This window comes from Stegostoma tigrinum, chromosome 15, assembly GCF_030684315.1.
Source record: "Stegostoma tigrinum isolate sSteTig4 chromosome 15, sSteTig4.hap1, whole genome shotgun sequence".
Classification (NCBI taxonomy): domain Eukaryota; kingdom Metazoa; phylum Chordata; class Chondrichthyes; order Orectolobiformes; family Stegostomatidae; genus Stegostoma; species Stegostoma tigrinum.
The window spans coordinates 34,052,072-34,283,169 of record NC_081368.1 but is presented as its reverse complement, the minus strand read 5'-3'; the positions used below and the strand labels follow the sequence as shown (position 1 = coordinate 34,283,169).

The 231,098-nt window shown below is 41.6% G+C and overlaps 2 protein-coding genes across 3 annotated transcripts; one reads left to right on the top strand and one right to left on the bottom strand.

The window, feature by feature from the left end:
• The first annotated feature begins 34,266 nt into the window (after window positions 1-34,266).
• las1l (LAS1 like ribosome biogenesis factor) lies at window positions 34,267-117,499 on the top strand. Its single transcript, XM_048544181.2, has 13 exons — window positions 34,267-34,447; window positions 38,834-38,959; window positions 40,544-40,613; window positions 52,687-52,768; window positions 63,128-63,283; window positions 65,052-65,098; window positions 74,129-74,238; window positions 78,695-78,780; window positions 80,719-80,931; window positions 82,175-82,322; window positions 86,242-86,579; window positions 96,035-96,185; window positions 117,060-117,499. Exons 1-13 carry the CDS (start codon window positions 34,305-34,307, stop codon window positions 117,148-117,150), a joined length of 1,761 nt encoding a protein of 586 aa, XP_048400138.1. The 5' UTR covers window positions 34,267-34,304; the 3' UTR covers window positions 117,151-117,499.
• Window positions 117,500-118,113: 614 nt separating this feature from the next.
• On the bottom strand, window positions 118,114-206,210 carry zc3h12b (zinc finger CCCH-type containing 12B). Of its 2 annotated transcripts, XM_048544179.2 has the most exons (7): window positions 206,185-206,210; window positions 136,063-136,155; window positions 134,924-135,705; window positions 127,966-128,105; window positions 126,651-126,885; window positions 125,288-125,394; window positions 118,114-124,680 (listed from the first exon to the last, which is right to left on the bottom strand). In XM_048544179.2, exons 3-7 carry the CDS (start codon window positions 135,535-135,537, stop codon window positions 123,254-123,256), a joined length of 2,523 nt encoding a protein of 840 aa, XP_048400136.1. In that variant the 5' UTR covers window positions 135,538-135,705; window positions 136,063-136,155; window positions 206,185-206,210; the 3' UTR covers window positions 118,114-123,253. The 2 variants fall into 2 exon arrangements, with proteins under 2 accessions (XP_048400136.1, XP_048400135.1); XM_048544178.2 differs by lacking the exons at window positions 136,063-136,155; window positions 206,185-206,210 and adding an exon at window positions 149,694-149,799.
• Window positions 206,211-231,098: the final 24,888 nt, after the last annotated feature.

Genomic DNA, 231,098 nt, shown 5'->3' with positions numbered 1-231,098 from the left:
ATCTAAATCACAGCCATTCAGGAATGTTATTGCACACCTCTGGAGCAGGGCAGCATTTGAACCTCTGCCTCCTGGTCCAGATGTAGGGACACTGCCAAGGCATCACCAGAGCTCCCAGTAATAGGACTATACTCCCCAGTTATTATCTATCAACTTCAAACAGTTAACAGCCCAGAGCAAGATTTCCATTCTCTCCAAAGGATTTATGGTGATGGAAAAAGCCATTCAATTGTGTGTAATAACACTTGTGGATGTGAAAAAAAGGATTTCCATTTTCACTGACATGGTAATGTGGCCTTGCCCTCAAATGGGCTGGACCTTCCACTTTCAGAATGAGTCTTTGTGCTTTATTTAATGTCTGCCTGAGAGATAAATTCTACCAAAAAGTCTGTAATCTCCCTCTCAAGTTTTAATGTGTTAATACACTATTTTTAACATGTTGATTAGTACATATGCATTAAATTCTTGTTCACACTATTTCACTAACGTCATCTGTCAACAATGATGCATGAATTTATGTGCTAAAAATAATTCTGGCAGAATTAATCCACTGCTCTTTGTTTCATGGTCATTGAAGTTCTGATATTTCTTTCTTATTCTCTGTAAACTCCAAATAACCTCGCTCCTCCCTTCAACTTACCTTGTGACTCACTGCATTGCATCCAACACAATTCATTTATTCCAAATTCTCAAAGTCATCGGACTCTTCACTTCCTTCAATGATTCCCTTGTCTCACTTTTAAAACTCATACTTGACTCAATCAAATCTTGCTTCGCAGTGCCAGGGACCCGGGTCCGATTCCGCCCTCGGGCGACTGATTGTGTGGAGTTTGCACATTCTCCTCATGCCTGCCTGGATTTTTCCTGGGTGATCCGGTTTACTCCTAGAGTCCAAAAAATGTGCAGGTTAGGTGGACTGGCCTTGCTAAATTGCCTATAGAGTCCAAGGATGTGCAGACTCAGTAAAATACAGATTTACAGGTCAGCCTGGGGTGAGGGGAGAGGGCAGGTAGGGGTGGGTGGGATGCTCTTCAGAGGGTTTGTGTGGATTCGACGGGCTAAATTACCTCCTTCTGCACTGTAGAGATTTTATGATCCTAGTGACTTTTGGATAGGCACATGGAGGATTGTAAAATGTAGGGTACGCAGGGTAGATTGATCTTAGTAGGATAATAGGTTGGTACAACATTATGGGCTGAAGGTCCTGCACAGTGCTGTACTGGTCTATGTTCAGTCACTACATTCTGATTTATCTTTTATTCTTGGTGGCATTACGCTCTTCAAACATTTCATCTTACTTTCTCAAATTAAATCTAAATATTTTCATACACCTATAGGATCTGAAAGTGTTTAAAAAATTGATCTGTCATCATTCTTAGACTTTTCCTTGCCATGCATCCTGCTCCAGCCAGGAAGGCAAATGCGTCTAAATCACGGTCATCTCTGCAACCCTTGCAAATGCTCCACTATTATTCAAAAGACTACCATTTTTAAACAGAACACTTCCTGTTATTGTCACTTTAGAAGGTGCCAACATATCATTTCCAGTTTTTTCACCTACAAATGCAGACATGGCCCTTATCACAAACAAAACATTTCCTTTTTAAATTGGAAGACATAGAATTTTGGATATAAAACAAAACTTATGAATCAGCTGCAAGTTCCAACATGATGTACCATAAAGTTTATATTTAAATCACCATTTGAAACATATGGTCCTGCATTAAATCCATTTTTGAAGTGGTGCATTGATTTGTTTCTTAACTAGAAATCATGGATTTCTGTCTATTTCAGCTGCTAAATTTAGAAGCCATATGATTTAGGCCTTCAATCAGGAGTATTTTTTCCAGCTAATTTCAACAGACATCCACTGTCTAATTAGAATTCTTCTGTAACTTTTAATAATACAAACATTTCATGCAAAGTCGAGTTCCGATTGCTGTAACCCATACCCACTATTGATTCATTAGCTTCTCTATAATCTCCTTCCTAAGTGGTGGTGTTACTTCACTTTAAGGTTAATCATTTCTAAGTCACTCCCAGAAGAGTTAAGGATACAGTGCTGCTTTTACTTAAATAGCCTGTACATTTTTAATTTCATCTCACTGTAGTTTAAAGCACATGACACATTTTTCCTTCATTCATGAAAAGCTAAAATCAAAGCTTATCAAACGTTCCGCTGATGTAATTTTCCCCAAACAACAGTGAAGGTCCTCGTCACATTCAGTTTTCTTTTCTCTACAATCTTCTGATTTTTAAATGCATGACAATCATCAATCACTGATACTGACAGTAATGGAATGATTTTAACCCACACCATTCTCAGAACATGGATAAGCAGTTAAAATCTTTATCCACCTGGCAGCCTTCCGGAACAGTTTGGTTCCGATTAACCACTCTATCAATCAAGTAACAAAGCAATTCATGTAAAACTGACAGGATGCATTTGGTGTGCACTTGCGGGTTCCTGAGATGTTCTTGGTGCTCAAATACAATGCTAAATTGAAAACCGGAGCAGGGATTGGCAGTCCGTTTGCTGCTAGCCAACCCTGCTGCAAAGCAGTTCCAAGCAAGGAACAGTTGGAAAAGATAACTTGTTGCATTCCTTTCCAGTTTACCTGTATTCCACTAGGTCCTACAAAGACAACTCAGGCCTTCCTTGGGCTTCAGGCCACTTTGCACGAAACCAACAAGCTGTGGACATGACCCACAAGCTCACCATCAAAGCAGCATTCAAGACCATTTTCTCCAACAGTTGTAGCCCCCTTCAGACAAGTGATGACTGGAAGTACCCGGAAAGTGTTAATCAGCAAGAGAATGAATTTTGCAAGGGATTGGATGGTTGTGGATGCTTTAAGCTTTGGGCAGGGGTGAATGGCTGCAATTGGGAAGACAGTGGCAATTGCATCCAAAAGAAAATGGTGGCAGGGAGAAAAGTAGCAGTGGTGATCTGGTCAGCAAACAGGGAAGAAAGGTAGTAACTGTAACCACAGGATTCTATGATCAGCAGTAATTATGTACTTTGTATCGGGTGTTTGGAGGTACAATCCCACCGCACCCAGCTTCAGGTAAGTACATTTCAAATGTTATTTTGTCAGTCATAGCCTGCAACAATTCCTTTAAGTTGGCTTCTTTATCCTGAACCAGTATTTGACAGCACTGCGATTATTAAAAGTCAACCAAATGTTATTCATATCTAAGAAAACCAAATGAGGGAAGGTGAAATCTCCTTTCCTGGAGGAATTCATGAATAATTTGTACTCGTCCAGCAAATATAAAATATATTCTATGACGCTACCTAAAAATGACCTGACTTAATGGGACAAATTTTCCAGTACTGAGAGCAGAAATGCCCTCAATTTAAGTCATCGGAGTGTGGTAGGACCCTGAGGAAGTGCTGGTATGCGCACAATGAAATTCTTTGGAAATTTCACCTTGCAATGGATGGATTTGCAGTGACTAGGATCCTTCATGAATATCTCTTATGTAGATCAGAAGATCTCCCAAATTGAATTCAATTTTATAACTAGTGCGAATAAAATAAGATTTTATAAGAAGGTGTTAAAACAGGAGTAAGATGATACTTTATAAGCCCACAGGTTAGGCATATTTTAGTAGGCATGAACCTGGAATGGTCGAACGGTCCACCTTAGCAGAAATGACTACAGAAGAACCCTGTACACTCTAAGGCCTGTAATAAGGCTTGGGAACAGACTAGAGCATATAAAGAAATTTCTGTAGAAATGATGATAGAAAGACCCAGGTTTACTGGCAGGGAGGGCATCAAGCAGGGCAGCTGGCTTGGCTGTGCTGTTGAGGGATTGTGGCATTGGTGAAAGAAGGCTCTGACCAGTGCAGCTGGAATGTATGAACCCAGCCTCTCAGGAGAAATGGGTGTTTTTAATAGACAAAGGATTTCCTCAACCAGATGTAAACTACAGGTATAATTCCAAGTAAATACTGTGACTTCCTTGTTGAACCTTAATTTCCCTTCATGTTTGTAATAATCTGACACCACTGGAATAAAGAATCCTTGCATCATGATCTTTGGGCTGACCATATGCCCAAATCTCATTTTACACTGGTTTAAGTCTTCTTAATAGTAAATGATAAAAGATGACCTTCTGGAAGTCTCAGCAGAAGAACAAGAAGTAGGTTATTACATTAGCTTAAGACTAGGGGTTAACTTCCTTTAATATTTGGTAGGAGTCTTTTTTCTCCTAAGATCTAGCAACTAGGTGTATGTGAAAAGGCTATGGACTGTAGACCTGACTAGCTCCTCTTGAGACACTGTCAGTGGGCAGATTTACCCCAAAGCTTCCAACTTAAATCTTTTCGGTCAAATAACTTATTAAACATATTCTTTTTGAGATATACAGCATTGAAAAGGTTCAGTTCATTAACCAGATAAACATTTCTGAAGATCCTATTCAATTTTACAGCTTCATTTTCAGAGTTTGGTTCGATTTTCACTTTATTTTCAATTTAGGTCAACAAATTGGCAAGGGAAAACTTTCCTGCCACCAGCATTCATTGTATTTCAAAATTGCACGTACTATCTCCACACCAGATGCACTGGGGCCCATGCTAAGCTGAAAAATTACCACTTCTTACTTCCTTTGTAGTTATCTTATAAATTATGAGAAAGTACCAGAAAGTTAGTTAATGAGGGCGATTGAAAAGTTCACATTAATGAAGTGGGAAGCATACAGTTTATGAATTATTCTCTGCAATTACACTGAGTCACAGATTTTCCCATTTGGCCTTTAAAGAATTCAGTTGGAAGTGTTGGTCTGAAATACAGATTTTTAAGTATATTAAATTCATTTTTAACTGTGTTCACACATGTACATGAGTACATGGAATGAATGACCCATCCAGTTAGCAGGCTAGCTGAGATTAAAAAGCATACGTGGGGAAAAAAGAGCATGCGATGAAGAATAGAAGCATTCTTTTCTCATCTCGTTTTCAATGTCAGGATACTCAATTCACTGATTACACTGCAAATGAAAACTGATTTACAATATCATTCTCAAATAGTCCATTCCTAACATCTATATCAAACAAAACCCAATTGCTGCAATTTTACATTTTTTTCTATTAGTGTAACTCTGTGAAACTACTTCTATGAAATATCTTTCAAACATTTTATATCCTTGGTCGAATGTTTCTTCAATCATCTTTTGTGAAACCATTGGATGCAATTATTGTCACCTTTCTGTAACCAGCTAAACTCTGCTTAAATTATAATATTATTTAATTTTATACATTCTTTTGTTTTACTATTTGCATTTCCATGTGATTATTGCATACAGTACGTACATTATTTCATATTTCAAGTATATATAAAAATAGAATTTTGTTAATGGCCCTTATAGATTATGTCAAAGTTCACTTTAGTTCTTGGCCATACAAGGTAGAATGTCCCAGAGTGTTTCATTGACTCAGGTGGAAACTGCATCTGTATGGACATGAGACGAGAAATGGACTAGGTACATTGGGTGATATTCTTTGTGCTGTAGCGTTAGTGTAAGTACTGTGCTATTTAAGGCATTCACAGATGTTGTTTCAATCAGAAGGGAGTGGTCCTTCATCTATGGGAGGAGCTGTGTGGTTTCCAGTCATGGAGGCAATAGTTGCAGTTCCTCTTGGCTGCAGTACATCGGGGATACAGTGCTGAGGCAGCGGGGAAGAGAGCTGTTTGTAGAGGGAGGAGGAAAAGGTCTGATCTATATCAAATCTCAGAAAACACTTCTCCAATGCACACATATGTAAGAAACAGTTTCTGCAGCACTTAACGTTTTGCCAAGTAGTTGGTTGTATACATATGCCAGCTTCTTAAACTGAACTTGTTGCAGCAGAGCTGGGTGTGGATGGTACTGCGAGAGGTTGTCAAGATGACTGTGAACATTAATTTTTGTGCATGCAGAAATTTCTGACCTGCAGCTGGCAATATTGTCAACATATCATTGTTTATCATGCATCCCAGTACCTGAGACGTCCAAGATACTCTGTATATCAGGAAAGGGGCTTCATTGTCTTCTCTGTAAGTAGTAAATTGAGAAATGCAAGAAGAACAGGGATGTAGTTTTCCCAAGATACCATTCTTCCCTATGGTGCAGGGTACTATCCACAAATGCATGCATTTGGCTCCATGAGAGCTTTTTGGGGGTCAGAACTGCAAAGGCTTTCATTCATTGAAGTGTAGTTGGTGTACAAGCATGCCCAGGCCTTCAGTTTGCTGAATTCCTCCTATCCTTGTTGCAAGGATGACAGGTTCATGCTGACCAGGGTATAATTGAGTGACACATTCTGTTAGCAGAAAGTTACACTGCACGGACCACAGAGATTCAAGAAGGGACCTCATTATGATCTGTTCAAGACCAACTAAAAATTGTTGACATGTAGATATAGCCAGAAGCATCCAGATGTCACAAAGGAATTGATTTAAAAAATGTCCTTATCATATGTCAAGCCTAAAATTCTAGCAGGCATTACCTGAAGAGAGGGGACAAGAAAGGACAACCAACTGGTCAGAAAAGTACCTTTTTCTCATTTATTGCTAATCAAAAAACACAATTGCTTACTGTAAGGGGCAGGCGATGGCGTACTGGCATTATCGTTAGGCTATTTATCCAGAGACTCATGAAATGTTGTGGGCACTTAGACTTGAATCCTACCATGGTAAACAGTGGAATTTGAATTAGTAATAATCTGGAATTGAGGCTCTAATGATGACCATGAAACTAGTGCTGACTGTCAGGGAAAAACCCACCTGGTTCACTCATTTCCTTCTGAGGAGGTAAACTGCCATCCTTATCTGGTTGGGTCTGCATGTGACTCCAGACCCCCAGCAATGTGGTTGACTCTCAACTACTCTCTGAGCAAATATATATGGGCAATAAATATCCTGTGAATGAATAGAAACAAAAGTATTTGACTTATCCAACAACCTCAGTTATTGTGATTGTTGCGATAACAGGCAAGCTTTAATTTGCAGTTTAAACATGGGCTTTCCTGTAGTAACAGCATATAAATCTGGTACATAATTGGGTAATCAGTCCTGATGCATACATAGATAAGGTCTTTTTTTATTAATAGAATGATATGTAATAGCCCTGACTGTACAATGTTTTAATAAAGCTAGAATACAGACATTGGAAAGATTGGCTTTCTGTCAGCTGCTCCACCTCGAAATACTGGCCCAGATCTCCTGATAATAAAATGTGAGGCTGGATGAACACAGCAGGCCAAGCAGCATCTCAGGAGCACAAAAGCTGACGTTTCGGGCCTAGACCCTTCATCAGAGAGGGGGATGGGGTGAGGGTTCTGGAATAAATAGGGAGAGAGGGGGAGGCGGACCGAAGATGGACAGAAAAGAAGATAGGTGGAGAGAGTGTAGGTGGGGAGGTAGGGAGGGGATAGGTCAGTCCAGGGAAGACGGACAGGTCAAGGAGGTGGGATGAGGTTAGTAGGTAGATGGGGGGTGCGGCTTGGGGTGGGAGGAAAGGATGGGTGAGAGGAAGAACAGGTTAGGGAAGCAGAGACAGGTTGGACTGGTTTTGGGATGCAGTGGGTGGAGTTGAAGAGCTTTGCTGGTTGTGTGGTGCAGTGGGGGGAGGGGACGAACTGGGCTGGTTTAGGGATGCGGTGGGGGAAGGGGAGATTTTGAAACTGGTGAAGTCCACATTGATACCATTGGGCTGCAGGGTTCCCAGGCAGAATATGAGTTGCTGTTCCTGCAAACTTTGGGTGGCATCATTGTGGCACTGCAGGAGGCCCATGATGGACATGTCATCTAAAGAATGGGAGGGGGAGTGGAAATGGTTTGCGACTGGGAGGTGCAGTTGTTTGTTGCGAACTGAGCGGAGGTGTTCTGCAAAGCGGTCCCCAAGCCTCCGACATGTCCATCATGGGCCTCCTGCAGTGCCACAATGATGCCACCCGAAGGTTGCAGGAACAGCAACTCATATTCCGCTTCGGAACGCTGCAGCCCAATGGTATCAATGTGGACTTCACCAGCTTCAAAATCTCCCCTTCCCCCACCGCATCCCTAAACCAGCCCAGTTCGTCCCCTCTCCCCACTGCACCACACAACCAGCCCAGCTCTTCCCCTCCACCCACTGCATCCCAAAACCAGTCCAACCTGTCTCTGCCTCCCTAACCGGTTCTTCCTCTCACCCATCCCTTCCTCCCACCCCAAGCCGCACCCCCATCTACCTACTAACCTCATCCCACCTCCTTGACCTGTCCGTCTTCCCTGGACTGACCTATCCCCTCCCTACCTCCCCACCTATACTCTCTCCACCTATCTTCTTTTCTGTCCATCTTCGGTCCGCCTCCCCCTCTCTCCCTATTTATTCCAGAACCCTCACCCCATCCCCCTCTCTGATGAAGGGTCTAGGCCCGAAACGTCAGCTTTTGTGCTCCTAAGATGCTGCTTGGCCTGCTGTGTTCATCCAGCCTCACATTTTATTATCTTGGATTCTCCAGCATCTGCAGTTCCCATTATCCCGGATCTTCTGATGGTCAGACAGGTGTTTTTCCAGCCAAGCTGAGGGTTGCAGTTGGGGATCTTACGGAATTTCCATTGTAGCAGATGCCAAAGGAATTTCCTGGGAAATTAAAGATACTGCTGTGAATTTCCTCTATACTCTCTGAAAACAACCATTTAAAACAGAAAAATCAGCAGGTCCCAGTGACAATAAGTAGAATAGTTACTTGGGAAAAGTAAAACTAGTAAATCGTCTCATTTTTGAGCAACTATTCAACAGACCCCATACTCATTTCACACATGCCCAAATACATCTCTCGTAGAGAACTTACATCCCCGAGACTCCCTGCTGGTACTTAAGTTCCCAGACCTGACACCCACCCTCTGGCTCCCATGGCCAGACCCAAATTTTCCCACCTATTTTGTCCTAAACACTGTATCACTTACCTTGCCACCTTGCCTCCTGGCACCTGAGGCAATCAGCACACCTACCCCTTTCCCACTTTTCATCTTACTTATCTGGCACACGATGCCTCCAACCAACTGGCTTCCTAGCCAACTGGTACCCTACTCATGTTGCACCCTACCCACCATGCACCATCCTTAACTGGAACCCAACTCCTCTCCTATCTAGTATCATACCCATTTGTTATATTTCACCCAATATTTATTTTCCTATGCAGCTGGCATCCTACCCGTTGCCCATCTGGAACCCTAACATCACATTTAGATTATGAACATACCATTTGACAGCAGCTGTCAAAGTCAGTTGGCTAGATGGCGAGTATGGTTTCCGAAAGACACTAATGGCACAGGGTTCCATTCCTACCTCAACGGAGATAAATATGAGGCCTGACTCCTTGTCTTGCCTTTGGAAAAATCACAACATAACACAACCCTCAGATAATGAAGGATGCTATCTGAAGAAGAAGTATGTAACTAAGGGCTGAATCAAAGTGAATTGGAAAGAACATCCTCATTCACTATTAACATATTTTCTTGTTCGACTCCACATGTTTTAAGTACTCTCAGTTGCTGGACATCTCAGCAAATAATTGGAAATACTTGTCTCTCTTCCTGAAAGTGCAGACTTTTGATGGAATACTGTACTTAATGCTACTTCGTCGTCATGCATCACTCTCTATATGTAAGAGTGAAAACTTCTTGACATCATTACTAAAATTATAGGGTGCACCTTTGACAGATGAGCAGAGTTTTCAACTGTTAAAAAGGTGGCTGCAGCTGAAATATCCACAAACGCAGCAGGTCCCACAGAGCGTTGGAGTTGAATTTGTACATTAAAAGAGAATGGCAAAAAGTGACACATAAGTGGCAGAGGAGAGAGATATCCATATTGACCAAAATGCCAATTGTCTTAGAGGCCATTGTAGAGATATGATTTGGTTGAGATAAAAGTTCAAAGACAAATACTAGAAATATGGGCATGCTTCTGGTTAGGTGTGCAGTTTCAAAGCCTTGTAACTGAATGATTAAACTTGAAGTGCAGCTGATTAGTCCTTGGGTCTCATTATCACCAAACTGTTATGCAACACAGAAGAACCCAGGCAGCTCAATGGTGTAAAGGACTGGAGCATTCAACTGCTTTGTGCAGTGGCCCTCTGGTATGTGGTTAAAAGGGACTGAGGAGAAGGCCAGACTGTTTACCATTGAACAGAGGGGCTGAAGGGCAATTTAATCAAGCGTTTATAAAACAATAAGTGATTGGAGAGTAGACAGAGAAGACCTATTTCATAAGCACAGAAGTCACCACCAGGGAAGTGGTGGCTGCTGCCAATACAACATCCACGTGGAGCTTGAGATTGTCTCTGAATCCCAGGCCAGTGGTGAGTGATGTTGGGACTGGTGTTGCAGGACGAAGCAGCAGCAACAGCAGGACAATGACTCTCCAGGGAATTCCCTCCTTTGAATACTGGGGTCCTTGAGCTGGCAATGAAAGCTTTCAAATGAGAAACCACCCTGCCACCACCTTCCAGGAAGCCTGAAAGAAACTCTAAATGGCTTCGGTTTGCAAGCTTCCCACATGGTAAGCCCCTGCCCACCGTTGGGTTATTACAAACAGCAGTCCGGGGAGAACCTTGTGTGTATCTTAATACCCACATAAAGCCTCAATTGGCAATGGTGAAATCAACACTGTCAACCATAGATCATCTTACCATGGACTTAATGAGGCTACGGGGAGATGGCAATGTGAACAGTCCTACCATCTGATTGAATGATCTCCACCACAAAAACCACCACTAGATAGGGCACAAGATTCAGCCCTATGTGTATTTTGAGGGATATGATCCATTTTACGAAGTTTGATGGAAATTTCAAGCAAGCCCTTTCTGGCCACAAGGGGCTCCAGTCAAATTCTGGACTTCTGGGAATCCAGGTACTGAGAAGAAGTTACTGACTCAGATATTCTGATCAGCATTGGAAACACTTCTTCTAACAGTGCTCAACTTATAAATAATTCGCTGCCTTTAGAAATCTTCTAAACAGAGATGGAGATTCCTGAGCAGAGACCACCTGTTACAAACCTATCCAAGAATCCACAAATGCAGCTGCAAAGAAAATCTTTGTTGAAACCTTGGCCCTTTTTGCAGCTCCTGTAAAAGGTAAGTATCTAAGACATGTGTGGGGTTGGGGTGCCAGGTGGGTGAGGTTAGTGGAGTACTGGGGTGGGAGGGCAGGTTTCCAGGGCGGATTTGTTTGGTTGCATGCCAGTTGGGTGAGGGACCATGTGTATAGGATGTCTGGGGAACACATAAATGAATGAGTGTTTATGGTCAGTTAGGGGTTGGGACTGTGTTGGGTCCAGTGACAGGCTGGGCGCTGTCGAGTGGGAGGAAGAGTCGAGTCTGAGGGGCTTGAGCTAGTTGGCAGTTGTCAATCCTTGTCATTGCGGGGCAGTGGAGGCGGGGGGTTGGAAGGGGGAATGAGGCGCAATTTTTGGGACAAACAAGTGGACGGGATTGGTTGTTCACGGTCTGTCAGATCGATTGGTGTATTGGGTTGGTGCTGGTGGTGGTGATGGGGGTGTGGTGTGGCGAGGGGATTTGATTTCATTTCAGCTAATGAATTGGAGTATCAGTTTGAGTCATGGTAAATGTTGGGCTGGTATCCAATTGGATGTGAGGGATGTTGAATCTAAGAAGTGGGAGACAGTGTCCAGTGGGGTTGGACTGGGGCTATGATGGAATCAAATTAGGTTAATTGGGGGGATTGACAGTAATTATCAGGGACCTGGGTGGAAGGGGTTGACAGGTGTGGTCAGAGGTGGTGGCCGGCAGTGTGTTGGAAGGTCAGGTTAATAGTTCTCCTGGCATTAGAATAATGTTTTAAAATTCTCTATCATTTCCTGGGTAACTATAAAGTTGAATTAGTTTCAAACCTTTTGAAATTTCCAACTTCAATGAGGACTTTTTAGACGGTTCCAGATGCACATCATAAAATTCAATTGCCTGGGCATTTCGCACAAAACCACCTGCTTTGTAAATATCAATATTCTTGAAGAAAAACTCCAGTCTACGCTGCGCCAATGACACTCTGGCCATCAGAATATTTGAGCCATTGTCTCTACCTCTGATTCTCTGTTTTTCTGGCTCCATATAAAACTGAATGAACTTAGAGGCAGGCCTGAACTTGGCATCTGTAAACTGTCTACTGCAACTAATGATATGACTCATCTCACCAGATGCTGCCTGGAAGTATGCAATTGTGTAAAAGTTTAGTAGTTATTATAACAATTAACCAAACAATCAGACTGATAAAAAGAATCTGCAAGTCAGATTCTAACAGTTGGCACACAACAGTGTTGGGAAAGAAAGCAGTGTTCCTGGAAATGACCTATAAAATTGATCCTTCATGGTCTATAGAGTCGAGGCGCATGAATGTGTCTGGGTCAGGGCTGCCTACATGGGTATTGTTGTGCTCACCTCCATGACCTCACTAACCTCCCACATAAAACTCATTAATAATGGAATCTCCAGAGAGAAATCCATTATTTTAACATAAAGAGGTCTCATAAATTCTCAGCAGCTTTCACAAAATACTTTTAAATGCTTAGAACCAACAAATTCAGTAGTGTGGAAATGATTCCCAACAACCCCAATGAACCTATCAGCTTGCTGCTCCTTCTCTATCCAAGCTATCGTATAACTCAGTACGGGTTGTACCTCCCTAACCCGACACTCTTTCGCCTGGTAAATTCCTGTGGTCTGTTTCCCATTGCGCTTCTGGTTTTCAGTGTAATAGTATCTAGTGGCACTGCATCAATCTTTATTTGTACTGCTTTTTATTACATTCTATTCAGTTTAAGTACCCTGAGTCATCTTGGCATCCAATTGGAAAATCATTCAAATATGTGATCATTACAATTCAAGGTGAGGTAATTCTGGAATGAAGTGTTGCTATTTTTGATGGTTTAAAATGCATCATCAGGACTTCAATCATTGACCACATCACGAATGTAAGTAGTATGGTGGGGAGGTGATGGCCTCGTGGTATTATCGATGGACTGTTAATCCAGGCACCTGGATAACATTCTGGGGACCTGGGTTTGCATCCTGCTGTGGCAAATGGTGAAATTTTAATTCAATGAAATGTCTGGAGTTAAGAATCTAATGATGACCATGAAACCATTGCTGATTGTTGGAGAAAAACCCATGAAACCATTGCTGATTGTTGGAGAAAATCCCATCTGGTTTACTAATGTCCGTTAGGGAAGAAAACTGCCATCCTTACCTGGCCTGACCTACATGTGACTCCAGACCCACAGCAATGTGGTTGACTCTGAAATGCCCTCTGGGCAATTAGGGATGGAAAATAAATGCTACCTAGCCAGCAATGCCTGCATTAACAAATAAGATTTAAAAATATGCACATGGTTTATAGCAGGCCAAGCAGCATCTCAGGAGCACAAAAGCTGATGTTTCGGGCCTAGACCCTTCATCAAAGAGGGGGATGGGGAGAGGGAACTGGAATAAATAGGGAGAGAGGGGGAGGCGGACCGAAGATGTTGAGTAAAGAAGATAGGTGGAGAGAGTATAGGTGGGGAGGTAGGGAGGGGATAGGTCAGTCCAGGGAAGACGGACAGGTCAAGGAGGTGGGATGAGGTTAGTAGGTAGATGGGGGTGCGGCTTGGTGTGGGAGGAAGGGATGGGTGAGAGGAAGAACCGGTTAGGGAGGCAGACGCAGGTTGGACTGGTTTTGGGATGCAGTGGGTGGGGGGGAAGAGCTGGGCTGGTTATGTGGTGCAGTGGGGGGAGGGGACGTACTGGGCTGGTTTAGGGATGCAGTAGGGGAAGGGGAGATTTTCCCTTCCCCAACTGCACCCCTAAACCAGCCCAGTTCGTCCCCTCCCCCCACTGCACCACACAACCAGCCCAGCTCTTCCCCCCCACCCACTGCATCCCAAAACCAGTCCAACCTGCCTCTGCCTCCCTAACCGGTTCTTCCTCTCACCCATCCCTTCCTCCCACCCCAAGCCGCACCCCCATCTACCTACTAACCTCATCCCACCTCCTTGAACTGTCCGTCTTCCCTGGACTGACCTATCCCCTCCCTACCTCCCCACCTATACTCTCTCCACCTATCTTCTTGACTCTCCATCTTCGGTCCGCCTCCCCCTCTCTCCCTATTTATTCCAGTTCCATCTCCCCATCCCCCTCTCTGATGAAGGGTCTAGGCCCGAAACGTCAGCTTTTGTGCTCCTGAGATGCTGCTTGGCCTGCTGTGTTCATCCAGCCTCACATTTTATTATCTTGGAATTCTCCAGCATCTGCAGTTCCCATTATCTCTGCACATGGTTTATAATTGTTTTGACCCTGAAAGCTGATGTCCTGTGATCTAGAACATTCTCTGGTCGAGCAAAACCCTGTTTCTGAATCTGCCTGTCTGCTGTCTCTTTTATGATGGCAATGATTCTCAGAAACAATTGAAGGATTTAATGCTGGTCAAAGGAGTGTGGAACAAGGTAAAGGGGACTGTTGATGCGGTGGGAGGATGTTGTTGGAAGTGCCATGTTTGGAAACCACACTTAAGCAGCCCACAAACTGTCAACTCCATCAGCTGATGGCGGGTTCAGGGAGTTCCTTCCCTTCTTTGCCTCTGCTGTGTTTAATGGTCAGCTGTTGCATAAATGTAGTCAGCCAAAATCCACTTTAAGGCCTGCTGTCTGGACCCACAACTAAATTCAAGCAAATATGTTGGCAAAAATGCAGCCGGGAACAATTTTAGCAGCAGGAATCATGACAGCAATTGTTTCAATTAATGGCCCTTCATCCGATTTGACTTGTAAATCTTCTTCGATGTTATCTTTAAAAGAAAATCCAAATCTGATTGTCAGCAGGCAGTTTGATGTTTGAAGGCTGATCACTGTCTCTGATGCAATGCTGCACTTATCCAACGATGACACGTTAGCAAACTTCACTTCTCAGCAAACAGATTATTTCCTTGTGGTAATCTAGGATTGTTGAGCTTTAAATCAGCATGGATTATCTTTTGATCATGGACCTTTCCTGATTGCATCATTTAATCGGCATTGTGACTATCAATTGAACAATTAGGAAAATATCCACAACATTAACAAAACCAGAAGCTGCTGGAAAAGCTCAGCAGATCTGGCAACATCTATGAAGAAAAAATCAGAGTTAATGTTTCGGGTCCAGTGATTTTCCTCAGAACTGGAATCCCTTAGAACCCGAGTTCTAAGGAAGGATCACTGGACTCAAAATGTTAACTTTGATTTTTTCTTTACCAGTACCGCCAGACCTGCTGAGCTTTTCCAGCAACTTCTGTTTTTGTTCTTGGTTTACAGCACCTGCAGTTCTTTTGGATTTTATTTAGGAAAACATCCATCGTAGATGACAAAAAGAAAGTTTATATGGCAAAGTGGAACTGAACAAGCAATGATAATCCAAAATAGACTGGGGTATCAGTGTCAAGCCTTTACCCCTCATTGTGTGTTTTGTATATCCAACTATCTTTTCCATAAAAATGATGGGCTGATTTGTCTGTTCCCTTGAGCAACTTGGGCAATTGTGAGAAATGTAGGAAAAAAAACAAAGAAAATGAAAATATCAGATTCTCAAGAAAACAAGGTCTAGGCCTGAAACGTCAGCTTTTGTGCTCCTGAGACGCTGCTTGGCCTGCTGTGTTCATCCAGCTTCACAATTTGTTATCTTGGATTCTCCAGCATCTGCAGTTCCCATTACCTCTGATCCCATTTTCCCCTGTAGAATTAAACAGTGAGTTCAAAATCTTGCTAGAATAGCTAACTCATTATTTGTATTCATCTGTATCTGATTAATAGCCCAAACTTGCCTCATTTTTATGCAGGTTCCAATTCTCCTATTCATCCTCAATAAACTGTATGCTGCTAATTCTGACATGAAAGTCAGCAGTTGCCTGGCAGCAATAGGTCACTGCTTGTTTCACTGGGTCTTTATCCAACTTGGTCTTCATCACAACATTGCTGGATGTTCCAAGGATACAGTTCTTCTCTATCCCTCATCCAATAAGTTTACGTTGGCAAACCACCAGCTTCACTACATCATCGTGCCTGTTCTTGGACCAGTTCACACATTACTTCAGCTCTTCAAGATAGCACTGTGGAGCTCAGGGTCACCTGTGACTTGTACTCTTCTACCACGTTGCTTTGCCTGTTGGGACACACACACTACAGGCTTCTACCCTGGATGCATCTTATGCCTTTTCTTGTTTATGCTTGCTTTCCTAATGGTCACTCACTGTGTAGTTACTTGAAGGCTGCCAGCCTCTATATCTTTCATTACTTTTTAGCACAGGAAGACTGGCAAACAGATTGTCATGGATTGGCGCACTAATGCTGTATGCGACCGTGCTTTGTCAATGTCACACCCACAGCATGTGCCAGCAGCTCACAAGACAAACACACATGTCTTTCAACCAAATGACTATGTGAACTAGTGGGCATGGAGCAGTTCTTAATGAAATCAAAAGGAACATTGCTAAGTTGGGGGTACTGCCAGTCATGGGATTTGTCAAATTTCAGCCCAGTTGGCCACAATCAGTCAGAAACTTGGTCCTACCAATGTCCAGCAATCCATGGTTTTGCAGTCTCATGTCAAGTCAATGTCAGTCCTACAGAGCTAGTGCAACCAGTCAGGGCACTACAGGTAGGTCAGTTGGGGTGCTGAGAAGATATCAGTCTGAGAGGCTCGGTCAAGTTTTCCTGCAGTGAGTCAAGGGCAGGACCAAGTATGATGGAAGTGAAATAGTGATACCAGAGCAGGGGAGGGGGTAAGTCGGCAGGAGGCAGAGAGGGCAGGTATGGTTAGTCATTTGGCAAGTGAGGCCAGTGACTGCTGTTGAGTGAACATGATAAACACAATTCTGAGATATATAATCCGTGTGTCTTGGTGATTGGCATGTGCAGTGGCAGAGTTGGAGTGAGTGCTGGTTCTGTGAGAGTAGGGTAGCAGAGAGAAACTGGGAGCTTAACTCTGTGGAGCTCACAAGGTCATTAGCCTTCGACCTGCACTGTTGTTCATTACATTTTACCAAAGACACTGCACTGATCTAGGCTTCTATCTTAGTCCAGCCTAGCTGAGCCTCGTGGTGATGTCTCCTTTGCCAATCAGCAGGATACAACACTACAATCCTTTCCACCATTCCATTTACCAGAACCTTCAGGTCCCTGTCCACAAACATAGATGGTAACTTACCTTTCTGAGCCATTCCCTTGCGGATAAAGGCGCAGAGCCACAGAGCATAGGGCTTGCATCATCTGAAGTGTTATTGAAGTTGGATTTAAATATAGCACTGGTAATGTGAACATTGTAAAGTCGCAGCAGTGTTGAGCACTTCCAGCTCTACTGCCTTGTAATTGCACAATAGGACACTACAGAGGCTAATTGCACAATTAATGAGCTGAGAACATAAAACTACATGGGAGAAGTTACTATGAGCCAATTCAGTACCAGGCATTATGAATCTCACTTGAAAACACAATTCATCAAAAATTGGGAAAATTTAGCTTGATGCCTGTTACTGAGAGTAGTGCAAACATCAAACTATATCTGACTAATATTGAATAAATTAATCTTTAATGGCACTAGATTAGCCTAGTGTCACAGTACTGATCCACTCCATAATTATATTAATTGACTTCAATGCCAATAAATCCTATACGTGAGTCATGAGTTATGTCAAAGATATTAAGTTTGAAGATCTGACTTTAAAGCAGTTACTTTTTTTAGGCTGTTCATCTACATTTAATTGATAATGAGTTGAGGGCATTGCTGATGGGGACCAACATTTATTGTTTATTTGTTTTTATTATATTCTACATATTAAATTTATGATATCATTTACTGTTATTAGACCAGTAACATAACCACCACATCACCACTTTGCCTGCCAATCACATTATCACACTGGAAATGATTGCGGTAAGGATTGGAAGCAATATCTATTATCAGGTTGTCTTATTTGAGTGGCATCTATTGAAGTGGTTCTGGAGGAACTTGAACTTTTGTTCCATTTCAAAAGCATGACAAATTTGATTTTGAGTACCTCCTTGTGTAGAAAATTCTCTTTATCGACAGAAATGACAGCATGATTACTTTCTACCCGACATTTGACATTCCACAGGAGGCCTGTTAGACCTCTTGGAATGAAGCACACAATAATGAAGGCCCTTTATTTTCCACTTCTCTGCGGCCTAATAATTTGTAACCGTTCCAATATGGCTTGTTCGCAAAGTTGTGCAGGATGCTGCCAGGTCCAAAAAATTCTTGAAAAAACAAAGGGCATGAGCAGGATTGACTGTTGTTGTTCCACAGGTTCCCTCCACCCAGCATTCAAAGGCCTAATTTGTAGCCTCTGCAATTTCATGTTGCTACTGAATCACAAGTATTGAGAACCATAGCACATTGTGAAGCACAAATGTTGAGATGGTTGTTTGCAAACTCAGTCACTGAATGTTGAGAATCATGAGCACCTAATGAAAGAGAACATAATCCTACTTCTGAATAGATGCGCTTTTTTTAAATCATGTGCTATAAATATAATAATTACTTGTTGATTTTCACATGGGCAATCAAGACCAAATGTACTCTTTATTTGACGTGGCATTAGAAAGAAAATGGTAATTGCTTGCAGACATCATTCAGGTACCGTTTTAAAGTGATATATTTTGTCTTTTTTATGTTTCCATTCTAAATTGCTTTCTCTACGTTCATAACAGAAGCTGCCTACGTAAACCTATCACACTGTAATTAAAACTGCTTAGTGACACTGCAGAGTTCCCACTGATGGGAAAGGTAATAACGTTATGGCATACTAATTACTTCGGGCCCCATTTTAACTCTATGCAGGTGGTTGGGTTTTTGAGTGAGCTACATTTGTCAGCCCTGCAGGGTGAATGCATCTAGTCGGGGTATCACAGCAAGGTCAATCAGGATGCTTGAAAATATTGATCTGAGGGGATGGAGCCAAGTTTTCCAGCACTGAGACAAAGGGTATTTCTCAGTCTGATGGAAATAGACTGAAGAGGAGTTTGAACAGGTTAAATATTAGTTTTAGAGTCCGATTTTCAAACTGGCTGATGACTGATGGTTTTGAATGATCTGATAAGTCATGGGATAATAAAGGTGTGGTTGCCGCAGTTAGTTTGGAACATGTAACTACGATGTTAACATTTCTTGAGCTCAGCTAGTTCAGTTTGGATGGGGGAGGCCACTATGATGCAATGCAAAATTGATAGAAGATGTTGACTTTTGACTTTCTGTTTTGTCCAGTTATCCTCAGCATTGACAGTCCCTTTCAGATAAGGATGACTCTCTTCCACTCTCAGGGTGAATCTGTATGTGGCAGTGCAGTCCAATGCGGCTTCCCCAGATTCTGCCATATATGTGAGGCAGAAGGTGGTCACGGGAAGGGGTGAATGGGGCGTTGGTGTGGCAGTGCACTTCTTATGCTGTTTCTGTCTAGCATTCACTTTTTCCCAAAGGCAAGTCTCAAGGTGCTCAACACCTTCCTCCACTTTGGACAGTCTTGGGCCAGTGATGAGGGTGTAAATGCTTGGGTTCATCACTGAGGCTATGAGGCCTAATATGAAACAACGAGACACAGAAGTCTGAAAAATCCATAGTCTTTTGGCCCATCATAAGCAATAAGATGTGTGAATTTCACATTTGTTTATGAGGTAACCTCATGTATGTCAACACTTAATTAAATATTTACTGGAGGCTTAATATCATCTGTAATCCAAATGCCAAAAGTAACATGATTGATGGCAGCCATTTTAACAGCCTTTATGCATCTTATTTTTCAAAGTATTTACAGAAATTTCACAATATGGATTTGGAAGGATTCTGTCAGACGTGGCTGAATACTTACAACTTGATTTGTTTTTGATTTTACTTCAGTTTTCTGGTCTCAATACCCTTCATTTTGCAAACTGTACTAACATTAAATTTATTTTTGCTCTCAACTACTTTCATACCTCAATGCATCTCTTACCTTCTTTTCTTCCTCTCAGCCCATTATATTGTGTGAACTTTATGCAGCGCGAAACAAAACCAGCAATAAGAATGTAGTGAATAAATCTCAATTTTTCTTACTTTCCACATTCACATCTCCAACAGTCTCCCACTCCCCAGTCTGTGATTCCCATCCCGGTCATAGTCTTACTAGCTGCTGAAAATCTTTCTATACTAAAAATGGAGTGGATGGTAAACTTCCAAACATGGTATTCAGAGTTAACATTAAGAGATGTACTTGTGGATACCAAACTTTAATGATAATAGAATAGCAAACCCCTAATTAATCCTCTTGGGAGGGGCCTGTAAGTCTGTTTAACAATTTGTCCAGATTAAGAGGCAAACATCACACGATCAACCCAAAGCATAATCCGCTAGATATAAATATAGTGAAAGAAAAAGATTACTCAATGCGTTGCTAGATTTTTTTCAGGGCACTAACCTTAAGTTTAAAAAATGGGACCTTTCAGTTGTTTGGTTCATATCTGACAAGGCAGATGTTGTTGATCTGGCAATAGGTCTCACCGAGAACCACAGAAACTTCCATCTCCTGCATAAATGGCCTCTTTGTCAACAAATATTCCAGGATAGTCTCAAGGAAGGAGCTTGAGGGATATGAAAATGTGAAAAAGTGGTAAGTGGGAGTGATTAATGTAGAAGGTCCACTTTTAGTATGACAGACCATTCCTGGTCTGAAATTTCTTATAATACTTCTCCAGAAGAGTAAGGCCTCATGTTTGAAAATAAGCTTTTCTGCACAACAAACTTGCTCATTGATTTCATCATTGCCCTAAATTTGTCAGGCCAGATTGTTAATGTAGACTGCCCTCTAATGGCTACATGTTTATAAGCAATATCCTGTCAATGTAATTTATGGACGTAGGTGTTTTAATGACGTTTTTACAATGTAGCTTGGATAGTCTCCTGTTTGCTTCACTAAAAATGATATGGCAATGGTATTATGTGGAACTGGGAATAATGGTGTTGGGAATGTCACTGGACTAGTAATTTAAATGCTTAGCTAATGCTTTGGGCACATGGGTTCATCTCCATTGTGGAAGCTGCTGAAATTTAAATTCACTTCAGTAGTATTCCAAAATTTTGGACTAATGTTTCGGACAAGTGGGTTGGAATTCCACCATGGTAGATGGTAAAACTTTAATTCAATAAAAATCTGGAATAAAAGGAAATAAGTAATGGCGACCACATCAATTGTTGTAAAAACTGACCTAGCACATTAACGTTCTTTTGCAAAGGAAATATGCTATCCTTACCTGCTATGGCCTGTATTTGACCCAAAGAAACCACAGTAGCATGCGTGATTCTGAACTGTTCTCTGGACGATCAGGGATGAGTGATAAATGCTGACGCAGTCAGCAAAGTTCAGATCCCATGGATAAATAACAAAAATATTCATACTCATATATTTACTCAGTTGACAGTGGAAAAATAATTGAAAGGTTGAAAATTTAAAACTGAACATTTCAAATTTAGAGAGGCTCAATGTAAAAGACTACATGTAAAAATATTGAAAAGAAACTTGAACACTTTTTCACATGGGTTTTCATTTTACTTTGCTCGCCTGTCAGAATTTAATTTTGAGTTTGGTGTTTAGTTTCTGATGGAGGCCTGGTGATGACACTCATGGCACAATTTCAACACCAATAATTAAAAGACCAACCTGCAGACAGAATTTAGAGTGGTTGTGAGTTGTCAAGAAGTGAAAGCATGATAATGGATTCTGGATAGTTAAAGGTGGCATTAAGGTTCAATGATGCTTCACTGGCTTTTTACTGGTGTCAGTGAAAAACAAGAGAGAGAGATGTTTCCCCAGCACTTGGAGAAGAAATCTACTGCTGATACAAAGCAGGCATGAATGAAGATGGCCTGGCAGGTCAGCGGGTAGAGCATTGTTTCAGTAGGGAAGGTTTTAATGGCCTAATCAGAACAGGAAAGATAACTACAGATGCACATTTACTCATATACTGTGGTGCACACAAGCTTTACTTCTGGCCCTTATTCTGTTTTGACAAACATACATCATCATATCACTGCTCACACTACATTACTAGTGCACTCATTTGTCTCTTTCTATCCTCTTCAACTTGTTGTTGTATAAAATATGCGAAAGAGTATTGGTGAGATAAGAATGCCATCTATCCTTCCACTTGCTTGCATTCAAATTCAGTTTCATATTCTGCTTCAGCCTCATCAAGTGCATTGCATGCTTTGGGTTAACACATACCATTATAGTCACTCAAATGTAATGTTGCAGAAAAGCATACTGACCATGAAGCAGAGAACATAAGCACTCAAGAACTATGAGCAAGAGTAGGCAATTCAGCCCCTCCAGCTTGGTCCGCCATTTAATATGATCACGGCAGATCCGATCTCCACTTCAGCTCCACTTTCCTACGCCCATAACCCTTTAGCCAGTTACATGTTAAAAATATTGTCTAACTCCTAAATTTAAACAATACCCTGGCTTCCACCATATTCTGAGGTAGTCAATTCCACAAATTCATCACTCTTTGAGAAAAGTAATTCTCCCTCTCCTGTTTTAAATCTGCCACAGTGATAATGGGAACTGCAGATGCTGGAGAATCCAAGATAACAAAGTGTGGAGCTGGATGAACACAGCAGGCCAAGCAGCATCTGAGGAGCAGTTTCTAGGCCCGAAATGTCAGCTTTTGTGCTCCTCAGATGCTGCTTGGCCTGCTGTGTCCATTCAGTTCCACACTTTGTTATCTTAAATCTGCCACCCCTTGGCATAAACTCTCATCTTGATTGCCCCACAAGCGAAAGCATTCCTCCACAAATGAAAGCATCTGCTCCATGCCTACTCTCTTAAAACCCTTTAGTATCTTTTAATCCCCAATTAGATCTCTTCTCATTCATCTAAACTCTAGTGAGTATAGCTTCAAACTGCTCAATCTCTCCACATAAGTCTTTTATCTCTGAAATTAATCTGGTGGACCTTTTCTGAACTGCCTCCAACGTAAGCTAAATCCTTCCTCAAGCAAGCAAACGAAACCTGCACGCAGTATTATTCCAGATGTGATTTCACTCAAGTTGTGTATGGTTGCAACAGCGGTTCCCTACATTTATACTCCATTAATTTCACAATAAATGCCAGAGTTCCATTTACCCTCCATATTACCTGCGGTACTAACACACTTGCTTTCTGCCATTTATGCATGAAGACACCCAGATTCCTCTGCACTGTAGTAAGTTGGAGTTTCATTCCATTTAGATAATAGGTTGCCTTTTTATTCTTCTGACCAAAATGATGTCCTCACACTAAATACCATTTGCCAAATTGTGGCCCACTCACTGAACCTATCTATATCAATTTGTGTCAGAGATAGTAGGAACTGCACATGCTGGAGAATCTGAGATAACAAAGTGTCGAGCTGGATGAACACAGTAGGCTAAGCAGCATTGGAGGAGCGGGAAGGCTGACGTTTTGGGTCTAGACACTTCTTCAGAAGGGTCTAGGATCGAAGCATCAGCCTTCCTGCTCTATACCTTGTTATCTCTGTATCAATTTGTAAATCTCATATTTCCTCATTACAATTTATTTTCCCAATTCTTGGAACATTTCCAGTATGCAGGAAATTTTTGGAACATTATAGCCAATGCATCCACTGTCTCTGCTGTCACAACCTTTAAGATTCTAGGTTTTGAGCCATCAGGCCCTGGGAACTTGTCTGCCTTTAGTCCCAATAGTTTGCTCAGTACTTTTTCCTGACTGATGGTAATTGTTTTAAGTTCCTCCCTTTCTACATCCTCTGGTGCCTACTACTATTGGGATGGTTTTAGTGTACGCCACCATGAAAACTGATGCAAAATACTAATGTAGCATTTATGCCACTTCTGTGCTCCCCATTATTAACTCGATAGTCTCAAACTCTAAGGGGCCAACATTCACTTTAGCTTTAAAAAAACCCAAAAGAGCTGCGGACGCTGTAAATCAGGAACAGAAACAAAGTTGCTGGAAAAGCTCATCAGGTCTGGCAGCATCTGTGGAGGAGAAAACAGAGTTAACGTTTTGGGTCTGGTCTGAGGAAGGTTCACCGGACCCGAAACGTTAACTCTGTTTTCTCCTCCACAGATGCTGCCAGACCTGTAGATTTTGTTTTAATGTTACCTTTAACTTCCTTGCTTAGCAATGGATACCTTCTCTCCCTCTTTTAGATTAGATTGGATTGCCTACAGTGTGGAAACAGGCCCTTCGGCACAACAAGTCCACACCTCCCCTTGAAGCATTCCACCCAGATCCATCCCCCTATAACCCACACAGCCCTGAACACTACAGGCAGTTTAGTATGGCCAATCCACCTAGCCTGCACATCTTTGGACTGTGGGAGGAAACTGGAGCACCTGGAGGAAACCCAAGCAAACACGGGGAGAACGTGCAAACTCCACACAGACAGTCACCCGAGGCTGGAATCAAACCTGGGTCCCTGGTGCTGTGAGGCTGCAGTGCTAACCACTGAGCCACTGTGCCACCCTAATCTTACAATCGTTCTTTTTCCACTCTTGAATTTATTTTAGTTGGAGCCCCAAATGTTTGCCACTCTCCATCAGTTATGCTACCTTTTAATCTTTCTGCCCAGTTCACTCGGTCCAATTCTGTCCTCACGTCTGTCTAATTACCATTAACAGCAGAAGACCAGTATGAGACACAAGTTTCTCATGCTCAAACTGAATTTGAAATTCCAGCATGCTGTGCTCACTCATCCCTAGAGAACCCTTTACAAAGAGATCATTAATTAATCCCTTCTCATTACACAGCACTAAATCCAAAATAGCCTGCCCCCATTTAGTTCCTATTCCTTCAAGAAACAGTCTCTAAGACAATCTATGAGCTCCCTCTCTCTCTCTCTCTCTATCTCTCTCTCTCTCTCTCTCCCCCCCCCCCAACCCCCCATCACTCTCTCTCAAGGCTACCCTTATCAGTTTGGTTAATCTAGTCCATATACATATTAAAATCACCCATAATTATTGTTGTACCATTCCTATAAACTCCCAGTATTTCTTGGATTATACTGTGTCCTATTGTGGAGCTATTGTTAGCAAACCTATTGATTACTCCCAAGGGGGACTATTTCTATCCAGACTGAATCTACATCTTGGCCTTCAATGCTGACATCATTTCTCAGGACAGCACCAATCTACACCACCTTTATTTCCATTATTTTCCATTCCCCTCACCCACCAAACCACCCCTTTCTACAGCCCTAGTGATGTGACTTGTCAGGGCTGTAGTCCCAGCATGATTCAACTGGAGCCCATCCCAATGAAACAGTTCCTTTTTTCCCCTTGGTGCCAATGTCCCGTGAATTCAAACCATTTCTCCCCACCAATCTATGAATCAAACATTTACCTCTTTAATCTTATTGACCCTGTACCAGTTACCTTGTGGCTCAGGTAGTCTGGAGATTATTACCTTCGTGGTTCTGTTTCTTAATTTAGCATGCGGCTGCTTATATTCGCTCTGCAGAATCTCTTTCCCCATCTATTTATATCAGTGGTACCTACATGCACCATGACAAATGGATCTTTCTCCTCCCACTCCAAGTTCCTTTGCAGTCCTGATGAGATATTCTTAACCTTGGCACCTGGGAGGCAAAACAGCATTTAGGACTCACAATCCTGGCAGAAGAGGAGGTGCTGAAAATCAAAGGAATTTTGGTATCCTTGTCCATCAGAGACGGGGAAGACTGAGAATTAATTCCCAACAACCTGGTGACACAATTAAATATCATCATGTGTAATATGACAATTCGCCATTTGATTATTTTGCAATAGACTACATTCTTTCTCTTTTGGGACTGTGAAATGAAAAGTACATTGAACTTCTACAGACAAAGTTATCAGATAAGTTTTGTAACTTCAAAAATCAAGTAAAAATTTATATTGTTGAGCTGTGCGATATAATGTTGTTTTTGAAGAAATTAAAGGGAGAATTGGAGACTGACTGATGAGAATCTTTGGAGTTAGGGGAATTCTGCCTGACAATAGCCCTTTGTTTGATTGAGATGCACGGTGTTAAAAAGCTGTAAGTGCCAGAGACAGTAGAAGAGAGAAACCACCACAGCTTTCAGACAGAAAGCATCCATCCCTCCCTCTCTATTTCTGTTTGGGGAAAAAAGACAAAAAAAAACAAGAAAGCTTTATAGAAAAGATGCTAAAACAATCAAAAGCCTAGGTAAATGTTGGAACTGAAGAACTGGATACCATACAGACAATATAATTGCTACCATTATTAAAATCATTGTTAAAAAATCTGCGAGAAAGTAACTTTCCACGGTGTGGTCTGGGCTTTTGAACTTATTTATATTTGGCTTGTCCATATTCTTTTACCACCTGAGGTGTTTGCGTTAAACCATTAATCTTTTAAAGGGGCCTAGCTTAAGTTACTTGGCAGTATATTCTAAACCATTTCTTTTCTGTATCAAATGTACAATTGTACATTTTGTGACAGCTTGTGGAGCTGTGGGTTGTGATTATCTTCTCATTTTTGTAGTTAAATCATGGCAATGTCAATAGCAAGTGTACTCTTATGGTCCTTATAGTGACAAGTTGCAAATTTTTTCAAGTAGTTGGCTGCATCCTGATCCTAGCTGATGTTGATTCTGAATAGGTCAGACTTTAGAGTGTAATCTGGATTGTTAGGTCCTTTCTTTATTTTTTAAATAGTGGATTTCACTAACTATGCACACTCACAAGAGTCTGTCAGTTTAACTTTCTAATATAAGGACTAAAACATTTATTAAGGAAAGAGAGATGACTATATTTCACCAGACAAAAAGGTTTCATTAAAGGCATCAGAAAATGAATGAAATTCACACTTCTTCTTTTATCTCAGCAGTGCCCTTTCAAACAATTAAACTCAAGCGGAGAGTTCCTGCTATCTCCACACCAACATTTCTTGCTCAGGCTCACATTGCTATACTCAATTTCTTTCCACTGAGTTTCTGCACAATCATTAGATGCTTTTTACCTTCAGCTGGTATCTCTCTCTGAGGCACCTAAACACACTGCAAATTACGTTAAATGTTCATTTGACTTATGGAGTCAAAGAGTCATACAACATGGAAACAACTAGTCCAACTAGCCCACACCTCAGAGCAAATGTGAGTTTCCTAAACTCAGGTTTCAGTAGTTTTTCTCTGGCACACACCGACTGACTGACAGACTGAATGACTTCAAGGTTTTTCTGTCTCTACAAGGCCTTGAGCCCCTGGCACTAAGTAACAGCACAATTACTTGTCCTCAATCCTTTTTCATGATGTACCAAACTGCTAACTCCCATTTCTTCACAGCAAGGTTCTAAATCCTCATTAAAGAAGCATGCAAACAATTAGGCCTTCAGCCCCAGCCCACAAAAACATCTTTAAAAAGGAATGAAAACCATAGGTGGAATTTTCCCTGGGTTTGAGTGGTTTGGGAATGTTGTGAAAGTACAGTGAGAATGCAGAAACCTAATTCTAAATGTTGAGAAAAAAATCCAATTTTTCGCTTAAAATTTCAACAGTGAGTTCACAATTTCATTAGAGGTGACCATAGAGGTGACTATGCAATTGCATCTCATTAAAATTAATCTCATTTCTATTTAGCTCCCCATTCTTCCCTCCTTCCCTGAGAAACCAAATGTGCCAATTCCTGAATGAAACCCAGAGTGATTGTCTTGTGCCACAGCTCACTGCTTGTTTCTCCATGCCTTCATCCAGCTGTACCATTGCCACTATTTCTTGCATGCTCCACAGGCACCTTTCATTCATACAACTGGGCCCTACCAAGCCACCAGGATAGACAGACAGGAGGCTGGAAGAACACAGCAAGTCAGGCAGCATCTGGAGGACTGAAGAAGGGTTGTACCCGAAATGTTAACTTCTCTTCTCCAGATGCTGTCTGGCTTCCTGTGTTCTTCTAGCCTCCTGTTGGCTTACCTTGGATTCCAACATCTGCAGTTTGTTTTGTCCCTCACCATCAAGCCACTAGCCTCACTAGATTGTCATGGCTGCTCTTGGAATAACTCACAAACCAAATCAGCTTTTCAGGACTTCACTTTTGGATCTCACTGATGCTTCTGCCTTGCATGTTTCTGCCAGATTGCCTTGGCTGCAGGCACACACATGCCTTGCATGTGTCTACATAGGATGCCTTTTATGCCTTTAGGCTTGCTTTCTTAGCACTCAGAAGACTGCACTAATTTTGAGGCTGCCTGCCTCTTGCAGCTTGCAGCATATTTCAATCCTTTTCAGTGCATCCTCGGGTGCCAGACTGTGTCACTTGGCAGTGGGGTTAAAATTGTATCAGAGATAATGGGAATTGCAGATGCTGGAGAATCTGCGTAACAGGGTGTAGAGCAGAACACAGCAGGCCAAGCAGCATCATAGGAGCAGGAAAGCTGACATTTTGGGTCTGGGCCCTTCATCAGGAATGGGTGAGGGGAAGGGGGTTCTGAAATAAATAGGGAGAGAGAGGGAGGCAGATTGAAGATGGACAGTGGAGAAGATAGGTGGAGGGGAGACAGACAAGTCAAAGAGGTTGGGATGGAGCCAGTAAAGGTGAGTGTAGGTGGGGAGGTAGGGAGGAGATAGGTCAGTCCAGGGAGAACGGACAGGTCAAGGGGGCGGGATGAAGTTAATAGGTAGGAAATGGGGTGTGGCTTGAGGTGGGAGAAGGGGATAGATGAGACGAAGAACAGGTTAGGGAGGTGGGGACGTGAGCCCTGCAGAGTCTTCACCTTCCCCCCAGGCCTTCCCCTTAATGAGGACGAACGGTCACTCCTCAGCAAGGGGCTCACTTTTGTCCCCCTTCACCCACACATCAACGAATACCAGTCACATTTGGACATTGAGCAGTTTTTCCCCTGCCTCCACCTTCACGTTTACTTTAACCAAGAGCCAAACCCTCCCTACTGGACACTATTCCAAGGCCTCCTACCCTCCCTCGACCTCTTTATCTCCAACTGCTGTCATGACATCAATCGCCTCAATCTCTCCACCCCTCTCACCCACTCCAATCTCTCCCCCACAGAATGCGCAGCCCTCCGCTCCAATCCCAACCTCACCATAAAACCCATAGACAAGTTAGGTGCAGTTGTAGTATGGCGCACTGACCTCTACATCGCTGAAGCCAAACGCCAACTCTCCGACACCTCCTCCTACTCCCCCCTGGATCATGACCCCACCCCCGAGCACCAAACCATCATGTCCCAAACCATCCACAACCTCAACACCTCAGGTGACCTCCCACCCACAGCCTCCAACCTCATTGTTCCCAACCCCGCACGGCCCACTTCTATCTCCTTCCCAAAATTCAGAAACCCGCCTGCCCTAGTCGACTCACTGTCTCCGCCTGCTCCTGCCCCACTGAACTTACCTCCACCTCTCTTGACTCCATGTTCTCCCCCTTGGTCCAGGAACTCCCGACCTACGCCCGTGACAGCACTCATGCCCTCTGCCTTCTTTAACACGTCATTTTTGCTATGGACATCCAGTCCCTACATATCTGCATTCCCCATACAGAGGGCCTAAAAGGCTTCATCTGCTTGACCGAACTCATCCTCACCCTCAACAACTTCTCTTGCAATTCCTCCCACTCCCTACAGACAAAGGGGGGGTACCATGGGTACCCGCATGGACCCTAGCTATGCCTGCCTCTTTGTAGGTTACGTGGAACAATCTCTCTTCCGTATCTTCACTGGCCCTAAACCCCACCTCTTCCTCCGGTACATTGATGACTGTATCGGTGCCGCCTCATGCTCCCACGAAGAGCTCGAACAGTTCTTCCACTTCACCAACACTATCCACCCCAACCTTAAGTTCACCTGGACCACCTCCAACACATCCCTCACCTTCCTGGACCTCTCTGTCTCTATCTCAGACAAAAACCTGGAAACCGATGTACATTTCAAGCCCACCGACTCCCACAGCCACCTAGAATACACCTTCTTCCACCCACCTTCCTGCAAAAATTCCATCCCCTATTCCCAATTCCTTTGCCTCCGCCGCATCTGCTCCCAGGATGAGGCATTCCACTCCCGCACATCCCAGATGTCCTCGTTTTTAAAGGATCACAACCTCCTCCCTGCAGTGGTCGGGAACGCCCTCGACCGTGTCTCCCGCATTTCCCACAATTCATCCCTCACACCCCGTCCCCGCAATAACAACCAAACAAGAATCCCCACCGCCCTCAAATACCACCCCACCAACCTCCGGATCCAATACATCATCCTCCGACACTTCTGCCATCTGCAATCCGACCCCACCACCAAACACATTTTGCTCTCCCCGCCCTTGGCTGCTTTCCGGAGAGACCACTCTCTCCATGACTCCCTTGTCCGCTCCACACTCCCCTCCAGCCCCAGCACACCCGGCACTTTTACCTGCAACCGCAGGAAGTCCTACACCTGCCCCCAAGCCTCCTCCCATTTGTGTCTATGCTGACCAACAAAAGCCAAATTACACTAATCCCCTTTAACTGCACTTGGTCCATAGCCTACAATGCCCTGGAATTTTAAGCTTTCATCCAGATGCTTCTACCTCCAACACCCTCTCAGGCATCACATTCCACATATCCACCAACCTCTGGGTGATAAAAAAAGTCCTCAAATCTACTGTAAACCATTTACTTCTCACCTTAAATGTATGTCCTCCAGTCTCAGAAAAGTGTGCCATGAAGAAGAGATTTTTATGATCTATCCTGTCCATGACTCTCATAATTTTGGATAGCTCAATTAGACTGCCTCTCAGCCTTCTCTACCCCTAAGAAAACAAACCCAGACTATCCAGGCTTTCCTTCTAACAGAAACTTTTCATCGCAGGCAACATTCCGGTGAATCTTTTCTGCACCCTGAGCAGATCAATCACATCCTGCACATAGCGTGGCAACCAGAACTGCACATAATATTTCATCCGTGACCTAACTGATGTTTTATAAATTTGTAACCATCTTCCTCACTTCTATATTCTAAGCCCCGGCTAACGAAGGCAAGCATGCTCTGTGCCTTCTTCATCTCCTTACCTGCGCTGACAGTTTCAGGAATCTATGGGCTTGTATGCCAAGACCCCTTTGTTCCTCCATTCTCCCTATGGACCTACTATTCATTGTGGAAATCCCTCCCTTATTAGACCTCTTAAAATGCATCACCTTGCACTATTGGGATTGAATTCCGTGTTGGAAACACACAGAATACCAAATATAATGATTACATTGAAGTGTGCTGACATTTGTTACCTAGGCAAACATAATCATTTTATCACAACACCACCCCATAAGCAGCAATAGGTGAAAGAAATAATGTAATTTTATTAGTTGATTGTTACTGAAACAGAAGCTGACCCCAGTCATTGTCAAAAAGGGTTATGGAACCTTTAACAGTCATTTAATCACTGCAAAATCAGAATAGGCACATAGTTTGACAATTCATCCAGAAAATTACACCTCTTTAGCACTGGCAAATGAACAAGATTAGGAAATCATCTTCTGTTGCGGAGCTGTCACCCACAACTCCTGTCTCACAGATGCTGGTGCTACCTACTAAAGCCAAGTGACTTAGTTCAGAATTTCCACGTTTGTTAGTGTCTAAATGCCGATTGGGGTCATGTCTGAAGTAGAAATACTATAATTTTCAGTTTAAAATGACAAATTACTTAACCAAATAATGATAGATTTATTGATGGATCCCAGTAGTCTGATAAAGTTTTCCAATATTTCCAGATGCAATTGCTGGAACTAAAAAAATTCTACCTAAGTGAGCAATAAAATTCACTCTGGCATGGGTTTGTATTGGGACGAAGCATGAGTCGCTCTGCAGATTTCTCACTCAATTTCCCATATCTTTTAATCACTTTCCTTTTCAAATTCATGTTAAATCCAAATTTAAATTACATTACAGGCTTCAGCAGGTATTTGTGATAAAATATTTTATTTCAAACTGTAACCCCAAACATTAAACAATGATTCTTCTAGTTTATTCCTTTAGCCTTTTAGCAATAATCAGTGTATTATTTCTTAACTATGATTTGCTAAATTGTACAAATACTTTTACAGCTTTTCCTTTAAGCCTGTTTCAGATGAAAAAATGAAGTGATTAATTTTGGTATGGGTTGAGGCCAAAAAGATACAATGCTAAGAGGGGATGATCTGAGGGCTTTGTGCACAAATATGTCAGGCGTAGACAGCAGACATCTAGTGAATCCCTGGAACAGTATAAAGGCAGTCAGAGAATACTTAAGAGGCAAATCAGGAGGGTGAAAAGGGGCCATGAGACAGCCATGGCAAATAGGATGAAGGAGAATCCAAAGGGATTTTACAAATATAGTAAGGACAAAACGGTAACTAGGGAGAGAATACGGCCCCTTAAAGATCAGCAAGGCCACCTATGTGTGGGACCACAAGAGCTGAAAGATATTAAACAAATATTTTGCATCAGTGTTTACTATGCAGAAGGATATGGAAGATAGAGAATGTGGGGAAATAAATAGTGACGTCTTGGAAATTGTCCATATTTCAGAGGAGGAGACGTTGGATGTCTTAAAACATGCAAAGGTGGATAAAACCCCAGGAGCTAGAACTCTGAGAAGCTAAGGAAGTGATTGCTGGGCCCCTTGCTGACACATTTGTATCAACGATAGCCACAGGTGAGGTGCCGGAAGGCTGGAGGTTGGCTAACATGGTTTTGTTTAAGAAAGGTGTTGAGAAAACCAGGCAGCCTGACATCAGTCATGGGCAATTTGTTGGAGGGAATCCTGAGGGATAGGATTTATATGTATTTGGAAAGGCAAGGACTGATTAGGGATAGTCAACATGGCTTTGTGCGTGGGAAATAGTGTCACACTAAGTTGTCTGAGTATTTTGAAGAAGTAACAAAGAGAATTGATGAGAGCAGAGTGGTGGATGTGATAGATATGGGTTTCAGTCAGCCTTTTAAGAAGGGTCCTCATGGTAGATTGATTTGGCAAGATTAGATCACATGATACTGTCCAGTCCATTATGGTGAGTGCTGTCATTTCCGGTTTTGATCTGTATGGGTTTGTATATGGAGTCCAATAGTGGGTATGGGCCAAATGCTGGCAAATGGAAATTGATTTAGTTTGGATAACAAAGTGTGGGGCTGGATGAACATAGCAGGCCAAGCAGCATCTTAGGAGCATAAAAGCTGACGTTTCCTGCCCAGACCCTTCATCAGAAAAAGGGGATTGGGAGAGGGCTCTGAAATAATTAGGAAGACGAGGAGGTGGAGTGAAGATGGATAGAGAAAATAGTTGGAGAGGAGACAGACAAGTCAAAGAGGTGGGAATGGAGCCTGTAAAGGAGAGTATGGGTGGGGAGGTAAGGAGGGGATAGGTCAGTCCAGGGAAGAGGGACAGGTCAAGGAGGCAGGATGAGGTGGTAGGTAGGAAATGGAGGTGCGGCTTGAGGTGGGAGGAAGGGATGGGTGAGAGGAAGAACAGGTCAGGGAGGCGGGGAGGAGAGTTTGACTGAAGGGTTTGCTTCTCTGCTGTATACCTCTATTACTAAATCATTGAAAATAGCAAGGAAATGTTGAAAAAGTAATTAATAAGATAAATGATACACTATGTTTTATAAATAAGGGAAAAGAGTCCAAGAGCAAGGAAGTCACGATGAAGCGAAAAAAATACTGGTTTGTATTCAACGGGTGCGCATATACTTGTTAAAAGAAGCAACAAGAATATGTGGAAACCATTTTTAACATAGCTGGTGATTGGACAATTTAAAACAAAATTACAGGGGAGGATCTACAGCGCGTCACCCCTGCAGAGCAGCAGCACGATCTGAAAGAACAAACATAATTTTTTGGAGAACATCAGTAGATCAGGCAGTATCTCTATAAAGGAAGCAGAGTTAACGTGTCGAGTACAGTGACTAACTCTTCATCAGAATCTGCATGGTCTTGACGGGTTGAAAAGTCTCCCTCGATGCTGAATGGTTTAATTCTCTTATTCCAATTCAGCAAAGGAGACACTCTCTCATCTGGTGCTTCAGTCGTCCGGAACCCTTGTTTAACTTGAAAGTTTCCACATCGGACCGTCTCAAGAGACACACAACTTTCAGGCGGCTCGAAACGCCCATCAGTCAAGCCCCCAGCCTCCCCATTTCATTGGTTTTCCCATGAAGCGGATGGGCGGGGCCTCGGAAACACCGTTCAATGATAGGTCAAAGGCACTGTCAATCACGGAGACAGTTCGGTGCGCTCGCGTGGATGCGCATGCGTGGCAGCCAGGTGCGGTGTAGCTGTAATGGTCGCGGGGAGGAAGAGGCGCGGGTTGGTGGTGGCCTGGCTGAACCGGGCGGAGTGGGACCAGGTGATCGAGTACCTGTACAGCAGGGATAGCAAGTTGCAGCGGTATGCACTAGACAGGATCTCCGCTTGGAAGAGCAGGTAGGCGGGGCGATTCTGAAGGATGAGGGGTCGAGTTCTAAAAGCTGTGGGAAAGGCCGGCCGTTCTTCATAGTTCGCCATCGAACTGCTTTTCAATCATTCCACTTGCATTGCAACATACAACAACTGCATAAGGTGAAGTGTGAATTTTACACACAGAGAATCATCATCAATGATATAGTTGCATTTACATTGTCAGTTAGCCTTCTCTTTGTTACGAGCTTGATGCTAATTCCCAGATCCACCAGCGTACCTGGAAGTCCTTTTTACCTTGTCGTTTTACTTCGACGTTGGGAAACATTTCTCGTCCATGCTAAATTTCTCTATAGTAAGTTTAGTTCAACCCTCTTCCTTTTATCTTCATAATTAGTGGAACAGTTCATCAAATTAAAGACTTTTTTCTTGATATTGTTTCTCATTTTATACAAGATCACGTACTCCTAGGGTTGAGTTGATTAATCGATTTGATCCCTGACATACACATTTCAAATGGTTATTCATCTTTATTTGACAGCCCTTCAGGATGAAAGATGACTTTCTTCCACTTTAATGGCTTATGAATTGGCGGATGGGGCCCAGTGTGCTATCTGCAGACTTTGCCATGAGTTGGATTCTCTGCAGGAATGCTCTGACATTTCTGAAGCATTTTGATGTCCCTCATACAGAGGCATACTATTTCAGTTACTGGAACACTGTGACGATCTTGATGCATTGAGAGAGCTGCTCACAAGGCTGTTTTAAAGGTCGGTCTTTGAGAGTCAAGAATTGGAATCACTTGTAAAGTGTGAGGCGTGCATGAAAATTGAATTTTGGATGCATTGATACAGAGAATGATCTAGTTTTTTTCTGCAATATAGATGAAAATGGAATTGTGGTGAAAGTGTGTTGGTTACATGAGGTCTTGTAACTTGGGAGAAACTTTTGTGAGAAATGCTGTCACCAGTTGTTTTCAGGTGCTGAAATTCTCTAGGAGGAAATTGTTTATTCTAGTCACTAACAGTCCGCATTAACAGTTATCTACCCTCCTAGCCAGAGTGTAATCAACTCCTTTGTCTATCCAACTGTTCTTCTCTCTTTGGGCTTTATCCCCACCGAACATTTATTCCCTACGCGCTCCCATTCCCTATCTTCTATGTGTAAACTGATGTTTTCCTAGGTACCGTCGCTTCTGAGGAAGGGTCACCGGACCCGAAACATTAACTCTGATTTTTTTTTTCTCCGATACTGTCAGACCTGCTGAGCTTTTCCAGCAACTTCTGTTTTTGTTGTATACTCGCTGTGCTGTTTATCCTGGACCGGAGGCAAATTTGCACTTGGACCTGAGAAGAGGCACTCAAGCCAAGACACATTGTACTGTCTCTCTCCTGTGCATCATCTTGCTCTCTGTCTGAGTGGAATACCACCTGCAGTTCAGCACTGTGTATGTAGATTTAAATGGTGCTGTATTTTGTGTTTGTGCATTTGTAATTAAGAATCTAATTTTTGCTATTTTATTAAATTAATTTTAGACTAGGCTAAGTCAGACTAGGTAAACACAGAAGGGTGTTCCCCAGTGATTGGGAAGTCCAAAAACAGGGAACTGGTAACCTCCACTGTAGCAATCAGTTTATCACAAACATGATTTGAATATTTGTTGAATTTTTAAATTATTTTGCTTTTTATTCCTAATCTGTGTCTGTGTGTTGTGCCATTAATTTTCCTGTTTTGTAATTAATAAACTCTCATTGTGAACTCAAGCCTGGTTAAATTGGCTTCCTTTTAAACATGTAAATTCATTTATAACAAATGCAGAATGCTGGAGAAACCCATCAGGTCTAAATCATCTGTGGAGCGAGTCATAGAATTATACATCACAGAGGCAGATCCTTTGGCCCAACTTGTCTGCACTCACCAGGTATCCTAAACTGATCTAGTACCATTTGCCAGCATTTGGCCCATATCCCTGTAAACCATTCCTCATCATGTACCCATCCAGATGCCTTTCACAGGTTGTAATTGTACGTACCTCCATCACTTCCTCTGATACCTCAATCCATACAAACACCACCCTTTGCATGAAAAAGTTGCCTCTCAGGTCCCTTATAAATTTTCCCCCCTCACTTTAAACCTATGCCCTCTGGCTTTGGCTTTCCCCTATGCTGGGAAAAAGACCTTGGCTACTTATCCTACCCATGCCCCTCGTAATTTTATAAACCTCTGTAAGATCATCCCTCGGCCTCTAATGCCCCAGGAGGAAAAGTCCTAGCCATTTGTCCTCTCCCTCTAGCTCAAACCCTCCAATCCTGGCAACATCCTTGCAAATCTTTTCTGCACCCTTTCAAGTTTACAAAATCTTCTTTATAGCAGGGAGATCAGAACTGAATGTAATATTCTAAAAGTGGCCTCATCAATGTCCTGTACAGCCACAGTATGACATCTCAACTCCAATACTAAGTGCACTGACGAATGAAGGCAAGCACGCCAAATGCCGCCTTTACCACCATGTCTACTGTGATTCCACTTTCAAGGAACCATGCACCTGTACTCCTAGGTCTCTTTTCTTTCGTCAACCCTTCTGGCATACTGCATTCAATTCTGAACTCCCTGCTATAGGAAGGATGTTGTGAGACTTGAAAGGGTTCAGAAAACCTTTGCCAGGGCTTGAGCATTAGGAAGGGGCTGAATAGGCTGGGACTATTTTTACCTGGAGCTTTGGAGGTTGAGGGGTGACCTTTGAAGTCTATAAAATCATGAGGTAGGGTGAATAGCCAAAATGAATCCAAGATGAATAGCCAAGGGGAATACAAAATTAGAGGGCATAAGTTTAAGGTAAGAGGAACAAGATATAAAAGGGATTTAAGGGGCAACTTTTTCACACATACAATGGAATAAGCTGCCAGAGGAAGTGGGTGGAAACTGGCCCAATTACTATGTTTAAAAGGCACCCAGATGGGTATATGAATAAAAAGGGTTTAGAGGGATATGGGACTAGGCTAATTTAGGAAATCTGGTTGAGATGGATGAGTTGAACCAGAGGGTCTGTTTCCATGCTGTACAGCTGCCTGGCTCTGACTGCCCAGGGAGAAACAGAATTTGCCTTTCGAATTCAGTATAAGTTGCAAGACCAGTTCTGAGGAATGGTCACTGGACCCAGAACGTTAACTCTGATTTTTCTGCACAGATGCTGCCAGACCTGCTGAGCTTTTCCAGTAACTTATGTTTTGTTTCAGATTTCCAATGGAAATCGTATCCCATTATTTCTGGAAATGTTGCAAACATTAAAGGTTGTATAAAAATATGTGAAGTTCTATAATTTACCTGAATTTCAGGCCAGGTTTCTGTGCTGAACAAGACGTTACAGTTTAACTACTTGTAATAAATAGTACTAGAAATAGCAGTTATAAACCATCTGTATATAACACTGCAAATTAAAACTTTTTAAAAACTTTATGTACTCTCTCTTGCTGGCTCGGACAACTGAAAAGACCGTTCAGTGGCCCTTGTTCCCTTTGTTTGACACTGCTGGCTAGCTCATGCTTCAGTTGTTTTTCTCCAGGTGCTTCCATTCAGTGGTGGGTAAAATACACAAGGTTGCTGGTTCACTTTAAAAGGTTTTTGACGTGTTATTTCAAAGTCTTGGTGTGAAACAACTGTTGCAGGCAAGATAAACTGGCTTTCTTCAGGTTTAAAGTGAGTTTTGACTGCAGAAAACAGAGACCACTTGCGAGTTGATTTTCTGAGTCTGTTGCAGTACCTTGCTCCTAGCTCCAGGTTGGCAGGCAAAATACTGACCATTGACCAATGAACAACTTCTTGCCAGCAAAAACTACGTTGGTGTACCCACTCTGGCTCCAAATGATCTGAACCTCAACTTCAATTACTGCTTTTTCAAACTCTCAAACTCTCTACACAATCTCTGCAATAGTTATCAGATTATGTGCTTTCAAAACTTTCATCCCCCCTTTCAAATGCTGGTTTTAAAACTTTCTCATTTCAGACCACAGTTTCTTAAGCGCAAAGTAAAAATACAGTCTTTATGCCATTGTATTACCTCCCTCCAGTTTAAATGAAAATGGCATACACCTCAGTCTTTCGACTTTCACAGATGAAATAAACCCGGTGCAGAATTTGAAAATTAAGAAAGCTAAATGTCAGGACAACATGTGGAACCTGCGTTTTTTTTTGGCTGTGTAGTAGGCCTTAGCAATGGTCTGCTGCCAGTCTAGCTTGTTAGGTTTCTAAAAGTTTGTGCTGCAGAAGGTTTTGTGTATGTAAAGGATCTTTGCTTGTTTAATCCACAACTAGCTATACTCTTCCATTATTTTACCCCATAGCGCTGTGCTGATCATTGTTGTAGTTACACTGATATTTAATGGAACTTGCATTTCTTTCGTCCTTGTTTTACAGATATGGCAGTAGCACTCCACTCGCTGTGGAGTGCACTGAAGCTCTGATGCAATGTAAACTTCAGGATGAGGCTGGGGAGACCGCATCTAATGAACTGATTCACTCCTACGGGCTTGCCCTCGTCAGGTAACGTATTGTAGTGTAGTAAACTATCTCCTGTACCAGCTGACACCACCCCCCTGAACATTTGGCTGGAATTCTCTTTCCACTTGCCAGCTCTTTATCTTGCTGATTTTTTTTGTTTTTTTTTCTCCTCACATTCACTGCTTCCCCTGTTCGACACAGTCTGCTTCTCCAGAAGATGGGCTAGAGTTCTCATTGTAAGGGAGGGCTCGAGAAGTGGAGTTGGATGAAGGGAAATTGGAGTGGGAGAACCTGCACTGAAGTGCCAGTTGGGTTACACGTGCTGTGTCCATCTCTGTGTGAAATGACACGAAATTAAAAGCCTTGATGCTATTTATGTCATCATATTTCAGAATGGTTCGACCTTTGAAATATTACTTGCATGTAAACTGACCCCCTACTTGTTGCCTCAAAAAGTGCTCAAAAGAAGGTTAAAGGTTATCTTTAACGTCGGCATTTTGAGTGTCCTTCTTATGACACTTGGTCCCTTTCTCCTACCCATATTCTTGCCTCCCGTCTTTGCTACAAATTTTGGCTTCCTTGCTCAGTTCCAGTTTGCCAAGCCCTCTTGGAGCAATCGGTGTGTCTTAAGTTTCCTTTCATTCTTTGTGGCTCTTAACAGAGAATTCTGACAAACCATGGTTTAAAACTTGATTGACATCTACGTATGTATCGCTTTCATGAGGAACTACTGATCAATGATCGAGAAGCTGACTGCTCTGTCTTCACTTCAGTTACCCACAACCCCTCAGGCTAATTCTGTTCCTCAAGTCTTTTCTTTCACTGAAAATAGCTAACTCAGCTCAGATTCCTCTTCCTGCTAAAGTCCAAACAGTTTTTGTGGAATTTATGGTGAAATCTTTCTATAGCAGTTTCAGCAAACTAAGTAACATGGGCAAGTGAACCCAAGGTTTCTATGACCTGAGGGGACAAAAACTGTCATTGTAACTGACTACGCAGGGAATTGGTATTTTGCTTCACACAAGTTTGCTGACAAATACAGTTTTAACGCTGAAGCTACAAACGAAATTTAAGAAATTAATTTCAGAGCAAACCAGTCTAAATACAGGTAGATAAATCATAGTATTTACTTAATTTTAAAGTAATAAACATCAGAATCCTTTGCCAGTCCTCTAATGTACCAGCTCAATTGATGTATTTTTGTGAGAAACTGATTACTGAGCTGTTGTAATCTGAGATAACAGTGTGAAGCTGGATGAACACAGCAGGCCAAGCACCAGAGTCTCGACCCGGAACGTCAGCTTTCCTGCTCCTCTGATACTGCTTGGCCTGCTGTATTCATCCAGCTTCACACAGTGTTATCTCAGATTCTCCAGCATCGACAGTTCCTCCTATCCCTGTTGTAGTATGAGCCTGAATTTCAATTGTGTTTTGAAATAAGAGTTAAACCATTTACTGGTAGATGCACATGACTACTATAAACACTGATCACAAAAAATCGATTCTATTAGTTGGGTAATTTGCAATAATTGGATATATGCACTGCAATTTATTTCGATTTTATCAGATTATTTAGGTAATTTTAGTGACTACATGTTTAAAAATATTGGATTCTTAACTTTTTAGGTTTGTTAATCTGATTACTGAGAGGAAGCAGAAAGCTATTGCAATCCCACTGAGACGTTTGGCAAGTGAGGTAAGCTATTTGCACACACAGTTTATAAACATTGCATAATAACAATTTTTGATAGAAATGATAGACGTGAATACAACACTGCATGTGTGTGTGTGCGAGCTCATGCATGTGAGTCAAGTGGGGTGTGGTGGTGAGACAAAACCTGCCTCTTTCTTTTCATTTAAACTTTACGTTAAACTTATGTCCCCTAGTAATTGACATTTAGACTCTGGGAACAAGGCTCTGACTATCTATTATATTTGTGCTTCTCACAATTTTGTAAACCTCTATCAAGTTACCCCTTTGCCTCTGTTTCAGGACAACAATCCAAGTTTGTCTGATCTGTCATCCTAGCTAATACTCTCCAAACCAGGAAGCATCTTGGTAAATGCTTTTCATTACCCTCTCCAAAGTCTCCATATCCTTCCGGTGTTATGGCGACCAGAACTGTAACTATCACCCCTTGACATTCACTGACATTACCGTTGCTGGATTTCCATCTCTGAACTTCTTGGTTACCAGAAACTGAACTGGACTAGCCATAAATACTGTGGCAACAAGAGAAGTTCAGAGGTTAGGAATACTGCAGCGAGTAACCCTCTCCCTAGGGCCTGTTCACCACTGACAAAGCATAAGTCAGGAGTGTGATGGAACTCTCCCAACTTGACTGGATAAGAGTAGCATCAGTGACACTCAAAGCTTTAAGCTATCCAGGTCAAAGCTCACTTGGTTGGCACCAGGTTCACCCCGCTCTAGTAGTCATTCACAGTAGCAGCAATGTGTTTACTATCGACAAAATGGACCACAGAAATTCACAAAGGCTACTTAGAAAACTCCTTCCAAACTCTTAACCACTACCATCTAGAAGAAATAAGGGCAATGGATACAGAGGAATATTGCTCCTACAAGTTCCCCTCCAATGTAACCACCATCCTGATTTGGAAGTGTTTTGCTGTTCTTTGTATCGCTAGGTTAAAATCCTGGAACACCCTCCTTCCCTTCACTCCCTTCCCTCCTTAATAGTATTTTTACACTAAATGGATTGTAGTAGTTCAAGATGGTGGCTCTCTACCGACCACTTCTCAAGGACAACTAGAGAGGGACTATAAACGCTGGCCCAGCCTACAATGCCACATCCCATGAGTGACCTTTCTAAAAAAAAGGTAAAGATGGCATGGTGGCACAGTGGTTAACACTGCTGCCTCACAGTGCCAGGAACCAAGTTTGGTATAAGCCTTGGCTGTCTGCGTGGAATTTGCACCTTCTTACTGGGTCTGCAGGCATTTCTTTTGGGTGCTCTTGTTCTCTTCTACAGTCCGAAGATGTGCAGATTAGTTGGATTGGCCATGCTAAATTGCCCCTTAGTGTACAGGGATGTGCAGGTTAGTTGGGTTAGCCGTGGGAAATGTGGTATTATGGGAATAGGGTCGGGGAGGTGCGGTCTGGGTGGGATGCTGTTTGGAGGATCAGTGCAGTCTTGATGGGCTGAATGGCTTCTTTCTACGTGATAGGCATTCTGTAAAAAAATGGTTAAGCATATAATCTTAGCCAAGAATGATATGTGAGAGAGTGAACATCTGACTGGTCAGAATTCTGGAGGGTTTGCATCTGGATTTTTCGAAGTCAATTATGCAACTTAAAAGTAAATCAAACGTAGCTGCTTGTAGTGGAGCACTCATTTCTTGAATTGGTGCAGTGGCATTGAAATGTTTGTCCTTTTGTAGTGGACCAGCAATAATAATGTTGCCACATCGATGCACAGAGGTTTTGTTCTCTGTTACAAGAGTACTGTTTAAAATTGCAATGTTCGTGATTTTTCTACAGGGCAGTAGCTAGTTTGAACCTTCCAATCATCCAACAAGGAATTCTTACCTTGAATGATACATAATGAGTACAATATTCTGTCTGTTTTGATACACCTGAAAAGATCATACTTAACAAAAGTCACAGTATAACTGTGGATCTTCGTAGGAGCATGAGGCATACCAGCCTCCTCATAATGCCCTAGATCTAACTGCCTTCCTAAGCAAATGGTTCGCACTGCTAAGAGATTGATTATGCAGCGCTGAGAAGCAAAACAAAATCTCCATATTCCAATCGTACACTTAAACCTGTAGTCTCTGTATATGGGTTTGCCATCATCAGCAGAAATCCTGTTCAGAAGGCAGTTAGGACAACCTTGCTAGTCATCTGCCAGTCTATACACTTGGGGAAGAAGACAATACTCTTGAAAGCAAGAGAGAAAGAAGATAACCAATGACTGGTGTGGAGAATTGCTTTGTCCATTTGTAGGTGCAAGATGCAAGTGTACGCTATAACCTGGTGGTCCACAGAAGTATCTAAAGTGGGCAGTGAGCCTAGATCTTGTGCAGCCACAACACCTAATGGGATGATCTTAAGGAGAAATGAATACCAGCTTGGAATGTGTGCAACTGTACATTACCTAGTGTTCCACCTGTACGTAGAACTGAACCAGTGATGAATTTATGGGATGAAATTGTATAAGACCACTGAAAATAGTCAGTCTTCCAACAACGTGCAAGATATCAACAAACCTATTGCTTTTAAACATCGGAGTCCAAGTCAAGGTCTTGGTCATGTTATTATGAATGAAATCGATGAATATGAAAACACACACAAATTAGAAGTAGGCCATACATATTCTCCAGTCTGTTCTATTCTTGAATAAGATCATAGTTGATTAGCTAGTTTTGAGTTTCACAGTCCCATCTACTGTTGTTAACCTTTGAATGCTCTTGCTGGTTAGATTTTTAAGAAGTAGCTGCAGTGATAATAGATGCACTGGTAGTAATCTTCCAAGAATCCCAAGATTCTGGAGAAGCCCCAGAGGAATGGAAAACTGTTTGTAACCCTCTGTTTCAAAGGTGAAAGGAGGCGCAAGACAGATAACTATAGGCTAATTAGCTTAACATTGGATATTTAGAAGCTCAAAGTCTTTCATAAAAGGTGCAATAGTACAGCATTTGGCAATATAAAATACAATTATGCAGAGCCCGCATGGCTTTCTGAAGGTGGAATCAAGCCTGACAAATTTATTACAATGCTTTGGAGCAGGGAGATCTTGTGGATGTAACATGTTTGAGTTCAGAAGTGGTTTTGATCATTTATGTAAGGCTACTTGAGATGATAAGAGCCCATGGTGTTCTGAGTAGTTACCTAGCATGGATCGAGGATTGTTTAGCTAGCGAAAACAGTTAGTGTCAGAGGGTAATGTTCAATATTGCAACCTAACTGAACGTTACCAGGATCTGAGCTGGGGCCACAACTGTTTTGCAATATGTCTCAATGACTTTGATGATGGATGTGACTATGCTTGGCACGTTTGTGGATGACAAATAGGCGGGAAGGCAAGTGCTGAGGTTAACACAAAGTTGACGAGCAGATTTTGAGTGGGCAGAAACTTGGCAGATGGAACGTAATGTGGGAAAATGTGAAGCTATGCAATTTGATGTGAAGGATAGAAGAGCTGAATTTATTTTAAATGGTGAAAACCTGTAGGAAGCTGTAGCGCAGCAGGATCTGGGGATTCTTGTGCAGAAATTGCAAAAAGCTCTTGTCCAGGAAGGCAAATAGAATGTTGGCCTTTATTTCAAAGGGATTGGGGTATTAAAAATAGGTAGATCCTGCTAAAACTGTACAAGACACTAGTCCAATCACACCTGAAATGCTATGAGCAGTTTTGGCAAACTTGTGTAAGGAAAGTTAAACTGGCATCAGAGGTAGTCAAGAGACTGTTCACTGGGTTGATCCCAATACAGAGGGATTTTCTTATGAGGAGCAGTTGTGTAGGTTGGGCCTGTACTCTTTAGAATATAGAGGAATGTGAGGCAAACTAATTGAAACATACAAGGTTCTTAATAGGTTTGACAGGGTGAATGATGAGAGGTTACTTCCCTTTGTGGGAGAAGTTGCCTGTTTCAAGACAGATGAGGAGTAATTTTATTTCTCTGAGGATAATTAACTTAGGCTGTAGTTAAGTATACTCCAGGCTGAGAGATTGATTTTTAATCAGTAAGGGGGTCGACGGTTACAGGGCAAAGGCAATAAGGTGGAATTGAGGATAATCAGATCAGCCATGATCTCATTGAAAGGAGGCACAGCTTCAATTGGTGAAATCGTTTCCTGCTTCTGTGGACTTGTAGTTTTATGACCTGTCTATGTTACCTTAAATATTCAGTAAACATACTGCCACTATCTTTTGTGCCAGAGAGTTCCAAGTTTGCACAACCCTCAGGAAAAAAAGTTTGTCCCTTTCCTGATAGAGGCACCCCTATAATTCTAAAACGGTGCCTCTTAGTTCTGGCTTCATTCACAAAAGAGAATATTGTTTCCACGCACACCTTGTCATGACTGAAACTTATGAGATACTGAACAATCAAGTCACCCCTAACTACTCTTAACTTCCAGTGGAAACAAGCCCAACACATTCATTCCAAGTTTCAATTTAATAAACCTCTTCTGAACTGTTTCTAGTGATTTGCATCGTTTAAGGTGACCAGAACTGCGCACAGTGTTCGAAATGCGGTTTCACCAGCACATTTTGTTTAACTGTAATATATCTGTGGTGATTGTAATGAGGTCAGCCAGCTGGACATCATAGAATTTCTGATGAAGGGTCTAGGCCTGAAATGTCGGTCTTTCTACTGCTAAGATGCTGCTTGGCCTGCTGTGTTCATCCGGCTCCACGCTTTGTTATCATAGAATGAGTTCCCTGTTTGGGCTGTTAACCTAGTCCAGTTAGGGAGCCCTGGCTGACAGAAAGAAAGAGGCGTGTAAGAGATTCTGGCACTTTGAGAGCTGACTATGAAGAGGCAGTATTCGAGTCAAGGACTCTTCTTGTATAAATAAAGGGTGGCTGGGTCCGGGCCTCAGCCGAACTGTTGCACCATCCGTAATTTTTTTATGTTCAGTTCCTCTTGTAATATAGCATTCCAGTTTAATGCCTTGCTGTACATATGTGCCAATGTTTTGTGACTGATGCAGTAGAACACTTAAATCCTTCTGCGTCTTGGAAATCAGCAATCATTCTATTTACGTACTGCTCTGCTTTTTCTCAATTTTTCTCTCAAACTGGGTACCTTCATGTTTTCCAACATTATGCTCATTTATCAGATTTTTGCCTCCTGCCTTGACCTATCTATTTTTTGTCCTTGGGTCTCCTGTAAAGACCATTTAAAAAGAAATGGCTTCTACTTTTATTTGTATGCTGAAGTGAGAAAACCGTGTTAACAACCGGGGTTTGCTGCATGTTTTGAAAGCGAGTATTTTGATACTCATTGTAAGCTTTGTCTAAACAGCTGCTATTTTCAGTAGTGGTCACAACATGATTGTGGACCAACTGGAGCCGAGGGGTTATGTACAGTTTGATCTTTTGGTGCAAGTACCTGATTGATAACTGGTCTTGGATTTGTGACCAATGACAAAAGATCTGCTTGCCAAAAATTGTGATTGCATTTTGTTCACAGCCTTAAGCTATTCAGTTACGTGAGAAACCTTTTAGACCACCATCAGCTCACCACCTGTTTTCTGCAGTAAAAAACACTCTTAAACATGGAGAAAATCAGTTTATCTTTCTTTCAATAGTTGCTGCAAGCTGTGACTTTTAACTAATGTACCAGAACCCTTTTTTATAAATGAAGTAGCCACCTTGTTCCCTATGCAAATCAGTAGAAGCTTCTGGAAAAGAAGTACAAAGGGATCTTGGGAGTGTTGGTCCAGGATTCTCTAAAGGTTAACTTGCAGGTAGAGTCCGTAATTAAGAAAGCGAATGTAATGTTGTCGTTTATCTCGAGGGTTGGAATATAAAAGCAGCGATGTGCTTCTGAGGCTTTATAAAGCTCTAGTTAGACCCCATTTAGAAAACTGTGTCCAATTTTGGGCCGCACACCTCAGGAAGGACATACTAGCCCTGGAGCATGTCCAGCGGAGATTCGCACGGATGATCCCTGGAATGGTAGGTTTAACGGATGATGAATGGCTAAGGATCCTGGGATTGTACTCATCAGAGTTTAGAAGGGTGAGGGAGATCTGATAGAAACTTACAAGATAATGTATGGTTTAGAAGGGGTGGACGCTAGGAAGTTGTTTCCGTTAGGCGGGGAGACTAGGACCCGTGGGCACAGCCTTAAAATTAGAGGGGGTAAATTTAAAACTGAAATGAGATGGCATTTCTTCAGCCAGAGAGTGGTGGGCTTGTGGAATTTATTGCCACGGAGTGCAGTGGAGGCTGGGATGTTGGATGCCTTCAAGGCAGAGATCGACAAATTCTTGATCTCAGAAGGAATCAAGGGCTACGGGGAGAGCGCAGGGAAGTGGAGTTGAAATGCCCATCAGCCATGATTTAAGTGGCGGAGTGGACTTGATGGGCCGAATGGCCTTACTTCCACTCCTATGTCTTATGGTCTAAGAAAGACTGAGAAGCAGCAGTCAGGTCAGAGTGAACTACTTCAGAAGTTCCTGTGAACAGACATTACAGGACTTCATTCCTCGATTTCCGTCTGTCCGCAACATCCGTTTTTTTTCGTGTGTCAGATAAATAGTTTGTAGGATATTTAGCATTTTAATTACAGCTTAATCAAATTTGTCAGCAGTTTATAATTGTTTATCTCTAGCTAGAGTTAATTTAGTTGTAATTTTAGCCATTGTTCTTGTGTACAAAAGCCTGGTCTGTACTTTTTGTCAACCTGAGTCTAAAAGTTAGGTAAATTGGGGAATCTTTAAGTACTTAAAATCTTTTGCCCCTGCATAATGTTTTCCAAGGGATCAATCAGCTCAACTGGCTGGATGGCTGGTTTGTGATGCAGAGTAACAGTTCCACACTGCTGAGGTTACTGTGAGGGGCAATCCTTCTCGACCTCTTCTTGCCTTGGTCAGGTTAAATCACCACCAGTTACATCTCTCTGAGCAGCCATATGTCTAGCAAGACTGTTGCAACTTAGTAATTTCTTACATATCTTCGTCTCATCTGCTGATTTAGTTACCATGCCTTAGCTCCCCTCATACTAAGCCACTGATCCAAAATCTGAGGCCCTAGCACATACTGCAGCGTGGTAGTTCACTCACTACACTGTGCCAATCAGACAAAGACCTATTTATGTGTACTGTCTATTTTCTGCCAGCCAGCCAATCTTCTGTACATGCTAATATGTTACCCTGTACATCATGAGCTCCTACTTTGCAGATTAACCTTTTTATGTGGCACCTTGTCAAAAATACAGCACTTCAACATGCTTCTTTTTATTTACAGTGCATGTTATTTCTTGCAGACTCAATAGCCAACTTAGTGGCACCACAGTTGGCTCTTCGGCACAGCAGGGGAGCAAAAAGGCTGGGAGAGCTTTAGTGATAGGGGACTGAGTTGTGAGGGGAACTGACAGATAGTTCTGTGGCTACAGACAAGACTGCCAGATGGTATGTTGCCTTCCTGCTGCTGGGCCCAGTCTCTGAGCAGCTGCAGGGCATTCTGAATGGGGGTGTGGGTCAACAGCAAGCAATTGTGGGACATGACAGTATCACTGAAATGGATCGAGAAAGAACAGAGGTCCTGCAACAGCAATTTACAGAATTAGATAGTAAATTAAAGAGGAAGGCTACTAAGATGGTAATCTCTATATTACTTGCAGTGCCATGTGCTGCTGAGTGTAGGAATAAGATGATGGGGGAGGTGAGCATATCGTTAAAGGGGAAGTGTTGGATGGAGGGCTTTAGCTGTTTGGATCATTTGAGACAGTTTCTCCGGTAGATTGGATCTGTACCTGAATGGGTCTGGCATCATTGGCTGCTCATGGGGAGGTTTTAAATTAACTTGGCTGGGGGATGAGACACTGAATAGGTGTCCATTAGGTCCAATCAGGTATGGAAGGAATGTTAGGACAGTTAAGCAGGTGGATGACATGGGCCTGATAAGAGACAGGGGCAATCCAGAAAGCTAAATTGTATCTATTTTAATGCAAGAAGCTTGACTGCCTAGCTGATCAACACTACATTCATCCACATGAGGCCAGAAGATGTTGTTTCAATCAGTGAGACATAGTTGAAGGTAGGGCATGACTGGCTGCTCGATATTCCAGGGTTAGAAGTTTCCGGCACGATGTGGTTGGCCATTTAAGGAAGGTGGGGATGTTGCATTATTGATCAGGGAAGCCACCATGGCAGTAATGAGGGAGGATGGCTTGGAATGGTATTTAAATGAGGCCAGCTGGGTGGAGTTTAGAAATAAAAAAAAATGGACAGCTACTCGGGGGTTATACTGCAGGGTTTGCCACAGACAGAAGAAGATAAAGGAGCAAATGTGGAAGCAAATCACAGAAAGGTGTGAGAAACAGGGTAAGAGTTGTAAGGGATTTCAACTTTGCTAACATTGACTGGGATTGCCTTAATGTGAAAGGATTAGATGGGGTGGCATATTTAAAATGCATCCAGAAGAGCTGCTTACATCAGCCCATTGTCCTACTAGAGATAGGGCACTGCTAGACTGAATCCAAGGGAATGAAACCAGTTAAGCTTCAGTGGGTGGGCTTTTTGAAGGGAGAAGGATGGGAAGAAGGGAGATGGAGAAGTGAAGTGTTTAAAGTAGGGCAAGGCTAATTTCAATATCATTGGACAGGATCTGGCAAACATAGACTGTGGACAGCTACTTGCAGATAGATCCAGATCTGAAAAGTGAAATTTTTAAAAAAAGTATCCTGTTGCTTGAAGAGCAACAGTTGTGGGGAGCAGGTACAGGGAACTTTTGGTTGTAAAGAATTTGATAAGGGAAATGAAAGAAACATGTCAGGGAAAGTGCACTAAAAACAGTGGAGGCCTTTCAAAAGTAAGGAGTGTGCAGGAGGTTGCATAAGAAAAATAATTAGAGGGTTCACAAACTATCTTGGCAGTTAGGAAAACCCCAGGCTTGTTGAGATATGTCAAGTGTAAGAGAATTGGCAGGGAAAGAGTGGGGCCTATTAGAGACCAAAGGGACAACATGCGCATGACGCTACACAATGTGGCTGAGGTCTTAAGTGAATATCTTATTTCCTCTAAATACAACAAAAGACATTGTGGCCAGGAATTTATTTGGAATGGTAAAGTTCTAGACCATATTAAAATTAATGAGGAGGAGAAATTAGATGTTTTATTAGGCATAAAGGTGTATAAATCTCTAGGATCTGATGAGATTATCCCCAAGATGCTGTGGGATGCAATGGAGGAGATTGCTGGGTCCTGGCAGAGATATTTAATACTTTACTGATCACAAACGAAGTGGCAGATTACTGGAGGATAGCTATCGTTGTTTTGTTCAGTCAAGAAGGGCAGCAAGGATAGGCCAGGTAATTAGATTGGTTATTCTGAAGTTGGTGATATGGAAATGCTGGTGATATGGAAATTATGTAGGGAAAGAAGATCCGAGGGACAAGATATTTCAACACTTGGAAATTCAGGGCTTGATCAGGGATAGTTAACACAGATTTGTTGTAAGGATAGCCTGTCTGACTAATATCATTAAATTTTTTGAAAAGCTGGTGAAATATGTTAAGGGTAGTGCAGTTGGTATGATTTACATGGACTTTATTAAGGCTTTTGGCAGGGTCCAATACAGAAGGCTGGTCGAAAAGGTCAGAGCCCATGGGACCCAAGGCGAGATGGCAAACTGGATCCAAATCTGGCCTACAAACAGGAGGCAAAGTGTGATGGTGGAGGGTTATTGTTGTAATTGGAAGCCTGTGACCAGCAGTGTGCCACAAGGATTGGTGTTGGGACCCTTGCTGTTTGTTATGAACATTAACGCCTTGGAAGAGATTGTAGAAATTTTAATTAGTAAGTTAGTGGATGGTCGGAAAATTGGTGTTGGTGTTGACAGTGAGGAGGATGGTCTTGGGCTACAGTCTGATATTGATCAGCTATTAAATTGGGCAGGGCAATGACAGATTAAACTTAATCCTGATAAGTGTAAAGAGATGAATTTTAGGAGATCTAATAAGCAAGGATATCCACAATGAATGGTAGGTCCCTCAGGATTACTGAGGAATAAAGGGACCTTGGTGTACAAGTCCACAGATCCTTGAAGGTGTCTGGACAAGTAGATAAGGCAGTGAAGAAGGCATACGGAACCCTTTCCTTCAGTAGCTTGGATGTGAGCATTGGAGCAAAGAAGTCTTGTTACTACTTCATAAAGCATTGGTTAGGCTATGGATTGGAAAAGCTATGCAGTTTTGATTGCTACATTCTCGAAGGGATGTGATTATATTGAAGAGGGAAAGGAGAAGATTCACTAAGATGTTTCCTGGGATTCAAAATCACATTTATAAAGTGAGACTGTACAGGCTGGGTTTTCCTAGGTGCAGAAAAGGCTGAGGCAGGGGTTCGGGGATCTCACTGTGTCATACAAAACTGAGGCATAGACAATAGATTGTGACAATCTTGTTTCTATGGCAGACATGTCTGACATCAGCAGGCATAAGAATAAGTTGAGGAACAAGTGGTTTAGAGAAGATCTGAGGATTTTTTTTATCCAGAGAGTGATTGATAAATGGAACATGCTGCCTGAGAGGGTGGTGGAGACCAGTAATCTTACGATATTTAGGAAGCATCTAGATAAGCAATTAAAACACCAGGGCTGCAGTTTTCTTTGTTTTCTCATTTGTCTGCATTTTGACCCTTGGTCCACATTTGCAGGTTCACCTCTAATCTTGAATAGTTTTATTTTGTGTCCCCTGGTTGTTTGCTACCAGGTCATGCAACTCTTTTGCAGAGCTGGCTTGCTCTTCTGTGATAACAAAGTGTAGAGCTGGATGAATGCAGCAGGCCCGACCAGGAAGGCTGACGTTTTGGGCCTAGACCGTTCTTCAGGAAAAAGTTCTCTTTTTGTTAACTGATTTTTCTGTGGAACTGCATTGAAAATTTGACTGCTTATCTCATTGAATATCTTTGTCAAGTTTTTGTTTGGGACTGTATTCAGAATTGTAAAATAGTCGACTATTCTTAAAATGAGAAGATTTGTAAAGAAAAAACTTAAATCATAATAAACTTGTGGGAATAAACTTAAAAGCTATTTTCCCGATCACTTTCTGCAGGCATTTTGCATGTTGTTGCAAAACATTAGCCACACTTGGGTGGCACATACGTTATTTAGGTACAATATATGAAATATGTGGTTGACATTTGGTTCATTTTGTATGTGCTGTCTGAATGTTTGGAGGAGAATTTTTAAAATTTCATTCGTTGGCTTCTAGTGGAAGTTACTTTTTGTGGCCAACTGCCTCCTTAAAGCGCTCTCCCCCCCCCCCCCCCCCAAAAAAAAAAAAAAGCCTCGGGTGATTCAGTTTCCTCCCACAGTCCAAAGATGTGCAGGGTAGGTGGATTGGCCTTGCTAAATTGCCTGTAGTGCCTGGAATATTCTGGGTCAGGTGGGTTAGACAAGGGAAATGTAGGGGTGGGAGAATGGGCCTGGGTTTTCCTTGGTTTTCCACGGACTCTAATTTTGCCTTGTCAGGTTCAAAGAAGTGGAAGACAATTGTAATGCTATAAATATTGTTTGGGTTGGCATTTGTTAACTTGCCAAATAACAAGGGTATCTTCTTCTGACTAAATATTACCATCAGGTGAGTGACCTTTCATATACAGTTTCATAGTTGGTAAGTTTTTTTAAAAGTTTAAAGCGTTACATGCTCTTGAGAATTTATTTTAAATGGGTTGTGTTTTCTAATGCTATTTTCCAATCTAGTGATGGCCTTTAGAAGACTCGTTTTTCCCTATCTAGCCAATATTAGGAATTGATTCTAAGTTCAAAGTCTTTGGAATGAACGATCAAATCTCCCAATGTACCTGGTAATTGTGTATGTGCTGATAGTGGGAGAAGCAAATTTGAAGAACTTAGATATTCCCTCTGGCTCTTGTGTTTAAATCCAGTTCTGATTGATGTGATGAAATGGTCTTCTGGCTCACTAGTAAAATAATTTTGGATAGTCTCAATTTAGTGTGGACCAAGACCACAATTATTTTTAAAACATGACAAATGCACCTTGTTCTGATTTTGTGCTAATTAGGAGGCTAATATTGAAGTGATGCTCAGGATTTCCCAATTCTTTTCTAGATGAACATACCAGAGTGGATAGTAAATCTCCGACATGAACTGACACACCGGAAACTTCCTACGCTGGCATGGTGCAGAAAAGGTAGTAAAATCCTCTGTTGCTAAAAGTGAAACTGATCAATTTTTCTCCTGTCTCTTTTTTGTTTGTCTGTAATGCCGATTTTCTTTTCCTTGCTGTTCATTATTATTCCTTCCATTTGAAGAGAGTAGGATTTTGGTCCATACGTTGTCCTGTCACATGTCACCTCTCAAAGTAACAAATTAGGCCTGAGTCATGTATAATGCTTTGAGAATTATCTGTATTCCAAATGATGCAAACCTGGAATTGCAAAATGACAGCACAAAAGATGCCTATTTGGTTGACCACATTGCTCGAGCAAATTTTTAAAAATATAAACGTCCATGCCAGTTCTTAGGACAAACTACACTCCTCTTTCTCCATTAGAAGTGCTTGTTTTTTTCTTCCATCAAGTTTTTGTCTAATTCCTTTTTTAAAGTTACTCTTCATCCGGTAGTACAGAACTTTGAATATTGCTGCTGTATCAGGAAAACACCGTTGCTGAATTTCAAATAATTAAAGGAGAAAAAGGTGCTGACTGGTTTGCTAGTTGACTAGCCATTGAAGTGTTGCCATTAGAAAGAAACAGGGAATTACAGGCTTAAGTTTTGAACATATTACTTTTTTTTGCAGAGACTAGTCACTGCTGTTATTGCACAACTTAATAGACTGACAGGAGATTCTGTTACAAAATGTTGATCTTTGTATTCATGTGTACTCGAGACGAGTCAGTCCTATGAGCATGAAACTGAGTCTGGAAAATTTCACGTATAACCAATTTCTGTTAACAGCGAGTTGTGCCGAACTTCTTCTTGAGTCAGTTCACATTATATTGTTGCTTGGGTACTGCGTCTGACTATTATTGGCTTGGTGCAAAGAGTCAAATCTATAGCAACCAACCAGTAACTTCATTAACAGGTCAGGCAGCATCGGAGGAGCAGGAAAGCTGATGTTTCGGGTCAGGACCCTTCTTCAGACCCTTCTGATGCCACCTGATCTGTTGTGTTCCTCCAGCTTCACACTGCGTCATCTCAGACTCCAGCATCAGTAGTTCTTACTATCTTTCACTGACTTCATTAGGTAGTTGAAACAGACTACAGTATAATTGCATGTGTGCTGTTTCATAGAATATAATCATAGAATCCCTACAGTGTGGAAACAGGCCCTTCGGCCCAACCAGTCCACACAGACTCTCAGAGCATCCCACCCAGACCCTTCTACTATAAGCCATCTAATCTACACATCCCTGAGTGCTATGGACAATTTAGCATGGCCAATCCACCTAACATATCCATTTCTGGACTGCGGGAGGAAACCCAGCACCTGGAGGAAACCCACGTAGACATGGGGAGAATGTGCAAAATCCACACAGGCAGTCACCCGAGACTTGATTCGAACCTGGGTCTCTGGCACTGTGAGGCAGCAGTGCTAGCCACTGAGCCACCGTGCCACCCTAGAAGGCTAGAATCTACACACACCCACTAGGTTTTTCTGATGTTCCCTGAATAGCCAAAGAATTTAAAGGCTATTACCGGAGAATAGGAGCACATGCTGGCTAGCATATCTCTCCCTGGTCCTCGGTGTACTTTCCAAGCATGAGGTCGTCAACTTCATGAAGGTTGATCTCCATACTATTTGCTGCTTACTTGCCCAAAATCCTTTTTATATTTATCCTTTTCTCCTTATCTTTTTGAACTGTGGTATCCTATTTTTCGTTTGTTCTAAAGCTCATCTAGCGAGCCTGTGTCTTTCCATAATAGGCTCACCCCAAGGACACTGTTAGGATTACCTCCTAGTCTTCCACCAGATAAGGATTTAGTCACTGGCTGGAGCCTGCATATGTTCAGTTCACAGGCTGCTGTTTGTATGTGTGAACAGCCCTTGGCCAACAGTTGATCTAATGTCCCTTTGTAGTTTACTGTCATTCCACAATTTGCAGTAAGCATTGTTCTGGATCTGAAGCTTCCTTTGTCTTCGATAATTATGTGGACCCTACTCCCTACGTTGGTGGCTTTGCACACCTGTGGCCATTACTGATGTTTCTGACAGAAGATTTAACCATTCACTGAAGTTAATACATTCATGTGTAATAAAGGGATTGAATGTTGCTTCGAGACCACATAAAGAGGTTACATTACAAGCTTGAATAATTTTAGTAAAATACTTGTTAGGGTAGTGCGTGATTAACATATAGTTTTCACGTGTTTGAGCTAGATAAGTATGGACTGTACTCCACCAAAGGAACATGTTCCTTCTCTCTCCCTCTTCCTCTCCCACACTCCCACACTCGCGCACACACACACACCCCTATCATAGTGCCCTTCTGGGTGGGGAAAGTACTTGGGGACAAAAAGACCACAGTGTGAAGTTTCAACCTCACTGTATAGCCATCCGCTCATTTACAGAACCTGCGACTTGTTTTGGGTTTGGTGTTTTTTGTTTCAGCTTTTTAGCAGTTGCGGTGTTTTATTTATGTTACTGTTTTGTGGAGTTGTTATCGTCATCTCTGCATAATACTAGAATCTGAGCCATTTGTTTCACAATCAAAATTCTGGTGTCAGTGTATTAATTTATGTCTGTAAAACAATTAGTCTTTTTCTCCACCCAGTGGTGTTTTCCCTCTGCTTCTAAAGTCATGTGCTAATGTTGAGATCCAGTTATCTGGAATACTACCAGTAGTATAATTACTTCCTTGAGTATTTATTGTTGAGAACCTAGATGGGGAGTATGGCAGGCTGTTGATTTGTGTTGAGTGTTGGGCTTCATCCTGATCACCTAAAGTCCACAAAAGTGCATTCTAGAGTGCAGAAGTGGGAACTCTATTTCTCTTTTCATATTTTATGATTTTAAAGTTAATTATATTCTAACTGTAGACTTGGTTTATTTAACGTGAAGTATATTTTTATTAAGGACACAATTTATTCTAGACGAGTAATAAGTTATTATATATTCTGCTATAAACTAACATTGCACTGAAGATAGTAATCAGAAGTGAAAATCCTAACTGACCTTTGCTCTCCTTCCTAATACAGGAGAATGAATCCAATTTTTGTATCCTCCCAATGCACCTCTTATGATCAGCTGACTAAACACATAGGGAAATCAGGCCTCAGACTTACTGGTCTTTGAGACTCGGCTAGGTATTGTCTTTACTAATTAATCTGCTACAGAATCTATATATCAAATAACGGAGAGACAGTACGTTTTGTTTCAGTCTGGAGCAACAAACTTCCACAGCTGAAAGATGGATTTCCATTTTAAAAATATAGCCAATTTGCTTTGATTTATGTTTAACTTGCAACAATTGTTTAATTGCTTTCATAGCTAAAAATGCAGTATTAAATTTGAAACAATAGTACTTGTATTTGAGTAGATGAGGGGGTGTATTTTGTTATAAGATTACTCAATTGCACTGTTGATCACCATGTGATGTGTTTCCTACCTCCACCCCCACTACTTGTGGCCTTTAGAATAGTTTTGGTGTCCCTTCTGTATTGCTAGCTGAGAGCCACTTGTTCAGATCAAACTCTGGGACTTGTTGTGTTTTGTACTTTGTAGTTGTGCTGATACCGATGCTTTTTGTTGATGCTGTCCTTGTATATTCAGTCTTTAAATACCTAATATTTGGCGTATTTACGTTAGAAAAACTATTTCCAATATTAAAACTTTTTGACTTTGGAAAGCATTATACCTGAACCTGTCCTAAAGATAGAAGTTGGTGTTTTGGCTTTGTAACTAGCAAGAAAATAGAGATAACTTGAAGGTTTTATGTTGCCTATCTTTCTTCATTTATCCATGTCATCAAGGTTTTCACTCCACGTGACAAAATAGCAAGAAGTGGGAGTGGCTACACATGCCCCCTAACAATAACCACATAGAAGTGAGGTAGAAAGGAAGAAATATTTGGAGCTTGTCAGAAAGGCATATCGATAATCTTGGGAGATTTTAATCAATATATAGATTGGGAAAGCTGGATGACCAGATGATTGAATGTTTTTGGGATAGTTTCATAGCATAGCATGTTCTGGTGATGTAGCATGTAAAGGGCTATTTCAGATTATACAGAATTACTGCATTCTAACAAGTCAGAAATGTTCTGAGGAACAGAACAACATCCAGCGAAAAACGTTGTCAAACATGAAGAAAAGGCACATAATTGTACATAGGCAGGTGCAAGTCAGAGGATTGGATAGCACAAAAAAGGCAGCAAAGAATGATGGCTTTAAAACATATTGAATAAACGGTTGGAATATAAGGGAAATATTTAAAATAGCGGTCTTATAAGTATTTTAAAAGGAAAAAAAAATATTGAAAATGCCGTTCATGATAGAAAATAAAATGGTGCCAGATGGGATGGAAGGTATATTGCATGGGCGGCACGGTGGCTCAGTGGTTAGCACTGCAGCCTCACAGAGCCAGGGACACAGGTTCATTTCCAGCCTTGCAACTGTCTGTGTGGAGTTTGCACGTTCTCCCCGTGTCTGTGTGGGTTTCCTCCGGGTGCTCCGGTTTCCTCCCACAGCCCAAAGATGTGCAGGCTAGGTGGATTGGCCATGCTAAATTGCCTGTAGTGTTCAGGTGGTGTGTGGGTTATATCGGGGGATGGGTCTGGGTGGGATGCTCCAAATGTCTGTGTGGACTTGTTGGGCTGAAGGGCCTGTTCCCACCCTGTAGGGAATCTAATCTAATCAGTTTTTGCTTTAGAGAGTACAAGTAACATCCCAGAAATGACTAAAAATCAGGAAATGGAATGGAGGGAAGGACTGTGGAAAATTTATAACTGCATGTGCAGTGGTACTGAATAAATTTTCAGAGCTGTGACCTGATAAATACCTTAACCGAATAGACTGCGTCCTTAAAAGAAGTATCTAGTGAGAGGGCTGATGTATTGATTTTCATTTTTAAAAGCTCTTGAGATTAAGGAAAGGGTCCACTAGATTGAAAAGACAGCAAATGTAATTTCTTTATTCAAAAAGGGAGGAAGGCAGAATGAAGAACCTATGGGTGAATTAGTTCAACCTTGTCGTAAGGAAAACATTAAAGCTAATATGAAAAGTCTTGCAGTAGGGCAGTTGGCTAAGCTCAATGTGATTAGGTAGAGTCAAATGCTTTGTGAAGGTGAAATCCTGTTTGACTGATCTATTGGAGTTCCTCGAGGAAGCAGCATGTGTTGTGGATAAAGGGGAATTGGTGGATGTACTGTACTTGGATTTCCAGAAAAGGATTAATTAAGGAAAGAAAAGGCTTATTGCTTAGGAGCTTGCATTTTGGCGTCGACTAACAGAAACATAGTGTGGGCAAAAATGGGTGGCCTTTTTCGGGTTGGCCAGACATAACAAGTGGTGTGTGATGTGGAACAGCAGTGAGAACTACAGATTTTGACAATACAGATGAAACTGGATGCACCACCTGACGTTAACCGAAGAATCAGAAAAGACAATGGCAGGAACAGCTCTGTCGACCCTGCAAAGACCTCCTCACTGACACCTGGATCTAGTGTCAAAATTGCGAGAGCTGTCTCAGACTGGTCAAGCAACAATTCGACAAATTCATACTCATTGTCTAAGGTATGACTCAGTGTCCCAGATACCACCATCACCATCCCTGGATCTGTCCTGACCAACAGGCAGAACAGACTGGCAGAGATGACAGCACAGTAACATACAGTCAGGCAAGAGTTACCACAGGAGTTCCCAACGTTGACTCTGGACCCCATGAAGTCTCATGGCTTCAGATTAAACATGGGATGGAAACCACCCGCCGATTACTATGTACTGACCTCTGTCAGCTGATGAATCAGCACTTTTCCATGTTGAACAACACTTGGAGGTAGCACTGAGGATGACAAGGGCATAAAATGTACTCTAATGGGGAATGTCCGGGTCTACCACCAAGCTTGGCTTAGTAGCAGCACTTCTGATTGGGTCCTTAAGGACATAGCTTCTAGACTGGGTCTGAGACATGTGATGAAGAAACTGGCAAGAGTGAAAAACATACTTTTCCTCATCCTTACCAAGCTGTCAGCTGCAGATGCATCTGTCCATGACAGTATCAGTAAGCGTGACCACTGCATAGTCCTTGTGGAGACGAAGTCTCACCATCACATTGAGAATTCATCCTGTTGTGTGGTGTGGCGCTATTACCATGCTAAACGGGACAGACTTTGAACAGATCTAGCAACTGAAGGTTGTGGCATCAACATCAACAGACTTGTACTCCATCTCTTGATCAATACCATTAAGCCAGGAATCACCGTGGTTCAAGGGAGAGTACAGGAAGTCATGCCAAGAGCAATATGAGGTGTACCTTCTGCCACATCCAGATGTGAGTGGTGGTGGACAATTAAACAACTGACTGGAGGAGGAGGAGGCTCCACAGAATACTCATGTTCAATGCTGGACGAACCTTACAGATAGATAAGGCTGAAGCATTCACAGCAAACTCGAGTGCTGAGTGGATGATCCTTAGTCAGCACCTCCAAACCCCCGACCACTTCCATCTAGAAGGACAAGGGCAATGGAGACATGGGAAAGCCACTAACTGCAAACTCCTTTCCAAGCCACTGACCATCCTTTAGTGTTGCTGGGTTAAAATCCTGGAATTCCCTCCCTAAGAGCATTGTGGATCAACCTACGGCAAATGAACTGTGGCAGCTCAAGAAGACAACTTGCCACCCCTTTCTCAAGGGCACCTAGGGACAAACAATAAATATTAGTGACTCTGTCTCACTTGTGAGACATAAAATCAAATTGACTAATTGTCTTTGATGGATGGATGGACAGAAGGCCTTGTTGTCAGTTTGCTGATCACTCCAAATTGGATAAGAAAGTTGTGATTGAAAGATATATTGTTTTTGGAATTTGGATTTCGAAATAGTGACAGTGCGCTAGTTACCTTTTTTGGAGGGATTTTTAAAAGAAAGGTTAATAATTAGGAGAAGGCCTAATTTGAAGTCAGAATGAGTTTTTTTTTCTTTATGGGAGCATTGGACAAATCAGGAAAAGTACTGTTGCCTCAGTAAGTTTTTGGTTAGAAATCTACAGGTGATTAGTTGTAAAATTCAAAGCTGCATTTTGTGTATTAATTGTTATCTGCTTTAATCTTTCTGTTTTAATTAGGTTACTTCAAAGATCACTGTTTACTTGTTTAGATGTTGACACTTTATTCACATGATTTGTATTAATCTATTGGGACTCCCTTATCTGCAAAGACTTGTTATTCAGCCTCTCATTTTGTATTTTATCTATTGACATTCTTATTTACCTGGAATGATCTTGCCCTTATCTTTCAGCCACTATATTCTCTGCCTTTATGCCTTTCTCTATTTGACTTGAGTCAGCAACAGCACTTCGAAAACTTGTGATTTTTAAATAAACCTTTTGGACCTTAACATGGTGTTGTGTGACTTCTGATTTTGTCCACCCCAGTCCAACACTGGCACCTCCACATTATGTGATATGCAGATAGTGTATGTTACGATTTTGTGTGTTTGGACATTTACTTAGGGAGTGAGTTAAGGTTGATCCTAAAAGAATATCTAGTCCAGAATATTAAAATTTGTTAAGAGTCTGTTTTGGAAAGTGAGTTAACATTTCAGATGCAGATCTGTCATTGCTGAGACAAATGAAATTAATAGCAAACCATTGCCAGCAGAGGGAAGTGCTGTTCTGTTCTGTTAACATTCCTTTAAAGTATGCTTACGTGTACTGTTTTTGTTGGATAGCATTTTGAGTGACCAGTTACTAAATTTTTTTTTGTTCGATATGTGGGTATCCCGGCATTTATTGCCTGTCCCGAATTGCTCTTGAAAATGCTGGAGCTGTTGACTTAAACCGCTGCACTCGGGGTGGGAATCATACCTGACGTATAAGGAGATGGTTGTGGTTGTTGGAGGTCAATCATCTCAGCTCCAGGACATCTCTGTAGAAGTTCCTCAGGGTAGTGTCCTCAATCCAACCATCTTCAGTTGCTTCATTAATAACCTTCTTTCCATCAGGTAAGAAATGGGGATGCTTATTGATGATTGCAGCGTTCATTCGTGAATCCTCAGATACTGAAACAAGATCTGGACAATATTCAGGCTTGGGCTGACAAGTGACATTCACGCCAGGCAATAACCATCACCAGAAAGAGACAATCTAACCACCACCCCCTGACATTCAATGGTGTTATTGTCACTGAATCTCCCACTATCAAAATCCTGGAGGTTATTGTTGATCCGAAATTCACTGGACTCCCCACGTTAACAGAGTGGCTATAAGGGCAGGCCAGAAGCTAGGAATACTGTGGTGAGTAACTCACCACCTGACTCCAGTCATCATCTCAGAGGCACAAGTCAGGAGTGTGATGGAATACCCCCCCAGTTGCCTGGACGAGTGCACTCCAGAAGCTTGATGTTTTCCAGGACAAAGCAGCCTGCTTGATTGGCACTACATCCATACGCATCCACGCCCTTTTCCACTGATGCTCAGTCGCAGCAGTGCGTACTATCTACAAGATACAGAAATTCACCAAAGATTCTCAGACTGCACTTTCCAAATTTTGTGACCACTTCCATCTAGAAGGATAGGGCTGCAGACGTATGGGAGCACCACCACCTCCGAGTTCCCATTCAAGCCACTCCCCATACTGACCTGGATATATATCGCTAATCCATCGCTCTGGCTGGGTCAGAATCTTGGAATTCCCTCCCTAATGGCTTTGTGGGTCAATCTGCAGCGGTTCAAGAAGGCAGCACACCACCACCTTTTCAGGAGAAACAAGGGATGGGTAAGAAAAGTTGGTCAGTGAGCGATGCTCATACCCCACAGATTAATAGAAAAAGAAGGTCCTTTTTATACATAGGTACACCCTCCAGTGTTATTGGAGGTGCTAGTTCAGGATTTTCACCCATGGATGGTGAACATATAGCAATATAGATACAAATTTGTAAGGTGTGTAGCCTTGAAGGGACTTTTATAGATGGTGTGCCCATCTACAGCCTTTTGTCCTTCTTGGTGATCAAGATTGTGGATTTGGATGTTGTTGTCAAAAGAGCCATGGTGAGGTACTTGTAGGTGACACGCACTGCTATCACTCTGTTGATTTAAAGGGAGTATATGTTGATGGTTTGCCAAGTAATTGTGCTGCTTTGTTGAACTCGTGTTGTTGGAACTCTTCGTCTAGACTCGATCAAACCCCTGAGGTGTGCTTTGTACACATTGGACAGGTCTTAGGAAAATTTAAGAGTTGCCATTCATCACAAAAATCCATAGCCTGTGACCTCCCCTTGTCATCACAATATTTATTTGTGGTGGTTTCAAAGATGGTAATGCCATTGAATTTCAAGCAGTAATGGTTGAATTCCCTCTTGTTGAAGATGATCATGTCTGTTACAGCCACAGTTCAGTAAGATCTGACCGTAATGTTAATTTACGAAAGGACAAAGGAAGTATTTTAAAACACATAGAATTATAGAATAGTTATAGCACAGATGTCATGTGGTGTTGGCCTCTACAAAAGCAATTCAACTAGTGCTACATGCCAGCCTTGTTTTATTTCATTCTGCGCTTTTCCTTTTTCAGATAACGATCAGTGTCTCAATTGACTGTGTCTGCAGCACACTTTCAGACAGTGCACCTTAGACCCTAATCTCCAACTTCATGCAAAGGTTTTTCTTTAGTTGTTGCTTCTTTTGCCATTCAGCTTAAATCTGGTGCCCCCTGGTTCTTCTCTTTTTTACAAATGTTCTAATGTACCCATTCCCCCTATGATTTTGAATCTCTGAAGCTTCTCTTCAAGGAGAACAGTCTCAGCTACTCCAATCTATACATGTAACTGAGGTTAATTACTCCAAGAATTATTCTCAAATCTTTTCTGCATTCTGAGAGCTTTTAAATTCCGCTCAAGGCGTGGTGCTCGCTTGTGTCCCGTTTAGAATTGCACATTTGTTTTATTCTGTGTTCTGACTGTCAAAGTGAATGATTTCATGCTTCTCTGCATTAAATTCCGTCTGCTTGTCTGCTCGTTCCACCATGTTTACGACCTTCTGAATTTTTACATTGCTCTTCTCATGGATTACAAAGCTTATGTTACACGTTGTCCACAAATTTTGAACTTTGTGTCCTCTGCAGCCTATATGACTTATTACCAAGATTTTATGTCTCTCTAGGCATTACTGTGTTAAATAGTCTTTCATATAAATGCAAATTGTTTGTATGATAGTGAACAACCAAAGAATGTTTTAAGGAAAGTTTATTGGGGCTTTCCTCCTAGAAAATGTAGCTTTAAAATTAAATTGCAATTTCCTTAAGATAATTTTTGTGATAGAATTTTTTTTATTGTACCATCTGTACTGGAAGTGCGGGTTCAATTAACTGAGCAGGGATTTTGTTTCTTCCTAAGGTTGTGAGTTTGTTTTGGAGTGGTTACGACAGCAGTACTGGAATCGACAATTAGGAAACAATCTTGTGGATAATTGGGTCTTGGACTCTCAGGAAGAGGAGGAAGCTGATGATGAAGCCAAAATACAGGAAGAACTGAAACAGAAGGAGTTAAGTGGTTGGTACATGAAAGATAAATAAATAATTGTTACAGTCATTAATCAATCGCATGTTATGTAACAAATAACTTATTCCTGCTTAGATTTGCTTTAAAATTGCATTTTTATTTTGTTAAATTTTTCATGCAGAAGAAAGGATGATTCATGAGTACCAATGTGTTTTAATTGTAAAAGGCAGGCATTATACTTTATGGGGCTTTGGGTGTGGAGGTTGCTGAAGGTAAATGCTGGAGAATGAAGAGATTTCTGGTGGAGGAGGGAAGGAAATGGCATGAAGCGAAGTGGAGGGGAGCCACAGCAGAGGTGGGGAAGAAGGGGAGAAGTACTGCAGACTGAGAGGTGGGGGCCCAAGGAGATTTGGGCGTGTTGCCAGCAGGGTAAGGAAGAGAATAAGGCTTTATACCTGTCAACAAAAGAATTTTTGGCTGACTAAGATTGAGGAAAGCTTGAAATCGCTGAGGTAATTAAACCCTTGCAAATACTGTTCTAGAAAAGTTTTCTTGCACACATGGCAGGAGTTATTCCCCTTCTGTGCCCCACAGTATGTTTTTTCCCCAATATACCCTGTGGTAAATGACTTCACCAGCTATTACACTGCTTCCTTCCTGTTGTATCTATAGACTATATCTTTTCTGTCTAACACGTCATTATTGGCTACTTGGTTAAGGCACTTTGGGTAAGTTGAACCATTCTATAATTTGAGATGGTCACTTTGTTGGAAAATTGTCGAAAAGAAGCAATGACCAGTATTTCAAGTTGTCTTAACAAAAGTGTGTAGTTTGAAGTAAACTGATAAATATACTGACTCATAGAAGCCATGATGTGGAGGTGCCAGCATTGGACTGGAGTAGACAAGGTCAGAAGTTACACGACATCAGGTTATAGTGCAGCAGTCACTCCACCAAACGAAGGAGCAGCACTCTGAAAGTGTTTGATTTCAAAAAGATCTGTTGGACTATAACCTGATATCGTGTGACTTCTGACTATGACGCATAGAAGATTTTGGTGTTTTCATATCTCACTTTCATTTATGTTTAGAATCTTTTATAGGATGTGGTCACTAAAAGCATCAGAATGCTTGTTTATCAGGCTACTACATCTTGTGTTCCCAACTTTCCTCTGTCCTGCCATGAACAGGAATCTTAGACAAGGTTCAATAGGCATCTGAAACTTTTCAGTACTTTGCTGAGAGACTGTTCTTACCAAGCTTGACCAAGAAAAGGCAAACTACACTCGGAAAGTCTTCTAATTCAGCTTATGGGCTATTCATGTGGATATTACTACTGATATTGGTAGTTACTGTTACAGAAAGAGCATAAAATATCTTAAGGAGGAGAACTGAAGATATTTAGTTAAGATCTTCTCTTTACCACAATGGATATTATATAGCAGGTTTTGAATTTGACTGAGATAATAGGAACTGTAGATGCTGGAGAATCCGAGATACCAAGGTGTAGAGCTGGATAAACAGCGGGCCAAGCAGCATCTTAGGAGCAGGAAAGCTGACATTTCGGGCCTAGACCCCCCCCCGCCTGAAACATCAGTTTTCCTGCTCCGAAGATACTGCTCGGCCTGAGGTGTTTATCTAGCTCTGAACCTTGTTGTTTTGCGTTTGACTGTTGAATTTAAGCAACGATATTGTAATACAGTTTTAATCTTTCGAACATTTTGATGCACGTTGAAACATTTGCTTTAAAAATCTGCAGTGTTAATAAGCCAAGATAAATCTTCCATATGTAATACTTCCACTTTTTCTTCTTCCCCCAGACAAAGCCCGAGAATTGCTGACTTCCTTTGAGAAAGAACAATTCCAGGTATATAATTGAGGAAGATTTAAGTTTCTAGTTCAGTTCCAGTAATTCACCTTTGCAAAAAAAAATCCATTTAATGTGTGAGTTTGATTCAGTAGAAAAGAAGTAGGTGGTTTGAGGAATAAGTATTTGTACAGTACTTTTTAAGCATTGATGACAGACATCATTTTACAAGAGACAGTAAAGCCTGATCTTCTGGGAAGTGGTAATCCATTTGGTCCTGCTGCTGCTTCTTAGCTCATTGAGACAAGAAGAGTCAAATGGTCAACTACTGGCTGTTCAGCGGGAAGGTGACCAATTAGAAGTGTAAGGCATCTCTGCACTCAATCTGGATTTGAAGCTGAGACATGATAAAGTCTGCATGTTCTGCAGCTGTAAAATCTGGTCCAGTGTTAGTAACTGGGAGCAGAACAGACCTGAAAACAGTTATGCACTTCATGATTAACTTCTCTGTTTCTGATGAAATTATTTGAGGTGAGATGTAGGCAAGGCAATAAAATAACTCACTTAGGTTTTGCAGAACTCACTCTACAGATAGTGTCATGAGATCCTCCGCATCCAGCTAAATAACTGGAATAGGCAGATTGGACTTCTCTTCTGAAGGACTCTGTTTCAAATGAAGTACTACTCCCTCAGTCCTGCATTTAAGTATGAGCCTGAATCTTGAGCTGTAGTTCTGTTGTGAGGCTGAGGCCTGTATTCCACTGATTTGAGAAAATACGACCAATTGAACCAGGCTACCAAATTCGTAAATTGTGTGCTTCAGTATCCATTTGAATTTTGAGCCTTCCTAGGGCCTGTTGATAACAACTAAATGGTAGGTTGTCCTAACATGTGCTTAATTCAGGACCATATTAACATAGTTTGTTTAATTTTAGTAGATTCTGGAAATGTTCCATCAGACCAGACAATAGCAAATATTTAAACCCCCCCCCCCCCTCTCTCTCCTCTCTCTCTCCCCTCCCCCCCCCCCCCATACAGGAAAGGAGAGAGGCAGGAAACAGTAAACTATAAGCCGTTTTGCTTGATGTCAGTTTTGGGGAAGCTGTTAGAATCAAACACTTTGAAAAGATTATGGCTGCACCTTTCAAATAGCTCATGATAATTCTGGGATCTTAACTTTTTATGATCTATAACAATGACTTGGATGTAGGGAATGAATGTCTACCTAATTTCGCAGATGACACCAAGATAGGTAAGAAGGTATGTTGTAAAAAAGACAGGGAAGCTGCACAGGTGTATAGATAGGTTGAGTGAAAAATTTGGCAGCTGAAGTGTAATATGGGATAATGTAAAGTTATTCACTTGAGCAGAAAGAATGAACAGGAACAGTATTACTTAAATGTAGGACAACTGTGAAATTCTGAGCTGTTTCAGGTATTGTAGTGCATAAATCAGAACAAGTTGCTGTGCATGTACTGCACACAATTAAGAATTCCGTCAGGTATGCTGTCCTTCATTTAGTTTCAAATCTTATAATAAAGTTGTTATTGCTTCAGTCATGCAGGGCGTTGAGACCACATCTCAAAACTATGATCACTTTTAGTTTCCTGATTTAAGGAAGAATATAGTGCATTAGAGGCATTTTAAAGGAAGTTTACTGGAGTAAAATCTGGAATGAGTGTGTATTTATAAAGATAGGTTGGACAAACTCAGCCTGTTTCCACAGGAGTTTAGAAAAGTGAAGAGTAGCTTGATTGAATTGTATAGACCCTGAATTTGACAAAATGGGCATGGAAGGGAGGCTTCCTTCTGTAGGTCATTCCAGCATAAACTGGCAGTGTTTTTAAAAATAGGTAGTTCCCTCTCAGGACAGAGATGAGTGTCTTTGTCTTTTTCCCAGAGTTGTGCAAATTTGGAATACTGTGCCTCAGAAGGGTGTAGAGGCAGGGTTGTTGATTATTTTTAAGGCAGAGTTGGATAGATTCTTATGAGCAGGGAAATCCAGTTTATTGGGGGTAGATGAGAATAGTGAATTGTAAGTAGACCAATCAGTGTGAATGGCAGAAGAGGCTTGAGAGGCAAAATGATCTGTTACTCTTGTTTGTTTATTTATGAAGTTAGTGGTGATGCAAAGGATGCAGTTCTTCAGGTTGAACAATCTTGTCCAAAGTGTTTAAAATATAGTTTATGACTCAGCACAGAAAGATCCCAGTGAGGAAGAAGATCTCTAGAAAGGGAATAAACCGATCATGATTGACCAAGTAAGTTAAAAATCGTGTCAAATTAAATGTGAAGACATGCAATGTGGCAACGATTAATGGTAAACCAGAGGATTGGGTAAGTTTTAAAAACGAACAAGAATGCCAAAGTAAAAGGAATGAATTAAACTGAGGGCACATTACCAAGTAATGTAAAAATAGATAGTAAGAGCTCCTTTAAATATATAAAAAGGAGAACTGAGGCCAGAGTGAACCTAGGCCCCTGAGAGAATGAGATTGGGAAATAATGGGAACAAAGAAATACCAGAGGAGTTGAATAAATACTTTCCATCAGTTTTCAGTGTAGAGGACATTAATAGCATTCCAAAAGTACAAAACAAGCAAGGGACAAAATGGGGGTGGAAATAAACACCGCAACTATCACTAAGTAAAATTAGGGGGAAACTAATGGGACTCTAGACTGATAATTCCCCTGGTCCCAGGATTTTAAATAAAGTTGCTACGGAGATAGTGGATGTGCGATTAGAAATCTTTTTAGAATCACTAGATTGTGGGCAAATCCCAGAGGATTCAAAATTTGCCATTAACACCATATTTAAAATGGGGTAGAGCAAAAATGCAGGTAACTGAGCCATTGGGAAAATACTGGAGTGTTATAAAGGATCTAATAGCAGACCATTTAGAAATGCCTAACATGATAAAGCAGAGCCAGTCGGTGTTTGTGAAAGGAAAGCTATGTTGGACAAATTTGAAGAAGTGAGGAGCAAGATAGATAAAGGGAACCAGTAGATATTAAACACCATTTGGAAATCCAAACATATTATAAGGAAGCCATGTGAGGCTGCTTAACAAAATAGGAGTCCATAGTGTTGTAATATTTTAGCATGGATAGAGGATTGGCTAGCAGATGGAGGATTTTTACAATGGCAAACTTCTAGTGAAGTGCTTCAGGAATCTGATGGGCCACAATAATTTACAATATATATCCACGTCATGGTAGAATTGAATATTATTTTAATTGAGAAAGCTGCAGCACAGAGGTCCTTGTACAGAAACTGCAAAAAACTAGCACCCGAATTCAGTGGGCAATAGAAAAGGCAAATGGTCTGTTGACTTTTATCTCAAAGGGAATGGGAGATAACAATAGCAAGGTCTTGCTAAACGTTTTCAAGGCACTAGATTATCTTCAGCCAGAGGGTGATGAATCTGTGGAACTCATTGGTGCAGAATGGTATGGAGGCTGAGTCATTTGACTGTATCCAAGATTGAGATTGGTACGTTCTTGATTAGTAAGAGGATTGAAGATTAAGGGGAGAAGGGAGTTGAGAAATGTATCGGCTAGGATTGAATGGCGGAACAGACTTGCTGGGCCAAATTGCCTAATTCCACTCCTATATGAAATGTAATACACTCGTTGAATTATTGTGTTTGCTGGTTTGAGTATTTGGATGTTTATCTTGAAAAAAGTGCTGTAAAATAAAGATTTGGTGCACTCTGATGTGTGAGATTTGATGAATTTTTAGTTTTCATTGTTTAGAAGGGTACAGACCTGGGAAGAAACTGTGCTGTCCTTCATGCAGCACTAACTACAGAGAGTCTCTTGGATTCTGTGTTGATGAATTATTCTCCCTCGTTTAACTTTATGCTGTAATGAGGATGATAGAGTCATACAGCTTGGAAACAGACCCTTCAGTCCAACTAGTCCATGTTGACCATAATCCCAACTCTTCCGACCTGCCTGCCCTTGGCCCATTTCCCTTCAAACATTTGTTAGTCATGCACTTATCTGAATGTCTTTTAAATGTTGTAACTGCACTCGCATCCACCACTTCCCCTAGCTGTTCATCCAACAGGAAACAGTATTTTTTTAAAAATTGGCCCCATGTCTTTTAAAAATCTTTCTCTCACCTTAAAAATATGCCCCCTAGTCTTGAGATCCCTCACTCTAGGTGGGGGGAAAAAACTGGCCATTCACCTTATCTATGGCGCTCATTATTTTATAAACCCCTGTAAGGCTACCTCAACCTCCTGCGCTGTAGTGAAAAGAGTACCAGCCTTGCCTTATAACTCACTGTCCATTCCTGGCAACATCTTGATAAATCTTTTCTGAATCCTCTCCATCTTAATAATATCCTTCCTGTAATGGAGACCAGAACTGGACACAGTACTCAGAAGAGGACTCACCAATGTCCTATACAACCTCAGCATGACATCCTAACTCCTATGCTCAAAAGGTTTGAGCAATGCGGCAAGAATGCTAAGTGCCTTCTTACTACTCTACCTACATGTAATGCAAACTTCAAAGAATTATGTACCTGAATCCCCCTGTCTTTGTTTTACAATACTGTGTAAGGCCTGACTTTTAGTTGTGTATGTCTTGCCTTTGTTTGCTTTATCAAAAACGGAAAAGGCTGAATTTATCTCTATAAACTAAAACCACATTATAATTTATTGGTCTTGATGACCAATTGCATAACGTGCAACATCTCTGGTTACAGCTTTTGATGAAATCTTTGTTGTTCGTACACAATGTATTGTGTAAGCCAGGAATGCCTGAATGTTGGAACTCTGTGGTACAGACAGTCCTAAGGATTTGCTATGTTTGACTTCCAATGGAAGTTCTGTATGCCTAGCAATAACGGTGGGTTTGTTAGAGTTTTAAAGGTCACTTGGATCATGTCAAGTGTTACTGAACAGTCAGTTTGAGGCAGGTAGGAAAGATGTGCTATCTTTGTACTGTGTGAGTCAGATATTTGGGTGTAGGGTGTAGGGAGTGCTCCTTGATTTATTGTTCACCAACTCCCTGGTTCTGACCCTGGGCTTATGTTGTGGAATGTGGTGTGGTGGAAAACATAGGAGGTGCTTGTTTCAGAGGCAAAGAAAACTCTGAATTTATTGAACAAACAAACAGATTGAGTACATTTATAGAAAACAAAGTGAATATTGAAAATCTCCTATTTTTGATTGAAATCTCTCTCCCAGTTAATTTAATCCCCGGTTAAGCCTTGCAGCCATGACTTGATACAGTGGGTTAATAGACACAGTGGATGTCTGTTATTTATTCTAACGGGGGTTAGGCGGGGTGGGGGGGGGGAAGCGAGAGAGAGAGAATGCCTGCTGACCCAGAGTCCTATTCCACTTTCCTTCCAGATGGGTACCCTACAGCGTTAGCCCTCCCAAGCTCCACCTTCCCTTGTCTAAGACCAGCCAAGCTGGATTGGAGGGCCTCGATGATCTTAGGCTCATCCCTGGTGTGAAAACACGATTTTGACTGGCTCTTGTCATCTGTAGTCTCTTGCTGTAGCTGAGACTCTGCGAAGGGTGGCAAGTACTGGTTACAGTCAGTCTGGTGGTGTCCGCTGACGTGGTAAGATGCATGGGACCAAACCTCAGGTTTCCTTTCTTCTCTTGGTGGTCCTTGTGAGTGGGTTGTTGTCTTGGATGGTTGTGGATATTGCTGGTTTTGCTCCGGTTGGTATCTTGTGCATTTGGATACCTTTGCCTCTGGACGTTGAGTAGAGGCTCGTGGTTAGTTGCTGGTATTAAGTGGTTGTGAGAACTGCTTCCCTTTGTGAGTGGGGCCTGTTTCTCACTCGGACTCTCCTTGCCGAGCCCCCCTCCAAGCACGTCCCGTGTTGGCTTCGGGGCATGTTGCCGGTACCCCTCGCACTTTCTGTCTTTCTCCTGTTTCTCCTCTTCCCTCACTGCCGTGCTGGGGTCAGGGTCTCCATATATATCCGACTTCAGGCCCCCTTAGCGCCGCCAAATCTTTCGAGCTATTGTTCCTCCTCTTGGAGCTGAATGAGCTTCCTGATAACTGAATTAGTTGTGAATGGTTTTTCGATTGAGGCAAATGGTTTTGGAATGTCCAGTATTTCCCTTGGATGGGTATTCGTTCAGGTTTGAATAATGTTGTGAATGTCTGTACATCCATATGTGGAACAGGTTTGCATGAAGCACAATGGTGTGTAATGAGCAGTGTTTCTATGCCTGAGCACTGTCTGGAAAATTGTATGGTTTTGTACCTCTGTAGGCACCAGAAGATCTGAAGTTGTTTGTTTCCTGCAGTCTGGCTTCCATGGTTTAAGCTTGGGCATGAGTGGGGGATATTCCGTTGGCCTCTGCAAGCTATTCCCTGTTCCAGACATCTGTCCTTGGGCTTTTATGTTTCTCTTAAAAACCGAAAGAACTGCAGATGCTGTAAATCGGGAACGAAAACAGAAGTTGCCAGAAAGCCCAGCTCTGGGGAAGGGCCACTGAACCTGAAACATTAACTCTGATTTTTTTTTTCTTCATAGAAGCTGCCAGACCTGAGTTTTTCCTGCGACTTCTGTTTTTGTATATTTCCCAGTGTGTCTTAGCCAGCCTTTTTCTGGCTCAGTTGCAGCCCATGATTTCTAGAGTCCCAAAAGTTCACTGAATTTAATCCAATATAATTTCCTCAACTTGTGCCTTCACAGGATATGTCCATAAACTGATGAATTTTTGCCTCCCCTTACAGGGGAGAAATGGCTTCATCCCAAAAATACTGCTGTACTAATTTCCAAGCTGTCAGTACTCTGGGATAATTCTGGAGAGCCAGGAATTGCTGAAGTATTAGGGTTTAGGAAGAGCCCTAGAAACTGTTGGCTTGGTGGGAGTCATGGACCTTCTTTGATTCTGTAGCTGAGAGTGACAGTGAAGAAACCCACTAGCAGTAATGGCTTTCTGCTATTAAGCAAGATGGGAGCTCAGAGAAACATAAGCAGTACTAATTTGGTGAAGTTACCTGTCAGCAGACAAGCAGAAATTGTCTGAGAGATCTTGCTGGAGTGCGACTTCCAGGAAGAAATGGTCCCAATTGTGCTAGAGACCCACTAGAGTGTGAACTGCTGTTGCATCAATTTGTGATGGAGTGGTCTTTTCAAGGAGTTCTGAAGCTGCGCCTTTGAAAAAGGAAAAAAATTGGATTCTCTTATAAAAATTTGAAAGCGATTTGGTGACCTGAAATGTGACTAATACGTGAAGGACTGTGGAGAAATCGATATGATCTGGCTTGGCTGCATTCGCTACTTGATATAAACCATGGAATCTTCAAATACAGGTCATCTCTTTGCCATTATCTACTTCCAGTTAGTTCTGGATGTTGGAAATAAATTGTGTAAATTGTTTTGCTGTTTTAACTTTGTATAATAAAGTTATTGCTTGTTCAAGACATTCAAATCTTTGTGGCTTTTTTTTTACTAAGCACGTGGAATGTCTCACTTAATTGATTTAAAGAAAATATTGATGGTTCTTGGCCAAATTATCGTGCAAACTTAGCAGCTGGCCTTGTATCTTAAACTCTAAGTCACATTTTATGACTGTCTTGGTGCTTTTTTTTTCTTTTTCTCCTCACTTGTTGATGGTACTAACACTGGAGCACCAGCAACTGATATCTTACCTTCGTCTGGTGACACCCTAGTCCAGGCAGTAGACACTGAGCTATTTAAACAAGAGGGTGATGAAAGTTGATAACTTAGTAGATCTTATAAAAAAAAACTGACTGACTGAAATCCAACAGTAGTCATGTATATTCCTGTTAATGCTTGGTTACATTGTTTTTGTTTTGACTTTGATTCTTAATGCCATCATCCATTCTCTTGAATTATTTTTTGCTCCCTTCTCTTCTGTCTCCAAGTTGTTCTTGAGGTCTGCTACTTAGAATTAGATGGTTTTCTCTCGGTGAAGAGTGGTGTTGAGCAGTTGAAGGCTTGCAGTAGTCTGCCAGTGTAGTGTGTGATATTAGCATGTGTTATGATTGGCTCACTACCAGAAAACAGCTTTGTTTTTTGGTTGATTGGACAAATGATGATGTGTGCCAAAGAGATTAATGCTAGGGTTCATGATTTGGATGAAGACACTGAGAGTATGGGTGCTTAAAATTGCTGATGATCCATGTAAAGGTTGCAAAATAAGTCGTAACAAGGGCTTCGGGAGAATCGAAGAGCTAAAGATAGGTTAATTGATTTGCCAAAGATCTGTTAAGTAGAGTATAATGAGAGAAATATGAAATTGGTAATGAGAATAAAATGGAGAACATGAATCAAATGGTGACCGTTTAAAGAGCTCTGGGATGCAGAGGGATCTGGGTGTTTAAATGACAAATTGCAAAATGTTAGTATGCAGATACAGCATGTCATTAAGACTAATATTATGTTATTGTGTATTGAAAAGGAACTGAATATAAAAGGAGCAAAGTTGTATCGGCCATTGGGAGTGACATCACGTCTGGAATACTGTGTCTTATGCTGTCATTATTTAATGAATGTTGTAAGGAAGGCAATTCAGAAAAGAATCAACCAGATTTTTAGTTTACTAGACCAATACTTCGAATGAATGGCTCACCTTATGAGGAAAGATTGGGCAGACTAGGCTTTCTGTCTGCAGAAATTTTCAAGAATAATAGGTGACTTGAATGAAATGTGACTTGAGGGATCTTCACAGGATGGGTGTGGGGAAAAAAAAATATTCTTGTGGGAGCACCTAGAACTGGGGGGTCATTGTTGACAAAAATGAGACATCCCCATCTATTTGAGAAATAAGGATTTTTTTTTCTACAGAAAGCTGAATTTTTGGAGGTCTCTTCTGCACAACACGGTGGAATCAGGGTCTTTCTATATTTTTTAAAGTAGTAAATAGATCGTTTGGTAAAAGAAGGGGCACTTGAGAATAGGTGGAAATGTGAATCATTCATGATCAGCCATAATTGTATTGAATGGTGGAGCAGGCCAGAAGGGCTGAATGGCATATTGCTGCTGTTAATTCATACGGTTGCATGTTGAGCGTATTGATTTTGAATCTTGCTGTAAATTAACAGTGTGCATGAAATTGTTCTTTTTTAATTTCCTAGGTTTTGATGGAGCAGAAGTTAGTTTCCAAAGCAAAGAGATTGTGGAGTACTCCAACTCCTGAAGTTGAATGGATTTTATCACAAGTTAAAAAACATGCTTTGGAGAACAGGTACATTAAAAATAGACATTTTATGATCAGGTTAGCAAAGACCAAGTTCTGCAGCTACAGTTGACTGTCTTGAACCGCGAGGGATTGGAAACTTTTACTAGACTGTACAATGCCTCCTATCGCACCCTGTTCCTGTAACGCCCCACCAGTTTCAAATTTTATATATATAAGCTTTATTTGAGCTAAGATGATTTTAAAATAAAAGCAAACACTAGATACTGAAAATCTGAAATATTGACAGAAAATGCTGGAAATATGTCAGGCAATACCTGTAAAGAGACACAGTTAACATTTCTGCTTTTTATTTGATTCCCTTCAATCGTGTATTTAATTTTTGGTTCTTAAGCATTCCTGGGGACCTGTGGTGACCTGCTTTATCTTTTATTTTAATTTGTAGGGTTTGGTTTTATTTCCTATTTTAATTGAGCTCACGACTTCTGCATGGGCTAAATGTCAACATTGTAGGTATCACTAATTCTAAGGGATTTTGAAGAGAAATTATCTCTTGTTATGATTGATTCCTTTAAACTAGTTATCTCCTGTGAAGTTTTTTTCTGTACTACCTCTTATTTTCCCTTATTTCAATTGTTTTTGGTCCCTTTCTTCTGTTCCTTTTTCTCTTGCTGCTCATTGTTTTTGTTATCTGTTTTGCTTCAACCACAAGTTTGCAACTCATCATTCTGTGAAAAAGGTGCACACATAGTCTTACCAAGCAACTGTCTTAAGACAATTTGGAAATGTAGTGAAGTTTTAATGGTGTACTTTAGTTAATTTAATATTGACTGGAACACAAATAGTGTATAGGACAGAAAGGGTGAGAATTTCTGAAGTGTATTCAGAAAATCTTTCTACATCACCATGTTTACTGTCCAATAAGGAAGGAAGCCTTGGGCCAGCATTGAAAAAAATCAAGTAACATTGGGCACTATTTTTAGACAGAAGATCATGCTATCATAACGCAAAGGACAGGGAGCAGTACAGAGTTTAATTAGTTCACAAAGAGTGATTTCAGTGTGTGAAAGCAGACCTGTCACGGGTAAATTGAAATCAAAAGTTGATGGGCAAAATTATAATTGAAAAATAGCCTGTCTTTAACGAGAATTTAGTTGAGATACTTTCCCATGACCAAGAAAGGTAGGGCAAACAAAGTCAGGGCTTCAAGGATGACGGAAGATGAATAAGGAAAATATTTTTATCAAATTCACCACTAATCCACCAGAAATTTTCAAATGCCACATGATCAGATAAGACAACTGTAAGTCCAAAAACTGCTTTACTGTATCCATCAGTAAGATATACTTGCCTAGATGTTTGTAATTCATTAACCCAAATGTGCTAATCAGCTTTTCTTTTCTTTTGCCCTGATCAAAAGTGAAAAACATTCTGTTTGAATTCTGTTTATTTTTCAGAGTTCAACTTTGGTCTGAAAGTTCATTTATAATACCATTTCTCCTGTGACAATATAAGCTACTCCAATACTGATTTAAATTAATCTCCATTTTCTAACATGAGCACTGATATGCTTATGACCACAATACTTGACACAAGTGTCACACAGCTCATATTCTCCAGATACGCCCCTAGTTGCAAGGAGAGTAAATAATCCATTATACGTCTGGGCTTTTTGTTTTACAGTTGTGGTATGTATCTTAGGGAACTTCCTAACGCTGGTTATAAAGTACTAAATTTGTCACTGAATTAAGATGCACTTACAAATGTTTACTGTTGGCATTCCCCTTCATGTAACTTCAGTTTGGACTTCAGAATAATATGGTAGAATGGAAAAGTCTTACTGCTTAGCAAACCCCTGGCTTTGACATGTATTTTGCGGTGGTAAAGAACTTCCTTTTGTTTTGTTGCTCACTTGAAACCACTGAACCTTTTGTTAACCTACAATTTGAATTTCAATAGTAATATTGGCTAGGGAGTCTGTGTCATCCTGCCCCATCGCTCTTCACTATATGTACAATCTAAAGGTAGCTTTGCATACTACCTCTACAGATAATAAATGTCTTTTAACTGTGATGGCCTTTATACACATTTTTAGTAAAATAACTCTTGAAGTTATCTCTGGGGAATCCCAGTTTAACAGCAAATCACATGCACTACATCCTACAGAAAAATAACAGAAAAATATGTAGATTTGCCACAATATACGGGGGCTTGTCCGGTACCTTTCAATGCAGTAAGGGAAATAATTATGTCATCCTGACTGTCAAATTGGAAAATTGCATTCATTTTCACTAAACAAATCACTAACAAAGAGCGAAAAACTTATTTGTTTAGAGCTTTTCAGAACCAACATGTGTTTCAGTGCACTTAACAGCCAATGAAATACTTTGAAATGTGGTTACTGGTTATAATATAAAAATGTTTAAGCCAAATTGTACAATGCAAACTCTCTGAAACTGAATTTATAAACCAAAAGTGCGATGGATTCTGGAAATCAGAAACAAAAACTGAACTTGCTGGAAAATCTCAGCCGGTCTGGCTGCATCTGTAGAGAGAAATCCTAACTAACATTTCTGCTGCAGTGACCCTTCAGAACTGATGGCAAGTGGGAAAAACTTAGTTTTTATGCAGAGGATAGGTGAGGAGTAGACGATAGAGCCCAAAGAGGGAGAAGAATAGTGGATAATGGTTAGCCTAGGAGAATGTATGGCTGCTAATGGAGGCTATTAGTGGCTAACAATGAGTTGTGTACAATAGCAGACCATATGATAACAAAGCTGATGTGAGAGGTTTTGAGGGTAAGGACTTGGGAGAACGTACTCCAAGGCTTAAAATTGTTGAATTCGATATTGAGTCCAGAAGGCTGTGGAGTTCCTAAGCAGAAAGTGAGGTGCTGTCCTTCCAGCTTGTGCTGAGCTTTGCTGGAACACTGCAGCAAGCCTGAGACAGATATTGGCAAGGGAACAGGGTGGCATGTTGAAGTGGCAGGCACCTGGAAGCTCAGGATCTTTTTATGTGGGCAGAATGTAGGCGTTCTACTAAGTGTTCACCCAATCTATGCTTTGTTTCCCTAATATTGAGGAGACCATATTGTACACAGTGAATGCGGTAAACGAGATTGAGTGAAGAGCACGTAAAGTGCTGCTTCACCTGGAAGGTGTGCTTGGGCCCTTGGATGGACCAAGTAAACAGGCAGATGTTACATTTTCTGCAGTTGCAGAAGATGTGTGCAGGGTGGCTGTGAATGTTGTTGGGAGTGAAGGAGTGTACCAGGGTGTCCCTCTGGGAATGAATCTTCTGGAAGGCTGTGTATGGAGAAGTGAGGAATGTGCCTGGTGGTGGTATCCCACTGGAGGTTGCAGAAATGGCAGCTAAGGATCCTCTGGATGTGGATCCTGGTGGAAAGGCTAATGCATCTAACCTACACATCCCTAAACACTATTGGCCACGCTAAATTACCCATCCACCTAACCTGCTCATCTTTGGTCTACGCTAAATTACCCATAGTGTTCTGGGATGCTTAGATTAGCTGCATCAGCCATGGGAAATGCAGGGTTGCAACGATAGACCAGGGGGCTGTGTCTGGGTGGGACGCTCATCTGAGGGTTAGTGTGGGCTTGTTGGGCCGAATGGTCTGATTCCACAGTAGGATACGTGTATTCTGTCCTGACTCTTACTCTTTTTACTCTTTTACTCTTAAAGGAAGCATTGAATAACGTGAAAGTGGGATAATTGATTTCCTAGATGTAACATTAGCTCACTTGCAGGAGATGTCCATGTGAACTGAGGTTGCAAGGGGGATGAAAAGCAGAGAAGAAAAACAGTATACAGAAAGCTCATCGTAGCGCTGGAGCATTGTCCTCATTGGTCATGGGCTGTTTAGAGCACACAATTGGCGTGAATTGTGGTGTTTTGCAGTCTAGAATAGATCCTGATATTGAAGCAGGTTGCTAAAATAATCTACCAGAAGTTGTTCCTGTGTGTGTTTTGCAGTTGACCGGACAGATCAGTGTACGTAAGAAGAGCAGGAGATTTTAGATGAGACAAAATTTCATCATTAGTACGTGGCCTTGCTTGCCAAGGAATGAGCTGATGTAGAATGAATCCCAAAGTGACTCATCAAAGACTTTCTAAGATGTTTAGAATAAACTAGAATGGCTTTTAGATACTCCTTGTTTCAGAAAAATATAAAGCACTCTGTGAAGGTTAGAAATTGAGTTGCATTTGTGTGTCTGTGTCTATTAAAATGAATTATGTTCTTAATTCTAGCCTGAATGAGACGGTCTGATAGTGTTGCTCTGCCTTTTAGAATTGCAAGGAAAATATGGTGGGTAGCCCACGTAGTTTTCTATGTGTGGATCAGGGTAATTGTCATCTTCTGGCATGCCACCCATTTCACTTTGTATAAGAGACATGGGCAGTTTATGGAAGTTTTCCTTTTTCCTCTGAGCAATTCGACTTAATGGAAACTATGTTTGTAACATAGTGTTCTGAAACTTTACAGAGAGCTGGTGGTGGATGTACTTCTGGATGATGGGTTCCTTATTCCAACGGAGGAGCAGCTGAAATTTTTAAACATTGACTGCCCAGGTAACACAATAGATTTAATTGCATATTATGCTAAAATAGGAGCATAGTATTACATTAAGGTGGATTATGCACTAAATTCTATCAGAAATTAATTGAATGGTGAGCTACATGTATAAATAGCTATCTACGGATATGATGTTTTGCCAACAATGGAAATGCGAATTAAATGCTGAAGACCGGGTGCTTTATAATTAAGTGATACCAAATGAAGGGTAGAGACAAGACCAGACCAATTTGGTTAGCATTATGAAAGAGTAAAGTATGTTTTAACTATTTTGGGGTTTATTTAGCCTCAAATATAGTGAGAGAGAGCAGAATAGGGGAGCAATCAACTGGGAAGGCACAAATTGAGTTGTGCTATTGGTTAACTTAAATAAAAAGGAAACAGAAGAATTTTGGAACTTTTGTTTAGCAGAACTTCTGAAACCAGTGTGTTCTTGCAGAAGCTATTGAGTATTTATTGCTGCATCTATTGCTGGGGACTGTGTTGGGCCAAATGCCCATAGAGGTTAAGCATGATCATTGTCTAATAAGATTTGGGTTCGCAGTACAGTGGATCAAGAAAGTACCTAAATGAATCTTTTGTAAGAGAGCAGGCTTCAATGTAATGAGAAAGGCTGACTCCAAGGTAGACATGGGACCAAAGACTGATAGGACATGATGTAACTGAATGATGGGTGATCTTTTAAAGGGAAGGTGTTTCTAGTTGGAATGTATCTAAAAGGGTGAGCCAAAACCAAGACTCCTCAGATAGCAATTGGATGTGATGAAACAAAAAAAAGTGATGCACGCCAGCTATGTTCTTCAGCCCAAAAACAAATAAAACGCAGTGAGTTGACTGTGGAAATGAAGAGGAAGTTAAACAAAAGTGAAATACTGCAGATACTGAAAATCTACCACAAATGCCGAATGCTAAACGAACTCCTGTTTTTGATTTGGTTTGACTTATTTGGATCACGTGTACACATGCAGTGTAAAGTATTTTTGCTTGCTATGCAGACAAATCAAATCTTACACAAGTACATCAGGTAACAGAACAGAATGCAGGCCACATCTGGTTGAATTAGAGGCAATTAATGATTCTAGAAGGAAATTAGATAACGTAAGTAAACATTTGGGTTCTGGGGTATAACAGGGAATGGAATTGATTGAATTATTCCACAGAATGCTGACACCAACTCAGTGGTCTGAATTACTTCAGTGGCTGCCCCCAATTGGGTCCAGTGGGTAGGGGTATGATACCATGTCATTAACATTTAGGCTGTTTAGAAGAAGACAGTCTGTGCTGTTCTTTGCTAATTACTATTACTGATGAGTTTAAAATTCTGAACTATGGCGAAGAAAACCAATCAGGCCTTCTGCTCCTGATCTTTGCCTAATAATATTTCTTGAAAATCTGAGCCTGGATGTCCATTACGTTTAGGTTGGAGCTCTGTTTTTTTTCCATAAAATACCAGCTACAAAGGTTTTAAAGACTGATTATTTGGTTCAGTACTATAGGATGCCGTGCACAGGGAACAAAATTTCATGAACAGATTTCAGTTTTGTTTGTTGGTAATCTAATAGGGTTGTGTTGGCAAAACTTTCTTCTTGCTGTTCTTATGTTAAATTGTTTGGCTTGTAAAATGTCTATTATGGAAATTGTTTAGAATTGAGTAAGTCATCTTGATGCTTAAATTTTTTCCATACCTTGAAATGAGTAATACATAAATGCACTGATTATTTCTGTAGGTCATTTATTTCATGTCCTTCACATTATGATAGAATATTCTACGGTACTTAAAGAATTCCCCTAAATTTATACAAACCCAATATTAGAATGAAGAGCAGGAAAACAGTGCAAAATTAATATGTGCCTCAATTTTAAGTATCTTTAATCTATATATCAAGTTTATGGACTTTTCAGTTTTATGTCACTAACAATGTTTTTTGTTGAAGGAGAGTTTGTAGATTTGTCAAATCCTGGAATTCCTCGAACATTCTGTCGCTTCTGGCAGCCTCTTCTTAAGTGCCTCCACTCTCGATATTTCACACCAGTGCTGCTAGAAAAGCTGTTTACTGAACTGAAGCTTTGCTGTGACACTTCGGGCCTGAGGATACAGTATGTTACAGGCTGGATCACAGAGATACTTGCAGCCAATGCAAAAGCAGGTGATTTACTTACTGTTTCTAAATTGCAATAGAACGTGGTTTCTTTCTTCCTTGTTCTGTTCATCACCAGTCACCCTTCTCCACATTCCTGCATTCCCCTCCAAGCATCCAGTTGCTCATTCAAGTGTCTTTACCTTTTAATTGGTTCATACAATCAGAAAATTTAGGATTAAATTCCAGTCTCTACTGAGCTACTGGATCTTCCATGTAGTGATCTGTTACATTTGGGATCTATGTTCCTTGGCTAGAGAAGGGGAATTGGGTCATGTTTGCTATTCAATAACTTTAGCTGGAAAATGTCTGTATAGGCATAATCTCAGAAAGAATTTTCTTAGCCTGGGATGCCACCAAGAACGATCAATTAATGAGCTTACTCATGAATGATGGCTACTTGGCTGAAGTGCTGAACTTTTTGCCGTGACCTGAGAAAATTTCTTTATCTTATTGTCATTGTCGATGAGGAGGAAGCAGAAGTTGTGCAACTATCAGTTTTTGTATTGCTTGAGTTAATTGACTCAATTTTTGGAATGATTTGAGTTGATTAACATTAGGAATTAATTCCTGACTACATTTTCTTTTGATACAAGACTATCAATAGGGAGTGGAAAGAAAATAGGCAAATAATATATCAAGTTTTTTGTGGGAGAATGTCATTTTAGAGACATGAAGCTAAATAGCAGGGTTTTTCATTTTTTTTTGGGCTGTCCAAGTTTGTGTTGTTATGGTTAAAGTTTAATTGTGACATCGAAGTTGCTTTATTATTGTTAGAATACATTAAGTGTATATAAACTTGACATTTAAAATGACTTGCTCACAGTGTTAAAATCCTAGGGTTTTTGAATACTCTGAACAATAATTCTGCAGGATTGAAACTTAAACTAGGCCATTTGTTAGCACAGGGAATCTTATGATTTGAAAAGTGGAAGGACTAACAAGGGTTTGAACTGCTGAGCATAAAGTAGAGAACACACAGTACTTTGGTGTCAAATTACCCTGGAAAATAGCTGCTCTAGAAACTTGAACATCTCTCCAAGGCAGCTTGCATGGCGTGTTAATGTTTTGAAATACAAGTAATGCTCGCTTTCTTTTCTAACAACTTGCAAACATAGAGTAATACATTCACTCACAAAAGTGAGGATTTCCACTTGATATCTCTGCTTTAAAGGGGGAATGTTCTAGAGGTTTATGGTTTTCTTTTTAAGGAATTCATTCTGTTCAATTTATATTTTTAATGTCTTTGTAGGAAAAAGATTGAGAGGTTTACCACGCAGCCAGAAAGTAAAAAGGAGCATGTGGCAGTTGTTTTTATTTCAATGTCCACTGGACTGGCACGATCTTCTAGAAAGCTGTCTTGCTGCACCATGCCAGGCTACACCTCATCTTCTTCAGCAGTCAGTATAACTTGCTTGTTATTCCTATGTGTAATAAATAACGGTGATGCACCAGTGAGTTCCTGTTGCAGGCAAATTTAAGTCCAAACTAGTAATACAGAAGGAGATTATCCTGAATGTAGAAGGGATACAAAAATATTAAGGGGAAGAGGGAACAGAAGAATAAGGTGACAGCCTGGAATGCCTGAAAGTTGAAGGGAGTTTGCAAAGCACTTTTTAAAAATTCAAAGAAGTAACGGAAAGACATAATGATGAGGGAAAGAAAAAAATGAATACTTGGCTGAGATACATAATGAATGCTTTGCATAAAACACTGTGGTAATGAGAATAAAAGAGTACAACGGAAGGAATTGGAATTGAATAGGTAGAACAGTTGTTAAGGAAATAGTACTGAAAAAGATGATGGCACTCAAGTGAAAGATATACTTGGACTGATTGAAGCTTTGTAAAATGCTGAGGGGCAACAGGATGAAATAACACAAATTGTTTTATCTTCAGGATGTGGGAATTGCAGGTTGTTGTCTTTCAGAGGTGACTTAAAATCTTTTGCATGTGGAAGTTATGCTGGAGAGCTGGTGAGTTACCAATTGAATAGCTTTGTTCAAAAATGTAGAAGGTGATAAACAGTGGGCTGGGTATTGTTAAATACCTCGACCAGATATGTGTAAAATAAGTTGGGTGTCTAGCCATTTTTACACAGTTGTGAACTCGACCGCTTGATATTGAGGATGGGTCGGCACTGCCCACCGTATGTAAATAATAATTAAGGATCCATTGAGCTTCTTAAAAGTCCAGTTGACGCACAGGAAGCCAGTTGGCTGAGGTACCCTGTTTCATTTTCTAAGTTTTAAAAATAGAGTCATAGAGATATACAGCACAGAAACAGATCCTTTGCTCCAACTCATCCATGCCTACCAGATATCCTAAATAAACCTAGTCTCATTTGCCAGCATTTGGTCTGTATCCCTCTAAACCATTCCTATTCATATACCCATCTAGAAGTCTTTTAAATATTGTAGTTGCACCAGCCTCCTCCTCCACTTCGTCTGGCAGCTCATTCCATACTAGCACCACCGTCTGCGTGAAGAAGTTGTCCCTTAAGCCTCCCTCATGTTAAACCTATGCCTTTTAGTCTTGGACTCTCACAACCCAGGAAAATACCTTGTCTAGTTACCCCAGCCATGCCCCTCATGATTTTATAAACCTCTATATGGTCACGTCTTGGTGTTTGACGCTCCAGAGAAAATAAGTAAGGCCTATTCACCCTCTCCCTATAGTTCAAATTCTCCAAACCTGGCAACGTTCTTCTAAGTCATTTCTGAACCCTTTCAAGTTTTATAGCTCACTCCCTAAAGCAGGGAGACCAGAATTGCATGCAGTAGTCCAGTAGTGGGCCAGCCAATGTCCTTTACAGCTGCAACATTACTTCCCAATTCCTGCATTTAATGCACGCTTACTAAATGCCATCTTCACTATCCTGTCTACCTGTGACTCCATTTACAAGGAATTGGGAACCTGCACTCCAAGGTCTCTGTTCAGTAACACTCCCCAGGACCTTCCCATGAATTGTATAAGCCCTGCCCTGATTTGCCTTTCCAAAATGCACCACCTCACATTTATCTAAATTAAACTCCATCTGCTACTCCTTAGCCCCATTGGCCTATATGATCAAGATCCCATTGTACTCTGAGATAGCCACTTTCGCTGTCCACTGCACCTCCAATTTTGGTGTCATCTGCAAACAAATTGACCATACCTCCTGTGTTAGCACCCAATCATTTATGTAAATGACAGAAAGCAGTAGACCCAGCACTGAGCCTTGTGGCACACCACTGGTCACAGGCCTCCAATGTAAAAAGCAAACCTCTACCACCACCTTTGAACCAGTTGTTGTATATCCAAATAACTAGTTCTCCTTCTATTTCATGTGATCTAACCTTGCTTACCAGTCTACCATGAGGAACCTTGTCAAATGCCTTACTGAAGCCCATATTGATCACATTAACCGTTTTGCCCTCGTCAATCCTCTTTGTTATTTCTTTCAAAAACTCTATTAAATTAGTAAGACATGATTTCTCATACCGAAAACTATTATGACTATCCCTAACCAGCCCTTGCCTTTCTAACCTGTCCCTCAGGATTCTGCCCAACAACTTACCCACCACTGACGCCAGGCTCGCCAGTCTATAGTTTCTTGGCTTTTCCGGACCACCTTTCTTAAATAATGGCACTATGTTAGAGATACGATGTTTGAAAGGTTGGAGGGTTGTTTACTCATTAGAGGCATCCCAGAGAAGATCAACTCATTTCCTTACTATCCACCAGTGCTTCAAAATACTTGACGGTGGCTCAGTGATTAGCACTGCTGCCTCAGTGCCAGGGACACAGGTTTGATTCCTGCCTTGGGCAACTGTCTGTGTGGAGTTTACACATTCTCCGCGTGTCAGTGTCGGTTTCCTCCAGGTGCTCCGGTTTCCTCCCACAGTCCAAAGATGTGCAAGTTAGGGTGGTTTTGCCAGACTAAATTGTCTGTAGTGTTCAGGGAGGTGTAGATTAGGTGAGTTATAGGGGGCTGGGTTGGGTGGGATGCTCTGAGGTTCAGTGTGGACTTGTTGGGCCGAAGGGCCTATTTCCACATTGTGAGGATTCTATGATGATGAAAATAACCCAATACCACCTCTTTTAGGAGGCTAATCTCTCCTGATCCAGCACTGCCTTTTCTCTCTCTAGATTCCATAGTTGTTGCCTTCATGAGTTTGCCTGCTGTCCTGGCAGCGCCTACGACTAAATTCTGTAGCTGCCAGAACTTTTGGAGCTGCTGGCCAATCATTGACAGCTGTCTCCAAACTATCAACCCCTCTGCCAGGTGAGGGATGGAAACCCACTTTCAACCTGTAGATATTGCCCACAGCATGTTGTAGGTGGTAGCGAAATTTAATGCACCAGTCAGGGAGGTGAGCAGTACAAAAATCCTCAATGTTTTAATTAAATGTTAAACGCAAATTTAGGAGTACTTTAAAAAAAGACATTGATAAAAGAAACGCAGAAGATAAGCTTCCAAAAGTTGTTTGCTAAAATGCCTCAGATGCCATTTTGTTGTCAGCAAGAGCATGTTCAACTATTCCACCTTCCTTGAATTTAAATAAAATATAGGAGGCAAGCTCACTGTTGCTTTCTTCACAGCAACATCTTGACCAATAGTTAACACTCCTTTCTCATGAAGTATGAATTGTGGCTTTTTTGAAATTGTTATTCTTGCATGTGTCCTGATGAGTGCAAGGTAAACAGCTTTGACAACGCATTGCTCTTTTCAGTAGTACTTGAGTTCTGTATTACCAATCAACTAAATTAAGAGAGGATCTGAGAGAAATGGTCGAAATTAGGATTTTGATTTCGTAAATAGGGAAAGAGATATTTTTCTTGTTCATTGAGAATTGGAGGATGTCAATTTTCAATTTTAAAACAAAAGAAGCCACCTGAGATTTTTGGTGGCAATAATGGTATAGTCAGTGTGGTCAGAAGGGAACAAGTGTAGTTTATTTTAGAGGAGTTAGTTAGCACGATGCGTTGAATTGCCTTCTGTGGTTAATATTAGGTATAAAAATGATTAATATAGTGTTACACATCAAAGCAATTCTTTATTATTACAAGTTTTACTTGAAAATAAGTCTTGGTTTATGACACTTTATATTGTGATATCCCTTTCCTTGGAGATATAAATATTTTAACTCTTACCTTTTTTATGGTTCCCATCTTACTCATGAGTTTCTATTCCTTAGCAATTTGTCTGACTTCTATTATTAACTGGAACTCTTGTAGAACAGATCAACAAAGGTCTGCTGGATTTTGAATTACGTATCTTTTATTCAAAATACAGATGCAACCTAAATAAAACCTGACTTTTATTGTGCAATTTCAGGATTTTAACTGATATGGACTCTCCATTACCCATTTCCACACAACAGAAACTGCTCCAGCTGTGTTCTATATATATTCAGGAGCCAGGCTCTTTCAGCGTTTCTGACTTTCCTGTTGGCCACGGCCAGTTACCAGTGTACACTGTGGAAAATCTCCAACTGAAGAGTGGGATTGAGTCTCCAAGTGAGTTGACTGATATGGCACATACGGACTTTAGAAAGAACATTGAGCCATTGATGATCCCCACATCTGGTGAAGAAATGGCACAAACAATCAATCTTGAGATATTCTCTGAAAAGATTGAAGCACTGGAGGGGTCAGTGTGGCAGATATGCACAGGTATGCTAGTATTTTGAAAAAATCTTCTATTCAAGTTAATGCTGATATTTAAAATGGTTACACTTCTTTTTGTAGCTTTTACGCTTACACATTCTGGTGAAACAAGTTTAGATACCTAGCTACTGCATTAAAAATCCTTTGGTTGAGTATTGTCTGGAAAGTATGATACAAACTGTCAGCATCCATCTCCCAAGAGCAATTCTACTGCTTATAGTTTCCATGTCAGTAGCCTCTGAGATTGAGATGTCCCAGAGGCACATTTTTCAGAAAATGATTACTGAATTTAGTCAGTCTAAATAATTATTAACTGCAAATAAAGTAAGTCACAGTGGAATTTTATGTAAACATTTAAGCGGTGCTTCCAAAAGAAAATTAAATTTGTGATGTTGACATGTTCTTACTTGATACCAGCTTAATAATTTCACCAACTAATGAGCCATTGACTTAATTGCTGGATTTAAAACTTAAATCTGTATAGTGAAAAGAGACCAATTTCGTCCTAATCGTAGGTTACGTTCTTTTAGCAAATACAGTTTGTTGCTGTAACAGGTCTGTTGTTGCAAATGACTCCATTTTGATGCTGATTTAAGTGAAAATCAGAAGTGCAAATCCTTCCTTGCAAGGCTAATCAAAATATATGGCAAACTAAATTAGGCACTTTATTTCACAAATAATTACTTCAGTAAATATGTTGAAGCTTTTTTTAACACTGGGAGCAAATGGACAACACAAGATTTCATTAAAAGGAAATAAGCATCCATATTTATATCATTTGAAATATTAATTTGACTTCTCCCATGCTGAATGAGTAAAAGATACTACACAGTATAGTATTAAGATCATAAACTGAGCTAGACCTTTAAGTATTTTTGATTTGGGCTGAATTCAGTGTTTTTGGACAGGGCAGCTATTCTGGTACTGTACTTGTCCAGTGGATTAGGGCACTTTTTAGATTAGAAGGAAAGACATCACCTAGGCCTTCTGATTTGATTGTCTGCGACTGACACCAGAAGCTGTGTATGTCAGATGAAGGAGGACCGGATTGAATTGGCTGTGATACTATTTATGGTCAGGTGGTCTGCCAATATCAACTGCTTTTGCACATGAAGGATGTGACAGTTTTGGGAGTATCTTTAGAACTCTTCTCAACTTAAGAGTAATTTCTTTCAGCGTGATGGGAGGGGATGAGCTGCATTGTTTTGTTTTTAATTGGAAATCACTAATCCTTATTGATCTTTTTTGTTTTTTTTTGTGAATCTCGGGAGAAGTCTGTTAATATCCTGGGGCATGTCAATATAAAAAAAGGTGTTGGGTGTTTTTAAAAAGCATTAAGGTATACAAGTCCCCAGGTCTGATTTGGATCCCAATTGCTGAGGGCAGCAGGTGGCGAAATTGGTGGGGCCTTGTTTGAATTCTTTGTATCTTGTTTAGTCACAGGAGAGGTCCTAGAGGACTAGAGAAAAGCCAGCGTTGTTTCCATCTTTAAGAAAGACAACATGAATAATCTGGGAAATTACAGGCCAGTGAGCCGTATGTTAGTGGTAGGGAAATTATCGAAGAAGATTCTTGGTGATCGGGTTTGCTCACATTTGGAAAAATATAGGCTTAATAGTGAAAAGCAGCATAGCTTTGTGTGGGGAACGTTGTGTTGCAGAAACTTGACTGGGTTTTTGAGGAAGCAGTAAACATAGAACATAGAACATAGAACATAGAACAGTACAGCACAGAACAGGCCCTTCAGCCCACAATGTTGTGCCGACCATTGATCCTCATGGATGCACCCTCAAATTTCTGTGACCATATGCATGTCCAGCAGTCTCTTAAATGACCCCAATGACCTTGCTTCCACAACTGCTGCTGGCAACGCATTCCATGCTCTCACAACTCTCTGCGTAAAGAACCTGCCTCTGACATCCCCTCTATACTTTCCACCAACCAGCTTAAAACTATGACCCCTCGTGCTAGCCATTTCTGCCCTGGGAAATAGTCTCTGGCTATCGACTCTATCTATGCCTCTCATTATCTTGTATACCTCAATTAGGTCCCCTCTCCTCCTCCTTTTCTCCAATGAAAAGAGACCGAGCTCAGTCAACCTCTCTTCATAAGATAAGCCCTCCAGTCCAGGCAGCATCCTGGTAAACCTCCTCTGAACCCTCTCCAAAGCATCCACATCTTTCCTATAATAGGGCGCCCAGAACTGGACGCAGTATTCCAAGTGCGGTCTAACCAAAGTTTTATAGAGCTGCAACAAGATCTCACGACTCTTAAACTCAATCCCCCTGTTAATGAAAGCCAAAACACCATATGCTTTCTTAACAACCCTGTCCACTTGGGTTCTTAAACTCAATCCCCCTGTTAATGAAAGCCAAAACACCATATGCTTTCTTAACAACCCTGTCCACTTGGGTGGCCATTTTAAGGGATCTATGTATCTGCACACCAAGATCCCTCTGTTCCTCCACGCTGCCAAGAATCCTATCCTTAATCCTGTACTCAGCTTTCAAATTCGACCTTCCAAAATGCATCACCTCGCATTTATCCAGGTTGAACTCCATCTGCCACCTCTCAGCCCATCTCTGCATCCTGTCAATGTCCCGCTGCAGCCTACAACAGCCCTCTACACTGTCAACGACACCTCCGACCTTTGTGTCGTCTGCAAACTTGCTGACCCATCCTTCAATTCCCTCGTCCAAGTCATTAATAAAAATTACAAACAGTAGAGGCCCAAGGACAGAGCCCTGTGGAACCCCACTCACCACTGACTTCCAGGCAGAATATTTTCCTTCTACTACCACTCGCTGTCTTCTGTTGGCCAGCCAATTCTGTATCCAAGCAGCTAAGTTCCCCTGTATCCCATTCCTCCTGACCTTCTGAATGAGCCTTCCATGGGGAACCTTATCAAATGCCTTACTGAAGTCCATATACACCACATCCACAGCTTGACCCTCATCAACCTTACTAGTCACATCCTCAAAAAACTCGATAAGGTTCGTAAGGCATGACCTACCCCTCACAAAGCCGTGTTGACTGTATTTGATCAAGCCATGCTCTTCCAGATGGTCATAAATCTTATCCCTCAGAATCCTTTCTAACACCTTGCAGACGACAGACGTGAGACTTACCGGTCTATAATTGCCGGGGATTTCCCTATTTCCTTTCTTGAAGAGAGGAATTACATTTGCCTCTCTCCAGTCCTCAGGTACGACTCCAGTGGAGAGCGAGGATGCAAAGATCTTCGCAAGTGGCGAAGCAATTGCATTTCTCGCTTCCCAAAGCAGCCGAGGACAAATCTGATCCGGGCCTGGATAAATCTTATCCGGGTAAAGATACTTAATGAGGGCAGGGCAGTAAATGTTGTCTATATAGTGCTTGACAAGATCTTTCATGGCAGGCTGATGGAAAAGGTAAAAGTCAGATGAAATTTGTGGTGAGCTAGTAAGATGAATACACAATTGGTTTAGTCATAGAAGAGAGAGTGTCAGTGGAAGGGAGATCTGTGACAAGCGGTGTTCCACAGGAACAAAAACAGGACAGTTCTGAAGAAGGGTCTTTGGACCAGAAAAATTAATCCTGCTATCTCTCCATGGATGCTACCAGACTGCTGAGTTTTCCCAGCAATTTCTGTTTTGGTTCTTATTTCCAGCATGTGTAGTTCTTTGGCTTTTATGTTTGATATTCCATAGGGATCAGTGCTGGGACCCCTGCTGTACCTAATAAACATATAAATGATTTGGAGGAGAGTGTAGGTGGCCTGATTAGTAAGTTTGTGGGTGACCCAAAAGTTGTAGGAGTTACAAATAATGAGCCGATTTGCCAGAGGATACATCAGGATGTAGAATGGGTGGAAACTTGGGCGCAAAATAGCAAAAGAAGCTTAATCCAGACAAATGCGAGATGATGCATTTTGGAAGATCTAATGCAGCAGGTGGAAGCCTGCTGTAAATGGCAGAATCCTTAGAAGCTTCAATACACAGATCTAGGCACACAGGTCAAAAGTTCCTTGAAAGTGGCAATGCAAGTGGATAAGGTTGTCAGGGAGGCATGTATTATGCTTGCCTGCATCGGTCAGGACATAGAATATAAAAGTTGGCAGGTCATTTTGCAATTGTCTAGAATTCCAGGTTAGGAATATTGTATACCATTCTGATGTGGCTTCTTTGAGGGTAACAGTTTACCAGGATGTTGCCTGGCTTGGAGGAGATTGGGCAAATTTGGGTTGTTTTCTCATGAATGTTGACGTAAGAAGAGCGACTAGAAAATTTAGAAGTGTGGATAGTTGATATGTTTTTCTGAGGGTAGAAATGCCAATTACTGGGGGAGATAAGTTTAAGGTAAAATGGGCAATGTTTAGATGAAATGTGAGAGGCAAGATATTTACAGAGGGTGCTAAGTGCCAGGAATGTGCTGCCAGAGGTGGTGTTGGAGGCAGATTCAGTAGCAATGTTTAAGAGGCATCTTGACAGATATGAATAGGCAACAATAGGGACATATGGACTGCATGGAGGCAAAATATTTTTAATTTAGAAAGACCTGTGTCAGCACAGTCTTGGTGGGCCAACCTCCTAAATTCACAAAATAAACTGGACCCAGCACAGATTCCTGCAGATCATCACTGGTCACAGGCCCCCAGTCCAAAAACAACGCTCCTCCAACAACCTCTGTCTCCTACCATCAAGCCGACATTGTATCCAATTGACAAGCTTTCCCTGTTTCTCATGTGATCTAGCTGTACTAATTAATCAACTCTGTGGAACCATGTCAAAGGCTTTGCTAAACTCCGTTGAGACAAGATCCACTGCTCTGCCCTCGTCAATCTTTTTGTTACATTGTCAAAAAACTCGACTGAGTTTGTGAAACATGGGTTTCCATGCACAAAGCCATGCTGACGATCCCTAATCAGTCCTTGCCTGAAATGAATGTGAATCCTATCTCTCAGAATCCCCACCAATGGTGTCAGACTGTCACCAGTCTGTAGTTCCCAGACTTCTCCTTACAGCCTTTCTTAAATAAAGGCATTACATGAACTAACCTCCGGTCCTCCAACACCTTAGCCGTAGGTGTAGATGATACACCGATTTCGGTTAGGGGCCCAGCAGTTTCTTCCCGAACTTCCCGCCACATGGGATATACTGAATCACGTTCTGGAGATTAATCCACTCGTGTCTTTTAAGACCTAGAGTACTACTACTTTGTAATGTAGACTGTTTTCAAGACGTTAACGTTTATTTCCATGTTCTCCTAGCCTCCATTTCTTCCTCCACCATGAAAACTGCAAAATGTTCATTTAATAGGTCTCCCATCTCCTGTCATTCCCCACATAGACAACCTAAGTTGATCTTTAAAGAGCTGTAGTCTCTTCATAGTTGAATCAGAGATAATAGGAATGGCAGATGCTGGAGAATCGGAGATAACAAAGTGTGAAGCTGGATAAACACAGCAGGCCGAGCAGGAAGGCTGAAGTTTCGGGCCGAGACCCTTCAGCAGAAATGGGGGAGGGGAAAGGGGTTCTGAAATAAATAGGGAGAGAGGGGGAAGCAGATAGAAGATGAATAGGGGAGAAGACAGGTGGAGAGGAGACAGGCAGGTGGAAAGGGGTGGGGATGGAGCCAGTAAAGGTGAATGGAGGTAGGGAGGGGATAGGTCAGTCTGGGGAGGACGGACTGATCAAGGGGACAGGATGAGGTTAGTAGGTAGGAAATGGGTGTGGGGCTTGAGGTGGGAGGAGGGGATAGGTGAGAGGAAGAACAGGTTAGGGAGGTGGGGATGAGCTGGACTGGTTTTGGGGTGTGGTAGGGGGAGGGGAGATTTTGAAGCTTGTGAAATCCAGGTTGATACCATTGGGCTGCAGGGTTCCCAAGCGGAACATGAGTTGCTGTTCCTGCAACCTTCGGGTGTCTGTGTCTGTGTCTGGTGCGCGCGCGCCCTCTGTCTATGTCTGTCTGGCACGCGTGCGCGCGCTCTCTGTGTACCTCGCTCTCTCTCTGTGTCTGTCTCTCGCGCGCGCTCTCTCGCTCTCGGTGTCTCGCGCGCGCTCTCTCGCTCTCGGTGTCTCGCGCGCGCTCTCGCTCTCGGTGTCTGGCGCGCGCGCGCTCTCGCTCTCGGTGTCTCGCGCGCGCTCTCTCGCTCTCGGTGTCTCGCGCGCGCTCTCTCGCTCTCGGTGTCTCGCGCGCGCTCTCTCGCTCTCGGTGTCTCGCGCGCGCTCTCTCGCTCTCGGTGTCTCGCGCGCGCGCGCGCTCTCGCTCTCGGTGTCTCGCGCGCGCGCGCGCGCTCTCGCTCTCGGTGTCTGGCGCGCGCGCGCTCTCGCTCTCGGTGTCTGGCGCGCGCGCGCGCGCGCTCTCGCTCTCGGTGTCTGGCGCGCGCGCGCGCGCGCTCTCGCTCTCGGTGTCTGGCGCGCGCGCTCTCGCTCTCGCTCTCGGTGTCTGGCGCGCGCGCGCGCGCGCGCTCTCGCTCTCGGTGTCTGGCGCGCGCGCGCGCGCGCTCTCGCTCTCGGTGTCTGGCGCGCGCGCGCGCTCTCGCTCTCGGTGTCTGGCGCGCGCGCGCGCTCTCGCTCTCGGTGTCTGGCGCGCGCGCGCGCTCTCGCTCTCGGTGTCTGGCGCGCGCGCGCGCTCTCGCTCTCGGTGTCTGGCGCGCGCGCGCGCTCTCGCTCTCGGTGTCTGGCGCGCGCGCGCGCTCTCGCTCTCTGTGTCTGGCGCGCGCGCGCTCTCGCTCTCGGTGTCTGGCGCTCCCTCCCTCCCCCTCCCTCCCGCGCGTGCGCCCGCTCCCTCCCCCTCCCTCCCGCGCGCGCGCGCGCCCGCTCCCTCCCCCTCCCTCCCGCGCGCGCGCGCCCGCTCCCTCCCCCTCCCTCACGCGCGCGCGCGCGCCCGCTCCCTCCCCCTCCCTCCCGCGCGCGCGCGCCCGCTCCCTCCCCCTCCCTCCCGCGCGCGCGCGCCCGCTCCCTCCCCCTCCCTCCCTCCCGCGCGCGCCCGCTCCCTCCCTCCCGCGCGCGCGCGCCCGCTCCCTCCCCCTCCCTCCCGCGCGCGCGCGCCCGCTCCCTCCCCCTCCCTCCCCCTCCCTCCCCCTCCCTCCCCCTCCCTCCCGCGCGCCCGCTCCCTCCCCCTCCCTCCCTCCCTCCCTCCCGCACGCGCGCGCCCGCTCCCTCCCCCTCCCTCCCGCGCGCGCGCGCCCGCTCCCTCCCCCTCCCTCCCTCCCGCGCGCGCGCGCCCGCTCCCTCCCGCGCGCGCCCGCTCCCTCCCCCTCCCTCCCTCCCGCGCGCGCGCGCCCGCTCCCTCCCCCTCCCTCCCGCGCGCGCGCGCGCCCGCTCCCTCCCCCTCCCTCCCTCCCGCGCGCGCCCGCTCCCTCCCCCTCCCTCCCTCCCGCGCGCGCGCGCCCGCTCCCTCCCCCTCCCTCCCGCGCGCGCGCGCCCGCTCCCTCCCGCGCGCGCGCGCCCGCCCGCTCCCTCCCCCTCCCTCCCGCGCGCGCGCGCCCGCTCCCTCCCCCTCCCTCCCGCGCGCGCGCGCCCGCTCCCTCCCCCTCCCTCCCGCGCGCGCGCGCCCGCTCCCTCCCCCTCCCTCCCGCGCGCGCGCGCCCGCTCCCTCCCCCTCGCTCTCTGTGTCTGTGTCGCGCGCGCCCGCTCCCTCCCCCTCGCTCTCTGTGTCTGTGTCGCGCGCGCCCGCTCATGTCTTGCTGTCTGTCTCCCTAGTTGCTCTTTTTAAAAAATGTGTAGAATCTCTTTGGACTGTCCTTCACCTTATCTGCTCAGACTTCCTCAAATCCTTCTTTCTCTCCTGATTTTGTCAATTTCCTGTGCTGTATTGTTCTTTGTTTAGACTGAGGGGCTAGTAATTGGCTAAGTTGATTTTGTCCTTGTGGATGTGATACCTGGACAATTTTGCACCTTGCTGGGCAGATCGTGTTGCAGCTGTATCGGAACAGCTTGGCACAGGGCGTGTCTGTTTCTGGGACCCAAGTCTTCAGTGTTATTGCTGGAATGTTAGGGCTCAGAACTTTCAGCTGTTTCTTGATATCATGTGGAGTGAATTGAAATGTCTGAAGATTGGCATCTATGATGCTGGGGACTTCAGGCGGAGGCCACAATGGCTCATCCACTCAGTACTTTTGGCTGAAGATAGTTGCAAATGTTTCGGCCTTATCTTTTTTGCAGTGTTGTGCTGAGTTTCTCCATTTTTGACTAACGGGATATTTATGGATTCATCACTTCCTGTCATTTGTTTAATAGCCTATGAGTCTCATGGTTGTTTAAGGTACGATTGCAGAGCTTAAATCTGATCCATTAGATTGCTTAGGTCTGTTTATCATAAGCCGTTGCAGCTGTTTAGCATGCAAGCAGTCTTATATTGTAGCCTCATCATTTCAACACCTAATATTTGGGTATGCTTGGTACTGCTCCTGGCAAGCCCTCCTGCACTCTTCACTGAACCAGTGTTTAAGCCCAGGTTGATGCTAATGAAAAATTAGGGGATGTCTAGATCCTTAATGTAAAAGATTGAGTTGAATATAATGCTGCAGCTGTTGGGCATCCTTGACATTGTGTACCTGTTTTGATTTGGTAGATGTATTTGAAATCTATCCCATTTAGCAGAGTGGTAGTGCTACAGAACCTCTTGGAGGGTTTTCAATGTGAAGATGAATTTTGATTTCACACTTTCTAATTGCATGAGTCCAGAAAGCAGTTTGTGATAACAGATATAGAGAACTAATTCTTGTTTTGAGTTGAATGTGTTTAGCTCTGTCGTTTAGAGGTTGAGATACCATAATGGCCTCACCCAATAGATGGTAGGGAATTTAGTAAAGAAATGTTATGCTAGATCCACACATGGATGAGATCTTTAACTCTTTCGTTGGTCATTATTTGCTTATCGTACTTTAAGCCCTGAAGAGAGGGAGGGAGACCTGCAGGATGAATATGGATCAGTCAAAATCCCCTCTGGTGTGTAGTGACTTTCTAGAAATTGTCTTTTGATATATGGTGATAAGGAGGAGGGCAGGAATTGGTTAGCTCAGTAGACTGGATGGCTGGTCTATAATACACTGTTTGATCAATTGTGTGTGTTCCATTCCCATGATGATGTTACCATGAAGGCTCTGCTTCTTCGGTCTCCCTCCTTGTCTGAGGAGTGCTGATCTTCAAGTCAAAACTTACATCAGTCATGTCTGTCTCATGAGTAACTCTGGTCCTTTTACATCATGAAGATCATACCCAGTCACTGTCCACTCCCTGAATGAAAATTAACTCCGTTGCAGAATTCCACAAGCTTATCTAACAGTGTGATAGAATGGTCAAGTAAGAAGTAGTGTATTCAAAGACAAAATGAAACTTCCTTTGGGGAGACTATCTTTAATTTGAAACTTTTAATGTGAAATTTTCTGTCATTAGTTTTTTTTCCCAGTTCTGTGAAATTTTGTTTTGTGCAATTGAAGAGTGAAATCCTATAGTAAAGTCATGTTTTTCTTTGTAGATCAAATTGCATGGAAGGATTACCCACTAGGTAAAATACCAGGTCAGAAAGAAGACCCAGATTGCCTCTTGGTGGACAATTACACCTTGATGCCTGTATTGCATCAGCCAATAACAGAGGACAGCCTGGATGATTTTAATCCTGCATTAAGGTAAATGGTCAAATTTCATTATAATTGTCACTAAGCAACTTGGAAATCTGTGGCCAAAAACATGGTATAATAACAGTGGGCAGCTTAAAGACATACCTGCTGGTAAATGTGCAGTATTTTGTTTGAACATGATGGTCCCTTGTAGTATCGGTAGGTAAAATAACTGAAACCACCAGTTTGGGCCTTCATGTGGCACAGTGGAAGTGTCCCTATGCCTGGATGGGGAGGCTCGGGTTCAAGCCCCACCTGCTCCAGAGGTGTGTAATAGTATCTCTGAACAGGTTGGTTAGAAAAATAATTTTGCGTAATAAATCCCTCTGTCAGATTATGAAATAGTCTCATTATAACATTTCTAAACCTTATAGCAAATTCTCTGTATCTGTGCAATCAGGAATTGTGAATTCGCCTGCCCGTTGCAAAGGTAAAAGTAACAATAAAAATCAATGCCTATGGGCAAAAATCATGTATTCGCAATATTTGTAACCATTTTAACCTATTTTTAACAAGCTCTGTACTTACAAATTTCAGCGTTCACGGGGATTCTCAGGAACAGAACCCTCAGGGATATGGAGGAATGACTGTGTCTTGCAGTTTGAGACATTGTTTCAATATCAGCACAAAATTGTCTCCTCCTACTTTGTCTTCAATTTGTGCATCAGTAATATATTTAAAGTAAATAATTGTCAAATTAATGTGAGCAAATTGTTCAACTTCCATGTTTCTTGGCATGTTGGTGGGTGTTATAGGGCAATAAATGCTGTTGAATTGATACTCTGAGTGATGTATTTGGGAGAACTAAAGAGAAAATTGATGCATTTCCTGCACTTCAGTACTTGCAGCATTTTTGTTGTGGTCTTCTGTTTTTAACTCCAGTGTTTTCAGTATACTCAATGAGAAACATTACCCCAGTCAATTATGACTTGCTTCCTGTGAGTGTACCTGTGTAGCCCATAAAGTTAGCCTATCATGCTGGATCATTCCATGTCCTGGTCCCATGTCTTCGACTTTTCAAGGTTAAATGCTGTTAGACTGTAGGCTTGTGTTTTAAATAATGCAACAAATTTATTAATTTTAATATCAGTAGAAAAGTGTTACAGACAGTAAAATTATGTTTTTGGACCTGAGATGTGGCTGTCACTGGCTAAGCCAGCATTTTTATTGCCTGCCCCTAGTTGGCCTTGAGAAAGTGGCAGTGAGCTGCCTTCTAGAACTGCTGAAGTCTATTTGCTGTAGGTAAAACCACAACCCCTAAGAGAGGGAATTCCAGGATTGTAACCCAGCGACAGCGAAGAAATGTCAATATATTTCCAAGTCAGGCTGGTAAGTGGCTCAGAGTGGAAATTATAGGTGGTGGTGTTCCCATATATCCCCTTTTGTCCATTGTTACCATATGGGTTTGGAAGGTGCTGTCTGAGGATCTTTGGTGAATTTCTGCAATTTGAATTACAGAATTTATTTAACCTACTTTTCTAATCGACCTGCTCAGATGTTAATACACACCTGCAGAACAGATGGGACTTGAACCCTAGCCTTTCAGTCCAGTGATAGGGACACTTCCACTGTGCTACAAGGGGGCCCAGCATAGCTACTTAATGTTAAGTAGCCAATACAAGGACTGTGTGATTCATGTTACAGAGGTGAGCTTTTAGAGGGCAAGTGTCTTTAAAAATCACTTGTTCAACTTACTGCAATGAGTACTTTCCTAAGAATATAACTGACCCTGACAGACCAGTTATTCTGCAAGAATCTTACAGAGACAGCCGATCTATTTTGCTAACCCCATAGAATGTGGTTGGGAGCTTAAATTTGAATGGAAGTGACCAAGTTTATGAGGGTTTAAATGGAGCTGGAACTTTTTACAGGCAAAGTATAACCACAGAGAAATTTCTAGTTGCTTTAGAAGCTAAATGGGATAATGTTGTTTGAAGTTCAGAGTAGTAGTTGTCAATGGAAATAGTTTTTATAATTACGTTGTTAGTATGTTGAATACAGGAGGCATTAAAGCTTGAAGTCTTATTGTGTGATCCTTCAAGTCAGTCACTGAAATGCAGTTCTTTTAAATGCTCTCAATATGGACTAAAGTAGAATATGTAAAGCAAACATTTAATTCATGCTACCTCTTCAGATAATGTACAAAGCATTGTTAACTGTATTAAACCTGAACTAGCAGTTGTACTGCATCTCCTTGCATTGTGATATGTATGAACAGTGTAGCCTTGACATGCCATATTCATTTTCACTGCTATAATATTTTGTGCACTGCCTTTGACTTCATTCAATAAATAACATGGAACCCAGCTTGATGGAGTTCAGTTAGACAGAATGCTGAACTGGGAGATTTGATGAGTGATGGAATTTTAAGATCTAAGCTCCCGGGCAAGAGATGTAGGAAAACAGTGAGCTAGAACTTTTTAACACAGTGAGCATTAATGACTGAAGCTTAATGCCCCTTGATCTGGTGGAAGTGAATGCAATCAATAACTCAAATTGAATGGCTGTTATCAAGCTGACTACAGCAGTGTAAATGACTGGATTGTAGATACTGGTGTGTTCGCTATCCTGGAGGGTTTGGCAGAAGCTCCGTCCTCTTGCTAAGTGGCATCCTCAGTGCTGTGGAGCTTCCTGTGAAGTGCTGTTGTATTTTTCTGGTTTGAATTTGTATGGTTTGGTTTTTGCTGCTTCCAGTAGCAACCCACATCCACAAACACCACCTAGCAACTAAACAACACGACCAGATGTCCTTGGTTTCAATATGCACAGATGAGAAAAACCATGCTTTCAAGTGGGACAACACTACTATCATTGGACAATCCAAACAGAGGGCAGCCAGGGAATCCTTGGAAGCTTGGCATTCGTCCGCAGACTCCATTCGTCAAACACGTTGAATTAGATCTGATATACCGACCATTATGATGCACAGCCGGAACCGATACCTAACGGAAGCCGCAAAAATCAGACCGTATAAATTCAAACCAGCACGGTACAAGAGCACTCACAGGAGGCTCAATAGCACTGAGGGTGTCACCTCGTAAGGGAACAAAACGAGTGGGGGGATGCAGTGGGGGGAGGGGACGAACTGGGCTGGTTTAGGGATGCAGTTGGGGAAGGGGAGATTTTGAAACTGGTGAAGTCCACATTGATACCATTAGGCTGCAGTGTTCCCAGGCGGAATATGAGTTGCTGTTCCTGCAACCTACGGGTGGCATCATTGTGGCACTGTGGACTTCACCAGTTTCAAAATCTCCCCTTCCCCTACTGCATCCCTAAACCAGCCCAGTTCGTCCCCTCCCCCCACTGCACCACACAACCAGCCCAGCTCTTCCCCTCCACCCACTGCATCCCAAAACCAGTCCAACCTGTCTCTGCCTCCCTAACCTGTTCTTCCTCTCACCCATCCCTTCCTCCCACCCCAAGCCGCACCCCCATCTACCTACTAACCTCATCCCACCTCCTTGACCTGTCCGTCTTCCCTGGACTGACCTATCCCCTCCCTACCTCCCCACCTATACTCTCTCCACCTATCTTCTTTTCTCTCCATCTTCGGTCCGCCTCCCCCTCTCTCCCTATTTATTCCAGAACCCTCACCCCATCTCCCTCTCTGATGAAGGGTCTAGGCCCGAAACGTCAGTTTTTGTGCTCCTGAGATGCTGCTGGGCCTGCTGTGTTCATCCAGCCTCACATTTTATTATCTTGGATTCTCCAGCATCTGCAGTTCCCATTATCTCTTTCAGCCGTTGAGTCTGTTTATCATCTAGAAACAATGTAATGATTCTATTAGCTAGGAGGGCTTTAAACTGACGGGTTTGGGAGTGAGAGTACATTATTACATTTAGGAAGTTAAAGAAAGGAAAAACGCATTAATACAGGGAATAATAACAGGAGTGTGACAGTAACTGGCAGGGCATGCAAACAGTGAGTGCATCAGCGAAAAAGGTAGAGGTCGAAGGCAATGTTAGAGGTTCTTTATTTGATTTCACTTAACATTAATAATTCATATTTAACTAGATGAAATTTAAAAATACAATAAAAATTTAAAATAGATGTATCTGTAATGGCCATCGTGTTATATGTTTGCAAAGGCTGGGAACTGAATATTCAGCTGTGTTGGCGTTGTACTGTTAAGGAAGGATGATCTCCATACCATAATATGAAATAGTCTTGGCTCAAGATGAAAAATTAGTTTGACAGAATCAATTAGGGAAGGAAAGCACTGCTAAGAATTGTATATAGGCTCACTGAGAGTGAGTACAATAAAGAACAGAATACATATAAAGAAATAATTAGAATTAGGTTTATTCCCCCAAGTACACAATTTTGTGAATACATGAATACAGTGAAAAGTGTACGAAGTTGCACTTTCTGGCACTTCCTTTGGTTCAGAAATACCTAGGTTCAAAACCTTAGGTATAGATTACTAAAATGAAGTAATAAAGGTAAACATTCATCACTACAGCCCTGACAGAGGGAGTCTGCTCTGGGCTTTACCTCGTGGCTGGGAGTCTGTGCTGGGCTTAGCCTCTAGGCTGGGAGTCCATCAAATCTGTGCTGGCTTGACTGTCCACCACCGAAGCTGTCTGAGGAGTTGAGGTAAGTAGAGAGGGGAAAAAAAATGAAGAGGAAAATGAAGAAAAGAAATAGAGTGGACGAGTCCTCCTACTCAGTCACCATCTTGCTTCTGAATGGGGTCTTGCAAGATGAATGCTGCGCTAAACATGGACAGTCTTAGTCTTATAAATTGGACAAATCAAATTGGCAGAGGTAAACTTGAAGATAAATTCTTAATGTGTTCAGAATAATTTATTAAAACCTGTTTTTCTTTAGTCCTGCCTCATTAAAAATGGGAACAATTAATTATTTCATAAGAGAACATCCTCTAAGCAAGTGTAACAATAATATGATAAAGTTAAGAAACTTGGATCTGAAACTGGTCTCTTAAAGTGAAATAAAGGTAGTTGGGAATGATTAAAGAGAGTTGGCTACAGTGGCCTGGGGAAGTGGTAGCAATTTAGGGAGATACTACTCCATAGTTTTCAACTAATTTCAACCAACATATTTCATTGACCAGCCCTTTTGTTGGGTCTGAAACATCTGTGGATAAGTTTTTTTTTAAAGTATCAATTTGAAAGGAAAGGCATGAAATAATGCATAGATTTGTGGTAAGGCAGATGAATGGAAAAATTTTAGAAATCAACAAAATGACAAATGAACTCGAATATGAGAGTAAACTAGCAAGAAGTATAGTAGTTTCTACAAATATACAACAAGATAGAATACTTAAAGTGAGCATTGATCTCTTATGATGTGTTTGGGAATTAAATGCAATTTAATTAAAATGAAAAATTCAGAATGAAGAATGGTCATTAGATTCTTAACTCCACAGTTGCTGCCACGTTTGCCGAGATTCTCTAGCCCTTTGTTTTTGCTTGTTTCAGATCTCTGCAGTTCTTTAGTTCACTATCATCTTTACATATAAAACAGTTGGGTTCTTGGAGGAAATAAGTTGACTAACAAAAAAAAATTAGTTGCACTCAATATTAATTCCAGGAATGCATGGTTAAATGGCTATCTATAAAATTGAATTTAAGGGATTTTTCTCAGCTGTGTTGGCTATAACATGTGCTGCGTCTTTAATGGAGCAAATGTAACAAGAATTTTATTGCCAAGTACCCCTGGAGGTGTGTAATTTTACATGGAGTAGTGAGGTATAATTTGCATTGAAACTCCCTTTTTATCGACTGAGCATAGCTGTTTGGCAAAGCAGTCGCCCACTCTGTATTTCATCACCCCCAATATGCAGGAGACCTCATTGAGTGTAGCAAATACACAAGACTAGATTGAATGTATCATAGCAAAATTGCAGCTAATATAATGAGTCACATTGATATCATTTGAGTGTGCATGCACCTATGTACATAGTGATGGTGAAATGCACTCATACTGAATTAAAGGGGAGGGGGAGCTGTAAAATTGAGGATGATAAAGAAGGATAACTAGATTTTTATGTTGTGCTTCTCTTAGATTTGGATGCCACAACCTGTAAATTACATCTGAAGTGTATTCGCCAATATTACTTAGACACGTGTAGGAATTGTTTTCATAGCAAGATTCCAGAATGAGTAATGTGGTAAATGACTGGTTATTATAATAGTGGTGATACTGATGAGTTATCAGTTGGCCAGAAACTAGAATAACTCCCTTTTCTTTTTGAAGCAGTATCGTGATAAGGTGAGAAAGAGATACATGCTAGGTAGGGTGCTAATGAGAAGTGTGATTAATTGAAAATGGATTGGCTGTACAGGGAGCAAACCCAAACAGTGCATGACACAGGGGTGTTTGGGGAGGGTAACAGACATGGAGGAGGGTGATCGTTTTCTGAAATTATTAAACTCAACATTGAGTTGTAAAGGTTGCAAGTTGCCTATGTGGAAAGTGAGATTTTATTCCTCCATCTTGTGTTGATCCTTGCTGGACCAGCACAGCAGGCCTGAGGCAGAAATGCTGTCATGGGAACGCAGTAGTGTGTTGAAGTGGCAAGCAGCTCAAAGCTCAGGGTCACTTTTATGGACTGAGCATGGGTGTTTGGCAAAGCGGTCACCCGCTCTGCATTTCATCACCCCAATGTACAGGAGACCACATTGTGAGTAGCGAGTATACTAGACTAGATTAAATGTATCGTAGCAAAGTTGTTGCTTCACAAGTTCTTGTGATAGCAAGGAGAGAGGAAGTTAATGGTCAAGTGCTCCACCTTGTGCAATTGCATAGAAAGGGATGTGGGAAAGTATCAGGAGTGGACGAGGAGTGTACTGTGGTGAACCAGAGGGTGCAAAGGATCATTAAACACACTTTCTGCCACTTTTAGCAGGATACCACAACTTGGCACACATTCCCCTCCCCTCCCCTCCCTTGTCAGCATTCTGCAGGGACCGTTCCCTCTGATAACAGCAGTTTGTCAATACTCTGTCTCCGCTATCACATTAAAACAGTGGCTGAGTTAAATGTTTTAGCCTTTGCTCTTAAAGATGAAATTGAACCACACCCCACACCCACACTCAAAGTCAGGGGTGAATCATCACATGTGAGTCTTTTGATAACTAAGTATGTGCCTGCAGTTTAGAAACAAAAACGGCATTTTAATCTTGTATGGAGCTGATGTTTTACTGACAAAAATCATAAAATACTTTGAGAAATCCTGAGGATGTGTAAAGTGCAAAATTAATACCTTTCCTTTCCCTTGAACAATTTGGATGTTGCTGTCACTGCATAATCTAACAGTGTGCTCTGCTTAAGCTCACATTGAGAGGCAATGCTTCCGGCAATCTAAGAAACGGAATTGAAATACCATAAATACCATTTGATGGCATAAGAAAAACACAGGTAATAACCATTTTGTTTGTCGGAGGTGTGTGCACCATAAGGACAAGATTATTTGGAATACTGCTGTAACATCTTGCTCAGTATTATGCTTCATTTTCCCAATGATGTAAAACCAGAATTTCTTTGAATTCTGTGTTTTTTCTGATTAGAAATTGGTGTAACTTTCGGAAGAAATTAAGTAACAGCCCCAGAAAGAGGTCAGGCTCTTCTTACATGCTCATGGGATGTGGGTGCTGCTGGCTGTTGTTGCCTGTCGTTAGTTGTCCCTTGAACTGAGTGGTTTCTCTGGCCATTTCAGAGTTAACCACATTGGTGTGGATTTGGAAATGCAGGTAAGGACAGCAGATTTCCTTCGCCAGAGGAGATTAGTGAACTAGATGGGATTTGACAAAAATCAACAGTGGTGACATGGTGACCTCTAGCATTTAGTTCTAGATTTTTTTTTTATTGCATACAGTTCAATTCAAGTGAAATCAAAACCCACTGTGCCACTGTGGGATTCAAATGCTTGCCTCAGAATATTAGCCTGGGGTTCTAGACTCCTAATTCAATGACATTGTTAATAGCCTGCAGCCTCCACCTAAAGATCTTAGATGGCCAGCAGAGTGGCTAAGTGGTTAGCAGTGCTGCCTCACATCCTCGGAATCTGGATTCAATTTGAGCCTTGGTGGACTGTTGTATGGAATTTGCACACTGACCCTGCGTCTGTGTAGATTTCCTCCTGCAGTCCAAAGATGTTGAGGTTGTACAAGATGTTGGTGAGGCCTTTTCTGGAATATTGTCCTCAGCTCTGGTCAACCAGTTAGAGGAGGGATATTATTAAGCTGGAGAAGGTTCTGAAGAGATTTACCAGGATATTGGGGATATGGAAGGTTTGAGTTGTAAAGAAAGGTTGAATAGGCTGGGACTTTTTTCACTGGGGGAGGTTGAGAGGCAATCTTACAGAAGTTCATAAAATAATGACGGACATCGAGTTAATAGTAGTTGTCTTTTCCCTATGATAGGGGATTTCAAGACGAGGGAGTACGTTTCGAGGTGAAGAAGATTGTAAGAAAAAAAGACGAGGGGCATTTTTTTTACACGGGTGGTTCGTTTGTGGAATGAACTTCCATTTTTGTAATTGTTGATATTTGGTTCTCAAACAAAGGAAAACATAAATTGCTGGGAAAACTCTACAGGTCTGGCAAAATGTGTGGTCACTGGACTCTGCTTTCTCCCTGCAGATGTTGCCAGACTTGTAGAGGTTTTCCAGCAATTTCTCTTTTCTTTTGTTTGGGATCCAAGTACCAACAAATACAAAATTGGATAGTTAGAGTCTCCTTAAATGTATAAAAAGAAAAGAGAGCCCAAAGAGATCATAAGCCCTTACAGGCTGGGGAAATAATAATGGGCAACCAGGAAAGACAGATGCAGTCAATAAATATTTTGCATCAGCCTTGATAGTAAAGGTCAAATATGGCATTCCAAAAATTGTAAATAGTCATGGGGCTAAAGGGAGGTTCAAGTAAACATAATATCACTAGAAAAACAAGCACTGGGAAAATTAATTGGGCTAAAAGTCTTCTGGATTTGATGGGTTTCATCTGAGGTTTTTGAAGAAAATAGCTACAGTGATAATGAATGTATTGGTAGTGATCTGACAAAGAACCTTTAGATCTAGGAAAGTCCCAGAGGATTGGAAAATTACCAGTGTAACCCCTTTAGTCAAAACAGGAAGGAGGGAGTAACAGGTAATTGTAGACCTGATAGCTTAATGTTTGTCATTGGGGATATGTTAGACTGTTATAAAAGATCTAATAGCAAAGCATTTAGAAAAGTACAATTTAATCAAATATTCTGCATGGCTTTATAAAGGGGAAAACGTGCCTGGTAAACTTATTCTTTTGAGTAGGATAAATGAAGGGAATCAGTAGATGTACTGTATTTGTATTTTCAAAATGTGTTTGATAAGGTACTGTCCATAAGGTTATTAAATAAGAACCCACGGTGTTGAATGCACAATGTTAGCCTGGATAGAGGTTAAGCGAGCTAATAAAAGACACAGCTGAGATAAACAGCATTTTCAGGATGGCAACCTGTAACTTGAGAAGCGCCTTATGGTTCAGTGCTGGGATTACAATTATTTATGATATGTATTAATATTTTGTATGAGCATTTCGATTGAAATTTTCAAAGAGGAGACTGTTTAGATGAGGGTAGTGCAGTTGACATGGTCTACGTAGACTTCAGTAAGGCCTTTGATAAGGTCTCATGGCAGACTGAATAAGAAATTAAGGGTCAGGGCAATTCTTCAAATTGGACCCAAAATTTAGCTTAGTGGCAGGAAGCAGAGAGTGATGGTCTAAGGGATTTTTTGAATGGAAGCCTATAACCTTTGGGGTGGCATGGTGGCTCAGTGATTAGCACTGCTGCCTCACAGCACCAGGGACCCCGGTTCAATATCATTCTCAGGTGACTGTCTGTGTGGAGTTTGCACGTTCTCCCCGTGTCTGCGTGGGTTTTCTCCCACAGTCCAAAGGTGTGCAGGCTAGGTTGATTGGCCATACTGAATTGCCCATAGTGTTCAGGGATGTGTAGATTAGGTAGGTTATAGGGGGATAGGTCTGAGTTAGATGCGCTGAGGATCGGTGTGGACTTGTGCTGAAAGGCCTGTTTCCACGCTTTAGGAATTCTATGATGAATCTGTGGCAGTGCTGTATCCTTTGCTGTTTATTATATGCGTTTATTGATTTAGGTATAAATATGGGAGATACGATCAGTAAGTTTGCAAATTTATGAAAATTGGTGTAGTAAATAGTGTGGAAGAATGCTTGCTGACTGGTTAAATGGACTGTTAAGTGCCAAATAACATTTACTGATCAATCATATGAGGTGAAGCATTACGGTTGCGGTGGCGGAGTGGGAAGCATCTATCCATTTTTCTATTTTTTAAAAAATATAGTTTTTAGCTTTTTGTTTTGTTTATTTATCTCCTGGAGAAGGATCGCTTTGAGAGTGTTGCAGCACTGTGAGCCAGGCAGAACTCCATTGCCCAGCAACATTATGGTGTTGATGAGGTCAGGAGTGGTCAGTGACAAGGCAACTGGTCATCCTGGAAAGCAGTTAGCAGCAAGGCGGCTGGCGAGGCCAGGTAGGACTCTGGCAATCTGCCAATCGCCAGTGGGAGAATTGACCCCAACGTGGGAGTGCAAAACTTCATAGGGAAAGCCCAACATGGAGTGTCAGCAAAGCCCATTGCTAAAGAAGGATTGTAAAGCTGAACTTTTAACTTTATTTCTTTTATTTTCAACTTTATACTAAGAAGAACTGTAGAATTTAACTTTTACCATATCTCTTTATTTTTCTGCTTTGTGTCAATGATTTTATACCGAGGTACTTTTGTAGCTGAGATGGCACCAGATTTGATGACTTTGTACACTTGAGTACAGGTGACAATAAAACCTAATTCTAAAAACATTTTGGAAGGGCTAATCAGGCAAGAGGATATATACACTGAATGGTAGAACCCTATAAGGATCAGAGGGGCCTTGGTGTGTATGTCCATTGATCCTTGAAGGCAGCAGGACCAGTAAATAAGGTGGTTAAACTGGCATGGTATACTATATGTCTTTATTACTGAAGGCATGAAATGTAAGAGTAAGGAGATTACGTTGGAGTTACTTTTTTATTCAGTAATGGGGTTAGGGTGTGGCTGGCTAGGCCAGCATTTATTGTCCATCCCTAATTACCCAAAGGGCAATTATGAGTCAACCACATTTTCCAAAGGTGTTACTCGTTGCATGTTCCCTTTAGGGTAAAATGCAGGAGCAACAAGTTCAAAGAACCAGGGATGTTTGAATATTCAGGCCTGGATAAAAAGGGAAAAAAAGAAGAGTTGTATAACAAGTACAAAGGGATCAAAATCGCCAGGACCTTAGCGTATAGGAAGTGTAATTGACAGTTAGGAGAGCAAGGAGGGGACAAGAGAAGACATTGGTGGGCAAGACTAGGGAGAATTCAGATATATCCTACAAATGTATCAAGGGGAAGAGAAGGGCCTGTTAGGATCCAAGGGGGCATCCTGTGTGTGAAAGCAGAGGATGTTGCTAGAGGGCTGAATGATTTCTGCGCATCTGACCTTGCATCCTCCATCTCCCAAGTAAGTACAGAATTGGAGAAGATGGGACTTTGAAGTTGTAGAGCAGAATGATCTAAGAAAGGAGGGGGTATTGGAGGCTTTTGCAGATTTAAAAGTAGACAAATTCCCGGGTCCAAATCCCATTTATCCCAATTTATCAAATCAACTGTAGCCACAGGAAGGACAGCTAATATGGTTCCACTTGACAAGAGTGGAAGACATAGACCATGAAACTATTGACCACTAAATCTAACATCAGTGGTAAGGAAATGGCTGGAGAAAATAGTGAAGATGTAAAATTAATTTCCATTTAGAGAGGCCAGGTGTGATCGGGGCTGGTTGGCATAACTTTTCAGAGAGGTTACAGCCAACAAATCTGGTTGATTTTTATTTTTGAGGAGGTGACCAAATGTTTGGGTGAGGGTAAGGCAGCTGATGTAGTTTACATGGATTTCAGCAAGAGCCTTGACAAAGTCCCACATGGCATATAGATAAAGAAGGTGAAAATTTCAAGGGATACTGCGTAACTTGGCAAGATGGATCCAAAACTGGCTTCCTGGTAGGAATCAGAGGTTCTAGAAGGTTGTTTGTGTGACTGGAACCCGATCTGCAGTAGCATGTCATAGGGATGTGTGCCGTGTCCCTTTATTGATTTGTTTGCAGATGACACAAAGTTTGGCTGGTTGGTCGACATTGAGAATAAAAGCAAATTGGTCAGATCGGCTGATCAGTGGTAAATGGAACTTAAACCTGGTAAATGTGAGATGATGGTACAAGACAGTGGAGTACTCAATGAATGGTAAGACACCAGGCAGGTTAGAGGAACAGAAGGATTTTGGACTGCTTGTCCCTGAAGGTGGCAGGACAGGTAATCGGGTAGTGAAGGCTTCTGACTGCTTGCCTTCATTGTGGCATAGTTTATAGGGTCAGGGAGGTCATGTTGGAACTGTACAGAACTTTAGTTAGGCCACAGTTGCAGTACAGTGTGCAGTTCTGGTGTCTGCACTGTAGGAAGCATTTGATTGCACTGAAGGGGTTGTAGAGGAGGTTCACCAGGTCATTGCCTGGGATGGAGCATTTTAGCTAAGAAGAGAGGCTGGATGAGGTCAGATCATTTTTTTTTGGAGTAGAACAGGTTGAGAGGGGACCAAGTAGAGGTGTTTAAGATTGAGGAACATGGAAAGAGTGAATAGAAAGCAGCTGTTCCCTTAGTTGAAGGGTCAATAACAAAGGGACATAATTTTAAAGTGAAAGACAGGAGATTTAGAGGGGATTTGAGGAAACGATTTTTCACCTGGAGTGTGGTATGGTCTGGAGTGCGCTGCTTGGGAAAGTAGTTGAGGTGGGAAACCTCAGAATCTTTAACAAGTACTTAGATGAGCATTTGAAATGTCATAACATTCAAGGCAATAGCCTCAGCAAGGGATAGTGGGACTATTAAAAGTAGTAGTGCAATGTTGGTGATACAGACTCGATTGGCCAAAAGATCTCTCTTATATTGTGTGCAGCTCTGGTTGCCACACTGCAGGAGAGGTATGTTTGCACTTGAGAAGTTACAGAGGAGATTCACCTGCATGTTGCCTGGGCTGGAAATGATTCAACTGTGAAGGGGGACTAGATAAGCTGGAGTTGTTTTCCCTAGAGCAGATAAAGGGATTCCTGACTTAGGTGTTAAAGTCGTGAGGGGTGTATATAGGGGAGGCAATAGCCTAGTGATATTGTTGTCAGACTATTAACCCAGAGACCCAGGTAATAGTCTGGGAACTCTGGTTTGGATCCTACAATGGCAGATGGTGGAATTTGAATTCGAATTCAATGAAAACAATTGGGAATTAAGAGTCTAATGATGACCATGAAACTGTTGTTACGGAAGGAAACTGCCACCCCTACCTAGTATGGCCTACATTGTCTCAAATGTGGTTTACTCTTAAACTCTCTGGGCAGTTAGGGATGGGCAGTAGATACTGGCTGAGCTCTCTTGAATAAAAAGGTATGGAGAAACGTTTTCTTTTGGAGGGGTCAGTGACTTAGGGCACAGTTTTAAGGTAAGTGGCAGGTAGTTAGGGGATTTGAGGAAAAGCATTTTGACTGAGGATGGTGGCATCTGGAGCTCACTGCTTAAACACATGGTAAAGGTGGGACCTCTGAAGACATGCAGAATATTTAGGTGAGCAGTTGAAGTGCCTTAGAATAGATGGATACTGTTAAAGACACAATGGGCCAAAGTGTCTTTTTCCATACTATAAAAACTCTAATTCTATGACCTTGTACTTTCTCTGTGATCCGAAGTAAACCAGTAATATTTTAATGGGTCGATTTCTGAACAGGAACAGATAGAATGCTGGCTTTACGTCATTGAGACAGTGAAGTTTGACATTGGAATGCTGCTCTTACATAACTGCACAAACAATCCTAGGAGTGATATTTTTCCTCAGAACAGGAATAATGATTGTCAGGCATGTGTAAATTCTGCTATTGTAATGGCAGGTATTGCTGTCACTTAATTAAATTGCATTTTCTCCCTGACAGCCAGTCATACTGATTGCTGCAGGAGAAAGCCAGTAGTGCTTTCAGTGGGTGTAGTCCTTTGAGGTCCTGGCGTTGGGCATTGGAACATGCCTCTAAAGATGGAGGGCGTGGAGGCCATGACCATGCCGGCCAAGGTCAGAGCATTATGTGGGTGGGGTTAAACAAAGGCAGATCATGGTGGGGGTCAGCCAACAGTGCAAGGACAAGGGCGTTTTGGATAGTTGGGTTTGTATGAGGTGTTTTGTTTCATTCTTTTTGGTGCTGTGGGCTTTCGTGGATAGGACAATATTTAATTTCCATTTGAATATGTCTTTGAGAAAGTATTAATGAGCTGCTTCTTGAACTGTTGCAGTCTATTTGGTGTTGATTCCACCCAGATGTTGAGAGTGAGGCAGTTCAAAGATTTTGACCCCATGACAGTAGAGGAACTTGAAAATGTGGCTTATGCCTTCGCAAATGCAAAAGGAAGCACCGCGTCTAGACTATTTTCCAATTAATTTGGTAGAATGTGGCAAGGATAGTCTCAGGAACGGGGCCACTGCAGAGAAAGAAGAGAGCAGTTTGCAATTTGTGTTGTGGAGAAGTCAAGGAAGAAGAGAGTGCTGTCTTGGCAAGGCAGAAATGGAAGGTGCACCATTTGTTTCCCTTCACTGTTGCTCAAGTTCCACCGACAAAAGGTTGCATTCAGGGATTATCAGGAGCAGCAAACAGGGCCTGAGATGAGAGACACATTGCTTTGAACATGGAAATTAGTGAATGTTTTGGTGGCTTGTATGATGATTCTGTGGGGACCAGGACCTCAGTTTCTCCAAGCTTAGATGGTGGATTGAGACATGAAGGAAGGAAAATTGCTGAGCTGTTAAAAATCTAACAGAAAAATCAGCAAGAAATAGGTAGATGTTCAGAAGTCCACAGTAAATTTGGAATGTTCAACAGAAGTGGAGGATGAGGTGGTTTGTGATTTTCAAAGATTTCAATAGAATCAAAGTCACACAGCATGGAAACATTCCCTTGGTCCAACTCATCCACGCCAACCAAGTTTCCCCAAACTAAATTAGTCCCACTTTGCCTGTGTTTGGCCGCTATCCTTCTAAAGCTTTCCTAATTCAAGTGTCTTTTAAATGTAACTGTACCTGCATCAGCCACTTCCTTAGGCAGTTCATTCCCCGTACGAACCACCCTGAGAGAGAGAGGAACAAGTTGCCTCTCAGGTTCCTTTTTAAATCTTTCTCCTCACCATAAAAATATGCCTCCTAGTTTTGAGCCCCCACCCCACCCAAGGGAAAAGACCTTTGCTATTCACCGTATCTGTGCCCCTCATGATTTTAAACGCTGTAAGGCCACTCCAGGGAAAGAAGTCCCAGCCTATCTAGCCACTCCTTTATAACTCAAACCCTCTGGGTGCCTTTGTATTCTTGGAATGCCTCTGAAAGCACGTATGCAAATACCGATTTATATCTGATTTGAGCAGAGTCAGTAAACAGTGTGCATTGATGAATGACCAGTTAATTATTTTGAAGGTATTGATTGAATATAAATGTTGGCTTGAACGTTAAAACAAAATCCCTCACTCAGTTAAATAATAAAGTTGAATAATACTGTGAACTCTTAAACATCTGCTTAAGGAGGCAGATGTGATCTCAATTCAAGGTTTTTCCACTAAAAGCTGGCATCTCTGACAATGCAGAATTTCCTTAATACTATCCTGAACTATCAACTTGAATTCCACATTCAACCCTGGGACAGGGTTTTGAAGTGTTATAGTTTTGCTCAGATGGATACTTCTGCTATTGCTTGCCTGACAAGTAATCTGGATGTATCTTGACAACTTGAGTATATTTTCAAAAAAACAGAGGACATTTTCACCAGCAATCATCAAGGAAACAAGAACAGTTTTTTTTTCCCCCACAGAGTTTTGAACTTAAAAAACCCTCATATTAGGTGTTGAAGTTAAGGATGTACACTTTAATTGTTTTATTAGAAATGCATTGTCCACTATGCACTCTTGGGACTTATGCAGGCTTTCTTTATTTGACAATGTGAAGTGTGATATTGCAAAGAAGCAGAAACTTTTCCCAGAGTGTGTTGGGGGAATGACCATGTTCCAGGGCATCATGGTAGAAGACACCAGCAGCAAACCCAAAGTTGGAGAGTCAGGGGATAGGGGATGGAGGTGACTGTGATAGCCAGCATTAAGGAGAAGATGCTGGGGAAGTTGGATAAACCGCCTGAACCAAATGGACTACACCCCAGAGTTCTGAAGGAGATACTTGAGGATCTTTCAAGATTCACTGTAGTCAGGGACAATCCCAGGGAACTGGAAAATGTCTAATAATACCTCTGTTTAAGAAGGAAGGGAAGCAAAAAGCAGGAAATTATAGACTGGTTAGCCTGACCTTGATCATTGGTGAGATTTTAGAGTCCATTATTAAAAATGAGATTGCGGAGTACTTGGAAGTGCATTGTAAGATTGGCAGTGTCAGCACAGCTTCATCAAGAGGAGGTCATGCCTGACAAATCTGATTGCCTCCTCAAAGAATTCTGTGAGCAAGTTAGATAAAGAAAAGCTAGTGGACATGATGTTTGGATTTTCGGAAAGCCTTTGAGAAGGTGCCACCCAGGAAGCTTGTAAATAAAAAACAGCCCATGGTGTTAGGGGCATGACACTGGTATGGATAGAGGATTGGCTGACTGGTAGAAGGCAGAGTGGGAATAGAAGGAGTCTTTCAAGATAGCAGTCAGTGACTAGATGAGTTCTGCAAAGTTTGATATTGGGACAACAGCTATTCACGTAGTACATAAACTGTCTGGACAAAGGAACTGAGGACATTGCTCAGTTTGCAGGTGACTAAAAGATAGGTGGAGGGGCAGGTAATGTTGAGAAGGTGGAGATGCTGCAGAAGGACTTGGCAGGCTAAGAGAGTGTGCCAAGAAGTGGCAGGTGGAGTACAATGTGGGAAAATGTGAGGTTGTACACTTTGGTAGGAAGAATAAAGGCATAGCCTATTTTCTAAATGGGGAAAGGCTTTGAAATCTGAGGGACTTAAGAGCAAAAACAGGAATAAGCCCAAAAACTCAGCAGTTCTGGCAGCATCTGTGGAGGAAAATGGAGAGTTAACGTTTCAGGTCCAGATTCTGAAGGGTCACTGGACCGGAAGCATTAATTATGCTTGCTCCCCCACAGATGCTGCCAGACCTGCTGAGTTTTCTTCAGCAATTTTTGTTTTTGTCTCTGATTTCCAGCATCCAGTTCTTTTGATTTTTTTTTGTTAGAAGACTTGGGAACCCTAGTTCAGGATTCTTTTAAAGTTACCATGCAGGTTCAGTTGGCAGTTAGAGAGGCAAATGTAATGTTAGCATTCATTTCAAGTAGGCTAGAATACAAGAGAAGTTTGTGGTGCTGAGTTTGTATTTGAAATATTGAGAGCAGTTTTGGGCCCCATATCTAAGGAACAATGTGTTGCTGTTAGTGAGGGTTCAGATAAGAATGATTCTGGGGATGAAGGGTTTGCCATATAAGGAACGAATGGTGAGGACTCTGGATCTGTACTCAATGGAATTTAGAAGGATGAGGGGCAATCTGGTTGAAATTGACAGAATTGAGAGGCCTTGATCGAGTGAATGTGGAGAATATTTTCCACCAGCAGGAGAGACTAGGACCGAGGGCACAGCTTCAGAATGAATGAATGACCCTTTAGAACTGCAATGAGCAGGAATTTCTTTAGCCAGAGAGTGGTGAATCTGTGGAACGCATTGCAGCTGAAGGCTATGGGGGCCATGTCAGAGTGTCTTTGAGATAGAGGTAGATAGGTAGATTCTTGATTAGTAAGAGGATCAAGGATTACAGGAGAAGGCAGAAGAATAGGATTGAGAAAAGTATCAAACCCTGTGAGTGAATGATGGAGCAGCCTCAATAGGCTGAATGGCTTAATTCTGCTTTTACTGAGATAAATCAGAAGATATGTCTTTTAGCTTGAGTTGTTCTTCCAATACAAAATACAAGATTTAAAGCTGCAGGATCTTGATTTCAATTGAGGATATCCTTTTACATATTTGGAGCTTGCAACTAAGTTGCTGAACATGAGGCCACCTTGGGAAATCTTCCATTTCAACAACGCCCTTCTCATGCTGTATTTTTGGCATCGCTTCTGGCAAACTCTCTGGAAGGGTGCAGCAGTTTGCTTGAGTTGAAGCTGATTTGGCCCTGGGGAAAATAGAGTGCAGTTACAGGTTTGCATGCTGTTTGTCAGTGAATGATGGTACCAAAAACAGAAGCTCAAGTTGGACCTTTTTCTGAGAGCGAGAAAGATGCATTTATATTGGTGTAGATCGCCACTTCTGTATTTTAGCCTGAAATAGATAAAAAGTAATTCCAATCTTCCACTCATCACTCTTCTTTGCATTTTGGTGGTAACTATCACCAATAATAAACTGAAAGTTAAGGATGAATTCTACCCAGCTATTATGTTACCACATTTAATACTTTGAACAGATGTACCTATGATCAAAGTCTCCTTTAGTTCCATCTATTGGGTCAACTGAACTATCCAATTAATCCCACATCACCCCTTTTCCCTATAGCCTTATAATTATTTTCCTTCAATGATATAACCACCTTTTGGAAATGCCTTTTGAATCTACTTCCACTACCCCTTCAGACAAGGTGGATAGGAAAGGAGGGGCCAGTAACCAGCTGGCATTGATCTGAGGTAAGAGATAAAGGCTGAGAAGGGGCTCTCATGGTATAATAGTAGTGTCCCTATCTCTGGGCCAGGAGGCCTTGGCTGCAACTCCCACCAGCTCCAGGAGTTTGTAATAATATCTCTGAACAGGTTGAGTAAAAGAAAATAAATAGAAGGTGAAGACTGAAATTATGGAGAAATTACTTCACCCACAAGGTGGTGGGTGTCTGGTAGTTCATGCTTGGAAGTATGGGTGAGTCAGAAACTGTCATACTGTGTTTAAATACTTTTTTGGAAAATTGGATTAGCGTTGTCAGATCTTTGTTGCTCAGCATTGATACAGTGGGTCCAGTGACCACCTTAGTTGGAAATGTCAAGAGTCTGTGCTCACTGAGCATTCCAAACAATATTATACTGTATCTGTTCAAAAAAAAGTAACTTCTGGTTTGTTTCTTCAGTATTCCTTGCCCTGTATTTAAACTGGAAACAATTTCTTCATTTTTAATTGTTTTAAAACCATTCTTAATGTAGTTTGCTTCTATCAAATCTGTTAACCTTCTCTTAAAAATAACTCCTGTTCTCCCGACATAATGAAATTTCTTGGTCACGGTACCATTCTAGCCAATCCGTGCTGCACGCTATCTTAAGACTGACATCTTTGAAAATATTTAATATTTCAGATAAGACTAGTCTAGTGCTTTGTAAAGTTTTGATTTTTTTCCTGCTCTTTTGTTCAGTTCTTTCCTTAATAAAGCCAAGGATCTATGTTTTAAAACTGCCTTCTAAATTAATCTGCCTCCTTCAAAATTTGCATACATGTACTCTTCCCCATCTCTGCTTTCTTGTGGAAAAAGTACTATTTTGTTTAAATGCCTCATTTTTACCAAAATGAATCACTTCAGACTTGGATTTAAATTTCACCTGTCATCTGCCAACCTGTTGATGTTTGTTACTATCGACTTTATTGTATTTAACATTTCAGTTTCATCTGACTCCAATTGTGGCTCATACCTAAGTCCAGGTCACCAGTAGGTATTTTTCTCTTCCGCTAATGAGTTATTAGTTTGGTGTTGTACCCGTTCTCTTATGAAAGCACCAATTTTTGTCTTGCTACCATGCCGTAGGTGTAGACACCTGTCTGAATAAGAACCTTTTAATAGCAAGCATGGATATGCTATATGACCATTTGGGGAATCCGTTGTATCCCTTCCTTGCCTGAACTGTACACAGATGCACTTTTACAGGAGAACTCATTAGACAATAAGTGCAAACCCTGGCTTGGATTTTCTGATGGACTCTCAGTTGTTATTCTACTGTAGATGGGAGCCGTATTTCGGAATCCTCCAGAATCCCATCTTCTCAGACTCCAAAGATTTGGATCGCCCAACAAATTGAAGATTCCACCGGACAAATCCTCTACATCTGAAATCCTCAATCTCCTACTTTCATTCAGACAATTCAATGAGTTTGGATGAAATTGATCAAATAGTTACTTAGGAAAAACAGCTGAATCACTGAGTGACTATTCAACTGACCTCATACTTGTCTCACTTTTCCACCTTTTTTCTCTCTTCTCCCCTGCGTGCCCCCTGCCCCCCACCACACTCTGACCCATCTCAGTCTCCTTTTTAACCCTCCCCAGATAGCTGATCCTGTTCAGCCCCCTCATCCCCCAACACCTGAACCTCTTCCACAGGACACATTCCTTCCTCTTCCTTATGGCACTGTCTCAGCTCAATTCCCTTTCCACTTAATATCTCCCTCTTCTTCTGTCACCTCACAATCAGTATTGCAGCCAGATATGCTGTCTGGGCCTGTAAATGTCACAATACAGCAGCCGACTGCTTTGAGAAGGGGTATGGTTTGTCTTCCCTCAACAATGCAGCATCATGAAAGAATTGTCAGAATGGAAGTATGGCTGTACCTTTCTGAAAGAACTCTGGAATCTTTTCCATTTTTTTTAAAAATGGAAGTGGTAATCTGTGGGAAAGTGACACTTCTGAAAGTAGTTTAAAACTTTTAACCTTCTTCATCCAAGGGTGTTACTCAGCTAATTCCACTCAGCCTGTGATTTGATGGCCCTGTATGCATGACCTCCTTTAATCTGTACTTCTGTTTTGAGATTTTTTGCTTGTAATTTACCTGTTAATTAAAAATGGTTTTCTCTTCCAGTGCCACAGGATTACCTTGCGCAGACTCAGAAGGTTTATGGTGGACTCAGAGTGACCTGCACAGACTGAAAGCTGGATTGAAATTGTTCTAGTTGGTGGGAGGGGGAGAGAGAGAGAGAGAATCTAGAGAGAGAAAAGAAAACCTTCTGATGTTCCATTATTTTGCCTTTTGAGAACCTGTACTCCCCTTCCTCTTTTTTTAAAAAAAGTGTGTGCGTATTTATGATTACATTTATGTATCAAAGACTGATTTCTGAAGCAGGTCTAAGGGTAAAATGAAATGAATCTTTACCTCTAGGGCAGGCCATGAGTGGTAGTTAATTCAGTAATTTGTGTTTATACAATTTTGACAATGTTGTGTGTGTAAACTAGTAAATGACTGCCTTTTGTTTATGTTGCAAAATAAACAACAACCACCTGGTTCTCATTTGTTTTGGGTTATTCATTGTTCTTCTTCCTCATTTCTCACTTTAGAGCAACTAATTTTCTCAAACCTTTCTCAAATTGAAAGGAGTATTTTTCTTCTTTTTTCCTTGTACTGGTATGGATTCATCCTGGCCTTTAATTTTTTAAAAAAAGTTTAATGTGTGTGAAAGAAATACAACCAGAATAATCGGTCCACAATACATTGATTTTGACTGCTAATTTTAGAATTGTGAACCAGACTAAGTACATGACTGCAATGAGAGTAAGAGTGCATAGTTCTGCTCATGAAACAACAGGCTGAAAAAAAGCAATAAAACATGTTGCGGAGTGGGGAACAGACAGCAGGCAGATTCTGGAGTTACAGTTTGCAACCAAAGTGGTAGAAGTAAACATGCTCATCACAACATGTAATAGCCTACCCCGTGAATGAAAACTTGCAGACGGGCGTAATAGGTTCTACCACTGTACTTATTTTTGTGAGGATCGATGAGAATCCATTTTATTGAATGCTATGCAAATTTACATGCCCTAAATGCTTTAGAAGTTGTAATAAAGCTTCTGCTTGCTTCATTACAGGTGTCAAGTGAACCTTTCCCATAAAATGACATTACAAAAAATCAACATTGATCTCTAGAAAGTAACTTTTATTGACTATTTGTAACATAAATTGTGTAGTAATTTTTAAATCCTTTACTACAAATTAGTTACGTTTGGCACTAAAACATGAATGTTTGTTTAGGGCAGTTTTTCTTTTGGTAGTTATAACTTTTACTTCATGCAAATAAACACTAAATTAAATACATTCTTAAATTGCACACCTTGTATGGAACACATTCGAAAGCACAAAAATACAACCCATTTGAAGTTGTGTCCATAATGTTTTAAAAAGGCACAGAAATCAATTTCATTACCCTGCTACTCCTAGAGTGCAATCATCATCAAAACTGAATAAATTACCTGAATATGCACTTCATGTTCATACCATTGTCAAAGTTAAATCCCTCTATTTACTTCTATTGTACAGATGCGAAGGTAACACTGCAAAATTAGTTTATGAAAAGTAGATTTTCAAGGCCACTTTAATGTCAAGATGATATTTACAATGCCATGTATATATCTCATGTTAATAATATTGAAAAGATAGCCAATTTTGCAGTGTTTTCTCAAGGACTTCTGTAAATTGTAGTGGTGGCTGTGAAGATGTTTGTTTTATGTACAGTTGTGGAAAATATACAGTACTGTTGGAGCCTGTCCTTTTAAAATAGGGGTTTTGTCTTTAGATGGTACTTTAAGCTCTAAGTTGAGATACACAGGAAGATTGTTGTACAGTATTACAGCATAGTGGATTAACAACAACTTTAGCTATAGCAGACTGATATTAAATATGTTAATAACCTATTGGCAGTGTGGTTTTATTTAGAACTAACCCCTTATTGCAGATTGAAAGAACAGATGCTTCCGTGCAGTATTTGTGAACGTAAGCAACTGTAGTGATCTTTTATGAATGCACCCACTTTAATCAATTTACATTGTACAAAAGCCGCTTGGACATGAACTAAAGCCAAAGCGCACAACATTTAAAGTCATAGCAGCCTTGTCACATTTACTAATACAATTAATATCAGCTAGAGTTAGCTGTGCTCAAAATTAAAAGCATAATTATACCATCCAACACTTGGCACAATTTATCACGTTATCCATACACATTTAAAAAGTTACTGATCGCATAGCGTGCTTAAAAACACATTTGCTTGTTTTTTTAAATTCTCAAAGTGACAGAGACACATTTTGTCATTAAGACTTACATTTTGTTTGGGACTACAAACCCAAAGAGTTTTTTTTTGTTTTACTACAGATAAAAGCCAACATTTTCATTATAAGGAACAGAACAAAAATCAGATCATAAAACAAATGCACTAATCTAATAAAATATATATTCTATTTATATTTTCACACATTAAGCTATCTGTACATAAGCTATCTAAATTACAATAAATCTACACAAACTGTATGATCTCTTCAAACAAGTTTCACTAAATATAGTACACTTTGATCCTATCTGGGGATGAGAATCAACTCTATGTAGCAAAAAGAAAGCAGATAATCAAGGCAAATCATTTTTACAAGACTTTTTTAAAACAGGGCTGAGAAACAGTCATCGAATTTATTCTCCCATTAATAGACGAGATTATACGTGCAACCAACAAAAGCAGTACCGAAAGAGGGTCTCACTGAACATTAAACATTTTATTGGTGTTTCTTAAATAATGCAGATTTTTGTTCTTGCTCACTGCACAGATTACTGTCATTCTTGCAACTGGTTGAAGAGACCCTACATTCCATATGCAAAAGATAACCATTCTCAAATTGTACAGAAAAATCTAAATGTATTGTCCTTATGCTGGGTTCCTGAACCATTGCAAAGAACAGGCAGGCAGGTGAGGATGCAAAATGCTCCACGTAAATCTAAAACTCTTGAATATTAACCATGTTGCTTAAAGCTACAGCATCCCATTTGTTAGCCTGCAACAGACTATTCAGACCTTTACAGTACTTCCTATGGAATCTAAAGATTTGAAAAAACATAAGGCTGTCGTGCTCAAGAAGAGCCTAGATTAATTCTTTCAAAATAAATTTTTAAAAATTGAATCTGAAAGGGTCAGACCAAGACTTGTTTAAAGATGCAATGTATAGGTCTGTTGGCTGACCAACCAAAATGGGAAGGTGTAGCTTAAACTTTGCCATATTTCTTTTAAAGAACCACAATTCAAAGATTTCTTTAGAGAATGGCTCTACATGATAAGAGCCAAGGTCAGGCGGACAATAAGGTTAAAAAATATTGCTTCCATTAAAATTAAGACTGGGGTTCAATTGACATTTACTTCTACTACAAAGCACGTGGAGTGACAGTTCTGCTGTGCAGAATTTTACCATACAGAAAACTGGGCTGACAACAGAAAACTGATGTAATGCACGCAAGAATCAGTCAAAGATTCTATATTTTCCTGAACATTACAAAGTATTTTTGCAAGTAAAATTCTTAGTTAAACTCATGTTCTCAAAGAGGATAAATACTTGGCTCCCAATGAGGCCCAGTTCTATACGGGCAGCAGCCTGTGCAATACGGATTTCAATTTTGGAATTTCGCATTTGAGATTGCAGATGGATCACAATATTCCATCTTAGGGTGTCGAAAAGTTGATTAGTTAAGTGTAATCGTATAAAATTTCAGTGCTGTATATTCACCGAAAACAAGTTAAGGTACTGGTTTCAATTCTGTACTTCCAAAAGAAGCATGTATTAAGATCATTTGAGCTACACTGAAGAGCTAATAGTTACAGACCTATAAAAAGGTATGCAGAAGAGAACCAAGGTGATAAACTTCACACAAATCAAAAATCAATAAAAGCAATTTTTTCCCCCCCAAATAGTAGACTTATACTCAATTGATTACACCCTAGGAATTGCATGGAATTATTTGCTCTGCTCATTTTGATCCTTTTACACTGGGGGACAGAGTACTACTGACAATAAAATGATAGTCCTGATTGGAGTGTGCAAGGTCTTTTGGACTTTCAGTCTAGAAAAGGAGGCAGAAAAGGGGGAAAAGGTGGTTATAAATAAATACCAGATAATGTGAATGTAAAAATCAGTTACTGCTCAGCTTTTGGAAACAATACTTTTTAATCCTAATAAATGTTATGAATAATGACACTGGTACTGTACACTATGTGTGTGCACATCTGAAGAACATGAATTTAAAAATTCAGGTCTACAAACTACTGTGCCCAGTAAAAATTCATACATACCCATGGGCTACTCCCAGTGACACACAGTGTCACAAACATTGTGGCAAGATTTGATAAAGCTATTCTACCAATGATAACTGTACATTTAATAAATAATTTTCTACAATCAAGAAAAGAGATACAATTTGTATCAACAAACAAATGTCATTTCTGATCATTCCAGGCATTGCTTTTTGCTGTATTTAAATGTCAGCTACAAAAATAGTTTCAGATACAACAAAATGGTGTGGTTTTTTAAAATCAACTGTCTTGCTAGGATATGGTTCCCTGGCAGTAGCAGCAGCTCTGTGTAACATCACTGGAGTGGCTATGAAAGTTGGGAAACTCTGCAACAGTGGCAGCGGTCAGTTCTTGAGACAAATCTTGTCCTCATCCAGATAGATAAAGTCTGTAACTAGCCACAGTCCGTAATGGACTATAGGCATCTTTCTCCAAGACAGAGTAGCAATTAGTTATATAGTCTTGAGGGGCACCACACAGCATCAAAATGTGAGGTAAAGTAAGGAGGCAGGCAACCATGAACTCCCACAGCTCATATGGGGATTGAACCTTGACTGTTGACAGAATACTACTTCATAATCTAGCCATCTAACCAACAGTGCCCGTGCACAACACAAATGCACTTTCCATAAAACGGGTGACTGAGAAGGTTGGTGTGGCTAGTCAACAGTAAGGACAAGGGATCCTATCTGATTTTTGCCACCCTACCTCTGAGACTGACTGTAGTGTGCCTACTACCAGCCTGGGTGAAATCAGCCAATGCACAGAGAGACTGAACCAGGGAACTATGGGCTATAGAATTCAGTTACTAACTAGATAAATCTACTCGTCCACTGATTATTCCAGTCTACTAATTAGCAACAGACAGGCCCTTCTTTTAAGGGATAGTATAGGTACAAGGAAGTTAGCATACTCTATGTATTAGTGTGTACACGTTAATTTTAAAATGTTTACATTTTAGAAACATTAAAAATGTGCACCAACAGAACTATGATGTGAAATCGAACAACAAACTGGCAGTTTTAAACTAAAGTGATGATGTTGCTTTTGTAGGAAATAGAAAACAACTACACAGCATTTGCAAGCCATTAGCAAAATGACAGAAACAACCCTGACTGCAGCCTCACATTCCATGTGTTTCACAGTAAGAAACATTTAGGCAATGTCAGACCTTCTCATGAAGAAACAAAGACCCCCTAAAGGCCTTCTCAACTTTCATGAAAAACATTTTTTTTGAAATCAACAAGACCTAGCTTGAAACATCAAGCTGGTCAAATGTTAGCAATAATATACATTGCTTTTAAATACAGTGGCACATCAGTGCAGTCTGAAGATAACATACAATAATGCTTCCAAAAGGTTTGTTTTTGGCTGCAAATTTTCCACCCTTAAAATACGACTCAAAGGAAATGGCCTGAAGTGCTATACTTTTGGTTGAGAATCTGAAACAGGAAATAGATACCTTACATGAGATTTTATCATTTGAATCTGTGGATGCCATTTGAAATACTTAAATTAACAATTTAATTTGTTGTATGTAATCTTTAACATGATTTTATTCTTGTCTGCATCATTTGCAAACAGTCTTTTTAAAATTACAATTACACTTATTTCCTCTTGGAATTTTATTAAAATTCCAAATTCTACAATCCATAAGTCAAGCATATGGAAATTTATGTTGAAAAGATAACTCTTAAAAGTATAATTCAAATATACTTTGTAACTTGGAAAATCCTGAAAGTCAAAAGTAGAAGGTTTGCCATTTTAACAAAGTAAGGTATTCATTTTCTTTTCAAAGTTGCCTAAACCTCTTCAAATAATCAAATGCATTAAAATACTTATAGCATTCTTAAATCTATTGTGTTAGACAACCTGAATTTCACAAATGTAGTGCACTAAACAGACTTTCTTATGTTTGTCCTAACAATACATAATTGGTCATCAATCTTTCATTTGTGTTTTACCGCCCAGAACGTAGTTGTTTGGCAACAATCTCTGCAGCAAGATGTTGGGGGTCAGTTACATGGGGATTCTTTTCCATTACTGCATGAACTATATCTGCTGGGAAGATGTTACAGAGGTTTCGATACGTTTGGTACTGGTGTTCCCGGATTGCCAGATGGTCCTGTTGCTCATTGGGCATTCCCTGCCAGGGGGACCTCCAGATCTGCTCTATCTTCTCCGGCATACTTCTAAACATACCAGGTTCATAACTGGGTTGCATGAGATTATTAGTCAAAGGGTATGAAGGGTATCTATAGGAATCTGTGACACATGGTAGGTGATCCCAGCTAGTATGCTGCTCTCTGCAGAGTGGAGGTCTTCGTTGTCTCGTTGGATTACTTTCATACAGCCGCGAATCAGAAATGCTGTCCAGCCTAGTCATTACCAGAGCCCGTCCTGGCTGGTTATTAGCAGATGGATGAATGTTTTGAGGAACAGGATAGTCCCCAGGACAACTGGAACGTGCTCCAACAGCAGAATGCTGGATATGAGGAGCTAAGTGGGAGATGGACTGTTTACGCTGGGGCTGTTTCGGCTCCTCTGGTCCATAGCTCTGCACTCTTGTTATAGGTTCGTGGTAGCCATGAATGAAAGGTTGCAGCCTATTCTGTGATTGTGGCTGATGGGTTTTTACATTATCTTCTGGGCCTGGTTCTACAGTGCCAAGGTATGCCAGGTCACTGTATGAAGAATAGGAATCATTACTCGTAATGCAGGTTTCTGTGTGAGGACTAGTGTTTCTTGGATACAAACCATGATCCGATTCCAATCCATAATAGCTGTCATGGTTCCGCATACTGCTGATACTCAAATTTGAGAAGTCACTTATCATGGAGTAGTAGCCTGTGTCTAAAGTTGAATCATATTTTGGATATTGTTCTGTATAACTCACAGAGTTTCCATGGCTGTTGGTTACAAGAATAGGTGGATAATTTAAAGTGGATAAGTGTTCTTGTGAGGATTTCTGGTGAGTGAACTGTTTGGAACATGGCACTGGACTGCTTGCTGATCGGGTACTCATGGCACTGGCTGCATTGTTTTTATTGGGTTGAAATGTAGGTACACTCGACGCAGTGACCAAAGAAGGCACAGAGTTAGTCTCAAGTCTGCGAGCTGGTGTCAATCGTTCCTCTGGCTCACAAACTACAGATCGGATGCTGGGGTCAGACTGGCGCTTTGGAGCGACACGCTTAATCTCAGAATTTGTTTCCCCTTTCACCCCTGATATGGCAATGCCACATTTTGCCAAGGCTCCTTCACTCATCGTTTTCACAGCAGACAACTTAGCACTGGCACGAAGCTCATCAGCAACTGATCTCTGTGGCTGGTTAACACGTTCTGGATGATAGTATTTACACTTGTGTCCATAAGTGCACTTCTTCCCTGTCAAATCATAACCAGAAACCAAGTAAGATCGAGTATGATAAATAATTCTGTTGAAGACAAGTTTATTTATCATTGCAAACCTACAAAATAATGCTTTGAAGTAATCTTTAAAATACTTTACATTGTTCCAAAATAGCTAGCTAGGAATGGTTTCTGCACTCTGCTAGGAAGTAATGACATCAGTATTAAATACAGAAGGCCCCAGTTTTCATCATTCAGATCAGTGAGGTAGTGATCTAATCTCGGGTTCTGCCCATGATCATTTCTCGTGATCCCTTCTGTTCATTGCAGTTGTGCGGAAATTGGCTGAAACTTTGTATGAGTACTTGAGAAACCCTCAATTGTCAAACAGCCGGTCCACTCCTAATGGTCTCGACTCTCATGAAGAATCAGTATCTGGATGTGACAACTGGGCTGCCAATGTTCATGTAATCAGCATGAGCCTTGGCAACAGAAACAGTTAATACATCAAGAGAGGAGGGAAAAATGGCAAAATACTAAGGTGTGTTTACTTAGTTTTTCTGAACCAAAACAAAAACGGTCAAAACATTTAGAAACCAACCACATTCACAGTTCTAATTAGCAGATAGTTATGAATACTTACCATAAGGGCAAGGCTGTTTCTTGTGCTCTGGAATAACAGGACGCTTTCGCAGGAAGTTATCCAGGCTGGGACCATGACGTCCTAAAGGATCGTCAGGTGGCATGAACCTTGAAACGATGAAATAAACCACTGATTGTTTAGGTGTAACTTGTCCATATTGTATATGCTGTTGCAATCAGTTATTGATTAGTTATTCAACTTTGAAAGCAGGTTCAATTGTGGCACAGACTAAATTAATGAAAGCCTTCATCACCTGCTGCTGGAGGCGCTTTACATTAAAAAGATTTTAGCACCCTCAGAGTTCAGCACAAAACTAATTTCAATGGAAAATAAAGTGCTCATTTCATGCAGAGGCTACAGTATGGCTGGCCAGTGAAACGATACATTACTTAATATTTACCACATATACCACTGAGCCCAACAACTCTCCAAAAATCACTTCTGAAATGGAAGTGTGTGTGTTTATTGCACACAATGGATTGAAGTTTATTTTGAATCTAATCCACTCCAAAACCTCACCTGGGAAGGCTTGATAATCATACCTAATGCCCGGATTGAAATGTTTCCCATTGGTGAGACTAACGGATCTCATTTTGATATACACAACTTAAGCAAAAATGAAGAGACTTTGTCAGTATGAAGGGAAATTGCAGTCAAACTGGGGGCAGGCATGTTCGGTGTCAACTTACTGTCCCCACCTGTGAAAGCTCACAAATCCAACACTCATTAGCTTGTTAAGAGCTGCTTGAGAGGTCCTAGGCAAATAACATGCCTTGACTGGGTATTTTTGGTGGTACAGACTTAATGGTCTTTACTATACAATTCTATGAATATTCCATAGGTGCCCTAGCTTGAGAGGTTTTGGCATAGGAGTACTAACGATCTTCAGTCAAAGCCTACACATGAGAGAGTTAAATGGCAAAAAAGGTAGGTATTTTCCATTTGCTTCTTGTGGGATGGGGGCTATGAAGAAAGGGTAGTGGAATGGGAGGGGCAGGGAGTGGAAAAGGCAGGGGCAGGGACAGGTTTTCACAAGTTACAGCTATGGCCACCCTTCCATGCCTCTCATTGCTCCTCCCAACTCTGCAAGCTGGTCACTTAGGCTGTTTCCCAATTGGGGCACCACTTCTCTCATCTTCAGACAAAGCAGGCAGTCAGAATGGTGATGGCTGAGGCTTTTTAGTGGCCACTAACTGACCACTTAAATGCCTTAATTGCTGGCAAGTCATACAACTCCCAATGCACTTTCTGGCCCAGCACTTCATTCGATAGCATGCATGTCAGCGTGAACTCATCTAATTATTCCCTCTTCTTACCACCTCCAGAAAGGGAAAATTACATCCTCTGTGCTTCTAACACTTACTTGTCATTCACAAAGGAATACATTAGAAGACGTTCTTCTATAAATTTCTTCCACTCTGGTTTCTCGTTCTGTAGATCCCTATAGTTGTCGTTTGACACAATAATTCCATCGGAGTCAAAGGCCAACTTCACTATGAATCGATCATCATAGCACACCACTCTTCTCCCCTGCACTCGTCGGGATGGTGTGAAAACCAGAATTTTCTCTTTCTCAAGTTTTCGTAGCAGTTCTTGATCTGCAGAATTGAGTAATTACTTCAATATTAAAGTTTTGATCAGAAAAATGTATTTCAGATGGAGCTTTATTGACTGGTTTTTACAAAGTACTTTAAAAGTTTCTTAATCAATCCTATTAAGTAGCACTGAGAATCTAAACTAGAAAGGTGTGCAACAAATCAGTGTGCAATAGTGCTACACTAATTTGGAATGTGAAGTGTCAAAATACAGTAGTGTAAAACAGACAATAGCATAACGAAGGAGTGGTTAGGGATTTAAAAAATCTCATTTGCTCAAATCATAATCAAAATATATTTCAGTATCTTTCCTTGATTTCAAGAACCAATGATTTCTTGGTTGAATTTAGCTCATTTCATGACTGGACTGCCCTGAGATAGAGTGATGGAGTGTTCTAGTACTGTTGTCACTCCTGATTGCCATTCAGCAACTCCTGCTAAAACTTATAACATTGAAGATATCCACATGAGAATATTACTAGATTTGACTTGGATGCAGGTTTCTATCATGCAGGCCTACTTAGATGCCAACTTGTGTGGCCATGCTGAGCGTGCTAGGTCAAGGCTGTCAGGTTAGTTTAAATCTGGATCCTTATTTTCTGCTGGTATTTCTGCGGCTGCCAGCTCAGCCAACTCACGTAGGAGGGAATTCCGTTCTTGTGGCGAAAATGCAAGACCAGCTATACCATTTAAAATAAGGTTCACACTAAACAAATTTATTTGTGAAGTCCTTGCCTTCATTCCATTTAGTAATGCTGGATGCAAAGAAAGGCAATGGCTCTCTAACCTAATGAATACATTCATCATTATTTTCACTTGCAGTAGAAAACCCAGCAGCTGACATCAATTCCCACTGCTATCCAACCTTTAATAGGCTTCCTGAGAGTGTGTGGTCTCAAAATCAAAAGTATATCTTTCCCAGCACACCACTCCTGCAATCCCTGTGCAGATACTGATGGAATTGATATGTATTTCCATAATTTTCTAATTTTAATCGAATTTTTCAGCATTCACATTTTAAAAGAGGAGTAATCTATTTCTATACGAGCAGATCATTAATTAAATTGTGACAGGTTTATGTACCTTTAATGGGCGCATCTGGCCTGGACTGTTCTTTCCTCCAAGCAGGAACAAATACTGTGATGTCTTTGTGTCCTTTTTCCAGGAAATATTCTGCAGCTAACTGAATCCCACGACAAGAGAACACTTCCTTGTTTCCATGACTACAAAAGGAAATTGGATCAATTTCAGTCTTTGAAGTGTGACCTTGGCTGATATTGTGCTCGATGTAAATTGTTAAGTCGCACAAATGCGACAGTATGGGTTCAGCAATTCATTATATTTATTAAACATTTATTACACAATCAAGGCAAATGATTGCATTTGTGAAGTAGGGAAATTAAACAGTTTTTCAATGCATGCTAAGTATGCCTCAGTGGGAATGCAAATTAGATGCACAAAGTAATTGCATATCACGGACAAAAGGCTCCATATTTTACTTTACATAAGGTTCTTAGTAAGTACTTGGGGTGCCCTGTGATTGTAAAACTAGATTTAAAAAGTGGCAAATGAAACATGTTTCCTCAGTGACTTAAGAAAATTGGATTTGAAACAGATACTACCCACCTCATTATCAACTGTCTTGAAATTTAGGGAAGACGCTGATGACATCATGAAAAGCATCACCATGTGTAGGCCTTTGTGGGAGGAATTAATTATACTTACTAGAATAGGAAAGGATCTACAAAAATAGCTCCAACTGGGGTATTATACATTTGACAGCCTTCACGCTACAAGGTCAATACACCAACACTGATTATTTTGAGCAAACCACATCATAGTTCTCAGGAATTCTTATACTGCAACAGGATTTTTCCCTTCTCTGTTTCATTATACTGCGTGCAGTTCTGCTCGCCCTGCAATAGGAAGAATGTTGTGAAATTTGAAAGGGTTCAGAAAAGATTTACAACAATGTTTCCAGGGTGTGAGGGTTTGAGCTACAGGGAGAGGCTGAATAGACTGGAGCTACTTTCTCCGAGGCATCTGAGGCTGAGGGGTGACCTTATAGAATTTTATAAAATCATGAGGGGCATAGATAAGAAATATAGACAAGGTCTTTTCCCTGGGGTGGGTGGGAGTCCAAAACTAGAGGGCGTGGGTTTAAAGTAAGAGGGGAAAGATTTAAAAGGGACCTAAGGGGTAACTTTATCATCAGAGTGTGGTGTGTATATGGAACGAGGTGCCAGAGGAAGTGGTGGAGCCCGGTACAATTACAACGTTTAATAGGCATCTGGCTGGGTACATGCACAGGAAAGGTTTAGGGTGATATGGGCCAAATGCTGGCAAATGGGATTAGATTTATATAGGACAGGAGGTGAAGTACCTGGGTCATCTAATCAGTCAAGGTATGAGAAGAATAGATCCCGAAAGAATTGCTGGAATTACTAGTATGCCCCTACCAAAGAGTCGGACAGAAATTAGAAGGTTCCTAGGGCTCATTGGGTACTGTAGATTGTGGATCGACGAATACGCCCGACGAGTCCTGATTTTGTATGACAAACTAGGAGGAGAAGATGAGAAGATAACATGGACTCCGCAGGAGCAACAAGAGTTCACTTGTTTAAAAAACATCCTGGTAAATGCTCCGGTTCTGGCTCTACCCTTGGTCAATCAACCCTTCCACTTGTTCGTAAATGCCAAGAACGGGGTAGCCTTGGGAGTGCTAACTCAGAAGCGAGGAGGGCAACGGCACCCCGTGGCTTTCCTCTCGAAGGTTCTGGATCCAGTATCCCGCGGCCGGCCGGTGTGCATTCAAGCAATTGCAGCTACGGCCATCCTGGTTGAGGAAAGTTGGAAACTCACTTTTGGAGGGGACCTGGTCGTGTCCACCCCACATACTGTCAGAACGATGCTGGCCCAGAAATCTCATCGACGGCTGACAGATTCCAGGATATTGAAGTATGAGGCTATTTTGATGGAAAAAGACGATTTAACCATCGTCACAGACAAGAGTTTAAATCCTTCCCAGTTCCTATATCCGCTCGAGGGAGGGGAAGAATCTGGGAACCCGGAGCCTGATTGCAGTGAGGTAATAGAGCTACAGACAAAAAGCAGGGATGACCTGGAGGAGGAACCCCTTGCACAGGGGTGTAGGTGATTTATAGATGGTCATCCTGCTGCATTGATGGAAAAAGATACAGTGGATACGCCATCATTGACGGGACCACGGAAACCGAAGTAGAGTCCAGGAGACTGCCTGGAGGTTGGTCTGCCCAATCCTGTGAACTATATGCTCTGATGAGAGCGCTGGAATTAATGAAGGATCAAGAAGGTACTATATATACTGGCTCGAAATATATGTTCGGGGTAGTACACATTTTTGGGAAGATCTGGAAGGAACGAGGAATGATTACAGCAAGGAGGAAAAGAGCTAGCTCATGAACAACTTATACTTATTGAAAAGACCTTGGAAGCCCTATTAAAACCTGAAAAGATAGCAGTGGTGCATGTCCCGGGACATGAGAGGGGATATTTGCCTGAGGCTCGGGGCAACAGATTGGCAGATGAGGTGGCACAGCAAGCCACCCAATCTGGGACTGTGCGGATGATGTATCTTATTCCCCTGAGAGAAGGGGTAAAGAAGGTGCCGGTGTTCTCGGTGTTTGAAGAAGGACGAATGGAGGAGCTTGGAGCAAGGATGACGAGATGGGAGGTGGTGGCTCCCTGATGGGAGACAGCTGTTGAACAAGGAGATCACCAGAGAACTGTTGGGAGAATTGCACTCCTAGTTGCACTGGGGAGCCCAAGCATTATGTGATGCTCTCTTGTGGGTGTATGCCTGTAGGGGGATCTTCACCCTGGCAAAGCAAGCGGTCTCTCGATGTATAATTTGTCAGAAGATAAATAAGAAGGTGATGAGAGCCACGCCAGGAGGGGGGCAGCCGTTGGCAATTCAACCGTTCCAAAGAATACAAGTGGATTTCACCAAGCTCCCCAGGGTCCAGAGATGGAAGTACCTGTTGGTGATAGTTGATCACTTTACCAGGTGGGTAGAAGCCTTTCCTACCGTCAGTGCCACGTCCCAAGTGGTGGCCAAGATTCTCTTGGAACATGCGATTCCCAGATATGGGATAAGAGAGTCCCTAGACACGGATCGTGGAACACATTTTGCTTCCAAGACACATGAACTGATTTGTGACGCTCTAGGGGTAAAATGGAAGTTACGTGCACCACGGCACCCACAGAGCTCGGGAATGGTTGAATGAATGAACGCCACTCTAAAGACTCAGAAAACAAAATTGATGGAAGAGACGAAGCTTCCCTGGACTAAATGTTTGCTGATAGCTCTGCTCAGGATACGCACCGCTCCACGCAGAGATACAGGGGTGTCCCCTTATGAGATGTTGTTCGGGCTCCCATACATGGGAGAACATAGAAGGGGTGCCCACTGTTGAAGGTAATGATGTATTTCTAAGGAACTATTTACTGGCAGTCTCTTGTTCCCTTACAGAGTTAAAGGCCAAAGGGCTGTTGGCGCAGAGTCCTCCTCTCGATTTTTCTATCCACTCGATCAAGGCGGGAGACTGAGTTCTGGTCAAGTCGTGGCGGGAAGAAAAACTCCAGTCGCAGTGGACTGGTCCATACCTGGTGCTGCTGACAACAGAGACAGCAGTCCGAACGAAAGAAAAAGGGTGGACGCATGTGGCACGGATAAAGGGACCAGTGGATCCGCCGGCTGAGGAAGAGTGGGAGGCAGGGGAGGGGAGACGTGTTCCCCGGAAAGTAACTAATGGGGATCGTCTCCTTTGGTCCCTGTTCCCTATGTATGGGACTGCCCGGTCGGGGAGGGAAATCCTGAAATGTGTATTGGGCCGATTGATGACATCCCTTGGAAGGGGGACCCAGGTTCACCACCAAGGGCTCTGCAATCGGAGGATAGTACACAGCAGAGAGAGATTCAGAGGATGCTCCAGGGGTTCGAGGGTCAGGATCCCAAGGTGCAGTTTAATCATGATGCGTAGCAAAAAGAAAAAGGGTGGATTGTGAGAGATAAGGATGATTAAACTGCAGTGGAAAGAATTACTTAGCTTTATACCAGGCGCAGCTAAAGGGTAGAAATGTGTGGTCGTGTTCCTACCTATAAGCTCTGTTCAAGTCCTACCTCTAGAGCAAGTGGGACTTGAACCTAGGCCTGCTGGTTCAGAGGTGTTTAATACCATCTCTGAACTGGCTGATAAGGAAAATATCAAAACAGGAATGTTTAAGGGAAATGACGAAAAAAAAACCCAGCCACCCCTAAGCCCAGCCTTTTTGTTACATGTGGTTTAAATGTAGCACTGAATAGGGCTATAAACCACCAGGCGTCATCACTTCTCATTTCCTAAGTCTTTTGAAACCGATTTCCTGATATCAAAACCATTGCTGCAGAAGTTTACTTTTACCAATTAGTTAGAAGTAAACAAGCATCTCTAATTTTAAGCAGATCACAAACCATAATTAATAATATTTCAACTATACTCTCTGAAACGTGTCTGATAGAATGGATTATAATGATTCTTACAATGTAGCCCATGACAGTTAAGAATGGGAATAATTAAAAAGACAGCATTAATTGGGTACACTGGATTGATACTGTAGGAAATCCGCAAATAAAATGTAATGCCCGCAATAGTGAGGTTAACAAGCATACAAATATATATTTCAAACTATAAATTCTTTTGTTCTCTTTAGGTAAGATCAGCTACTTGGCTTGTTATCCTGGTAAAGCAATAGGCTGGAATTGTGTTCTGTACAAATGCCTTTTTAGTTGGCAACGTGCAGACCTATTGGTAATTTATCATTTAGGCACTTGCTTCCGGAAACAAAATAAAAATTAAGACACAGGAGCAGAAGTAGGCTATTCAATCATGAGATAATGGGAACTGCAGATGCTGGAGAATCCGAGATAACAAAGTGTAGAGCTGGATAATTGTTATTCAAATCATATCATGGCTGATCTAATATTCTGCAGCCTCTATGTTCCTGCCATTTCCCCTTAAAACGCTTTATTCCCTCACTCATTAAAAACCTGTCTATATCAGCCTTCAGTACGTTTAATGTCCCAGCCACCACAGCCCTCTGCAAATAATTCTATAGATTCACTACCTTCAGAGAACAAATTCCTCCATTGCTATTTTAAATGGGCATCCCCTTCCTCAGATTTATTGCCCTTTGGTACTAGATTCCCTTAATATCTATCCTCTCAAGCCCCAGAAGAATCTTACATATTTCAATAAGGTCCCCTCTCAGTTTTCTAAACTTCAATGAGTACAGAGCCAAAGTATTCAACCACTCCTCATAAGAAAATCCTTCCATTTCTGGAATCAACCTTGGGAACTTTTCCTAGATTGCCTCCAAAAAGAGTTTATCTTTTCTTACCTAGGGGCACCAAAATTTTTCACGTCGCGTGTGTGTGGTCTGATGAGTGCCTTCTAAAGTTTGAGTAAGACTTCTCTATTTTATATTCCATTCCCTTTGAAATAAAAGGCCAACAGACATTTATCTTCCCAATTACCTGTTAAATTTAGATGTGAGCTTTGTGATTCATGCATGAGAACCCCTAGATCCCTCTATGTTGCAGTATTCTGCAGTCTTTCCTCATTTAAATAATATCCTCTATTCTTCCTGTCAAAGTGTATAACTTTGCATTTTTCCACATTATAAACCACACCCAATCGGTCTATGTTCATCTGTAGGCTCTTTGCATTATCATCACTACTTACCTTTTCACCTCATTTTAATTTGTTGCAAGCTTGGCTGTAGTACATTCACTTCATTGTCCAAATCGTTAACAAGTATTAGAAATAATTTTGGTCCCAACACTAATCCCTGTGGTACTTCACTAGTTACAGGTTGCCACCTTGAACTTGCTCCACTTTTTCCCACTCTGTCTTTTACTATATAGCCATTTTCTGTATCAATGCCAACTAACTACCCTAACACTCTTACTACATAGCTTTATGTATGGTACCTTATCAGACAATGTAACATATTTTGGAAGGTATTCTGCCTGATCTGCCCAAGCACCAGTTCAATAATTGAAATTATGCCAAACGATGCACATGGTAATGCCATTACTGTATGCAGTAACTTAGAGCTGTTCAATTAAACTGGGATAACAGTGGAATTTATTAGCCACGTATGCAACAGGGAGCCTTTGTCCCTAAGCAGCAACCTTGTACTGTCTTAATGCATGTTGGTGACACTGGAGTAGAGTTACCTGACCATTCTGTAGTTTTCACACACCCAAATGGACATCAATTATCAAATAGACCTTTCTATTGTGATAAAAACTGATGGTTCATTATGATTATACATGAGCATCTGCAAAGCATTAGCTTCCAGAGATACCATTCTATCTGTTGCAGGTGCAGGAAATGTCTCTGTGCGCGCCTCAAATAATAATTTGACTTGCTTATTTTGAATCTAAACATACCTTTGAAGGATAACTCTTCTGATACAATCTCCATGGTAACACCTTGACCAATTAGAGTTCGCTAAGCAGTTAATCCAAACACACATACCCCTAGAAATTTGGTATTCTTGCATCTATCCTGATGTGTTCAAAATGAAAAGCTTCACCAGCACCATCTTTTCTAACCACATTAATCATTCTTTCCCTGCACCTCGCAGTGGCAGCAACATATACCAACAATGGGATGTATCACAGCATCTCACCAGGGGTCCTTTGACAACACTTCCCAATCGGCAATAGGAACTACTTGGGGCACAGATTGATGAGAACATCACCACCAAGTTTCTCTGCAAGCCACTCAATATCCTGTCTTGGAACTATATCTGTTCCCTTCACTTTCACTGGATCAAAATGCTGGAATGTGGTCCCCTTCGTATTGTGAGTGTATCTACACTACTGGGTTGTAGCAGTCCAAAGTAGCAGCTCACCACCACATTACTAAAAAGAATTTGGGATAGGCAATGAATGCTGGCATTGTTAGTCATGAACCATTATAATTATGAACAAAAATATAGTCTTTGGACATACCTCATGGCCACATTACTTCCATCGATGACTATAGGTCTCAAATTGTCAGAATCATCCACAACTTCATCTTCCAATGACAGCTCTGGGCTCGTGATCTCCTTCACACACTGGCCCCTGGACACTAGGGTACCTGTGTTACCCACACTGGGAGGCTGTGGCTCAGATTCGCTTTTGTTCCCAAGTCTGACCAGCTCAGCTAAAATGTCATTAATAAGAGCATCTGATCCCAGTTTATTGAGCACAGTTTGTATCTGTTCTCCTGAATATCCTAGTTTTAAGGCAAACTCCATTTTGGCCTGGTATTCTTTATCTAAACTAGCAGCCTTATATTCATCATCAAATTTGGATTTATTGTCTTCACTCTGAAAATCCTGTAGGACACTGCATTTCGAAAGAACTGGCCGTTCAAGGCAAGGAGAGCGACAGAGCTGCCGGTGTGGTTTGCTCACAATCTGAGTCCCTTTCTTCTTAGTAGGGAGTTGCTCTGAATCACTTTCTGAGCTTGTCCAGTCTTCAGAATCGGCACTGCAGTCACCAATCTCCAGACGAAGACTCTTGGCTTCTTTGGAGTTGTTCTCCATATTCAACTTCTCAAACATTGACCAGGCAGTCATTACGTTAATCTGTCCTCCTGTTATCTCCACACTCTTCTCTTTTATTTCCAGTACAGCTTGACTTTCATATTCAATTGTATCCTTCAGCTCAACTAATTGTTTCCGTAAGGTTGATGTTATGTTCTCGCACTTCCTATGTTCTGGGGAGCATAGCGATAGTATATAATCCTGGAAAAAGGAAGAAAATAGATAGTTTAAGAGAAGTCTGTAAAACTAATGAATATATCCACAGCAAAATGAAGCTTATAATATAGTGATCAACTTGTTCAAAATCTGATGGACTTATTCCAATTCTGTTCCTTTTCTGGTACTGTAATTCAATCCACAATTTTATTCCCCATAGAGAACATTTTTCTCCCCTTCTTTCCCTACTTTTTTCCTTACTTTTAACTTGTTAAAAATGCTAGCTTAGCACTTCAGCAGCACTCTCACATCTATATTAGAAGTTTGACTTATGGCCAACTCCAAGTCTTCCATATGTAGCAGTGATCAGGGAAGAGTGGTGCTGTATTGCAAGGGGGTTACCTTTCAGTGAGCCAATAAGACCAGGCTCCGTCTTCCAGTTGTGTCAGTTCAAAGAACAGTAGAGAGGTCTCCTGGTCAATAGTTATCCTTTAACTACAATCAAACAACACAAACATACGAATAGTTGCTTGGTACTACAAAACTTGCTGGAAAAGGAAAAGACACTTTGTCAAAACTTTTCAACTTGCACTCATCAAAACAATTAGCAAGAAATACATAAAGAGAAAACAACATTTAGACTGTACGACAGGAGAGCACCAATTGGCAATGGGCTCCAATTGGGAGAGGTGTTGTCATGTGGAATGCCGTCAATAATGAATGACAGTCACCCGTCATTTCTGCGACTTTTTCTGACGAGTGCAAGATGAAAGGCTTCGACTAAATGTCTTTTTCCAACAATACTCAAACATATTTTTGGTCAATCAATTTATTTCCCTGTATAACAAAAAAGTGTTTATAGTATTGAAATAATTGTTCAGTTGACGTCCTTGCAGCATAAAGGTTCTGTCCAAGTAATTTTTTTCCAGTTCGTACGTCACCAGTATTTAACAATCTTGTCAAAACACATTTTGTCAGTTCCCTTTCTAGCCCTTGAAAACTTTAATATGTCCTTAAAAAGACCTTGACACAGCATGAGCTGTGCCGATTACAGTGATAACATCTAATGACTGGGCCATTTCAGATTGGAATCACAGATTGGATCAACCAGACAGCCACATTATAAAATAATTTGCAGTTAAGAATTGACAATTGATAGATCAGAATCCCCTTGTAGTGAAAGGGCCCAATTTTAACTATTGTGTGTGCAAGTGGGTGGTTTTAACTGAGTTAAAATTTCTCCCAAAGAGACTGATAAGAGCAGAAAACAGGCAATCCCACTTTTAACTTTGATGTTTTTATAAAGCTTCTTTCTCTGTTCCTGGTCTTGAGGCCTATTGTGGTCTAGCACTGTTGAATTTGAGAAGTGCCAGATATGTGATAGGCCACCAGCTCTCAAAAGGTTTGGACAGGAGGGGTTAATGAGCTAAACATTCAATGACTGTAAAGTCTAGTCGATTCTTAATTCTCAGCCACTGTTGGGTTACAATTCCATAGCCACCATAAGTTCCAATATCTTTTCCAATTATTCATTCGTTACTTATATGATTAAGTAATGAAATGTGGCTTGATGCTGATCTTGCCAAACATTTACTGCCTGAGCTCTGTACATCAAGAGGCAAGAGCTTTAGCAGTGCTTCTCCCTTTCTTTAGCACAGGCATTGAGTCCAAATGTAGTGGTTCAACTTAGATGCATGCTGTGACCATTAAAACTCCATACAAACCCAGAATCAAAGCTGGGAGGATACAGCATGTTCATCAGGGCCACATTAGGGTTTTCCATTCTGGTTTAATGGATTCCTAGAGATTTGACCATCTGTCATTTGTTCACGCGGCACCACTCCGGTGATACGTAGTCACATATCATTTGGTCACCTAGCACTTATATACAGTTAGAAAACGTTGCTGCATTTCTTTAGTTGAGCCTCTACACAGCAAAAAAACTTAAAACAAAATATTGTAAAACAATGCAGTGCAATGAATTGAATGGTAATTTATGAATAAAAGTACTCAGTAAATAAAACATACAGGAAATGATTGAATAAAATCTGTGATTCTGCAACAGTCCCAAACACAATGAGAAAAGCCAACATCAATGATTCAACTAGAATACAGTGATGCAAACAACTAAGTTTATTGTACAAATTGTGTCTTTGGACTATAGAAAAAAAAAGTGTGTATAAACAATAAATGAAAACAAAACCAAAACCAAAATGAATTAAATTCACAAATTCCAAAAGATCTCCATTGAAGACTAGCTACCAGTTAATAAGGCTCAGTCTGCAGGGTGAAGCATTAAAGCTGTCTAACTTGCAAATAAAAAAACACATCACAGGCCAACACAACATTCCCATCCCCTGCTTGTTTTGGTCAGGTCTTCTCCACCACCTCCATCCTCCAGTTCGTGTTGCTCAGTCTCCTTCCCTCCGTCTCTCCCTGTTTGTATAGCACTCTCAGGTTCAAATCTTCCATCAATTTTCATCGACCCAAATGCTGCAATTCTTGCAACATGCAATGAAACAATGTGCATAATGGAGACAACACCGTTCTGTAACAAGTCATGACAGCCAGAAGAGTATGTGTGCCTGAACCATGTAAATGAGAACAGATTAGCTGAAACATCTAGCAACAGTATTCAGTTGAGCAATCGTTCATTGCAACAACTGCATTCAAAACTGAGACGTTTAGAATCCCGAGCCTTCAAAGACAAACAATGTTTAAACTAGACAAGAGATAATGGGAACTGCAGATGCTGGAGAATCCAAGATAATAAAGTGTGAGGCTGGAAAAACACAGCAGGCCAAGCAGCATCTCAGGAGCACAAAAGCTGACGTTTCCGGCCTAGACCCTTCATCAGATGAAGGGTCTAGGCCGGAAACGTCAGCTTTTGTGCTCCTGAGATGCTGCTCGGCCTGCTGTGTTCATCCAGCCTCACGTTTTATTATTTTAAACTAGACAAACTGATTTTCTCATTTACATGTGCTCCTGGAGTGGATTTTACCTATTGATCTGTCCCTCAAGTGAAAGAGGAAGTTGTGGTAGGAGAGGGAGATCACTGCAATCATAAGACAATTGAAGTCCGGAAGAGATTTTGTTTCAGTACCCTATTGAGAAAGCTTTCACGTACTATTCTTAAACTATAAAAAGGGCATAAGTAGTTTACACAGTGACGCAAAACAGACTTGAAATAAATCCACAGCCTATTATACATACAATGTATATTTTTATTTTCCACTGACCTGGAAAATATTGCCAAGATTTAACATTTCAAACCCAATAAAAAGTAAAAGCAAGAATAGTAAACAAGTCTCAAAAATTAAGTTGAACTGTTACTCTGAATATCAGTCGAAAGAGGATCAGCTGTAGTGAAAAATTAGCATGATTCACAAGACGCCCATTGCACGCTGCAGGCATAGACCAATTTTAATTGGCAATCCTTTTATTTAAAGCCATTCTTGAAAATAACCATCATATTTACTTTTTTTTATATTTAGCTACATACAGTGAACATCAAAGTAATTAATTGTATCTGAAACCCTAACATACATTTTTGACTTAGACTTTTCTAATACCTTATCCTAAGTCAAATTTGTGAAATCTTTGTAGATCAGGACAACTAAATAAATTAAGCAACTGGAAAAGAATTTGCTCAATCATAGGACACGTTAGGTGCATCATGCTTAAACAATCTCTTTCAAAGAGTTAACAAATTACTCCCAAGAACCTTGCCCTCTTACTCTCTCTCTCTGTAGACCTGTAATCATTTTCCCCTTCATGAATATATTCACATCTTTTGACTGTGGTGTAACGCTAGAGAGAAATACTGAGACTGAGCAGCACCTTATCAGAAAGCTATTCCAGCCTTGTAAACAAGAAGATGGCAAAGCAAGAACTGGCTAACTGCAGTAAGCTTTTGTTATTATTTTGAGCCTTTGCACTTTCCACTTATTTTCTAAAACTGCAAAATGAAAAGACAAATATACCTGAAGATTTACTACCAACAAACTCTGATGGTTTGGTGTGTACCTTGCTGCCTACTCAATAAAGAGGTGGGAGATATTAACTACAGTAAATGCTAGATTAACAAGATACATGCAGTTTATTTTAAATTGCAACATTTTTATATTTGAACTTTTCTTGTCATAGGTCCACCAGCTCGGTAGTTCCAATATTTTCTGTCTTTATTGCAATGACTTAGTGACCAAATTAGAAAAAGTTGGTTCTCTTATAATCCTAAACAACTAAAATAGAAAGGAAATATAGGATTTCTCTGTTCTCCCCTTTCTCCTGATGGAAGAGACATGAATCCAAAACATCACAACCTTTCTTTACTCTTTACAGATGCTCACAGATCCAGTGTATTTTAATAATTCATATATTCAAAAGAAAAATTCCAATAAAATTGTAAAACATAACCCAGGTAGGAGTAGATATATAGATAGAGGTGGGGTTGGAATGGGGATGGTAGGTGACTGCAGGTAAGGAGTGGTGGGGATTGGTCAGTGAGGTGGGGGGGGTGTGGAGACAGATAGGTGGGAAAGAAGGTAGACAGATTGTGATGAGGGAGGGTTGGTTATGGGATGAGGCCGGGGTGGAGAGATTTTGAAGCTGTCGAAATCCACGTTTAGGCCAGTGGGCTGTAGGCTCTCGAGGTAGAATATGAGGCTGCTCCTCCAGCTTGCGGGCGGCATCACTGTGACACTAGAGGAGCCCCTGGACGGACATGTCACCCAGGGAGTGGGAGGGGGGAGTTAAAATGGTTTGCAACCTGCTCCCATACCTCTCCCCTCACCTCCATTCAAGGCACAAAACAAACCTTCCATGTTAGACTGGGGTTGACCTGCACATCCGTCAACTTGGTCGACTGTATCTGCTGCTCCTGATGTTGTCTCTTCTACATCAGTGAGACCAAGTGGAGGCGCAGAGACAGATTTGTAGAGCACCTGCTCTCTGTACATGACAAACCACAACACCTTCCAGTCGTAAATCATTATTATAACTCCCACTTCCACTCTCACTCCCACTCCATGGGTGACACGTCCATCCTGGGCCTCCTCCAGTGTCACAATGATGCCACCCACAAACTGGAGGAGCAGTACCTCATATAGATATCTTCAGTACCACATCTTGATATCTCAGAGCAGCCCACGTGTATCTGACAGCTTTGAAATTGGTTTGTCACATGTATAATTTTACTGATGTTCAGTAACCACAGATCAAGTGAAAAGGGAATCAAATACAAAGGTTGCCTAACCAGCACACAATACATGCTATAAAACTGACAGACATTTATAGCTACACCATGTAAATCAGCAGACCATTAATGGAATTTTGTAGAATGCTACAGATTTTTTCAAAATTGAAAAAAAAGAGAGAGAGAGGGAGAGAGAGAGAGAGTTGGAATCAAGTTATTCAGTCAAGGTTCAGTGACCAAGTACTGGTGAAAAATCCCATGATGTATGTCTAAGATAGGGAACTTGTATGCTGTTGAGATATTTCTTCCTGATCTTTGCAGAAATATCTGATTGTTGTTAAGGTATTGTAAGGATACTTTATTTGACTCAGTTCCTCTGCTAACAGAAGGGTATATTGGCCGTGCTCCTCTCGCTCAGTTGCCATCGCAACTACCGGAAAGAAGTACATAGTTGGTGACAACAGGATAGGACTCGACTACAATGCCCACAACTGAATTCTAGCTTGACGCTAACTCTAATTGAAAGAAGTATTGGAAGGGCAATTGGTGCATGCAGAACTGTATCTTCGCCAAAAGATATTTTCCTCATCTTCAGAAGAAACTAAGTAAAGATTTAAAACAAAATGTGATAGTTACCTTTTAACATCACATGGATAGGAACATTAGGCTTACAAATCAAAAGACAACACAGGAAGGTGTTAATGTTTCTTCTGTATTTTTATCAAAGGAGTTTAAACAGCATTGTGGCACAAATGTATCAGTTGATGTCAATTAACTTGCCACTTCATAAATGAACTGTTCAATCCACCTGCTGCTTGCCTTCCACCTTAGTAAGGTCACAATACTCCCAGAGGACCATAGAGCTGCTTTCTCAGGTACAGCACAACTGGTGCTAGGTCAAACAGGATAGTTACTATGCCTCAGGCGAGGGGATTCAGAAAGCCATCATGGCGACGTCAGCCAGTGTGGGAACTGAAACTGGCTGTCACTCTGCATCACAAGCTAGCCATTAAACCAACGAAGCTAACTGAAGCCCCCCCACCGCTTTCATCTTAATGCTCATATAAAGCAACATTCCTGATCTGTCTGCCAGCAGAAGTCCATTGGATCAAAAAAGTTGGAAACACAGGAAGTCAATAGTGATAGGTCCCATTTGGCAAATGGCAGGTTTTGAACTATCACAGCAAGAGGGATCATTAATAAATGCTTCAGAATAAGCAGAAGCCCCCACCCATAAGCAATCTCCAGACACAAAAAATGCCACAAATTGCTCGTGAATCAGGAGCAAGTGATGGACTATTCATCTTAGACTCAGCAAATAAGGTGTTGATAGCTTGGCTCCATGGACTTTTATTTGTCAAATGAATAAATAAAAAAGCTGATCTAGTGACTCATTCCAATCAATTAATATGGAAAACAGCTCAAACATTCCGCACAGTATTATTGCATAGCAACAAATTGTAAGTTAATACTGGTATCTAAACATTTTGGTACAATACTGACATTTAAACTAAGGTGAAATGCTTTTATTTCAAAATCTCAATTAGCTTCTCATCACTGAGATGTCTATAATCACAGGCAGTTTAAATGTACACACTCCAGCCATCTTACACTCAGACCACTGAAAATTTTAACTGATTTATTCTTAATCAACAAATTAATATTGTCAGAAATACGGTAGCATTCCCTCACAAAAACTATTAATTCATAACTACACTATAAAGTAGGTCATTGGCTTGTACAAAGTGTAAGTTTAGGTTAAGGCAGGAAACCTGAAAGAAGCACATTTATCCACAGGTATTCCTTGTCACAAACAAAAACTTCCATTACATTTCACTGGCTACACTGCTCAACCTTGTTTTGGTATCCACTATTCTTCCAGATACTTATCTTCACAAGATTAAACCCTATACTTCTTCCCTGTAAAATGCAAACATGTTGCAAATTCAAACGGTTTTTTAAAATTCTACAGATACTTCCAGCATTTTCTTTCAAATTGCCCTCATTGGGTTGCACACAAGTGAATGGGACTGAATTGTTTGCTCTCCAGGCTTGATATGCCAAATGGTCTCCTTTTGTGCCTTTAAAACTCTTAAATACCAAGTGAGCCCTGGTACAGATCTCCAATCATTTTTCACACGTAAACCAATCACTGATGACCACAGAATTGATCTACTTTTGGATAATCTTTCACTCAGTTCAGCTGATGTCAGCAAACTTAACAGTGACAGAGGAGAAAACTTGGTCCTCCTGTTCGGTACGTGCTACTTTCACCAGCCTATCTGAACACCTTCACATACATACATGCTGGGAAATTAGGTCATTCCTGCTACTGAAGTCAGCACGCATGGCACTAAACTTAACGAACACACTGGTGACCCAAGATCTACCGAGTGCAGAGTAAGGCCATTTCTGGGAGACCCACTGATCTTAAACAAGCACTCGTCTGCCTGCTGCTGGGATTCCTGAAGCCTTCAGAACAAAGCTCCTACCTTCAACAGCTGCCAGTCAGCGCTTGTAATGATTCACATCCAGCAACACCAATGTGAGCGTTGGTCACTACTAGGATCCCAGAAAGCCCAGGACAAGGAGCAACCGAAGGGGCGGTGACATATAGTTTGGTTCCCAGTCTTTGAATCTCCAACATCAGGTAATTTAAGGCAAATAGTACGAGTGGCTACCTTTTGATCTTTAAGTTAGTACTTAAGTAGAGTCACTGAACACGGAAACAGACCCTTCAGTCCGACTAATCCATGCTGACCAGGTCCCCAAACTAAACTAGGGCCACTTGCCTGCATTTGGCCCGTAACCCTGCAAAGATCTTAAAATCTTGTTGAACCTCTGTCCATTCTCTGGTCTGGTTATAATGCAGTAAAGGGATGGGTTTACTGCAGCAAAGGTACTATTATAAATGCAAGTTATGGAAATCACAAGGTTAAACTGAAACTCTCTTGCCCCAACAACCTTGATGGAATGGCTGTGGAAATGGAAAAGCTCTCTTAACATATTCACATCAGAAACTGTGTCAAATCATAAGACAGTCAGTTATGAAAGCAAAAATCGTTGGCACTTGATTCAAATCCAGATCACTGAGGTAAGGAGCAGAACTAGCGGCCCTCCTGTGACAGTGGTACATCTTCTCAGGAATCAAGAAGTTACAAAACAAATAATCTTGTAACAAGTGCAGATGTATCGATTTTTCTTCATACTCCTACTCGTGCATACAAAACTGGACCAGATTTTTCTGGCCAAATGAGTACATTATTAAGAGGCAGGAATGTAAATGGTAGGTTTGCCAGGGAAAAGTCTGGCTGGCAGCATCCTGGAGGCAGCCAGCTAATAGATGATTAAAGCCCTAAGTAGGGGTGATTTTTAGGGCTTCACTGACATTTTGCTACCAGTAGAATCTGCCCTTCTGTGTGAAGAGACTGTCAGCTTAATGACAGCAGCCTCTCCTGGCAAGTCAGGGACTTTGGACCATTGTGGTGCCAAGAATCCGGTGCCAATGACAATGCTGTTGTCAGCAAAATACGCACCCACAACCTAAAAAATTCACCTGGACAATTTTGCTCTGTGCTTCAGGACCCCACTTGCTTTGAGCCTTACCACTTCTAATATTCATGAACACTTCTAAGGGCAACTCCATATTAATGTGGAACAGACACCAGTACAACCAAATGTGCCTCAGCAACCCCCTCTCTGCCTATTGAGTGGCTAAAGTGCAAGAGCTACAGCCTCAGACTTAGCCTGCTGCATAAAGGCCCACTTGTTCTCATTAACAAGATAGTGAACACAAAGATGATGGCCAATTCAGAAGTTCTCTCTGGGAAATTTGTTCCAGTGGGTAATACTGCTGTAAAGTACTGACACAAAATTTCCATTTGGTTCAGTCACAGGGGTCTTGAAACCATGGTTACGTACAGCCCAAAATGTCCCTGAACTGTGAAGTAACTTGATTAACCTTGACAACACATTTATCCATTTCCTGGCAGCAATCAATTCATCATCTGTTTAATCTTGATTCATTTAAATGTTGTTTAATCTTTCAACAATGCAAGTCCTGCAAAGTTCAAGGATTAAAAGGAAAGAAAAAAACACTTATTCTCTTCAAGCACAAAGTCAAAGCCAAAGTCAATCAGTACAGGAGAATTATCAGCATCATGCTACCTTAAACACAACTTCTTCGGTAAACAGTGTTCAAGCGAGTGAAGAAACCTTATGAGTAAAACAGAATATCAGCAAATTTGCAACAGCTCATTTTGGAGTGTAGCAACTGTTCTATTAACTTAATTGGCAAGTTTACAATCATGGATTTAAGCTGGCTGATGAGAATTATTAACTCTATATACTTCCCTTCAACATTCTCCATTTCCAAAAACCATACCATTAAAACATTAAACACTTAAACAGCATGTGCAATCATAGAACTTAAATTTTCTCCCCCTGCATCTGTACGTGAGATAACCCTAAATATAACTCTTGCTTACTATTACTCCATGCAACACTTTTCCTACAGCAGTGTTGAACAGCATTACTTTCTTGGATTTCAAATCTCTACCTTTGTTGTAAAATTAAATGCTAAAAAGAGTTCTGTCAAGTTCACTTTGAAACAGCATAAAATGACCAAGTAGAAAGGGCTCTTGTGATACATCAGTAGCAGATGCAGAAGGGCCTGATTCAAGTCCCACTTGTTCCAAGGTGTCTCTTTATATATCTGAACAGTTTAGTTAAAAATGTCTGAAATGGCCAAGTCTATAACTAAGGACAGGCAAATTTATAAAATTGGAATAACGTGATATGGTTGAAGACAGAAGACAGTGCCAAAAAAAACTTATTCAGACTCATAATACCGAAGAAAAAATGCTCACGAGAAAGCTCCCTTTACAGAAATTAGGCTGGATTTTATGGTCATGCGCCACCCGCCTCCACAACCACCCCCCTCCCCCACCACCATACCCAAGGCTAAACAGGCTGTGAAATGGGACTACATGCTACAAATGTCATTCCCCATGCTTTCTCAGCTCCAATTTAACTCCCAGGAAGAAACATTTGGGAGACTTTTTCTTCTTTATTCATTCACAGGATGAGAGCATCACTGACTAGGTGTTTATTGCGCATCCCTAATTGCCCAGAGGACAGTTAAGAGTCAACCACATTGCTGTGGGTCTGGAGACACATGTAGACCAGCTCCCCTTCCCCAACTGCATCCCCAAACCAGCCCAGTTCGTCCCCCTCCCCCCACTGCACCACACAACCAGCCCAGCTCTTCCCTCCCACCCACTGCATCCCAAAATCAGTCCAACCTGTCTCTGCCTCCCTAACCGGTTCTTCCTCTCACCCATCCCTTCCTCCCACCCCAAGCCGCACCCCCAACTACCTACTAACCTCATCCCACCTCCTTGACCTGTCCGTCTTCCCTGGACTGACCTACCCCCTCCCTACCTCTCCACCTATACTCTCTCCACCTATCTTCTTTACTCTCCATCTTCGGTCCGCCTCCCCCTCTCTCCCTATTTATTCCAGTTCCCTCTCCCCATCCCCCTCTCTGATGAAGGGTCTAGGCCCGAAACGTCAGCTTTTGTGCTCCTGAGATGCTGCTTGGCCTGCTGTGTTCATCCAGCCTCACATTTTATTATCAAGGATTGCAGTTTCCTTCCCTAAAGGACGTTAGTGAACCAGATGGGTTTTCCCGATAATCAGCAAAGGATTCACGGTCATCCTTAGATTCTTAATTCCATACATTTTATTGAACTCATCTTCCACCAGCTGCCATGGTGGGATTTGAACACGGGTCCCCAGAACATTGTCTGGGTCTCTGGACTAACAGTCCAACAATAATACCACTGGGCCACTGCTTCCCCCTGAATGTGCTCACCTCTGCACCTCTGCTCCAGTTGAAGCTCTTAATGGTCATGATTGGAGAAGCCCATGGCAGGCATGCAATCCACTAGATTTCATTGAATGTGCTGATGTCTGAGTAGCTGGGGGAGGCAATGACAATAATTCCTTTCTTGCCCTTTGGAGGAGCCCACAAGACTTTTCTAGTCCCTCCTCCCCAACAACATCTGGACACCCAATCCTTTACTCTGGTGATAACTAATACCTAGCTTAATGGCTGTTAAATCCGTTAAGTGGCTGTGGGGTCAGTCAGCAAAGCACTGTGATGGAGGGAAGGGGCTTATCCTTATTTTTATACTGGGGATAGGAACCAACAGAGGTCAAGTCTCTCCTGGTAAATTGAAACTTTAAATAATTTCTAGTATTTCACTGTCAGCAATGCTCCAAATAAACAGTGCTCATACTGTGGAGATCCCAATACCAATAACTTCAAAAACATTTTGTTTTCATATTGAGAAATAAATTCAATAACATATTATACAAGTATGTGTGTGATATATCTCACGTGCACACGTACAATAACATAAGCAAAGGTGAAATAAAGCAATTTCAGTGGTTTTAAAATTAATTGCATTTTTAGCAATTGATTCACATACATTTACAGATATTAAAATATCATTTAAAATGCTTTCAATAATCATCACACGTAAAATAGTTCCTCAAAACCTTAGCACAAACTTTGATTAACAGTGCTCGATTTGAGAACAGAATTTAACTTGTGATACAATAAATTGAATATTTGGATACTGTTGATGATATTGTCAATGTCGGAGAGCAGGTGGTGAGGGAGTATTGGGGAAGATGGTGTGGTTTTGTCTGTGCCTTTTGTCTGTTTGGCCTGCTGTGCTCATCCAGCTTCACACTTTATTATCCTGAGGTTACTATGAGCCTCAGGATAATAAAGCGTGAAGTTGGATGAACACAGCAGGCCAAGCAGCATCTCAGGAGCAGAAAAGCTGACGTTTCGGGCCTAGACTCTTCATCAGAGAGGGGGATGGGGAGAGGGAACTGGAATAAATAGGGAGAGAGAGGGGGAGGCAGGCCGAAGATGGAGAGAAAAGAAGATAGGTGGAGAGGAGAGTATAGGTTGGGGGGGGGGAGTAGGGGATAGGTCAGTCCAGGGAAGACGGACAGGTCAAGGATGAGATGGTAGGTAGGAAATGGAAGTGTGGCTTGAGGTGGGAGGAAGGGATGGGTGAGAGGAAGAACAGGTTAAGGAGGCAGAGACAGGCTGGGCTGGTTTTGGGATGCAGTGGGGAGAGGGGACGAACTAGGCTGGTTTTGGGATGCGGTGGGGGAAAGGGGAGATTTTGAAGCTGGTGAAGTCCACATTGATACCATTGGGCTGCAGGGTTCCCAAGCGGAATATGAGTTGCTGTTCCTGCAACCTTCGGGAGGCATCATTGCGGCACTGCAGGAGGCCCATGATGGGCATGTCGTCTGAAGATTGGGAAGGGGGAGTTAAAATGGTTCGTGACTGGGAGGTGCAGTTGTCTACTGTGAACTGATCGGAAGTGTTCTGCAAAGCAGTCCCCAAGCAACGAACCTCAGGAATCTGGATCACGGAGGACTTGTGATCCAAATAGTTTGAAAGAAGTTTATGCGGAACTCCGCACTTTCACTAACTGGCCGGCAGATGAAAGCCAGAATTTGGTGGCAAGAGGGTGCAGCTGGCATTCCTGGGAATTAGAGCTGCAGTAAACTGAGACTGGAGGGATCCCCAAGGCTAGGAGGGCCCAAACCTCATAATGAGGCTTCAAAGTAACACTCCTGCTTCTTTCGACCCACAAGGATACCTTAAAACAAAAGCTTGTACATTCCAAAGGAACAAAGTTAATACTGAAATACAGCAGGAAGGAAACAGGATCAGAGGCTAAGTGGCTGCTTTCATTTTTATCCGCTTTAAGTACTGTATTATAATGCAGTACAGTACCGCAGAAAACAGCCTAAAAATGAAAATCATCACCTCTAAACTCAAGCACACTGATATTGTTCAGATAAGACTCACCCTGATATTTAAGAACACCTTAACATTTAAAATTACATAAGATTCGTTATCATTGCTTATAAGCATTTATTCTAAGTTTACTAATAAATTTTAAACATCAGGTTGTAATCAGTATTTACTCATGTATGTCACTGCTTTCTGTAATTTCATCATAGTTCAAGAGGACATATCAGAAGCTTCACCATTACACTTCACTAAAACGTTCTGACACATTCCTGTATAAAAACTTAATATGTTGGTACTATCAGTCATTTATAAAATTGGAATAATGCAAAGCCAATATGTTTACACAGTCAGAAGACTGCACCAAAATATTTTATTAGACTTAGTGCTGGAGAAAGCTATTTGGGCTACTTGTGCTAACGCTAGCTATTTGAATTAAAGCTGCCAGGTCCTATTTCTTTGCCCTTTCCCATAGTCATTTATATGCTTCCTTTTCAAATTCACAGTAGCCATGTATGATAACATATTCCCTATTCCAAGAATTATGTATAAGAAACACTTCTTTGGTTTTCCGCTTTATTCTTCCGGCGATAATACTGAGCCAATGTTGCCTTGTTATCAACATGTCAACCAGTGAAACAATCTAAAACCTCTCAAAACATTCCACAATTTTAAAACTCTCTAATTAAATATTCTGGCCTTTTTCATACCATAACTTCTTATCCTTGATATAATTCTAAAGGCCAGAATAAGTGAGGGTTACTAGTGATCTATAGCGCTATGGATCTGAAATACTAAAACCAAATGAAACACAAGCCACTTCTATTTTTAACATCTTTTATTAAAACCACTGATACAGCTGGTTTCCTACATAATACTACCACCATATGTTCCACTGTCAAATACTATTACTTATCTAGGTGGGGCGGAGGGGGCGACAACTGTTTAAATATGTAGAAAATATATGTCCATACTCCGTAACATACTCACAGTAAAGTCTAGCTCAGGCCATGCCTAAATAGTGCCTTAAGAGTCTGTAATCCACTCTAGAGAGCTGTACAACTATATTTCTTCTGTTCTGGCAGGCACAATGTCTGACTGCTTTGGGGGATTACCAGTCATTCCTTTTTAATACTCTCATACCCGCCCACAGCTGTGACGCAATAAAATTCAGACAACAACGAATCATGCTCTACTGCTGAGCTATTTCAGTGACGTCTTTGTCTGTATCAGCACTTCCCTACGCCAAGCCCTAAGCAAGTTCATGAAAACTGATCTGCTGTGGTTCACTCACAGCTTTGAGATATCATTATTATACACCCTATTGATCAAACTGAGTCATTTAAAAAGATTTCAACAGTAAAATTACCTTTATCCAAAAAACCTACAATTTTCCATGAATTAATATATTATTTTCAGATTTACAACAGTTATACATGTTATGCCGGTAATAGAGCCACACTGTCAGGATCTACACAGATCAAGACGCCAGGTTCAATTCCCCAATCTGCAGTGAGCCAGCAGATTTCAACTCAAATGGCAATCAGGGTGCTACAATTGATTTTGTCCCTGACCTAAAGAAAGGAAACAATCTTAGCTCAGCAATGCTGGCTAATACACAGTTGGACATCAAGCTGGGGTAAGAACAGACACAGCTGCAATACAAAGTGCTGGGAAAACCCAGTAGGTCTGGCAGCATCTGTGGATCAAGAAAAAGTTAATAGAGTCCAATAAGGCACTTATAGTCATTGTCATAGAGTCAGACAGCACAGAAACAGACCCTTTGTGTCAACCAGTCCATGCCAACCATAATCCCAAACAAAACCAGTCCCAGCTGCCTGCTCCTGGCCCATATCCCTCCAAAACTTTCCTATTTATTTACATATTCAAATGTCTTTTAAATGTTGTAACTGCATCCACGTCTGCCACTTCCTCTGAAAGTTCATCCACACGCAAACCACCCTGTGTAAAAAAATTTTTCCCTGATGTCTTTCTGAAATTTCTCTCCTCTGACCTGCAAAACATTCCACCGATCTTGAAGACACCTCCCCCTGCAACCCCACCGCACCCCACTTCCACCACCATCCTAGGGAAAAGGCAGCTACCTTTAACTCTATATATATATATCCCTCATTATTTTATGAAAGGTCACCACTCAACCTCGCACATTCCAGTGATAAAATTCCCAGCCTACGCAGCCTTTCTTTATAACTCAAAACTTTCCTCTTTGGAACTAGGTTCCCTGGAACTTTCTGCTTTCATTTCAGAACTCCAGAATCTGCAGTGGTTTGCTTTTATAACAGTCTCAGCTATGATGCCTTCCACAGTTGAATTGTCCAATTGACACAATAATATTTTATTAAGCCCCAGGCTGTGAACACCGCAGAGCAAATGGCTTTGCTGGAGATTGAAGCTCCCTTGTGTGCTATATCATTTAACGTAGGGATAGAAAATCACAGACGACTTCTTGACTTCAAATTTAAGGACCATTTTCTCCAAGCACTGCTTCCCATTGATCGTATGCTCTGGCACTTAAAATCTTCATACTCTTAACATTTCGTTGCAGGGCATTAGAAAATAAAATGCAACATACAACACACACACCCACACATACCTTTCACTAACCTAATTTTTCCTTCAACATGCAATTAGTGCACTTGTACTACGAACTGGTCTAAAGTTAACTAATTCAACGCATATTAGGAAATGAACCTAGGGAAGTGGTTCCTTATTATTCCATGAAAAATTAAATGCTTCAGCCCGATTAAAAACTGAAACTTGAACTGGAATACATAACTTCATTCTGAGTCTCAAGCAAATGATTACTTACTGCAATAATTCCCTCACTCAGTGTTGTTACAACTGCTTGGTGACAGTGCCATTCTAGTTTCAGTTCATGTTTTGTTGATCACTGGATTAAAAGGGTGTAAAGCCCAAACACCATGTCTAGATGTGGGCACACACTACAGAATGACATTCCAGTGTATTACTCAAGAAAATATCATAAAACTGGCAAGGTCAAATTAACATTCTGGATGGAAGAGGCAAAATGACTTTCTTCATCTTTAGAGTGTTCAACCAAAAAGGAAACAGACTGTGCATATGTGAAAGACATTTTCACACTGAATTTGTTCTGTAAGTTGCACTCAGTCAATAGTATGGCTGAACCATGCCAACTCACTCACAAAAGGGAATTCCCAGTATGTGACAAACTAATTGAACGTTCACATTCATCAAAATAATACCGTTCACATTCATCAAAATAATACCAGCCAGTTTCCAATTCAGCAGCACATTGAAATGGAGATCGGCTCCGACATGCAAACGCTGGAGAGTGATATGAGTGATTTGATTTCCAGAAAAACAGTTCTAGCGTTTGCTGTAATGGAAATTATCCGAGACAGCTGCCTATCAAAATAGCTATAAGCTGTGTTAATGTGCTTTGTAATCATAGAAAAATATTCATTCACAAAGTACCCATAGCAAGCCACACTCTAACAATCTAAGCTCTCATTGCACAAGAGGAAGGTACTAATTTAGTAGAGGTGAACAAACCAATAGAGAAAAAAAAGCCTCCTCTACAAGCAGGAGTCAATCTTCACAGACACCCTAAACTTCTGTTATTCAGCAAAGTTCATTCATTCATTTACAAACATACTATAACCTGTACATTAACTACCCACGGGTTTGCAGTCATGAAGATTGTCGGCATTTCTCTCTGTCAGAGAGTGATGCGAGTGGTGACACTTCATATTAAGCACAGGGCAAGGCAAGAAGGAAGCCCTTCACGAACAACTGATGCTGGTGCAGGCATTGAAATATTGTCATTGGGTTCATACTGTGTCACACAATTAACGTAACTAAGCTGACTGACTTCCTTCACCTCTCAGAATCTCAACAGTGTGGAAACAAGTTTCTCGGCCCAACAACTCCACACCGACCCTCGGAGCATCTGATCCAGAACCATCGCCCTAATTTACACATCCCTGAACACTAGGGGTAATTTAGCATGGCCAATCCACCTAGCCTGTACGTCTTTGGATTGTGGGAGGAAACTGGAACACCCAGAGGAAATCCACACAGACAGCGGGAGAATGTGAAAACTCCACACAGGTGCCTGAGGGTGGAATCGAACCCGGGTCGAGTTAGCCGCTGAGCCACCGTGCCATTTCCCCCACGTCATGCACAAAGAATATATAAATTTATAACCAAGAAGCCGTAAATGGAAGGACACTGTGAAAAAGACAGACGTACCAGAACCATTGCGAGAAATAAACATTCTGGTAGAATAAAACAAAAACAAACTGCATTTATATTGTGTCTTTCACATAAGTCACACCAAGGCACTTTATAAAAGGCATTATGAAAGAAAATACGACCAAATTAGATAAAGAGATATCAATGTAGATGACCAAAGCTTAGTCAGTTAGCTGGGTTTTAAGGGAGGGAATCCAGATCTTATGCCCAAATAATTGAGATATAATCACTAATAGTGAAGCCATTAAAATCAAGGCTGCTAAAGAGTCAGAACTGGAGGAGCAGGGACATCTGGAAGGACTGCAGAGCTGGAAGTTACGGAGGCAGAATGAAATATTTGAAGACCATGAATGACATTTTTGAAACTGAGGCATTGATTGACTATCTACAATCACAGTGATGGTAAACAGGACATGAGTGTTAGGACATGCGGTGCTGGGTTTTGGATCACGCCAAGGAAGTGGAATGTTGGAGGCCAGCTGGGAAACACATTGGAAAAGTACAGAGAATAAGCAACAAGAGTCATGGAGGAATGTTTCTGCAGTAAATGAGCCAAGGCTGGGGCAGAATCAGATGCTGCTTAAGTGAAAATGGGCAATCCTGATGATGGTATGCACATGTAATTGGAAAGACGTTGAGTCAAGTACGACTCTAACATTGGAAGACTCTGGGGAAACCTAAAATCCCAGGCAGGGTGACAGAGCTTGTACCAGCGACTGAAGACAATGGCTTTGGTCTTCCTGATGTTTAAATGAGACGACATTTCTTCAGCCAGAGTGTGGTGGGCTTGCGGAATTCACTGCCGCAGAGTGCAGTGGAAGCCGGGACGTTGGATGCCTTCAACGCAGAGATCGACAAATTCTTGATCTCAAAAGGAATCAAGGGCTATGGGGGGAGTGCAGGGAAGTGGTGTTGAAATGCCCAGCCATGATTTAAATGGCAGAGTGGACTTGATGGGCCGAATGGCCTTACTTCCACTCCTATGTCTTATAGTCTAAATGGAAGAAATTTCTGCTCATCTAGTATAGGATGTCAGATAAATAATCTGACAATTTAGAGGCAAGGGTTGAGAGAGAAGTGCTGTGGTCATGCTGGTTGCCATGAGCATATATATGGAAACCACGTGGTTTGGTTCATGATGCTGAGGAGAAAGAGAAATGGACCAAGGATCGATGAGTTCATTAGAGTTAGAGTTAATGTTGCAGGAGCAGGAAGAAAAGTCACTGTAATTAATACTCTTGCTATGATTTAGCTAGTTAATAAGAGAACCAGGTGGGTACAGTTACATCCTGCCAGATAATACTAGAAAAACACTGGAAGAGGATGATGCGACCAGGTCAATCAAGAAACTACAGAATCATAGACTCCCTACAGTATGGAAGCAAGCCATTTGGCCCATCAAGTCTGGAATGATCCTCTGAAGAACATCTGAACCAGACCCAAACCCTTACCCAATCCCTAACATTTCCCATGGCTAATCCGCTTAGTATCCATGGCTGTGCAGGCAATGGGCAATTCAGCATGGCCAATCCACCTAACCTGCACATTTTTGGACTGTGGGAGGAAATCCATGCAGATACAGGGAGAAAGTGCAAACTCCACACAGAGTCATTCAAAGCTGGAATCAAACCCAGGTTCCTGACGCTGTGAAGCAGCAGTAGTAACCACTGAGCCACCATGCCAACCATTTTATCCACATTATAAATCTAGCACATTGGACACATGATAATCAAGCATCCCAGTTCACATTTTTCCCCCCTGGAAATACGGCAAACAAAAGTTTCTCTTCCTCTTCTAGTCAGCAAAATAAATGACTTTATAAATAAAATTTAAAAATGACAAAAGTGTGATTTAGTTTGCAATCCAGTTCCAAGAATCTAAGTTATTGCGAAAATGCATTTGGGCTAGACTTTTACCATTTACTTCGTTGTAATACACCCTCAATTGTTATTTCCCTATGGTCTCTAACATCTTTGAACAGTTAATTACAAGTGGTTACCATATACTTCATTTTGTGAAGCATTTTGATAGAGTTACAGTTAAGACAATCAATACCTTATACTTACCTTTAAAATAAGAAAAAGATCGGGTCATTTATCATCTGATTCAAAAAATTCAGGAGACAAATTCTTCACAATACGACAACTTGTGGTCCAGAAGACATCAATTTTTAAATATTTGTTTGTAAAGTCCCCAGTTTTGTGTTTAAGTCTTTTTGAAGATTTTGATTGCCTTGTTCCGTTCCCGATCACATTCTTTTTGCATTTCAAGCCAATGCAAAATCATGGGAGGTTTCGATTTGATAGATCGTCGAAGGTCCTCCATTTCAAGCTTCCACATGCTCTTGTGCAAAGCACTAACAGAGAGAGAGATCAGTCAACTTCACAGCCCACATTATAGGCCAGCTCGCTGCTAACCACAGCAACCCAGACTGTAAGCGGTGCTGTTCCCATATTTTGGCTGCTCTTGTCCTTCAAAATGGTGGTGATTATGGTTGCTGTTTTGGAAGAGGTTGTCTCAGCAACTTTAGTGAATTTCTGCTGATGGCACACACTGCTACTATTGCACGTTAATACTGAAGGGAGAGTGTGAACTTTTCAGCCCAATGAAGTGGGCTGCTTTATCCTGGTTAACGTCAACTCCTGAAGTGCTGTGGGAGTTGCAGTCGTCCAGGCAAGTGGCAGTATTCCATCATACTTCTGACTTGTACCTTGTAGATCATGGAGAGGCTTTAGGGAGTCAGGGGATTCTCAGTATCTGAGCAGTTTTTGGAACACAGTATTCACATGGCCAGTTCGGTCTCCAGCCAATGGTAACCCCATTCCAGGGCATTCAGCAATTGTTATGTTATTGGTTAAACCAGTTAATGCTTTCATTCTGTCTTGCTCACAGTGGTTATTGCCTAGTGCTTGTGTGGCATGAATGTTACTTGTCAGCACAAGTTGGATAACCTCCAGATCTTGCTGCATTTGGACACAGACTGCTTTGATATCTGAGGAGCTATAAATGATGCTGAAATGAAAAAGGTGGGGGGAGGGGTGAGAAACAGAGGCGGTGAACTTCTGACTTTAATGATGCAAGAAAGGTCCTTCATGAAGCAGCTGAAGGTGGGTGGTCACATTATCTGGAGGAACCCCAGCAGAGATGCCATGGAGCTGGGGTGGTTGATTTCCCAAAACCACGGCCAGCTTCTTTTGTGCTAGATATGACTCCACTAGCAGAGAATTTTCTCTACTCTCTAATTGCCAATGAGTCTAGATTTGCTCTGCCTACTTGACGCCACACTAGGTTTAAAATGGTTTTGATTTCCTATGTCATCACTTTCCCCTCACCTTCTTGACCTTTGTTTGAAATTTTCATCTGCTTTTGAATCGTTCCATGGCCTCACTGCTTCCTATTGCAATTATCTTCTCCAGCCCTATAATCCTGAAAGTAGTCATTTAATTCTCCTCCATTCAGCAGTTCTCCATTCAGCTGCCAGGACCCTAAGCTCCTGAATTTCTTCCCCATGCTTTTCTATTTTGCTTTTCTCCTTCATCATGCTCTTTCAAACCCCTATATTTGACCAAGGTTTTAGTTATCTGACTTATTGTCTCATGTAATGCAGTATTAATGTTTTGTAGTGCTCCTGTGAAGATCCGTGGAACGTTTATGTTAAAGATGTGATAAGTTCTTGTTTTCTCCTTTAAAATGCTCCTTAAAACTCATCTCTTTGACCAAGCTTTTTGCAGTCTACCCTCATACCTCCTTTTGTAACTTGGTGTTGCCTTTAAGTACCTTCAGACATTTTATGAATGTTAATTGCACCCCATAAACACACATTACTGGGTTGTTGTAGAATTATCCCTTCAGGTCCTAATATGAACCAGCCTGAGTAATTAATTATGAGCACTCCTTGGAATACAATGGACCTGAATGGTTCATGTAATGAACTACTGAGTAAGACATCCAAACCAAACCAATCTTTCATTAGTGTATAGAGTTTCTTGGAATCACCTGAACCTATCGAACAATCAGGTGTTGATCTTTAAGCAAGTAACAAATAATAAGTGGGTTGGAACCCTTTCTAGGGGAATAAAAAAAACTCTTCTTGAGCAACTAAGTGCCTACAAAACCTGAGTTTATTCCATTTCATTTTCTATCATAGCACTTTAATTAGCAACACTTAGATTGTTTGAAAACCAAATATATGGTTCTCTGGGTTCAAATCATGAAGGTAAGCCTGTCATACAAATTCAAAGCCAGGCAGATATTTGAAAACAGAATACGCATAGATGGCAATGCATTTTGTAACATGGAAATACTTAAATGCTTTCAAAAACTACACTCAGTACAACATGCTATGTTTATTCATTAACAGGTACTTAATCCCAGGTTCTTGTCCAAGTGGTTTTGTGGACTATTTGGGATGAAGCTGATTCCCAAGATATTCAGCAATACATTAAGTCTTCAAACTACCATTCTTTTTATTTTAAAGCCTAATGACAGATTTGATTTTGTATGCCTACAGTTTCTTCATGAATGCTGTGGGAGGCGTTAACAGCAAAAGATCGCAATTTATAATAGTAGTTAGGTTGTTCTGGGCTCGATCGTGCAGGATTTGCAGGAATGCCTGGAAATCTTACAAGATGATGAAATTTATTTTTCCAAATTTCGACTGACAATCATGCTTTTCTCAGGGACAGCCAATAGGTGGAAACAACATCCAGTTCGGCAGAAGAACGACGGATTTTAGTTTTAAAATAAGGCCGACCTAAAATCAAGATAACAAAGTGTGCAGCTGGATGAACACAGCAGGCCAAGCAGCATCTCAGGAGCACAAAAGCTGACGTTTCGGGCCTAGACCCTTCATCAGAGAGGGGGATGGGGAGAGGGAACTGGAATAAATAGGGAGAGAGGGGGAGGCGGACCGAAGATGGAGAGAAAACAAGATAGGTAGACAGGAGAGTATAGGTGGGGAGGTAGGGAGGGGATAGGTCAGTCCAGGGAAGACGGACAGGTCAAGGAGGCAGGATGAGGTGGTAGGTAGGAAATGGAGGTGCGGCTTGAGGTGGGAGGAAGGGGTGGGTGAGAGGAAGAACAGGTTAGGGAAGCAGAGACAGGCTGGGCTGGTTTTGGGATGCAGTGGGACCTAAAATCAGGTGGTTTTATATTCGCGAAACATGCTGTACTTTTCATCTTTCCTTATTGTATTGTAAGTATTGGCAAATGTATGAAACGAGTGATCTTCAATAGAAATACATGTCAAACTCAACTTTGAGAAAATTCCAGTGCGTCACAATCACTCTTGTTCAAGACATTTATATAGAAAAGGATTCCAATTGTATAACAAAGCTTTATCATGAACAAATGAAGCAAGTGAAACTGCCATGTCTCAGCATGTGTATGTTTGCATCACTTAGCTATAAAGTTAAATATAGCATATCATGTAAAAACATCTGTAAACAGTCAGACGAACTTCGAGAGTGTAGAGTAATGATGAAACGGGAACTGCAACACAAACCTGTAAGGATTAAATGTAATATAATAAAATGTGAGGCTGGATGAACACAGCAGGCCAAGCAGCATCTCAGGAGCACAAAAGCTGACGTTTCGGGCCTAGACCCTTCATCAGACAGGGGAATGGGGAGAGGGGGAGGCGGACCGAAGATGGAGTGTAAAGAAGATGGGTGGAGAGAGTATAGGTGGGGAGGTAGGGAGGGGATAGGTGAGTCCAGGGAAGACGGACAGGTCAAGGAGGTGGGATGAGGTTAGTAGGTAGATGAGGGTGCGGCTTGGGGTGGGAGGAAGGGATGGGTGAGAGGAAGAACCGGTTAGGGAGGCAGAGACAGGTTGGACTGGTTTTGGGATGCAGTGGGTGGGGGGGGAAAAGAAGAGCTGGGCTGGTTGTGTGGTGCAGTGGGGGGAGGGGAGAAACTGGGCTGGTTTAGGGATGCAGTAGGGGAAGGGGAGATTTTGAAACTGGTGAAGTCCACAATGGTATCAATGTGGACTTCACCAGTTTCAAAATCTCCCCTTCCCCTACTGCATCCCTAAACCAGCCCAGTTCGTCCCCTCCCCCCACTGCACCACACAACCAGCCCAGCTCTTCCCCCCCACCCACTGCATCCCAAAACCAGTCCAACCTGTCTCTGCCTCCCTAACTGGTTCTTCCTCTCACCCATCCCTTCCTCCCACCCCAAGCCACACCCCCAGCTACCTACTAACCTCATCGCACCTCCTTGACCTGTCCGTCTTCCCTGGACTCACCTATCCCCTCCCTACCTCCCCACCTATACTCTCTCCACCCATCTTCTTTACTCTCCATCTTCGGTCCGCCTCCCCCTCTCTCCCTATTTATTCCAGTTCCCTCCCCCCATCCCTCTCTCTGATGAAGGGTCTAGGCCCGAAACGTCAGCTTTTGTGCTTCTGAGATGCTGCTTGGCCTGCTGTGTTCATCCAGCCTCACATTTTATTATCTTGGAATTCTCCAGCATCTGCAGTTCCCATTATCTCTGATAGGATCAAATGTAATGTGTGTCCTCATTCAGTGCACCTTTCTTCTGCTAGGTTAATATAAAGCCAAAGTGTGACTTTATAAAAAGACCTGTCTTATCAAAGCTATTTTCATGCAAAAAAAAAACTGTTTCTGTGGACACAAAGTGGTGAAGAGGAATTCGAAATAGACAGGGGAGTTAAAGGCAGGTTCAAAGGATTGGGATTTCAAACCAACAGTCCCAAGCTTAGAGATAGAGATAATTAAATAGAATTAAGGACAGAGGTCCTGAAGCTGGGAAGGAGTGAGTGAACAATTAGTTTTGTGTTGTGAAACAAAGGGGGGGGGAAAAAAAAAATCAGAACATGTGCACTTCATAATGTCCCGAGCATGCAAATAACACCCTACAATTAAAAAACCGTCAAAAAAAAACTCTTCACATGTTCATTTTGGCCATGTATTTTGTGCTATTACAAAATTGTGCATTTTATCAGAATGTAATTTAATTTTAATTTAATTTCAGCATCAACCACAAATTAAAACCAAATTCCACAGCTTCCTTCAATATGTCAACTAGAAGGATGGAAGTTTAACAGCCATACAAATGGCTAAATATTACCATTGCATATTTTGGTAGTATTCATTGTCCATGATTCACATCAGTAAAAAGTAGATTTCATACACATGAAAGCATCAAGTTATAGGCCAATATACAGTGTACGAAATGCAAAATGTAAATTTCACCAACTAGGTCAGTTTGCTGGTCTGTGCGCAATTAATTGATGTCCTAGCACGGGTACTCTGAATTACCCACAGGTTACATATGCAGAGAACAGACCCAAAATTAACCTGCAAGATATTGTCTGGGACGGAGACACCTATTTTGGGACATTAATATTAAGGGTGCCACGTGCTCACATGTCCTGGAGCATTCTATGGAGTTGCCCAAACAGCCATTGAAAAACCTTCGAATGTTGAAATTTAAAATCAAACTGTTCTGAATTTTAGTGGTCAGACAGTGTCAGAAACAGCTGCTCTTTCACTCCCCTCCTCTCCCATTCAGTAACTGAGGCTTAGCTTCTGTCTACATGCCTGACCAAGATATCACATAGCGTTGCAGCCCATTTGTTACCTTTTCCCTGGCACTTTAAACAATGTCAATATGTTTATGGTTTAGGAACATAGTGATTAGCTTGATCACTATGTTGCACAAAAATAACTATGGAAATAATGCAATGGAAGATGAAAGAAATGAATCACGAGTGAGGATTAGAGAAGTCTAAACTTCTTTTATATTAATGACATTTATACAGCACCTTTAACATGAGACATTACAAGATGGCCATAAAAGGATGCCTGATATTGAGCCATACAAAAAGAGATATTAGGTCAAATAAGCAAATGTTTGTTCAAAACCAATGGCTTTGACCAACGTAAAGAAGGGCGAAGTGAAGTATAAGTAGGCATGGGAGGGTACATTAAGGCTTAGGACATTAACAAATCCAAGGCAAATCCACTCCAAATCCACCAATGGTGAATAAAACCAAGGATGCTTAAGGAGACTGGTATTAGAGGAACACACATCTTGGAGTGTGGGGAGCTAGAAGGGATCATCAAAATAGAAAAGGCCAAAAGCCACAGAGGGAAGTGCAAATAGGATAAACTTGATGACAGGAGCCGATATAGATCAAAATGCATAGGAGTGATTGGGAAATGAAATTTAGTGCATATTAAGAGATGGCAGAAGTGTTTGGATGAAATCAAGTTTACGGAGGACAAAATGTGCCAGATCAGCCAAGAGTATAAAAATAAAGAGGGAGTCTTTACTAAAGTATTCAAACACTGCATGATGAAATGTGTACAAAAAAAAGGAGCAAACAGGCATAAGTGAAAAAGCAAGAAGGAAATTTATTGGACAAATGGAAAAAATGTGTTGACTTCAAAAGGAAAAGACAGAAAGTAGTAAGGAAGGGACAGGAAGTTCATAAGGGCTGCAAGGGGGAAAAAACATCATCCAGAAAGTGGTGGGAATCTGGGCTCCCTGCTACAAGAATAACAAGTTTATTTGAAATCACGAGCTTTTGGAGCACTACTCCTTGATCAGGTGAAGTGAAGAGAAAAGAAGCACAGGCACAGAATTTATAGGCAGAGACCTTTTGATCGGAGGTCATCCCTTCACTTGCTATTCAGCTGTTGACACTACTCACATTGTCTTACAATTTTGATCACCTGCAGAGACTTATTATTCAGCCTGTTGACACTCCACTCACACCACCTGTATGATCTTTTGATCTCTCTGCCTATAAATTTTGAGCCTGTACACTTCTCTACACTTTACCCAATGAAGGAGCAGTGTTTCAAAAGCTTGTGATTTCAAATAAATCTGTTGGACTACAGCCTGGTGTCGTGTGACTTCCGACCTTGTCCACCCTAGTCCAACACTGGCACGTTCACATCATGCCTGTAAGTGTTACAGGCAGAAACCCTCGTAACATTTAAGTATTTAGACGTGCACTTGCGATACCAAATCATACAAGGTTATGGACTGGAAAATGGCATCAGAATTGTTAGATGATTGATCTTGACTGGTGCAGACTCAATGGGCCAAGAAGCTGTAGACCTCCATGACTCCAAAGTCATGGAAGACAGAGAACAGATAGAGAGGAGAAATACATGTGGTTTTAATTCCCATTTCACATTTTATGCCATCCACTACAATAATTCTTCAGTTAATACAGTCTCAATATTAACTGTCTCGCCCCATAAATGGGTTAATAACTTAACACACTGTATCCAACATGCCATTCAAGCACTGCTGCCTTTCTACAGCTGCAGTCATCAAGGTGACCCACTACAGAGAAATTGACAGGTTATTTGAAAATTTAATTCAGCTTCCACAGTGCAACTGGGCAAATTGATGCAAATTCAGAGCTGCTGCATGGGTTTCCCTGGGTCACTGCCCACGTGTAAGGGAAATAATAATTCCTGTACTTTTGGGTAGTGGGACGAATGCACCCTCTCCCATCTTGCTGATCACGGTTGCTCTCTCCCCTCAAAGCCTGGCTGTCTCTTTCACTTTTTCTTTACCTTTGCAGCTGCAGTGTCTCTCTTCCCCACCAATGCTCTTTGCCAAACACCTTGGGACTACTCCAATGGGTTTCCCACTGCAGCCTCCTACCACTGGACTTCTAATTCACCACAGACTTTTCTAACTCATCAACCAAAATGTTAGGACATGAGATTTTTGACTGTTATAATCAGGATCTGACACATCCTCTTAAGATGACTGTATCACCTAGAATCCAGTGAAGCAGTCGAATTTTGCTGAATTGCTCAATAGTTGCAACAGTATAATTCTACAGCATAGGTGGAGAGAGCGCAGTGGTAACGGTGAGCCTAGTGACCATTCTTCCTTCACTGGACTCAAAACGTTAACAGTTTTTGCTTCACAGGTGCTACCAGACCTGCTGATTTTCTCCCACAATTTGTCTTCTTGTTTCAGATTTTCAGCATCTGCAGATCTTTGATTTATGTTATTCTACATCCTGATTTGCTAAACTTTGGTTCGAAGTGCAGAGATCATTTTAAACTGTTTGGCATAAGATTAATAATGCTGAGATAATAACAAATGTGGCCAACTACCAATGGTTATACTGTAGCTGCAAGAGATTGGAAAAAGAGAAAATCTGATTGCAAGCAAGCAATTTTGTCTGTTCATCTAGATGTGCTTAGAAATCAATATCTGCATGAGATCAAGAACCTTTTCTGCAAATCTGTGGCACTGAAGCTGTAAATTATTGCATTTGTGCCAAGTATAGAAACTCAAAAGATCTCTACATTAACTGAAGTGTGACATAAGGTGCATGTCTTGTAATGTTAAGAGTCCATTCAGCATATTGGCTCCAGAAGATTAAATAAACCTAGTGACGAAACTGCGTTAATCATTAGCACTAAAGCCTTGTACTAATGACGTATAATCATGTACTACTCAAAGGAGGTCCGTGGCTGCAATTCAAAGTGATTGAAACTGCACTGTAATTTCACATGATGCTTTGTAAAGGAATTCTTTTGAGCAAAATTATACCACTCTGGCAGAACAGTGGAAGTTGTACAGGGGATACCCATAAGTGACTCACAAGGCACAAGTCTAATCCTCGAATTCAGGTGACGTTACAAACTCGCTCCCAGAGTTCATATTCATTGGCTGAATCATAAAGGGTGGATTACTTTCAGCCTAACTTTAATTGTGCAGCATTCTTTACAATGTATGTAATCACAATTAATTTTAAAATAATTACGCCAGAGTGAGTTTTGATTTCTCTCCCTCCTCGTCACTTGAAATGCTGACTCCTGCCCAGTTGTAGCTTGGACGCAAATTATTCTCTATGACTTCACATTGTGTTCTGAAGAAGCAATTAAATTTAGCTGCCCTAATATGCAAGTCATTATATGCACAGGTACAAAAAGTAATCAAAAAAGGCTCCAGAAGTTTGGAATGTGGAGTGGTGCTTCAGTTGTACGAAGGCCTGGTTATTTGCATTCATCTAGGTTACTGTATTCAATTTTGGGGAAATATATATTGGCCTTAAGAGGGGCAAAGTACAAATTCACCAGAATGATAACATCCTAGAGACTCCAATTACTACGGTAATTTAGACACAAGCTAGGTTTGTATTCGCTTGGGTTTACAAGGTCAAGAACGGTCTAATTGAAATATTTAAAATGATTAGTTGCTTTGATAAGAGAAATGAAAATAATAATTTCCTCAGTTGAAGAAATGCAGAACAAGAGGAAATAATTTTAAAATCAGAGATATGTAGGAATGAAACGAGGAATCATTTTCCACACAAAATGGTAACACAGCTGTGGACCTCTCTCCCTCAAATGACTATGGATGCTGACACAATAGCTTGCAGTCTTTTGCCTTCTGCTTTCTCGTGAATCCAGTGGAGACCAGTTCCAAAAACAGGCTCTAATTGTTTGTACATTCAAACACCAATTTTAACACTAACCTTCAATAGGCCTAGAAAAAAAAAGGGTGAACCAAGTATACTATAAATTAGAAGTGTGACGCAGATGGTAGCTTTGTTTTACTTGTTGAACACGTTGCAGAATGAACCACAGAATGAATAATTGGGATAGAATTTTTTTTTCTATTCATTTGTGGGATATGAGCATCGCTGGCTGGCCAGCATTTCTTGCCCATCCCTAGTTGCCCTCAAGAAGGTGGTGGTGAGCTGTCTCTTGAACTGTTGCCGTGCATCTACTGTGGGTTGACCCACAATGCCAGTAGGGAGGAAATTCCAGGAATTTGACCCAGCAGCAGCGAAGGAACGATGATCTATTTCTAAGTCAGAATGGTGAGTGGCTTGGAGGGGAACTTGAAGGTGCTGGCATTCCCATATATCTGCTGCCCTTGTCCTTCTAGAAGGAAGTGGTCATGGGTTTGGAAGGTGCTGTCTGAGGATCTTTGGTGAATTTCTGTATCTTGTAGATAGTACACAGCTACTTCTGAGTGTTGGAGGAGAAGTGAGTCAGTCAATGCTTACGGATGTAGTGCCAATCAGGCAGGTTATTTTGTCCCGGAAGACGTCATGCTTCTGGAGTGTTGGTGGGGCTGCTTTCATCTAGGCAAATGGGGATTATTCTATCACACTCCTGATTGTGCCTTGGTGGTGGACGGGCTTTGAGGAGTCAGGTGGAGAGTTACTCACCACAATATTCCTAGCTTCTGGACTGCTCCTGTAGCCACTCTGTTAATGTGGTGAGCCCAGTTGAGTTTCTGGTCAATGATAACCCCAGGATGTTGATTGTAGGGGATTCAGTGATGGTAACACCATTGAATGTCAAGGAGGTGGTGGTGAGATTGTCTCTTCTTGGTGATGGTCATAGTCTGGCATTTGTGTGGTGTGAAAGTCACTTGCCACTTGGCAGTCCAAGCCTGAATATTGTCCAGATCTTGTTGCATTTGAACATGGACTGTTTCAGTATCTGAGGAGTGGCAAATGTGCAATGTGCAGCACCAATCATTCGTGAACATCCCCACTTCTGACCTTATGATGGAGGGAAGGTCAATAATGAAGCAACTGAAGATGGTTGGATTGAGGACACGACCCAGAGGAACTCCTGCAGAGATGTCCTGGTGCGGAGATGATTGACCACTAACAACCACAACCATCTTCCTATGTGTCAGGTATGACTCTGGAGAGTTTGCCCCCTGATACCAGTTGATTCCAGTCTTGTTAGGACTCCTTAACATCACACTCTGTCGAAAGCAGCCTTGATACCAAAGGCTGTCACTCTCACCTCACCTCTGGAATGCAGGTCTTTTGTCCATGTTTGAGCCAAGGCTGTAATGAGGTCAGGAGCTGAGTGGCCCTGGCAGAACCCAAACTGGCTGTCGCTGGGCAGGTGCTGCTTGATAGCACTGTTGATGACACCTTCCATCTCTTTACTGATGATTGAGAGTAGACTGATAGGGCTATAAATTGGCTGGATTGGATTTGTCCTGCTTTTTACACACAGGACACTCTTGGGCAATTTTCCACATTGCTGGGTAGATACCAGTGTTGTAACTGTACTGGAACAGCTTGGCTTGGGGAGCAGCAAGATCTGGAGCACAAGTCTTCAGTACTATTGTTGGAATGTTGTCAGGGCCATTGCCTTTGCAGTACACACAGTGTCTTCAACTGTTTCTTGATATCACGTGGAGTAAATCAAATTGGCTAAAGACTGATATCCGTTATGCTGGGGACCACTGGAGCAGGCAGAGATGGATCATCTACTTGGCACTTCTGGCTGAAGATTGCTGCAAATGCTTCAGCCTTATCCTTTTCACTAGTGTGCTGGGTTCTTCCATCATTGAGGATGGGGATATTTGTGGAGCCTCCTCCTCCAGTGAGTTGCTTAATCGTCGACCAAAATTCACAACTGGATGTGATAGGACGGCAGAGCTTATTCTGATTTGTTGGTTGTAGAATCGTTTAGCCCTGTCTATCACTTGCTGCTTTCGCTGTCTGGCATGCAAGTAGTCCTGTTTGGTGGCTTCACCAGGTTGACACCTCATCTTCAAGTATACCTGGTGCTGTTCCTGGCATGTCCTCCTACAGTCTCCATTGAACCAGAGTTGATCCCCTGGTCTGATGATAATGGCTGAGTGGGTGATATATCAGGCCATGAAGTTACAGATTGGACTGGAGTACAATTCTGCTGCTATTGATGGTTCACAATGACTCATGGATGCCCTGTTTGAGTTGCTAGATCTGTTTGAAGTCTATCCCATTTAGCATGGTGACAGTACCACACAACAGACGCAAGTTATTCTCAATGTGAAGGCAGGTCTTTATTTCCACAAGGACTGTGTGATGGTCACTCTTACCAATACTGTCATCCTCCAAGTATTGTTGATATGGAGGAGTACTGATTCATCAGCTGAGGGAGGACAGCACATGGAAATCAGCAGGACGTCTCCTTGCCCATGTTTAACCTGAAACCCTGAGCCTTTATGGGGTCCGGAGTCTACATTGAGGACTCCCAGAGCATCTCCCTCCTGACTGTATGCCACTGTGCTGCCACGTCTGCTGGGTCTGTCCTCCAGTGAGATAGGACAGATCCAGGGATGGTGATGGTGGTGTCTGGGACATAGTTATACACTCAGTATCATATCTTACAGACAATGTCAGGCTGTTGCTTGGCTAGTGTGTGAGACAGGTCTCCTACTTTTGGCACTAGCTCCCAGATGTTAGTGAGGAGGATTTTAGAGGGGTGACAGTGCTGTTTTTGCCAGTGTCTTTTCTGGTGCCTAGGTCGATGGCAGGTGATCCATCCAGTTTCAATTCTTTGAGACTCTATAGTGATTGGTAGAACTGAGTGGCTTGCTAGGCTATTTCAGAGGATAACTGAGAGTCAACCACATTGTTGTGGGTCTGGAGTCACGCGTAGATCAGACCAGGTGTGTGTGGTAGATTTCCTTCTATGCAGAACATTAGTGAACCAGGTGGGTTTTTCCGACAATCAGCAGAGATTTCATGGTGATCACAGATTCTAAATTCCCCTTAGGTTTCCCTTATAATAGCTCTCAAACCTGCAACCTCTGTAATCTAGCAGAGCAAGGGCAGCAGATGCACAAGATCACTGCTGCCTGCAAAAGTTACACCATTCTGACTTAGAACTATGTTGTCATTTCTTCATGATTGCTGATCAATATCCTGAAACCCCATTTCCAACAGCACAACAGGAGTAGCTTCACCATAGAGTCCGAAGAATACAGTTCATAGTCACCTTCTCAAGGGAAGGTAGGAACAGGCAATACATTCCATCACATGAAAGAAATAAATGTTATAGAAGAAAACAAATGCTTGATCCCATCCTTTCCATCAGTTAATTCCTTCAGCCCTGCAATTTTTCAGTCTTCTAATTCCAAACCTATGGGCACTGCCTGTCCTTCACTTTACCATTGATAAGCTGTCCTGAAGCTGCAGGTCCCAATCTCAAGAAATCTTTCCCTAAACACTTCCAATTTGGTATTGTCTTGAAGCTCCTTTATATGGTCTTAAGTCTCACCATATTTAATCAAGCTTTGGGTCACACTTGCCAATTCTTCTTCACTTTGACTGATTTTCATCAATATAAAGTACTAGGTCTGCTTTAACGCGTGATTTGTTAATGTGAATTGGCAGGAATGCGCCTCATGAATAGTGGAGAGATTGTAGGAACTGCCTATGCTGGAGAATCTGAGGTAACAATGTGTGAAGCTGGATGGACACAGCAGGCCAAAGCAGCATCAGGGGAGCAGGAAACCTTGACGTTTCGGGTCAGGACCCTTCTTCAGAATAGTGGATACTGGTTTGGATAATGCAAGCTTTCTGCTGTACAGATATAGCAATTTTATATCGCGATTTCCCTGTAACACAATTTTCTATAGCGAGGGGTCACAGAAGAATGCAACTATCGCGTTTTAGAAGAACTACTGGTGTTTTGCTACTGGCAACTCAAAATTTCCAAACAGGTGATCAGGCTCACAAAGCCCTTTGATTTGTCTTTTAAAATGAAATCAATATTACCATTGTTTCAGCTACACTCATGTTTACAATTTAATACACACCAGTTGAAAATGTATTCAACATCAGGTTTCCACTCGTCCCACCATCAAATGGAAATCAAACTCACTTTCACCACCTTGTGGGGAAACTGCAATATTTTAAGTCAGATTTGCAACATCTCCGTGTTTTAGCATTCAGATTCAATAGAAATCCCCTCAAACTTCCGAATCCAATCAACAAGCTGACGATAAAAAAGCAACAATCTCTTCTGAATGGGGCATTACTACACAGATAACAACATGCACATCAATAGGCTTAGAAATATATTGGCACAGATATTCTGCTTCGGGTTGAAACCTTATTTTCAACTCTAACCATATTAAAAATTACCTAAATACATTTAACTATTTTCTGCACTAAATTTCTGGACAGGAACCGCCTGTTATAAGCCTGTTCAGGAATACACAAATCCAGCAGGAAATAAGGTTTTCATAGAAACTATGTCCCTTTTTTGTAGCAGTGTGGCCAGCACCCAATCAGAATTTGGCAGTTCCTGTGCGAAGACAAAAAAGATCAGAGTTAACGTTTCAGGTCCAGTGGCCTTTCCTCAGAACTGATGGTAGTTGGGAAAACGTCTGTTGATATGTAGAAAATAAGGAGGTGAATGGGGTTGACTGTAAACGGTAGGATAAAGGATAGAACCTAAAGAGAGAGAGAAGAGCAGTTGGAGAGACTGCTCCTTTATCTATCCAATTGCTCTTCTCACTCTTTGGGCTCTGTCCTTTATCCTATCATTTACTGCCTACCCCATCCATCTCCCCATTTTCTGTATATAAACCAACATTTTTCCTGCCACCAATTCTGGGGAAGGGTCACCGGACCAAAAACATTAACTCTGATTTTTTTGTTCACAGATGCTGCCAGAACTGCCGAACTTTTCCAGCAGCTTCTGTTTTTGTTCCCGATTTACAGCATCTGCAGTTCTTTCGATTTTTAATTGAGGAATGGGAGTCCAGTCAGGGAGCAGAAGTGAGACTATGATGTCTGCCCCTGCTTACTGGGACAATGATCCAATTTGTGAACATCAGACCATCAAGCCTTCTACACACCTCCTCCACACATCCCCCTTAACATTCTATCCCCTCAATCCCTCAGAATACTTGCCTAACTCTCCATACCCTACTGGTATCCTCAACAGTAACTCATCTAATATCCATTATGCTAAATCTCAGAACATCTTATTAATTCAAGTCTGAAAAACACAGTTTAAACAGCAAATTTCCCACTGTGAAAAGTATTCTAGGACATGTCAACACTTCTAAAATGTTGGTGAAACGTGATAGTCAACATACCTTTGCAGACCAAAGCCCTATATCAGAACATCATAAATACACCACAGCATCTATCTATGCAAACTAATTTTTTTTCAGTATTTCACAGCCTGTTCAAGGAAGGATTTCAGGATCATGTGACATTTTTGTCTCATTTCCAACTCAGGACTGGAGCTTCCCTGTGATTCAAGTCTCTGCTGAGAGACTGTGAATCACATTTAGTAAAAGAAATTGCCCAGCCTTGCAATGGAACCAGCAATGGAAGTCATGCTCCTTGCAAATGCCAAAATGAGGATCAGGACAGGAATGAAAGAAAAGAATTGAGTTCCATCATGCTGCCATTTATGGAAAGACTCCCAAGTTTGCCCAACTTGGCAAATTCCGAGTTTGGCTGCTACTGTGATGCACACAGGCTTGACATAACTTACACAATACATACAGGAAACTGCTAATTGTCTTTAACTCATGTCCGTAAAGCAGAATTTTGAGGATGGTATGAAAGCACATCTCAAATGTATTTATCAGAATTTTGTTACGATTCTAGCAAGCGCTCTATTCAACAGAAGATAAGCTACAAAGTAGAACATGTCCTGCAGAAATTCAGAGTGGGTTCAAAAAAGGTAGAGGAACACAGTCTTTGGCAAATAGCAAAGAATGCCACAAACAACAGAGGGTCCACTGTGTCCTTGTTGATCTGATGTAGGCCTTCGACATAGTAAACACAGATACTGTGTGGAAAGTCTTCAAATCAGATTTCCTGATACAGCTGCAAATCTGGGACAGCAGCTTCACAATGAATAATGAGCAGTGTTAGTAACATTAGTGAATACACTGATTCCATTAACCCAACAAGTTGAGAGAGGCAGGAAGGAGTGTGTCATCACCCCATGCTCTTCAGTATATTTGCTGTCATACAAACACAGAAAATAGAAACAGGAGTAGGTCATTCAACATGACAACGGTTGATCATCCAACTCTGTACCCTGCTCCCACTTTCTCCCCATACACTTAGAGGCCTTTAGCTCTATCTCCTTCTTAAAAATATTCAATGTATTGGTCTCAATCACTTCATGTGCTAGATAATTCCACATGCTCTCCTCATCTCAGTCCTGAATGGCCTACCAAGTGTCCTCAGAATGTGACATCTGGTTCTGGACCGTTATGATTTCTGGGGTGTTTAACCAAAAAAGGGGGTCGAATATACACCAAGTCAGTAGAGATGGCAAAGTCTTCAACCGCAGGTAACTGAAATCTCAATCAAGGTATCACAAGTTACAGTACAGAAGTTGCTGTTTGCCAATTATTGGGCCCATGTGTCACAGAGTGAACACTGCCTTCAGGATTATGATGAAATGACTGGTGACTACTAGCTAACCATAAAAGTTTAAAGACGACAAAGAAGCTTCATGCCCACCACTGAATTCTGACTGTACCCACCTATTAGACCAGTGACACATACCTGAAGACGATATTTGTGTTTACATACTTCTGAAGCATAACAACCCAGAATGTCTTCATTCAGTGAGGTAGAAATCAAATTATCACAGTAAACTTAATAAATGCCTATTTAGGAACAAAGGAACAGGAGTAGGCTATTCAGCCCCTCAAGTTTATTGCAGCAATCAATAAGTCCATAGCTGATCTGTGACCGAACTCCATATGCGTACCTTTGGCCCATATCCCTTAATTCAAAAGAAAAAGAAAGAATCTCTCAGATTTACAATCAACAACTGATCTCATATCCACTGCCATTTATAGAAGTGAGTTCCAAACATCCACCACCCTCCATGTTCTAGCGCAATAGGGTGAGGCTGAATAGGCAAGGGCTACTTTCCCTGGAGTGTCTGAGGCTAAGGGGTGACCTTGTAAAGGTTTATAAAATCATGAAGGGCATGTATAGGGTAAATAGGCAAGGTCTTTTCCCCAGGGTGGGGGGAGTCCAAAACTAGAGGGCATAAGTTTAAGGTGAGAGGGGCAAGATATAAAAAGGGACCTAAAGGACAACATTTTCATGCGGAGTGGTGGTGTGCGTATGGAATGCCCTGCCAGAGGTAATGGTGGAGGCTGGTACAATTACAACATTTAAAAGGCACCTGGATGGGTATATCAATAGGAAGGGTTTCAGAAGGATCTGGGCCAAGTGGGACTAGACTTATACAGGATACCTGGTAGACATAGACAGGTTGCACAAAAAGGGTCTGTTTCAGTGTCTTCTATCTCTATGGCATCTCTCCTGAATGGTCTGGCCCTAATTCTCACACAATGCCTATTAGTTGTAGTATCCCCAATCAATAGAAAAATAGTTTATTTTTATCCACCCTGTCTTTATGGAAGAGACAACTGAAGAAACAGGATTTTAAACTTTTCATAAAGCTTGCAACGTACAAAGCTTTGGCACAGACACATTCTCTCAAGAATGGCAGACTCAGGATCAAGGTTGTACTGGATGGCATTTTGGGCAGGTGGTGGTTCAGGCCAATCCAGGTCAGGTTACAGCAAAGGAACCGATTGGTGCACAACAGCAAATCAGATAATGAATGCAGTGCCAAGTAACGCCGATTCAACCAAACAATCAAAACAATTTAGTTCAGAATTTGAAAAAAAAAAGACATGATATATTCTAAAAATAGTTTTTCACACAACTCCAGATTTTAGACAGCTGTTTTGAGACAGGGTCCCTGTAATACATATCCTCGTGCGACATGGGATACATTCTCCAGAAATACTAAGCAAAACATGGCATTCATTCTGAACATCAAATGTAAGTCCAAAGTGCCCCATATAGAGGTACTTTAAGCAGAAATGTCAGGAATTGGCAAGGGTCCAGCTACAATGCAATGGACATATAGTAGGTATGACCAATGAGAAAATCTCTAAGGAACCCATATCTTTGCAACTGAAACTTGGAAACTGCCTGTGAGATTAGCTGAGCATAAGGTTCAAAGCCTCTTTGCAGGATATACCACATGGCCTGAAGTCCACCTTCAATGACTGGCGGTTGGGGGTGGGTGTGGAAATATACCAGGAAGATTTTCCCTGAAAGCAGATCTCAAAGTGACATTGTTAACTTTGAATAGCAAATACAGGAAACTAAAAACAAAAAAAAAACAAACTTATGCTTAAAAGACAGGGCAAATCAAGGAAAACCAAATCAGACCATACTTCTTCGCCTGCACGTGAACAGTCCATATCTGAATGCAGCAGGACCTGTACAATATCAAAGTCTGGGTTGGTAAGTGGCAAGCAACATTCACCATACACAAATGCCAGGCAATGACTATATTCAATAGAAAATCTAACCATTACCCCTTGACTTTCATTGGCATTACCATCACTGAATCACTTCCCATCAACATTCTGGGAATTACCATTGACCAGAAACTCAACTCGAGTAGCCACCTAAATACTGTGGTTATGAGAGCAGTTCCAAGGCTTGGAATTCTGCAGCAACTGACTCACCACAGCTAATTCATCAATGACAAGGCGCATTTCAGAAATGCGATGGAACACCCCTTGATTGCCTAGATGGGTGCAGCTCCACAATACTCAAGAAGCTTAACACCATTCAGGAAAAAGCAGCCTGCGTGGTTGGGACATCCACAAAACATCCAATCTACAAAGTGCGCTGCAGAATTCGTCAAGGCTCCTTGCACAGCACATCCAAATGCATGACCACTTCCGTGTAGAAGGAAATGAGCATCAGACACCTGGAAACATCACCTCCAGCAAGTTACACTCCAAGCAACTCTCTATCCTGATTTGGAAATATAATCACTACTCTTTCAGTGACACTGGGTCAAAACTCGGGAACTCCTTCCATATTGACACTGTGGTTCTACCAACACAAAATGGGCTACATCATTTCAAGAATGCTGCGCACCACCACTTTCTCAGGAGCAACTAGATATGGACAATAAATGTTGGCCCAGCAGCAATGCTCACTTCTCATGAATGAATGGAAAAAAAAAACTGAAAGCTACGCAATTCTGCAGTTGGGTCCTGCATTCATGTTAGAGTCTGCAACAGATGATTTCAGACACGAATAACACCTGCCTTCAAGAACAAAAGAAAACCAATGCTCGGAATGGGACTGAAGTTGAATATCATATTTTTAAAGATTTTCTATCTTTCCAACTATGTGCCTTACTTCACTTCCAAAACTTTACGAGGTGTCAAATCAAGCTTCTTAATTTGCTGACATCAGGGAAAATCCACATTATCTCAAGACATAGAAACCAGTATTGAAAGTTACGGGTATATCAACCCAGCCTAGACAGCTGTTTATTTTCATCAAAAAGGAGCTGAGACAAAGAGGAGGAGGAAGATACAACAATGGGGCTAAACGATAGAGACATTTTAACCAGCCCAGTGTCACAGGCAGGTGCAACAGAGGAGAAAACCAACAGAAGTCAGTAGAGATAGCCAAGTAGGATGGAATTTCAGGGGACCATAATGTATTTAATGCATTGAATTTTGCATATGGTAGAATTATGAAACCTGATGAGAATACTGCAGATGTACCAAAGTTGAAGCAAATGTTTAAGTCGCAGCTGTGATGATGCAAAGGCACACACAAGCATGGTGGAAACAGGCAGTCTGTTATGGTGGATGGGTTGTGGATCTCGAAGGTCAAATTAGCATCAGAAACCAAGCTGAGATTTCTGTCAGATTCAGTTCAAGTGTATTAATGGTGATATGGACTGAATGAAGCTTAGGTGCAGAATTTTGGCCCAGCACAGAACAGGGATTGGTTTAGCTCTGGTCCTAGTTGCACTAAATTGAGGAAAGTTTGGACTCGTACATCCTGATAAAATCTGAAAAAAAATTATCCAACGTGTAAAAGAAATCCTACAACAAATGCGAATAGGTTTTCTGTGCATCCCCACTTTACTGATGTAATGATACACTGAATGTGTGGTATGAAGACTGCTTAATGCCTAGTTCTCTTTGGTGATTATAGTGAAACTTGATATTAGGATGCAGCAACTACTGGAGGGGCTTGTGTAGACCAGAGGAGTTTGGGAAGTTGAAGCAGATCTGTTATGAGCTGAATCTTGTGCCCCACCCCACCCCCCAATTAATAATGGTCTGTTCATCTATGAAAGTTTGCAGAATGAATGAATCAATCATTTTTCATAAGCCCAGATTCATATTTCCCAAGGAACCTGCTAATTGTACATTAAAATTGTTGAATTGCATGCTGGAGGACACACGTACTGGAGATTCACCAAATAGGAACAATCTAACTGTGGTGTTTGAATTAGGAGGTATACGCTTGTGATGCGTGTCTGTGTAAATAAATACTTTTAAGAAAGCGTGTTAAAATTGGGTCCATTTCCATCCTCCACTATCTGGTTTGCTGTCTGCACAGGTTGATTTATAAAACGGTCCCTGATTTAGGGAGAATAGGGGGAAAAATTCTAAGCTAAGCTATCTACTTCAAATGTCTATCCAGTGATCCCTGCAGAAATGCAAATGTGTGTGAACATCAGGATAAGGAAGGTCCTGGCTTAGTTGGAGTTCCTCACTCACAGTGAAATGACCCACTAAGAACTCACGGTCCAGATTTTTATTAATTAGTGGGATGTGGGTATCACTGGCTGCCCTTGAAGTCGGTAGTTCAAGAGCTGCCTTCTTGAACCACTGTGCTACAGGTTGACCCAGAGAGGAAATGTTGTTAGAGAGGAAATTCCAGATGTCCACCTAGCGACACAGACTGAATTTCCAAGTCAGCATGGTGAATGAGCATCTTCGAGGAATCTTGCAGGTGCTAGTATTCCCACGTGCCTGATGTCCTTGTCATTTTAAGTGGAAGTGATCATGGGTTTTGAAAGTTGATGTCAGATGACCTTTGGTGAATTCCTGCAGTGCATCTTGTGGATAATACACACTGCTGGCACCAAGTATCAGTGGTGGACGGATTGGATGTTTGCAGATATGGTGCCAATCAAGCTACCGCTTTGTCCTCGATGATGCCAAACCTCTTGAATGTTGTTGGAGCTGCACCTATCAGGGCAAGTGGAGCATCACACTCTTGACTTGTGCCTTGGAAATGGTGGACAGGCTTTGGGAAATCAGAAGGCAAGTTTCTCACCACAGTATTCCTAGTCTCTGACCTGCTCTTGTAGCCACTGTTTTTATGTAGTGAGTCAAGTTTCAGGTCAATGGTAACCCCCAGGACGTTGTTAACAGGAAATTCAGTGATGTTAACACGATCAAATGTCAAGGATTGGCACTTACATTGCCTCTTTTTGAAGATGGTCATTTCCTGGCATTTATGTAGCAAGGGTGTTACTTGCCACTTTTCAGCACAAGCTTGGATGTTGTTCAGATCTTTCTGCATTTGGACACTGACTGCTTCAGTATCTCAGGAGTCGTGAATTGTGCTGAATATTGTGTAATCAGTGAATATCCCCACATCTGATCATATGATGGATGGAAGGTCATTTATGAAGTAGCTGAAGATGGTTGATTCGAGGACACTACCCAGAGGAATACCTACAGAAATGTCATGAAGTGGAGATGACAGACCTCCCACAACCGTGACCCATCTTCCTACGTGCCAGGTTTGACTCCAACCACCGGAGAGTTTGCCCCCGATAACCCTTGATGCCACACTTGGTTGAATGCAGCTTTGTTTCAACGGCTGTCACTCTCACCTCACTTCTGGGATTTAGCTCTTTTGTCCAAGTATGAACCAAGGGTATAACGAGGTCAGCAGCTGAGTGGCTCCGACGGAATCCAAACTGGGTGTCACTGAGCAGATTATTGTTCAGATGCTGCTCGATAGCACTCTGCCTACCTTGACTCAGTCTTCTCTGCCCTTGTCCAATCCCTGCCCCTGTACACCTGTGATTCCTCTGACACTTTACACCGGTTTCAAAACTTCCAGTTTGGAGGTTCTAGCTGCCTCCTCTTTACCATGGACATGCAATCCATTGACACGACTATCCCCCACCAGGAGGGTGTCAGGGCTCTTCACAGCTTCCTAGAGCAAAGACTTGAACCATCCCCACCAACACCTCTCACTGTCTTCAGGTCTGAGGGGTGGCCATAGGTACCCACATGGGTCCCAGTAATGCCTGTCTCTTTGTGGGCTATGTGGAACATTCTTTGTTCCAGTCCTATTCTGGCCCCACCCACAAATCTTTCTAAGATACAACTGATGATATCATTGGTGCTGCTTCCTTCTCTCATCTGGAATTGGGAAAGTTTAAAATCGATTTCACTTCCAATTTCCACCTGGTCTATCTTGGAGTCCTCCCTTCCTTTCCTCGACATTGGTTTCCATTTCTGAGAACAGACTGGCCACTAACTCCCTCAGCTACCTCGACTATACATTATCAACTGCTTTGTCTGTCCAACTGTTCTTCTCTCTCTTTGGGTTCTATCCTATTGTTTACTCCCTACCCCATCCCCTCCTTAATGTCTGCATATAAACTGACATTTTCCCAGCTACCATCAGTTCCAAGAAAGGGTCACTGGACAAAAAAAGTGTTAACTCTGATTTTCTTCTTCAGAGATGCTGCCAGACCTGCTGAGCTTTTCCAGCAGCTTCTACTTTTATTCCTGCTTAATGGTACCTTCCACCACTATACCGATGACTAAGAGTAGACTGGGCAGTAATTGGGTGGTTGGATTTTTATGTACAGGGCATACCTGGGTGACTTTCCACACTCTGTCATGTAGATGTCAGTGTTGCAAATGTACTGGAAAAGCTTGGCTAGGGGAGTGACAAGTTCTGGAACATAATATTGCCAAAGTGTTCTCAACATGCATAGACTTTACAGTACCCAGCATCTCCAACCTTTTCTTAATGGCACATTGAGTGAACTGAATTGGCTGAAGACTCGTATCTGTGATGCTGGGAGCACTGGAGGGGGCGGAGATGGGTCATTCACTTGGCACTTCTGGCTGAAGATTGCTGGGAACGCTTCAGCTTTATCTTTTTAGCTGATGTGCTTGTCTCTTCCATCATGGAGACTAGAGATATTTGTGGAGCCTGCTTGTCCAGCGAGTTGTTTAATTGTCCACCGGCATTCAAGCTGGGTGTGGCAGGACTGCAGAGCTTAGATCTGATCTGTTGTTTGAGATCTTGTCGTTCTATCACTTGCTGTTTGCTACCAGGTTACACTCCTGGCAGGTGCTGCTCCTGGCATGGCCCCTGTACTCTTCACTGAACTATAGCTGATCATCTGGATTGATGGTAGTGGTTGAGGGAGGGATATGCTGGGCCATTAGGTTACAGGTTGTGTTGAGCACAATTCTGCTGCTGTTGATGGCCAGTCTTGAATTGCTAGACCTGTTTGATGTCTGCCCCATTTAGCTCAATAACAGTGCCATACCACACGATGGAGGTTTTTCCTCAATGTGCAGGTGGGTCTTCTTCCCCACAAGGATTGTGCTGTTGTCACTTTTACAATGCTGTCAAAGTCAGACGCAGCTGCAGCCGGCAGATTAGTGAGGATGAGATCAAGTATATTTTCACTGTTGGTTCTCTCATCACCTGCTGGAGTCTAACAGCGATAATGGGAACTGCAGATGCTGGAGACTCCAAGATGACAAAGTGTGAAGCTGGATAAACACAGCAGGCCAAGCAGTATCTCAAGAGCACAAAAACTGACGTTCGGGCCTCTGAAGAAGGGTCTAGGCCCGAAACGTCAGCTTTTGTGCTCGTCAGATGCTGCTTGGCCTGCTGTGTTCATCCAGCTTCACACTTTGTCATCTTGGAGTCTAGCAGCTACGTCCTTTACAGCCTGAACATTTGTGCTGCTGCTGAGCCACTCTTGATGGTGGGCATTGAAATCACCCACCTAGAGTACATTTTGTTCCCTTGCCATCCTCAGTGTTTCCCCCAAGCGTTGTTCAACATGAAGGAGTGCCAAATCATCAGCAGAGAGAGAGGTAGTGGTCACCAGTAAGAGGCTTCTTTGCTCATGTTTAACCTCAAGCTATGAGACTTTATTATGTCTGGAGGCAATGTCCCTCCTGACTGCATACGACTGTGCCACCACATGTTTGGATCTGTCCTGCCAGTGGGACAGACATATCCAAGAATGGTGATGAGAGAGTGTCTAGGGCATACTCACAGACTCATAGCTTGCAATGTCAGCTTACAATTGCTGGACTACTCTGCGAGGCAGCTCTCCCAATTTGGCACCAGCACCTAGTTATTAGAGGACTTTGCAGAGTTAACAGGGCAGTTTCCACCATTGCCTTTGCTAGTGCCCAAAATCTCCATTCCAGTAAGATACTATAATAATATAAAACAAACAAAGAACTAAGAACTGAGGATGTTGAATCAGTTCACAGGAGTTACTTGACTTGAAACACAAACTCGGTTTTCTCCCCACAGATGCTGCCAGACCTGCCTGGTTTCGGTGGCAATTTCTGTTTTTGTTTTGGATTAGATACCATACTGAAACATGTACCTAGCAACCCAGCTTTATCCCTTCAGGTGAAAAGAAAAGGGTAGGGCAGAATTGGATGGCAGATTTTTAGAAAAAAAAACTTATAGAAAAACTGTGAACAAGTAACATAATCAATAGCTAGATTATTGATAAGTCATTCCCCAACAGATTGCTAGTGACACAAAACAAAATTTTGTATATTAAAAAAACAGAAATTTAACTGCTACAGTTTGGCACTCAGGAAATGTGCTGCTGTTGAATGATCTTTACTGCCTAGCAACCAGGTTGCAAGTATTTGAACACTATCTGACTACAGTCACGAATCATGGTATGACACATCTGCGAGATTTTGTTTTTGCAGCAATGCAAAGTGACAGGGAGTGAATGCACAGAGAGCAATGAAAAAAGTCTGCTGTAAAGCTTAGTGTAACGGCGAAAATCTTAACATAATGTATGTCAAATTACATATAAATGCATTTACATGATTGCCAGTCAAAATAGTCTCTGAAGAGCTTTATTTTTATTGTGAAGTGCATCACGTAGTTAGCACATCTTGCCAGAGTTCTATTAGAAATTTATTTTCTAGATTGTATCTAAGGTAACAATACACACATACACAGACACACACACACACAATATGCTTTTGGGGATGGGGAAAAAAAACTTGTAACTCTCAAGTGCTATAGAGGGATATGCACTTAAATCAAATTTTATAATTAGAAACAACAAATGGCTATTTTCAAATGTTGGTCAGATACTATTTATAGTTACAAACACCAGTGATGCCATCTGCCTATTTTTATAGCTTATTTCAATGCATTCACAAATTACAGTAGCACTACAAGAGAGGTCAGCTATAAAAATATATCTTATGCTTCTAGGTTGCACTCTAATATTTGTTCATTCTCAAAGTCAACGTCAAAGACAAACCCCTATATGTGAGTCCTCACTTCCTGAGAGACAAAGTATGCGTACATAAACACAATATTCTATAATATGGTTAACCTGGAGATTGAAGGAAATCATACACACAAACAGAAGTTTTCAAATAATTATTTAAGGATGGATGAGGGCAACTATGAAACAGCCCTTTCCGAAGGGTTGAAGATTTAAGAACAAGAGGCATTGGTTACAAGATTAAGTGTAAGTGTAGAAGTTCGGGAGTAGAAAAAAAAATACTTTTCTTCGCATGGAGACTTCTGGAGTCCTTGCCATTCACTTCTCGGGCTCATGATTGGAGCAAAACTTAGATGAACAGCCAAGATCATGTTGGATACTGGATGAAAGAGAGGGCTGAAACGACACAGAAGCTGAACAGGTAAATGTGGAGTTTTATCTTGCACCTTAAGTGACAAATTGGAAAGGCTGGGCTGAAGGAGTTACAATATGGAAACAGATCAATGTACTTCTAGTACCTAAACCTTCTGCTTGGAGTCAAAATTCCCATTTCCAAACCAGGTCAAACAAAAAAGATTTTGTACTTACCTACCCCTAATTTTTCAATGGAAAATCCTACAAAGGCACCAAGCACAGGAATGCTCTGAAGTGGAGAGTGAACTTTGTGGAAAACAACCCGTTATGATGCCATAAAGAGATGCGTAAAAGACGAGCAGGCATGAGAATGAGGACGGGGACACAGGATAATGGGGGCAGGGTAGGGTGGCAGGACAGTGGATGAAACGGTAAGGGTAACAGCTAGGGGATAGTTGGATGGTCAGAATAGAATGGCTGGATGGTCAGAGTGGTCAAGTGGACAGTTAGGGTATTGACGGCAGCCAAGGGAAGTGACTAATTGGGAGTCAGAGATTGTTTTGGGGGGGTGGGGGGTGGTTGAGTCAGTGTTTCAGCTAGTTTATTCCAATCACTCTAACATCACCTGGTAGTTATCCACGTAAATGAATAAGAACCCTCTGATGTCTCAGCCTCTAATTGAAGGTTGGTGACTTTTTTTTGTAAAAAATCATTTTGTCTGAAACATTCACATTACCTGGGCAACTCAACGATCTGGAGACTGGAAGAACTGGACCTTTCAATCTAAGTAACTGTACCAGGCCAAGCATTTATTCTTTATTCATTCACGGGATGAGGGCGTAGCTGACTAGGCAACATTTATTGCACTTCCCAATTGCCCAGAGGGCAGTTAAGAGTCCACCACATTGCTGTGGGACTGGAGTTACATATAGGCCAGACCAGGTAAGGATGTCGGTTTCCTTCCCTAAAGGACATTAGTGAACCAGATTGTTTTTTTCTGGCAAATTGACAATGGATTCACATTTCATCATTAAATTCTTCTTTCCAGATATTTACTAAATTCAAATTCCACCATCTGCCATGGCAGGGTTCGAGCCAGAGTCCCCAGAATGTTATCTGGATCTCTGGAGTAACCGCCCAGCAGTAATACCACGAGGCCATTGTCTCCCCCATAGCATAACTTGTAGCTTAATTCTTTTTTATCAACTTATCGTCTGATATGGTTTTTCATCACCGCAAATTGCTACCATGCCGATCATCAGCAGTAAGAAAACAGTACCAATACTACAATACTCTTATCTTGCATATGTTGTTGAGGGCAAATTAACTTTGTACTTTGCATTTCTGATCTCAGAACCATTTGCCTCAGACATTTCTATCCTGGAACAGCAAAACAAATATGCTGGATCACCTTTACTGGCTGGAGATATTATCCAAAAATGGGTACAAAAAGGAGAAAAAGTGTTTGCATTCAAATAATCCTTTTTGACGACCTCGATGTCCCACAAGTCCTTCATTGACTGTAAAGTAAGTAGGAAAGAAAAAGAATGAATGAGAGTTTGAAATAGAATGGAAGATCAATTAAAAGGGATTTCCTCTTGACCTAAGCAAATAACAGATGAAATATATGATATGTATCTCCCTTTGGTTTAAACAACTGCCCATACCAGGGTGCTAGCTTGAACTGAATGAAAGAACAGGCTAGTCCATAGCATATTTGTTATTGCAACAAACTAGTTGCTGCTGGATGACCCAAAGCAGCTCAATAGCAAAGAAATCATCAGTTTGGAATAACTAAATCAACAAGAGAAACCTTTAGATGGAGACGTATTAGGGAGGTGTAGGAGAAACAATCAAGAAATTGGTGAGACAGGAAACCTCTTTGGTATGGCAATAAAGCAAAGCACACCAATCCTGCACGCTATGATTCACAGCCATGCAAGCACACTGGATAACCTGTTGACAACCATCTGTTCACAGCCCTTTAAAAGATGGTTGCTGGGTCACACATTAGATCAATGGTGGCTGCACTGCATGCAGCTATTTCACCAAAGGCAGCTTCAAACAGGCATAAAGCTGACATTTACATTGTGCCTTTAACATAATTAACTGTTCTAAAATGCTTCAGAGCAGCAAATGAAACAGAATAACAAAATAGAAAACCAAACACCAAGTCACACAAAAAGACATTAGCAGATTTTGAGAATTTTCTTATGGATGGAAACTGAGGTTGAGAGGCAGAGAGATGCACAGACAGTATTTCAGAGCTTCAAACCTGGACAATTGAAGACACAGCCACTAATATTGGAGCAATTCGAATTGGAATGCTCAAGCTGGAACAATTGCAGATGTTTGAGGGGTGAGTGCACACTGGACTGTTTACAGAAGTGGAGACAGGCAAAGCTAAAAAATTTGAAAACAAAAGGATGAAAAATTTAAAACTGAGATAGTGCTTGATTGACAGGCAATGCACAGAGAGGATCGGTGAAAAAGGGACTTCGTGCAAATCAAGTTTACAGCAGATAGAACGTGAGAAACCAGCCAACATCATTTTGGAATAGATAAGATTTGAGGTTGTAAATGAAGGCTTCAGGATCTGATGAAGTGAAACAGGGGTGAAGTGTACACAATGTTACGGAGGTGGAAATGTACTTTAGCGATGGCATATGCATTCAGAAGTTTGTCTTGGGATCAAGCAGGAAACCAAGGTTGTGAAAAGGCTAGTTCATTCTCAAACTATTGCCAGAGAAAGGGATGGAGTCGGTAGCTAGGAAACAAAGATTCTCATGAGAGCCAAAACAAGACAGCTTTAGTCTTTCTGATAATTAGCTAGAGAAAATTCCTGCTCATCCAGTAACAAATATTGGAAAAGCAATCTCAAAATTTAAATTTAAAAAATATTGAAACAAAGCATACAAGAATTCCCTGGATGAATACCTGAATAGGAAGGGAATAGAGGGATTATAAACCCTGTAAATAAAGACAGTTTGAATACGGAAGATAAAAATAAGTTGGCACAGGCTTAAAAGGGCCGAAGGATCTGTTCCTGCGCTGTAGTGTCCTTTGTTCTTCTTTGTTCAAAGAGACAGGATGAGTGGTGAGTTTGAGGTAGGTGCCATCAACATACATGTAAAAACTAATACCATTTTCAGATCATATCTTTAAAAAAAAAACGTTCATCTATTGGCATCATTGGTTAGGCCAGTATTCATTGCTCTTCCCTACTTGCCCAGAGGGTAATTAAGAGTCAGTCACATGGCGGGTCAGGAGTCACAAGTAGACCAGAACAGGTAGAGCTGACAAATGTCCTTTCCTAAAGATGGGTTTTACTGACAAGCTATAGCGGTTACTTGGTCATCATTGGATTAGCTTTTCACTCCACACTTCTATTAAATTTATACATCACTGAATGCCATGTGGGATTTAAACCCACATCCATGCTGGATTACTTAACCAGTGACATGTAGCATGGTGAGCTGGCAAGCCTACACAACAGTGAGGTCAGCAAATTGAAATGCCATAGGAACAAATCACAAGAGAATCATTAACAATATTGGGAAAACACCCGGGCCTGGAGGACAAGATGGGTGGGCAGCAGTTTAGCGCCAATGGAATTCAGGGAGCAGGCAGTGGGTCTCATGCATAAGATAAACTTGGAGAGAAAATAGAGAAAGTTCTGAGTAAAGACCTTTGAGGAAGTTAGAAGGGAGAATTGTGGGAGCGGCAGTTGATTGGGCAGTCTCAATCTTAGCAACAAAGCAGTCCACGAACTCCATGGATTTGTTGGGGACAGGAAAGCATGGAGAAGCGAAGGAAAAGGTGTTTAAGAAGACTATTTCCTGTGGAACAATATATCTCATATAACTTGATATCCTGCTGAATAAAGAACAGATGGTCCATGGAAGATCAATTCAAAATAAATCAAAAGAAATCATATTTTAGCTGATATGAAAAACTAGCTGCCAATTCCAATGAAGATTTATGCAGATAATTAAAAATGCAAATCATTGCAGTTCTATTGAAACAGCTTTTCTAATGTCTCTGAAAAGTCTAATTAGAAGATTATGTTCATACGCAAGACACGTCGTGACTGGAAGACATTGATTTATGTCAATTGGTGCACCGAAAGCCTACTCCATACCACGCTATTTTTGGAAGAGAGTTTGAAGTGACGTAACTTTTCCAGAATTAGAGAAGGAACTGATAAAATTGATCAGATGTATTGTTTGCACTTCTAACAGTTCATACAAGGAGGATGGACTAAAAGAGAAGTCAAGCAAAACAATTCCATCGATAGTGATGTACAGCTGTTTGATAAGTTGCTAGAAGAGGACACTAACGTAGAAAATTGAGATCCACAATGTGAGAGAGAAGACAATCTGACGGACTGATAAAAGTAATTTGTCTAGAGTTTTAAAAATGGATATTTCCCTCAAAATTCTTGTCAGTAAAACAGCTGCCAAACATTGAGGATCAAATTACAAAAAACATTAAAGGGCAGAAGAAATTCCAAAAAAAACTCAAAAGCTAGAAGAAAAGCCTAAGCTACTACACGACTACTTCAGTGTCACCTTTTCAGTCACCAGCCAGCTGTGAGATTTAACTTTGGCACCAATCAGAAGATATTGTTCTTGGACTGTGCTTTATTCCACTCAATAAACAAACTTACTCTTTTGCTAAATATTAACTTTGAAATGCAGGGGCATATTAATATTTTAAATATTGAGGATGTAGCATAATTTTCAAAACCAGAAGAAATGTATTTTGGGTAGGTGAATCATTATTGCCCCTTTTAAAATCTACTTCCCAAAAAACAAGACTACCTCCACACAGGGGTCACTGAACACTACGGAACAGGAAGCCTGACTCAATGTCCTCTTCCTTTTAGCTCAAGAATGCTCAAACCAGCTGAACTTAGTGAGTCTCTGATCTTTTCAATTAGCTGAATATTTCATTGAGATCAAAACTTCCCAAAATAATCAGGAAATTTCCACGTCCAATAAGAAAATTAGAAAGTACAATTGCCCCATGTGGGCTTTGAAAATGTAGGTTGTTTCTTGTCCAAAGTATCACAATGCATTTCAACAACTCCAGATTGCAACATAAAAGAATATCAAAAAAGAAACTCTACTTAGCAAGTGCACAATTACTTCCAACACTTCTCCACCAAATGTTCTTTGCTTAGAACATTAAGGAATCTTCTCACTTCTCAGATATAAGCAGAACCATGTGCAGGTGGCCTGATCTTATATCTGCTCATTCCAACCTATTATCCAGCAAAGTTCTTTGCTTGTGTATTGATCTTATGTCATGAATCTTTACAAAAGTTGCTGTCCCAATAATTTGCATTATGATTCCTTAATGTTCCAATTTTGCTACAGCTTTCATTACAATCTACTTCATCAGTACTTGCAACATTTAAAGACATTCATGAGCTTCCCAAATTGTTTCAGTCACAGCTTTTTAAACAGAGTCAAGAAAGTACATAACTTAAAAAAAACCTGAAAGAAAGTGAAGAGCAGCAGTGACAAGCAAAAGCAAGAGATGTAGGAAGAACCAGATTTTTTTTTAAAAAAAGGCTTTCAAAAGTAATCTGACAGAAAAGTAAAGACAGACAAAAGAAAACATAGATTCATCAGCTACAAAAGGTTAGAAATAACTACCCAATATCAGATTTATAAGGAAGGGTACTACTGCAGAAGTAAACTTATTCTACATCTACCTTTGGAATAATTAACATAAATGTTCTAAGTGTTCTTTGCAGATTCTGAACACAAATACTGAATTTCTGCCCGCAACACAACAAGCATAAAATTTCCCACCTCCAGAGAAGAAACTTAAAACAATATCATCCAGCTGAAAGATTTGTTAAGAATTTGACTGGATTAGCAGAAGTTATATATAAACCAATATGTACCTCCACATTAATTAAATAAAAATTTGGACAGTCGAATGTAAAATAAGTAGCGACAATCATGAATTTACAAATTTATTAGATAATATTTGTGTTAAAAAGACTCTTACACAAGTTAAATTCATGTTTAAAAAAGTCCTAAAAGCTGCAGCTAACTAACATGGAGTTATAGTAGTATGAAAAAAAGTTAAGATTTGTAGGAAGCTGAAAGGGACAGAAAGAAACATAATCAATTTGCGAGTTAAAACAAAATAAAACAAAACAAATAAAACAAAAAAAATTACATTGGGAACTTAAAAGATAAACAAATAAATTGCTTCGCAATACATTATTTGTTCTTTCCTAATTCAGGCATCTTCAGAGGAGATGAGAAAGCAATACTTGTCCAGAAGTTAGAGAATGTAGAGAAATCTAAGATCTACACAAAATCAGATTATACTCATCCCACAGTATCAGGCTTCTAAAAATGTGGATTGTAGCCCAAAAGGAGGCACGAGTTTAGAGCTAGTTATGACCACTGTGGACCTCAAGACAGTGTTAGAAAAGCAGTATTCTCACTAATTCCTTGCACTCACAATTGCTCACTGAGAAGTTGCTAAAATGTTCCAATCTCAAAATGGGGTCACAGGGGTAAAAGGTTGGGAAACACTGGCATTGAAACCAAATAATCAAACCGTGTCTCAGACAAGATTAGCCAACAGATTTACAAAATAAAGTGAAAAAAAAATTAGCATCTAATCGCATATTGAAAATATTTCCCATGATTCTATGCCATTTTTGTCAGTCAATGTTCTGAGAAGCTTAGTAGAGAACAGTTTAACAGCATCAAAAAAAATTGATTGTCTCATTCAATATTTATAACTGCATTTTTATTCTTTTTGATCAAAGCTAAAGCCCAATGTAACTAAGAATATTATACTACTTACACTCAGCACAATAAAGGGGGCAGATGGTGGGGAGAAACCAAATAAGTGGTATCTTTGGAAAAAGTCAAAAAAAAGTGTCAAATTACTGGGTGATTAACCAGAGAAAAAAGTTTTCAAAGTAAATCCATAGCAGGATCAATTATTTACTTGATGTTCAGAATGTGACCTTTCATACCGTTCTCATCAGAATTCTTCATATAATCTCCAACAGTGGCAGCCAATGCTAATCTTCTACTTGCACAAACTACAACCTGGCAAGCACTTTACAATTTAAAATTTACACCAACATGCTAGGGCAGAAATAATCCTTTGCCATGACCTTTTATTACTGGGTGGAAAATAGAACTAATTTCATATTTGTACTCCCCACCACCCAAGGAAAATTTTCAAGTTAAATTGAGATCAGGCTCCTGAAACATATTACAGAAATCATAAATCAGCAGTGCTTTCCTCAAATGGCTGCCACTAAAAAGCAAGTATCTTTTCAGTACTTATCTGCCTGTTTCTACAGCATTCTTGATGGTTGCTGTCAATAACACAAGTAATCATATTGAATTAGGCCACTGGGGTACGTTGCCTCTTAGTGAAATCAGCTGAGGTCTAACTTCCTCCGGTTTCCCAGTTTCAGCTTGAGCTAGAAACAGATTTTACTCTAAACCTTAAAGTAGACATTAAAAACATTTCCACCCCAACATTCGTTCACTAACATTACTGGATTTGACACTCCTAGGGCTACAATGACACACCACTGACTGTCAAAAAAAAAAATCACACAACAGAAAAAGTATTCTAAAGTGCCAACCTATTAACACAAAATGTGTTTTGCATAAACCTTGCTAAGCAGCTTGCAAGTGTGCAATGGGTAGCTACTGGTTTCAGTTACCCCAAGATGTCTCTTACAAGATAGAAAGTTGGGCATGGGCTCTCACAATGGTAATGTCCCTACCTGTGTGCCAGGAGGCCCAGGTTGAAATCCTGTCTGTTCCAAAGGTGTGTAATAATGTCTCCGAACAGGTTAATTTAAAAAAAGTGGGTGGTATGCTAAAATGAAACTAATGCGGTGTCGTACAGTGAAGCTCAGAGAGTATAATCGCTCCATGATGCTGTGGGCTTGTCAAACCCCTGTCAATCTGTCATAATACTGCCAGCTATCCTTGGAGAAAAAGGTAAAAATTGCCCATCTTAGCAAATAACACACCAGTGACTCACTTAACACAAAATCATACAAAGTTACAACACAGCGGTAGCCATCCAGCACATTTGTGCAAAGCTTGCTGACTTGCAGGGTGGCATCACTATGGCTTACTTATTCTCTATAATTATGTCATATGACATGTACAAATTTTTATCTCCTCAGTTTAAAGAAATTTGTGGCATTACACTGCAGAAAAAACTACTGCTCTTAATTTATATCTAGTAAAGAATCATAGAATCCTTAGTGTGGACACAGGCCCTTCGGCCCAACAAGTCCACACCAACACAAAGCGCATCCCACCCAGATCAATCCCCCTAATCTACATATCCCTGAACACTATGGGCAATTCAGCATGGCCAATCCATCTAACCTGCACATCTTTGGACTGTTGGTGGAAACCGGAGCACCCAGAGGAAACCCATGCAGACACAGGGAAAGAAAGGGCTTTTGTTAATTATCAGTATACACAACTCTTGGCACAAGTCTTACCACCATAAATTGTCGAATTCACTTACAGCCATACTCTTAAAATCTTAGTCTATGCTTTGGTCATCTGTTCACATTTCTGCAGCTGTTATTCTACTCAACACCACCCTTACCTCCACTTTAAATGGCTTCTTCCCCATTAAAACCATTATTCTTTCTCGTTCTGACTTCTGCCCCTGGTATGGCCCTCATCTTCAATCCCTCCTGTCCAACAGATGCAGGGTCTGAAGAAAATAGCAGGCAACTAGCTTAGCCATTCATTGCCAGGTCCAGCATGACCACATAGGTAATAATGGCACCTGCTTCTGTTTGTACAAACGTGGGATTACAACTCAGCCTAGATTGCGAAGGTGACTCCCAGCTTCTTTTCTGCTCTGTAATCCCCCTTTCCTGTCCCCTGCAGCCTCTGCTCCAAACAAATTTGCAAGGGGCTTTAGAGTTTCATTAATGCCAAGACTGGGGCCATCTGATCAACAGCCTCTGCCACTTCCTTCCCATGACCTTATACCCAAGCCAAATATTTTCCAAGGGTCTGCACCACCTTTCCCTGAACTTGCACCTTTTCCTAGTTTCTCTTCCATTCCCACTCATGATGGGGCTGCATAATTTTGTCCATCAATTGCTAAATAATCTAAATTGCTTACCCTATTATCCAGTATTAGATGAGCAGAAATTTCTTCTAATTAAATGTTTGGCAGAGTGAAGCTATGGTTTTCAGTTCCCCCAACAAGCTTCATTCTTTAGCTAATCAACTCCGTCAAGCTGCCTGGCAACGGTCAGATATTAGTGTTAATCACAGGTCTGGTATCACACTTGATCCCAACCTCAATCATGCCAATACCAAGACCACTTCATAGTAATTGTGTCAATTTGGTAGGCTTTGCCCTGGTCTCAGTTCATCTGCTGCTGAAACATTGGTCTATGCCTTCGTTACTTACAGACAACTATTCCAATGCACATCTGGCTGGTCTCCCATATTCTATCCTCCATAAACTTGAGGCCATTCAAAACCCTGTTGCCAGTGTCTTAGCTCAAAGCAAGTCGCAGTCCCCATTGCTCTGCACTCACCGAAGTACACTGGCTTCCAATTAAACAATCTTAATTTTAAAAGTTCCCACCCAAGTTTTCAAAGCAATGGTCTTGTTCCTCCATATCTCTCATCTCCTTCAAAGCCCACAACCCGAGTAGATTGGGGGTGGTGGGGTAGGTTAGCTCAGCTGGCTGGTTTGCAATGCAGATTGGTGCTAACAGTGGGACTTCAATTCCTGTACTGGCTAATGCTAGCATGAAGGTCCCAGCTTCCAAATTTTACCCTCACCTGAAGCATGGCAACCCTTAGGTAACCACCACCAGCTGTCTCTCTCTAATGGAGTGCAGCCTTCTGGAACTATGATGACTTTCAGTCGGCAGGGAAAATGTATTCCCACTCGGAGTCGGACCAAAAATAAGAGGAGACAGTTATAAAATAATTTACAAAAGAAGTAAATGCAATCTGAGAAAATAAAAGATTTACACACAGCTGCTGGTGGGATGTTGGTTTCTGTGGCAGCCTTGCTAAGGCAGCGTGGATGGATGCAGGAGGAGCAGGGCTGGTGGCATGCCAAGGAGCTACAGAAAGCTGCCATGGAGATTGAGCAGCCCTCAAGCAGGCAGAGGTTACAGCCACAGGTGCCCTCAGAATGAATGGGGCTTACAGGGACTAGCTTTTTTCTGCTCCTTCTCTATTTCCTGTGCATTAGCAAGTTGCCGTATTGACACAGGCTCCATATGATCCAAGCCACTGTGCTGGAATGAAGCCAAATGATCCAGTGGGACTGGAGGGCTGCAGGAGTGCGAGGTCATCTTTTTCTGGGGGCTGTTAATGCGATAGGCGTATTGAATTCCTAAGCAAATGGCTCCTTCCATTCAGTGACAGGAGAACAGTGCGAGATCTCTCAATTGTGCATCCACAAACACATTCACCTAATGACCAATGCCATCCATGTAAGATCACACTTTTTGCAATCCAGACAGTAGGACTTGCAAACATTGTTGGCTTCCCCAGGGCAGAGTGCCAGTGACTGTACACACGGCACTTACAAAGCCATGGCATAACATTGCATAATTCATCAATAGGTGGGATTTCATTCCATACATGCCCAGAGGATCTGAGGACCCATGTACCTGCTGCTTTTGAGGGTCCAGATTAAATGGTGATTTCAGGTGACAAAGCCTTGACTTATGACCTCAAGCACAAAGTAGAGTCCGCAATGAGATGATGTGACAGATGCTGGGGAACGGAGAGAATTGGAGCAGCCCAAGGATGAAGATGAGGAAAATGGGGCGAATGATGCTCTCTTTGTGTATGACTGAGTGCTCCGGTGTTGGATGCCACAAGCCAGACAGGACCTGATTGACAAGTGCTTCCAGTAGATGAGAACAAGGTATAGTAGAAGGAATGGTAAGTAGTTGTTGGTCATCATGCCTGCATTTACCTTGCAGTGTGGGGTGAACTGCAGCCTCCATTCACTTGTTCGTTTGTCGACAATAAAAGCTAATCTTTGAAATTGCCAGACTGCTTATCTGTATGTGCTGATGACATCTAAGGTACAAAGGTACCTCGATATAAAATCTTAGCTATAAATTAGAAAAAAAGTTTAAAAAGTTCAATATTACAGTCCTTCTGAAGTACTTAGCCATGGACCTGGATCTGGCCCTTCCACTCCAGCACAGAGACTAACACCAGCAGGAGGCAGCTGGCCAGCCTTCAGTCCCTTCGTCACATTGGTAGAAGCAAGATGGTGATGGGCAATTGAGTCCTCACTGGGCTGATCTCGGCAATGCAGCCGTCGCTGAAGCTGGGTCCAAAACCAGGCACTGAGCCCAAAGCTGCCTCCCTTCTCCACCATCGCTGCCGGGTACACAAACTCGACTCTCTCTGCTGCCGAGGAGAAACCTGCATCAGATGTGCTAGACACCTTAAGCCATGTGAGCTTCCACAGGGGGCAAGATTAAAGTTTAAAAAAATAAGAAAAGAAAAAGGAAAAAGAAAGAGTGGTCAGGGTAGCATGAGGTCCAGGCAGGAGCCTGCACACTGCACTGCTATTCTGTCACCATCTCCATACAGATGGGTTGACTTGCTTTTTTTTTAAAAAAAGAGAGAGAGAGAGAGAGAGAGAGAGAGAGAGTGTGTGTTGGAGACACTGTGGTGATGGTTTTTTTCCCAGTGAGAGATGGTACCAGAGGGGAGACGGCCATTAGGAATGTCAATTAAAATGGAACCTAGGAGGAACAGAAGTAGCAGATGTGCTTATGGTCATCTTCCAAAACTCTATAGACTGGAACAGGTTCTACGTATTGGTGGGTAGGTAATAGAATCCCATCATTTAAAGAAGGGAGGCAGCGAATTATAGACCAGTTGGCTTGACGTCAACAGTAGGAAAATGCTAGTGCCTACTGTGAAAAAATGTAATAACACACCATTTGGAAGATAGAAACAGGATCGGACAGAGTCAGCACAGATTTACAAAGAAGTTATGTTTTATGAAACTGTTGGAATGCTTTTGAGGCTGTAACTACTGGAGTGGGTAAAGGGGAGCCAATAGATGTGGGTTACTTGGATTTTTAGAAGGCTTTCAATAAGAGTTTCAACATAAAAGATTAGCATGCAATATTATTGAGATTGGAGGTCATATACTGAGAATTGGTTGGAAAAACAGGAAACAAACAGCAGGAATAAATAGGTCTTATTCTGAGTGGATGGCAGTAAATATTTAGGCACTGCAGGGATCAGTGCTTGGACCCCAGATACTAACAATATATATTAATATTGATTTAGTTGAGGAAACTGTGTGTCATATCTGTGTGTAGACGACATAAATCTGGGTAGGAGAGTAGGAGAGGATGCAGAGAAGCTTCAGTATGATTTGAATAAATTCAGTAGGTGGGCAAATACATGGCAGATGTAATATCATGTGGATAAATGTGAGGCTTTCTACTTTGGTAGCAAAATCAGACAGGAAGATTATTACCAGAACGGGGATAGATCAGAAAAATGGGAAGTGCTTTCAGACCTCAGTATGTTTGTACACCAGTCACTGAAGGTAATCATGTGAAGAAGGCAAATGGTATGTTGGCTTTCATAGCCTGAGGATTTAAACACGGGAGCAGGGTGTCTTACTGCAATTGTACACAGCATTGTTAACACCACACTTCGGGTATTGTGTGCAGTCTTGCACTCCCAATCCGAGGAAAGATGTGGTGTTTAATGAGGGAGTTCAAAAATTGACCAGACCAATTCCCAGAATGATGGGTCTGACATACAGGGACAGACAGGATCAGTTAGGACTATATTCACTGCAGTTTACAAGAATATGGGGAATATCTGAAATCTGTAAATATTCCAACAGGGTTAAACAGCATTGATGCAGGGAAGAGGTTCTCGTTGACCTGGGTGTCCAAAACCAGGGATCACTTTCTAAGGATATGGGATAGGCCTTTTAGGACAGAGATGAGGAGAAATGTCTTCACCCAGAGGGTGCGAGTATATGGAATTCTCCGCCATAGCAAACTGAACTTAAAACATTGAAGATGTTAAAGAAAGATGCTTGAGCGGTTCTTACGACTAAAGGGATGAAAGGGTATGGAGAGGAAGTGGGAGCAGGGTAGTATGTTGGATAATTGGTCATGATCATATTGAACAGCAAATTAGGTTCAGAAGTCCAAATGGCCTACACTCCTGTTCCTATATTCTACATTACTTGCATCAAGCTGAAAAACATTTGTAATGAAACAAATATCACACTTGAAAATATATCTATCCAAACTGCTTCCTTAATTAATACTAGGCATGTCCAACAAGGAAGGGCATTATGCTAGAAGTGGTACTTGGCAATGATGCACAACAAGTAACTGCACTGACTTTGGAGGACACTTTGTAAATAGCGGTCATAGCTAAAGAAAAACATAACTAATTTCTTTCATTTTCAATGTGAACCTAAGGAAAGATGTTGAATCATAAAGATGCTTTTGAAGAACGAAAGAAACTTGAATCCAGATTAATATATTGTCCTTTACAACTGATTAACAGCAAACAAACAGTGACATATGAAAACAAAATGTTATTTCTCTCCACATTCATTGTATTCTTTCATGAGACGTGAGCATTGCTGGCAAGGCCAGCATTTCTAATCCATCCCTATTAACATTAAGGTAGCTCATCACACACACACACACACACAGTGAAGCTAGGCAGGGAATTCCAGGATATTGACTAAGTCACAGTAAGGGGCTGAGTCAAAATAGTGTGTAGCTTAGAGGGAAACTTGCACTTTGCTGTTCCAGGAGTCTGTTGACTTTGTTTAGAAGGTGCTGTCGAAGCAGTCTTGGTGAGATATTGCCATTTATAGTATAATTATGCTGCATTTTGTACACTGTTGTATATTGCTGCCACTGTATGTTGGTTATGGATCGGGTGCAATAAAGCAGGCTCTTTTGTACTGGACGGTGGTCGAGTGTTGTTTCAGCTGTACTCATCCAGGCAGGTGGAATTTATTACAGCAGACTCCTGACTTGTGCCTTGGACATCTTTGGGGATCAGGAGGTGAGTTAATGCACAAATAGTTCTTGCCCTCTAACTACTCGTCCAGCGATAGTATTTATGTGCAAGGTCCAATTAAGTTTCTACTCAATGGTAACCCCAGTCTCTATCTTGATGCAGAGCTCCAGCATGGAGCAAAGCAAACCAGAGAAATAACTCCGTAATCTTCTGTTTGGGGACCTTACAGCCTTCAGAACTCAACATCAAATTGAATAATTTTATAGCATGAGTACGTTCTTCCATCTCTATTACCTATCCCTTGATCCCAGGTGCTGTCAGGGCAAGGGCTGCTTTCAGCACAGCCAATGTATTTTCAACTAATCATGGCCCATGTTATCACCTATCCAGCTTCTCTACTTCCACAGCTTACTATCAACAATTCATTTGTTTCCTTTTTGTTTTCCTCTCTCCCTAGGCTCTAGCTCTGTCTCTCCACTCATTCCTTCTCCCCCGCACCTCTCATCAGTATAAATATCACCTTACCCGGTTGTTATCCATTCTGAAGAATCGTTGCTGACTCAAAACGTTACCCATTTTCTCTCCACAGATGCTACCAGACCTGCTGAGTTTCTCCAGCAATTTCTGTTTTTGAATCCAATCTATTTTACACATTATGTCGATGCACTGTGATGTATCTGCTTTCTGATGGTTTGATTGGAGTTTTGGAATTAACCCGATGTCCACAATTGGGAGGTATCTGGGTGAAGTACTGGGTAAGCACATTTCAGCCAAAATAACAAAATAACCTCAATTCAATAAGTGGAGATTAAAGCAAGAATGAGGTTTAAAAGAAAACAGACATAATAAATATTGAATAATAATGCACAAGAAAACCGAAAGTATAAATAATGAGTCTGGCAAAGAAAAAGGGAATTTGCAAAACATTTTATTATTTAGCTTATCTGCCTGTAATGATGAAAAAAAATCACGTTACAATCAGAAATGGTGGAGGTCATATGGCATTTCAAATTGAGGGAACAGCAGAACTGCTTTAAGTACTGTGCATCTGGTTTTCAGGATGGTAAAATCATAATGCAAGACAACTCAAGAATTATTTAGAAGGGCTGCTACTAGAGATAAAGCTATGAAAGTATACAATACTACAAATTGCTGTTTGATAATGTAGAACTTGGAGATAGCGCATTATCAGGCAAAGCTCTTCAACCAGCTAAATGCTAGAACGGCAACACACAACCAGAATTGGCTGGCCAAACAATTAGCAGCCTTTTCTCCTGTAGTATTAAGTGATGTGATCATTTCAGACTTCACATTCTTACATTTATTGTAATGAATACAAAATGAAAAGCTTTCACAAGACGTCTCTCTTTTCAGCTACATTGCAAATTAAAGAGGACTAACAGCAACTGAATAACCAAATCAAGATGGCTTGCATTTCTCAGAAATCAAGGTCGTCTCTGCAGGAATGGTTTCACTATCAGAGTGGTAAATACTACAATACTGTAATGGCAAAAGGATATTGTAGGAAATTAATGGCCAATTAGTCTTGGATCATTTGTAGGTGAGTTTCTGCAGTCCACGATATTGGGAAGGAGATTAGTCATTACTTAACAAGGCGTGGATTACTCAGGGATAGTTAGTTAGTTAGAATTTAAAAGACAAGTCACGCATTCCTGGCCAATCAGTTTTCCCACTGGATTACAATGTATTTTCAGGAGTTGAGAAAACATAGCACATGCTATTTAAAAAGAGATTGTAGCCACATAGATTAAAAAAAAGGGAAGAAAAACAAGAAGCAGAGAATCACAGAAGTTAGTGTTCTTTCCCCAGTCAGGAGGATAGTACTGGCATACCCCTGGTACCAAGAAAGAAGGATCAACATCATTCTTCTTGCTTCAAAAGGAGAAGTATGCAGTCCACACTAAATTAAGTACCATTATGAACGGAGGAAAACAAAATGCAGGAACATACAGAAACACACAGGTCATACTGAACAGAAAGGAGCATGGCAAATAACTCGAAGCAGAGCATTATCATATTTCAAAACATAAGATTCTTAACAGCGTAGCGAAAGAGTAATTTAGGGGTATGAATACATGGATTTTCAAATGCCATAATACAGATGGAAAGTGGAAATTGTAGAGTGGTTTTCATATATGGAGAGAAATATAAAATAAAAGGAAATGGCACAGTGGTTAGCACTGCTGCCTCAATAGCACCAGGGACCCAGGTTCGATTCCACCCTTGGGTAACATTCTCCCCCAAGCTGCGTGGGTTTCTCACACAGTCCAAATATGTGCAGGTTAGGTGGAATAAACATGCTAACTTGCCCATGGTGTCCAAGGATGTGTAGGCTTGGTAGATTAGCTATGGGAAATGTGGGGATATGGAGTAGGGTAGATGGGTGGGATGCTGTTTGCAGGGTCATTGTGTACTCGATGGGTCAAATGGCCTGTATCCACATTGAAGGGATTCAATGAAATATCGAATTTTAAAAGGATTGTCTGAAGTTAATGTACCATAAACAGTGTTCAGCTCACCAAAAAAAGAAAATAAAAAGAGAATATTAGAGCTATAGGCAAGGTAAAGTAAAAACTTACTTTCACTACAGGAAAAAGAAAAAAGGTTGTGGATATCGTTATGTTATTTTAGAACAAAGAACAATACAGCACAGGAACAGGCCCTTCTGCCGTCCATGCCTGCGCTGTGACATTTTTCCCTTCCGTTTTAAAACTGTCTTCACTTACAGGATCTGTATCCCTCTATTCCCTTCCTATTCATGTAATCGTCCAGGTGCTTCTCAAATGCTGCTATTATATCTGCTTCCACCACCTCGTCTGGCAACGCATTCCAGGTACTCACCAACCTTTGAGGGAAAAACTTGTCTTGCACATCTCTTTTCAACTTGCCCACGGCATCGAGAACCCGTGTCACCTAGTAATTGCTGCCTCCACCCTGGGAAAAAGCCTCATACTTTCCACTTTAGTTAGAGATTGTTGAATATGATCTAATAGAAGTTTTCAAATTTACAGCACACTGAAGGACTGTTCTCTATGTGTAGTGCATTGGTAATAAAGGACAATGTCATATGAATTACGAACAGCTTCTGCACCAAAGACTAGACTGCTTTACAACAATTGTATAGAGGAGGCAGAGAGTAAAATAGCATTTAAAAGAAAACAAAATATGTATCTGAAAATAGTATGAATTTCTACAAAAGGAAAGGGAAATGTGATCAGATTAGGTATCTCTAACTGAGGAATTGGCATCTGTGAAATTATTGAACTTACATTTTCAGGACAGATGAAAAGAAAAAGAATTTTAAAAACTATATAATACACAAAGCCCTGTACAACAATTTCACTTGTTACAATCATACAGCTTAGAAAAATCAAGCTACCTGTAAATGAACAACAATCCTAATTTAAGCACGAAATACTGGGACAGATTACAAACAATTTGGATAATGTTCTGATATTTTAACATTATTTCTTCCTGACATATAGACAAGGCAAGTGGGGGTTTGCCACTAATGGGATCATTTGAAGCAGTTAACAGGAGTTTTATTGGGAAATGTGCCCTGTACTCATTGTCCTTCCATCCTCTTCGAACACAGTTGATGTCCCTCCCTTTACATCACTTTCTCTTTTCTTTTAGTCATTCAGGAGCATGCAAATGTAATGTCTTGCCTTTATGAGAGTTTGAAATTTATCTGCCAATCTGTATTAACACTGCCAAATTTTTTAATACTCGCTGACAAGGAATGATATACCTATGGTAATTTGGAAAGGTAGCAAGTTAGGTAATGACTCTTGTCCAGGTATTGCCTGGTTTCAAATCCATTCTTTCCTAATGCCTGCTCTGTCTGTTGGCCTAGTTTCTATGAGCATGGAACTCAAGCACAAATCTGCCACAAAAATGGAATTCATAGTCAGAATCTGGTATTATAAACAGAAAACAGATAGAATGACGATACAAAGGAAAGTGCTCTTCTAAGACTGAAACTGAGCCACATGGGACAGCACAATGGCTCAGTGGTTAACACTGCTGTCTCAGTTCCACCCTTGGGTGACTGAGTGTGGAGTTTGCACATCGTCCCCATATCTGCGTGGTTTTCCTCCGAGCGCTCCAATTTCCTCCCACAGTCCAAAGATACGCAAGTTAGGTGGCTTCGGCATGCTAAATTGCCCATTGTATCTAGGGATGTGCAAGGTATGTGGGTTAGCCACAGGAAATGCAGAGATAGGGTAGGGGTGTGGGTCGAGGTGGGATGCTCTTTGGGGGGTTGTGTGGACTTGACGAGCCAAAAGGCCAGCTTCACCACTGTACAGATTCTATGTAGTGGAAGACGGCAATGATTTTACTGACTTAGGTAGTTTGATATTGGCAGTAGATGCCTGAAACAGACAATGCCCTATTGCTCAAAGTAACACCCCTATATTTAAGAGCATGATAATAACACAAGCTCGTGAGGCAATACATTTGAAGACAAAACAGAATTGTAAAGTTGTTTCAGCACAGGAGGCCGCCGTTCAGCGTGCTGTGTCAATGGTGATCCTCTGCAGGAGTAACATTCTTAATCGTTACACCAATGAGAACAGTTTCTCCAGAAATATTTCACACAAACCTCTCACGGTTTTGAATGCCCCTGTCAAATGTCGTTTTATTCCATTATCTTGAACTTGCTACAAATTTGTTGTGCAGCACTTCATCCAACATTTATTGGAACTGCTTGCACTCCGTACTAGCATGATCCTCATCAACCCCCTCTGTAGCCTCAAAATGTTCAAGCAAGTTAGTGAAAGATGATTAGCTCCTAACAATGGTTAACCACTGTGAAAAGTACACAATGAAAAATTTCCTTTCATATAGAAGACTACAAACACTACAAATAGAATCTAGGATAATGGGAACTGCAGATGCTGGAGAATCCAAAATAACAAAATGTGGAGCTGGATGAACACTGCAGGCCAAGCAGCATCTCAGGAGCACAAAAGCTGACGTTTCGGGCCTAGACCCTTCATCAGAGAAGGGTCTAGGCCCGAAAACGTCAGCTTTTGTGCTCCTGAGATGCTGCTTGGCCTGCTGTGTTCATCCAGCTCCACACTTTGTTAAAAAGAATCTAGGGTTTATTCATTGGTGAGAAAGTAAGGTCGCTATTAACTAATCTAAGTCTGAGGATCTGCTAAATTTAAAGAGATAAATGTTAACATGTAAAAATATAAGTTGTAACATGTAAGGTCAGACAGTGCAACAGTCAAGATGGGAAGTTACTCAGGCTACTTGTAAACAAACATTTTCATGCAGAGGGCAGTGCGTGCATGGAATGAGCTGCTGGAGGAAGTCATGGAAGCAGGTAAAATTGCAACATTCAAAAAAGGCACGGCGGGGGAATGGGTATATGAATAGGAAGGGTTTAAGAGGGAAATGGGTCAAATGGGACCAGGTTAATTAAGGATATCTGGTCGACATAGATGAGCTGGACCCAAGGGGTTGCTTCCATGCCGTAAAATGCTGAATTTACAATTATTATATTTAAGATCAGATTTGTTTGGAATGTTTGAAAAAAAAAAAAATCGGTTATGATTGCTTCTTCATTTGCAGATTGGAAATTGGTAAATTTGGAAGGTTTTGTTCCTTTTCCCATGATCCAAACTACTTTGTTTCTGCCATACGATGATCCCAGAATAGTCCATACACCATTAAGGATCAATATTTTAAACAATAAAGTATACAAACTATTTTACAAAGGAGTTTCAAAATATTTCCAAACAAAAGCACATGAAGGCAAATAATATTCCTGTTTAGACTTTTCTGTATAAAATGTATGTGTTCAAACAAACATTTCTCTTTGTCTCAATAATTCATGTTCAGCATAGCCCAACTCTTTACAAGAACTGACCACTTCACAAACTAAAAAAAAATCAAAGAATTAATACATCTCCAATATTTAATTCAGAGACTATAGCGCTCGTGTACTTTAAGTGGAATGCGCTGTTTAGAAAAAAAATTTCAATTAAAAAAAATGAAATTAGTCTTCAGTCTTCATTGCAGAGACTATAAAAATGATACTATTTTAAGTCATTTTTATTATGGTCTGTCAAAGATCAGTATTCATACCTTCAGAGATAGTAGGAACAGCAGATGCTGGAGAATCTGAGATAACAAGGTGTAGAGCTGGATGAACACAGCAGGCCAAACAGCAGAGGAGCAGGAAAGCTGACATTTCAGGCCTAGACTCTTTTTCAGAAATAGGGGAGGGGAAGGGGGTTCTGAAATAAATAGGGAGTTAGGGAGAGGAGGATAGAAGATGGATAGAGGAGAAGATAGATGGAGAGGAGACAGTTCAAAGAGTTGGGGACAGAGCCAGTAAAGGTGAGTGTTGGTAGGGAGTTAGGGAGAGGATAGATCAGTCCAGGGAGTACGGACAGGTCAAGCAGGCAGGCTGAGGCTAGTAGGTAGGAGATGGGAGTGGGGCTTGAGGTAGGAGGAGGGGATAGGTGGAAGGAAGGACAGGTTAAGGAGGTGGGAATGAGCTGAGCTGGTTTTGGGATGCGGTAGAGGGAGGGGAGATTTTGAAGCTTGTGAAGTCCACATTGATACCATTGGATTGCAGGGTTCCCAAGCAGAATAGGAGTTGCTGTTCCTGCAACCTTCGGGTGGCATCGTTGTGGCACTGCAAGAAGCCCAGGATGGACATCTCATCTAAGGAATGGGAGGGGGAGTTAAAATGGTTCACGACTGGGAGGTGCAGTTGAATTGAGCCTAGGTGTTTTGCAAAGCAGTTCCCAAGCCTCCACTTGGCTTCCCCAATGTAGAGGATGCCATAACGGGAACAGGGGTACAGTATGCCACATTAGCAGATGTGCAGGTGAACACCTACTTGATGTGGAAAGTCTTCTTGGGGCCTGGGATGTGGGTGAGGGAGGAAGTGTGGGGGCAGGTGTAGCAATTTCTGCGGTTGCGGGGGAAAGTGCTGGGTGTGGTGGGGCTGGAGGGGAGTGTGGAGCGGACAAGGGAGCCTTGGAGAGAGTGGTCTCTCCGGAAAGAAGACAACGGTGGGGAGGGAAAGACATCTTTGGTGGTGGGGTCAGATTGCAGATGGAAGTGTTGGAGGATGATGCGTTGGATCCGGGGATTGGTCGGGTGACGAGGGGGATTCTGTTTTGGTTGTTACTGCAGGGACCGGGTGTGAGAGATGAATTGCATGAAATGCAGGAGACACAGTCGAGGGCTTTCCAGACCACTGTGGGGTGGGGTGGGGCGAGGAGGGAAGTTGTGGTGGTGGAGAAGTTGTGGTCCTTGAAAAACGAGGACATCTGAGATGTGCAGGAGTGGAATACCTCATCCTGGGAGCAGATGCGGCAGAGGCGAAGGAATTAGGAGTAGGGGATAGCATTCTTGCGGGAAGATGGGTGGGAGAAGGTGCGTTCTAGGTAGCTGTGGGAGTCGGTAGGCTTGAATTGGATATTGGTTTCCAGGTGGTTGCCAAAGATGGAAACACAGAGGTCCAGGAAGGAGAGAGAGGTATCAGAGATGGTCCAGGTGAACTTAAGATTTGGGGTGGAAGGTGTTGAAGTGGATGAGCTGTTCGAGCTCCTTGTGGGAGCATGAGTTTGTGCCGATACAGTCAATGTAATGGAGGAAGAGGTGGGGTTTAGGGCCAGTGTAGCTACGGAAGAGGGATTGATAGCCCAATGGTATCACTGTGGACTTCACAAGCTTCAAAATCTTCCCTCCCCCGCCGCATCCCAAAACCAGCCCAGCAAGTCCCTGCCTCCCCAACCTGTCCTTTCTCCCACCTCAAGCCCCACCCCCCATCTCTGACCTACTAGCCTCATCCCGCCCCCTTCGCCTGTCCGTCCTCCCTGGACTGACTTATCTCCTCCCTAACTCCCCACCTACACTCAGCTTTACTGGCTTCATCCCTGGCTGTGACCTGTCTGTCTCTTGTCTACCTATCTTCTTTTCTATCCATCTTCTATCCTCCTCGCCCTCTCTCTGCCTATTGATTTCAGAACCCCCTTCCCCTCCCCCATTTCTGAAGAAGAGTCTAGGCCCGAAACATCAGCTTACCTGTTCTTCTGATGCTGCTTGGCCTGCTGTGTTATCCAGCTCTACACCTTGTTATCTCAGCATTCATATCTTAGCATGCAGTTCATAATTTATTCTTACACGAGATCTTAAACACAGACTTCTTCACCTCTTTCCTTGCTTCCACAATACTCAAGCATTTAAACATAAGCTTTGTGCGGCCTAATCAAATCCTGATTCGCTGACGAACTTGTTCTTTTCCTGAATCTCAGTGGTATTTTGACTAGAGACCTTAACCTTTATTTCTCAATAGGCCATTACACGTTGTGCTTAGGAAGGTCCGTTATTGTAGTTGCTTTAAACAAAAATTGGATGTAGTAAAATTAGATTTTAGAAATGATAAACTCCTATTATAAAATTACATTTTGTTCTGTGCTATTGTTAAGTTCCAATACACAGTGTCATCAAGTTGCATTTGTAATAAGCTCCCTGGTCTATTAAAATGCCTTCTTAGAACACAGGACCTACCAGAATTCCAGAGACTGAATATCTATGTACCACACAATCTGGCCAGAGACCTAAGAAGTCTATTGTCTACAGTTAAGAATACCAGTGGGTTTTTTTTTTCAAATTTATAATAGTAGTAAAACATTTACTCTTCGCTACTCTTTGAGAAAAGAATTTGTACCATCACTGGTGTAAGAACACTCAAATGAAATTGTCTAAAGTCCCTACTGTACAATGGAGGCTGGAATGTATAGGTCTGTATTACTGACAAAATGTATCAGTTAATTAATAGTACTTCATAAATACTAAAGTGATTAGAATACTGCCTATTCAACGTTGCCTTGTATTCAACATCATTTGAGATTTAGAGTCATACCGCACAGAAACCGCCCCTTTGGTCCAACCGGTTCATGTTGAACATAATCCCAAACTAAAATAGTCCCAACTGACTGGTCCTGGCCCATATCCTTCCAAACCGTTCCTATTCATTTATCCATCCAAATGTCTTTTAACGTTGTAATTCTACCCGCATCCACCACTTCGTCAAGAAGTTCCACACGTGAACCATCCTCTTTAAAAAAAATTGCCTTGTTTTTGACATCTCTCTTCTCTCATTTTTAAAATGTGCACCCTAGCCTCGAAATTCCCCATTTTAGTGAACAGACAACCACCATCAACTCCATCTGTCCTTCTCATTTTATAAAACTTTTTTAGGTCACCTCTCAGCCACCTACAGTCTAGTGAAAAAATGTCACCAGTCTATCCAGCCTTTCCTTTAATAACTCAAACCTTCCACACCTGGCAACTTCCTGGTAAATGTCTTCTGAACGCTCTCCAGCTTGATAACATCCTTCCTATAAAACAGGTGTCCAGAGGTGGACACAATATTCCTGATTAGGCCTCACCAATGTCCTGTACAACCTCAACATCAACATCCCAACTCCAACACTCAAAGGGCTGAGCAATGACTTCAAGTGTGCCAAATGCCTTTTTGATTATTTTGCATATATGTGACAAAAACTTGAACAAATTATACCTATCCTTAGGTCCCTCTGTTCTACAACACTACTCAAGGCACTACCCTTAATTGTATAAGCTCTACCCTTGTTTGTTGTATCAAAATGCAAGACTTCACATTTATCTAGATTGAACTAATTTCATTTTTCAGCCCGTTGACCCATTTGATCAAGATTTCTTTCTAATCTTTGAAAGACCTTCTTCACTGCCTACAATACCACCAATTTTGGTTTCATCTGCAAACTTACTAACCATGTCTTCTATATTCTATCCAAATCATTTATATAAATGACAAACAAAAGAGGATCCAGAACTGATCCCAGTGGAGCTCTGCTGGTCACAGACCTCCAGGCCGAAAAGCAATCCTCCACATTACTCTGTCTCCTGCCATGAAGCCAGTTATACATCCAATTGGCAATTGCATCCTGAATCCCATGTGATCAAACTTTACTAAATAGTCTACCATGTGGAACCTTGTCAAAGGCTTTACTAAAATCCAAATAACCAGCATCTACTGCTCTGCCATCTTTTTGGTGGCTTCCACATAAAACCTCTATCAAGTTTGAGAGGTACGATTTTCCTCACAAAACCATGCTGACTATCCCTAATCGATTTTTACCTCTCTAAATGTTTATAAATCCTTTCTCAAACAAAAGTTACATTAGCCATCCTCCAGTCCTTTGAGGACACGAGTTAAAATGTTATGTTGAAGTTGTACAGGACATTGGTGAGGCCTCTTCTGGAATACTGTGTCCAGTTCTGATGCCTCGTTATAGGAATGATATCATCAAGCTGGAGAGGGTTCAGAAGAGATTTTCCAGGATGTTGCTTGGTTTGGAAAATTTGAGTTATAAAGAAAAGGCAGGAGAGGCTGGGACTTTTATTCCCCACTGGAGCATGCGAGGTTGAGAGGTGACCTGAAAGAAGTTTGTAAATTAACGAGAGGTACACAGATAGAGAAAAGACATCTACCAGCAATTCTAAGATGGGGAATTCCATAAATAGGGGGCACATTTTTAAGGTGACAGCAGAGAGATTTAAAAAAAGACACGAGGCAAATTTTGTTTTAAATACACAGAGCATGGTTCGCGTGTGGAATGAACTTGCTCATGAAGTGATGGATGCGGGTACAATTACAACATTTAAGAGATATTTGGATGGATATATGAATAGGAAAGGTTTGGAAGGGTACAGGCCAGGAGCAGGCTGGTGGGACTAGTTTAGTCTTTTTTAATAAAGCACAAGAACAACAGTGAAAACACATTCAAACACTCGCAAATCACCTTATCCTTAGGCCTTAAATAAAATTAACCCTTGAGCTTTTGTGTGCAAAAAAGATTCCATTATTTCATTTTTAGCAATAGCACAACTGCACTCCTTTCCAAGAACCTCACTCTCTTTATCCACTGATTGATGAAGCTATTGTATGCCCCATATTTTAACACCATTCTCAATTTGATGTTTGAATTATACACTTTAAAAACTTAATACAAAATTCATAGTCATATTGTAAACCTTCAGCATAAAATCTCTTTTAAAAAGAAGAGTTCGCCACCAAAAGGAGACAGGGTGATAAGCCATTTCAGTGGTATATTCAAACTATTTGTAGTTAACAGTACAATTAGTTACAGCATCTCAAGATTTCAAAGCACTACATTAAAAAGTAACTAAATTAAGAGATTTTTCCAATGTTCATTTTTAAAAAGTCAAAACACAATCTGAGAGGTGCAAGATCCATGTTATATTAAAAATAAGCAGTGTTATAATCAACACATTTATCTTTGTCCTTAAAAACAAAACCAAGTACTTTCATTTCACTACATTCCTTGCCTATTCCTCCAGCTCAAGTGCAAAGCTCCAAATGCAGCATCAACCGACGGCAAAGGCCTGGGTGATTTATGGATCACAAAAGGGCCTGGTGGTGCTATTCGTACGTCTCATAGCAACAAGTGCAGTTTCATATCTCTCTCTATCTCTACCCCCCGCCCCTTTGGCACACCATTTCAGATATTTTAAAAGAAGGAATAAATGAACGTTAATTTTAGAAACAGGTCAGTTGTAGTGTATTAATATGTGGGGGCACACATACATACACACTCACCTTTGCTTTCCTGAGCCCCTCCTGTGTCTCTGCTGCCTGCTCTATATGGACCCATCTGCTGCTCTCTGCCGCAGGCCCGGCGCTGATCTTCACCCTGAACAGCTTCTCTATGTGAGGGATGAGGTTCTCCAGCCTAACGCTGGCACTCAGTGGGATCACGAAATCCAGCATTCTCTTCCCCCGACCTCGGTTCCGGGCCGTATTTTTCTTGAAAAGGATGACAAGCCCGGAATGGTTGGTTTCCCCCCTCCCACCCCGCCCCCAACCCCCCCCTTGCCCTGTTAGGACTACAGCAGGAAACGGCCGATCCTCTGCCTCCTCCTCCGCCCCTTCGCCTCGCTGTTCCCTCGCTCGTTCATGATCCTGCGTCTCTTTTCTCTCTCTTTTTCAATTTTCTTCAATACTCGACACTTCCCTCTACAGGCTCAAAATGAGCTTCGTTTGCCTATTTGTTTACAACACCATGTATTCACTTACCCATTTTTGCTTGGCCATTGGCCAGCCCCTGTACGTAGATTGTATTTAAATTCAAGTTAAAACCAAAAAACCCTTACCTTTGTGTTATAAATTAGTTGTGATTTATGAATTGTATATTAATAAAATAAAAAGGTCTATATTTATGTGTCTCATACCTTAGCATTGAACTGTTGTGGTTGTTCTCATAAATCATACTCAAACAATCTCAGTCTCTTCATAATCAAAGCACTGGAATATATTGGTAAATTTCATCTCTTAACGATTAAAGTAGTGACCATGGTAGAATAAGTAAACCTTGAAACATTGAAAAGAGCATGACTGGAGGAAAGCAGGATTTTTAAAGATGTGCACTTTCCATTTGGAAATAAATTCTTAAGTATTAATTTGTGTTCTCAGAAACATTTTGTTTCACGTATAAAGGTTATTTTGAAATTCACTGACAACTGTTACACAGAAAACTGCAGCAGTTATTAATGCAGGGCAAGATCCAGAAACAACAGTGCAATGATAGCCAATCATAGATAACAAAGTGTGGAGCTGGATGAACTCAGCAGGCCAAGCAGCATCTTAGGGGCACAAAAGCTGAGGTTTCAGGCCTAGACCCTTCATCAGAAAAGGGGGATGGGTAGGGGAGACGATAGGTGGAGAGGAGAGTATAGGTGGGGAGGTGCGGAGGGGATAGGTCAATCTGGGGACGACGGACAGGTCAAGGGGGCGGGATGAGATTAGTGGATTGGAAATGGAGGTGCAGCTTGAGGTGGGAGGAGGGGATAGGTGAGAGGAAGAACAGGTTAGGGAGGCGGGGATGAGCTGGGCTGGTTTTGGAATGCAGTGGGGGGAGGGGAGATTTTGAAGCTTGTGAAATCCGCATTGATGCCACTGGGCTGCAGGGTTCCCAAGCGGAATATGAGATGCTGTTCCTGCAACCTTTGGGTGGCATCATTATGACTCTGCAGGTGGCTCAGGATGGACATGTCATCTAAGGAATGGGAGGGGTAGTTAAAATGGTTCACGACTGGGAGGTGCAGTTATTTATTGCGAACCGAGCGGAGGTGTTCTGCAAAGCGGTTCTCAAGCCTCCGCTTGGTTTCCCCAATGTAGCAGAAGCCACAACAGGTACAGCGGATGCAGTATACCACATTGGCAGATGTGCAGGTGAACATTTGCTTGATGTGGAAAGTCATCTTGGGGCCTGGGATGGGGTGAGGGAGGAGGTGTGGGGGCATGTGTAGCACTTCCTGCGGTTGCAGGGGCAAGTGTGCTGGGTGTGGTGGGGTTGGAGGGGAGTGTGGAGCGGACAAGGAAATCCCAGAGTGAGTGGTCTCTCCGCAAGGCAGACAGGGGTGGGGATGGAAAAATGTCTTTGGTGGTGGGGTCGGATTGTAGATGGTGGAAGTGTCAGAGGATGATGTGTTGTATCCAGAGGTTGGTGGGATGGTATGTGAGGACAAGGGGGATTCTCTTTTGGCGGTTATTGCAGGGGTGGGGTATGAGGGATGAGTTGCGGGAAATGTGGGAGACATGTCCAGGGCGTTCTCGACCACTGCGGGGGGGAAGTTGCGGGGTCCTTGAAGAACGAGGACATCTGGGATGTACGGGAGTGGAATGCCTCATCCTGGGAGCAGATGCGGCAGAGGTGAAGGAATTGGGAATAGGGGATGGAACTTTTGCAGGAAGGTGGGTGGGATCACCTGATTTTGGTTGCATTGCTTGACTTAGAGAGGTTGATCAGAAGCTTGGTCCAAAACCTCTTGATTTTCTCATGTGGCACCATGTGAATTACATTCAGCCAAGGTTAGACAGCACGCCTGCCTATAAATTGGAAAATTATGGACTCAAATCCCATTCTAGTGACTTTAATGCATAATTATACCAATACTTCATGCAATAATGTGTGAATACTATGTTATCAGGGGACTGATCTTTTGGATGAGATATTGCAGCAAAACTTCACAAACTGGGGGTCGTAAGTCACAATTATGGTCAAAAGATGAAAGTTTGGAGTGATGGAGTTGGTGGCAGTTTGACTGCTATAGAACCCCTTCTGAATGAATAACTGCAGGACAGTTTTCATCAAAGTTTTAAACATGTGGGCATGGACTAAATCACTTTGGCACCTGCCGCAGAAAAAGCCCACCTTAGTTTTTACGGGTACTCACACACCCAAATTTTAGTGGCACAACTCCCAATTCCCAGTCACCTGGCTCCTACAGTTCTCACTGAGTGCTTACATTAACTCTGCAAACTGGAAATGGGAAAACATTTGGGAATGTTTCAATTGCTGCCACCTTTAGGGTACTGGGACATCTGCAGCACTGTAATTAAGGGAGTTCCAAAATATGACCCAGGGATATTGTTCCAATTCAGAATGGCATATGATTTGGAGGGAAAATTGTTCCCATTCATCTGCTGGCCGTGTCCTGCTAGGTGGTCGCAGGTTTGGAAGGTGCTGGTGAAGAAACGTTGGTGAATTATTTCAATGTACCCTGTAGAATGTGGAATGCGATGATAGGGTGCCAGTCAAGTGTACTGTTGTGGACTGGATAGGGTTGAGCTTCATGTATCCTTATAGAGTTGTATCCATTCATGCAACCAGGAAACACCGAGACTGGTTTGATGAGAATGATCAGGAGATCCAAGAACCAATAAGTCGGAAGGGCATGGCATTTCTGAATGTAAAACAACAAGCACACTCAGAAGAAGAAAGGCAGGCCTACAAGCGACTGAAAGCCAAGGTCCAACAATGAACCTGTGACATAAAGGACAAGTGGTGGGTGAAGAAAGCACAGGAGACCCAACAAATGGTTGCCAACCATGATGTTTCTTCTGCACTGTCAAAGCCCTACCCCGCTGCTGGCCAAACACAGGTTGACTCTTATCAAAGACAAAGAAGCCATTGAACAATGCTGAGAGGACCACTTCGGAGACTTCCTCAACCAAAAATTCTGGCGTCGATCCAAGTGTCCTTGACTGCATCCCACAGCATGCTAACACCACAAAGTCAGCAAAACCCCAGCCATGGACAACATAAAGAAGGCCATCCACCAGTTCAATAGCAACAAGGCTGCTGGAGCAGATGGTATCCCTGCTGAGGCATTGAAGTTCGGGGCAAAGAGCTCCTGCTGCAGCTACACACCCTTGTCTGCCTTATCTGGAAGGAGACCATCCCAGGAGAGCTCAGAGATGCCACGGTTGTGAAAGACGGGAACAAGTCCAACTGTGGTAACGACAGGGGAATATCTGCACTGTTGACCGTTGGAAAAGTCATCACTAAGGTCCTTGTCAACCGTTTCCTCCCTATGGCTGAGGAAGTCCTCCTGGAATCGCAGTGCAACCTCTGGCCACGGAGCAGCACAGACACAATTTTCACCGTGCAACAGCTGCAGAAGTAATGCAAAGAACCTAACCTCATATATGACCTTCTATGACCTTACAAAAGCCTTTAACACCGTCAACTGGAAAGCATTGTGGAGCGTCCTTCCCGGTTTTAATTGCACTGTGAAGTTTATCATCATCCTTCACCTGTTCCACGATGACATGGAAGATGTGGTAATGACAAATGGGCCATTCCCCATTCAGACCAGTGTCAAACATGGTTGCATCATTGCCCTAATACTGTCCTTGATCTACCTGACTTCAATGCTTCATCTCTCCGCCGACAAGCTCTCCCTGCTGGAATGGAGCTTACTTACAGAACAAGTGTTAATTTATTCAATCTCCACAACCTTCAAGCCAAAACTAAAGTCATCCCAACTAGTGTTATTGAGCTGCAAGTATGCAGATTATGGTTGCATATGTGCAATCTCAAATGATGAACTTGAAACCATCATCAGCACCATTGTGGAGGGATCGCCATGGGCATCACCTCCAACATCCGCAAGATAAAGGTCCTCCACCAACCTGGTCTGGCATTGCAGAGCAAATGCCCTATCATGAAAGTCCACAGGGAGAACTTAGAGAATGTTGGCCACTTCCAATACCTCGGAAGTGTCCTATCAGCCAAAGGAGTTATTGATGAAGAGACCCAGAACTATCCCCAGTGTACTGGCACAGCTTTCAGCCACCTAAGGGCTTTGAAAGACAACATCAGATCTGACACCAAGATCATGGTTTTTTCTGCTGTCCTATATGGCTTTGAGACATGGGCTGTCTACAGCAGACACCTCAAGGCACTGGAGCAGTACCACCAACATTGCCTGTGCAAGATCTCAAGAATATGCTGGGAAGAAAGCCACACTAACTACAGTGTCCTCAACTAGACCAACATCCCAAGCATTGAGGCACTGTGACCATCCTTGATTGTCTGCGATGGGCTAGACCCATCGTCCGCACGACTGACAAGAGACTCCTCACGGTGGTGCTGTGCTCCCAGCTTCAAGAAAGCAGGTGAGCCCCAGGTGGACAGAAGAAGTGTTTCAGTGATACCTGCAAGGCCTCAGTGGCGAAGTGCAGCATTCCCACAGACACCTGGGAATCACTGGCCCAAGATGGGAAAGGCGGCAAACATCTTGAGACTTGCCATTGGGAAAGAGCAGAAGCAAAACAAAAAACGGTGTAAGGAGCACACTTCCATACCAACCCATTCCCATGATCACCTTCTGCCCCAGGCGTGGCAGAGTCTGCGGAAGCCGCATTGGACTACACAGCCACCTACGGACTCATCCTGAGAATGGAATAGAGTCATCCTCATCTGCAAGGGACCACCAATGATAATGACCTATCCAGGGAAGTGGAGAGTATTCCATCACACTCCTGATTTGTGCCTTTCAGATGGTGGACAATCATCGAGGAGACAAGGTCCACAGAATTAATAGCCCTTGAGCAGCTCATGTAATCCTGGTCTGATTCAGTTTCTTGTCAATATTAACCACCAGGACATTGCTAGTGGGAGATTCAGCAAAGGTAAGGACAATGGTTAAATTATCTCGTTGGAGGTGATCGTTGTCTGGCATCTGTTTAGCTTGTCACTTCTCAGCCCAAACCTCGATGTTGTCCGCACCTCTGCTGCATTTATCCATTGACTGTGTCAGTATCTGAGGAGTTGTGAACACTACTGAACAAAATGCTATTATCAATGACCATCCCCACTTATGACTGAATGATGGAGGAAAAGTCATTGAAGACGGTTGGGCCAAGGACGCTGCCCTGAGAAACCTCTGCAGAGATGTCCTGCAGCTGAGTTGCTTGACCTCCAACAACCACGACTTTCTTCCATGGTCCTAAGTATGACTCTAACCAGCAGAGAGATTTTCTTCTGCTACCCATTAAGTCCAGGCTTCCTTGATGCCATAGTTGCTGAAATGGTGCTTTCTTGTCAAGGGCAGTCACTGTTGCTACTCCATTGGATGTAGGCTCTTTTGTCCATGTTTGGATCAAGGCTGTAATGAGGTTGGCAGTTTAGTGGCAGTGGCCAAACTGAGCATCAGTGAGCAAGTTATTTCTTTCAAAGCGTCATTTGGTAGAACTGTTCTTGACCCCTTCTATCCATTTGCTGATGCTTGAAAATAACTGATAGGGCAGTAATTAGATGAATGGAATTTGCCCAGCTTTGAGCACACAAGACATAGCTGAGTAATTTCCCCAATGTAATGTAGATTCCAGTGCTGTAACTATACTTGAACAACTTGGATATAGGTGCAACTAATTCTAGAACATAGGTCTTCAGTACTATTGCTGAAGTGTTGTCAGAGCCCAAGGCATTTTCAATATCCAGTGTTTTCAGCTGTTTCTTGGTATTATGTAGTAAAAATCAAATTGGTTGAAAATGAGCACCTGTGATGCTGGGAAAACAGGGGGAAACCAAGGTGAGTCACTGACTTGTTAAAGCAACCTCATTTAACTTTACAAAGTGGATATGAGCAAGGTAGCACTTTTTGAAGAAAAGAAGGTTAGCTGGTATCCATGCCAAAATTTATCCCTCAGCCAATGTTGCTATAACAGATTATATGGCCTTTTCCTTCTGTCTAAAAAAGAGTGGTTAGTTCACTTGTCTCAACACACATTTAACACCCTGGACCCATTTCTTTGAAAGGTCCATGTTTCAGCAGGAATTAGCAAGTATTTTCACATTACTATGCATGACTTTTCCTGATACTGGGAACAGGGCCCCACAAACTGGGAACGAACTGTTTCTTGCACACCAAATTTTGAGCCACATATGAAACTCTCTAATTTGATGTAGCCTATGCCTAATTGTACAGTTCAAGTAATAATCTAGAGATTATAACTTCTGGTTTTCTGTTTTAATTTAGAGCATAATTCATATTCCCTATGCAGAATCTCTTTCCAAGCTGTCCCTATGTCATTGGCATCTATTTGGACTGCAAAAACAGGATCCTTCCTTTCCCATTGCAAGTTCCTCTCTAGCCCTGAATAGGTGTCCCGAACCTTGGCTTCAAAGGCAGGCAATATAGCCATGTGCACTCACATTCTTTGCTGAAGAAAACAATGTCAGTTCCCCTCGCTATAATATTTCCTACTCCCACAACTTTCTGTATTGTTTCCCTTACTTGAATAGCTTTCTACAGTGCCAGGGTCAGTTCACTTGTCTACCCTTCAGCCTCTCCACTCATCCAAGTAGAAGAAACCTCAAGCCCATTGGACAATTTCAGAGGCTGACACTCTGCCACTTCTGCCCTTAACTGCTTCACTTGCTGACACACCCTTCTGTCTCTGAGCAGTGACCAAATCAGTTCCAAGTTCATTACACTCTTTCCTGCTAATCTCAATGAGACTTCCTGCTCAAGCATTTTAGTGAAGATTTCAATCAGGTCTTCATGACATAAATATGATCTAAAATACATTTCTAAAAGAAAAGCTTTTTCTGGCTATCCTTTTTCCACACAGTGGAGCAAGTTAAAATGAGGAGTAGAGTGTATCAGATCCTGACATCACAATTCAGGTGCACAACACGCACAAACTTAACCGTTGGTTTCAGAATAATTTATTGCCAATATAAATACAAATAGAAGAAGTTTCGGCATTTTTGGAAGATCCTTGGATGAGAACACAGTTGTATTTATCCTCTGCAAGAAATGTTCTTGTAATGCTTGGGCATAACAGGTCAAGAATGTTCTCTTTCGGGATAACACACTAAGATTTGAATATTTTATGCAGGTCAGATTAATTAACCTCACGCTCATATTTGTTGTGTTACTGAGAATAGTCCAGGTGCGAAAAGGAAGTCTAGATCCATCCTGTACCTCATGAACAGTAGCAGATATATAATGATGGATACATTGGAAACATTGTGAAAGAACCTAAGGTTGAATCTTCATCTGGGCTGAAGAAAACCTGGCATGTTCACTAATACTTACCAGATCCATCAATGGTTTTATGAATGATTTTCATCCTTGCCTGCAACTGTTGGGTTTTCAGTGCAATTTATGAGTCATGATAGGGTGCATGAGGTTGGTTAGGTGGGCTAGTTAAAAGCAGCTTAGAAGCCCACCCATGATCATCTTTTAAGGGCCACCTAAACTTTTCTCCTCAGGCCCTTACCATCCCAACACTCATCAGGCCACCTGTCATTCACTGATTCACCCTGTTATCTCTCAGGCCTCCTCATGTTGCCTGGCATTCTGTCATGCCACCTCCATGCCCCAATGTCACCTCACATTCCTCATGCCAAAGATAACATCCATGAATCCTCCAGAGGCACTTACCTAGTGTGCACTTGGTACAATTCTCAGGAATGCATAATAACAATGGAAATTATTTTAAAATTACTGCCAAACATTTAAAACCCGAAAAATCTATGGAAACCTTGAATTCAAAATCATTATCTTTTATATTGAGCCAATATGCCAAAAGTGTAAAGGTATTGCATCCTTGAAGTGACTACTAGACTTGTCAATGAACAAAAAAAGGAAATAACTAAATTACTAATAAAGGTTCATAAAAGTTGTTCTTGGATTAATAAGCTCCCCTGCTAAGCTGAAATATTTGAAACCCAACCAAACATTCATAATGAAATAGCTTTGAATACAAAAACTTCCGCTTCATTCACAGAAAAAGATAGTCATTTCCATTTCAAAACAAAGTGCCTATCAATCAATGGAGGAAGAGAAAATGCAGTCCATTTTTCTACATTCAGAAGTAGGATACTTTTTTCAAAATAAAAAGGGTTGGATCTGCTATCCCAATTAAAACAGCGCACAAAATTTGTAGAAGCAAAAGTTATTGTTTCTTAGCCTTTTTAGAAAATACATTATCGTACTTTCTCCATTGGGAAAGTACTGTAATGCATGTCATTACACAATGCTGGTCAATGTAAGGGTTAACTTACATAGCAGAACTTCATTAAAAACATATCAACACTACAACGTAGCATCCAATAGGGACACCTGAAGGCGTGAAAATGTTTTACACTTGATTTAAAACTGTTCCTGACTGCTCGACAAGCTTTCATTTTCAACACTTTTTATATGAACTCTTACTTCTAAAGGTTTTAATGGGAATCCATAATCCATCATTACCAGATCAAGATGGAGTGCATTAGGAAATCCAATATTCAAATTCAATTTAAAATTGAGAACCCATCCTCAGCATAGGAGGGCTTGCATTTTACACATTACACAATACCGAACTACAAATAAGCCAGAAGAAAATAGCAGTCGGGAACATGGAAGAAAATTGGATTTACTCCAAAGAATTCAAAATGTGGCCATCTGCACATTGAAACATTCCATGATATGTATTCAAAGGTGGGGCCCTCCTGTCAATTGTTATGAAAGTGAGGTTGATATTTTGCCAAATTCAGATACATCATGGTAAATGCTTAATTCCAGTCAAAAGCTGTAATTTACCTGTTTGTCTAAATTCCCATTCCCCATTAATGGCTTTATGTTGCTGTGGAATGACCTGTATGCCTTTTGAAATCTTCTTTGGATGAACTTGGTAAAAGGGTAGGATCAATAGTTTAGTACTATGGATATTGCTAACTTTTAACTTGAAATGTGCTTTTGAAAAGACGTTTGCCACAATTGAAAAAAAAACTGCACATGTACATTCAATCTGGTTATTGTCCTGTTTGGGACTCATGCAATGTTACGGCTATAGACTGTTAGGGAAACATCAACCAGAGAGAGGAACACAGCAGGAAGGGATAATAAGGGAGCTAACTATCTTACTCCTCTTGGTTGCAACACTAGCCTGTCAGAGTTAGTGGCCAAATGTCCTAGTTTACTGCCTAGTGTAATTGGAAGGTTCCAATTCTGCAAATCAGTCTGCAAAGCCAAAAATCTCAAAATCAATTGGTTAACAATCAACATAAATGCAACCAGTGACATCCACTACAACAGCTGCAGCATTCAACTATGTTTTCTTCATGAGTAATTCACAGAATCATAGAGTAATAGAATCATACAGTACAGGGCAGAGTCTTCAGGCCATCAAGTCTGCGCCGACAAAAAAAAACACCTGTCTACACTAATCCCACTTTCCAGCACATGGTCCACAGTTTTGAATATTATGACATTTTGAGTGGTCATTCACGTATTTTTTGAAGATTGAGAGGTTTCCTGCCTCAGCTGCCCTCTCAGGCAGCGCATTCTAGATTCGCACCACCCTGTGGGTGAAATTTTCTTCCCCTCTCAACTTCATACCTTTTACCTTAAAATTATGCCCAATTGTTATTGACCCCTCAACTAAGGGGAACAGCAGCTTTCCATCGACACTGTCCGTGGCCTCATATCCTTACACACTTCATTCAGGTATCATCTCAGGCTCCACTGCTCTAAAGAAATCAACTTGAGCTTATTCAGCCTCTCTTCATTGTTAAACTGCTTCATCCCAGGCAACGTCTGGTGAATCTCCTCTGCACCCCATCTTGTGCAATCATATCTTTCCTATTGTGTGGCAACTGGAACTGAACCAGTATTCTATTTGTGGCTTAACCAAAACGTTTTACATAGCTTCAACAGAACCTAAATAAAAACCGAAAGAACAGCAGATACTGGAAATCAGAAACAAAATTGGTGGAAAAGCTTAGCTTTTGGCATCATCTGTGGAGATAAATCAGAGTTAACTTTACAGGATCAGTGACCTTTCCTCAGAACTGATGGTGCTAGGAAAAGGTCATTTTTATATGCAATAGGTAGGGTGGCAGGAGGGAGTAGGGAGCAGGGAGTAGAGAATAAATGGTTGGTGGAGATAGAGCCCCAACAGAGAGAAGAACAGTTGAGCAGGCAAAGGAGTGGGTAATAATCAGCCTAGGAGAAGGAATAGCTACTAATGGTGACAACTAATAGCTAACAATAGCCTGTGTATGATTGCAGACTATATGTTACCTTCTCCCTCCTCAGCATCCAAGGGCCCAAACGCACCTTCCAGGCGAGGCAACAGCTTACCTACACTTCCCTCAGTCTAGTTTACCGCATTCTTTGTTCACAATGTGCTCTCCTCTGCATTGGAGAAATGAGTCATACTTGGTGGCCACTTCGCAGAAGGCCTATATTCTGTCCGCAGAAAAAAACCCAAGCTTTCAGTTGCCTGCCACTTATACAGACTGCCATGCTCCCTGACCAACATCTCTGTCTTATGCTTACTGCAGTGCTCTAGCGAAGCTCAACACAAGCTAAAAGAACAACACCTCAATTTTTGCTTGAGAATTATACAGCCTTCTGGACTCAATGTCAAGTTCAACAATTTTAAGGCTTGAGGCACCTTCTCCCATGTCCAACCTCTATACACTATGCCTTGATATCACATGGTCTGCTATTACCCACTACCCATTGTTAGCAAATAATAGTCCCCATTAGAAGAATTTCATTCTCCTAGAATGACCATTGTCCACTCATTTGTGCAACTTTTCTTCTTTCTCTTTGGGCTCCAACAAAATCTATCAATTACTCCCCATCTCCTCCCCCCAACCCTATCTTTTGCATAAAAAAAACACCTTTTTCATTGTTACTAAATAAAAACCGAAAGAACTGCAGATGCTGTAAATCAGGAACCAAAAGAAAAGAAATTTCTGGAAAAGCTCAACAGGTCTGGCAGCAACTATGGAGAGAAATCAGAGTAAATGTTTCAGGTTCAGTACCACCACATTCTGTCCTTATAAACTATGCTACCACAATAAAAGCAAATCTCCAGTATGCCTTCTTAACCACCCTATTAATCTACACTGCTGCCTTCAGGGATCTATGGACAAGCACATGAAGATCCCTCTGTTCCTTTGAGCTTCCTGGTGTCCGGCCATTCATTGAGTACTCCCTTGTCTTGTTGTTTCTTCCAAAGTGCATCATGTCACTCTTTTCAGGGTAAGATTCCGTCTGCCACTTATCTGCTCATTTGACCAAACTGTTTACATCTTCTTATGACCTATGACACTCTTCCTCACGACTAACCTTCCAGGCCAACTTCATGTCACCTGCAAACTTATTCATCATTCCCCCGCCCCACCACATTCTTATTTATATTGTGTATATATATCACAAACAATAAGGCAGTGCATTCTAGATTCCCTGATCCCTGTGATACTCCACTGGACACTGGCTTCCTGTCACACAAAGAACCTTCTACCACCACCTTTGGTCTCCTATCACTAAGCAAATTTTGGATACAAATCTGTGTACATTTTTTTAAGTTCTTGTCATTTGGTTTCACTGTTTCTGAGTACATATGTTGCATTATTATTTCTTCTCATGCTTAGTCACTCGTTTTGTTACTTCAATAAAGCCTGATTAAGTGTCTCCTTTTACAGCTTAAATTCATTTAGACCTGGGACAAAGATATCCAAAAGGGAAGGAGTGTTTAAACAATTAACTTGAGGTGACCAACCTAGGAGGTGGCTGAATAACAAATGGAAACTAATTTATCTTTTGTCAAATAGGAGCTTGACAATTTATGGTGTCCCTGTAACATCAAAGGGAACCTCACCCAGGGTCTGGTTGTAACAAATTAAGGGTTCATAGCTGTGATTTGATAAGACAAATGCTGCTAAATTGTACTTTTGAAATTTATTTTTAAATGAAAAACACAGGAAGAGTCTTTCTTGACTTTGTATTACTACAGTATAGAGATGCCTGAATGTGATGCCTATGCATTAACAGAATTAAGGGAAGTTACTGTTTGGGGTTTTAAAAGCTCTGTCTCTCAAATCATTGAAAGATTTTCCAAGACACTTAGGATGAGAAGTTTGTGCAAAAGCTAGAAATCCTCAAATTTTAAAAAGGCATCAACAGTTTGCAAGTGGAATTTGAAGAAGATAAAATGAGCAGCAGTCGAAAGATTAAAATTGCAGCAGCAGAAATTAGAGTTTCAAGAAAATTTGATGAAATGGGAAAGAGAGAGGAATGATTTGGATAGGGAAAAACTGAAATAGAAAAAGGAGAAAGAGAGGAAAGAACAAGGTGAGAAGAGAGGAATTTTTAGGGAAAAGGACAGGAGAAGCAGTTTGAACTAAAACAGCTGGAACTGAGGAGCAGGCATTCTGTTGTGTTCCTCGAAGAGATGACTCAATCAGACCTAAGGGGAGAGGCAATTTAGTTTCACATTTGATTCCTAAGTTTGATGTGGCCAATGTAGAAGTCTCCTTCATCTCTTTTGAGCAGGTAAAGTGGCCAGTACAAAGTTCACAACGTTACTCCCTTTCATTTGAGGGAAGTGCTAAAGATTCTGAAGTAATAAAAAGGCCACCTTAATGCATAGCAGTTAATACCAGAGGTGTCCATCTTCTCAGAAGGAACTGCAAGCAGAAGCCCCTCCAATCTGTTTATTTGCAAACATTTTCAGGAGTATAGAAGATCCCATGGGTGTAACACACAGAACCTGCCTGGTAGAAGTCAACACTGTTAAAAATATTAGCTCAGACACTCACACTAAGCTGGGGAAGAAGCAGTCCCTAAATGCTTTTCTATTATAAATGAGATGCTGATGTGGAAGTGGGGACTTCCTCACAAGAGGAGTAGACAGTGATTCACCAGGTGCTGGTGCTGTCGAGGTATCATAGGGAAATGTTGTAACAAGCTCACATAATTCCAATGACTGAACATGTCATATTGGTAAAATCCAAAGCCTGCGTCGGCCAGCATTTTCATTGATCACAGCTCACATGGATGTAGTAAGGCTTTGTAGAACATGTCACACTTGCCAGATTGTGGGAAAACCCCAATCTGAAATAAGATCTGAACCTATGATTCCTGTGGAAGCTTTTTAGGAACTATTCAGGAAGGTGTTAGTGGACTGAGTGGGTCACCTGTCATAAACAAAAAGGGTCTACCAGAATATCCTTTCCATTATGGACATGTCTAGCTATTTCAAGAGCCACTTCCCAAGACGATCAGGTCTGCAAAAAGAATGACAAAGGAATTCTTCGCTCAGTACACTCTGCCCGTCATGATTCAGTTGTATCAGGGCTCAGATTTAAAGTCCAAAATATTCGAGGAAGTCATGGGTAACCTTGACTCATGGGCAACAAAAGTTTTTGGTATATATCATCCTCAGCCATGGGGTACTAGAACAGTACCAGCACATGCGAAACATAGTGGCCAGGGCACACTGCCACAAATACTCCCATGACTGGGAAAATGGACCAGATCTTTCTCTGTATGCCACCAGTAATTCATCCAATGAGTCCAAAATAACAAAGTGTGGGGCTGGATGAACACAACAGGCCAAGCAGCATCTTAGGAGCACAAAAGCTGACGTTTCTGGTCTGGAGCCTTCATCAGACCTAAGGGGAGAGACAATTTAGTTTCACATTTGATACCTAAGTTTGATGAGGCCAATGTAGAAGCCTTCTTCATCTCTTTTGAGCAGGGAACACCACAGGTGAAGTGGCTTTTTCTGATGATGCTGCTTGGCCTGCTGTGTTCATCCAGCCCCACACTTTGTTACCTTGGATTCTCCAGCATCTGTAGTTCCCGTTATCTCTCATCCAATGAGTCTGCCAGGTTAAGGCCATTTGACTTAGTTTATCAGCACTAATTATGAAGAACTCTGAAATTGAGGGAGACCATTTTAGAACAGAAAGAAAAAGCTTCCATGTTATACCACTTACAAGAATTGTGACAGCACCTCTTACAAGCCTGTGAACACTTGAAAGTCTCCCAAACAGTGATGAAACTGTTATAAATCACTAGGGTAGTACATTTGATCTTCTATCCATGCCAATATGTCACCACCAACATCTTGAGCTTTTATTTTCCATAATAACCTTTCATGTGTCATCTTTTCAAATGCCTTCTGGAAACCTAAATACACTAGATCCATGGTTCCCCTTTATTTGCAGCCCAAGTTACTCCTTCAAAGAAATCATATAAATTACACATAATTCCTCTTTCACAAATGCATGTTGGCTCTGCCTGATTATCTTGAATTTATGCAGGTCCCCTCTAACATCTTTAATAATAGCTTCTAATATTTCCCCATGGCAGATGGTAAATTAACTGGCCCATAGTTTTCTACTTTCTGTTTTCCTGCTTTTTGAATAAAAGAGTTACATCAGCTCCTTTCCAATCTAAAGAAGCCTTTCACCAAATCTAATGAGTTTTGGAAAATTCAAACTAATGAATCAATTATCTCAGTGACCTTTTTATGCCTCTAGGATGAAATCCATCAGGACATATGGACTTTCAACTAATTAGTTCCAACAATTCATCTACTGCTAATTCCCTAATTTTTGAGTTCCTCCATTCCTTTCAATTCCTGACTTACACCTATTTCCAAGATGCTACTTGCATTCTCTAGTGAAGACTGACAAAATATCTGACAAATTTATCTGCCATTTCTTTACCTTGCATTATTAATTCCTCAGACTCATTTTCTGTAAGACCAGCGCTTACTTTGTTAACACTTTTTAGATATCTCAAGAAACTTTTCATATCTGTCTTTATATTTTTGCCTAACTTTCACTCATGCTCTTAATCTTTCAGTAATTCCTTGCAGTTTCTTATATTCTGTCCAATCTCCTGATTTACCACCTATCTTTGTACAATTATGTAGCATTTCTATGAGTCTGATATTACCTTTTACAGTTTTAGTTATTCAGAGGCAATCTGTCCGTTAGAACTTTTCTTATCTTTTTGAACGTGTCTAGTCTTCATTTACTGGAATGTCCCCTTAAATGTTTGTCACTGAATCTCTATTGATTAAGCTCAATCCCTTAACTTAAATTGCTAGTTCGCTTTCGGTCAGTGTGTTTTCACGCCGTCATGTAAACACTTGGTGATATGATGCTTACCATGGGTGTCAAGTTACTTACTTTCAAAACTGCAGCCACCCTTTCAAACACTGGTTTTTAACACTTCTTCTTCATTTCCAATCACCAGATTTTAAAATACAAAATAAGAGAAACTGTCCTTTCAAGACAAAAGCAGATAAACTTTGGGGTGACATGGTGGCTCAGTGGTTAGCACTGCAGCCTCACAACACCAGGGACCCAGGTTCAATTCCAGACTTGGGTGACTGTCTATGCAGAGTTTGCACATCCTCCCCGTGTCTGTGTGGGTTTCCTCCTGGTGCTCCAGTTTCCTCCCACAGTCCAAAGATGTGCAGGCTAGGTGGATCGTCCATGCTAAATTGCACATAGTATTCAGGGGTGTGTGGGTTATAGCGGGATGGGTCTGGGTGGGATGCTTCAAGGGGCGGTGTGGACTTGTTGGCCACAGGGCCTGTTTCCGCACTGTAGGGAATCTAATCTAATAAACATGCCAAGACCCAAACCTTTTAGCTAGGGGACTATTTGTCTTTATCCTTCTAATGCCAGGTGAACCCTTAAAGTTCCAGTTCAGTGGCTTGTATGAAAAGCCAAGAAGCTGGGGGAAGTGAATTATCTGACTAAGCCCAGATTAGGTTTAGAAAAAAAGGCTGTGTAATGTTCATGATAAAGCAATAACTACACTGATAAAGTAACAAGTAAATAATATGAATTAGAGGGAGACCTGGGTGAGACCCACATGGAGCCCCTAGTTCCTGAACTAGCCAATACAGAAACACAAGTCAATTAATGTTCCTTATTTGCTGATCTGTGTGCAGAACAAGGAGTAGACCTAACAAGACTACTCACTGAATTTAAGTGCTTGTGCAGAGACAAGGCAGGCTGCACTGCCCTAGCTCTATTTGACATGGATGTCGAGGAAGCCCTGGTCATAAGTTAACATCCCTTTTGGCTAGGCCCAGAAAAGTGCCTCATGTTTAGGAGGAGATAAGCTATATGCTGGATCATCAACTGATAGAACTCAGCAGCAGTTGCCGGAGCTCTCCAGTTGTGCTTGTGCCTGAAGTAGATGGCTCCATAAGGCTCCTGAACTGCAATTCACAATCTCTGTCATTAATTGTGTTCAACGGGTTACTCACACATTGTGGTATAGGGTAGACACACATGCTGATCCATTTAACGTAACACACATGCGGTCCCGGGCATTTCTTTTCAGCGCTCTGTCAGGGCCGTGTCTGACTCCAGTAGGACCAATCTGAGGATGTCACTGAACCATCCAATCGATAGTCATGACATGCTGGCTCAGTGATTAGCACTGCTACCCCACAGCTCCAGGACTCAAATCCAGCTGCAGGCGACTGTGTGGAGTTTGCGCATTCACTCCATATCTGCATGGGTTTCCGTTGGGTTCTCCAGTTCCCTGCCACTGACCAAAGATGTGTGAGCTCGGTAGATTGGCCATGTTAAATTGTCCTTAGTATGCAGGGTTGTATAGGTTAGGTTGTGTTAGCCGTAGGAAATGCAGGGAAAGGGTAGGGAGATGGTTCTAAGTGGGCTGTTCTTCAGAAGGTCTGTGTGGACGTGTTGGGCTGAATGGCCTGTTTCCACGCTGTGGGGATTCGATGGAGCAGTTAAGGCAGTGACCAGACAACTTGTACCCAACACCATGGCTGAAAGACTGAATACATGGTAAGGTAAAGCTGTCTATTTTACAGGGATACAAGGAGGTATGGAACCTACGAGGGAGCAAGCTATCCTAGATCTAATCCTGTGTAATGAGACAGGAATAGTTAATGATCTTGCAGATAGGGATCCTCTCGGAAGAAGCGATCACAGTATGGTTGAATTTAAAATACAAATGGAGCATGAAAAGGTTAAATACAGTACCTATATCCTGTGCTTAAACAAAGGAGACTGATGGAATGAAGGAGGTGTTAGCTAAGGTAGAATGGGAACAAAGATTTTGTGGTGGGTCAATTGAGGAACAATGTAGGACTTTCAAAATGATTTTTCACAGTGCTCAGCAGAAATATGTTCCAGTGATAAGGAAGAACTGTAGGAAAAGAGAGAGAGCCAGCCATGGATATCTAAGGAAATAAAGGAAAGTATCAGATTGAAAAAAAAAACCAAAAAGCAAAGAGTAGAGGGAAACTAGTAGACTGGGAAATCTTTAAAGGCCAAAAGAAAGCCACAAAAAAGTTATGAGGAAAAGTATAATAGATTATGACAGTAAACTAACTCGGAATATAAAAATAAGCAGCAAAAGGTTCTATAAATACGTAAATCGTAAAAGAGTGGTGAAGGTAAACATCGGTCCTTTAGAGAATGAGAAGGCCAATTTAATAACTGGGAATGAGGAAATAGAGGAGACATTAAACAGTTATTTTGTGTCGGTCTTCATAGTAGAAGACACAAATAACATGCCAAAAACTAATGGCAAGAAGGTTATAACAGGTGAGGACCTAGAAACTATTATTATCACTAGGAGGAAGTGCTGGGCAAGCTAATTGGGCTACAGGTAGTCAAGTCTCCTGGCCCTGATGAAATCCCAGGGTACTAAAAGAGGTGATGGGGGAAATAGCAAATGCACTAGTAATTATTTACCAAAATTCACTGGATCCTGGGGTGGTTCCCATAAATTGGAAAATAGCCAATGTGATGCCATTGTTTAAAAAAGGAAATAGACATAAAGCAGGTAACTATAGGCCAGTTAGCTTAATGAATCTATCATTAAGGAAGAAATAGCAAAACATCTGGATATAAATTGTCCCATTGGGAACACCCAACATGGGTTCACTAAGGGTAGATAATGTTTAACTAATTTGGTGGAATTCTTTGAGGACATTACCTGCATGCTAGACAATGGGGAACCTATGGATGTGGTGTATCTGGATTTCCAGAAGGCATTTGATAAGGTGCCACACCAAAGGCTGCTACATAAGATAAAGTTGCATAGTATTACAGGTAATGTATTGGCATGGATAGAGGATCGGTTGACCAGTAGAAAGCAGAAAGTAGGGGTAAATGGGTGTTTTTCTGGTTGGCGGTCAGTGGATAGTGGTGTCCCTCAGGGATCAGTGTTGGGACCACAATTGTTTACAATTGACATAGATGATTTGGAGTTGGGGACTAAGAGTGGTGTGTCAAAATTTGCAGATGACACTACGGTGAGTGGTAGAGCAAAGTGTGCAGAAGGCACTGAAAGCCTGCAGAGGGATATAGATAGTCTAAGTGAGTGGGCAAAGGTCTGGCAGATGGCATACAATATTGATAAGTGTGAGGTCATCCATTTTAGTAGGAATAACAGCAAAATGGACTATGTTTTCAATGGTAAAAAATTGCAGCATGCTGCTGTGCAGAGGGACTTGGATGTCATTGTGCATGAGTCACTAAAAGTAGGAACGCAGGTACAGCAGGTAATTAAAAAGGCAAATAGAATTTTGTCTGCCAGTGCTGGAGGAATGGAGTTTAAAAACAGGGAGGCTATGCTGCGGCTGTATAGGTCCTGGTGAGGCCACACCTGGAGTACTGTGTGCAGTTTTGATCTCCTTACTTGAGAAGAGATATACTAGAACTGGAGGGGGTGCAGAGGAGATTCACTCGGTTGATTCCTGAGTTGAGAGGGTTGGATTATGAGGAGAGATGGAGTAGCCTGGGATTATACTCTTTGGAATTCAGAAGAATGAGGGGAGATTTTATAGAAACATATAAGATTATGAAGGGAATAGATAAGGTGGAGGCAGGGAGGTTGTTTCCGTTAGCAGGTGAAACTAGGACTAGAGGGCATTGCCTCAAAATAAAGGGAAGCAGATGTAGGACTGAGGTCAAAAGGAACTTTTTCACCCAAAGGGTTGTGAATCTGTGGAATTTCCTGCACAGTGAAGCAGTTGAAATTACCTCACTGAATCTTTTTAAGGCAAGACCAGATAAATGTTTGAACAGTAAAGGAATTAAGGGTTCTGGTGAGTGTGTCGATAAGTGGAGCTGAGTCTCCAAAAGATCAGCCATGATCTTATTAAATGGCAGGGCAGGCTTGAGGGGCCAGACGGCCTACTCCTGCTCCTAGTTCTCATGTTCTTATGTACTCTTGATTACCTGTGTGAAGGAAATCTCTGTTTTTGGAACTCTAAACGAGTCATACTAATATCCTTCATATACAGTCAGCTGACCTAGCGATCAGTTTTGCAAACAGTTAAAGCTTTAGGCTTTGCCAAGGCCCAAGTGACTTGTACTGAATACCGCATGGAGCTGGAGGAAGACAGCAGGTCAGGCAGCATCAGAGGAGCAGGAGAGTCAATATTTCTGGCCTGGACCCTTCATAAGCTTAGGCCTAAAATGTGGATTCTCCTGCTTCTCTGACACTGCCTGACTTGATGTGTTCCTCCAGCTCCACACTCTATTGACTGACTCCAGCATCTGCAGCTCTTGCTATCTCCAAGTGACTTAGAGCCTGTGGACAGTCAAGGAACTGTACAGCCCTGTGGTGCAAAGGAACAAGTAGTAATGCATTTCTCCATTCTCCCAACATTATAGGAAATCAGAGATAGTAAGAACTGCTGATGCTGGAGTCTGAGATAACACAGTGTGGAGCTGGATGAACACAGTAGGCCAAGAGGAGCAGGAAAGCTCTCATTTTGGGTCAAGATCCTTCTTCAGAAAAAGGGTCTCGACCCAAAATGTCAGTTTTCCTGCTCCTCTGATGCTGCCTGGCCTGCTGTGCTCCTCCAACTCTACACTGTGTTATAATAGTAAATCATGAGATTCTTGGCAATATGTGGGTTCCGCTGAAGGTTCTTCCCAGGCTTCAACACAGTAGCTGCACCCTTTTTGTGTTCTCATATATGGGCACCACTGGCATAGTTTCTGACCACACTTTGTAATGAATCAGAGGCCAAACCTTTTCATTATTCAGATGGGCATTAAGCAAGGTGAGGTGATCGAGCCTGTTCTCTACTTACCTCAGCTAGGCTGTCAAAATAATTTGTGAATAATGTTACCAAGGGGTTGTGGGTGAACAGGAAGCTTTTTGATTTCAACATGCAACTCCTCAGGGGCATCAAATAGAACTTGCCAAGGAATAATCTGCTCACTGGTTGTAGATAGAACCAAAGAGCAGGCAGTTGTTGCAAACAGTGGGTCCTGCAAAATGGGATTCTGCAGTAAAGCCGGGTAAAGAGTAAGACTCTTTTGGTCCTAAACCTCTTCACTGTGACATCTCTCTCAGAACACCTAGTTTAAATGATATTCACTTTTTCCGGGTTTGAAGTCCCTAGGTCAAAAAGAAGGCCATTGTTATTAAGTGGATGCCCATGTAAGTGGCTCAAAAGATGAGGGGAAATTTGAAACATGATAGCTGTGGTGCCTCGAGGGAATATTGATGACAGCAGCAATTTGGCATAAAATCATGCCCCCTCAAAGCTATCCTTCATGACTAGGTAAATGAGAAGATCAGCAGTCAAACATTAAAGGAAGTTTGTGACTGGGCCAAGAACGAGGCAAGTGAACCCTATGGCCTTCCTGTGGGACCCAGAGGAGCATCACTGTTTCTTCAGGCTTCCTAAGGACAGTACATAAATGTACTTGTTTGAGCTTCTAATAGCCCCAATTTCCTTCTCCACTGTAACTGCCCACTCAGGTCATCCAATTAAATTTTCAGTCAGGTTTTTACAGCATCGTTGAGATCCAAAATGCAAGGGTCAAAATTGACACTGCTAGCTTTATTGAAGAACTCTCATCATCTTCTCAATAGAATACAATGTCAGCGTTGCAATTAAGCAGCCTAAAATCAACAGCAGGCAAATTTGGTTGGCTTCAATGTTGCTTTGTAACTTGAGCGAATATAATAACTGTGTGCATTTTCCACCAGCATAGGTGTGCAGGGTTGAAATGTTGCTTGATTGCAATATTATTTGAGCCTATGAAGTGTTATTTTTTAAAGCTATTTGCAAAATTATGAGCATATAAAGTAAGGGCAAGAATGGACAACACATTTTGTGTGTAGTTCACATATAGTCATGGCTGATTTTCGGTGTCAATTCCACTTCCTTGCCTATTACTAATAGTCCTTGATTCCCTGATTCAAAGATCTGTCTATCTCAGCCTTAAATTTATGCTCAAAGATGGAACATCCACAACCCACTGGGGTTGAACAATTCCAAATATTCATAAACCCTTCAGTGAAAAAAAATCTTCTCCTTTCAGTTCTGTAGATTTGTGTTGGTAGGTCAGGACAGTTGGTTAGTGAATGGTACATAATACTACCTGATGGAGCTGGTTCAATCCCATTCTGGCTGAGTTAATTCCTCAGGCCTGGCTCTTCTACATACACATTGTGATATAATAGTATGATTGACCTATTATTAACAACTCTTGGACAATGAGGACATGAAATGAAGGCAGAATTGTGCAAAGATTAGCCAGGTTCTTTTTCTTTTGTGAATGATCATGAGTTAAACACTCTGTATTGAGAAAGATTATCTCTCTTCATTTTGTACTTGATCCAAACTCAAGAAATAAAATGCCTGTGTATGAATTAACTGTACAACTCAATCTCCTGGGTTTTATATTTCACATTCTATGACTCATTAATTTATAAATATTATCAGAATATATGCATCTAAATGCAGTAATTTAGACAAGGAAGAGAAATTGTGTACCTGTGCCTTTTTTTTTAAAACACTAAGTCTCCAACAGCAAAATTTAAGTATGTTCTTGTACAATTTAGAGTGTCAATGAATCCACAAATTTACATTTGCTTTATGGCAGGTCACAGAAATATATCAATGTTGGAATTACATTTACTTATTTCCATTTCCAATCTCTACTGGTAGAATTTTCAAGATGACAGACAAAATATTTTAGCAATTTACAAAAACATTAAAATTTCCTGTTTGTCTATAATAAAGTACGCTTGAAGTGGAAGCTTTGGGGAATTGGAACATAGTGATAGTGTTACTGCAACTGTGATTTGGACTAATTCTCTAGAGATGTAATTTAGACCCCAACATGGTAGCTGGGGTTTCTTTTTCCAAATAATTAATACAACTGGAATACAATGCTAGTGTTATTAATTATGATCATTAAATTACCAAGGTTTTAGAGTAGATTTGTAGCTCGGCTTGTAGATGTTGTGGTTGGTTGGCTTGCTAAGGTGTTCGTTATTCCACAGACATTTCATTACGCTGTTGAGTAACATCACCAATGCAGCCTCCAAAGAAGCATCGTTGTGTCAACACAATGGTGCTTCATCGGAGACTGCACTGATGATGTTACCTAGCAGGGTAATGAAACGTCTGCGGAACAACGAACCTGCTGGGTGAGCCAACCAACCACAAGGTCATTAAATTTATTTATTTGTTTATTCTGGTTTACTAATGTTTTTGGAGAGATAATCTGCCATCTTTATCTGGCCTGCTACATGCGAGCCCTGATCCACGTCAATGTGGTTGACTCTGAAATGGCCTAGTAAGTTGCCCAATTGTGGATGGACAACCACCATCTGTTTACGGACGACTTGGGATGGGCGATGAATGCTGGCCTTGGTAGTAATGCTCACATCCCAAGAACTAATAAAACATAAAAAACAACGGGGTCTAGGCCCGAAACATCAGCCTTCCTGCTCCTCTGATGCTGCTTGGCCTGATGTGTTCATCCAGCACTACACCTTGTTATCACAGGAAATAATGTGGTTTGCCTTGGCACGATTCAAAATTCTATTATTTCCAAGAAACAGCTAAAAGATAAACACTTAATGCAATCATGCAACATTCCTCTGTTTTCTACTCTATTTACTAAACTTTACTGAAATATATGACAGGTTAATGTCATATATTGTAAACAGATATCCAATAATTTTAACCTAACATGTGTTGATTGAATGAGTGTTTTAAGCACCGAGAAATTTTTAATACATTCCCAACAATTATTTTCTCAAGCTGTTTAATCGCAATATTAAGAGACGGAGTTAAAAATGCATAGTTTTTGTTTTATTACATTCCATATCATAAGCATACCTGAGATAAAAAATCATTACATTTGGAATGTATTGCACTTATCAGGATAATCTGCACAGCTTAATCTTTATGAACTGTTGGCCTGAGGGTGTTTTGGCATAACTATGGCGTGGAGGTTGCGTTACGTTTTCTCATCTGAGAAATCCAGGTCTAACTGATCTATGTTAGTTTTACGTAGAAGGATTGCCGCTCATGGATTTCCTTGACTTTTATTGCCACTTCCGAATTTAACTCTGTTTTTTCCTTCACAGATGCTGCCAGACCTGCAGAGCTTTTCCAGCAACTTTATTTTTGTTCCTGATTTACAGCTTCCGCAGTTCTTTTGGTTTTTGGAAAAATGTGAAGTTGCACAATGTTTCTTAGATATTGACTGTACTTGTACAAAAGTCACTTAAGCTCATTTATCGACAACTGGCCAGTTTACTTAGAGACAGAGATATACAGCATGGAAACAGACCCTTCAGTCCAACTCATCCATGCCAACCAGATACCCTATATAAATCTAGTCCCATTTGCCAGCACTTGGCCCATATCCCTCTAAACTCTTCCTATTCATGTGCCTATCAAGAAGCCTTTTAACTGTTGTAATCGTACCAGCCTCCGTCACTTCCTCTGGCAGCTCATTCCACACACGTACCACCCTCTGCAAGAAAAAGTTGCCTCCTAGATCCCTTTTAAATCTTTCCCTTCTCACCTTAAACCTATGTCCTCTAGTTTTGGACTCCCCTACCCTGGGGCAAAGACCTTGGCTATTTACCCTATTCACACTCCTCATGATTTTATTGACCTCTAAGATCACCCCGTTGCCTCTGACGCTTCAGGGAAAATAGCTTCAGCTTATTCAGCTGCTCCTTATAGCTCAAACTCTCCAACACAGCAAACATCTTTGCAAATCTTTTCTGAACCCTTTCTAGTTTCATAACATCCTCCCTATGGGAGGGAGACCAGAATTGCATGCAGTATTCCAATAATGGCCAAACAAATGTTCTGTACAGCCGTAACATGACCTCCCAACTCCTATACTTAATGCACTGACCAATAAAGGCAAGCATACCAAACACCTCCTTCATTGTCATATCTACCTGCGACTCCACTTTCAAGAAACTATGAACCTATGCTCTAATGTCTCCTTGCTCAGCAACACTCCCTGGTCCTTACCATTAAGTGTATAAGGGCTGCCCTGATTTACCTTTCCAAAATGCAGCACCTCACATTTATCTAAATTAAAATCCATCTGCCACTCTTCAGCCTACTGACCCATCTGA

What these genes read in the sequence shown, in the direction of transcription:
- las1l (XM_048544181.2), top strand. Translation starts at nt 34,305, where the DNA reads ATGGTCGCGGGGAGGAAGAGGCGCGGGTTGGTGGTGGCCTGGCTGAAC. An exon ending in TGAGACGTTTGGCAAGTGAG is followed by an intron (nt 40,614 to 52,686) that starts GTAAGCTATTTG and finishes ATTCTTTTCTAG; the next exon opens with ATGAACATACCAGAGTGGAT. An exon ending in TGCAGCCAATGCAAAAGCAG is followed by an intron (nt 80,932 to 82,174) that starts GTGATTTACTTA and finishes ATGTCTTTGTAG; the next exon opens with GAAAAAGATTGAGAGGTTTA.
- zc3h12b (XM_048544179.2), bottom strand. Translation starts at nt 135,537, where the DNA reads ATGACTGCCTGGTCAATGTTTGAGAAGTTGAATATGGAGAACAACTCC. An exon ending in GGAAGTAATGTGGCCATGAG is followed by an intron (nt 128,106 to 134,923) that starts GTATGTCCAAAG and finishes TTCCTTTTGTAG; the next exon opens with TCATGGAAACAAGGAAGTGT. An exon ending in GCCAGATGCGCCCATTAAAG is followed by an intron (nt 126,886 to 127,965) that starts GTACATAAACCT and finishes TCAATTCTGCAG; the next exon opens with ATCAAGAACTGCTACGAAAA.